This window comes from Pinus tabuliformis, chromosome 1_2 (genome assembly GCF_031772625.1).
Source record: "Pinus tabuliformis cultivar Carrire ecotype Pingquan chromosome 1_2, CPIR1, whole genome shotgun sequence".
Taxonomy (NCBI): domain Eukaryota; kingdom Viridiplantae; phylum Streptophyta; class Pinopsida; order Pinales; family Pinaceae; genus Pinus; species Pinus tabuliformis.
In genome coordinates, this window is record NC_142298.1 from 1,167,986,981 (window position 1) to 1,168,275,338 (window position 288,358).

Genomic DNA, 288,358 nt, shown 5'->3' on the forward strand with positions numbered 1-288,358 from the left:
GAAAATACAATCACCGGGTAAGTCGATTCGATAATTGTAGGAACTTCTTTAATGGTCAATTTTTCTCATGTCATAATTTTGGACACAAAGTTTCTCAATGTGTTGCTTACAAAACCATCATGACTAGAGAATCATGAAACCAAAGGAATGTGACAGGGATCAAGAAAAGTTCCTATATTAACTTTTCTCTTCTTGAAAATGAAATAGAATTCTCAATTTGTAACAACTTTGGCCATGAAGAATCTGAATGCAGGAGTAAATGTCGGCAAATATCTCAAAAGGAGCAAACTCCATTAAATCCCAAAATATGGAGAAAGAAAGAACCGTGAATAGAAAGATGTGGTATAGCCTTGTATGCAGAAGGACAAGAAAACCAGTGGTACATCGACAGTGGATGCTCAAAACACATGACAGGTGACAAAGAAAAACTACACTCATATAATGCCTTAGAAAATGAAAAGAATGTCTCATTTGGAAACAACACTCCTGTTGCCATAAAAGGTAAAGGCTCTGTTTTCTTAAAAGAAAAAGTCAAAGCTGGGAATGTTATGTATGTTGATGGCTTAAAGCATAACTTGTTGAGTGTGAATCAAATGTGTGATCAAGGAAATGAAGTAGTGTTTTGATCAAATGGATGTGTTTTTCGTGAGCTTGATACAGGAGAAACCATGATCAAAGGTACAAGCACTCCAAACAACCTATATATACTCAAGGGAGGGCAACAACAGTGCTATCTAAACAAAAATGATGAAAACAGGCTATGGCACAGAAGATTGGGGCATCTAAGCTTTTCTCAAATAAGAAAGCATGAAGATTCCAATTTGTTCATGATCTTCCAGACATCAACATTCCTAAAAATACTATATGCAAATCATGTCAAGTTGATAAGAAAACCGGATCTCACTTCATCGAAAAGGAAGGGTCAACTAGTAAGCCTCTTGAATTTGTTCATACTGATTTATGTGGACCATCAAGGAAAAAGTCACCTCATGGAGAAGAATACTTTATATTATTCATTGATGATTTTTCCAGAATGTGTTGGATAGGTCTTCTAAAGCATAAAGATGAAGCATTTGAGAAGTTCAAAGCCTTCAAAGATTTGGTTGAAAATGAATTAGATCGAAAAATCAAATGCCTCAGATTTGATCGAGGAGGGGAATTTACCTCAGATGAATTCTTTGACTTTTGTGAACAACATGGAATAAAAAGGTAGTTCTCCACCGTAAGGCCTCCTCAGCAAAATGGAGTGGTAGAAAGGATGAACAGAATTGTTCAACAAATGGCTCATGCTATGCTAGATGAATCTGGAACTCCTGCAACCTTCTGGGGTGAAGCTGCATTCGTCGCCATAATTATTCTCAACCAAGCAAATTTTCAAGTAAAAAACACTCAAACTCCACATGAACTTTGGTATGGTAAGACTCCCACTGTAAAATACTTCAAATTTTTTGGAAGCAAATGTTACATGAAAAGGACTAATGAAAAACTTGGTAAGTTTGAACCCAGAGCAGATGAAGGTATTCTTCTTGGCTACTCTTCCCGAAGTAAAGGATATAAATGTTATAATAAAAGACTTGGAAAAATTATTGAAAGTATTGATGTTGTGGTTGATGAAGCATGCAAAAATCCAAAACAGATAAAAGCTGAAGGTTATGACAATGAAGAAGATGAGGAGCATTTTCCCACATCAAATCACATTGATTCTGAAGAAGAAACCAATGGACCACCAGAAGAAGAGATAACAATAGAAGAAAAGACTCCATCTAGGTATGTTCAGAAAAATCATCCGGAAACTCAAATTTTAGGGGAAAAGGGGGAAAGTGTGCAGACACGAAGAACCATTGCCGAAGCCTCAAGCTATATAGCATTATTATCTTCCACCGAACCTATAAATGTAAATGAGGCATGCAAATATGAATGTTGGGTCAAGGCCATGAATGAAGAACTTGAGAAAATTGAAAAGAATAATACTTGGGAATTAGTTCCTAGACCTCATGATAAGAATATCATAGGAACTAAATGGATATTCAAAAACAAGTTGAACGAAAATGGAGAAGTTATTAGAAACAAGACCAGACTTGTTTGTAAAGGATATTCTCAACAAGAAGGTATAGATTTTGAAGAAACTTTTGCACCTGTTGCTAGACTTGAAGCCATAAGAATGTTTCTTGCCCTTTCTAGTTTTCAGAAATTCAAAGTATACCAAATGGATGTAAAATATGCCTTTCTTAATGGAGACTTAGAAGAAGAAGTCTATATTGAACAACTAGAAGGATTCATACTTGGAAATGATGCAAAACTTGTATGCAAACTCAGAAAAGCTCTCTATGGTCTAAAACAGGCTCCAAGGGCATGGTATTACCGTCTTGACAAATATCTCCACCAACAGGGTTTTTCAAAGGGGTCAACAGATAACAATCTATATACAAAGATGGACACTGATAAATTGCTAATAATTGTTGTGTATGTTGATGATATCATTTTTGGTAGCAATGAAGAATCCATGAGTCAAAATTTTTCCTCAATAATGTAGCAAGAATTTCAAATGTCCTTGCTTGGTGAGCTTACCTACTTTCTTGGTCTACAAGTTCAACAAAATAAAGATGTTATTTTTCTCTCACAAACCAAATATCTCAAACAGATCCTGAAAAATTATAGCATGGAATATTCTAAACCAGTATGTACCCCAATGGTAACAGGATGCAATCTTAGCTCAAATGATGAATCGGCAACAATACATCAACCAACTTACAGATCCATGATTGGCAGTCTACTTTATCTAATAGGTACCCGACTGGACATCATGCATGCAGTAGGAATAGTTGGAAGATTCCAAGCAAATCCTAAGGAAACACACCTTTAGGCAGTCAAAAGGATTTTCAAATATCTTCAAGGAACACAAAACTTTGGTTTATGGTATCCTAGAGATACAGATCTTACACTTCATGCATATACAGATGCAGATTGGGCAGGAAGTGTTGATGACAGAAAAAGCACTAGTGGTGGTGCATTCTATATGGGTTCCAGGTTAGTGTCTTGGTTCAGCAAGAAAAAAGTTCAATTGCATTATCTACAACAAAAGAAGAATACATGGCTGCTGCATCTTGCTGCACACAACTACTTTGGATGATGCAAACCTTGCAAGACATTCAGATCACATGTACTCCACCCATCTCCATTCTATGTGATAACACAAGTGCCATCAGTATTTCAAAGAATCCATTCATGCACTCCAAGACCAAGCACATGCCCATCAAATATCATTTTCTACTTGAACAAGTGCTTGAAAAAAAGCTCAAATTGGAGTATGTTCCCTCCAAAGAACAGGTTGTTGATATATTCACTAAACCACTACCCAGAGAGACATTTGAATATCTCAAACAAAAGGTGGGAGTAGTTGCTGCATCATCCTACTGTTAAATCTTATCTTCTTCAGAGAAACTAGTGTAGTTGCATATATACGTTGGTTTCTGTAGGTATAGTTGCGTATATGTTGGTTTGAGGAAAAGCAGTGGGTCAGACTCAGGAGAAAGGGGTCTGATATGGTTCAGTGAATTATATCCTCTGCTTGATGATGGTTACAGTCTCTTGATGACATGTGGAAATATGTTGGCTCTCAAAAGTTGTTGATAACTTGATGTATATTTGATTGATGATGATGCCCTGGTAACTCTTCTGATATATGAAATGATCATATCTGACAGTGAATATCTGACACAGGTTTAGGGGGAGCATATGCTTCTAATAATGCATTGTTGGCATTATCTTAGAAGATCTCGGTACAGTTTTTGTTTCAGGTGGAACAGGTTCAGGGGGAGAACATGGTTGCTTGTCTGGATGTTGATTGACAGATGCTGCTGATGATAGTTGCTGATGACTATCATGGTCTTGTTTAAGATATTTGGGCTCTGTTATATATGTCATGTATATCTCTTAATGTAATGGTCATGAAAAGGACCTAATTAGTAACCCAACTATGCATGGGATGGATGATGTAATGTTTCTTGTTTTTGACATGTATAAACAAATATCCCCACTTGGTTGGGTGGATGAGTCAAATTTGGTGTATCCCCACTTGGTTGGGAGATGGATGTATGTATGAGTCATTGGTGATAGGAAGGTCATTTGTGATGTATGTATATATTCATGTTCTTCTTTTAGAACATCGTTTTGCAGACCTTGCTTGTGCTCAAGGGGAGCATGGACTCGATCATAGGAGCTCAATTAGCACACTTCAGCATATCAGAGAATTTCAGCATGTACTCAGGGGGAGCATGACCCTTTTCCCTTGATGACAAAGGGGGAGAGTGACTTGGTTTTGCCATCAAGTCCAAAGGGGGAGATTGTTGGCATTATGATACAGGTGTTGTCCTTGATGGCAACTCTCTCAGATGACAGATCACTATACAACAAGTTAACATCACAAAGTTACAGATCAAACTTCACAGAATGAAGAAAGAGAGGTATATGCAGGTGAACCAAGGATGAACCTTAACGCTTGATGAAGGATAAGATCTAATGTTGTATTAGGATCTTAAGGCTTGAAGTGAAATTTCTTTATGTGGTTTGATCATGTATCTAAATAATTGGCGCATGTTGTAGTCTATAAATATGATGATCTGGGTATGACTGAAGTCTGGATAGTTGTAATGTTTAAATCATCATTTACAGATCTGTACGCAGGTTCACTTTAGAAAAGGAGCATATATACGCTGGTTTTGCATATCAAAGAAGCGTATACATCATAAATTTGATTTGCAAATTTGTACGCTGGTTCGCTTTGAGGAAAGCGCGTATGCACGTAGGTTCGACACATGGAAGTAGCGTATACCTTATAAAATATGTTTTGGTTGCTTATGTTGCAGTGTTCTGGTTTCTCGCTTGGGTTCTAGTTACTCTATTCTGGTGACAACATTCTAAATGACAAGATTGATGGGTTGTCAAAGTGATTGATCGATTCAGTTGTGGTTGGTTCAAAAGGAGATTGGTTGATGCAGATATATTTGATGATTGAATGATGTTGTTCATGGATCCAGTCTGAAAACTTATGAAATTTGGTCCCTGGTAGAAAAGAGAAGGTTGTAGCCTTTTCTAGGCCAGCACCTACGTACTAGTAAACATATCAACTAGTACAAGAGCTAGGGGGTTCGAGCTCCCTGATCCGGATTTAAACAGGAACCCAAAAAATTACAGAGATAACCATAAACACAGCGATGCAGTGGAAATAATACTTCATTTCATTCATGTAAAATACAGAAATATGCTTACAAACAGTAATGGAAATAAGCCATCTTGGGCGATGGTAGCTTATCTCTGAGAAGAGATGTGGTGGCTACATGCCTCTGAAATGTGTTACAATGAGGCTCGAAGGCCTATTTATTGTTTAGAAACAATGGAAAACCCTTCACATCCCAAAACCTAACCCTAGAAGATGAAACGCCAAATTGTGGGCCCCGTTTTGGGTAAGTTGGTACATCAACTTCCCGAGGTCGTAACTTTGACATATGATCTCCGTTTGACGCGTACAATAGCTCATTAGAAAGATCTATCTGAGCACTACAACTTTGGGAAAAGTAACATCAATCCATGTACCCATGCTGCCCCTAGAATTCCCAAAAAAAGTCGTTTAGGGCCTCAAAACAACTCCAGAAGTTCAGGACCTGAAAAACTGCGAAAAATAGTCAGTTGTGCTACAATTAAGGAAACTGAAAATGCTGACAGAAACAATGGTGGGGGTCTAGGTGATCTGAAAATGGAATGTACTTGTTTAAGGGTGCAAGGTATCCATTTCCAATAATTTCAACTGTGAGCTATACACTCCAAATGACCTCTAAAAATGTGTAAAATTCTTATTTCTTATACAGAGATAGACTGTAGGGGCATTCACCGGACATGTCACCTCTAAAACGAGGATGAGTTCCAGAGGCTACCTAGCCCTCTACAGGCTCTGCCTAAAGAAATAACAAAGTAAACACTTAGAAGTCTTTGAAATACACATACTTGAAGTTTAAGGTCTTGCGGAATAAGACAAATAACTTTATGTAGCTGAACAGGTGACTATGTGTGTATGTAAGTTATATTTATTTGTTGTTTAATACTTTATATCAGTTTTGTTTAGCATATCATCTTCAGCAAATAAAGACATCAAAATGATAAATCAGTTCACCCCCTCATGGGCTACATCTGTTGGACCAAGCCTCTCCAACTAGGCTTGTCCTCTTGTATTAAAATTGCTACAAAGGATAATACAATAATATGGGTGTCTCAAAGGACAGATCTGACTGTAAATACAGAAACAAAAGATAGGAATTAGCCAAACATGCTCTTTTCCAAATGCTAAACAATGAATTTTGTACCTTATACAGTACTTTCCCCAATTGGCCCTTTACACTTGAATGGAGAATTTCGAGGTGAAGATGACCTCAATTGGTTCTAAAACCTCTACCATTAGACTCAGAAGGTTGAAAATAGCATACATAGGCTTTTGAATCACCAAAAACGGATGAACATAGCCCCCAAACAGCTCATGCACTGAAATGGCCCTGGTGGCCCTGAAAGCTTCCCTGAAGCTAAACAGTGAGAAGAATGCCTCAAAAGGAAAAACGAGCTGCAGAAATGGATTCAAAAGGCTAGAAAACTTCAGGAATGACCTTTGTTCCACATTCACTGGCTGCACAATTCCCAATGCAGCTCCCTAACTGATTTGGCCCTAGTGGCTCCTGGAACTTCCACGAAGCTAAAACACCTGCAAATGACCTCTGATGGCTGTGAAACCTGTGCCAATGGCTTCAAAAGGTCAAAGTGACCCAAAATCAAAAACAAATTCGTCCAAAACGGACTTTCCTAGCCAAAGTTATGGCCATTTACTCCCAACTGCCAGCTTGGCCTAAAAAAACTCCAGTTAACTTTAGTTACGGCCAGTTAAGCCCGCCAAATATGGAGCGGCCGCCAAATTTGGCGCCACCGCCAACTGATCCGCCAACTGTAACTGCAGTTTAATAAATGCGCATGTGACCACAAATTTCGGGTGGCGGTTAACATCGGATTTCGCGCCGGAGGTTAGGGGTTAGCCCACGGTTTTGGGCACGCGGTCATATGGTGTGCGGGGGCTGGCGCTTAGGGGCTGGCCCCCTTAATTTTCCCACCCATTAACCATTTCAAACTTTATTAAAATATTGCTCCGCCCATTGAACAAATGAACCGTTGGTGGCGCGTTGGTAAGCCTCTGTAGTGACAAGGTAGAGGTCTTGGGTTCAAACCCGGCCCATGCCAAACATTTTTTAAAATGCGCCCAAAAAAGGTTTGCTGACGTCATCTGGGGCCACGTGGCGCCCTCCGGGCCTGCCACGTGGCAACATCTGATTGGTGGCTTAAAATGGAATATTCCAAGGAATATTCTGCAGAATATTCTTTTTTTTAATTTTTATTTTTTTTAAATTAAATTTTCTAATGTTATGGACCAATTATTCTTTTTGCCATATCTTCCTCATACGGAGACCGTTTTCAAACCGTTTGCGGCACCGGAATCGGGAGGACGAACAATTTCCAGTCATTTAGGTTCCAATCAGTTCTGAGCACTTTCATTTTTGACCATTTTACGACACTTGGTCCTGAGCCCCTGATCACACCTCCCAAATGAGAAGGCTTTTGGTCCCCAAAAGCTTACTGAATCTTTGAACTGAACTGTACAGCACTTGAGGAACAGAAATATCCTCTTCCGTTCAGCCAAAACAACATACTGATGCCAAAATGTCCTGCCTTATCAACTGTCGTCATGGTGAATGTTGCTGCATAAACCAAGGACTTGTCGAATCCCGACCAAGCTTGTTCGCCAGACAAACTGAAAGTTTGCAGAAACCAGCAATGAAACTTGCTGATATATGAGCTGAAATCTTTCTCTAAACATGTGGGTTTGCCACTGTCACGATGCCCATCCATGGCACCTCTTCTCCAGAAGAAGAACTGCCTCCCAAATGAGAAGGCTTTTACAAAGATGAAACACTTCATCATCTCTCCCCTTTACAATCTTGGAGATCAAATTAACTTTTTCCAAGTCAAGATTACATTACATGCATGGTTAAAAACAAAGTAATCAACCCTTCAAGTTAATCACACATACATGTTCAAAAAAACAAGGAAATCATCATGATCCCTGTGCACATGCATATCATTCTCATGCATGCAGTTTATCCTTCAACTTTCTCTTAAGTACAATCATAAGTACAAGATCCTCGATCACATGTACATGTACTTTCAAAGCTGAACTGAATATAACTTTCGCTACAATAGAGTGAATCTCATACTCAGCTTTTTCATCCTGCAACTTGCATTCCCTTACCCAAGAAATGCATTCAATCAAAAGACATGCAACTTTAATTGGATAAGAATTCTAACCACTTCTTACCAATCCATTTCAAAGGTGCTTCCTTTAACTGCACATCGATATCAACATGTGTATCATCCTGACACATATCAATAATGGAAACTTCCTTCCCATTTTTGCCATACTCTTGCTCCAATTTCTTTAGCTTTTGTGGAAACATTGTTGGATTCAGAGTCCAACACCTTTCAGCAGTATGTCCATGCTTATGGCAATACATGCAACACATATTCATCTTTTTGACAGCATGATTTGCATTGTTCAATGGAACTTTGGCTTCTTGCCTCCTTTCCTTCAAAAGTTTCCTGTAGGTTGCCATTCTTTTCCAACATCTAGAAACATTATGGTTAACCAAACCACAAAAAGAACATGCAATTCTTTTCCAATGCTTGTGTGGAAATTTTCCATGCTTTACATGATCAAAGGAAATATGATTGAAATCAGATTTATACCTTTCCCTTTCACCTTCATTACCTTCATGATGAGATGAATCAAACGAAGAAGAAGCTCCTTTTGGAACACCATGAATCACTTCAATGGTTTTAGAGCTTTCACAATTCTCTTGTTCAAGTGCATGCTTATGCACACCTTCTTCCTGCAAGGTATGTTTCAAACTATTGCATTCATCAAGGATACAACCTTGAGATAAAGAACCTGAAATGAAACTCCTTCTAGGAACTGTTTCAATTGCCTTCATGGCTGCTTTGGAACATTCTCCATAAGATTGTCCATAACCAAGACCCAAATTCTTAGGCCTTACCTCAACCATTATTGGCTCAACTATACCCTGTGCATGTTTGCCCAATCCTTGTCCTTCATATCCCATTTTGGACATCAACTTGGACCCTATGCCTCTGGTATGTTTCTCAAAAGAACCAACATAAACATTCTTATGAGAATTTGAAGACAAACTAGAATTGTTTACCTCTTCTTCAAGCTGATACTTGGCTAAGGCTTCTTTGGCAACAAGGAGTTGTCTCTCCAACTCATGCATCCTTTCCAGATTCATGTTTGCAATATGGAGTTGGCCTTTCATTTCTTGCAATTGGTTAGAAAGCAACTGCTTCTCTTCCCTCATGGAATTCAACTGCTCTTGGAGTCTAGAGCTCTTTCTTTCATCCTCATACATTTCTTTCACCATATTCATCATGATGAAAAATTCTTGCTTCAAGCCTTCATCAAAGAATCTTGTGAAGGAGGACGATTTTGAGAACTCACTTATGGAAGTCATTATAAAAATGAACAAAAGAGCTTCAGCAAACTCACAAAACAAGTAGTAAAGCAGTCAATCTCCAACACTGCTTAAGACACCTTTCAAGCTACACAATCAAGCTAGTGATGTCAGTCAAGCAACCTAGTGCTCTGATACCATCTGATCTGAAAATGGAATGTACTTGTTTAAGGGTGCAAGGTATCCATTTCCAATAATTTCGACTGTGAGCTATACACTCCAAATGACCTCTAAAAATGTGTAAAATTCTTATTTATTATACAGAGATAGACTGTAGGGGCATTCACCGGACATGTCACCTCTAAAAAGAGGATGAGTTCCAGAGGCTACCTGGCCCTCTACAGGCTCTGCCTAAAGAAATAAAAAAGTAAACACTTAGAAGTCTTTGACATACACATACTTGAAGTTTAAGGTCTTGCGGAATAAGACAAATAACTTTCTGTAGCTGAACAGGTGACTATGTGTGTATGTAAGTTATATTTATTTGTTGTTTAATACTTTATATCAGTTTTTTTTAGCATATCATCTTCAACAAATAAAGACTTCAAAATGATAAAGCAGTTCACCCCCTCCTGAGCTATATCTGTTGGACCAAGCCTCTCCAACTATGCTTGTCCTCTTGTATTAAAATTGCTACAAAGGCTAATACAAGAGTATGGGTGTCTCAAAGGACAGATCTGACTGTAAATACAGAAACAGAAGATAGGAATTAGCCAAACATGCTCTTTTCCAAACACTAAATAGTGAATTTTGTACCTTATACAGTACTTTCCCCAATTGGCCCTTTACACTTGAATGGATAATTTCGTGGTGAAGATGACCTCAATTGGTTCTGAAACCTCTACCATTAGACTCAAAAGGTCGAAAATAGCAGACATAGGCTTTTGAATCACCAAAAACGGATGAACATAGCCCCCAAACAGCTCATGCACTGAAATGGCCCTGGTGGCCCTGAAAGCTTCCCTGAAGCTAAACAGTGAGAAGAATGCCTCAAAAGGAAAAGCGAGCTGCAGAAATGGATTCAGAGGGCTAGAAAACTTCAGGAATGACCTTCATTCCACATTCACTGGCTGCACAATTCCCAATGTAGCTCCCTAACTGATTTGGCCCTAGTGGCTCCTGGAACTTCCACGAAGCGAAAACACCTGCAAATGACCTCAGATGGCTGCGAAACCTATTCCAATGGCTTCAGAAGGTCGAAGAGACCCAAAATCAAAAAAACCTTCTTCCAAAACAGACTTTCCTAGCCAAAGTTATGGCCATTTACTCCCAACTGCCAACTTGGCCTAAAAAAACTCCAGTTAACTTTAGTTACGGCCAGTTAAGCCCGCCAAATATGGAGCGGCCGCCAAATTTGGTGCCACCGCCAACTGATCCGCCACCTGTAGCTACAGTTTAATAAATGAGCATGTGATCACAAATTTCGGGTGGCGGTTAACATCAGATTTCGCGCCGGAGGTTAGGGGTTAGCCCACGGTTTTGGGCACGCGGTCATATGGTGTGCGGGGGCTGGCGCTTAGGGGCTCGCCCCCTTAATTTTCCCGCCCATTAACCATTTCAAACTTTATTAAAATATTGCTCCGCCCATTGAACAAATGAACCGTTGGTGGCACGTTGGTAAGCCTCTGTAGTGACAAGGTAGAGGTCTTGGGTTCAAACCCGGCCCATGCCAAACATTTTTTAAAATGCGCCCAAAAAAAGGTTTGATGACCTCATCTGGGGCCATGTGGCACCCTCCGGGCCTGCCACGTGGCAGCCTCTGATTGGTGGCTGAAAAGGGAATATTCCCTAGAATATTCCAAGGAATATTCTGCGGAATATTCTTTTTTTAAATTTTTTTTTTAAATTAAATTTTCTAATGTTATGGACCAATTATTCTTTTGCCATATCTTCCTCATACTGCGACCGTTTTTCGAACCGTTTACGGCGCCGGAATCAAGAGGACGAGCACTTTCCAGTCATTTAGGTTCTGATCAGTTCTGAGCACTTTCATTTTTGACCATTTTATGACACTTGGTCCTGAGCCCCTGATCACTAGGTGGACTTGGCAAGTGGCCATCAATATCCACCTAGATCATCCCTCCCCCCTAGGAAGAAATGGTCCCCATTGCATTGAGTTCCTCCATGAGATGAGGAAACTTCTGCTGAACTTGGTCCCTGGTGACCCACTTGCCCTGGTGAAGGAGTTTGCTTGCTTTGACAACTTGATACAGTTGGATATTCTGTTGGTGAGTGTTCTTGATCTGTGTGTCCATGATCCAATTAGTTGCAGCTTGTTCCATGCAATTTGGATTTAATTCTGTGGGTGTGAGTTGTTCTGCAATGTCGGATGTATCTAGTAATGGTGGAAAGTATGGCCGAAGGATGTCCACATTGAACACTGGGTGAAGGTGAAGGAATGGAGGAATGCTGCGCTTCAAAGCATTGTTTCCTGTACCCTTAGTACTGGTGTAAGGACCATGTCGGAGTGGTCTGAGTTTTTGATGGGCTCTTGTAAGGCATTCTTTCTGCAGATGTAACCAAACTTTGTCGCCCACCTGAAACTTGTGTGGTACCCCTGTGGGTGAGGAGAAGTTGTTCCTGTGTTCCATCATGAATGTATCCCTTTGCTGCTGCTACTACTTATAGGAACCCTTCGCGGGAGTCATCGATGTGGTGATGACCTTCCCCTTACTTTGGGAGCGAATTAGACAGAAAATGAATTTCCTAGTCTGGGAGATGAGCTTGCTGCCTTTCTTAGTAGAAATTAAAGAGGTGGCAGTAGGTGGGGCTACCTTCGGTATCCTATATAATGAATTGTCCAAAGAAATAATGACAATGCGAGGCCTTGACTCATACATAGCATGTCACCTCCACAAGTATGGCTGGCCTAATAGTACATCACAAACATCTAGAGGTGTAACGTCACACAATACCTTGCCTGTGAAGGGCTTGATGCTATAGGGAAGGCGACACTGCTGGCGGACTTTGAGATCTCATCCTTCATGAAGCCACTCGATACTGTACGGTTGTAGGTGTGGTGTAGTCGGTAGGCCTAACCGCTTCACAACCTCTGCTGAAATGAGGTTCTTTTGGCTGCCACTGTCGACAATGAATTGCAGTGGTGAACCCTTCACCCACATTTGTGAATGGAAAGATGCTCCCCCTCCTCTGAATTTTTGGCCTCATTTTTTTGTATCTTGGTGGCGGCAACAATGGCACTGGGATCCGCATCAATGATCTGATTCCCTTTGCCATTCCCCTTATTAGATTCTGGCTCAGGGTCGGAACATGCATCTGATTCAAAAGCCTTCAACTCGGCCACCAACGACTGCTTGGTCCGACACTCGCTTGTGTTATGGGTGGAACTCTTATGGAACTCACACCACTTTCCTATGTCCTTCTTTGGCTTCATGGTGTTGTTCTTTTCTTGCAGCTTCGACGGGTTGTCTTGGGTCACCCCGCCTTGGCTTTGTCCTTTGGGCTTCGGATTTGTAGATCTAAAGTCTCGCTTCTTCTGTTTGAACTTTTGCTCGATTTTGATAGCGTATCGGTATGCTGTGCCGAGCGAGGAGATGTTCAGGAACTCCATCTCTTTGTGGATGTATCTATGTAGGCAGCCACGGTATTTGAGTACCAGATGCAACCCAGAGTCCTTGAGACCCAACTGTGTGCAAAGGGTATGAAAAATGTTTGTGAACTCCGGCACATCTTGGTCACGTCCCTGCCGCAGCGTGCTCCATTTGATGTATTTGTCCTCATAGCTTTTGACAGGGTAGTACTGCTCCTTGATGGCATCTTGGAATGAATCCCAAGTGGGTGCGGCTGAAAATAGTGAGCCTGTGCTTTCATTCTTCTGCTCGCAGTAGGTTTCCCACCAATCCTTGACGTGGGGGGTTGCTTTGAGTAGAGTGAAAACAATCTTTTCCCGACTCGAAAATTCATGAACAGAAAAATAACCCTCTAGCAGATTTAACCACTTATCTATAGCATTTTTGTCTATCTGACCCTCGAATATGGGGATTTCAAAATTAACTTGTACCTTAAAGGGCATGGCATTTCCAGAGCAGCTGCTGGAAGCCGATGCATCGCTTCTGGGTAGTCACTGAAGGATCTGGGCAAAGTTTTCCATCATCGCGTTCCTTTGTCGCTTGAGGGCTTCTTCGAGCAAAATTTTGAGAGGATCTCCTGCCCCCTCATCTTTCTTCTCATCCACCATGGGAGGTCATCGGGATTTGAGAGGCTGGTCTTGCAAAGGTTCGACCAGTTCAAGCCCTAACTCTTTATATCCCGACCTCGTTGGGGACATGAAAAGAAAAACAGAGAAAAAGCAAGCCGCTCTGATACCACTGATTCGGATTTAAACAGGAACGCAACAAATTACAGAGATAACCATAAACACAAAGATGCAGTGGAAATAATACCTCATTTCATTAATGTAAAATACTGAAATATGCTTACAAACAGTAATGGAAATAAGCCAGCTAGGGCGATGGTAGCTTATCTTTGAGAAGAAATGTGGCGGCTACATGCCTTTGAACTGTGTTACAATGAAGCTCGAAGGCCTATTTATTATTGAGAAACAACGGAAAACCCTTCACATCCCAAAACCTAACCCTAGAAGATGAAATCCCAAATTGTGGGCCCCGTTTTGGGTAAGTTGGTACATCAACTTCCCAGGGTCATAACTTTGGCATATGATCTTTCATTGACGTGTACAATAACTCGTTAGAAAGATCTATCCAAGCACTACAACTTTGGGAAGGGAAACATCAGTCCATGGACCCATGTTACCCCCAGATTTCCCAAAAAACGTCGTTTAGGGCCTCAAAATGGCTCCGGAAGTTCAAGACCCGAAAACTACTAAAAATAGTAAGTTGTTCTACAATTAAGGAAACTGAAAACGTTGAGAGAAAAAATGGTGGGGGTCCAGGTGGACTTGGCAGGTGGCCACCAATATCCACCTAGATCACTCCCTTCCAGTAGAAGCTGGAGAATGAGAGAAGGTTGTAGCCTTCTGCAGGTAGATATAAGACTGCACCAATACAAAAATTGTAAACATAATTTTCTTATTATTAAAAGAAGATAGAGACGATTGCAGCAGGTGGCTTTCACCCACATTGGGTTTCCACCTTATATCTTGGTGTTTATGTATGTTGATTATGTGTGATGCTTTATTCTGCTTTTACTGCACTGTCTGATGAATTCATGATATATTGATTAAAGTTCACTACATGATAATTTGGGTAAATCAAAAGATCTCTACATATACACTGGTTTCATTAAGCATAGTTGCGTATACATGCTAGTTTATTGATCTGAAGTAGCGTATACAAATCAGTTTTGAAAATTAAATTATTGATCTGATAATACTGATTCACCCCCCCTCTCAGTATTATTTCCAACAATTACCAACCTATAAGATACTATGATTACAAATGAAGGACTAGGTTCTAAAATTCTAAGAATTAAGATTACAAATGAAGGAGATAACACTCCTATTTATACAACAAGATGAGATAACAAACTCATAATGATGATCCACTATTCCCTCTTCAAATCCACATATCTCTTAACCAATGGTGACACATAAGCCTATCCTCCATGATCTTATCCATGAGGTCCATGATCTTATCCATGAGGTTCATGATCTCCTCAAATTCGAATCTAAACATAGAGTGCCACATAAGGGTGCCTTAGAAGCTTCCTTTGTACCTACACATGTCAACAAACTCATTCTAGTTGTTAGGTATAAGTATATGGATATTATTTTCTAAATCTTAACCACAAATTCTCTTAAAAATACTAAGAATTAATAATATTTTGGAAAACACAAAGGTAACCCATATAATGATGAAAGTGAAGTGGATGTGATGACATGGTGGTGGAATAGAGGTGAGAAAATGTGTGAATGGAGAGAAAGTGGATGTTGAATGGAGTGAAAGTAGATGAATTTTAAGGATAATTCTTAGGCCCAACATACCCCCAAACTGAAGGTATTGCATGTCCTCATGCAATTTATTACATTACTTTTGATACTTGAGCTTTGGCTTAAACTTTGCATGATATTATTTACTTAACTTTTGCAAAGTGTGTTTGTTGAATTGCAACTTGGTTGGTTCTTGTGTTTCAACCGTACTTTGTTGGTTGCATTAAAATTCAATGTATGATCTTTGCATAATGATAATGTGATTTTTATTGCAAAGTATTTTGATTGGAATGCATCATGGTTGGTTCTTGTGTAACAACCATGACTGTGTTGCATCCAATTAGCTTTTAAGTACTTTTTACAAAGCCATTTATATGCTCATGTAATAGTGAATAGATTTTGAAGGTATGCGGGTTTTAGAATGTGATATATGAATATGGAAAAATATGAATGTGACAAAGTATGAATGTAAATGTATCCCCCCCTGAACTGATGGTTTTTTCAATTCTATTAAATGAGGAAAGGAAGTTTTTTCGAAAAATTACCATTCTAGCTTTCAAGGAATTAAATGGTTAAAAGTTATAAAATATCATACCTCAACTTACCCTTTCAAAAATGGATGAGAGTTGTGCATGTGTGGCTGCAAAATTCTGATCATAGTCTTCTTTACTTGGCTGTGAAAATGGTGGATGAAGTCGAAAAAAGTGAATCTTTTATTGTTGTTGCATCTGTTGCTAAATCTGCTACTGGATCTTCTGTTGAATGTTCGGAATCTGCTGATGAATGCGGCTGAAAATGTATAAGGCTTGGAAGGTATAAAAAATTTATAATTTACACTTTTCCCCCAACCTTATTTATTGACTTGTCCTCAAGTCATTTACATCAAAAGAGTAAATGATACAAACCAATCATTTTGTAGCAGATGAAGCAGATGATAATGACTCTTGCTGGGAAAAAGTGAATTATGGCATGCAAAATCTAAAAATAGCAAATCTGCTTCTTAATTCTGGAATTTCCTAAACTAATTGAGTTTGACCTGCGTTGACTAGCCACCTGTAGATGTCAAATTCAAGTGTGGATAGGTATTTCACCATCCTTGTTCATGTAGGAACAACCCCCAAGTCTTTGAATTTGCTAATCTGTCATGCAACATATCAAACCATTAAACCCTTGCAGGAAGTTACAAGAACTTGTAAGTTTCTGGAAATGTCGTTCTTATGATCATGGTCTTGTTCTTTAGAATTTTTCATGAAACTAGTCTTTTGAAGACCAATTGAAGAACATAAGTTTGTTTGAGAAGAGATGGCCATTCCCTTTCTGATTCTTACGCAAAAATTGTATGCCGAAATTAAACAGATTAATGAATATCAAAAGCATAATTTTAGTCCAGTTCATGATGTTAATAACAACCTATTTTTAATAAAAATAACCATGAAAAGTAAATCAACTCATTGGTTGTGTCTGATGACTCATGGAATGTGCATGTAAAAGCTTGGCATTGTAGATTTGTTGTGTCCTGCAGATTAGTACGTCACATAAAAGCATATAACAAGAATACAATTATAGATTTTAATGCCAACTATAAATGAATCCTCCTAATTTGCTTCCAAGTGTAAACCCAAAAAAGTAAACAAATTTCGACCTCTCAAGCTTGTAATTTTTTTCACATGGGTGACAGAAATGACGATATGCACAGATAAAAAATTTCCTCCATTTTTTTGTTTGAACCATAAAATTTCATAAAGATTTTTTCAGTTTGTTTCAATCACACAATAAATTTCACATCAATTTCTTTTTATAATTTTCCATGACAATTTTCTGAAAAACAATGAAACTAATAAAATATTTACAAAATTAAAAAGTGAAAAAAACAAAACATTAAACACAATAATCACGAAACATATCCTGAACATAACATCAAAATTAAAACATATATAAAAACGTAACATTAAAATATATACTTAAAATATATATATATATATATATATATATATATATATATATATATATATATATATATATATATATATATATATATATATATATATATATATATATATATATATATATATATGTATATATATAATAATTATAATATATAACAAAAATATTAAATTAAAAACAAAACAAAACAAAACAAAACATGTATTATAAAAACATTAAAATAAACGATATTAAAACAAATTGACCTCAAAATATGAATACATAAAAAAACAATGTAACATCAAAACAATATATACACGATGCAATATAAAAAAAAATGAATTTTGCCATGTTTAAAAATGAAAAGTCAAAACGTGTGAAATAATCAAAATGTGTGAAATGGTTAAGCATGTGAAAAAGTGTGGTATGTGCAGCGTTGAAGAATGATGAAGGAACATGGAGGCCACAAGGATATCCATCGAAGCAGGTGGACAAAAATAATAGTGCAGAAGAAATGTGATAATACCAATATCATTTGAGCACAATCAAACTGAAATGTTGACTGAGCTCCTTAAATGGTGAATGTGCTGCAAAACGATCCTTGCAATTCTGGGCTCGCATTTATGGGCAAAACTCTCCACGCTCGTAATTCTCGGTAAAATGTTAACAACACATATCTCCGAGACAGTTTTCTGGGTAGATCACTTACCTTGGATTCCTTTCTGGAGATACCCCTATAAATATGGCATGATTTTCTCACAAAATCTGCATTTAATCATTGATAATCTTCAAATCAGCAAATATGGAAGACTGGTTCTGCGTGCCTCCTGTGCTTGAAGACTAGATCAGGTTTCGAATCCAATTAGTAAAATTTGAATTTAATAATTCCCTCCTATTTTTTCTCAATTCAGCCTACCTAAAATCCCTCCTTTTCATTATATAAGGAGACTTGTTTTCTCTCCAATTGCATGTATCAAATCGTTTGATCTTTTGTTACAGTGAAAACCGTACCTCGACTACGTTTTCCTATGCGTGTTTAAAATTTCATCTTGATGGTTGAATAATGAAGTATCACTGCTTTGGTGAAAGTTCGGTCTTCTTATTGATGTAGATATATATATGGAAGGACAAATATACATTATCAATAAATTATGGACAATGTGGGTTTCCACCTACAAATTTCTTCTTTAAAGACTGACCTTGAATTGTTTATATGCAGATTTGGCTTGTTTGAAGAAATGTTCGGTCTTAAAAAAAAAAACGTTTTTTCCTTCACGCAGTCACCAAAACAGGGTCTCAAAGAACCGCGATTTCCTCTCAAACCATTATGAATCCAGGCAAATGATTCTGGGTTATGTAACTCATTTTGTTACGGAGAAAACCCATGTCTTCATTTTTCCATATTTGTTTTGGTTTGATCACAAAACATGTTTCAACACGATGTGTCAAAACTGCTACGTCTTTTGGTCGAGTTTCCAGTCAAAAAGGATGTTGAAATCATACCCATCTCAAGGGCCAAGTTGTTTCTCATTCTCTCTCCAAGTTTGGCTGTTGTATGGGGTCAAAATACCAAGGAAATAAGCTTGAATTTCTCTGCTGCATTTTTGTTGGAGTCTAGGCTAGTGTCTTTTGCTAGTGAGAGTTGGGCACGGCCAAGATTTGTTGCTTGCTTGGTTGTACATGTTTCTTGAGAGAGTATCTCCTATGCAGAGGCCTTTTTCTACCCACAAAGGCCACAAACCTTGTCATTTTTGGGTTGTTACATGAGGGTAAATGTTGTTGGTCCTGTATATTAGATTTTAAACATTTCTGGGCAGCTTGATAGTCAAATGCACGTAATACATATCAACTAGAGACTTGCTGGATTGAATGTGTAGCCACACCTTGGAATTCTAGACTGTTACTTTGATACCTGGGTAGCGTATTTATCAATCAAAGTGCAAAGGAAATCACTATCTACCTTCTATGACATAATTTCCATAGATCCAAGGAAACTCTTGAGCAAAAGTATGATATCGTTTTGAGAGCTACAGTGTTGAGGACAATCTAAATTGCTCTTTAATTAATAGTACTCTTTAATAAAAAGGGCTCTTTATTTTCTCTCTTTTTACAAATATACATTCTTGCACCTTGATTTTTAACACATGTAGAGAAGTTTTGACATATGCAAAGAAGTTTTATGCAGTGAAGTTTTAACATAATTATCAAATCACTAAACTAAAGAGTTAATTTTAAGTTTTGAAATCGAAAATAAACAATTTTTTTTTTAAATGATTTCGATTTCTTATAATGTTGTAGTTTTAATGATTTGTGTAATTTCCAAGCAAGAGATTTTTATATTATTTTTGAAAATAAATCAATAGATTTTTTGATCTTCCTGATCGCTCGAAGCGCAGGAAGAGAGCATACTAATCTATTGATTTGATTTTTTTTTTATTTTTGCAGGTTAGCGTGGATGAAATGGCTCTTACTAATTTTATTCATGAGAAATATGGATGATTTTAAAAAATAACAAAAAGAAACAAAACTAAAGGAAAAATCTATGAGATCTCATTTTATTTTTTCTAATCCATTCTACCTTTAACCTGCAATTTTTTTATTTCCTAGGTAAAAGAATGCTTCTAGTGAAGCCACCCACGGACTAAGAATTCGAAAATGTTCACACCAAGATTTAAAATTTTTACCTTATGCTTTGCAAACATGTGAGTAACATGTCTTATTCTTGGAGTTGGCGCAAGGTTCTTTTGAAACCAGTCTTTGATATTTTCCTTGCTCTCCAAGATGTACCTGTTCAACATCTTTAATTTTCTCATCTGTAGATGGATTAGTAATAAATGGGGGGTTTAAAAACTGAATTTGAAACTAAGTAAGTATGAAAAAATAAAAAATCTCAAACTTGAACTCCTTTATGAAGATCCTGTTGTCACCAGGTTTCACAAGTTAGTCCATAAAAATAAATTGCAATAAAAATAACTTCCTAATTCTATCTCTAAATCATCCTCCCCGGCAAAGGCACCAAAATGTTGGGTCTAAAATGTGGATGCAAATTAGAGTTTCATTTACTATCAATCTGGGTAAGTAAACTTTGAGGATCATCCAATATATATGGACTTAGAGACAAACTAAACTAAGCTAGGTGAAGAAATATTAAAGCTCCCTTACAAGAGACTGTTCATTAATATTTCTAATCAACTATTTAAACTAATGAAATTAAAGCTCTTAAACATAATTCTGATTGATTGCATGAAATATTAAAGCTCTCTTACAAGAGACTATTCGTTTATATCTCAAGCATATAAATCAGAAACTTAAACTAATGAAATCAAACATTAAATAACAAATCAGATTCATTGAAGGAAACATTAATACTTTCTTACGAAAGGTCATTCATTAATATTTCAAACATATGAACCTAATAATTTAATCTAATGAAATTCACAAACATAAAATAAAAGCTTACCAAAACAAAAGTGTACTTGCTAGGCAATGGGGATCCTTCCAAGGATTCACAAGCACACCAAAAGAGAAGTCAAATGTAGAGGATCAAAGAAGCTTCGTTTTATTCATCATCAATTGCAAATTGAAATTACAACCATTACAATGGTTCTCCAAATCTAACTTCCCATTACCAACCTATAAGATACTAAGATTACAAATGAAGGAGATAACACCTATTTATAAAACAAGATGAGATAACAAACTCATAATGATGATCCATTATTCCCTCTTCAAATCCACATATCTCTCAACCAATGGTGACACATAACCCTATCCTGCATGATCTTCTCCATGAGGTCCATGATGTTATCCATGAGGTCCACAATCTCCTCAAATTCGAATCTGAACATAGAGTGCCACATAAGGGTGCCTTAGAAGCTTCCTTTGTACCTACACATGTCAACAAACTCTCATTCAAATTGTTAGGTATAAGTATATGGATATTATTTTCTAAAGTTTAACCACAAACTCTCTTAAAAATACTAAGAATTAATAATATTTTGGAAAACACAAAGGTAACCGATATAATGATGAAAGTGAAGCAGATGTGATGACATGATGGTGGAATAGAGGTGAGAAAATGTGTGAATGGAGATAAAGTGGATGTTGAATGGAGTGAAAGTAGATGAATTTTAAGGATAATTCTTAGGCCCAACATACCCCCAAACTGAAGGTATTGCATGTCCTCATGCAATCTATTACATTACTTTTGATACTTGAGCTTTGGCTTAAACTTTGCATGATATTATTTACTTAACTTTTGCAAAGTGTGTTTGTTGAATTGCAACTTGGTTGGTTCTTGTGTTTCAACCGTATTTTGTTGGTTGCATTCAAATTCAATGTATGATCTTTGCATAATGATAATGTGATTTTTATTGCAAATTATTTTTGTTGGAATGCATCATGGTTGGTTCTTGTGTAACAACCATGATTGTGTTGCATCCAATTAGCTTTTAAGTACTTTTTACAAAGCCATTTATATGCTCATGTAATAGTGAATAGATTTTGAAGGCATGTGGGTTTTAGAATGTGATATATGAATATGGAAAAATATGAATGTGACAAAGTATAAATGCAAATGTATCCCCCCCAAACTGATGGTTTTGGCAATTTTATGAAATGAGGAAAGGAAGTTTTTTCCAAAAATTATCATTCTAGTTTTCAAGGAATTAAATGGTTAAAAGTTAGAAAATATCATACCTCAACTTACACTTTCAAAAATGGATGAGAGTTATGCATGTGTGGCTGCAAAATTCTGATCATAGTCTTCTTTACTTCGCTGTGAAAATGGTGGATGAAGTCGAAAAAAGTGAATCTTTTATTGTTGTTGTGTCTGCTGCTAAATCTGTTGTTGGATCTTCTGTTGAATGTTCAAAATCTGCTGCTGAATGTGGCTGAAAATGTATAAGGTTTGGAAGGTATACAAAATTTAGAATTCACACTGCCCCACCCCCGCCCCCACCCCCCACCCGTCCCCCACCCCGAGCCTTATTTATTGACTTGTCCTCATGTCATTTACATCAAAAAACTAAAAAGTAATGAATTTAATTCTGCTTCGTCTGCTACAAAATGATTGGTCTTCAAGTCTTCAACGGAACCAGCTCATTGGCACATTTCTTGTCATGTGAATAAAATTTTCGGTGTCGAACATAACAAGAAATTGTTAACTTATTGGCCATTGATGGATGCCTCTAGTCAACACGAAAGCTCCCATCTTTGATGTGGATGAGAGTCTAGATGCCTCGAACACATCTTTCTAAGTATGAATGAATTTGTTGTTGTCGAATCTTCTAAGTATTCTCTTTGTTTATCGGCATGATAGCTTGCCCTTAAGGCATGCAAGCTTCAAGGTGTTTTTAGACAAATATTTAGACTCAAGGACTATGGACTCAATGGTGTATGGAAGCAAGGTTTTATTTGCAGAGGTAGGAAAAGGAAACTGACAATGAATATGCAAAGTGGAAAGAAAAGCTAGTAAATGAGCTTCGTTGTTTTTATTGGTGGGTTAGGATTGAAGAAAATGTAATGAAGTGTATGTGGATAATGGGAAATGGATAATGACTCTTTCTGGGAAAAAGTGAATTATGGCATGCAAAATCTCAAAAATAGCAAATCTACTTCTTAATTCTGGAATTTCTGCTAAAATAGTTGAGTTTGACCTACGTTGACTAGCCACCTGTAGACATCGAATTCAAGTGTGGATAGGTATTTCACCATCCTTGTTCATGTAGGAACAACCCCCAAGTCTTCAAATTTGCTAATCTATCATGCAACATATCAAACCATTAAACCCTTACAGGAAGTTACAAGAACTTGTAAGTTTCTGGAAATGTCGTTCTTATGATCATGGTCTTGTTCTTTAGAATTTTTCATGAAACTAGTCTTTTGAAGACCAATTGTCATCACAATTTAATCTCCTTAATGATCATTTGATCATCCGAAACCTGCTAAAAAAAACTTGGCATAAATAACATAAGTTTGTTCAATGAGAGATGACCATTCCCTTTTTGATTCTTACGCAAAAATTGTATGCCAAAATTAAACAAATTAAAGAATATCAAAAGAATAATTTTAGTCCAGTTCATGATGTTAATAACAATCTGTTTTTAATAAAAATAACCATGAAAAGTAAATCAACTCCCTGTTTGTGTTCGATGACTCATGGAATGTGCATGTAAGAGCTTGGTATTGTAGATTTGTTGTGTCCTACAGATTAGTATGTCACATAAAAACATATAACACGAATACAATTATAGATTTTAATTCCAACTATGAATGAATCCTCCTAATTTGCTTCCAAGTGTAAACCCAGAAAAATAAACAAATTTCGACCTCTCAAGCTTGTAATTTTTTTCACATGGGTGACAGAAATGACGATATGCACAGATAAACAATTTCCTCCATTTTTTTGTTTGAATCATAAAATTTCATAAATATTTTTTCAGTTTGTTTCAATCACGCAATAAATTTCACATCAATTTTTTTTTATAATTTTCCATGACAATTTTCTGAAAAACAATGAAACTAATAAAATATTTACAAAATTAAAAAGTGAAATAAACAAAACATTGAACACAATAATCACAAAACATATCCTAAACATAACATCAAAATTAAAACATATATAAAAACATAACATTAAAATATATACTAAAAAAAATATAACGTATAATATATATATATATATATATATATATATACACACACATTAAAAACAAAACAAAACATATAGATGACAAAAATAAAATTTATAAACAAATAAAACAAATAATATTAAAAATCAAACACTCAATTATAAAACATAACATAAAAAAAACAAAACAAAACATATATTATAAAAACATTAAAAGAAATGATATTAAAACAAATTGACCTCAAAATATGAATACATAAAAAAACAATGTAACATCAAAACAATACATACATGATGCAATATTAAAAAAATGAATTTTTCCATGTTTAAAAATGAAAAGTCAAAACGTGTGAAATAATCAAAATGTGTCAAATGTTGAAATGTTGAAGCATGTGAAAAAGCGTGGTTTGTGCAGCATTGAAGAATGATGAAGGAACATGGAGGCCACGAGGATAGCCATCGAAGCAGGTGGACAAAAATAATAGTGCAGAAGAAACGTGATAATACCAATATCATTTGAGCACAGTCAAACTAAAATGTTAACCAAGCTCCTGAAATGGTGAATGTGCTGCAAAACGATCCTTGCAATTCTGGGCTCGCATTTATGGGCAAAACTCTTCATGCTCGTAATTCTCGGGAGAATGTTAACAACGCATATCTCTGAGACAATTTTCTGGGCAGATCACTTACCTCGGATTCCATTCTGGAGATACCCTTATAAAAATGGCACAATTTTCTCACAAAATCTGCATTTAATCATTGATAATATTCAAATAAGCAAATATGGAATACTAGTTTTGCATGCCTCCTATGCTTGAAGACTGGATCAAGTTTTGGATCCAAAGAGTAAAATTTGAATTTAATAATTCCCTCCTATTTTTGCTCAATTCAGCCTACCTAAAATCCCTCCTTTTCATTATATAAGGAGACTTGTTTTCTCCCCAATTGCATGTATCAAATCGTTTGATCTTTGGTTACAGTGAAAACCATACCTTGACTACGTTTTCCTATGCGTGTTTAAAATTTCATCTTGATGGTTGAATAATGAAGTATCGCTGCTTTGGTGAAAGTTCGGTCTTCTGATTGATGTAGATATATATATATATATATATATATATATATATATATATATATATATATATATATATATATATATATATATATATATATATAGATATAGATATATATATATATATATATATATATATATATATATATATATATATATATATATATATATGGAAGGAAAAATATACATTATCAAATAATTATGGACAGTGTGGGTTTCCACCTACAAATTTCTTCTTTAAAGACTGACCTTGAATTGTTTATATGCAGATTTGGCTTGTTTGAAGAAATGTTCAGTCTTTAAAAAAAAAACGTTGTTTCCTTCACGTAGTCACCAAAACAGGGTCCCAAAGAACCGTGATTTCCTCTCAAACCGTTAGGAATCCAAGAAAATGATTTCTAGGTAAATCATTCTGTTCTGGAGAAAACCCATTTCTTTTTTTTTCCAGATTTGTTTTGGTTTGATCAAAAAACTTGTTTCAATGCAACGTGTCAAAACTGCTGCGTCTTCTAGTCGAGTTTCCAGTCAAAAAGGATGTCGAAATCATACCCAGCTCAAGGGCCAAGTTGTTGCTCATTCTCTCGCCAAGTTTGACTGTTGTACAGGGTAAAAATACCAAGGAAATAAGCTTGAATTTCTCTGCTGCGTTTTTGTTGGAGTCTGGGCTAGTGTCTTTTGCTGGTGCGAGTTGGACACGACCAAGATTTGTTGCTTGCTTGGCTGTACATGTTGCTTGAGGGAGTATCTCCTATGCAGAGGCTTTTTGCTACCCACAAAGGCCACGAACCTTGTCATTTCTGGGCTATTACATGAGGGTAAATGTTGTTGGTCCTGTATATTAGCTTTTAAACATTTCTGGGCAGCTTGAAAGTTAAATGCACGTAATACATATAAGCTAGACTTGCTGGACTGAATGTGTAGCCACACCTTGGAATTCTAGACTGTTATTTTGATACCTGGGTAGCGTATTTATCAATCAAAGTACAAAGGAAATCACTAACTACCTTTTGCGACATAATTTCCACAGATCCAATGAAACGCTTGAGGAAAAGTATGCTATTGTTTTGAGAGCTATAGTGTTCAGGACAATCTAAATTGCTCTTTAATTAACAGTGCTCTTTAATAAAAATGGCTCTTTATTTTCTCTCTTTTTATAGATATACATTCTTGCACCTTGATTTTTAACACATGTAGAGAAGCTTTAACATATGCAGAGAAGTTTTATGTAGTGAAGTTTTAACATAATTATCAAATCACTAAACTATAGAGTTAATTTAAAATTTTGAAATCGAAAATAAACAAAAAAAAAAATTTAATGATTTCGATTTCTTATAATGTTGTAGTTTTAATGATTTGTGCAATTTCCGAGCAAGAGATTTTTATATTATTTTTGAAAATAAATCAATCGATTTTCTGATCTTCCTGACCACTCGAAGCGCAGGAAGAGAGCATACTAATCTATTGATTTTTATTTTTGCAGGTTAGCGTGGATGAAGTGGCTCTTACTAATTTTATTCATGAAAAATATGGATGATTTAAAAACAAAAACAAAAAACAAAAAACAAAACTAAAGGAAAACTCTATGAGATCTCATTTTATTTTTTCTAATCTATTCTACCTTTAACCTGAATTTTTTTTATTTCCTAGGTAAAAGAATGCTTCTAGTGAAGCCATCTACGGACTAAGAATTTGAAAATGCTCACATCAAGATTTAAAATTTTTACCTTATGCTTTGCAAACATGTGAGTAACCTGTCTTATTCTTAGAGTTGGTGCAAGGTTCTTTTGAAACCAATCTTTGATATTTTCCTTGCTCTCCAAGATGTACCTGTTCAACATCTTTAATTTTCTCATCCGTAGATGGATTAGTAAGAAATGGGGGGTTTAAAAACTGAATTTGAAACTAAGTAAGTACGAAAAAATCAAAAAGCTCAAACTTTAACTCCTTTATGAAGATCCTGATGTCACCAGGTTTCACAAGTTAGTCCATAAAAATAAATTGCAATAAAAATAACTTCCTAAGTCTATCTCTAAATCATCCTCCTCGACAACAATGCCAAAATGTTGGGTCTAAAATGCGGATGAAAATTAGAGTTTCATTTACTATCAATCCGGGTAAGTAAACTTTGAGGATCATCCAATATATATGGACTTAGTGACAAACTAAACTAAGCTAGGTGAAGAAATATTAAAGCTCCCTTATAGAAGACTGTTTATTAATATTTCTAATCAACTATTTAAACTAATGAAGTTAAATCTCTTAAACATAATTCTGATTGTTTGCATGAAATATTAAAGCTCTCTTACAAGAGACTATTCATTTATATCTCAAGCATATAAACCAGAAACTTAAACTAATGAAATCAACCATTAAATAACAATTGAGATTCATTGAAGGAAACATTAATACTTTCTTATGAAAAGTCATTCATTAATATTTCAAACATATGAACCTAATAATTTAATCTAATTAGATTCATAAACATAAAATAAAAGCTTACCAAAACAAAAGTATACTTGCTAGGCAATGGGGATCCTTCCAAGGATTCACAAGCACACCAAAAGAGAAGTCAAATGTAGAGAATCAAAGAAGCTTCGTTTTATTCATCATCAATTGCAAATTGCAATTACAACCATTACAATGATTCTCCAAATCTAATTTCCCATTACCAACCTATAAGATACTAAGATTACAAATGAAGGACTAGGTTCTAAATTTCTAAGAATTAAGATTACAAATGAAGGAGATAACACTCATATTTATACAACAAGATGAGATAATAAACTCATAATGATGATCCACTATTCCTTCTTCAAATCCACATACCTCTCAACCAATGGTGACACATAACCCTACCCTCCATGATCTTTTCCATGAGGTCCATGATCTTATCCATGAGGTTCATGATCTCCTCAAATTCGAATTTGAACATAGAGTGCCACATAAGGGTGCCTTAGAAGCTTCCTTTGTACCTACACATGTCAACAAACTCATTCTAATTGTTAGGTATAAGTATATGGATATTATTTTCTAAAGTTTAACCACAAATTCTCTTAAAAATACTAAGAATTAATAATATTTTGGAAAACACAAAGGTAACCCATATAATGATGAAAGTGAAGCAGATGTGATGACATGGTGGTGGAATAGAGGTGAGAAAATGTGTGAATGGAGAGAAAGTGGATGTTGAATGGAGTGAAAGTAGATGAATGTTAAGGATAATTCATAGGCCCAACACTGGGCCCAGATCAAATTTTGAGAAGATGTTTCAGGGAGGAGGAAACTTTTGACATCCTTCTGGCCTATCATGATGGGTCTTGTGGAGGTCACTTTGAATCCAAAAGAACAACCTTCAAGGTACTAAAAGCTGGCTATTACTGGCCCACTCTCCACCAAGATGCAAGAATATATACCAGCCAATGTGATTAGTACCAAAGAACGGGGAAACCTACTCCCAGTGATGAAATGCCTTTGCAACCTTAAGTGACTTTTGAGCCATTTGACAAGTGGGGCATCGATATCATTGGGCCCATTGATTATCCATCGGGACAAAAAAAGTACATCATTGTGTGCACTGACTACTTAACAAAGTGAGCTGAAACCAAGCTTTCAAGGTCACCACAGAAGAGAAAGTGGTGGAGTTCTTGAGGAAGAATGTGTTTTACAAGTTTGGATACCCTAGAGAACTATTCACTTATCAGGGAACTCAATTCACCACATGCATGATTGAGAATCTGTTAAGCCAGCATAAGATCAAGCACATGAAGTCCACTCCTTACCACCTTCAGGCCAATGGACAAGTAGAAGTCACCAACAGAGCATTGGAAAGCATTCTGACAAAAGTGGTGAGCAGCAATAGGAAGGATTGGGCTGACAGACTAGTGGAGGCCACATGGGCCTACAATACAACATGGAAGACAACCACTAGATTCACCCCTTATGAGTTTCTCTATGGGAAGAAGGCTCTGCTCTCCATTAGGTTTGAGTACAACACTTTAAGGATGACAACACAATTGGATCTAGATGTTACAAGGGCACAACAAGAGAGGTTACTCCAGCTCAATAGGTTAGATGAATTCAAGATGTAGGCCCTCCCACACACAGAGGTGACTCAAGTACAAAGAAAGGTCTGGCATGCCAAAATTATCAGAGACAAAATGTTTCAAGAAGGCCATTGGGCTCTATTGTATGACTCCAGGTTCAAATATTTCAAAGGCAAGTTGATCACCATATGGTTGGGCCCATATGTGATATAAAAGTGCGATGACAATGGCGATGTCCATATAAGAACCATTGATGAAGAAGGCATACCCTTTGTTGTCAATGTGTATAGATTGAAAGTCTACAAAAAGCCTTTGTCAAAGGATGAGTTCATCAATAGTATCAGTAAGGCAGTAATGGTGATTGAAGGAGTCTTGGAAACCACCGCACCAAATTCTTCAAGACTGTTAAATCTGTGAAAAAAAAGAGGAAAAAAAACAATAAGAAACCTAGGTGAAAACCTCCATGAGGCACCTGAGTCCCACTCTTAGGTTGAAAACCTCCTTAAGGTGCCTGAAGAGTGAAAAAATAGAAAAAAGAAAAAATGAAAGACCACTGGGTGAAAACCTCCTTTGAGGCGCCTAGGGCAGGCAACCAGGATGAAAACCTCCTTTGAGGAAATCTAGTTGTCTTACAAAAAAAGAGAGAAAAAACATAAAGATAATAGTAGGGACCTTAAACCTTCCCACTCATAACAATTCTGGTTTTTGCAGGTTTTCAAGAAAATAATGGACACAAAGATCAAAGGGAAGCAAGCCATGAAAAACCCCATGTTTTTCTTCATTCATTTCATCTCCTCCATTGCCCCCATGTTCATTCATCAATACTCATCTCCAACCATAGAAAAAATCAATTTTTAGGCAATTCTGTGACTTCTACAGGATTTCCTGTAGTTACTACAGGATTTTCTTGTAGTACTACAAGAAGTCGTAAAAATCTACAAGAAAGGAAGTTCGATTGAAAAATTATGATGCAGGCCTATTTTGGATGGAAAAAAGGAGGCCATTGACTTCACCACATCTCTACCAACCCCCTTCATGACCATGTCACCCTTTATGTCGATCAGAAAAAGGAAGGAAAAAAAAATATAAAAGAGGCATACCACCAATAGCCTACCTCACCTACCACTCCATGGCCACACATTCCACTCACTCCAGTATCTATTCACCCTCCAAGCAAAAGAAATGCCATAGAAATTCAAAAAAGGTAGCTACAAGATTTCCAATAGTACTACAGGAAACCATGTAGTAGCCTATTTTAAAGTAGCAACAAGCTCCAAGTGCAACCTTTAGCACCCATGCATTGGAAAAGGAACAACACAACTACAAGTGTCATGGCACCTCTCCAAATCTCAATAGTAACATAGGAAGCCAGCACCTACACATCAACAAGAAGACAACCCATCAACAGAATAAAATAAAGAAAAAGAGAGCAGTAGAGAAGATGTACCTAAACCATGAGAAGCATAGTAGAGCCACCCTCCAGAATGCATCAACAAAACAAGGGAAGCCACAGGTATATCACCTCATCCACACTATCTCATAAGTACGAATATGATTAAAGCTATAGGAGTATGTAAAAAGTGGGTTTTATATGCAAAGGTGGCCACTTAACTTGGCCACCCTCAACCCAATAAGAAAAAGTTAAAGTGCTAGTCAACTGGACACGTGGCAAGATCACATCAAAGGGAATGAATCAGAAAGGTGGTTGAGTTACATTGAACAGGAGTGGGTGATGATTACGAGGAAGGTTTTCATGATAACTAATAGTGGGACCAATGTTCCAAAAGGAGAAATACATATTTAGCCAATCAACACTTCACTCAATGAAATCGACCATAAATAGAAATATTCACTAACTCTCATGCAAGATATTGTTCATTTCACGATTTTGCAAGCTAGGACCACCTGGAGGAGCCATCGAAGGGAAAATAGTGTCTCTTCCATATTATAATGAGCACCTACAGGAAACACATGAAAACTATAGGAAACAGTGAGGAAAGCTAGTCTCGACATCCTACAATGAGCACCTACTGGAAAACTACAGGAAACAATGAGAATTATCAGAAATGATGTGAAGGGCTGCCTAGGGCCCAACTATTCAACCAAGGCATTGCAGTGAAAGGTAGGGGTCAGTGCCTCTGTTCTTTCATTTGTAAAGAGAAAAAGAAAATAAATTTTTATTTCTTTTAGTGATTACAGTGTGCATAGAGTAGGTAGAATTGTGTGGAGGATTGTGTAGTGTAAAGTGAGAATTGTATTCATCAGCACCCTAAACTCTAAACCCTCATCATCTGGGAAAGCTCTTAAGATATAGCAACCAAAAATTCATATAATCAGATTGACAGAGAGAGAAGATGACGGGGGGTTTCAACACAAGGGAACCCATCAGAACAACTAGAATACATCAACATCCTCAGGTGGTAGAAATCTTTACAAGGTATCAATGGTTGGGATTCTTCGAGCTAATTAGGGGATATCATGATGATATATCTAGGGAATTTGCAATGTCACTCATACCTCTAGCTAGAGTCAGTGCCACTACTATAGTGAGGGGATTGTCAGTAACAATTATCCTTGAAAGCATTAGTTGGATCACTACACTTCCTCTAGGTTTACAATGGAGAAAAGAGGATAAAGCTAGCAACACTCTAGCCAAGAAGAATTTTTTCTTGGAAGGAGAGGAACTAATTGACGACAAAAATGGGATTATAATGGGGAGCATTCCATATCCTTCAGATGAAGTAAGCTATCACATTCTCACGTATATTTCTTGTGAGAGCAAGCTCAGTATAGTCTATGGTTACTAGTTTAGAATCCTTAATGAGCTAAAATTTGGAGAAGAGTTACCTCCTCATAGAAGACTTAGTTTGCCCTACATTTTGTTGCAATCAATAATAGACATGAGCATCAAAGTACAAGAAGGGAAGCATCAGCAGCTCATACATCATGGACTAATCAAGCTCATACTAGAAGATGCCCTAAGAAACTTAAGAATCCCTATTATGTGGTCAACATTTGCAGATGTGAACAGAGAAGATGTAATTCAAGCCATTGAGTATGAAAGAGACCCTAATTCTAGTGGTGAAGAAGAGAAGGAAGAGTGTGAAGAAGAGTCTAAAGAAGAGCAAGAAGAGCCTAAAGAAGAGGAAGCGGAGCCTGAAGAAGAGGAGCATGGAGAAGAAGAAGAAGAACCAAAGGAAGAAGAGGAGACAAAAATAAATGAGACACAGGATGAAAAGGACAGTAGGGAAGAATGAGAAAAGGATGGATCAAGTCCTGAAATACATAGCAAGGAAGGAGAGGAATCGCCAAGAGTGTCTCCTGACCCCATAGAGAAGGAGGCAGTTGTTTCCTTGACTGCTCTAAGTACACCTATAAAATCAATAGGAAAGAGGCAGAGGCAGACTCCACTATACTTCAGAACAAGGGAGAGTGTTGAAAATAGCAAAAATAAATCAGATAAAAATAGAATCCAAATATTCCAGTTTAATTTGTCCTTGAATTAAAATGAAAATTAAAATCGAATTATATTCTCATAACAACTTGTAATAGTTAACTAGAGTGCGTTGACTTAGTTAACTTAGGAATTTCGAGTTGGAAGTCATTCTAAAATCATGTATATATTCTCCCTATATTAGAGGGGTCCAGGATGAGTTATGTATGAGTTGTAATTATTTAACTTAGTTTACTGAGTTAAGTCCAGTTAAATTAGTTCCAAACTATTTGAGGAACTAATAGTGAGTTAACAGTCAATGGGTGCACTAATGCATTAACTAGTGCTACTCCAGTTAACTGAAGATTCCCTCATGAGAAACTCAGGCATGTCGATTCTGAGAAATAACTAGTTGAGACTAGAGTGCAGGGACAGTGTACTATTTGTTGTATAATTTTATGAGTTGTACAAATGGTGCATGCAATCAGTAACTGAACCTTGAAGGGATTGTTCAGTTTTGGATGCACTGATTTCCCTTTAAGATGGGATAATCAAGAATATAGGAATTGTGCAAGGAAATAAGGACTTAGAGAGCTGGAGAATTGGATAAGTGTTGGCCAAGAGTTTTCTTGTGAGTTGGAGATTGATTTTACTAAGTGTTGGGATTGTTCTTGTGAGAGCAAGCATTGTAATATCATCTTGTCGATTATTGTTTTGCTTGATATTTATGTGCTTCTGCTGTAAAGTGTAGAAGTAGATTCTCGTCTTTTGTTTTAGCAGATTACATGAGCTTGTGAATCTACAGGAAAATCTATGTGGTATCAGAGCTAAGAACAATATACTAGAGGAGATTTCGAAGTTTTGAGTTCAGGGTTATAGGTGAAATTCGAATTTTCATTTCATACTTTAGGATTAGCAGATAGCGTTCTACGGTTTACGACTTGAGTATGCATTGGATGGTAGATCGAATTATATAGCCTGGAAGGACAGGATGGAGGACATGTTGGAGGATAATGGATTGAAGTAATTCATTGATCAGGGCATTCCTAAGCCACCAACATCGGATGCTCAGAATCTGGTTGAATGGATGAATTGTGTGGCAAGGGCGAGGCAGATAATCCTTAAGGGAGTTCGAGACCACATTGTCTAGAGACTCCATGGGAAGGAAACTTTGCATGCTATGTGGAAATCATTAAAGGACCTTTTCCAGAATAGCAGTTACCAAAGGAAGTCTGCATTGAAAGATAAACTTCGAAAAATAAAGATGGAGGCGGACGACTCAATTCCAAATTACTTGACCAAATTCACTCAATGTCGTGATGAACTTGGAAGTGTTGGAATCACGGTTGTTGAGGATGATATGGTGAGTATTTCTCTTCTTGGACTCCCAAATATTTGGCATAGTTATCAGGAATCTATTAATGGTCGGGAGAAGCTTTCAGATTCGGAACGACTGTGGTCGTATTCGATGCAGGATGAGATCAAGAGGAACACCGGAGATGGGACCTCTTCCAAGGAAGTGGAAGAGGATTTTTCCTTAGCGAGTAAGGCAAAGAAGTCCAAGGGAAATATGTCCCAAGGCGAGGAGGGAAAAAAAATAAGATGGAATTGATGAAACTCAAGTTTTTTCACTGTCACGAGCACAGGCACTATGCCAAGAAATTCCCAAAGTAGAAAGCAAGAAAGGAGGAGCTGATAGTAGCGGCAGCAGGTGAAGCTCTAGCTTCACAATTCAAACTTGATTTCACTCTCATTTCATGCATGGTCGAAATTTCCATGAGAGGCGTGTGGTATCTTGACATCGGTGCCTCATTCCATATGACGGGGTATAGAGATCTCTTTAGTGATTTTGAGGAGAAATACCTCAAGTAGAGCATAGATTTTGGAGATGAAAAGAGGTATAGAGCTACCGGGATCAGTACAGTTACCTTTCAAAGGGAGTTTGCCTCCCCTCTTAGGATCACAGTTGTGATGTATGTTCCAGGACTAAAGAAGAATCTTGTTTCAGTCGCAGTATAGGCAGACCATGGATATGATGTGGTTTTCAGTAAGGGAAATGTTTTCCTTAGACACATCACACGAGACATGTGAAACAGATTGGTGCACAAGTCAAGAACTTGTATGGTCTTGAGGTTCAAGATGCATGAAAAGCCTTGAGGAGAAAGGAAAAGGTTAGGGACTTGGTGGTTGAGAGGGAGAGTAAATTACCTCTCAACATGCAACCCTAGAAGAAGCCTCTAAAGCAACTTCAAGAAGTTGTGGAGTAGTCACAACTAGAGAAGCTGAGGGGAGATCGAGTGGAGAGTTCCAATCAAGTAGAGAAGAAGTAGTCTCAGACAATTGTGGAGTAGCCATAATTGGAGAAGCCAAGAGGAGAAAGAGTGGAGGAATCCACTCATGTAGAGACCTCCAAGAGGGGGAAATTTTGAGCCAGTGGGTAGAGGGATCACATGCAGCCATACCTCCAGGTGTGAGGTGGGGCGATGTGAAGTAATAGTCCCAAGAGGGCTGAAATTGGGCAGGGTCCATTGAGTGGTTTTATCTCATGGATTGTACCTTGCTATGAGAGCCCAAAGTACATAGTAGCAGGAGAAATTAGTGGGATTGATGCAGTCGGAGATCAGAGTGATAGAGGCTGGAGCAGTCAGATACTGAAGAGCATAGAGAGGGTTGACAACAGTGCAGAAAGGCAAAGTCAACAGAAGCGCAAAGTTTTCAGTCAACAGAGGCAATAGTAGTCAAATACTTTGATGACAAAGGCATCATTTTGATTCAGGTTGGAAGTTTTCTGTTTCTGGAGTTGTTGGAGCAACAACACTTGAGAGAAGTGTTGCATGCAGAACATTCCAAATGTTCAGGACTAGGATTGAGTTGATTTCCTTTCTTGTTGAGAGGGAATGTTAAAAATAGCAACAAGAAATGATAAAAATAGAATCTAGAAATTCCAGTTTATTTGTCCTTGAATTAAACTGAGAATTAAAATCGAATTATATTCTCATTGAAACTTGTAATAGTTAACTAGAGTGAGTTGACTTAATTAAATTAGGAATTTCGAGTTGGAAGTCTTTCTAAAGTCATGTATATGTTCTCCCTATATTATAGGGGTCCAGGATGAGTTAAGTATGAGTTGTAATGAGTTAACTCAATTTACTAAGTTAAGACCAGTTAAATTAGTTCCAAATTGTTTGAGTAACTAATACTGAGTTAACAGTCAGTTGATGCACTAATGCATTAACTAGTGCTACTCCAAAAAACTGAAGATTCCCTCATCAGAAACTCATACATGTCGATTCTGAGAAAGACCCAGTTGATACTAGAGTGCGGGGACAATGTACTATTTGTTGTATAATTTTCTGAGTTGTACAAATGGTGCATGCAATCAGGAACTGAATCTTGAAGGGATTACACAGTTTTGGATGCACTGATTTCCCTTTAAGATGGGCTAATCAGCCATAGGAATTGCGAAAGGAAATAGGGACTTGGAGAGCTAGAGAATTGGATAAGTGTTGGCCAAGAGTTTTCTTGTGAGTTGGAGATTGATTTTACTGAGTGTTGGGATTGTTTATGTGAGAAGAAGCATTGTAATATCATCTTGGATTTATGATTTAGTGTAATACAGATAGTGGGGTTTTGAGCAGTGGCTTTCCCGGGATATTTATTGTGTTATGTTCCATTGATGTTATTCCTCTTGTTGATTATTGTTTTTCTCAATCTTTATGTGCTTTAGCTGTAAAGAGTAAAAGTAGATCCTTGTATCCTGTTTTAGTATATTACATGAGCTTGTGAATCTACAGGAAAATATACAAAGAGCACCAGGATAAAACAAGGGAGACCTCAAACACCTACTAAGACTCCTATAATCATTGAGGACTCACCAAGAGAACAAGAAAAGTTAGTCCCTCTAGGAATGTGAGGTGAAGAGGGCACATCACAACAGGATTCCCCAAGGTCACCAATCACCTATGTTAGAAGGTGTGTCACCAGGTAAACCTCAGCAAAACAAATTAAAGAACCTTTGACCCCTTTTCAAAAAGGGAAAGGCATCCTATAGGAAACACATACATTCCTACAGGAAACTCTATCAAAACTACATGAAACACAGAAATAGGAGCATGAAGGACAACAGAAACAAAGGGAGGGAAATGAAATAGCAACACAAGCACATGGGGAGACAAATACTTCAAAGACAGGAAAGGGAGAGTCCCAAGAGCTGCAAGAACCTATCCCACTACCAAATCTCATCTTATGTTACAAATTCATTGAGGGAGGCAGAGTAATACCACAAAAATTTTCCATCCCTCTATTCTTTGAGCTTGAAAAGGAGAGAGAAAGGACACATTGTTGGATGCAAATTTTTGAATAAAAAAGTGTAGAGGATGTGGGTCATATGGAGGAGCAGATGCTAGAGATGGGAAAAGAGTTGAGTAGGATAAGAGACAGGGAAAGAGTGATGAAATCTCAACTAAAGGCTGAGAACACATGGCTAAGGAGGCAGATACAAGAAAAAGAGAGCCAAATGGAAATTATGGCACGTCTCTCCATTGAGGCACTCCAATGTAGGATGCTAGCAAAATCATATGCCTTATACCTCAAAGAACAATGGTTACACTATAGGGACTATGACTTTCCAAGACTATAGGCATTTCATTGACCTCTGTGACTAAAGCACCCTGGAGGACAGGGCCAAGATATCTGAATCCTACTTACATAACTTGGCCTTAACATACATGAATGTGTGGGACCCCAATCCAAAGTTGGGGTACTTACAATTGATGGCCTTGGCATCATGGATGATTCATGAGGAGGTTAGGGCTAAGGAAGTAAAAATGGTATTGGAAAGAGAAGAAACAGATCCCCTTTACATCAGAGCATAACAGGGAAATTCCATGGCTATCATTAGCACCCACAATCTCATCAACAATGATCCCTAGCTTGCACCAAGATACCTAGCTACACAAGAGTACGAAGTCCCTCATTTTGAAGAAACTTTGAGATTTCTAGGGGATGAAATCCAGAAAGAATGCCAAAGGATATGGAATGCCTTACCATACAACCTAAAGATCAGGGAGTGTCATTCACTTGAAAGAATTAGGGATGCATTAGAAATGAACCCATTGTATAAGAAGGCACTACAGAGACTCAAGGTCAACTGGATTGGCTTGAAACTCAGTCCACCATTTCTCTTGGATATGTTAGAAGGGAGAAAGGAAGAAGAAGAAAGAAAGTAGTGGGAGGAAATATAGAAGCATGTAGGATTTTATCCACAAGAGGAGGATACAAAAACAGAAGCCTGGAATGTCAGGGAGGCCACCAAAGCAATGAAAAACTTGGACATAGGTTGAGTTGCTCAGAGGATGAGAAACACTTTTAGTAGGGGGTGGTGATGAGGCTCATCAATGGGAAAATTATATGGACCTTAATGCCACTCACCCACTTATTAACATCAACTTTTGTCATGTTTCTTTAGATGTTTTGTTATACTTTTCTTAATGAGAAGGGTAAATATGAGATGTCATGTCTTTTGGTCTAATGTGCATTGATTGCAGGTTTTGGAGAAAATTTTGGCTAATTAAGGTGCAGGAACTCGAAGTAGACAAGAAGTAGGTATTTTAGGAGATAGGATCTTCCTCCTTAACTCCTCACTCACTCGAAGATTCCTCCACCAAATCTCATATGCTCGGAGTTACAAGCAACTGAGCCATTAAGACCATTGGCAGCCAAGCCAATGATAGTTGAAGACCATCCAATCTTGAGTTTGGGAGGCAAGCCTCCCTAAATTTAAGGAAGTTGTTTGTAGCTTCAGTGGTATAAATAAGAAGGACTAGATCCTCATTAGGCTTCGACTTTTTTTGTTGTAGCCAAGAGGCATTTTTGAGCTAAGACATTGTGATTCATGACTTATGTATTTTTGATATTTTAATGAAAATGAGATGCATTCCCTTAATCCAACATTGAGTTGACTGAGAGGGTTGAAACACTTGGGTTATGGCCCAACCCTATCAGTAGAGGTTCCTGTTTTTTGCACATGTATGCTTAGATTACATTCATAGTTAGTTGCTGAAGTGATTTTGGTTTTTTTAATTTGCAAGTATTTGGATGATTAATTAGTTTTCCTCCATTTTTGGATAGTTAGATCAATGGTATCATAGTGATATAAGACACTCCAGAAAATCTTGTGATAGTGGCTTTTACCTCATCTCCCTTATGGGATCATGACTTGAGGGTTCCATTCACACAACCCAAAAACACATTTCTTGCTTTAATGCATGATATAAGGTTTCTTGATGAGTAGGTCATTGTCTTTTAGTTTCTTAGGATTATTTGAAATTTTTATTTTGATCTCTTAAGTTTTTCTATGGTTTCCAAGCACTTCCATTCATGAACTTAGCCATTAGCTAATAATAACTTTGTTTTCCTCCATTCAATGAATCTCTTCCATCTATATATGTATTTGTGCATAAATGAAGACTAGAGTCCATGTTGTTGTAGGAGCTTCTAATTTGCAGGGAGACCTCATCTCATTTTCCTCATCCAAATCCTATCCACCCATTCTGCCAAATCCCACTAAAACCTAAATTGGAATTCTTGTTTTATAAGCAAAATTGCCATTTCCATTGAGAAAATCCAACCATCTTGAAGCATATGACAAATTTTTGGATAGTGTTCACCCCCTCCATGCCTTATTTCTCCATTAGATACCTTTCCCACACTTCATTCTACCTTCCCTCCCATTTGCTAAGCTTTCGGCCTATTTCCTGTAGTAAAATAGGGCATCCTATAGTAGAACTAGGACATCCTCTAACAGTACTACAGAAAACCCTGTAGCAACCTGTTTTAAGCCCGAATTTAGAAAAATTGTTATCTGAGCATGGATTAGGCCTCTCCATAGCTTCCATACCATTGAGACCATTCCATACCTCTTCCACCATACCTATCTCCCCTGTCAAAAAACAAGTGAAGATTACCATTTGCATTCATAAAATAAAACATCAAAAAAGGGTTTTTTCTACAATTCCAAAATTAGCACATACATGCAACAATCATAATACTTTTTAGATCATATTACATGCTCAGTTAGTCTAGATCATCACATGTTATAAGCAAGGTTAATCTAGGTTTATTTTGCAAGAAAAATGTGTCAATGTGTAGCTAGAGGATTTCATGTCACTTTACAAGCATCTTCCAATTCATTCTTTCATTCCTTAAAGTAGGCACCATTCCTTTTCTTTCATTAAGGATAATTTTCCCTATCCATTTGGTATTTAGACTTCTAGTCAATATAAGTCTGGTTTGAGAAACCCTATTGGTCTATCACCCTAGTTGAAAAGTGACAAGAGTAGACCATTACATCTACTGTGTATACAACACTATCACCTCCAAGTTTGTATGAACCCCTGGTTGATGAAGTAAATTTGGTAGCCCCGGGAGTTGCAGCATTCTTGCTGTAATTTTGGTGCTCATCATTTTTGGGACCATTATCGGGGAGGTGTCTAAGTAGATGTGATTTCTTCTCTCTTTCTTTCCTTATTTCTTTCTCATTCTACAAATAGTTCCATTTAGCAGATAGTAGCAATCTCTTTCTTTCTTTCCAATTCTACAAATAGATCCATTTAGCAAGTACTTGCAATTTGGTTTTGCTTTCTTTCTATTCTACAAGTAGTTATAAAAAAACCCTAAAAACAAAACTCCTTTCATGCCTTGTAGGAGTAGAGACAACTTAGGGAAAAATTTTCCAAATACCCCAACCTCATCAAACAACTAACCTTCCCTCTTCTTCTATGGTTGTGAGCTAGAGGACCCATTAGGCGAACAACCAGATATCTTTGAAGAGCCTATAGGGGAAGAAGAAGAGACCATTTCACCAGCTTACACCATGGTTGAAAACAAAAATGGGATTGTAGACAGAGAAAGAGCTAAGAGTAGAGTTGGGGGTCATTTTCCCATCAGAGAAACTTATGGGGATGCTAGGATAAAAAACATAAGCCCCTCTGCTCTTCCTCACTTACATGGCCTAACCTTAGAAGACCCAGATAACTTTTTGTTTGAGTTTTTTGTCATATGTAGAACTTGTGATTACAGATATGATGACCAGAAGTTGAAATTGTTACCATCCACTCTCAAAGATGTAGGCTTGTGTTGGTTCATGGGTTTACCTAGGGACAGTATCACCACCTGGGCTCAAATGCAACAAGCCTTCAACAATAAGTAAAGGGACTACTGCAGGTCCAAAGATACCAAAGAGGAAATTTTTAAAATGACCTTAGGACATGATGAATCTTTAGAAGATTATGAGGAAAGATTCCAACTCAACTACAAAAGGGCCAGGTGCACCCTTGATCCTGAATCACTTAAGCTAGTCCTTCTTAGGGGGATCAGGGAAGATCTCCTAGAAACCCTAAACCTGCTGTCAGGAGGGGACATCTATCAGTTACCCTATGATGATATCAAGATAGTTTTCAGGAATCATTCTAGGGAAACTAGAAAGAAGGGTAGGGCTAGTCAATATTTGGCCAGTTCATCCTCCTCCAACACATCTATAAAAAGTGAAATTGGGAACATGTTGGAAGACTTTATAAGTGAAACATTGCATACCATTTCTTTGCAAATGGACACCATTCAGATAAAGTGGAACTAGAGAGAGCCTTAGATGTCTTCTTCCCTAGATGCAGCAGGAGGCACCCTAGGAATGAATGTCCATTAAATCTTATAGAAATCTACTCAGTATGTGAGGAAAACCACTCCAAAGACAATTACCCTTCTCTGCCTAGATTAAAATTTGTGTATCAGGGAACTGAAGGGGTGACTGAACAACTCTGCTACATCAACCAAAGGAGGCCTCAAGGACCTCGACGAAAGGGGCATCCTAGTCATATTACAACCCTAACCAAAATACATCCATTCCCCGTTGGTGCCCTCCTCATCCTTCATGGTACACACCTTCTCCCTAGTCTTTTTCACCTCAATACCATTCCCAACCTGCAAACCAACTATTTCATCCATATGCTCCTCCACAACCTCAGTGGAATGCACCATCCCAAGGGTGGAGGCCCCCATACAAGCAAGATCTAGCTTTGCTGCCTCCACCTCCATCTCAACCACAACTCCTACACCTTGCTCCACCTAAGCAACCTCAGATGTCTGCGCAACCAAATCCGAACCTGAACAGTAGACAGGCACAACAGGTCTACAATGAAGAAACATCTTACCCTGCCTATGATGTGGAAAGTCAAGAAATTAACCTCAGGTCTGGAAGAGTTCTTCCAAGTAATCAACCTCCATCTCCACCTGAGGAGCATGAATAGGAAAAGGAGAAGAGTGTCCCTCAAGCAAATTGATGAGCCCCAAAAATGTACAATTATTTGGGCTCATTCAACTTCCTAATTTGGCTTAGTCCACCATTCTCATTTGTTTATTGCATGTTTTTGATTATTTTTATGTTAATAGAGTGAATTTGGTTAGTCATTATGCCAACAAGTCTAATGGGTGCTTTGTGTAGCCTTGTCGGTCAACTTGGAGACAAAATTGAAGGTCTTAATGAGCACTTGGCAGCCAAATTCGTGGGAGAACAAGCTAGAGGATTTGTAGGAAGGTGTCCCCCTCATTTATGGACCCTTACCTCGAATTCTCCACCATCAGCTCGGAGTACAAAGGCCACCAAATTAATGAGCACAAGGGCAGCCAAGCAAGTCAAGTTGGACTGTTGTTAACTCCAAGTCTTGGGCAGCCAAGTCCCTAACTTTTAGGAGGACTGTTGGGTCCTCAAATTGTATAAATAAGAAGGCTTGGGGCCTCATTTTGGTTAGCTAGTTGGTAGTCATTTTTGGTAGCTAGTAGTTAGTCATTTCGTAGCAACTAGTTAGTCAATTTGGTTTTCGCTCTTTGTAAGCTAGTTTTGGCATGACATTAGACTTTTGATTATGAATAAAAGCAAGAAGTTTTGGATCCGATTTTGAGTTTTTAAAGGAGCCTAAAGCTCTCGGGGTTGGGCCCAACCTGATAGCTCAGGCCTCCTTCCTTTGTATCAATATTGTTCCTTTAACATTTCGTTTCCATTTTCCTTTACATGCATTTGAGTATGGCTGCTGATTTAGATTTCCTGTAGAAGTCAAACAGATTGGTTTTATCAGTTAGAACTGCTGTAGTTGTTTGGAAGTAGGCTGAGGCATTACTTAGATCCATTCATGCACTTTCATATTTAGCATTGCTTCTTCATTCCACTGCCATGCATGAGTTTCCTTCACAATTTATATTGTTGTTCATTGATTTTATGTCACAGGTAGCTCAGGTTGAAGCATTCTTGTTTTGGTAACACTCATAAACAATTTGTTTCATCTACACTGCTTTCTCTCGTTCCATTACTTCGTCCTCCACCTTGATCACACCTACAAACACATCTTTGACCTCTGCTCCGCTCTGTCACCTCCCAAAGTCTTTCACTCCTCACGTACTTCCATTCTCTAGCCCTTTCGTTGACATAGCCCTTTACCTTCCAACCTACTCCCTACACTCACTTCCCATCCTATTTTTCCACTTCTACAGCCATCACCAGCCTCATTCCTACCTTACACATCTCCCCCTACCATTCCATTACTCCTCCATCACTCCAAACACTCACGGTAGGTCATCCTGTAGCCATTTGTAGACATCCTGTAGAAAACAGAGTATCATGTAGGATCCTCCACAGCCATCCTGTAGGAGGCCACTCTCTCGGTTGCTGAGCATCTGAATGCGAGGAACCTCTGTGGATGGATGCCAAGGATCCCTAGGGACCTCTCCTAGCCTCCCCAACCTATCCCACGCTTTCCTTCCTTCTCCATCCCATCTGCACAACCAAACCCTAGTTAGCACAAGATCACCATCATTCCACACACTTAAAAGAAAAATACAAAAACATAACTTTCATGATGCAAGTAGTTTAGATCCATGCATTTTGAGTTATTAGAGGTAGTGACAGCATTGGTAGAAGTTGCATTTACATTCCTTGCATTGTAGAGGCCAGACTAGTTAAATTAGGGTTTCCTAGGTTTACATGCTTTGATTTGCTTTCAGTTCATTTTTGTCAAGTAAAGTAGCTTTCCTTTGAGATTAGCTTTCGTCCATCAATTAGCAAGCTTCTTCTGAGAGCCTATAGAAGTTGGCTTGAGCCCTAGCGGACTTGTGCCAGCTGACCAAGTGACTGCTGCAACAAGAGCTAGTACTTGTGCATATAGCACCGTCGCTTCCAAGTTTGTACGAAATACCGGGTTGATAAAATGAGAGACAGGAAGCCCCAGGAGTTGTAGCATTATTGCTACAATACTGGAGCTCACCATCTTTTTGGCGCCGTTGCCGGGGAAGCGTCAGAGTATTGGTGATTGTCGCTTTTCTTCTATTTTCCACTACAACCTTCTTCTAAGTAGTTTATTTCATTTCCATTATGCAATTTCATTTATGAAAAAGTAGATTAGCCTTTCTTGCTTTCCTAGATTAGCATTTCCTGCTTTCATAGATTAGCATTTCCTGCTTTCCTAGAATAGCCTTTCAATTCCGCATTTAAATTCTGCAAGCGTAGATTAGTGTTTCAATTTCGCAAGCGTAGCCTAGCATTTCATTCTTGCAATTTGATTTGAGCAAAATAGATTAGTCATTTCCTGCTTTCATTTCCATTCCGCATTTTCATTTCAGCAAGATAGTTAGTTGCAGTTCAATTTATTTCAATTTTGCAAGTAGAAATAGAAAAAAGCAAAAAAACAACCAAAAAGATTTCATTTCATGCTTTGTAGGAGTAGAGATAAGTTAGAAAAATGATTGCACAACACCCCCACTACTTCACACAGCCAACGTTCTTCTTCGATGGTTGTGATGAAAGAACCCCTGGGTGGACATCAAGACATATCTGAAGAACCTCTAGGGGAGAAGAAGAAGAAACATTCCTCTGAAGCAAATGGCTACAAGCAGAAATATTGGGAGCATTCTCTTGTCCAAAGATGAATTTTCAAATCAGATCGAAGATTTCAAGAGTGACATGAGGCAGTTTCTTGCCATGCAACTGGATACCTTGCGGATCCAAAAGAAGCAAGAAGAAGCCAAGAGGGCTTTGGTCATTTTTTGTCCTAGGTGCCTTAAAAAGCATCCTAGGAACGAATTTCCAATGCACTCCCTAGAAGTGTGTTTTGTATGTGAAGAATACCATCCTACATATCAGTGCCCTTCCTTGCCCAGAATCAAAGCTGCATATCAAAGAGCCAAGGGAGCCACTGAATCACTCTGTTATATGAACCAAAGGAGGCGACATGGACCCATACCCTACCAGCAGGAGCTACAAGGGATACCCAAGACCTATTATGACCCTTATCAAGCCACTTTCATGCCTTCTTGGGATCCCCCTGCTCATCCTTCCTGGTCTACACCTCCTCCTTGGTCATATCCTCCTTGTTCCTTCACAGATCCATATTATGCCCAACCAGTTGCTCATTCGTTTCACTCTTATGCTCAGCCACAGCCTCAGTGGAATGCACCTTATCAGGAGTGGAGGCCCCAGTACAACTCTCATCCCACTCATTTTCCTCCACCACCTGCTCATCCACAACCATCGCCTCCTCCTCCACCAAGGCAACCCCAAATGCCTACCCAACCACAATGCCATCCATCTCCATCTCAATTTCACACCCCCACTCAGCTACCCATACCTCCATTTCCAAAACCATGCAATGGAGTAGCTCAACCCAATTGCAAAGCTGAGGCACAACATGTGCAAATGACTCCTTTTGAGCTCAATGATGTTCACCAAAGCTCAGGAAGAGTGTTGCAAAAGAGAGAATCTATTGACAACATTGAAGGACCAAAAGCAAAAGCAGATTCCAAAGAGGAGATCAAAGAACCATGGGCTGCACTTGATGAAGAGAAGAGATCTAAATCAGAGATCAAGAGAGTTCCCTCATGGTTACCATCAAATCCTCCATGTACTCAAGAGAAAGATCAACAAAAAGAGGAAGATCAGAAGGTCATGATAGAAGGTGACATGAAGAATGATCCAAATCAGCAAGACGACCAAGGATATCAAAGCTATATTGAGATATGGTTTTAGAAGGTCACTAAGTTGCAGCAGTACTCTCCTCCTCAGCTATGTTTTGTACTTTCAAAGTCAGATCATGTTGTCTCTGAGATCTGGATACATGTCCAAGCATGCATTTCGAGCCTTCACATCGTTTTGTCTCTAATCTCGATGTGCACATGGCTCCATTGGAAGTATTCTTATACTTGAGAATGATTTTGTTTTTCAAGTAGGGTAGGGTAGAAAAAAAAAAGAAAAAAGAAAAAAAAGAGAAAAAAGAAAAAGGAAAAAAAGGAAAAAAGGAAAATAGAAATCTAAGGTGAAAACCTCCTCGGAGGCGCCTTAGATTGGCTCATTGATTGAAAACCTCCATGAGGCGGTCAATGGGTTGAAAAAAAAAGAGAAAAGAGAAAAAGATCTTTGGGTGAAAACCTCCCTTGGAGGCGCCCAAGGCAGGCAATTAGGGTGAAAACCTCCATGAGGCGCCCTAGTTGTTTTTCAAAAAAAAAAGGAAAAAAAAAAAAAAAAAAATAAAAAGCTAATCTCCATTTCATGTTGCAGCAATGACATTGCAGGTTAAAGGAGGACGTTTCATGATAGGAGGAGCACTCAAATCAAAGACAAAGGAGTTTTTGTGCCTTCTACAGGAAGTTTCGTATCTTCTACAGGAAGCTTACAAAAAAGCCAAATTGATCTCCAAAGAGGACCTGAAGGCTTGGAATATGTCCATGAGGCCTACACTCATCTATGTTTCCACTCCTCACCCCTTTTCCATCATTCTTTTCATGTCATTATGCTTCTTTCCTCAAAACTGTGTTTTCTACAGGATGCTCTATATTTCTACAGGAAACATCCTGTAGAACCTTTGGACGAGCCAAATTCAATCTCAAAAATGAATCTAATGGTGGGAATCTGTTGATTAGGCCTACAAGCACTTGTGTGTCCATCCCTTGCCTTCATCCATCATTTTTTCCACCTCCTTGTGCCTCTCATTGTGCTTCTACAGGATCTTCCTGTAGAAATTGTGGGAAACTAGGCATGCATTTCAAAAAGTGGTTTTGCAAGCATGGTAGCTTCCTCAAAGGTTCAAGAGTTCTCCTGCAGTCTTCCAACTCATCCTCCATCATCTCCATACCTGCATCACAGCAAAGATTCATTTTGTCATACCATGCAAACACATGCAAAATGCCTTGAAGCCAAAAACACATAGAACCAAATTTGTTTTTGCCATAACTTGAAAACCATGCATCCATTTGACAAATCGCTTTATGGGGAATTGTACAAGGTTGATGACAACATGCCTGAGCAGTTTCATGCAATTCCGATGCACAGTTTCCAAGAAATCCGCCTTCATCACCATCAGCCATTTTTGCATTTTCTCCATAACCGTGCATCCGTTTCAAAACCTGTTTCATGGGGAGATGCACATGGATGATAGTAGCCTACCCAAGCAGTTTCAGCCGATTCCGATGCACGGTTTCCGAGAAATCGAGCTCTGAAATCTTCATCCATTTTCCAATTTTCTTGAAATCCGTGCATCCATTGATCACGAATTTTCTATGGGAGATGCATCATGATGGTAGGAACATGCCCACCAAGTTTCCGCTGAATCCGTTTTGCCGTTTGGGAGAAATGGAAAAACGAAGTTCTGGTCCTGTGAAAATTCAATGGTAGCAGGTTCAGGATGCAGATCTGAACGTGGAAATGAATTCTTGTTGCATGCATCTGGCTAGAGGAAACCTGCACAAGAAAACCAGCCATGGATTAGTAGCCCAGCCATCATGCAACCATAAAATCAAATGCATGCAGCAATGACAGCCCACAGCAGCTCACGGCAGCCATTCAACTTCGAGGTATGTGACAAACCCATTCTTCTATTGCATAAAATTAATTTGGAAACTGCATGAATGAATGAAATGGTGAGATTAAGCCACGGATTAGCGAGGCTCAACCGATTGTCTTCTCTAGCGCTCAAGGCAAAAATCACGCAGCATGATCGGCCATTCACGTGAAAATTAAAAAAAAAAAACACAGTTAATGGTAGTTGAACTCCAGTGAACAGGATGTCAATTAATTAACGGAGAGAAGAAGACATGTATCACTGTAGTTTGAAAAATCTAGCGCACATGTTTTTTCCACCTCATCACAAATCACGGAGAAATTGAAGACGGCTTGGCTGAAACTCATGAACTGCTGTTCATCGGCACTTTCCACGTCCTCAACTAAAGTGTGCACAATCAATTAATTTGTTCTCTATCATCAACTCATTTGATGATTGTTTTATTTCTCTCCGAAATTGTTGCAATGATCATGATTCACTCGAAGTGTATTCGAATTCAGATGGAGATAAACGAAAATTAGCAGAACATCTTAGAGAAAAATATATGAAATGGTTAGCAAAACTTATTTCAACATCTTCAAATATGGTCTCGGTGGTTCTTCCATGGCTCTGTTTGGCAGCGTAGGTGGTGGTATTTGCACCAAAGCAGCAGATGTGGGTGCTGATCTTGTTGGCAAGGTTGAGAGGAACATTCCTGAAGACGATCCACGCAACCCAACTGTCATTGCTGATAATGTTGGTGACAATGTTGGAGATATCGCTGGTATGGGATCAGATCTATTTGGGTCCTATGTTGAATCTTCCTGTGCAGCTCTGGTTGTTGCATCCATATCATCATTTGGAAACTCTCATGATCTTACTGCCATGTGTTATCCCTTGCTTATTAGTTCAATGGGTATCATTGCTTGCTTGATCACAACTCTGTTTGCAACTAACATATTTGAGATCAAGGCTGTGAGGGAAATTGAGCCTGCATTGAAAAAGCAACGTATTATCTCCATAGTAGTAATGACTATTGGCATTGCTGCTGTAAGCCTAGTTGCATTGCCTTCATCCTTCACTATCTTCAATTTTGGTTCCCAGAAGGTTGTAAAGAACTGGGAGCTTTTCTTCTGTGGTGCTATTGGTTTGTGGTCTAGCCTTGTTATTGGTTTTGTCACTGAATACTGCACTAGTAATGCTTACAGCCCTGTCCAAGATGTTGCCGATTCATGCAGGACTGGAAGCAGCAACTAATGTTATATTTGGGTTGACTGTGGGATACAAATCTGTTATTATTCCCATATTTTCTATTGCAGTAAGCATTTTATGAAGCAAAGAAAGCTGCCGCAGTCGGAAAGTATTGTCATGTCAGGAACAGAAACGTGAATCAAGGTTAACCAATGGAAAAACAGTGATTTAAAGGCCTGGAAACACTTTTTCCCATCCAGCTTCGGCATGCAATATCTATTCTCGGGCAGTTCATTGAAGCTAGCAGACTGTTTCTACAGGAAGCTAGCAAACTGTTTCTACAGGAAGACAGAGACTGTTTCTACAGGAAGCCAGCGAAGAGTTTCTACAGGAAAGTTTGAAAAGCGGGAAGCCAAAGGAGAAATCGGCCGAAATGATAGCCAAGGAAGTCACCAAGGCCATCAAAGACAAGGGGAGAGATTTGGTTGCTCAGAGGATGAGCAACACTTTCAGTAGGGGGGTGATGATGAGCCCCAACAATGTACAATTATTTGGGCTCATTCAACTTCCTAATTTGGCTTAGTCCACCATTCTCATTTTTTTATTGCATGTTTTTGATTATTTTTATGTTAATAGAGTGAATTTGGTTAGTCATTATGCCAACAAGTCTAATGGGTGCTTTGTGTAGCCTTGTCGGTCAACTTGGAGACAAAATTGAAGGTCTTAATGAGCACTTGGCAGCCAAATTCGTGGGAGAACAAGCTAGAGGATTTGTAGGAAGGTGTCCCCCTCATTTATGGACCCTTACCTCGAATTCTCCACCATCAGCTCGGAGTACAAAGGCCACCAAATTAATGAGCACAAGGGCAGCCAAGCAAGTCAAGTTGGACTGTTGTTAACTCCAAGTCTTGGGCAGCCAAGTCCCTAACTTTTAGGAGGACTGTTGGGTCCTCAAATTGTATAAATAAGAAGGCTTGGGGCCTCATTTTGGTTAGCTAGTTGGTAGTCATTTTTGGTAGCTAGTAGTTAGTCATTTCGTAGCAGCTAGTTAGTCAATTTGGTTTTCGCTCTTTGTAAGCCAGTTTTGGCATGACATTAGACTTTTGATTATGAATAAAAGCAAGAAGTTTTGGATCAGATTTTGAGTTTTTAAAGGAGCCTAAAGCTCTCGGGGTTGGGCCCAACCTGAGAGCTCAGGCCTCCTTCCTTTGTATCAATATTGTTCCTTTAACATTTCGTTTCCATTTTCCTTTACATGCATTTGAGTATGGCTGTTGATTTAGATTTCCTATAGAAGTCAAACAGATTGGTTTTATCAGTTAGAACTGCTGTAGTTGTTTGGAAGTAGGCTGAGGCATTACTTAGATCCATTCATGCACTTTCATATTTAGCATTGCTTCTTCATTCCACTGCCATGCATGAGTTTCCTTCACAATTTATATTGTTGTTCATTGATTTTATGTCACAGGTAGCTCAGGTTGAAGCATTCTTGTTTTGGTAACACTCATAAACAATTTGTTTCATCTACATTGCTTTCTCTCGTTCCATTACTTCGTCCTCCACCTTGATCACACCTGCAAACACATCTTTGACCTCTGCTCCGCTCTGTCATCTCCCAAAGTCTTTCACTCCTCACATACTTCCATTCTCTAGCCCTTTCGTTGACATAGCCCTTTACCTTCCAACCTACTCCCTACACTCACTTCCCATCCTGTTTTTCCACTTCTACAGCCATCACCAGCCTCATTCCTACCTTACACATCTCCCCCTACCATTCCATTACTCCTCCATCACTCCAAACACTCACGGTAGGTCATCCTGTAGCCATTTGTAGACATCCTGTAGAAAACAGAGTATCCTGTAGGATCCTCCACAGCCATCCTGTAGGAGGCCACTCTCTCAGTTGCTGAGCATCTGAATGCGAGGAACCTCTATGGATGGATGCCAAGGATCCCTAGGGACCTCTCCTAGCCTCCCCAACCTATCCCACGCTTTCCTTCCTTCTCCATCCCATCTGCACAACCAAACCCTAGTTAGCACAAGATCACCATCATTCCACACACTTAAAAGAAAAATACAAAAACATAACTTTCATGATGCAAGTAGTTTAGATCCATGCATTTTCAGTTATTAGAGGTAGTGACAGCATTGGTAGAAGTTGCATTTACATTCCTTGCATTGTAGAGGTCAGACTAGTTAAATTAGGGTTTCCTAGGTTTACATGCTTTGATTTGCTTTCAGTTCATTTTTGTCAAGTAAAGTAGCTTTCCTTTGAGATTAGCTTTCGTCCATCAATTAGCAAGCTTCTTCTGAGAGCCTATAGAAGTTGGCTTGAGCCCTAGCGGACTTGTGCCAGCTGACCAAGTGACAGCTGCGACAAGAGCTAGTACTTGTGCATATAGCACCGTCGCTTCCAAGTTTGTACGAACTACCGGGTTGATAAAATGAGAGACAGGAAGCCCCAGGAGTTGTAGCATTATTTCTACAATACTGGAGCTCACCACAAATCCACCTCCTTTTCCTGAGAGATTAACCCATCATGTCCAGCACACCCCAGAAGAGACTAAACTTCTAGGTGAATTGAAAAACATGTGTGTTAAAATCCTGCTTCTCCAAGCTATCAAGGATGTCCCCATCTACAACAAGTTAATCAAGGAGAAGTGTTTCAAACATTAGGGAATACGAAATAAAGACAACCCTACCATTAATTTCATTGGAAAATTGCTGACTTAATGTTGCAGCGGGTGATTTTACCAAAGTATCTAGATCCTAGAAGTCCTGTAGTAGATGTGCACATTGATGGCATCATTGTCCCCTATACCTTGATTGATCTTGGGGCTGCCATCACGGTGATGACTAAGGATACTATGATTAAATTGAATTTCCAGGGATCATTAAGAAATACCACAACAGTATTGCAGCTTGTGAACAGGTCCATAGTAGCTCCTAAGGGAGTTGTTGAGGATGTGATGCTCTCCATTGATTCCTATGAATACCCCATTGACTTCTCAGTTCTCCAACCTAAGACCAAGTTCAATGGTTATCCTCTCATCCTTTGGAGGCCATGGTTAGCCACTGTCGATGCTTACATAAGTTGCAGGGTTGGGAATATGACCATTAAAAATGGGCATTTGTATGCTCCTATTGAACCATCTCTGGAGCATGACTTACCTTTATGGTTTGAAGAGGAGGAAGATGAAATCAACTCTTCCCTAATCTGTACCGTAGATGCTACTATAGGAGGGGGGAACCTGATGAAGATGACTTGATTGAGCGAATCCTCCAGAATCAGCCCCCCAACACCATGTCTCTTGAGGATTTAGTGAAGGAAGCCGAAGATAACCCTTGGAATGATCTATGATTAGCTGACTCAAGCCCTAATCATGTAAATATGATAGAATTTTTCCCATAAATAGCATTGAAAATAAACCCCCCTCTCTCTGTACATCAGGAAGAGGAGTTATGTGACATGCTAAGAAAGCATTTGAATGCCTTTGCCTGAAGTTACAAGGAAATGAAGGGAGTTCACCCTTTAGTGTACTCACCACATTTACATCAAGGAAGGCTGCAAGCTAGTGTGCCAACCTCAGAGGAGAATGAATCCAACCCTCAAGGATATAGTCAAAGAAGAATTGTGGAAGTTGATGGATGTAGGGTTCATTTACCCATCTCAGATAGTGAGTGGGCGTCTCCTTTGGTTCTAGTTCCAAAGAAAAATGGAAAGTGGAGGATCTGTGTGGATTACCGAGAGCTAAAAAAAAGAAAAAAGAAAAAAGACCATTCCCCTCTACCTTTCATTGACCAAATATTAGATGGTCTAGAAAGAAAGAAGTTCTTCTCTTTCCTGGATCGATTCAGTTGTTACAATCAAATCCAGATCAGTCAAGAGGACCAGGATAAAACCACCTTCACTTGACCCTGGGTACCTTTTCTTATAGGGTCCTTCCTTTTGGTTTATGCAATGCCCTTGCCACTTTTCAGAGGGTAGTCCTTAGCATATTTGGAGAGCTAGTCCATGATTCTGTGGAAATTTATATGGATTATTTCACCCCCTGTGGGTGTGATTTCCTGGAGGTTCTCTCTAACTTGGGAAAGGTATTAAACAAATGCATTGAAATGAACCTATCCCTTAGTCCCGAGAAGTGTGAGTTATTGATGATTGCAGGGATTGTTCTAGGTCACTCAATATCCCAGGAAGGACTGCAAGTAGACCCAAATAAGATAGATATCATAAAGAGGGTCCCTACTCCTCAGAAGAAGAGGGATGTCAGAAGTTTCTTAGGCTTAGTTGGATACTATAGGAGATTCATAAGAGACTTCAGCAGGGTAACCTCACCTTTGTTTGGGCTATTGACGAAGGAATTCAAATTCTTATGGTCAGAATGATGCCAAGAGGCCCTAGAAACCCTAAAGGACAAGTTGACTACTGCACCTATACTCCGAGGCCCAAATTGGGCTCTTCCTTTTCACATACATGTTGATTCCTCAGACAAAGCTATAGGAGCAGCTCTGGGCCAGATAGATGACAAGCTACGTTATGTCATTTACTTCATCAGAAAAAATATGTCCAAAGTTGAGTTGAACTACACTGTGACTGAAAAGGAGCTCCTAGCTATCGCCCATTCCTTGAATAAATTTAGACGTTACATCACTGGTTGCTAGACCTTTGTACATATTGACCATGTTTCCATTATGTTTGATGAACAAACTTGATGTGAATGCCTAAATTATTAGATGGTTACTTTTGTTACAACGGTTTGATCTAACTATTATTGATAAGCCTTGCAGATAAAATGTAGTTGTAGATTTTTTGTCCAAATTGGCTTTGCCTGCAGTTGAGGAAGGAATGGTCGATGACCAACTGCCAAATGAGCATTTATTCACCATTTCAGTTCTCTCTTTGTGGTTTTCTGACATAGCCAACTACTTAGTAGCTTCACAGTTCCCTCCAAATATGTCGTCCAAGGAAAAGAGCAAAATTATAAGGAAAAGTGCCCCATTCACTTGGATTGGGGGAAATCTCTTCAAGCTAGGCCTAGATCAAATTCTAAGAAGATGTGTCAGGGAGGAGGAAGTTTTTGACATCCATCTGGCCTGTCATGATGGGCCTTGTGGAGGTCACCTTGCAACCAAAAGGAAAGCCTTCAAGGTAATACAAGTTGGCTATTATTGGCCCACTCTCCACCTGAATGCAAGAATATATACCAGCCAATGTGACCGATGCCAAAGAATGGGGAAACCTACTCCCAGGGATGAAATGCCTTTGCAACCTCAAGTTACTTTTGAGCCATTTGACAAGTGGGGTAACTAATTTCCTTGGACCCATTGATCATCCATCAGGACACAAAAAATACATCATTGTGTGCACTAACTACTTAACAATGTGGGTTGAAACCAAACCTGGCAAGGTCACCACAGAAGAGAAAGTGGCCGAGTTCTTGAGGGAGAATATGTTTTACAAGTTTGGATGCCCAAGTGAGCTAGTCACTTATTAGGTCACTCAATTCACCTCACACATGATTAAGAATCTGTTAAGCCAGCATAAGATCAAGCACATGAATTCCACTCCTTACCACCATCAGGCCAATGGACAAGTAGAAGTCACCAACAGAGTATTGGAAATTATTCTAACAAAAGTGGTGAGCAGCAGCAGGAAGGATTTGGCTGACAAGCTAGTGGAGGCCACATGGTCCTACAATACACCTTGGAAGAAAACCACTGGCTTCACCCCTTATGATTTGGTATATGGGAAGAAGGCTCTACCCTTCATTGAGTTTGAGTACAACACTTTAAGGATGGAATCATAGTTGAATCTAGATGTTAAAAGGGAAAAGCAAGAGAGGTTTCTCCAACTCAATGGGTTATATGAATTCAAGATGCAGGCCCTCATGCACACAGAGGTGACTCAAGTACAAAGAAAGGTCTGGCATGACAAAAATATCAGAGACAAAATGTTTCAAGAAGGCGATTGGGCTCTGATGTATAACTGCAGGTTCAAAGATTTCAAAGGCAAGTTGATCACCAGGTGGCTGGGCCCATATCTAATAGAAAAGTGCCATGACAACGAGGTTGTCTAGATAAGAACCATTGATGAAGAAGATATCCCCTTACTTCTCAATGGGTATAGATTGAAAGCCTACAAAAGGCCTTTGTCAAAGGAGGAGTTCATTAGTAGTATCAGTAAGGAATTAATGGTGGTTGAAGGAGTCTCAACTTACACCTCACTGAATTCTTGAAGACTGTTGAATTTGTGAAAAAAAAAAAGAAAAGAAAAAATAAAAAAATAAGAAACCTAGGTGAAAACCTCAATGAGGCACCTGAGGCCCACTCTTGGGTTGAAAACCTCCTTGAAGCGGCCCAAGAGTGAAAAAAAAAGGAAAAACAACAAATAAAAGACCCCTGGGTGAAAACCTCCTTTGAGGCACCTAGGGCAGGAAACCAAGACGAAAACCTCCTTTGAGGAAACCTGGTTGTATTTCAGAAAAGATAAAAAATAAAAAAAAAGCACAAAGATAATGGCAGGGACCTCAAACCTGCCCACTCATAACAATTCTGGTTTTTCTAGGTTTTCAAGAAAATAATGGACACATATATTAGAGGGAAGAAAGCCATGCAAAACCCCATGTTGTTCTTCATTCATTTCATCTTCTCCATGACCCCCACATTCATTCATCCATACTCATGTCCAACCATAGAGAAATCCAATTTTCAGGAAATTTTGTGACTTCTACAAGATTTCCTATAGTTACTACAGGAGTTTCCTGTAGTACTACGGGAAGTCCTAAAAATCTACATGAAAGGAATTCCGATTGAAAAATTAGGATTCATGCCTATTTTTGATGAAAAAATGAGGCCATTGACTTCACCAAATCTCAGCCAACACACTTCATGACCATGTCGCCCTCTGTGTCCATCAGAAAAAATAAATAAATAAAATAAAATAAAATAAATAAATAATAAAATAAAATAAAATAAAATAATAAATAATAAATAATAAATAAATAAAAATCCACTTACAAGAAAAAAAAAACGCAAAAATAAAAGAGAAGTAAAAAAGAATTATAAAAGGGGCATACCACCAGAAGCGTACCTCACGTACCCCTCCATGGACACACCTTCCACTCACTCCAATATCTATTCACCCTCCAAGCAAAAGAAAGGCCACAGAAATTCAAAAACGGCAGCTACAAGATTTCCTATAGTAATATAGGAAACCTTATAGCAGCAACAGGATCCAAGCGCAACCTTCAACACCCATGCATTGGAAAAGGAGCAACACAACTACAGGAGCCATGGCACCTATCCAAAGCTCAGCAGCAACAAAGGAAGCCAGCACCTTCACATCAACAAAAGGACAACCTATCAGTAGAATAAAATCAACAAAAAGAGAGCAGTAGAGAAGATGTACCTGAACCATGAGTAGCACAACAAACCCACCCTTTAGCATGCATCAACAAAGCAAGGGAAGCTATAGGTATGTCACCTCATCCACACTCTCTCATAAGTATGAATATGATTAAAAGTGTAGGAATATATAAAAAGTTGGTTATATAAGCGAAGGTGGCTAGTTAACTTGGCCACCCTCAACCTGCTAACAAAAAGTTAAAGTGCTAGTTAATTGGACACGTGGCAAGGTCACATCAAAGGGAATGAATCAGAAAGATGGTCGAGTTACGTTGAACAGGAGTGGGTGATGATTACAAGGAAGGTTTGCATGATAACTAATAGTGGGACCACTGGTCCGAAAGGAGAAATACGTACCCAGCTAGCCAACACATTGCTTAATGAAATCGACCATAAATAAAAATATTCCCTAACTCTCATGCAAGGTAATGTTCATTTTGATATTGTGAGAGTTGGGACCACCTAGAGGAGCCATCGAAAGGAAAATATAGTCTCGGCCATCCTACAATGAGCACCTATAGGAAACACAGGAAAACTACAGGAAATAATGAGGAAAGCTAGTCTCGGCATCCTATAGTGAGCACCTACAGGAAAACTACAAGAAATAGTGAGAATTGTTAGAAATGCTGTGAGGGGGTGCCTAGGGCCCAACTATTCAATAATTCTCCTCAACCAAGGAATTGCAGTGAAAGGTAGGTGCCATATCCTCTGTGCTTTCATTTGTAAAGAGAAAAAGAAAAGAAATTGTCATTTCTTTTAGTGATTACAATGTGCATAGAGATAGGCAGAATTGTGTGGAGGATTGTGTAGAGTAAAGGGAGAATTGTAGTCATCACCCTCCTAAACTCTAAACCCTCATCACCTTGGAAATCTCTTAAGCTATAACCACTAAAAATTCATATAATTTGATTGATAGAGAGAGAAGATGAGAGGGGGTTTCAACAGAAGGGAACCCATCAAAACAACTAGAATACATCAACATCCTCTTGTGGTAGAAATATTTACAAGGCATCAATGGTTGGGATTCTTTGAGCTACTTAGGGGATATGATGATGATATAGCTAGGTAATTTGAAATGTCACTCATACCTCTAGCTAGAGTCAGTTCCACTGTTGTAGTGAGGGGGTTGTTAGTAACAATTACCCCTGAAATTATTAGCAGGATCACTACACTTCCTCTAGGTTTACAATGGAGAAAAGAGGATAAAGCTAGTAGCACTCTGGCCAAGAAGAACTTTTTCTTAGAAAGAGAGGAACCAATTGAGGAAAAAAATGAGATTAGAAGGGGAGCATTTCATATCCTTCGGATGAAGTAAGCTATCACATTCTCAAGTATATTTCTTTTGAGGGCAGGCTCAATATAGTCTCTGGTTACCAGTTTAGACTCCTCCATGAGCCAAGATTTGGAGAAGTGTTACCTTCTCATAGAAGACTTAGTTTGCCCTAATTTTTGCTACAATCAATAATAGACATGAGAATCAAAGTACAAGAACGGAAGCATCAACAACTGACACGTCATGGACTGATCAATCTCATACTAAAAGATGACCTAAGCAACTTAAGAATCCCTATTATGTGGTCAAAACTTGCAGACATGAACATAGAAGATGTAATTCAAGACATTGAGTATGAAAGATACCCTACTTCTAGTGGTGAATAAGAGGAGGAAGAGCCTGAAGAAGAGGAAGAAGAGCAAGAAGAGTCTGAAGAAGAGGAAGAATAGTCTGAAGAAGAGAAAGAATAGCCTAAAGAAGAGGAAGAAGAGCCTGAAGAAGAGGAGCATGGAGAAGAAGAAGAATAACCAAAGGAAGAAGAGGAGGCATAAATAAATGAGACAGAGGATAAAAAAGACAGTAGGGGAGAAGCAGAAAAGGATGGATCAAGTCATGAAATACATAGTAAGGAAGGAGAGGAATCCCCAAGAGTGTCTCCTGAGCCTACAAAGAAGGAGGCAGTTGTTACCTTTACTGCTCTAAGCACACCTATAAAATCAACAGGAAAGAGGCAGAGGAAAACTCCCGGTAATTCAGAACAAGGAAGAGCACCAGGATAAAACAAGGGAGACCTCAAACACCTACCAAGACTCCTATAATCATTGAGGACTCACCAAGAGAACAAGAAAAGTTAGTCCCTCTAGGAATGAGAGGTGAAGAGGGCACATCACAACAGGCTTCCCCAAGGTCACCAATCACCGATATTAGGAGGCCTGTCACCAAGTCAACCTCAGAAGAACAAATTAAATAACATTTGACCCCTTTTCAAAAAGGGAAAGGCCTACAGGAAACCCATATAGACCTCCAGGAAGCATAGAAAATCCTAAAGGAATCTCTATCAAAACTACAGGAAGCACAAAAACAATAGTAAGAAGGACATCAAAGACAAAGGGAGGGAAAGGAAACAAAAACACAAGCATAGGGGGAGATAGATACTTCAAAGACAGTAAAGGGAGAGTCCCAAGAGCTGCAAGAACCTAGCCCACATCCAATTCTCAGTTCCTATTACAGATTCATTGAGGGAGGCAAAGTAATACCACAAAAATTTACCATCCCTCTATTCTTTGAGCTTAAGAATGAGAGAGCAAGGAAACATCGCTGGATGGAAATTCCTAAATCAAAAAGTGTAGAGGATATGGGTCATATGGAGGAGAAGCTGCTAGTGTTGGGTGGAGAGTTGAGTAGGATAAGAGACAAGGAAAGAGTGATGAAATCTCAGCTAGAGGCTGAGAACACATCGCTGAGGAGGAAAGTACAGGAAACAAAGAGCCAATTGGAAACTATGACAAGTATCTCCATGGAGGCACTTCAGTGCAGGACGCTAGCAAAATAATATTCCTTATACCTCAATGAACAATGGCTACAGTTTCAGATAAAAACCCTAACACAACGAGGGACTATGCCTTTCCAAGAATATTGGCAGTTCATTAACCTTTGTGACAAAGGCACCTTGGAGGACAGTGCCAAGATATTTGAATTCTACTTACATAACTTGGCCTTAACATACTTGAATGTGTGGGACCCCAACCCAAAGTTTGGGGACTTACAGCTGATGGCCTTCGTACCATGGATGAGTCATGAGGAGGCCATGGCTAAGGAAGTAAAAAGGGTATTAGAAAGAGAAGAAATAGAGCCCCTTTACATCAAAGCAGAACAGGGAAATTTTATCACTATCATTAGCAGCCACAACCTCATCGCCAATGATCCCCAGCTTGCACCAAGATACCTAGATACATAAGAGAAAGCAGTCACTCATTTTGAGGACACTTTGATATTGTTAGGCAATGAAAACCATCAAACATGCTAAAGGAGAAGGAACACCTTACCCTACAACCTAAATATCAAGGAGTATCATTCCCCTGAAAGAATGAGGGATGCACTAGAAAGGATCCCATTGTATAAGAAGGCATTGCAGAGACTCAAGGTCAACTGTATTGACTTGAAACTCAGTCTACCATTTCACTTGGGTATGTTAGAAGGGAGAAAGGAAGAAGAAGAAAGAAAGCAGCGTGAGGAAATAGAGAAGCATGTCGGATTTTATCCACAAGAGGAGGATACAACAACAAAAGCCTGGAATGTCAAGAAGGCCACCAAAGAAATGAAAGACATGGACATCGATTGATTTGCTCAGGGGATGAGCAACACTTTTAGTAGGGGGGTGATGATGAGGCTCATCAATGGGTAAATTATATGGACCTTAATGCCTCTCTCCAACTTATTAAAATCAAATTTTATCACATTTCTTTAAATGTTTCGTTATATTTTGCTTAATGAGAAGGGTAAAGATGAGATGTCATGTCTTATGGTCTAATGTGCATTGATTGTAGGTTTTGGAGAAAATTTTGGCTAATTAAGGTGCATGAACTCTAAGTAGGAAACCAAGAGGGATTTTAGGAGATGGGATCTCCCTCCTTAACTCCTTACTCACTCGAAGATTCAACCACCTGATCTCATCAACTCAAAGTTACAAGAAGTTGAGCCATTAAGATAATTGGAAGCCAAGCAAGTGATAGTTGAACACCAGTTGATCTCGAGTTTGGGAGCCAAGCCTCCCTAAATTTAAGGAAGTTGTTGGTAGCTTCAGTGGTATAAATAGGATGGCCTAGAGCGTCATTAGGATTCGACTTTTTTGTTGTATCCAAGAGGAATTTTCGAGCTAAGACATTGTGATTGATGACTCTTATGTATTTTTTATATTTGAAAGAAAATGAGAAGCATTCCCTTGATCCATCACTAATTTACTCAGAGGGCTGAAGGTCTTGGGTTAGGGCCCAAACCTAGCAGTAGAGGTTCCTGTTTTTATACATGTATGCTTAGATTACATTAATAGTTAGTTGTTGAAGTGATTTTGGTTTTGTTAATTTGCAAGTATTTGGATAATTAATCAGTTTGCTTCCATTTTTGGATAGTTATATCAGCGGTATCATAGTGATAGAAGACACTCCAGAAAAGAGTGTGATAGTGGCTTTCACCTCATCTCCCTTATGGGATAATGAATTAAGGGTTCCATTTACACAACTGAAAAACACATTTGTTGCTTTACTGCATGATCTAGGGTCTCTTGATGAGTAGGTCATTGTCTTTGAGTTCCTTAGGATTATTTTCAATTTTCATTTTGATCTCTTAAGTTTTGTTATGGTTTCCAAGTACTTCCATTCATGAACTTAGCCATTAGCTAATAATAACTTTGTTTTCCTCCACTCAAAGAATCTCTTCCATGTGTAGATGAAATTGTGCATAAATGAAGACCAAAGTCTATGTTGTTGCAGGAGCTTTTAATTTGCAGGGAGACCTCATCTCATTTGCCTCATCCAAATCCTATCCACCCATGCTGCCAAAGCCCACTAAACCCTAAATCCAAGTTCTTGTTTTATAAGCAAAATTGCCAATTCCATTGAGCAAATCCAACCATCTTGAAGCATGTGACTGAGATTTAGATAGTATTCACCCCCTTCATGCCTTATTTCTCCATCAGATACCTTTCTGACACTTCATTCTACCTTTCCTCCCATTGGCTAAGCTTTTGACATGTTTCCTGTAGTAAAACAGGGTATACTGTAGTAGAACTAGGACATCCTATAGTAGTACTATAGGAAACCCTATAGTAGGATGTTTTAAGCCCGAATTTAGAAAAATTGTCATCTGAGCTTGGAATAGGTCTCTCCCTGACTTCCATACCCTTGAGACAAATCCGTACCTCTTCCTCCATACATGTCTCCCCTACCAAAGAACAAGTGAAGATTAGCATTTGCATTCATAAAATTAAAACATCAAAAAAGATCTTTTTCTATAATTCCTAAATAATCAAACGCATGCAACAGTCATAATACTTCTTCGATCAGATTCCATACTAAGTTAATCTAGATCATCACAGGTTATAAGCAAGGTCAAGCTAGGTTTCTTTTCCAAGAAAAACGTGTCAATGAGTAGCTAGAGGGTTTCATGTCACTTTACAAGCATCTTCCAATTCAATCTTTCATTCCTTAAAGTAGGAAGCATTCCTTTTCTTTCATTAAGGATAATTTTCCTTCTCCATTTGGTAGTCATACTTCTTCTAGTCAATAGAAGACTGGTTTGAGAAACCCTAATGGTCTATCGCCCCAGTTGAAAAGTGACAAGAGTATACCATTACATCTACCGTGTATACTGTTAGCCTCCTGCTGCAGCAGGTATTCATCTTTCATGATTGACATTTTTACATACCAAATATGTCATACTTTGCAAGCTGCAGTGTTCCATATTTCCACAAGAAGCCATGAGGTATGCTGGTCCAAATGCCACTGTTGTGTTCCAGTTTTGAAGAGTTTTCACGTAAGGGAGGCCCAAACAGTTTAATCTTGGTCTCCCTAAGTTTCAATTTGATTGTTTTAGAATATAGAGAATGTATCTGTCCAAACATTTTAATCTTGAAAGATTTTGTAGATAGGTAGAGAATCAAAGGGACCCAACTGTTTAATCCGGGCCCTGGCAGAAATAAGTGTAGATTTAGATAGAAAACATTCAAAAGAAAATTGTAAAGCTGGGTTTGCAAGTCTAAGTGCACCCACCCAAAAAAGAAGAAAAATGTTAGAAAAGTAGGCTCGGTAGGTAATTGTGTGGTTGCAGAATGATAATTCATGATCAATTTTGTGTTTCAAAGTGCTTTATCTTTACAGATCGCAGTGCAGGCAGTTTTCATGCACAAGAGCTCAAAGGCAGATATAACTAACTCCCCCATCTTCTAATTCCCCAAAGTCACTTACTAACTCTCCAAAGAGGTCAAGATCTGCTTAAACCTCTTAGTCTCATCATACTCCATATCAGTTGCCTTGGTGAAGATCTGCTTCACTCAAGGATCTCAGTTCTCTACCAGTTCTTTACCCCAAATTTAACCTAAGGTCCCTGACCTTAGCACTTGCTGGTCACCTTCATATTAACTACTAACAGTATTATATAACTCCCTATCAGTTTTCCCATTGTCCTACTAAACTATGTATATAGAACTTCCCTATGTAAATATCCCACCCTAGCAATATAGCCATATTTTTATAAAGTCCGGGAAAAAATGGTCCATCTGGGGCTGTTTTTAGCCCATCCGTGTCATAGCAGGGATTAATCTAACACCTGGTCAAACTAATAACCTCTTCCCTAACATAAAAAACCCTCAAAAACCCACTTTTTATCCCCTTACCCCAAGTTTTGGGAATAAATTGCTAACCCGCGCTCAAAAAACCCATAAACCCGCCATTCCCTAAGTCTAAACCCACCGCGCGCTATATTTAAATGGGAATATTCCCGCGAATATCCCCGCCCACTAACCCGTTGTCGCCTCGCGTCTACCGCCAACCGTTGGATCACCCGCCCCGCAGATCAACGGCTGGCGGGCCGTCCCATCCCCGAGCTACCCGAGCTTTAGCGTCCAGGAGATGGGCGGTATTACCCGCCGTACTCCCGCCACGCGTCAAGCGCTGGGGTGTGGCGGAGCCCCCTCCCCTAAAACCGCTCTCCCCCAAAGGTGGTGCGCCACAAAACCACTTACCGCCTCCTCCCCGGTGACGTCACTGCTTACGCACCCCTTGCACAGTCACCGCTTACGTCACCCCCCTCTGCCCAGTCACATGCCGAGTCATCTACCTACGTGGCCCCTTGCCATGTGTCATGCCACGTCACCATCCGTACATGATGACTTCATGCTGATGTCATCTCGCCACATCATCATGCTAACGTCATCGCTGACGTCACCCACCATACAATGTCATGTCATGCTGACGTCATCAACACTTTTTTGGCGCGAAGGGCAAAAAATCGCACTTCGGAGCCCCGGAATCAAATTCTGAGGCAGTTTTTGATGAGCGATTCGCAGGATTATTTTAGGCCGAAATGGAGAATCTTCGGGGAATCTTCAGGGAATCTTTTCATTATGCAGCCCCTAGGAAGCCCGAAAAGGCGCAAAAGGACCCGTTTTCTTCGCAAAAGCATTCAGGAAGAAGCAGAAGACAGTTTTAAGGGAACAAAGGCCGAACAACGGCCATTAACTTGTGATTAGACCCGTAGCAAAGGAGAAAAGCGACCCAGTTCATCTGTCAGAGAGTATCAGAGGGAAGAGAAGCGACAAAGTGTACCAGTTAAATTGATTAATGGAAACCTTGAGTTCCCAAAGCAGGTTAACATTGAATGGCCGCCAATTAAGTCAAATCAAGCGGTGGAAGCCCATCCTTACTCTCAAATCACAGTCAAAAGCATTCAATACCGCCGAACAGCAAGGGTGCAAAGACCAATGCACATTTATGATAGATGAACAATACAGAGCCACCAGGACAGGCATTAACTCATTTTGATACAGCTGCCCCCAGCATAGCTCAAAGATATTTTCTTGCATTTATTTCTGGATAAGATTAGGTTAAAGTAATCAGTTTTCTTTCAGACCTGTTAGGTCGGTTGTAATAGATAATTTTGGATAAATCTTCCCTATGTATACCACCCTCTGTATTGTTTAAAGGGTCGGTTGGCTGATAGTCTTCAGTGGAGACTCACACTATATACCTGATATGTTTTCTGTAATCAAAGACTGTTGAAAGGCTTGGAGGAAAGACTGTCTGCTCTGTGTCTAATGGTTTTGAAGAAGTGAATTTGGAATTCTTGTGCTGCAACATGACTCAATAAGTTTTCCTACCTTTGTTTTTCCATTGATATACCGTCTAAAATAGCAGAAAGAAAGAATAGTCTAGAATTGGTTTAACTGCCCTCTATGCTCATTTTTTGTTGTTTCTTTATGTTTTCCTCTGAATTGGTCATGAATATGAATTCCCTTTGGCTCATATTTCCCCTAATTCATTCATCTTTGACAGTTGTCTAGGAATTCTTAATTGCTCCTAGATAGAGCTCATTCACCTTCCCCCTTTTAAGCTGTGTGAGAGATTCTTTGTTGCCTCTCATTCCTTATTCCTCATTCCATCCCTTTAAGCTTAAGTGTTGTTTCATGAGCAACTACCTTGCTCCTTATTTCTCTTGTGACCGAGAAAACACACCAGCAGTCCGACTCCTTGACTCCACGCCCAATGGTTTGAAACTTACCAGGCTATGTTTTGCCTCTCTACCTGAAAACATCATCCTTCCCACCAAAAACAAAACAAAACCCCTGAACTCGATAACTAGCCTAAAATCATTTTAAACAAAGCTAAATCATAAAGAGAGAGCCCTCTCTGACTGCAGGTGGGCTAGAACCTGCAGTCCAAAGTTGGTTTTTGGTTACCTCGGCCGTATCCTTTCTGGAGCTTAAGGACAAACTGAGTGATAACATAATGGCGACTCCACTGAAAAATTTCCTCAGATAATTTCACAAAGTTTCACAAAGAAGGTAAGAAAGCTCCACTGAGAGAACTAGACCTTCAGAACTACTTTTTCAAGTCTAGTTCTGATCTTTGATGGTGGACAGAGATCAGACACTCCAAAGTTGATTTATCCACCTGGCGACTCCACATCATCCTCATAATAAAGACTCCACTGGAGGAATGAACCCAAAAGAAATTTATGAGCAGATCAGGCTTTTGACCTAGATTATTATCCAAGAGGCCATGTTCTTTCTCCTCCATAAAATCTTACTGTACATATTTTTTGAACTTGACTTTTATGATTTTCCCTTTGAAAATGCTGAAGAAAGCCCTCCTTGCACATTAGAACAACAGCCTTTAAATGCTGCTGACGCTCACCTTATAGTCCAGGAGGACACTACTGTCAGAACAAATCATCCTATCCCTGTTCATACCGAACCCAATCATTTAGTCCCAGTACACAATCGCATACCCCATAGGGTTCCTGATAGATATAAGCCACTTATTTTGCCTCCTGTGCTCAATCCTTTGCCCAAAAATCATCCCATGCATCTCCCAAGATTTGATGGAGAGAATGGAGTTACTGCCCAAAAGCATATCGAGGCTTTTGAAGATTATTTAAACATTTTTGAAGTAGAAGATGAGGATGTTAGTGTTAGGCTGTTTGCCCTTTCTTTGCAAAGTGAAGTTTAGGACTTGGTTTAAAGCATTGCCTAAGGCCAGCATCTCAAATCTTCAGCAGTTATTCAAACTCTTCCTTGATAGATGGATGATCAAAGTCAATCTCCTCATGCTCATAGAAGAATATAATCAGTTAAGCAAGATTCCAAATGAATCTGTTCAGCAATTTTCTGACCGATTCAATCAAGTTTATCATTCAATACCATTGAATATAAGACCTCCCCCTGATTTGGCTCTACTACATTATCCAACAGCATTTGATCCAGAAATAGAATTTCATTTGAGAGAAAGAAGCCCCTCTACTATGCAACAGATGCAGAACATGGCAGTAGATGTAGAGGTTAATCTGAAAGTTAGGGAGAGGAAGTTGAAAGCAGAAAAAGAGGATGAACTGGATATCTTGGTAAAGAAAGCAGAGAAATTAAAGCAGACATTCACAATAGAAGTTGAAGGTTTAGAGCATCAGAAAAGATCTGTTTTGCAAAAGGAAAGTAATGATATTCATGAACAAACCCGCCACAAAACAGATGACATATTCATACCGCCATACATGATGGAGCAGTCTCCTGATATAAAATATGAATATAGCAGCTTCTCTTCTTTCAACTGTCTGCCCAAATATGATCAGTATGATGATGATTATGAGCTTAACGACCAAATCATTGTTGCAGAGGAGTTACACCTTATTTTGGCAGAAAGCATAGTTCAGGCTCATTTGCTTGAACCCAATGATCAGCATGCCCAGTTTAGCTATGAAGAAAAGGAGGAAAAGGCAGAAGATTTTAATTTCAGTGAAGGAGATTTACCATTTTGTTTCAAGTCTTTTCAGTTTATTAGGGAAAATTATCATGCCATTAATAATCAAATATCACCATGTTTTGATATTGACCGGCTAGAGGAAAGTCCAGGCCCCACTCTTAATGCATTCACACTAGATTTGCAGCCCCAAAGTGCCAGTGAATGTCAGATTGAGGAAGATTCAGAAGCGGCAGCATGTGACCAGACAATCCAACTAGATTCCCTACCTGTTGCTTTCCAGCCATCTCGGATATTTGTAGAAGAAGAATAACAGTCAGTGCAAACCTGTCGAGTACTATCTGAGCCAGCTTTCAAAGAATTACAGGTATCATCCCCTGTTTTGTATAATTCATCTGATGGTAAGCTGTGTGATGAGGTAAATCACTGCTCTTCTCCGCTAGCAGGCTGCAAAGTACAGTATCAAGATGTTGATAATCCCCCAATTTCAAATCATGATAGCTATCCCGAACTTGTGTACAGTTCTTCAATTCAGTCCAGCAATAATGTATATATGCTACAGGACCCTTTTGTACAGTTTCTTGTTTCAGCAAAGAAGGTCACCAGTTTCCTGATCTTCTCGAAGATTTACAAAGCCACATCAAATTTCAAGATCTCCATTTCAAGTAACAGCAAGCACGAGCAGCAGAAGCCATTCATGTTTGTAATGCTTAAGTGGCTACATTGGTTGTTTCATTTCACCTAACAGCAAAGTGAGTGCTGGTTAGGGTAGGTAGGTAGGATTAATAAGGCAGTCGGCCAGGCAAATTTTGCAGAATACAGCAGCAATTGAATACAAGGCAGTCTGACCTGCTTTTCTTGACTTTTCACAAGGAAAAGCCATCCCCAAGTGGAGCCACTGTTAGCCTCCTGCTGCAGTAGGTATTCATCTTTCATGATTGACATTTTTACATACCAAATATGTCATACTTTGCAAGCTGCAGTGTTCCATATTTCCACAAGAAGCCATGAGGTATGCTGGTCCAAATGCCACTGTTGTGTTCTAGTTTTGAAGAGTTTTCATGTAAGGGAGGCCCAAACAGTTTAATCTTGACAGATTTTGTAGATAGGTAGAGAATCAAAGGGACCCAACTGTTTAATCTGAGCCCTGGCAGAAATAAGTGTAGATTTAGATAGGAAACATTCAAAAGAAAATTGTAAAGCTGGGTTTGCAAGTCTAAGTTCACCCACCCAAAAAAGAAGAAAAATGTTAGAAAAGTAGGCTCGGTAGGTAGCTGTGTGGTTGCAGAATGATAATTCATGATCAATTTTGTGTTTCAAAGTGCTTTATCTTTACAGATCGCAGTGCAGGCAGTTTTCATGCACAGGAGCTCAAAGGCAGATATAACTAACTCCCCCGTCTTCTAATTCCCCAAAGTCACTTACTAACTCCCCAAAGAGGTCAAGATCTGCTTAAACCTCTTAGTCTCATCATACTCCATATCAGTTGCCTTGGTGAAGATCTGCTTCACTCAAGGATCTCAGTTCTCTACCAGTTCTTTTCCCCAAATTTAGCCTAAGGTCCCTGACCTTAGCGCTTGGTGGTCACCTTCATATTAACTACTAACAATATTATATAGCTCCCTATCAGTTTTCCCATTGTCCTACTAAACTATGTATATAGAACTTCCCTATGTAAATATCCCACCCTGGCAATATAGCCATATTTTTATAAAGTCCGGGAAAAAATGGTCCATCTGGGGCTGTTTTTAGCCCATCCATGTCATAGCAGGGATTAATCTGACACCTGGTCAGACTAATAACCTCTTCCCTAACCTAAAAAACCCTCAAAAACCCACTTTTTATCCCCTTACCCCAAGTTTTGGGCATAAATTGCTAACCCGCGCTCAAAAAACCCATAAACCCGCCATTCCCTAAGTCTAAACCCACCGTGCGCTATATTTAAATGGGAATATTCCCGCGAATATCCCCGCCCACTAACCCACCGCCGCCTCGCGTCTACCGCCAACCGTTGGATCACCCGCCCCGCAAATCAACAGCTGGCGAGACGTCCCATCCCCGAGCTGCCCAAGCTTTAGCGTCCGCGAGATGGGCGGTATTACCCGTCGTACTCCTGCCACGCGTCAAGCGCTGGGGTGTGGCAGAGCCCCCTCCCCCAAAACCACTCTCCCCAAAAGGCGGTGCGCCACAAAACCACTTACCACCTCCTCCCCGATGACGTCACCGCTTACGCCACCCCCTGCATAGTCACCGCTTACGTCACCCCCCTCTGCCCAGTCACATGTCGAGTCATCTGCCTGCGTGGCCCCTTGCCACGTGTCATGCCACGTCACCATCCGTACATGATGACGTCATGCTGACATCATCTCACCACGTCATCATGCTGACGTCATCACTGACGTCACCCCCCGTACAACGTCACGTCATGTTGACGTCATCAGCACTTTTTTAGCGCGAAGGGCAAAAAATCGCACTTCGGAGCCCCGGAATCAAATTCTGAGGCATTTTTTGATGAGCGATTCACAGGATTTTTTTAGGCCGAAATGGAGAATGTTCGGGGAATCTTCAAGGAATCTTTTCATTATGCAGCCCCTAGGAAGCCCGAAAAGGCGCAAAAGGACCCGTTTTCTTCACGAAAGCATTCAGGAAGAAGTAGAAGACAGTTTTAAGGGAACAGAGGCCGAACAACGGCCATTAACTTGTGATTAGACCCGTAGCAAAGGAGAAAAGCGACCCAGTTCATCTGTCAGAGAGTATCAGAGGGAAGAGAAGCAGCAAAGTGTACCAGTTAAATTGATTAATGGAAACCTTGAGTTCCCAAAGCAGGTTAACATTGAATGGCCGCCAATTAAGTCAAATCAAGTGGTGCAAGCCCATCCTTACTCTCAAATCACAGTCAAAAGCATTCAATACCACCGAACAGTAAGGGTGCAAACACCAATGCACATTTATGACAGATGAACAACACAGAGCCACCAAGACAGGCATTAACTCGTTTTGATACAGCTGCCCCCAGCATAGCTCAAAGATATTTTCTTGCATTTATTTCTGGATAAGATTAGGTTAAAGTAATCAGTTTTCTTTCAGACCTGTTAGGTCGGTTGTAATAGATAATTTTGGATAAATCTTCCCTATATATACCACCCTCTGTATTGTTTAAAGGGTCGGTTGGTTGACAGTCTTCAGTGGAGACTTGCACTGTATACCTGATATGTTTTCTGTAATCAAAGACTGCTGAAAGGCTTGGAGGAAAGACTGTTTGCTCTGTGTCTAATGGTTTTGAAGAAGTGAATTTGGAATTCTTGTGCTGCAACATGACTCAATAAGTTTTCCTACCTCTGTTTTTCCATTGATATACCATCTAAAATAGAAGAAAGAAAGAATAGTCTAGAATTGTTTTAACTGCCATCTATGCTCATTTTCTGCTGTTTCTTTATGTTTTCCTCTGAATTGGTCATGAATATGAATTCCCTTTGGCTCATATTTCCCCTAATTCATTCATCTTTGACAGTTGTCTAGGAATTCTTAATTGCTCCTAGATAGAGCTCATTCACCTTCCCCCTTTTAAGCTGAGTGAGAGATTCTTTGTTGCCTCTCATTCCTTATTCCTCATTCCATCCCTTTAAGCTTAAGTGTTGTTTCATGAGCAGCTACCTTGCTCCTTATTTCTCTTGTGACCGAGAAAACGCACCAGCAGTCCGACTCCTTGACTCCACACCCAATGGTTTGAAACTTATCAGTCTATGTTTTGCCTCTCTACCTAAAAACATCATCCTTCCCACCAAAAACAAAACAAAACCCCTGAACTCGATAACTAGCCTAAAATCATTTTAAACAAAGCTAAATCATAAAGAGAGATCCCTCTCTGACTGCAGGTGGGCTAGAACCTGCAGTCCAAAGTTGGTTTGTGGTTACCTTAGCCGTATCCTTTCTGGAGCTTAAGGACAACCTGAGTGATAACATATACAACATTGTGACCTCCAAGTTTGTACAAACCCTGGGTTGATGAAGTAAAGTTGGTAGCCCTAGGAGTTGCAACATTCTTGCTGCAATACTAGCACTCATCAATGGAATTTACAAATTTTTCTCCAATTAATTATCATTAAACCATGCATAAATGAAACACATAAAGAGAGATCAAAGCATTGAACACAAAGCAAAAAACCATGAAAACATTAACACTAGGGACACAAGTATTTATAGCGGAAAACTCTCCTCCAGGCAAAAAAACACCCTTTTTTTTATGCTACTCACAATATTTTATTATGTTAATAAAATTATTTACATAGAGATTCAGTTGGCTACTATCAAATGGAGATCTCTTTCCCACACGGATCTATGGACAACCATCCACTAAATTCCACCACGACCAACGATTCTTATGCAGTTACTCCTGAACTATCATACGACTCTATAGACTCTTATATGTTGGAAGCCAACATGGAAAACAAGTCTCACCCAATTTATTTTGAACTATCCAACCACCATTGGATGAAGAAAATTGCTCCCTATATTGATTTCGCCAGAGTCATCCAACTCCACTCCTCTATGTGGTTCTCAATTCATACATTTTCAGACTAGAACCGAGAACTGCTCAACATGAACACCACAACAACATTCTCTTCAAGGAATTTAAACGAAAGCTCCAAAATAAAATGAATCAATACAAACACTACATAAAATGCTCTGATGAATGCACCAACAAAATAAACCTCTCGATAATAGAAAAACTGCACATAAAACAATTGCTTCACATAAACAACAAATTGAAGAATATATAAGTTGTGACCAAACACCAAATGAATCTCCAATTAAAATCTATTTCATCTCCTCTCTCATTACACAAAATGTTGGCTGAAACATACTCTTGTTACGTGCTTCTACACTTACAATCTGCATTAGAAAATCTATAACAACCCTCACACAGCTTGCACACACTCTATTGCACTCTCAATCTCACTCAACACATAACTCATCCAACAACAAAAAAATCAACTCAATACTCACACACAAATATATAGCAAATTATCCTCATCAATATTGAATCCAATACCAAGGGAAAATACTAAGGTAATATCAATACCAAGTGTAAATACTAGGTGAGCCAAAATACCAAGTGCAAATACCATGGTAATATTTTACTTGTGCAATACCAAGGGCAAATACCATGGTAATATTTTACCCACACAATACCAAGGGCAAATAGCATGGTAGTATTTTACTCATGCAATACCAAGGGCAAATACCATGCTAATATTTTACGTACGCAATACCAAGGGAAAATACCATGGTAATATTTTACTCATGCAATATCAAGGGAAAATACCATGGTAATATTTTACTCATGCTCAATCAAATACCAAGGTAAACCATTTAGCTACCATACCAAATACCATGGAAAACATAGTTTGTAACACTGTATAACCAAAAAATCATATGCATAACCAATCCATATCCAACCACCTCCAACACTTGTAGCAACATCGTCAAACCATCAAACAGTCTCCAACACCTACAAAAACATCTCCAACACATGTAGCAACATCTCCAACACTTGCGGTAGCAACACCAAGTCATTCAACTTCCTGCAACACCTATAGAGGCACCTCCAATACTTGTAGCAATATCAACCTATAACAAGCCATCATAAACATGCCCTGAAACCATTTCTACTCAGCCTCCAAATCCTACACTATTTCTTGCACTAAGTCATACCACAACCAAGTTGACATCAATGCCAACCAACAAGACCAACAAGCTGACCACTGTTGCAACCTAACACTCATCACACTCATCATGAGGAGGACTACCAACATCATCAGATTGACATAAGACATATGACAATCAACGCCATGACCCTGTTGACATCAATGGCAATGCTACAATGCCAACAACAAGTTATTATTTTCTTGGGTTCTTGATGGGTTCTACTTACCTACATTGGAAGAGCATTATATGAGAAGAAAACTCTTGAAGCACTATTTAGTAGAAAAATGAATTATCTTTCTTATGTTGTATGGGAAATGGATGAGGATGTCATGACTTTGATGATTGGATGAGCTTCTTAGAGTGTTGAGCTGTGAACAAATTGGTTGTGCTTGAAAAGAATTGGATTGGATTAAGTGAGCTACAATTTTATAACTAGTTTCTTTAAGGTGAGTGGCACCTACACTAAATTTTGGTCAACATTTCTCCCAACCACCGAAACAATTGAAAAATGTGTGTGTGTGTGGGTCAAAGGTATTAGTCAATTAGATTTAATTTAGGTTGTTTAGGAGAAATGTTGTTATCCTCCACACTTGGTTTCAGTTACTACACGTAACATGTTAAACTCATAATGAATATTTCTTGTAATGACTTCCAACCTTGTTATTCAATTGGGTTTACCTAGGGTGGTTGGGAGCAACTATTGTTATCCTCTCCAACTAGGTTCAATTCTTGCAAGTGACATGTTGAGTATTATTGTTATATAACCTTGAGCCCTATAAAATATCTTATACTTACGAAAGAAGATGTTACAACTAACTTATATATTTTACTCAATAAATTTTATTATTTAATTTAATTAACCATACATAATTAGATTAAAGATTGTGCAGGGTATATTTTAAATTCAAGACTTTTCATATTGAAAAATAGAAAACATATATCCATGAGAAAAAAAATATTTTTTTTTAATTATTAATATACATATTATTTTATTATTATTTTTACTGACTCAATTAGAATCTCAAGTAATTTCATTTTGCCTATTTTAGTGATGCTTATTTGAAAAAAAATAAAAAGAAGTAACTTTTCTAAGATTTTTTTGTCGGAATAATATTTGTAGCGATATGAGACGCTCCTCCTTCTGAATTATAATTTTGTGAGCTCAAATATACAGTGGTTTCATAGTATACACAACCGAGATCCCATAATCATAATATTTTGACCGCTCCTATATCTCACCAAAATCTCACATTTATAATATTTTGACCGCTCTTATATCTCATTTCTGTACCACTAAAGATATATGCATCTAAACAATTTTATGATGATCCAGTCTGAATGTTCATTGTTTTATATAATATTGTCATGTGTTAGATATTATGACACTTCGATTTCTTCATGTGACACATCTATCCCTACCCCTACTATGTCTACCCACCCATCCATTGAAGTATCAAAAAAACCAATTTATGAAGTGGCAACCGCTGTGCCAACACCATGGAAGCCTTGCTCTCTCTACTTATAGATGTGGAAAAATTGAAAGAATCTTATTCTCAAGCAAGAAAGTGAGCTACACCAGTACATCAATAAAAAAAATTGGAATTCCTAACTATGAATACACTTAGACATGCACTCATCCACCCATCCACAATAAGTTGCTCTCTGCTCTATCTTATATGACTATTGTGCATCTAACATGCTTAAAGAATTATATGGAAAACATGCATGCAAACATTTTCTAATGAATGAATATAGGCAGATCAGCCTTGTAAATGGAGACGGTGACAGTGGATGGTAGTGATAGTGGATCCACACTACACTTGTGCTCTTCAGTCTCCAATTCCTCCGGATGGCTTCTCAGGTAATTGAAGAAATCAGAAGCTCCAGTAACTTCTTCTGTACTACTGTTAGCCACAATGCCTGTCCCTTTTCCCAGCATTCCTCTGTCCTTCAGCAGCAGAAAGTCTGACAAATAACACTGACTGGAGTGATCCATGAATATGAATTCAAAGTATGGAACTCTCTCGTCCTCTAAAATTTCATCCAGTTCCTCCAAATTGCTACCCAGTGTTCCTTCCATCACCTTCACCTTTGATGACAGACCTGCCACCAAATTAAAATAAAATATATAAATTCAGCATCTATTGCAATGCATAATCACTCCTATACTGCTGTGCAATAATCACTTCTACATTGCTCTCTAAGGGAAACATGTCCTAGTGAAGGCTTTATATTGATTTATTTTAATTTCATAAAGCATTACATGAATGCTTTTGTGATGAGTTTGCAATCAAATAAGTTTGGGTAAACCTTAACAACTGCTGTGTTCTAGGGTTATAGACTGTAAGTAGTGAGTGCAAGCCTCCCATGTCATGGTGAAAAGGTGATTAATTATGCTGAATTTATTGTAACTTGTTTTATGTTGGCTATTATTTAATCAGTGTTAGCTTATTGACCAATCCAAATTACGCCCATATAGAAGACATATTTGAAGGGAAATTTTAAATTTCACAGAGATTTGTGTTATCTGATCCATTAACTTTCACTAAATTCTACCAGATAATTCATTGTATTGCTTGTAACTCATGTCAATAACATTATGTTGTTTTAATTTATTCAAACATTGATTCAGCTAATGTGAAAGAGCTCTCACAATAAATTGTTCACTGAGGAAAATTGGTAAAAGCCATGGACTTTCATTGCTAAGATCCATATTCAGATTGCATGCCCTAGGTAACCTTCCAAACCTGACTATTTGATAAGAGGCATAATGCATTTACAGTCACATAAAATACCAGGGAAATTGCTAAATCTAAATACAGTAGAGCATAGGAATAACGATAAAGTGAAATTATGCCAAATCCCAAATGATGGGCAACTGCTATATTTAAATCCAATAGAGCAAGAGGAATATGGACAAAGAAAGATTATGCTAAATCCCTTGTTATATCTAATAAAAAATTTCCCATCAATGTCCTCTTAAAAATAAAATTTCAACAATTTAATTACTTGATTATTAAATTAACATGATCCCTTAACAAACAGATATATGAACCAGATGAAAATAAACCAATCTCAACTTTGAATTTTTCATCAAAGAGTGCAAAATGGACTTTGCATAAATCAAACTGTAAGACCTATGTGAATGAAGGCCATTTAAGGATCAACCTATCAGCCTTTCTAATTATTTTGTTGTAGGAGGAACTTAATTGATAATCCTTGACCTTCTAGGATTTTATCCTAAGATGGTCATTCAGGACAAAAGGAAGACACTCATTCAGTACTAAAGGGTTGACTGGGACTACCAATCTCAGCGTCTTTTACTCTCATCTAAGAGTCCGAGCAACATGACCCTTGGAAAAATCCTAAGATGGTCATTCAGGACGAAAGGAAGACACTCATTCAGTACTAAAGGGTTGACTGGGACTACCAATCTCAGCGTCATTTACTCTCATCTAAGAGTCCGAGCAACATGACCCTTGGAGAGTAACACCTATTTGAACTAGGACCATTTAAGAACCAACATTTTTAATTATTTTGTAACAGAGGATCTTAATTGATAAGCATGAAAGAGATTTTTTGGGGTTATGTTTTCCATTAAGATTCTTGTTTTCTGCATGTGATTCATAAAATTTCATGTATATTGCCTCTAGACATATGTCTAAACCTGTTAAATAACAAAGTATATGACTTCTAATTACAATTGTGTAGGATTCACAGATCTTGGCACACACATCCTGGCCTGAAAGGTCCTCAACATAACCATATCTATGTCTAAAAACGAAACAAAGAAGTTACTCTTACCTCCATGTTCGATAATTGCTCTGGCAACACTACAATTCTGTGGATTCTTTTCTATAGAGACCAGCTTGCTGTCTGGCTTTGTCATCTTGGAGGCAATTCTTATGGCAGAATAGCCACAGTAAGTTCCAAGCTCTAAGACCACTTTGGGATCAAATTTCTGCACTGCACCATCCAGCACAGAGCTCTTCTCCTTGCCTAAATTCATCAGCCAAGTTTGCTGAGCATGACTCTCAATGGCACTCAGCACAGACTCTGCATTTCCCTTCTCTGAATTTTTTAGAACATAGTTTAGCAGGACTGCCTCTCTGTCATCCGGGGATTGGCCTGGCAGCCTTGCCCTTGGGCTACACAGAAGTGCAAAGAATGACCAGAACCTTGACATGATTTGTGGGAACGCTATTCTAACGCTTCTCATGAATCCCATTCTCAAACAATTATATAGCAACACTATATATCTCGAAACCTTCGAAAGTTGATGAGTAATTGCAATAGATGCTGGTAGAAATATATAATATATATCTTGGGATTTGTCACTTGGAAAATATATAGTTCTGTGTACTATTTTTTTATATATTGATTTGATTGTTGTTGAAAAAGAGAATATATTATTTGTAGGAACAAGTTATTCTCTTCAGCCTGAACTTTTTCTTTTTGGATTTTTAAGGCCGACCGAGGAGTCTTGTTGTCCTGGGCAAACCAGGTTTGATTCTTTAGAATAAAGATTGTCACTTGGTTGTTGTTAGGTACTTGTACAATGTATTGAGGATGCAAGTATGTAACAGTGTCAAACTAGTTTTAATTTAGTATGAAAATATTTTTGGTGAATTTCAGCTAAAGCAACCAGTGGTAGTGGTACTTAAGGTAAAGTGGACATCATGCCCTACCGGGAGAATGATTGAATTACACTCCTGTCGTAATGCAAAATTTGAATTTGGGACAATATCAATCCATTCCAGTAGCCCACCTCCAGCCTTTTAATGTCAAAAGTGAAAGGGCTATTCAGTGCAAGAGGCACGTCAAGAATCAATTCTATTTGGCTCCATCAATTGTCAAGACCGCTCACTGTACCTTCTTTGAGCACACAGATACTAGTAGGATTATTTTCTTCAATATTTCTGTGAGGTTTAAGCAGTCGGTTTCACGATATTTTGTTTACAAGGTTGAGTTTTTAAAAGATACCTTGAATTATTTAATATTTATCAGGATGGGAATAAAGACCCACATTTGTACATGTAACATTAATGGTTTAATTTGCTTTGATTTAGGTAAATATCTTTGATGGGTTTATTTTTGTTTTAGAGACTTGGGGGTTTGCTAAAGTAAGGAAATATATGCCATATATCCTATAAATACTTTGTGTGAAGCTTATGATAATTGATGGAATATTTTTTTTTGAATCAAATATTTCATGTGTTAATTTAGTTGAGCTTATAATTGTATATGTGTAAAGTAAAGTAAAGGTTATTGTCACTGTGTTTAGATTTACATTATTTTTTTTCGTTATTAATTTTAAAATACAATAATCAAGTTTTTATTAAAAGATTGAAAGGTTATGAATAAATAAATTTGAGCAATTTCAAAAATGTTCAAGGATGAATGAAGTGGAGATATGGTGGACAATAATGTGTTCTTCTAGTTCAAAGTAATTAATTTGGAAGATAATTATCCAAGAGCATAAGAATCTAATTTAGGAGAGCAAAGAAGCTCAATGGATTTGTCAATAAAAGAAAATCTTCAAGAATTGGAAAAGATAGGCAATAAACTTTTGGACAAAGCTTGTTTCAATTATGAATATTGAGATTGGCTTGTATGAGAAAGTTAGAAAGGAAAGAAAGTCACTTTTCATTGTAATATTCATTGAAATTTTGAAAAATCAATCGAAATAAAAGTTGGTGGTGGCACTTCTAAACAAAATATGTAGTGAAGTGACTTAATAAACCACGTCTTATGCTATGCTAGTTTCAATCAATTTGAAATGTGAAACTTGACATAAATATATTGAGTATGGGTCTTGGGAAGTGCTTGAAAACTTCCATTACATAACTAGTATGTTGCAAGTGTTTAAATTCATTGACATTGAAAAATGCATATGAAGATAAATGATAAAGTGTCATATCCAATGTAAGATAAATCACATTATGGATCAATCAAATAGAGATTGAAGCAACTCTTACAAGATTTTCATCACTTGATATTCTCCAGTAACTGTTGGGCCTCTATTTTGACACAGTTTTAAACACCTTTTCCCCCATGATTGCCTACATTCTACCTAGTTCTTATCATTATAACCTCTATTATATACATCCTTGGAAAACTACCATAACTGTGAGCATGAAAAGGTAAAACATAATTATTTTGTGCATTTCCTTTGTCTTCAATGTTTTAAGGAGGCTTAAATAAGATTTTGATAATAATGGTGAATGTAGAGGACCAGTGCCTATGTTAGGTGAAGACTTCTTGTTTGCTTAGTTCGGTTCTTATTCCTACCTCATAGTTTGTCATATGTCTAGAAGTCATTGTGAGAATCAAGCACATGGGTTTTGTAGAGTAGAGGCCCAAGATGGTTTTATGTTGTTTTATTTTTGCTCAAGTCCTCAAGAAGAAACATGAAGCTACAATAAAAGATCTGGTCAAACCTTTCTTTAAACATGACAAATCTCTTCTCATACACAATAAAGAACTTTCCCAGCTCATCAACAGTTTTAGGTCTTTGATCTCATTCCTATAATAAGATTGAATGAAACATATTTGGGAGTTCCATGATTTTTTGGCCAACGAGATCTTTAGATTAAAGTATGGAAGCGTATTTGGTGACTTTTATTCTATGGAACGAGATAGGCCAGTTCTTGTGAGACAAAGGAGTCATATTCAATAGCAACCAATGTGGGGCCTTGTGGTTTGTGCTCGTTTTGTTTATGAATACATAACTCATTATTTCAATACAAGCCAAGGATGCTCTTTCCAATTCTATAGGGATTAAGATCAGGATTATAACCTTAAAATGTATGTAATTATTTGATCTTTGATCCATGAGATCAAAGACATTGATCTTATCCATAGTTAAAGGATCTTCTTATAAATGTATATATCAAACCTTGTAATATGATAGAAAGGACAAAGGAAGGGAGATTATTAGCATATGTATGTAACCATCTTTTCTTAATATAATGATACTTTGATTTCTATCATCCTATCGTTTTGTAGATGATAAATTTGTAGGATTTTATCATATATCCTATCATTAAGGATATTTGTTAAACCATTATTTTGTTCATGTGCCAACATATGGTAATAGGTGACTTAATGAGTTATTCATCTCAGTAGAATGTAGAATGGAAACATAGCCAATGAGGCAAATAGACCTTAAGGGCCATGGTTGCATTTCCCTCACCAGAACTGACTAAGCCTCATTTACTATTCAAGTTTGAGAAGTAATTATTTCTTCGAAGTATTATGCCAGTATGATTTTTAGTGTTTCTAGTTGTTATGCTTTCCAGATACGGTAGGCTTTAATCCTATACATATTGTCTTTGTACCTTATAATTCTATGAGCCCTTGGGTTGATGATTAATGTTTGAGGTTTATACATATAAATAGCTCAACATTTTGGCGTTGTTGCTGAGGAAGGTGGTAAATGGATTAGAGGATAGGTATATAGCTCATCTTTTTACTTTACACATCTTGAGGGAGGAGAAATGGTAAGATGCAAAGATTGTAAAAATTCCTATAAATTCAAACTGTTAATTGTAATTTACTAAAACAATAGACTTGAATCTACTCTGCTTATCAGCGAAAACAATTAAACAATCTCTAAATCATGAAACATACAAGAGAAAGAATTCAATCAACACATTACACAATGATTTCCTAGGGAAAGCCACAACTAAAAACCCCTACTATTTGTATATTGAATTAGTCAAAAAATATGAGAAGATTACAATGCTTTTCTCAAGCCCGAGCAACCTCTACACTATCTCTATCTGTCTCACTACTTCCTAGACAAGCCCAGACCAATACTTAACCAATTTGCTACTTTCCCAAGTCCCTATTTCTTTGTGTTGTTTCCTTGGGAATTAGCCCCCTATTAATTAGGGAAATTCCTCAATTGGAATTGTGCAATCCTCATAGGCCTTCCTCTGACTACATGCACCACCTATACAATTTAGATGATTATACAACTGATAGTACACTATCCCTGAACTCTAATCTCAACAAGGTAACTCTCAGACCTGACATGCATTAGCTATTTATGAGTGAATTATTGGTTAACTGGTTGAACACATGAAGCAACACCCCACTATATGACCTCCTACAAGTTCCTCCATCAGTTGGAACTAGTTTAACTGACTTTAACTCAGTTAAAATAAATTAATTAATTACAACTCAAAATAAACTCAACCAGAGATCCTATAATGTAGGAGACACTCTACATGACTCTAGTTAGACCCTCAACTCGAATTAACTAAGCTAACCAAGTCAAATTAACTTAGTTAACTTGTACAAGTTGTATTGTGATGTGGAATTACAATTTTCTCCTAATTTAATTCAAGGAAAAAATTAAATTAGGATTTTCTTGTTGCATTTTCAACATTCCCTCTCAACAAGAAATGGATCATCAGATACCGCTATCCTGCCTCTATGGAACTTGAATTTGGCTCTTGACAGTTCCTTAGTCAAGATGTTTGCATCATGTTCCTTTGTACGACTGTACTCCAATGACATGATTCTCCTTTACACACAATCTCGTAGATGGTGATATCAGATGTCGATATGCTTGGAACGATCATGAAAAACTAGATTCTCATAGAGTTGGATACAACTCTAATTGTCTTAGTAAATCACTATAGGATCCATCTGTTGACCAAATAACCAAAAAAGGATCTTCCTCATCTAGATAGCCTCACAAGCTAGTTGACTAGCATCCATATACTATGCTTCTACCAAACTGAGTGCAACTGATCTCTGCTTCATTATGAACCAAGAAACTCCTCCTGACCTAATACTGAATATCCCCCCTGATGTTCTCTTCCTGTTGAATGGAATCCCTACCAAATCTACATCTATGAAACCTTGAAGCTTCACTCTCTCTGTCTGTTTGTACCGAAGAACAAACTGAGTGGTGCCTTTGAGGTATCTCAACACATGTTTAGTTGTATTCCAATAGAGTTTGGTTGGCTTAACCATTGCTTGACTGAGCTGGTTAACTGCAAAACATATGTATGGTCATGTGTTCACTAAATACATAATTGAACCCACAAGTTGCCTGTAAATAGTAGCCTCCACTACTTCACATCAAGTAGCATCTTTTTTTCTCCAATTTCTTGCTAAAGGAGTCTCCATGGGTTTTCCTCTCACCATGTGGAACTTCTTCAGTATCTCGTTGGCATACTTTCCCTAAACAACAAACAGTTCCTCATCTCCTTGCCATACTTCCATACCAAGGAAATAATGCATGAGCCCCAGGTCCTTCATCTCGGATTCTCTTGCAAGATCCTCTTTGCAATATTTGACCAACTTCTCATCACCTATTAGAATTAAATCATTGACATATCATATTATAATCAATAATTTACCTTCAACCACAATATGGTAAAGGTTTTCATCTGACCTGGTGAAATAGTTGTCAATCCTCGTGTACCAAGCACGAGGTTCTTGTTTCAATCCATACAACGCTTGCTTGAGTCTACACACATGTGAGTCTCTGTTGAAGGTCTCAAATCCTTCCAGCTACTTAATGTACACCTCTTCCTCAATCACTCCATTGACGAATGTTGTCTTCACATCCATCTAATGTATCTTCCATCCCATCTACGCTGAAAGTGCTAGAATAGATATGATTGAAGTGTACCTTTATACTGGAGCAAAGGTCTCCTCGTAATCAATTCACTCCACCTGAGAGAACCCTCTGGCCACAAATATGGCCTTGTGTTTCTCCACACTCACATCCTCTACTTGCTTTACCTTGTAAATCCATCTGTAACTCGCCATTGACTTTTATGTTGGTCTTGACACCACTTCCTAAACATTGTTTCTGATAATGGAGTCATACTCCTCTACCATGGCATCAACCCATACTGGTTGATGCACTAATTCCTCGAATGAGGATGACTCAATCTCTGCAGTCTCGCTCATTAAAACCATGTAGCCAGTGTATCGATCTAGTGACCTCCTCTATTTGTTTTGTGATGTGGGTGCTCTTGCATTCTCTCTAGCATCATGTATCAATTTTTTAGCCTCTCTCGTGTGCTTCCTTCCATCTCTGGAATTCTATGCATGAGTGGGTGCTTCCACTCACTACTCCTCTGCATGTGGCTTCTCCACATCATCCTATGGTTCTTCCTTTAGAGTTAAAAGCTCCTCATCTACATGTAGCTTAAGCTCCCTCTCAAGGGAACATCTCATGGCCTTCTCTTAGTTGAATTTCACATCTCCACAAACCATTTTCATCCTGAGAGATGGCAAGTACACCTGATATTTGTGAGGTGTATCAGTGTACCCCACAAATATGCCCAACTCAGTTGTTGGCTCTAGCTTTTTCCTTGCATCCTTGGTAACATGACAGTAAACTGATGAACCAAATATCCTAAGGTGTGCCACATCTAGTTTCTTACCTAAAAAAACTTCTTCTAGTGTATGCATCCTGAGAATCCAATGAGGACTCTTGTTATGCATATATACAACTGTGTTGCATGCTTCATCCCAAAAGTGCAACGATAGGCCCTGATCAGGTAACATCTCCCGTGCATCTCCCACCATACTTTTGTTCTTCCTTTCATCCACACCATTTTGTTGTGGGTTATGGGGTGCTATTAATTCCCGTCAAAATTCCATCTGATGCACAAAATTTCTTGAATTCATTCAACACATATTATCCATCGTCATCGCTCATATGAGCCTTCACTTTCCTACTAGTTTATTTCTCGACAAGTGCTTTAAATTCATAAAATTTTGAGAACATCTGATATTTCTTCTGCATGAAGAAAATCCACCACTTACGTGATAAATCATCTACAAATATTACATAATGCTTGTTCTTGGTCATGGGGACTGTCGAGAATGGTCCATACACATCTAAGTGAACTCTTTCAAGGATCACTTGTGCTCGACTGTCCTTATCATGAAAGGTGGATTTGGTGTACTTCCCCAATGTACACCCTTTTCATGTATCTCTCTACTCTAGTGTACCCTTGGGAAGTCCTATAGAAATTTGATGCATGATATTCAAAGCTCTGTGGTGTAAGTGACCCAATATTCTATGCCAAAATTCATTGATGTCTCAGCTCTGCGCCTTCTCTGCTTTTGTGCTCAAAGTAGCATGATATTCTACATCCAATTTGTAGAGGTTATTCACCCGCTATCTGATTCACTTGTCTTGAGGTTATGTGACGAAGGAAAGCCTTTCCTTTCCTAAATATCACATTGTAGCCATAGTCCTCCAACATATGAACTGAAACCAAATTTTTCTTCAAACTCGCAACATACATGACATCTTTTAATGTGAAAGTAGAAATATACTCCCTCTGAAAAGTAACACTACCAATGTATCACGTTATAACTTCCATCATCTCCCATTTCGATGTGCATCCAAAGGTCCTTCTCCTCTGTTAGGGTCCCACCCTAACCCCCTTATTTATGTCTTGGGATCACGTCATAGTCAAGAGTCAATAAAGCCCATATTAATATTTGTAAGTGGTTAACCCGCAATTAATGACGGGACCACAGTTAGTTGCAAATGGGCGGAAGTATTAGATAGATGGTAAATGGGCGGTAGTATTAGATAGATGGTATTACTAAAACCCACGATATTGGCCCGTGGTATTGCATGTATGAGTCATATATAAAGGATAGAGACTCCCTGCGAGGAGCATCGTGTCTTATTTTGTAATCGAGCTCTGCTCTATTGGAGGTTTCCCCCTCAAAGAGGCCTGTGAACATTTCTCTCTGAATAATAAAATCATTGCTATTTTGTGCTTTGGGTATATTTTCTTCCCATATTTTGTGTTCTCGGTATCTTTTCCTCGCAAATTCTATGTTTGGGTATTACTTTTCAGGTTAAGAGCATAACAAGTGGTATCAGAGCACTTTCCAGGGCTCGGTGGGATCTCCAAATTTTAGCAAAATTTTTTGGCTAGAGACGTGTTCCGGCATCTTTAAACCACGGGATCTGTCGTTAAGCGCATAAACCTGCGGATTTGGGGAGGCATGCATGCAGGAAATACAAGAGGTGGTCACGTCTGTTGGACTCCCTTGTAACCCCTGTGGGTACCCCTTCGAGTAGTAGCGCATTAGACAGAACCACGCACGAATTGTCTTCCACGTACCCTCTGGGTATATAGGAAGCCCCCTAGCTCCCTTGAAACCTCGCCATAGATAAACCTTCGGCAGTCTTGTGGCTACAGTACACCGAGAACAGCACTCGGAGAGATTACTCGCCCGTACGATAGGGTAGTCAGGTTGTATGGCTAAGGGTACGGTCGATCCTCCTTAGTTAGAGCCCTGAAACATTGGGCCGAGTACTACTGTCAGACCCTTATGTATATTGCGATCTGTAGCACCTGACACTCCTCAGACCATAGTTCCCTTTCTATCCGGGGATCACACATCACCTATTCCAGATCAGCAAGGGCAGCAGCAGCAGACATCAGTCTCGCAGCTCCATCAGATCAGCAGCAGCAGTTGTTCCACCATTCAGATCTCTCAGATCCACCAGATCGGAGTAGTTGTGAAGGGTTCCTGTCCCTGGATATAATTTTCACAGGAATTTTGGCGGCATTGACATTCTAAGGATTTGGCGATTGCAGTATTGATCAGGAAGGAGTAAAACTCCGTTAGGAGTTTTCCAAAAAAAAAAAAAAACGTCTGAGATCTTCCGGGGCGCTTATTGGTGACCTAGCCCATCAGAATCAGGATGACGAGCTGAGCAAGGTGGTACCATTCAATTTCTTAGTAAAAATTTTTTAGGCGGTCCCAATTTTTGTCCTTAGGTTGGTGTATGGTAGAAACTCGCGCCCAAGCGATGGCCAATGAAAGGATCGACAAAATTGAAGAGCATGTGCACTCCCTCCAATCAGTGGTGAAGCTTATCGAACTTGAGCTTAAAGGAATAAGTAACCAGATAGCTAATGCACTCCCAAAGGGCAAGGAGCCAGCCCACGAGGAGGCGTATAATGGCCATGAATACCATGAGGGTGAGTCTAGCCACTCTCATCACGTCTGGCACACCCATCCACCACCTAGTCAGCGACCTCCCAAGTTGGATATGCATAAATTTGACGGTTCTCACACGTCCGCCTCGCTAGCACAAATGGAGCAGTATTTCCAATTGAATCATATCATAGATGAGGGGACTAAGCTTATGGTGGGCACCATGTACTTGGACAATGAACGATGGCAATGGAAGGAATGGCATCAGCGTTGCAATGGACAGTTTCGGGATTGGGCCCAATTTGCCAAAACTCTTCGTAGTCGCTTTGAACAGGAAGACTCTTTCTTGGGGCATCTCACTAAGCTCCGACAGACGGTTACAGTGGAGGAATATATTACTGCTTTTGAAGCCTTAGCCTTCCGCACTAAGGGTCTCACAGATGAGTTCTACATGGAATGCTTTATCAACGGTCTTAAAGAAGCCATCAAAGCTCAAGTTCTACTCCACCACCCTCCCACATGGACAGAGGCTTGCCAGGTAGCCCGTAAGGTGGAACGTGCATTAACAGCCCAATCCAGCCGCCCCAACTTCCGGGCTAAAGGTCGTCCCTCATAGGCTCCCAATACAACTCAGACACTTAAGATTCAAAAGGTGTCACCTGCGGAAATGGCCGAAAGAAGGAAGCAAGGACTATGTTACTACTGTGATGAAAAATATTCCCCGGGTCATAAATGCAAAGAGCACAAGGTTTTTCAAATAGATGCCACTGACTACAGCTCCACCGAGGAAGATCCACCACTTGAGGAACCTGAGGAGATCGAAGAAGATAACCAAAAGGAAATTGTATCTGATGAACCAATTATTTCGCTAAATGCATTGGCAGGAATTTCTTCCCCTCAAACTCTCAAAATCAGGGGTTTTCTTAAACATCGCCCAGTAGTAGTCTTGATTGATAGTGGAAGTACCCATAATTTCATCCATCAAAAGATCGCTGAAGCAGCACATTGTTTCGTCCGGGCAGTTTCTAACTTCCAAGTCCAGATTGCAGATGGGGGCACAATGAAATGTGAAGGTCGCTGTGAAAATGTCAAAATTCAAATGGGGGATTATCAATTGAAAACCCACATGTTTGCAATACACATGGGGGGTTGCGACATTGTCCTAGGCGCGGAATGGCTCTGCACTCTTGGGCCAATCACAATGGATTTCTAGGAGTTATATATGAGTTTTAAGCAGAACAACTCCACACATACCCTCCGTGGACTACAGGTGGGAGCCCCCTCTATCATCAGCTCGCATAAAATGGAAAAATTGTTAAAAAAGGGCCATCATGGAGTGGTAGCTCAATTTAATGCCATCCAGGTAGTAGACACCATGTCTCCGCCAATTCATCCTGAGATGCAACAGATTTTAAATAAACATCGGACGGTCTTTGACAAGCCTCATGAGCTTCCACCCTCTGTTGTAGGGAAAAGTATCCGACTCGGATGACCCTAACCCACTCTAAGGGTGACAGTTCCTTAGCAAAAACTGTAAAACAAACTACTGAAGGTTTACTTCTTTATGAAAGCAAAAGAGAGTGGAGAAAGCACTAACCGTTTCCTTGCGCTTAATGTCGAATCCAAACTCTTCTCTTTGGCCGCTTGCTCCTAGCTCTTTGTCCTTCTGCTCGCCCAGCTACAAGGAGATCCTGCAAAACAACAAATAAGGAAACTACAAGAGGCATGCAATCATAACTGGTTCATGGATTAGTGTAAACCAAACATGCAATCATCACAATATATAATTGAAACAAGAGCACATAGAAGAACCTCAATAGCTTTTATTAATGTAGAAGAAAAGGTTCTGAGAGGATTACAACCATTGCAGGCTCCAACCCAGCAACACCTCCCAGCAGAAAGAGTTGCTCTTCTTCACCTCTCTCAAACAATCACCCAATAACTCAAGAATGAAACCAACAGCATATCATTACTTTGCACAAAATTCCAGCCTCCTGAGCTCATAGGAGAGAGCTCAATATATAGATGAATTGAGAAAGGATGAGTCATCTTGCAACTGATGTGTAGCTGCCTTGTGTCCTCTCTCTCTTCAGTTAATCTTTAGTTGATCTTCAGTTCTTGAGTCCACTTGGTGAACCTTGCTTCCACTTGGAAAAACAAAGCCTCTGACTCATCACAAGGCGAAATACCTGATCCAAGTGTCATTTTTGGAAGATTCCAAAGCAATGACTCACTGTGCCACATGTCCAAACTCGCCCAACGCAGGTGGGATTTGTTCTACCTGCTTTGCAACGCAGGTACACCATGGAGCAGTTGTGTTTCAGCGCAGAAGCCTAGTGGAGCACCTGCTTTGATTTCAGGATTGCTTGTTTTTTAGTGCTTTCAGGTGGAGAACTGATCTGAGAGCTGTTGGTTTGCTGACCTTGTTCCTCTAGGGGTAGGAACATCATGTTTAGGGAACTTTGGATCCCTTGGATTATTGACAATTCATGCTTGTTGTTGTAAGGCACAAAATTGTCTATAACAGATGCCCCCTAAAGTATGAGGTCGTTTATCGGGTGAAATGCTTTATTGAGAGGATCCGAAGTTCATTCAATCTGCTGAGAAGTGTCCTGTAATAAGATACAATACAATACATTATTTTTCATACATTTTCATGATCTAGCTGAGGCGGGCATTCCCATGCTCAGCTTTATAAATACATTTTGGTACATAGAACAGACGATCGTCTGATTGTAGACTGATAATTCTCTGCCGAATTTATCATCCTTTTCTGATTGTAGACTGATAATCCTCTGCCGAATTTATCATGCTTTGAAAAGGATGATCATCTGCTGCAATGATGTACATATCAAATGTCTTTATGCCCTGAATATATATCGCAACCCGGATGCATGAAACTAGATCTGGGGTCTTCAATCTCTTCCGATCTTCACTCGATGTACAAGTCGATCCATGTGAGAATTTCTTGAAGTCGAACATGGAAAGACATCGCTTGATTACCGGTCAATGATGTAAACCGTTAACAAGCGCGAGAGGAATCACCGATAAGGATGATGACCCTCAAGGTACGGTAGTACAATCTACATGGTGGGAATAAAGGACTTGGCGTCGACCACCATGCAAAATCTTCTGGTCGAAGGTCATTGATGTATACCTGTCGCCGGAAGTGAGAAACTTGCCATTGAGGCATGCAAGCTTCAAAGTACTGAGGGGGGTGTTCCTAGATCAACTCCTTGGATAATGAGCTGATGTCGACAAGGAGCGATCCGTCAAAGGAGGGCCTTAATGAATCCCACATCAGTGACACGGAACGGAGCTAGTGATTGTGATGAGGTGAAAACAAACTGTGATGTATGATTCAGGGTGGCGGTCATGAAGTGGATGAAGGATAATGTATGGCAGTGGGTGGAACACGGTTGACTCTTTACAGAACCACATCTCTTGAACATATAACGACACTGATGTGATGGATTGGTAGCATTACCCTAATTGTGGATGGTGTGGCGAGGACCATGATTCTGCGACCGGTGAATGAAACAACCCAACCCGATGCGGTACGGAGGACAAAGTGTCATGTTCAAGAGCGACTTGCTACCATTAATGCTGTGAGGTTCTCCCAATTTTTCCCCAGTCATTGCTGACCAGTACCTCTTTATTTTTGTCAAGCTTGAGGAGGATAACATATGCTTGTTCTATAACCTGCCCTTCGGGCAAGCCCATCGCTATGTTTTAACGAGCCTAGCGATAGGGAAACTCGTTCTCGTCTACAGACAAGTTTGTCGCTATTTAATCATTTTAACGAGTCTAACGACAAGGAAAACTCGGTCCTTTTCATTTTTAGAGAGTCTGAAAAGGTACGAAAAGTTAACTCCACAATTCCTTTTTCGTCTTCTAATCCCTTAAGTCCGAAAAAGTATAAAACAATACAGAAGGGATGAGTTTTCGATTGCTTTAACGAGCCGAACAAAACAAGCGCTCGATCTTTTTGTGCAATAATCCCTCAGGTCCAAAAAGATTAAAATCTAGAGGAGGGATAGCTCTTCCGGTCCTTTTAACGAGCTGGAAGGCCAAAACTCGGCAAACTTTTCATATTTTACGAGTCAGTGAAAAGAGCTCAAAGAAGACTCGTCTTTTGAGGAACGAGTGATGAACAGGGATACCAGCAGATTCCAGGTACAGGTTGGAATTTTCCAATCACGGCAGTGTCACAAGGATGGCTAAGTGAAATCACTCTTCGCAGTTGTTCCTCAAAATGGGTAAACAAACATATGGAGGTGAACGATTGGCCAAATGAACGGATGGAGGTGATGGCATATACACACGACCAAAGGCTTTTAGTATGGCTTTCAAAGGTTACATTTCTCCAGGTTATTTACCGGTTCATTTTTTCTGGGTGAGCTTGAACTGTTAGGGAAAGATTGCTCACAATTTATGTTTATTTTTTAACGAGCATGAACTCCGCACAAAAACTGCTCGATTCTCGCGTTTATTTTTTAACGAGCATGAACATTGCTAAAACTGCTCGATTCTTGCATGCCCCCAGCATCATAATAACGCATGTCAAAGGAGGGTGCCCCCCAAGCTTCATTGCATTCAACTTGGTGGTTGGAATGAAGGTTTACCTTTATTTTGAAAAGGGGATTTGTTTCATTTTTTAATGAGGTTGACATAGTACAAGAACTATCCTCATGACTCCTTGTTTCATTTTTTAACGAGGTTGACACGAGATAAGAACCGTCCTCGGGGCCCACTGTATTTACAGTATTTCCATTAGGGCGACGATCCATGCTGACAAAATATTTAGGAATCTTCTGAATCCGTTAGATATGGAAGATTTCATATTGTAGGTTTCCATTGTGGCTACTTCCGCCAGATTACTTGCCGGCGGTAGGGCAAAAGTACCCATTAAGGCAGGGTCTTTTAGGAGACCTACTCCGATATTTTGGAGTCATTGATTACTTTCATGGATCATTGTGCTGCTTCCCGTAACTTGAGAACTGTTGGGGAGAAATGTTTGTTGGTCAACGATTGTAATTTTTCCTTGAAAAGGAAATACAATTCTCCTGTAGTAGGTCGACACAACTGCAGCCATGGCATATATCCAAGGCCTTCCCAGTAGGATGTTGTAATCGAGGTTTCCGTTGATTACTTCCACATCAACTTCTACTGTTTTGCCCCCCAGTTCAACTTGCAAGTTACTTAAAATCCCGTATGGAGTGTATGATCGTTCATCAAATGCTTTTAACGTCGTTGATGATTTCGACAAGGGTGGTGAGCCTAAACTTTTCCGGCAACTCATCGACATAAGACATGTAGATGCCCCCTCATCAATAATTGTTCGATGAACAGTTTTGTTGAGGGCTTTCACTTTAATAAGGAAAGCTTGTTGAGCTGGTAACTTAGGGTCATATCCTTTATGATCAAAGGCCACAAGATTGGAATCCATTGGGCCAATCCCACCTATAGCTGATAATAAAGATTTCTCTTGGGAGGTGCAATTTTGCGCTACCTCAAGTGTCGACATAGCGGATGACGATTGGGCCAGGTCCTCTATTATATTATAATCCTGTGTTATTTTTTCACGAGGATTAAATGTCGATTTGTGTACTACTCCCTTTGGCGAGTTTATTATTGGCTTAGGAACGATGGGTGGCACAACTTCGTTCAAAGTTGTTGTCGAACTACTAGGTTGTTTATCAGCCTTGTTATTCGACCGCTGTGGATTCCGGTAACCTTTATTCCTTGTCAAAGCATTATTCTGCTGCTTTGAGGTGGACAACATAAGCACTTGGGATCGAGAAGCACTTTGATTGGCAACCAGATTTTTGCTTGGATTAGGGAATGGATCAGTCAATACTGCTGGGGTTTTTGAACTCTTGAAGAGTTTCTTAACTTCAGGTATATGTGGACAATCTTTCGTCCAATGATCCTCATCGCATATATGACACCCTGTCGGGGGTCTCCCTTTCCTTTTCTTTATCTTCTTGCCCCCTGGTTGCTTCAGTTGTTTGCCCTTGTCGGTCGACATGGCATTTACTTCTGAGGCAAGAAGTTCCTCATTTGCATTTTGACTAGAAATTTTGCGTTTGCCAGTCACGCCATTACCGGCGTGAGAGTTAGTATTCGATTCAGGAGAGGGAGGAATTGAAAATTCAGGTCTAGGGGCGTCAGGTATTTTGTCGTAGAGCGTGCCCGACTGAGTATATATTAAGTCTAAGTATTGAGCACGAGCAATGACTTGCTCCTCTGTTACGACTCCTCCCTTGGCCACATCTTCCGTTATAGCCGGAAGTAACGACTTTATAAACCATTCAGCTAACAGCTGATCGGGAACGTAAGTTTTCACCATCCTACGACGACGTCGCCACTCATGTATATGATCAGATATGTGAGAGGCCGTTATCTGTTTGAAGTTGGTAAGGAGTTCTGTTCCTGTTTCATACCTTATCGGTAATTGAAAATGGGTTAAGAAAGTCGTGGCTAAGGAGCTGAAATTGTCGAAAGAGGCTCTTGGCAATTCAATATACCATTTAGCTGCTGGACCTGTCAATGTCCTCTGAAAGAGGCGAAGTCTTATCGAATCATCATTCAGGGTGTTTGATGAACACCATAGGTGGAATGTCATCACATGATTCGATGGATCTTCACCTGGATTTCCATTGAATTTAGGAATGTCTGACGGAAGTTTATGTGGAATCGCTGGCCACCAAGGGGCATAAGCAATTGGATCATTCGTCAGCCGGTTTAGATCTGGTAGTTCTAGAGTTGCTGCAAAGGGCAACTGTCGATTCAGGTTAGGCGAAGCATATCCAGGATAAGATGGTATCGCCTGAGCAATGGGTCTTTGCAGACCAGCATAATGCTGACAACTTTGACAAGGTTGATGGGCATAACCATTATAGTATGGTTGCCCATTACTTACAAAGACTTGTTGCTCAGGTCCTTGATATGATTGCTGGAATGGCGGTTGTTGAGATTGAAGCAGCTCTGGTTGTTGGACCATTTGCTGTTGACCAATATTGGATGATTGACCAAGATGAGGAGTCACAGTACTTGTTTGAGCCTGAGTCGCTCCAGATAAGGAGGCACTACCCTGAGATTGTGATTGAGCCGCTGAGACAAGAGGTTGTTGTATTACAACAGGTAGCGCTTGTACTTGCGGCGCATTCGCCATAGCAGGTGTGGGGGTAATATTCGACACAGGGTGTACTGGTCGCACTGAATGCGCAACTCCTGATCGTTGAGGCAGTATTGGTACCCAACCGCTGGATGTAATTCCAGTTTGACCTGATCCTTGTTGTAAACTCTCATATGGTTGTTCTCTAGGAGGGAACAATGAAAGAGCATACTGCCCTCCACATGGTGGAAATCCAGTACTTAAAGGACAAATTGGCCTTTGAAGACACATTGGATCAATTTGTTGAGTTTCAACATAAGAAGTACCAGATGATAATCCGGATGAAGAAATAGGAACTAACCATATCGTCGTCCCTGATTGGACTCCGGCTTGTTGTTGACAATTTGCCGGGACAGATGGCATACCAGCGAACATCGTTGGAGTAGCAGCAGGAGGTTCTGTTGCTGCTGTGTCAGATGACACAGTCCTAGATGTCGACGGTTGTTCAGACATATCTAGTCTATCCAAAAGATTTCTTAGCGATTCTACAGGAACTTCCACTTGTGGTGGACTAACTTCGAAGATCAACGAGGGAAGGGTGATGATTATTCCACTTAAAATAAATTTTATAACGACGCTTTAGACACAACTTGCTTTTTCAGTTTTAAAGAGTCGAGAAAAAGCTAAAGATGACTCTAGTCTCCTTCGATGTTTTAACGAGCCCGAAGTGACAAATGCTCGGTTGGACCTTTTCAGTTATAGAGTTTGAAAAGGGCCAAAAGAAACTGCTCTGGAGATCTAGGCAGAGGGTGTGCCAAACCTTTCGTGAAACCACAGAATATGTTTTACGGTACGGGTGGTCGATCTTCGTGAATGCTGTGTTCACTGCATCGCGATCAGTAGGGCGGTCGACACGACTTCCTATGGATAAAGGATAATTGCCTATAGGGGTCTCCCAATATATAAGCGACGGTACGTGGGAACACAAGTCCGTATTAGTGCCACCGAATCTCAGGAGGAATCACCCACCTTCGTAGAGATCGACAGTCACTATGTTTAACGACGCCGGAACACGTCTCTACCTAGACCTCTAGATGTTTGCGTTATGTTACAAAGCGTTGTTATGTTCATTCAGTATATTTTAAGTTGATCTTTTTAAAGTTTGTCTTTCAAGGTTCACCACGAGATGTATATGACAAATTCCTAAATGCAGCCTAAGATGAGAAGCAAGCTTTTCCAATCTTTTTGACTGATGAAAATCTTAACTACTGAGGGAGAAGAAAGGAAAATTCTTTTCACACAGTTCATACAGCACAAACTAATGCACTTTCGCCTAAATCATCATGCAAACTTTTTCAAATGCAAAATGCACAATGCATGTATTTTCTTTTCCCTTTCTTAATGTGGATGGGTTACAAAAAGAAAGTGGTTATATAACTTTGATTCCGATTTAAAGCGAAAGTAAACAAGCTTGTCCAAAATCAAAAGACACCTTAAGATTCACTTGCTTAATCACTGGAAATACATGAAATCAAACCATACTAACGAAAGTAAAATGACCAATCAGCTATGGACAGCAAACAAGCTAACTCTTTAGACCAGCAAAATGCCTAACACAGGTTCAGATCTAAGAGGCCAAAAGCAAGACTAGTTTACTTTTCGTTATGGGAAATTGTAAATGAGTAAGAAATACAAAGAACAAGTACAATTTCGTTATATAACAGAGGCAGAATGATGGCAAGTAATATTGGTTTCAAAACAGGCACAAGACTGAAACCTAGCAGCAAATCTAAGTGAAAACAGGCAAGAGAAAGGAGGAAACCCCAAATGCACTAAGCAAATTTGGGCCAACGCAGGCTCTGCATAGCCAAACTGGCTCTCAGCGCAGGTAGCCCCTTCGGGACCTGCGTTGCAAAGCAGGTAGCCTGTGTACTACCTGCTTTGGAAAACGAGAGTTGCGTTTTCACAGTTTCCGGGTCATAATTTTCTCAAAAATGCACGGTTTTTGCTCAAATCAGAGACATTCAGTCAAGCACACTCAAAGGGATGATTTAGAATGTGCAAAGCTATCACTAAGAGCTTACAAGGATCTTTGTAGATCAGCTCTTCAAATCATGAACTTGCTCAGAAATGAGCCAGAGTAGCTGCCCCTCTACTTCGCTTTTGATATAGTCAAAAGCTTTTCGATTTGGTACTCTTTGGTTCAGGAAATGAATAGCAAAGATACTACAAACACAATCAAATGGATACGATCCCCAGCGGAGTCGCCAGTTTGTTGTAGGGAAAAGTATCCGACTCGGATGACCCTAACCCACTCTAAGGGTGACAGTTCCTTAGCAACAACTGTAAAACAAACTACTGAAGGTTTACTTCTTTATGAAAGCAAAAGAGAGTGGAGAAAGCACTAACCGTTGCCTTGCGCTTAATGTCGAATCCAAACTCTTCTCTTTGGCCGCTTGCTCCTAGCTCTTTGTCCTTCTGCTCGCCCAGCTACAAGGATATCCTGCAAAACAACAAAGAAGGAAACTACAAGAGGCATGCAATCATAACTGGTTCATGGATTAGTGTAAACCAAACATGCAATCATCACAATATATAATTGAAACAAGAGCACATAGAAGAACCTCAATAGCTTTTATTAATGTAGAAGAAAAGGTTCTGAGAGGATTACAACCATTGCAGGCTCCAACCCAGCAACACCTCCCAGCAGAAAGAGTTGCTCTTCTTCACCTCTCTCAAACAATCACCCAATAACTCAAGAATGAAACCAACAGCATATCATTACTTTGCACAAAATTCCAGCCTCTTGAGCTCATAGGAGAGAGCTCAATATATAGATGAATTGAGAAAGGATGAGTCAGCTTGCAACTGATGTGTAGCTGCCTTGTGTCCTCTCTCTCTTCAGTTAATCTTCAGTTCTTGAGTCCACTTGGTGAACCTTGCTTCCACTTGGAGAAACAAAGCCTCTGACTCATCACAAGGTGAAATACCTGATCCAAGTGTCATTTTTGGAAGATTCCAAAGCAATGACTCACTGTGCCACATGTCCAAACTCGCCCAACGCAGGTGGGCTTTGTTCTACCTCCTTTGCAACGCAGGTACACCATGGAGCAGTTGTGTTTCAGCACAGAAGCCTAGTGGAGCACCTACTTTGATTTCAGGATTGCTTGTTTTTTAGTGCTTTCAGGTGGAGAACTGATCTGAGAGCTGTTGGTTTGCTGACCTTGTTCCTCTAGGGGTAGGAACATCATGTTTAGGGAACTTTGGATCCCTTGGATTATTGACAATTCATGCTTGTTGCTGTAAGGCACAAAATTGTCTATAACACCCTCGCGAGGGGAACATGATCATAGCATCACATTGGTTCCAGGGGCCCAACCCCCAAATGTGCGGCCATACAGATATCCGTTCACCCAAAAGAATGAAATAGAAAAAATCATCAAGGAATTGTTGGAAGCAGGTGTCATTCATCCCAACATTAGTCCTTATTCATCCCCAATGGTCATGGTCCTCAAGAAAGATGGGGAGTGGCGGATGTGTCCCGACTTCAGGGCCCTCAATAAGTTAACAGTCAAAGATAAATTTCCCATCCCAGTGGTTGACGATTTGCTGGACGAACTCAATGGGGCAAAATTCTTCACTAAGTTGGATCTTCGCTCAGGCTATCACCAAATTCGCATGAAGGAAGACGACATTCCCAAGACAGCTTTCAGAACTCATGAAGGCCATTATGAGTTCCTCGTCATGCCATTTGGTCTCTGTTGCTATCACAAAATCAAGCACTGAAGGCTGCTAATCAGTCAAACTCTGTGTAACTATTTCAAACCAGAATTTTGACTAAGGCTTAGCCTCCTTAGCCTGAGAGGGCTCTCTCAAAGGGTTACTGATTTTAAATATTGATGAGATGGCTAACTCTTGCAAAGTAAATTTAACATATAAATTGGCTGGACAGACCTTACAAAGATTTCCATTGGGCTCATGGAGTTAATCATCTTTTCAGCAAACTATAAAACCACTCATTCATGGAAGTCAGGGCATGTAATGTTTAAATACTCAAGACACCTCTCAAATAAACCTCAACTTACAAATACACACAGGAAATCAGAGCAGCAGAGTGAATTCTGAGTGATTGTGTATCTATAAAGCTGTAAAACATAAAGGATAAAACAAAACACATATATCTTGAGCATCTGAAACAATGTATGAATCCTGAGAAGAAGAAGCAGTCATTTGTATTACTGAAAACAAGTTCTTACATAAGCCAAAATAAACTCTGTTTCTCAAAAACATCCAACCCCAATTACATCAAAGTTTCCTCTATATATAGAAACATATCCTTAACTACTTTGAGCCTCCTCCTCCAGCATGAGGGGAGCTTGATGACTGACACTAATGAGCCCTATCTGCTATTGAACTGACTCATTAAATACAATAAGTGCTGAACATGGAGTTTAAAGAGTCCTAATTTAATTATAACTCTAACTTCATCCTCCTCGTAGAATGATTCTTTCTTATTCTTTGACACCTGTCTCCTTTTAGTTTTGGCCGAGATGGCTGAGAAAAGGATTCAATGTCCCATACTAGCTTTGGATGCTGAATGCTTTAATGGTTCAGAGATGTTAGGAGAAAACCCCTGTTTTTCCGGTTCCAGTCTTCCACCACTTATACGAAAATGTAGCAGCATGTCTCCAGCTCTTTAATATCCCAAAAATGTAGAGCACCACCATGTTTCCAGATGTGTTGGAGGTTTCGTTGATGGACAGGTGTGCCAGCCAAGTCTCCTCGTATGCAATTCCTTCCAAACCCTAATGACCGGTAATAAAGTGCCTTTACAGCAGTATCTTAACAGAAGTTGTTTACTGTTGAATATGTCACAGATTTGATAGAAACCTTTATTAAGATTCATTCACTAGTCTCTCGACCTCCTAATACTTTCTACAGCAATTTTGACATCCTGTCTTTCAAGCCACCACACAGGCATCTATAAAAATGGTGAAGGTGCTTCTTCAAAATGGATTTTAAAGAATTGATAGGAACATCCTGTACCATATCTTCAATAAACTTTGCTTTCACTCCAAGTCCTCTAGAACTACTGGAAGTGAACCTTTATCCATAGTATCCTGAATGTTTTTGTCGGCTTCTTTGAAATGCTTCTCAAGCAAGATTCTAATTGAATCTCTCAAATGTGAAGCTTCAGCAGGTTGGAACCACTTTCTTCCAAATCTATCCAAATTTTTCTTTCTTAGTCTTGTTGCCATCGCTTTTCACCCTCATCACCTGGCCATGGCATTTTTGCATTTTTCATTTTGGTCTTCAATCCATTGATCAATTTGAGAGGTGCCCTAAGCTGCAAAACAGTTTCTCGAATATCACCAAGTTTGCTGAAATCTCCTTTAGCTACAAGGTTGTTCAGAGCTGTCATTTTATTGGCAACATCCTTGTTGATGTCTTGTGATAGGACATTCTCAAACACTCCAAATAGTAGAAAAACTGACATTGGAACTTTGACCCATGAAGGTACCTTTCCTCTCAAATATGCAATATTAAAAGATTTAGATGCCACCAGTTCACCATTAAATTCATCAGCTGACACTGCATATGTTCCAGCAAAATGCTTCTTCTTTAAAATGATTCTTGGTGTCTGCTCATTTGAAGATGACAATATTGCACAACCTCCTTGCAGGTTCCTACTCGCACTGAAACATGGGATAGAACATCTGGCATATCAGCTGTCAGAACAGCAACCACACCATCTGGAATTTCTTTCTGTGTCTTGTCATTATCCAAATTTGAGTAATCTAAATGAAGCCTAAAACCCTTCAATCCAGCTAACCTAGCATAATTCACAGCTGCCACGAGATCACTATCTGTTGCAAGTAAAACTTTATCACCTTCATCATCCTCATACAGAATCTGAGGCAGATGAGCCGAATCAATGTCATCTCCCACTCGCTGAATCATTGCAGATATGAGCTCTGTCAAACTCTCACAGTTAAACCTATGAACCCGGCCTTTTCGATCCTCTAATTTAAAAGGGCAAAGGAATTTCCTAGGTTCAGAGATGGATAGGCAGCTTTTGCCATTTCTGTTGTCTCAGAAGCCATCCTTGCAGATACGTCGTTGTGGGAATCCTCATAATCGTCTGCTAGCTCTAATGCCAGAGTTGAATCCCAAAACTTCTGCATCATTGAACCTGCCATGTCATTTCCAACTGCTCCAGAGCTTCCCACAGTGGCCATTGTTGCATTGGTAATTTGCAACACGTCTATACAGGCCACAACGAATCCATCTCTATCCACAACTGGCAGGTGTAAGAATTTTCCATCATGCAAAGTCATACAAAAAGAGCCGCATTCCATTTGTTACCTTCTCAACCAGCTCTTTGTGCGCCTTAGGCAACCCAAAAACACGATAATCGGAAACAGTCCTCCTTTGTTTTCGAGTTGCACATAAATATTAGCCCTTGAATGTCTTCCTTCACGCCACCAGCTGTGAATATTTGTCTTGAGTCCAACATAATGATATATTTGCCAACGAGGCATTAATTCGCCATTATCCACCAGGGTTCCGACATCTGAGTTCCGCTGCATCTAAAAGGCATGACTTTCAAAAAGTATGAGACCGTGTACAAGTCTTTGAGCGATTTTTATGGAATAATTAACCCTCATAACTCACACGTTACACCTAAGTTGAATGAGTCTCGGAACCCCATTAGATTGTGGGGCTTATGAATTGTGTAACGTCGGCACCGCCCTGAATTTCTTAACACCTTTTTTCAAGAGGTAAATTACAATGGTTTTCACATCCTCGTTCACTTCATAAAGGCCATCGCATATAGGGGTTCAAAGCATTTCTCGCTTGAACTTATTCTCTAACAACAACCGCATATATGCAAAATATGTGAGCTCTTTTAATCTCTCATCCCCTAGGCATGATTCGATCAAAGTGATTGTAGATGGAAAATCATTTGGAAATGCGATAATAAGCTTTTCTGCTAAGCTTAATGTAGCTACCTTGAGCTATGGTGTTTCTGAATGGAACAGACACTCTAAAATATCCCTGTAGTCCTTTTTCAAGTGGGAACTTGTTGGCATGTATTGACCAAGGTTTTTTTGTAGCTGCTACTCTTAAGTCTATTGGAAGATTTTCTTCTTGCACAAGCTCTCTCAGAAAAGGAACATGACACCCTGGGACAGAATGTCCATCTAGAAACATCTGAGCATAACGGCCAACTACATCTTCTTCCATTGCTCTTAGTTCATCCTGTTTTGAGTAACACGGCCAGGACCTTGGGTGCCCACTTAATGATTTGTTTCTTGACATCTGTCTCTGTTGACTCCAAATCAGAGTAGAAGCGGCCCTAAGCTAAAAGTGCATTTTTAATTTGTTGATCCTGCTGTGCTTTTATAGCAGCTTTCACTTGATCCTTGTCTACATTTTCCCTTGAAGACTACTAAAGCCGAGGCCAGCACCAATTGTCAATCTGTGTGGATCAACAAGAGAATTGTGGTGGTTTCCACGATGATAGCTAAGCCGGATAGGAGGAGAATCGGTACCATAACTACTATGAAATATGTTGATAGACTCTGTACTGTATAAATAAATATGAATGGGATGATTATATATCTCCGACATTGCCTGGATTTCCAAATTATTACCATAGACCTTGTCTCTCCTTTTCTCTTGGAAAAAGCTGTGAAGCTTTCTGTGACAAATTGAGAGAAGTGATCTCTCTCTTTCTCCATATAGTCAATGCACATCTGTCTTGTGACATCATACACCTCTGGGTCACCATAAACCTGATCAGCAACTGCACGAAAAAGGCAATTACCATCTGCTATCATGCGCCTCACTTCAAGCCCCTTTGATGTCAACAAAGCCTGCACGTGTCAAGACCGATATGTAAAACCTTACACATGCTATTCCCGTAAAATTCTTGCAGAAAATATGACAGCTGGTGTGAAATGTGCTATGGATCAGCACGAATTCCCCATTTCGTAGCGCAGTTAGTGCAAAGTCGGTGTTTTTCGCTACGAAATCACTAAAACAGGTTACGCTGCGAAACTGCTAAAGGACTAATGCGCTGCGAAAACACTTTGTCCTTAAGCTAGTCTGAGCAATTTTGGCAACAGAATTTTCAATGATAACAGTGGCTCCACTTGGGATAGTGTGCCCTTGTGGTACACTAAGAACTCGCAGGTCCAGTGCCTTATCTATTTATGACAAACAGAAATTTGCTTGACAAGCATCCCTTTCAAGCTTCTGGGGCCTTCACCTTGGGCTTAAGCTTGATGATCACTATAGGAGAAAGAAAACTACATCTACTAAAAAAAAAATGCTCAGTCATCCTTGAGCTTATTTGCAATTTCCTACCTACCTACCCTATCAATTTCAAACTTCTTTCAGCTCAATCAATGTGAAATTTCCAATGTAGCCAATCATTTGTCTTATCTGATATTTGATTTCTTTGACTGCATCGGAGTTCAGAGCCAATATGATAGTGTGATGACCACTGCCAGTGAACTTGCCTCTGACCTTCATAGAAGAACTGAAACACCGGAGAGTAAAACTCTTCCATGTAGTCAGCTATAGGATCCCAGAATACATGATCAGCTGGATTTTTCTTGTAACTTTCTGGTTGTGCAAACTGATCTTCAACAACAGTGTTCAGTTCCTCAATCGTGAAAGAGAAAGGAACCAGCATTGTCTCCTTGCGTTCTGCCATAGAAAACTTCTGAAAATAATGATCATGATTATGAAAACTATATGCCTGAATTTGACCTTCTACACCTTCAATTTCTTTCTCAATGTCCTCAGCAACTTCATCCAAAAATCTCATCTTATCCTCTGCCTTGCAGTCAAATGATTCTAGATATGAGGACAAGGACAAAGGAAAATTTTTATTTGTTTCTCCATTACTATGATCATTATTCCATTGTTTGAAACCTTGAACTGAAGGAGAGTTTGCCACCACCTCTGACCTATCTATCCATTCCTCCAAAAACATAAGCCATAAGTCTTGAAATGACTTAACGGATTTGATAGGAAAACTTTCAATCCATTGTTTACATTTCCCTTGAAGTGAATCATAGAATAACATAATGCAAACATCCTCATGTTTAACTCTAAGAAGCTCTGAAAATTCACAAAAAACTGATATATGCTTCAAAGTTAAACTCAAATCTTCTCCGTTGAATTTTGGACCATTCCTTAGAAAATATGCATCCTTGGGAAAATGATTTGGGAAACCATGAATTCCTGAAAAATCTATGCATGCATACCTTGAAACAAGAATGGTAGCATCTGGGTCCTTCATAACTCCAGTGGAATCACCATGAACCTATGAATTTCGAATTCTTCAACAATGGAGTCGCCAAGGTAGTTTTGCAGCCTCAAAAACCTTCTGAGCTCCTGCTACCTTCAGAAGTTCAGCTTCATAATTTTGGGAATGAATAATCTTCAGGCTCCCGACAGACGCACCAAAATGTTATCACAAAATCAAGTACTGAAGGCTGCTAATCAGTCAGACTCTGTGTAACTACTTCAAACCAGACTTTTGACTAAGGCTTAGCCTCCTTAGCCTGAGAGGGCTCTCTCAAAGGGTTACTGATTTTAAATATTGATGAGATGGCTAACTCTTGCAAAGTAAATTTAACATATAAATTGGCTGGACAAACCTTACAAAGATTTCCATTGGGCTCATGGAGTTAATCATCATTTCAGCAAACTATAAAACCATCATTCATGGAATTCAGGGCATGTAATGTTTAAATACTCAAGACACCTCTCAAATAAACCTCAACTTACAAATACACACAGGAAATCAGAGCAGCAGAGTGAATTCTGAGTGATTGTGTATCTATAAAGCTGTAAAACATAAAGGATAAAACAAAAGACATATATCTTGAGCATCTGAAACAATGTATGAATCCTGAGAAGAAGAAGCAGTCATTTGTATTACTGAAAACAAGTTCTTACATAAGCCAAAATAAACTTTGTTTCTCAAAAACATCCAACCCCAATTACATCAAAGTTTCCTCTATATATAGAAACATATCCTTAACTACTTTGAGCCTCCTCCTCCAGCATGAGGGGAGCTCGATGACTGACACTAATGACCCCTATCTACTATTGAACTGACTCATTAAATACAATAAGTGCTGAACATGGAGTTTAAAGAGTCCTAATTTAATTATAACTCTAACTTCATCCTCCTCGTAGAATGCTTCTTTCTTATTCTTTGACACCTGTCTCCTTTTAGTTTTGGCCGAGATGGCTGAGAAAAGGATTCAATGTCCCATACTAGCTTTGGATGCTGAATGCTTTAATGGTTCAGAGATGTTAGGAGAAAACCCCTGTTTTTCCGGTTCCAGTCTTCCACCACTTATACGAAAATGTAGCAGCATGTCTCCAGCTCTTTAATATCCCAAAAATGTAGAGCACCACCATGTTTCCAGATGTGTTGGAGGTTTCGTTGATGGACAGGTGTGCCAGCCAAGTCTCCTCGTATGCAATTCCTTCCAAACCCTAATGACCGGTAATAAAGTGCCTTTACAGCAGTATCTTAACAGAAGTTGTTTACTGTTGAATATGTCACAGCTTTGATAGAAACCTTTATTAAGATTCATTCACTAGTCTCTCGACCTCCTAATACTTTCTACAGCAATTTTGACATCCTGTCTTTCAAGCCACCACACAGGCATCTATAAAAATGGTGAAGGTGCTTCTTCAAAATGGATTTTCAATAATTGATAGGAACATCCTGAACCATATCTTCAATAAAATTTGCTTTCACTCCAAGTCCTCTAGAACTACTGGAAGTGAACCTTTATCTATAGTATCCTGAATGTTTTTGTCGGCTTCTTTGAAATGCTTCTCAAGCAAGATTCTAATTGAATCTCTCAAATGTGAAGCTTCAGTAGGTTGGAACCACTTTCTTCCAAATCTATCCAAATTTGTCTTTCTTAGTCTTGTTGCCATCGCTTTTCACCCTCATCACCTGGCCATGGCATTTTTGCATTTTGCATTTTGGTCTTCAATCCATTGATCAATTTGAGATGTGCCCTAAGCTGCAAAACAGTTTCTCGAATATCACCATGTTTGCTGAAATCTCCTTTAGCTACAAGGCTGTTCAGAGCTGTCATTTTATTGGCAACATCCTTGTTGATGTCTTGTGATAGGACATTCTCAAACACTCCAAATAGTAGAAAAACTGACATTGGAACTTTGACCCATGAAGGTACCTTTCCTCTCAAATATTCAATATTAAAAGATTTAGATCCCACCAGTTCACCATTAAATTCATCAGTTGACACTGCATATGTTCCAGCAAAATGCTTCTTCTTTAAAATGATTCTTGGGGTCTGCTCATTTGAAGATGACAATATTGCACAACCTCCTTGCAGGTTCCTGCTCACACTGAAACATGGGATAGAACATCTGGCATATCAGCTGTCAGAACAGCAACCACACCATCTAGAATTTCTTTCTGTGTCTTGTCATTATCCAAATTTGAGTAATCTAAATGAAGCCTCAAACCCTTCAATCCAGCTAACCTAGCATAATTCACAGCTGCCACGAGATCACTATCTGTTGCAAGTAAAACTTTATCACCTTCATCATCCTCATACAGAATCTGAGGCAGATGAGCCGAATCAATGTCATCTCCCACTCGCTGAATCATTGCAGATATGAGCTCTGTCAAACTCTCACAGTTAAACCTATGAACCCGGCCTTTTCGATCCTCTAATTTAAAAGGGCAAAGGAATTTCCTAGGTTCAGAGATGGGTAGGCAACTTTTGCCATTTCTTTTGTCTCAGAAGCCATCCTTGCAGATGCATCGCTGTGGGAATCCTCATAATCGTCTGCTAGCTCTAATGCCAGAGTTGAATCCCAAAACTTCTGCATCATTGAACCTGCCATGTCATTTCCAACTGCTCCAGAGCTTCCCATAGTGGCCATTGCTGCATTGGTAATTTGCAACACATCTATACAGGCCACAACGAATCCATCTCTATCCACAACTGGCAGGTGTAAGAATTTTCCATCATGCAAAGTCATACAAAAAGAGCCGCATTCCATTCGTTACCTTCTCAACCAGCTCTTTGTGCGCCTTAGGCAACCCAAAAACATGATAATCGAAAACAATCCTCCTTTGTTTTCGAGTTGCACATAAATATTAGCCCTTGAATGTCTTCCTTCATGCCACCAGCTATGAATATTTGTCTTGAGTCCAACATAATGATATATTTGCCAACGGGGCATTAATTCGCCATTATCCACCAGGGTTCCGACATCTGTGTTCTGCTGCATCTAAAAGGCATGACTTTCAAAAAGTATGAGACCGTGTACAAGTCTTTGAGCAATTTTTATGGAATAATTAACCCTCATAACTCACACGTTACACCTAAGCTGAATGAGTCTCGGCACCCCATTAGATTGCGGGGCTTCTGAATTGTGTAACGTCGGCACCGCCCTGAATTTCTTAACACCTTTTTTCAAGAGATAAATTACAATGGTTTTCACATCCTCGTTCACTTCATAAAGGCCATCGCATATAGGGGTTCAAAGCATTTCTCGCTTGAACTTATCCTCTAACAACAACCGCATATATGCACAATATGCGAGCTCTTTTAATCTCTCATCCCCCAGGCATGATTCGATCAAAGTGATTGTAGATGGAAAATCATTTGGAAATGCGATAATAAGCTTTTCTTCTAAGCTTAATGCAGCTACCTTGAGCTATGGTGTTTCTGAATGGAACAGACACTCTAAAATATCCCTGTAGTCCTTTGTCAAGTGGGAACTTGTTGGCATGTATTGACCAAGGTTTTTTTGTAGCTGCTACTCTTAAGTCTATTGGAAGATTTTCTGCTTGCACAAGCTCTCTCAGAAAAGGAACATGACACCCTGGGACAGAATGTCCATCTAGAAACATCTGAGCATAACGGCCAACTACATCTTCTTCCATTGCTCTTAGTTCATCCTGTTTTGAGTAACACGGCCAGGACCTTGGGTGCCCACTTAATGATTTGTTTCTTGACATCTGTCTCTGTTGACTCCAAATCAGAGTAGAAGCGACCCTCAGCTAAAAGTGCATTTTTAATTTGCTGATCCTGCTGTGCTTTTATAGCAGCTTTCACTTGATCCTTGTCTATATTTTCCCTTGAAGACTACTAAAGCCGAGGCCAGCACCAATTGTCAATCTGTGTGGATCAACAAGAGAATTGTGGTGGTTTCCACGATGATAGCTAAGCCGGATAGGAGGAGAATCGGTACCATAACTACTATGAAATATGTTGATAGGCTCTGTACTGTATAAATAAATATGAATGGGATGATTATATATCTCCGACATTGCCTGGGTTTCCAAATTATTACCATAGACCTTGTCTCTCCTTTTCTCTTGGAAAAAGCTGTGAAGCTTTCTGTGACAAATTGAGAGAAGTGATCTCTCTCTTTCTCCATATAGTCAATGCACATCTGTCTTGTGACATCATACACCTCTGGGTCACCATAAACCTGATCAGCAACTGCACGAAAAAGGCAATTACCATCTGCTATCATGCACCTCACTTCAAGCCCCTTTGATGCCAACAGAGCCTGCACGTGTCAAGACCGATATGTAAAACCTTACACATGCTATTCCCGTAAAATTCTTGCAGAAAATATGACAGCTGGTGTGAAATGTGCTATGGATCAGCACGAATTCCCCATTTCGTAGCACAGTTAGTGCAAAGTCAGTGGTTTTCGCTACGAAATCACTAAAACAGGTTACGCTGCAAAACTGCTAAAGGACTAATGCGCTGCGAAAACACTTTGTCCTTAAGCTAGTCTGAGCAATTTTGGCAACAGAATTTTCAATGATAACATCTGTAATGCCCCCTCTACTTTTCAGAGCCTTATGAATCACCTCCTCAAACCATATCTCAGAAAATTTGTCCTTGTCTTCTTCGATGACATCCTCATCTATAGTGGCACTTGGGCGGCACATCTTCAGCATGTAGATCTACTCTTGCAACTGCTCCGAACGCATAAATTATTTGTCAAGATGTCTAAGTGTTCATTTGGCATGGAAGAAGTCGAGTATTTGGGCCACATTGTGGGGCGTGAAGGTGTCAACGTGGACCCCAAAAAGATCCAGGCAATGCAAGAATGGCCTCAACCTAAGACCTTGAAAAGCTTGAGAGGATTTTTGGGTCTCACAGGCTATTATCGTAAATTTGTCTGCAACTATGGCCGCATAGCGAAGCCCCTAACGCAACTCCTAAAGAAAAATTCCTTCTTCTGGAACGAGGAAGCACAACAGGAATTTACCGCTCTCAAAACCGCCATGTGTTCCACTCCTGTCTTAGCACTACCAGACTTCACCAAATCATTTGTCATTGAATGTGATGCTTCGGGAACAGGTATTAGAGCGGTCTTAATGCAGGAAGGGCGACCATTGGACTTCACCAACCAACAACTAAGTGGGAAGAATCTGGGCCAATCTACCTATGAGAAGGAAATGATGGCCATCTTACATGCAGTCGAGACCTGGCGACCTTACTTGTTGGGGCGACGTTTCCAAATCCGCACAGATCATCACAGTCTTAAATATTTTTTGGAGCAACGCCTATCTTCCACACAACAAATTAAATGGTTAGCCAAAATGCTGGGATATGATTATGAGATCATTTACAAGAAAGGGAAAGACAACAGGGTAGCAGATGCATTGTCGCGCCAATTTGAGGAGGAAAGTACTCTGCTAGCAATTTCCCTCCCCATTCCCGACTGGATTGAAGAGGCTCCCAGGGAATGGTTTTCACATCCCGGGCTCTCCCAACTCATTTCTCAATTATAGGTAGATCCTAATTCCAGCAAGGGCTACTTGTGGCAGAATGATATTCTTCGCTACAAGGACAGAGTCGTAATATCGCCAACATCCACCCTCAAAAGTCGCATTTTGGCAGAATTGCACTCATCTCCCATTGCAGGACATTCGGCTTTCAGAAGACGTATGCTCGCACCAGAAGATCATTTTTTTGGGCCGGCATGAAACAGGACATCCTTACTTTCGTAGCAGAATGTGACGTTTGTCAACGCCACAAAGGGGAAACCATCAACACACCAAGCACATTACAACCATTGCCCATTCCGGCGTCAATTTGGACAGAGGTCTCCATGGATTTCATTACAGGTCTTCCAAAGTCTGGGAACAAGTCAGTCATCATGGTGGTAGTGGACCGACTGTCAAAGTATGCTCATTTCTGCGCCCTACCCCACCCATTTACACCAACCTTGGTTGCTCAAACTTTCATGGATCATATCTTCAAATTGCATGGCATGCCCACTTCTATTGTGTCCGACCGTGACCCAATCTTCACCAGTAATTTTTGGCAGGAGCTCTTCATAATACAAGGCACTCAACTCAAACTCAGTACTTCATATCATCCGCAAACAGATGGTCAAACCGAAGCCGTCAACAAATGTCTAGAAACCTACCTTAGGTGTTTCACTTCAGAAAAGCAACACCTTTGGGTACAGTGGTTACCTCTGGCAGAGTGGTGGTATAACACCAACTATCATGCCACCACAAAAATGACTCCCTATGAAGCAGTCTATGGAAAACTTCCGCCTTCCCCTACTTCTTATCTCACGGGGTGCTCCAAAGTACAAGCCGTGGATCAACTCCTACAACACCGCACAACCATGCTTGCCCATCTGCGCGAGAATCTTCATCAAGCTCAGAACCGTATGTAGCAATAGGCTGACCAACATCGCTCAGAGCGCCAATTTCAAGAAGGGGATCAGGTGTTTTTGAGGCTGCAACCATATAAGCAAACATCACTCAAAGACAAGGGTTGTCAAAAGCTCTCCCCAAAATTCTACAAACCATACCAAGTAGTTCAGCGCATTGGAGAAGTGGCTTACAAGTTGGCTTTGCCACCTACAACAAAAATCCACCCAGTTTTCCATGTATCGTGCCTCAAGAAAGTGATTGGGAACAATTGCCAAGTTCAAACCAGTCTACCTGAATTGGACGAAGAAGGGTCAATCTGGCTTCAACCTGAATAGGTTCTAGGCACACGAGACAAGCACCTGCGCAGCCGCATGATTAAGGAGGTCCTCTTCAAATGGAAGACACCTCTCCGGAAGATGCAACTTGGGAACCAGCCACTATTCTTCAGCAGTTTCCGCAGCTTCAGCCTTGAGGACAAGACTAGTCTTAAGGGGGAGGGCATGTTAGGGTCCCACCCTAACCCCCTTATTTATTTCTTGGGATCACATCATAGTCAAGAGTCAATAAAGCCCATATTAATATTTGTAAGTGGTTAACCCGCAATTAATGACGGGACCACAGTTAGTTGCAAATGGGCGGAAGTATTAGATAGATGGTAAATGGGTGGTAGTATTAGATAGATGGTATTAATAAAACCCACGATATTGGCCCGTGGTATTGCATGTATGAGTCATATATAAAGGATAGAGACTCCCTGCGAGGATCATCGTGTCTTATTTTGTAATCGAGCTCTGCTCTATTGGAGGTTGCCCCCTCGAAGAGGCCTGTGAACATTTCTCTCTGAATAATAAAATCATTGCTATTTTGTGCTCTGGGTATATTTTCTTCTCATATTTTGTGTTCTCGATATCTTTTCCTCGCAAATTCTATGTTTGGGTATTACTTTGCAGGTTAAGAGCATAACATCCTCCATGTCACTGAAGAATTCTTTTTTGTTGTTCATATGGAATGAGGCTCCACTATCCAGATACCATACACTACCCATCACTGATGTCACCATGAAAGCAATGAGGGTGAAATCCAACTCAAATTGTGAAGAAAGAGCTTCACCTTCCACTCCTCCTGAGGGCTTCTTGTCAGCCTTCTTGTGTTGACACTCTGTAGCATAGTGTCCCAACTCATGATAATGAAAACATTTAAACTTTGGCAAGTAATTCTTCTTGTCACCCTGACTGGAATCTGATTTGGAATAGGATGACTTCCCTTTCCCTTTCTTTTCCTTTCCATCCAAGGCACAATTCTCCTCATCATCATACTTGGATGAGGATCCATCTCTAGTGTTTCGTCGAATCTCTTCTTGCACCAAGTCAGACCATAAACACTCCCACTCTGGTAGCTTCTCCCTCCCATTTATTGAATCCTAGTAGTTGTGCCAGCTCTTGGGAAGGCCTAGAAGTGCTAGGTTGACCAAATCATCTTCATTAATTATAACACCAACATTTCCAAGATCATCCTCACATTGGGTGAACTTGGTCAAGTACTTTGGTATTGTGTACCCCTTCTCCATCTTGATTTTCCTGAGCTTGTCCTTCAGTGCCAAATTCCTGTGGCCACTGTTGTTCTGAAATAGGTCTGTTAAGGCCTTCCACATTGCATATGGAGTCTCCTTCCCATGGAGGGTTGAGATAATATGATCTCGAAATCCTTCTAGTATGATCCTTCTTTCCTTTGCAACACATTTTCTCCACTCTTCCATATCTTGAGCATCAGTTGTTGGAGGCTTAGGAATATCAGTGTCTATGAATTCTTTCAACATGATGTCTTCCAACACTACCTCCATCATTTCCTTCCTGTTAGCAATTGAAATTTCACCTCAGGCTGAGAAAGGTAAACCTCAAGGCAACATCAAACCACTTAGCCTCGTAGCTAGCCCTACGGGGCAGGAGAGGGCTCTCTCCGGTCTATCTCAGTAAAGATCTTCAATGGGCGAGATGACCAATAGGAAAACACTGATTTTAGGCTAGTAAACTGATCAAGAGGTTTAAATTTGGGATTTTTAAAGTTTTGGTGGAAAATTGGGGAATGGCAATTTCGGGTGGGGGGATTGGACACAGTTTTCGCAGGGAGTTCTTTGGGGCGAGGTAGGAAACAATATTGATGCCTTTGATAGAGATGGATGGATGAGAATGACTGGTGAGGAGTTAATGAGAGCAAGCAATAACCTTGAATTCCCCTTAAACAATTGAAAACATTGATATTAAGCAAACTTAAAAGCAGAGCATGACAGTCATGAATTCTACTTTAACACTTCATTTGCCTAATTTGCAGAAGGAAAAGTAAGGAAATGATTCACATAAAACACTTACAAGTACAAAGAGAAACACACCATCAATACATGTGACCACAAGAATCCAAAAAAGGACTGCAAAACCCTGGTCTTCCTTTGCCAAAAATTGCAGAGATACAGTGAATAATACAATAAGAGCTTCTCCCTCAAGAGTCCAACCTTCCAACCTCTGAAAATGATTGAGAAAATACATAATATAGGCAAGCCAAACTCTTTCCTTGCCTCTAGGGTTCTAGCTCACTATCCTAGGAGCTGTTTCAACCAATTCTAAACTAAGCACTGAAAACTAGGCAGTCAAAACAACTTGCCTCTATAAACTGGGAAACCAATTCATTCATTTAATTTTCACCTATCTCATGAATGAATCTTCTAGAATAGATACATAAGTGTAAAAGTGTCATAAATTTACATCATTTACAACAAGAAGGATAAAAATCAACTCCAAAAAGTCAAACACAGTCAAAACTGCGTTTTGCTGAGCTATAGGCTGAAATCCTGAGCAATTTGCCTGACGGGTCGCGCACCAAATCCTGACGGGTCGTGCGCCTTTGAGAGCACTTTTGGGGCACTTTCAAGTGTCCAAATGAGGCAAGAGTAGGCTTGTTGGAAAGGTCTGTGAGTCTACTTTCCAAACCAACTGGAATTTCTGAATTTGGTTGTCATTTGCCCCTTCCAAATTGCAATCTCCCAAGACTTCTTTCTGTGTGTCAAAAATGTGGCAGAAAGTCATTTTTTGCTTGTTTTTTAACTTTCAGGAGGCCCAAAACTTCATAAAATCTCTTGGAAATGGGTGAGCATGTGTAAAATTTCATGCCAAATCTAGAAATGCTGAGGTTTTTTAAAATAGAGTTCCCAAGTGAAAGGGTCGCGCGGGGGGTGAGACCCGTCAAGCGGAAAAACCTGTTTTTTGCCTGAAAAAAACAAAATTGACCCAAAATGCTCAAAATTTCTTGGAGTTTGTGTTGGGGTTGAGATATTTAGTGCCATGCTCCTTCAAGGAAGCCTCGACCAAGATGTGGAGGGGATCGGGCCTTTTTCTCCGTTTTTGTGCTTTGACCAACCGCCTTTGGAGCACCTTCATCTTTTCCTTGCACACGTGCATCTGTGCCCAATAATGATTCGTCATGTTTCTCAGCAATTTCTTATCTTGGTTGGCCTTAGCCAACAGCCTCTCCAAATGAGCATTGAGCCGGATAAGCATAGACTCTCGCTCAACGGGTAATAAATCACCGGGTCTTCTTCGATTCAAGTTGCGGTCACTACGAATCCTCCACAACTCATCAAGAGTTTTCTCATCCTCCAACTGCTTGTTGCGCTGTTCTAGATATGTGATTGTACATTGTGCCCCTTCTAATCTCTTCTGCAATGCATCATTTTCAGCTCTAAGGTGCTGAATGATCTCCTTTGACTCTAGGCTAGGAGAACTGACATCAAGATCAACAAGCTCTATATCTGGAACACCTGATGGCCCCTCATCAATCCTGGGCTATTTGCCCCTCTCTGATACATGTGTTGTTGTCGGAGACGAGGCCCCTTCCACCTGGTGTGGAGATAACACTCGTGGTGCTGATGAAGAAGGCGAGACCCCTTCCACCTTTGTGAGGCCTCCTATGTATCTCAAACTCTGAAGCTGATGCATGGTCATCACTTTGCTCATAATTGGTTTCGGTTTCTGACATTATTTTAAGAGCAAAGTGGCTGAAATGTACTATTGTTTCTGCTTTGTAAACTGCTGATTAAAATGTTGTTTCAAGGGGACAAGGAGCACGAGGGAAAACGGGAATAATAATAAAACAGGGAGTTTAGGGGAAGAATTATTGCATATACATCATTATACAATTTGATTTACAAGGATATTATGAGAGGTAGGGTTAGGGTTTAATTTTTCTTTCTTAGGGAAGAGGGGTAGGGTTTAGGGCTCTTCACAAATTTGGAAGGGAAATTTACATAGAATGATAAGGAATATGAAATGGGAGATGGGAAAAACTGATAACAATGGGATACCTCAAAACAGCATCATAAACCCTAGCAATTTTTACAACTTCAAACCAAAGCACAATGGAGTTTTTCACTTGCAAATGGAGACTTTTACAAATACAATCATGACTTTCTTGAACTGTAGCAAGCAATAATTTTTCATGATGGAGGGCCTACCTTGCAAAATTTGGCATTTCGTGGTTCCTTGGCAAGTTTGCTGGCTGTTTTTGCAAAGAGAACACTGATGGGTCGCGCGCCTCACCCAACGGGTTGCGCGCCTCTGATGGGTCGCGCGCGTTATAACTTAACACTGGCGGAGGGCTCCTGACGGGTCGCGCGCCTGGTTCAACGGGTCGCGCGCCTTCCCAACTCACAAACTTCGCTCAAACTCTCTTGCAATCAGTTGTTCTATCACTTGGATGCATAATGAGGCTTGATAGAGGGAGATTAGGGCTTTTATAGCCTTGTTTGAATTAATTTCATATCATAACCCACTTTATAATGTTTTTTCCATGACACTTTGTAAACTTGACTTTTTTGGTTTCCTTTTGTCCTGAAATTGATTGATTTGATGCTTTTCTTTGATAGCTTTTGCAGGGATAGCATCTGAGGGATCTTGGCAAGGGAGCCAGGGTTACATGTTGTCCTTTGAAGCCCTTTGAATTTTTACAATTTTTACAAAATTTTGAGAAATAACCTTGGCTTTAAAAATAGGGTTTTTAAATCCAAGGTGAAAATTAACTGTACAAGATAGAATCTTTCGAAGAAACACTTTGAAAATCATCCCTCTGGCTTGTTGGGTACTTATTGACCTTTAGAGACATGAGCTTGAAGACAAACTTGGCCAAAAACCCTAGACCTAAAAATTTAATCTCAAGACAATAGACAAGTAACCTTGACAAAATTTAATGACTGAAACAAGCTGATCCAGCAGTGCCCAGAGGGGGACAAAGACACCAGCTCCTCCATCAGGGTTATGGCATGCCTAACGGAATGCAAAGAATGACACTAATGAGACACCTACCTATGCAAATGCAAAGAGTTTTGATCGCTGATGGAAGGCTACTAGACCGACTCTAACATTGGCTCCAATGGGGATGGTAGCTCCTTGGAGGTACCAAGAACCTTAGACCTCTGGGAGAGCAGACCAGTGCTTTATAATCATTGGGCAATGGAGTCGTTATTTGACAAAAAATACAAGACTTTGACTCATAAATTGACTGAAACCTGACTCAAGCCGACACAATTATGAAACCTACATGACTGAAAACTGACTCACAAATGACTCATGATTGACTTAACTAAAACAAAAACTTACAAAGCTTATTGAAGGGCAGCAGTCCATCAAGATTTGAAATCATGATGACAACCACCTGTGTTTCTTACAAGACAATATACATCAAACTATATCAAAATGCCAATGTAACCAATCAAGAAGATGCCTTCTTGATTGATTCTCCTGATTAGATCTTCTGGTCAACAATGAATACTGGTAACTGGGCATCCAAAAATATAGTCGACCATATTCTCCTTCATCACTGAATACTGCAATAATCACCTTCACTGTTGACTGCAACAGGGCTGCCATTGGATCTTGAAAAACATGAAGATTTACCTCTTGTTGAAAGAAGAAGGTGTCCTTTGTTTCAAATTCTGATCTGCCTTCCTCATGTGCTTCAGAAAGAGTATGTTCCTGGTCCTCAAAAAAACCTGAACAAGTAGATGATCAGATCTCCTCTTGAGAAAACATTTCAAAACATGAGACATATGAGGAAGAATCTGAAATGGAATCCTGAATGGTTTGATCTTTTGTAGTTTCAATATATGGTAGGTTATCCTCATGTGATATGACAGCCAGATTCTCATTACATTCATCAAACATGAGAAAAGAAATTTTAGATGTTTCATGAAACCCAACACTAACATTTCTATCAACTACCATAGATTCATCCAGAGAAACCTTTTCACTTACTTGAACGAAGATCTTGTCTTGTTTTTCACAGAGGCAATGGACTACCTCCTCATGAAGATCTAGTGCTGGTGAGATGAGAGAATTTAGGTCTGCTACTTCATTTTCTTCATTTGAGGCAGCCGCGACAGTACAACTCTCTTTTATGAGATCCGGAACAACATGTTTTGCCTCATCACAATTTATCTCCCGATCTGATTTATCATCATCACTTTCTGAGATTGGAACATTACTTTCCTGCGTTACCTGCATGTTGTCTTCTTCTATGGACAGATCTGAAACAACATTTTCTCTTTCCTCATTTTCAACCATATGGAAATCTTCAGCCTGCTGATCTTGACAAGTATCCTCTAAGATTTCTGTGTGCTTCTGAAATGGATTCTCATACAGAACCTCCATAATCTCAACGTCCATAAAATTATCATCTTCATAATATTTCTCAAGGCTTTCAATAAAACTACAAGCATGCTTGCAACAATCTTGAACTAAATTTAATGATGGATAAAAGTCCATATATCTTTCAATGAACATAGCATGAAAATCCTTTAAACAGTAAATACAAGAAGACGGCAAACTTTCATACCATGATTGGGCTTCACCTTCCAGAGTGCCCAGGAATATCTTCATCAAGCAATCTTCAGGAAAATCAACCTTCAACTTGCGAATATGCATGTGAAATCTAACCAAATGTAAAGCAGCATCCTTCTTACCATCATCATTAAATATAGGCAGATTCCTTGACCAATCTACCTTTTGAATTTTATTCGGAAAACCTGGAATGTGATCTTGGCTCAAGGGAGCATATCTTCTTGCAATCCAATCCATCTTGAAAAGCTCAAAGCTACTGATCTCTCTGCAGTGAAGTCACCATGAAGCATTGATCTCTGGAGTTTTCAGTGAAGGAGTCGCGAGTGAATGATTTCAGCCTTGTCAGTGTCTGATCGTTGTTCACCATCAACAATCAGATCTGAACTTGATACATGTACTGGGGTAAAATGCAATCGAAGTGCTGTATTCACAAGCTCATGGAGATTGATTGAAGCAACGTTTATCTACTTCCACTTATGCAAAGAAAAAGCGTTTCAAAGGCTACCTGGCGTAACTTCAGGCTCCGTCTAAGACTTATGAAGCAAACACATCAATCAACAGACAAGTTGTTCTCCCCAGTATGGTCGCCAATATGTTAGCGCTTGAAATTTCACCTCAGGCTGAGAAAGGTAAACCTCAAGGCAACATCAAACCACTTAGCCTCGTAGCTAGCCCTACGAGGCAGGAGAGGGCTCTCTCCGGTCTATCTCAATAAATATCTTCAATGGGCGAGATGACCAATAGGAAAACACTAATTTTAGGCTAGTAAACTGATCAAGAGGTTTAAATTTGGGATTTTTAAAGTTTTGGTGGAAAATTGGGGAATGGCAATTTCGGGTGCGGGGATTGGACACAGTTTTCGCAGGGAGTTCTTTGGGGCAAGGTAGGAAACAGTATTGATGCCTTTGATAGATATGGATGGATGAGAATGACTGGTGAGGAGTTAAGGAGAGCAAGCAATAACCTTGAATTCCCCTTAAACAGTTGAAAACATTGATATTAAGCAAACTTAAAAGCTGAGCATGACAGTCATGAATTCTACTTTAACACTTCATTTACCTAATTTGCAGAAGGAAAGGTAAGGAAATGATTCACATAACACACTTATAGGTACAAAGAGAAACACACCATCAATACATGTGACCACAAGAATCCCAAAAAGGACTGCAAAACCCTGGTCTTCCTTTGCCAAAAATTGCAGAGATACAGTGAATAATACAATAAGAGCTTCTCCCTCAAGAGTCCAACCTTCCAACCTCTGAAAATGATTGAGAAAATACATAATATAGGCAAGAAAACCTCTTTCCTTGCCTCTAGGGGTCGAGCTCACTATCCTAGGAGCTGTTTCAACCAATTCTAAACTAAGCACTGAAAACTAGGCAGTCAAAACAACTTGCCTCTATAAACTAGGAAACCAATTCATTCATTTAATTTTCACCTATCTCATGAATGAATCTTCCAGAAGAGATACATAAGTGTAAAAGTGTCATAACTTTACATCATTTACAACAAGAAGGATAAAAATCAACTCCAAAAAGTCAAACACAGTCAAAAATGTGTTTTGCCGAGCTGTAGGCTGAAATCCTGAGCAATTTGCCTAACGGGTCGCGCGCCTTTGAGAGCACTTTTGGGGCACTTTCAGGTGTCCAAATGAGGCAAGAGTAGGCTTGTTGGAAAGGTTTGTGAGTCTACCTTCCAACCCAACTATAATTTCTGAATTTGGTTTTCATTTGCCCCTCCAAAATTGCAATCGCCCAAGACTGCTTTCTGTGTGTCAAAAATGTGGCAGAAAGTCATTTTTTGCTTGTTTTTTGACTTTCAGGAGGCCCAAAACTTCATAAAATCTCTTGGAAATGGGTGAGCATGTGTAACTTTTCATGCAAAATCCAGAAATGCTGAGGTTTTTTAAAATAGAGTTCCCAAGTGAAAGGGTCGCGCGGGGGGTGAGACCCGTCAAGCGGAAAAACCTGTTTTTTGCCTGAAAAAACCAAAATTGACCCAAAATGCTCAAAATTTCTTGGAATTTGTGTTGGGGCTGAGCTATTTAGTGCCATTCTCCTTCAAGGAAGCCTCGGCCAAGATGTGGAGGGGATCGGACCTTTTTCTCCGTTTTTGTGCTTTGACCAACCGCCTTTGGAGCACCTTCATCTTTGCCTTGCACACGTGCATCTGTGCCCAATAATGATTCTTCATGTTTCTCAGCAATTTCTTATCTTGGTTGGCCTTAGCCAATAGCCTCTCCAAATGAGCATTGAGCCGGATAAGCATAGACTCTCTCTCAACGGGCAATAAATCACCGGGTCTTCTTCGATTCAAGTTGCGGTCACTACGAATCCTCCACAACTCATCAAGAGTTTGCTCATCCTCCAACTGCCTGTTGCGCTATTCTAGATATGTGATTATCCATTATGCCCCTTCTAATCTCTTCTGCAATGCATCATTTTCAGCTCTAAGGTGCTGAATGATCTCCTTTGACTCTAGGCTAGGAGAACTGACATCAAGATCAACAAGCTCTATATCTGGAACACCTGATGGCCCCTCATCAATCCTGGGCTGTTTGCCCCTCTCTGATACCTGTGCTGCTGTCGGAGACGAGGCCCCTTCCACCTGGTGTGGAGATAACACTCGTGGTGCTGATGAAGAAGGCGAGACCCCTTCCACCTTTGTGAGGCCTCCTATGTATCTCAAACTCTGAAGCTGATGCATGGTCATCACTTTGCTCATAATTGGTTTCGGTTTCTGACATTGTTTTAAGAGCAAAGTGGTTGAAATGTACTGTTGTTTCTGCTTTGTAAACTACTGATTAAAATGTTGTTTCAAGGGGACAAGGAGCACGAGGGAAATGTTAGGGGAGGGATACTTTAAAGGGAAAACGGGAATAATAATAAAACAGGGAGTTTAGGGGAAGAATTATTGCATATACATCATTATACAATTTGATTTACAAGGATCTTATGAGAGGTAAGGTTAGGGTTTAATTTTTCTTTCTTAGGGAAGAGGGGTAGGGTTTAGGGCTCTTCACAAATTTGGAAGGGAAATTTACATAGAATGATAAGGAATATGAAATGGGAGATGGGAAAAACTGATAACAATGGGATACCTCAAAACAGCATCATAAACCCTAGCAATTTTTACAACTTTAAACCAAAGCACAATGGATTTTTTCACTTGCAAATGGAGACTTTTACAAATACAATCATGACTTTCTTGAACTGTAGCAAGCAATAATTTTTCATGATGGAGGGCCTACCTTGCAAAATTTGGCAATTCGTGGTTCCTTGGCAAGTTTGCTGGCTGTTTTTGCAGAGAGAGCGCTGATGGGTCGCGCGCCTCACCCAACGGGTCGCGCGCCTCTGACGGGTCGCGCGCGTTATAACTTAACACTGGCGGAGGGCTCCTGACGGGTCGCGCACCTCTGATGGGTCGCGCGCCTGGTTCAACGGGTCGCGCGCCTTCCCAACTCACAAACTTCGCTCAAACTCTCTTGCAATCAGTTGTTCTATCACTTGGATGCATAATGAGGCTTGATAGAGGGAGATTAGGGCTTTTATAGCCTTGTTTGAATTAATTTCATATCATAACCCACTTTATAATGTTTTTTCCATGACACTTTATAAACTTGACTTTTTTGGTTTCCTTTTGTCCTGAAATTGATTGATTTGATGCTTTTCTTTGATAATTTTTGCAGGGATAGCATCTGAGGGATCTTGGCAAGGGAGCCAAGGTTACATGCTGTCCTTTGAAGCCCTTTGAATTTTTACAATTTTTACAAAATTTTGAGAAATAACCTTGGCTTTAAAAACAGGGTTTTTAAATCCAAGGTGAAAATTAACTGTACAAGATAGAATCTTTCGAAGAAACACTTTGAAAATCATCCCTCTGGCTTGCTGGGTACTTATTGACCTTCAGAGACATGAGCTTGAAGACAAACTTGGCCAAAAACCCTAGACCTAAAAATTTGATCTCAAGACAATAGACAAGTAACCTTGACAAAGTTTAATGACTGAAACAAGTTGATCCAGCAGTGCTCAGAGGGGGACAAAGACACCAGCTCCTCCATCAGGGTTATGGCATGCCTAACGGAATGCAAAGAATGACACTGATGAGACACCTACCTATGCAAATGCAAAGAGTTTTGATCGCTGATGGAGGGCTACTAGACCGACTCTAACACTTCCAAACGTAGGTTTTAACCCCGTATAGAAATTACCTGCATACAAATTCTAAAACACAGAAAATAAACAATGTGAGAGCATAACACATAAAACACATATACGCAGAGATTTTCCCTTGGATCCCAAAACCGGCACTACTAACTTGATTTTTCATTATGTTCCTTTCAATGTTACAATACATATTTATACATGCCGAAGCATCCAATACCATGGAACGAAAACCATCGCGTCCAAAACCATGGACCGAAAACCATTGCGTCCAAAACCATGTGTGAAAATCATGCACAAAACCATAAGTATGTTTGTCGAACCAAACATAGGGTCCAAAACCAAAATTTTACAAGGCACTACCCCGGACCCCATAGAGTGGGGTTACCTGCACCCCTCAAACCCCCTGTGACTCCCCTCACTATGCAATCGGCGCAACGAAGGGGGGCTTCACCCCCCTTATAACCCCCTAGTTAACTACGTGGGCTAGTCATGGAAAGATTATAACACAACCCAACATTCTCCCACTTGTTTTTTTCTTTCCACAGGGGGCCACAAGAGAGCTTAGACATTTATCTAGCCCTGCAACACCCATTGTTTCTCTACACCAAGAGAAATTCTCAGAGCTCACATATTTTGTCAATGCATCTGCAGTATTCTTCAAAGTGTCCACCTTTACCAGCAACACCTTTTTGCCTTCTATCATATCCCTCACAAAGTGATACTGAACATCAATGTGCTTTGTCTTTGAATGATATGCAGGGTTCTTTGCCAAGAAAATTTCACTTTGGCTATCACAGTCTATCCTTATAGCTCCCTATACTAACTCCATACTTGAACACAATCTCTGTAACCAAATTGCTTCCTTGCTTGCATGAGTGTCTGCCATGTATTCTCCCTCTGTAGTTGATAGTGCCACTACAGATTGTTTCTTACTCATCCAACTGACTACACCTCCAAATAGGTTAAACACATACCCACTTGTAGATCTTCTTTGATCCAGATCTCCAGCCCAGTCTGCATCAAAAAAGCCACGAATATCCAACACTCTGTCCAATCCTGGTCTTCCTTGGTAGCACAAACCATAATCACTAGTGCCATGCAAATACCTGAAAAACCAGTTCACTGCTGTCCAATGCTCCTTCCCTAGTTTTGACATAAACTTGCTCGATACTCCCACTACATGTGCAATGACTGGTCTAATATAGACCATTCATACATCAGGCTACCGACTACACTTGCATATGGAACACGGGACATGTCCTCTTCCTCTTCTTGTGTCTTGGGACACTGTTCAACAGATAACCTCACACCTACAGGAATAGGAACCTTCACTGGTTTACTATCCTTCATATTAAACCTCTGCAGTATTGTCTCGACATAGTTCCTCTGGTTTAACCAGAGCTTCCTCTTTGCCCAGTCTCTTTTAATTTCCATGCCCAAAATATAATTTGCAGCACCAAGATCTTTCATTTTGAATTTGGAGGAAAATTGGGTCTTCAAATCCTAGATAATTTCTTTGTCATTTCCAACCAACAATATATCATCCACATAAAAGACCAGATAAATAACATGGTCACCAATTAATTTAAAATACACACAGTGATCTTATTTGCTTCTAGTGACGCCAAGTCCACGTATAAATGTATCAAATTTCTGATACCACATCCTTGGTGATTGTTTTAACCCATACAGATACTTCTTTAACGTGCATACCAGTTATTTCTTACCCTTCACCGCAAAGCCTTCAGGTTGCTTCATGTAGATCTCCTCTTCCAAATCCCTATGAAGAAATGTTGTCTTCACTTCCATCTATTCTATCTCAAAATCAAAAGCAATAGCAATAGATAAAAGTAATCTAATAGAAGATACCTTGGCAACAGGAGAAAAAATATCACCAAAATCAATTCCGCGCACCTGGGAATAACCTTTTGCTACCAACCGACCATTGTATTTCTCCACCTTTCCTTCTGCATTTGTCTTCTTCTTGAACACCCATTTTCTACCAATGGGTTTCCTTCCAGCTAGCAACTCCACCAGATCCCAAGCCTCATTTTTGTGCAAATATGCCATTTCATCAACCATGGCCTCTTTCCAGATTTTTCCATCCTTTGAATCTACTGCTTCCTTCACAGTTCTGGGATCATCATCAGTAATAGATAAAACAAAATTTGAACAGAAAGCAGATGGACTATACCTTTCTGGCTGCCTTCTTTCTCGAACTGATCTTCTCACACTCAAAGTTTGTGGTTCTTCATCTTCTGATTCCTCCTCTGTTGTAGAGTCTGAATCTTCCTCCTTAAGCTCAAACTCTATCTTCTCAGGTTCCTTTGGTTGGACTTCATGTTTAATAACATCTTTCACCTCTCTGAACACCACATTTTGGTTGTACACAACCTTCCTTGTTACTGGGTTCCAAAGCTTATAACCCTTTAAACCATCCTTATACCCAATAATTATGCACTTTTCAGATTTACTATCCAACTTTGTTCTTTTCTCCTTTGGAACATGTACATATGCATCACATCCAAATACCCTCAAATGTGAAAGAGAGGGTTTCTTACCAGTCCATACCTCTTCTGGAGTCTTATCCTCCAACACTGATAAAAGTGAACTGTTGACCACGTAACATGCAGTCTCCACCACCTTTGCCCATAATTCTTGTCATAACCAAGCACCACTGAGCATGCTTCTTGCCCTTTCCATCAATGTCTTGTTCATTCTTTCTGCAACTCCATTTTTCTGAGGTGTATATGGAGTAGTCTTCTTCCATGCTATACAACACTTCTTATAGAATTCTTCAAATTCCTTACTACAAAACTTTCCACCGTTATCTGTCCTCCACACCTTTATATTCTTCTCTGTCTGGTTTTCCACCAGAGCCTTAAATTCTTTAACCCTGTCAAAGACTTCAGATTTCTTCTTAAGGAAATATTGGTCTGATAATTAGATCTTAAACAATTATTAAGGTATTACAGACTCATGTGCATGGATGTGCCTATGTTACTTTGTGAAATGGATCTATAATATTGTGAAATACATAGGCAATGAAGTAGTAAAAGAAACATAATAGACAACACATATAAACACAACAAGTTTAATAGAGAGTTCACCCAACAACTCCTGGGCTATATCTCCTGGTCTAGCCTTCAGTGATGACCTCTCTATTATGTCTTCAAAATAGAGTTTTACAAAGGTATGAGCTCAATTTGAGTCTCAACACCTAATAGATACAACAACAAGAGTTTTGCTTGAACCTCTCAAGTCTCTCTGAGTACACAGACTCTTTCTATCACTCTTTGTCTCTGTCTTTGCTCTATCTCAGCACTACCTTCCTATTTTCTATCAATCTGTGGCTTTAAAGCCAATCTGCACTGTCTGTTTGTTTCATCTTCTTGGGATTTCTGTCTCTCGGCCTCTGTTCACTCGAACCCCCTTCTAAGCATTAAATAATCATTGCTAACGCCTTTAGTGGAGGTGGCCACTTGTTCTGCAACGGAAGAGTGCATCAGGCCTTTGAAATCCCTAAAACAGTTGCTCTCTTCTTACACAGAGAAATGCGTTCAAATAAAGGAAAAGTTCGCCAAAACACTGTTCATCGGAATTCAAATCTTCATAAATGCCCCTATTCTCCCATCGGGTCCGCCTATAAGTCATGATCGCATGTCGCAATTCCCCTTTCCATGGCTTCCCTTCGTATTATAAAAATACGTTAAAACACTGAAAAATATCATAAAAATGGCTTTGGGCAGATTTGAAATATTATTCATTTTCATTCCCAAACCTTTTCGGGTCCAGTTTTCATTGCATTGGTGCTTCCCTTTGTATTTCGTTTAATAAACGAAATACGTGAAAATACATTAAAAATGTGATTTGACAAATCTCAAATCTTATGAAATAGCGTTTATATTTTTAACGGGTCTATTCTATCACAGTCTTAGTCATAATTGGCCCCGCTCCTTTGCATAGCTCCGATGCGATATCGCAATATCGCAATCGCATGTCGCTGATCCTCCCAGGCCATGGTTAAGTCCACATATCTCTATATATCAGCGTTGTGATAGTGCGATTGACTCTGAACCGTTGATCTGTGTGCATAGATCAATGGCTCTCGTTTGATCGTGCTTCCCATATAGCCGCCTCCAATAGCCTTTGTTGATCAGATCTGGACCATTGATCGGCCAGCTCCGATGGCTCCTGTGCATCACTCCTTTGACCGTCGGTAAGCCTGTTTTCCACTGTTTTCTTGGTGTTTTTGGGTCCCAATAATGTTTTTCGCTATTTTATGAAGGTTTTCTCATGTGATTGTTTTGATATTTTAAGCAATTTTTGAAGACTTAGAGGGTCTTTGGATCCATTTGGATCATGCCTTCCTACTGAAAAAGGCTTTTGGACCACCAAAAGTTGGTTTTTAAGCATCAATCAAGGGAGGATACAGCTTCCTCACTTGTCCAATCTTTATCCATCTTGCACTGCTTGATTTTGAACCTTTGAGTCCAATTCTGAAGTACTCAACATCCCCTCTGTGCGTAGTTCTCACCTTCCTATCCAGAACTGTATCTTCCTGCAACTCATTGAGATATTCAGGAAATAGATCACCAATAGAAGGCAACTGACTTTGCTCTTCGGGATCTTCAATCAATGAAGCTTCAAATAGTCTCAAGTTCTCTACATTAACTACTGAATAGATGTGCATTTAAGCTAGCAAATCAAGGTGAAAAACATTCTCACCAATTTTCTCAAGTATCTTGAAAGGCCCATACCTTGTTGGCTTTAGCTTCTTACCTTCACCTTGCATTCTGTCTTTGCTGATGTACAACCAGACTTGATCACCAACTTGGAAGCTATGCTCAATTTTATGCTTATCATGCCTTGCCTTGTACTTGGCTTGGCTCTTTTCCAGTTGTTCCTGCACTACCTGGTGAATTTATTGGATCTGTTCAATGAACTTGGTTGCTTTTTCCACATCACTGTGTCCATCAACTGCTATGTCTTTAAAACCAAAACAAGTCTCAAAAGGAGTTCTCTGTGTAGAAGAATGTTTAGCACGGTTGTAAGCATGTTGCACATAACATAAATGTTCATCCCAAAGCTTGGAATGTTTACTGCAATAGCCCCTGAGCAACTGTATCACTGTCTTGTTGACCACCTCTGTTTTCCCATCTATTTGTGGATGAAAGGTTATGCTCTTCTTCAGTCTGGTGTCCATTAACTCCCATAGACTTGACCAAAACTTCCCAACAAATTGGGAATCTTGATCAGAGACAATAGAAGTGGGTAACCCAAAATGGACCCATACATGCTGAAAGAACAACTTTGATGTTTGTTCAGCTGTAATCTGCTTATTACAAGGTATTAAAACACACATTTTTCTTAACCTATCCACAATAACATATAAATAGTCATGAACTTTTCTAGATTTTGGCAGTCCCCCAACAAAGTCCATGGAAACACTTTCCCAAGGATGAGAAGGAACTGGGAGTGGAGTGTACACGCCTATTTTTTTGTTGTTGGGCTTGCTTTTAGCACACATGGTACACCCTTTAATATATCTAGAAGTTGTTTCATGCATTCTTGGCCAATAACAAAATCTTTGCAGCTGTGCAACTGTTTTACTTACGCCAAAATGACCTGATATTAGAGAAGTGTGTGCTTCTCTGATTATGTTAACTCTTTTAGTTTGAGGAATGCATAACTTTCCCAAATAATACAAGATTTGGTCCTTAACATGATAATCCAATTCTTCTATTTGTTTGCCATGACTTAAGGTTGCATATACATCTTTAAAATCTAGATATTGAGCATATTATTCAATGTAGATTTCATGCAATACTGAGTTATGCTTAAGTATAGTACATGCATTTATAATTGGTCTAGATAACATATCTGCAACCTTATTGTGTATGCCTTTCTTATATCTGATTAAGATGAAACTGTTGTAGAAAACCCATCCACCTATAGTGTCTTGATTGTTGCAACTTAGTTTGTGAGTGCAAATATTGAAGTGGTTGATGATCAGTATGTATAACTGTTTATTTTCCCAATAGGTAATGTTTCCACTTTTTCACACTCTGTACTAATGCATACAATTCTTTATCTTATGTGGGATAATTAACTACTGCAAAATTAAATGTCTCAGAGTGATAACATATCGGTTTATCGTGTTGCATCAACACTACTCCCATGGCATAGTTACTGGCATCTATTTCAATCTCAAATGGTCTTTGAAGATCTGGCAATGCTAGTACCGGTGCTGTACTAATATTTTCTTTCAAGGTGTCGAAGGCTTTCTGTTGTTTGCCTCCCCACTAAAACACCTTGTTCAATCCTATCAAAGCATGTAAGGGAGCTGCAATCAAGGAAAAGTTAGCAATAAACTTTCTCCAATAATGTGTTGCTCCTAAGAAGCTCCTAAATTATGTAGCAGATTTGGGTTTAGGCCAGTTCACAATGACTTCAACCTTAGAGGGATCTATCTTCAATTCACCACCCCTACAATATGACCCAAATAATTCAAATATGTTTTACCAAATTCACATTTTGATAACTTAACATGGAGATTTTCTTTTTTCAAAACATCTAGAGTCTGCTTTACATGCTTCAAATGTTCTTCCCATGTTTTACTGAAAACAAGAATGTCATCTAAATATACAATTAAAAAATTATCAATAAAAGGCCTGAGTACATCATTCGTTACTCTCATGAAAGTGGCAAGAGCATTAGTTAAGCCAAAAGGCATAACTAGCCATTCATACAGCGCTTGCTTTTTTTTGAAAGCAGTCTTCCATGCATCTTGTTCTACTACTCTGACCTAATGGTAGCCACTACGCAAGTCTGACTTGGAAAAGTAAACAGCTTCTTTTAGCTGATCTAATAGATCATCTATGCGATGAAGAGGATAATGATTCTTGATCATTATTTTATTTAGTGCTTTGTAATCAATGCACATCCTCCATGATCCATCTTTCTTTCTCACCAAGACAATTGGAGATCCGCATGGTGATGTGCTTGGCCTTATGGACCCTTTGTCGAGAAGCTCCTGTACCTACTTCTTGATCTCTGCGTTCTCTAAAGAGGATAACCTGTACATTCCAATGTTAGGCAATGGAGCATCTTGCTGCAAATTAATATCATGTACAATTTCCCTTTTGGGTGGCAAACCTTTAGGTTCTTGAAATAGGATATCATATTCTGAAACAACATTTTCTAAATCAGCTTTCTGTTTAGCATCACAACCTTCAAATACATTGTTATCATCAGGGGTATTTTCCTTTACAACCATTAGTAAAATTGCTTGCATGAATTTACAATTCTTTTCATCTGCCCTGAGTTAATGAGAGTGTAGTTATTTTTTAGCTGATGAGCTTTTACAATATATTTAATTCCATCTTTTGTGAGTTGATACTTATTTTCAGTTTTATAGAAAATGGTTTTTCTATCATACAAGTAAGGACTTCCTAAAACAATACCACATATATCCAAAGGAACTATATCTAACTCAACCTCAACTACAAAACTTGACCCAAAAGCAAACCTAAGTTTACATTGTCTAGTCACTTGTAGCTTTGCTTTATCACATACCCAACCTAATGGATATGGCTTCTTGTGAGGTGTGGTTAGTAGTCCCAACTTATATACAATTTCTTCAGAAACCAAGTTTACTTGTGAACCACTATCAAATAAAGTATCAATCTTTTGATGCTTGGAAATAACTCTAATATGAAAAAGCTCATGTCTTTTCCTCTCATTTTCTTCATTATCAATAGATTGTGCATAATTACTAGTAGATGCTTCAGAATTTTTACCTTTTATACCCGCAGCTGTGACTTTTGTTTCATCACCTGATTCTTACCCCAAATCTTTTTGAATAGCAACAACAGTCTTCTTCTTCTTGCCATCGAACTTCTTGGGTTTCAGCTCTAGATGCAAAGACCAACAGTGTTCATCATCATGTACAACCTTCTTGCAGTGAGTGCATGAAGGTTTGTCTTTCTGTACAACATTTGTCTTCCTCTCTTTCCATTTATGCTTCTTCTTCTCCTTGTTCTTGCTTGCAGTGGGTTTTGATGATCCCCCAACCTCTGGGTTCACATTCTTTCCTCTAGCCTCTAGATGTGTAGCCTGAACGGATACCTCATCTATGCTAGTAGGGTTAAACATGAGAATGGTGTGTCTCAATTAACTATGTAGACCACCTATATACTTCAACAAAGTTTCAGGTGAGTCTAGAGAAATGCCTAGAATTAAAGCTCTTTTTCTAAATTCTTGGGTATAGCTTTGTACACTTTTCCATTTTAATTGGCGAAGAGTTTGCCAACTCATCATCGCTTGCTGCATATAAGCTAGTGGGTAGAATTGTTTTTTAATGGCAGAAACAAATTCAGTCCATGTAGAAAGAATTTTACCATGCTTCTTCAAATCAGCTTGTGTCCTGCCTTCCCACCACACTAGGGCAGTTCCTCCAAGGCGAAGGTTGGCCAGCCGAATCTTTCTCCTTTTTGAATCAATGTTTTGTACCCTGTAATATACATCAATCTTTCTAATCTAGTTATCTAGATTTTCTATATTTAATTCTCCATCATATATTGGCAAATCAAATTTTACATCTAATTTAATCAAAGGGCTAGAAGGAGGTGTTGATAGAGGAGGTTCTTTTCCTTTTCCTTTGCCTTCTGAATGGCCATCTAGAAGAGGTTCCTCTATTCCTTTGTCTTGTTTGGAGGTTGAAGTATCTTCACTTTGACCTTTCTTAAATTCTCTATACATCTCTTCTACCATGGCTCTCATGGTCATGAAACTGTCCATGAACTGAGAGTTTGATTCCAAGGGAGTTTCTTCTGCCATTTCCCTCCTAGGATAGCATCTTCTAATTTCTGGGTTAGTCTCAACTAGTTCTCCTTCTCCTAATTTGAGCTTTGACCTAGTTAGCATTCAACAATCCAGCACAAGCTTGTCTAACCTTAGCAAACCTAAAGCTCTGATACCACTTGATCTGATAATGAGATCTTAAACAATTATTAAGGTATTACAAACTCATGTGCATGGATGTGTCTATGTTACTTTGTGTAATGGATCGATAATATTGCAAAATACATAGGCAATGAAGCAGTAAAAAAACATAATAGACAAGACACATAAACATAGCAAGTTTAATAAGGAGTTCACCCAACAACTCTTGCGCTACATCTCCTGGTCTAGCCTTCAGTGGTGATCTCTCTATTATGTCTTCAAAACAGAGTTTTACAAAGGTATGAGCTCAATTTGAGTCTAAAAACCTAACAGATACAACAGCAAGAGTTTTTCTTGAACCTCTCAAGCCTCTCTAAGTACACAGACTCTTTCTATCACTCTTTGTCTCTGTCTTTGCTTTGTCTCAGCACTGCCTTCCTACTTTCTATCAATCTGTGGCTTTAAAGCCAATCTGAGTTGTCTATTTGTTTCATCTTCTCGGGCTTTCTGTCTCCTAGCCTCTGTTCACTCGAATCCCCCTTCTGAGCGTTAAATAATCATTGCTAACGCCTTTAGGGGAGGTGGCCACCTATTCTACAATGGAAGAGTGCATCGGGCCTTTGAAATCCCTGAAACAACCGCTCTCTACTTACATAGATAAATGCATTCAAACATAGGAAAAGTCCACCAAAAAACTGTTCATCGAACTTCAAATCTTCATAAGTGCGCCCTATTCTCCCATCGGGTCCGCCTGTAAGTCACGATCACATGTCACAATGCCCCTTTCTGTGGCTTCCCTTCGTATTTGGAAAATAGGTTAAAACATTGAAAAATCTTGTAAAAATGGCTTTGGGAAGATTTGAAATATTATTCATTTTCATTTCCAAAGCCTTTCGGGTCTAGTTTCCATCGCATCAGCGCTTCCCTTTGTATTTCATTTAATAAACGAAATACGCGAAAATACATTAAAAATTCCATTTGACAGATCTCAAATCTTATGAAACAGCATTTATATTTTAATCGGGTCCGGTCTATCATAGTCTTAGTCATAATTGGTCCCGCTCCTTTGCATAGCTTCGATGTGATATTGCGATATCGCAATCGCATGTCATGGATCCTCTCAGGCCGTGGTTAAGTCCACATATCTCTATATATCAGTGATGCGATAGTGCGATTGACTTTGGAACGTTGATCTGTGCGCATAGATCAACGGCTCTCGTTTGATCGCGTTGCCCGCTACGCGCTTCCCATATAGTCGCCTCTGATAGCCTCCAATAGCCTTTGCCGATTGCGATTTGCCGATCGTATCCGGACCGTCATTCGGCCAGATCCGACAGCTCCTGTGCATCACTCCTTTGACCGCCGATAAGCCTGTTTTCCATTGTTTTCTTGGTGTTTTTGGGTCCTGATAGTGTTTTACACTGCTTTATGAAGGTTTTCTCATGTGATTGTTTTGATATTTTAATCGATTTTTGAAGACTTAGAGGGTATTTGGATCCAATTGGATCAAATATATCCATGTATTCCTTGAGAAGTCATCTATAAATGATACATAGTACACAGACTTACCTAGTGATGGAACCTTCACAGGTCCAAACACATCACTATGCACAAGCTCTAATATCGGTTTTGCCCTCTTACCACCAGAGGGGAAACTCACCCGATTCTACTTCCCATATACACAATTTTCACATAAATCAAAATCCAGAGAGCTATTACTCATACCTTCTACCATACCTTTACCATGAAGTATTTGAAGGCCCTTTTTTCCAATATGTCCAAGCCTTTGATGCCACAACATGGTCTTCTCTCCAAAAACCACTAGATTTTCTGCTCCATTTTCAGGAACCACTAAACTGTTGCACCCATCAACAACATTGCTACCTTGTAGCTTGTACAGAGTTCCAATCCGAACTCCCCGCATCAATACGAGTGCTCCCTAAACCATTTTGTAAGTATCCTTCTCAAACATTGTTTTTACACCTGCATCATCCAGCTTGCCTACGGAAATCAGATTTCTGGCCAATGCAGGAATATGCAGAACACCCGGAAGTGTTCTAACCCTTCCACCTTGCAACTTCAACTTTACTTTTCCACGACCAATGATTCTAGCCTTCCTGTCATCCCCCAAGAAGACATCACCACCATCATATTTCTCATACTCGTAGAACCATTCTCTATGGGGAGTGAAGTGAAAGGATAAACCTGAGTCAATCAACCATGCCTCATGATCTACATGTGTACTTGAAGAAGCTAGGTACACATCCCCACCTTCATATGAGGTGGTTTTCACCTCTGCAGAAGGAGCATCATCAAATCCCTTTCCTTTATCAGGAGCTTTAGATTTACAGTCCCTTTTGTAGTGCCCTTCCTTTCCGCATTTCTAGCACACCACCTTTACATGTTTTCCTGGAGATTTAGATCTCCCTCTAGATTTATATCTCCCACTCGATGACTTATTTTTGTTTATGTTCTGGGACCGTAGACATCACACAAGACATCACATGAGACTATTTCATCAAACTGCAAGGCAGTTGCATTGCTACCTATTGCAATAACCAGACTATCCCACGAATCTGGTAGAGAACACAAAAAACTAATGCAGTTATCTTAATTTGAAATTTTGATATCAACAGACGATAATTGACTTACCACAGTATTAAACACATTCAGATGCTCTCTCACCGAGTCTCCATCTTTCATCCTCTGGTTATATAGCTTTTTTCGTAGGAACAGTTTATTCACCATAGACTTAGATTGGTACAAAGTCCCTAACTTGTCCCACAAAGCCTTCATCATAGCTTCCCCTGATACCTTCAGCAACACTGAATCTGGGACACACAATCGTATTTTGCTCTTTGCCTTCTGATCCAACTTCTTCCATTCTTCATCAGACACTCTCATTGGTTTAGTACCTGAATCTACCATGATCCACTGATCTTTATCCACTAGCAGATCCTCCATATTGAGTTTCCACAACTCAAAACCCTGACCATTAAATTTCTCGTCTCTATCTTTCCACTGCTCGCCATCTTCGTTTACCACTAGAATCGATCTCGCAGATCTCCCACTCAACAGGGTCTACCATAGGCCCGAGCGAAACCCCTCAACAACAAAGGCATCCCCTTGAAGCCAAAACAACTCTGATACCAAATGTAGGTTTTAAACCCGTACAGAAATTCCCTGCATATAAATTCTAAAACACAAAACATAAACAATGCGAAAGCATAACACATAAAACACATATACAAAGAGATTTTCCCCTAGATCCCAAAACTGGGACTACCAGCTTGATTTTCCATTATGTTCCTTTCAATGTTACGATACATATTTATACATGCTGAAGCATCCAATACCATGGACCAAAAACCATCGCGTCCAAAACCATGGACCGAAAACCATCGCGTCCAAAACCATGTGCGAAAATCATGCACAAAACCATAGGTATGTCTGCCCAACCTAAAATAGGGTCCAAAACCAAAATTTTCTTGGGCGTTGCCCTTAACCCCATAGAGTGGGGTTACCTGCACCCCTCAAACCCCCTATGACCCCCCCCGCTACGCAATCGGCACAATGAAGGGGGGGCTCCACCCCCCTTCTAACCCCCGGTTAACTACGTGGGCTAGTCGTGGAAAGAATATAACACAACCCAACACCAAACAATATAGTTTGAACTACCCTCAAGGGTATATTTGAGTCTCAATTTGTAGAACGACATCCTACTGGCTCTGAAGAATGATACTACAAATTTGATTTCACCTACAAATTAAAAACTTGTATTCTCCTCTTATAGAGCGATTTATGCTCTGATACCATGTAGAAATTCCTTGTAGATTCAAACTGCTAATTGTAATTTACTAAAAAAATAGACTTGAATCTACTCTACTCATCAACGGAAACAATTAAACAATAGTGAAATCATGAAGCATACAAGAGAAAGAATTCAATAAACACATTACACAATGATTTCCTAGGGAAAGACACAACTAAAAACCCCCACTATATGTATATATCATTAGTCATAAAATATGAGAATATTACAATGCTTTGCTCAAGCCCGAGCAATCTTTGTACTATCTTTATCTGTCTCACTACTTCCTAGACAATCCCGGGCCAATACTTACAATTTTATGCTTTCCCAATTCCCTATCTCCTTGTGTGGTTTCCTTGGGAATTAACCACCTATTAATTAGGGAAATTCCTCAATTGGAATTGTGCAATCCTCATAGGCCTTCCTTTGACTACATGCACCACCTGTACAATTCAGATGATCATACAAATGATAGTACATTGTCCCTAAACTCCAATCTCAACTAGGTAACTCTCAGATCTAACATGCATGAGTTATTTATGAGTGAATTATCAGTTAACTAGTATAACACACGAATCAACACCCCATTGTCTGACCTCCTACTAGTTTTTCCATCAGTTGGAACTAGTTTAATTGATTTTAACTCAATTAAACTGAATTAATTAATTACAACTCAAAGTAAACTCAGCCAATGCTCCTAAAATGTAGGAGACACTCTACATGACTCTAGTTGGACCCTCAAATCGAATTAATTGAGCCAACTAAGTCAAATTAACTTAGTTAACTCATACAAGTTGTCTTGTGATGTGGATTTACAATTTTTCTGCTAATTTAATTAAATGACAAAACTAAATTAGGATTTTCTTGTTGCATTTTCAAAACTCCCTCTCAATAAGAAAGGTATTATCAGATACCCCAATCATGCCTCTATGGAACTCGAATTTGGCTCTTGACAGTGCCTTAGTCAAGATGTTTTCATCATGTTACTCTGTAGGATTTTACTCCAACAACATGATTCTCTTTTTCACACGATCTTGTAGATGGTGATACCAGATGTCGATATCCTTAGACTGATCATGAAAAATTGGATTCTCATAGAGTTTGATACAACTCTTAATGTCATAGTAAATCACTGTAGGATCCATGTGCTAACAAAATAACCCGAAAAGGATCTTCCTCATCCATATAGCCTCACAAGCTACTTGACTAGCATCCATTTACTTTGCCTCTGCCAAACTGAGTGCAACTGATCTCTACTTCATGTTGTACCAAGAAACGACTCCTGACCCAATACTGAAGATTCCCCCTGATGTGCTCTTCCTGTTGGATGGACTCCCTACCCAATCTGCATTTGTGAAGCTTTGAAGCTTCACTCCCTCTGTCTGTTTGTACCAAAGGCCAAATTAAGTGGCACCTCTAAGGTATCTCAACACATGTTTAACTGCATTCTAATAGATTTTTGTTGGCTTAACCATTGCTTGACTAAGTTGGCTAACTGCAAAACATATGTGCGGTCATGTGTTCACCAAAGACATAAGTGAACCCACAAGTTGCATGTAAATAGTAGACTCCACTACTTTGCCTGAAGTAGCATCTTCCTTCCTCCAATTTCTTGCTAGAGGATTCTCCATGGGTTTTCGTCTCTCCATGTGGAACTTCTTCAGTATCTCGTTGGCATATTTTCCCTAAGAGACAAATAATTCCTCATCTCCTTACCATACTTCCATACCAAGGAAATAATGCATGAGCCCCAGGTCCTTCTTCTCAAATTCTCTTGCAAGATCCTCTTTGCAAGATTTGACCAACTTCTCATCACCTATTAGACTCAATTCATCGACATATAATACTATAATCAATAATTTACCTTAAACCACAATATGGTAAAGGTTTGCATATGCTTCACTTTTCATGAAGCCCAACCTGGTGAAATAGTTGTCAATCCTGGTGTACCAAGCACAAGGTGCTTGTTTCAATCCATACAGTGCTCGCTTGAGTCTACACACATGTGACTCTTTGTTGAAGATCTCAAATCCTTCCTGCTACTCAATGTACACCTCTTCATCAATCACTCCATTGACGAATGTTATCTTCACATCCATCTGATGTATCTTCCATCCCATTTGCGTTGGAAGTGCTAGAATAGATCTAATTGAAGAGTACCTTGCTACTAGAGAAAAGGCTTCCTCGTAATCGATTCCATCCACCTAAGAGAACCCTCTAGCCACAAATATGGCCTTGTGTTTCTCCACACTCCCACCTAGTGCTTTCTTTACCTTGTAAATCCATCTGGAACTTGCCACTGACTTGTTTGCTAGTCATGAGAGCACTTCCCAAACATTTTTTATGATAATGGACTCATACTCCTCTACCATGGCATGAACCGATACTGGTTGTTTCACTACTTCCTCGAATGAGGATGGCTCAATCTCTGAACTCTCTCTCATCAGAGCCATGTAGCCAGTGTACCAATCTGGTGAACTCTTCTGTCTGCGTTTTGATGTAGGTTCTCTTTCATTCTCCCTAGCATCATGTATCAATTTTTCAGCCTCTTGGGTGCGCTTCCTTCCATCTCTGGAAATTTATGCATGAGTGGGTGCTTTTTCTTGTTGCTCCTCTGCATGTGGCTTCTCCACATGATCCTGAGGTTCTTCCTTTGGAGATAAAAGCTCCTCATCTTCATGCAACTGAAGCTCCCTCTCAAGGGAACATCTCATGGCCTTCTCTTCATCGAACTTCACATATCTACGAACCATTTTCATCTTGAGAGATGGCATGTACACCTGATAGTTGTGAGGTGTATCAGTGTACCCAAAATATATGCCCAACTTAGTTGTTGGCTCTAGAATTTTCCTTGAATCCTTGGTAACATGATAGTAAACTAATGAACCAAAGATCCTGAAGTGTGCGACATCTAGTTTCTTACCTGAAAAATCTTCTTCTGGTGTACGCATCCCAAGAATCCGATGAGGACTCCTGATCTGCGCATATACAATTGTGTTTCATGATTCAACCCACTAGTGCAACAATAGGCCCTAATCATGTAATATCGCCTATGAAACTCCCTCCATACTTGTGTTCTTCCTTTCAACCATCCTATTATGTTTTTTGTTATGGGGTGCTATTAATTCCCATCGAATTCTTTCTAATGCATAGAATTTCTTGAATTTGTTCGACACATATTCTTCGTCCTTATCACTCCTAAGAGTCTTCACTTTCCAACTAGTTTCATTCTAAACAAGTGCTTTAAAGGAACAAAAATTTGAGAACATCTGATATTTCTTCTACATGAAGAAAATACAGCACTTGAGAAATTATCTACAAATATTACATAACTCCTGTGCTTGGTCATGGAGGTTGTCGAGAATGGTCCATACACATCTGAGTGAACTCTTTCAAGGATCACTTTCGCTCAACTATGCTTATCATGAAAGGTGGATTTGGTGTTGTTGAAGGTTGGAAAGTATTTGCCTCAACATCGAGGAATACCACCCGGTCGGGAACTTAATGTAGCTCCTTTTTCATTGGAAATGGTGGGTCTGACTCGGGATAAAGGAGCTAGTTTCTCATTTAAATAATATAATAGAATAATAGAAACAAAATGAGACTAATGGAATGATTTAAAATATAGAGATGATATTACTAAGTGAAACTTATCCTACTTACTTCCCGAGAATAATATCTCTTTATATCTGACTCATAGAAATATTTCACAAAGCATGCAATAATATAGATCGTCAAACACTTTATCAAGGGAAAACAAATAAGATAAACTAAATTAATTAAATAGTTATTTAAATTTAGTTGATTAAAACTTAATCACATATAAGAACTCGTCATCTCATATACAATCACAAATGATACAATCCTACACATCAATAGTGACAATGTATGATTGGTTTCAAATCATTTATATAATGAAACAACTTATAAGAAATTCATTATCTATTTCAATGAAACATAGTAGTAATATAAAGATAGTAGTACTTGATACATCATTACTCTTCTCATAAAAAGATAGTTTCAGGTTTCGCTTCTCAATAAGATAACTTTGGATTTAAACAATAGTGCAAGTTCAAAGTTGTCTTTCAAAAATTCAGAACCCCTTTCTAAATGCTTGAAAGGGGTTAAATAGCCTATTAATATTAAAAAAATAGTAAACTAAATATAAGTCTTCATAAAAATTTCACAAATTAAGCTAAAAGTAAAGTAAAACTAAAGATAGCAATCTATTGCAACAAGAAATTCATGACTATGCTCCAGGCTGATTCTTCATTCGTTCTCTGAGTCCACATATGTCCGTCATTGGCTTCAATTGGGGGGATGAATCAGTTGCATGCGCATATGCCTCGTGAATACTGCATCATTGAGTGCTGGAAGCAGTTGAGCCATTGCATTAGAGAGACACCTCAACCCTAGCCACTCACTATGTGGTTTCACTAAGAAATGCCAATAACCTTCAAGGTTCACTTTTGATAAATTTTGGATATCTTTGACCCTCTTATTGGACGCTTCTTGCCATGACTGCTTCAGAGTTTTGACATCAGGCAAAGTGTCCTTTGGGCATTCTTGTATTAGATTGGTCGGCAATAAGGTATCACTGATATATTCGGTTAAGTTTGAAGCAAGATTTATTGCTCTGATAATAACCATTTCTGCTTGTTTCATTTTGATGTCCCAATCACCGAAAATGATATCCTTTTGAGATTCTTTGATTCGAGGAAGATCAGTTGATATTCCTTCAACATTGTCTTGCAAACCTATATGCTCAAAGGTTTTCTCTTCAATTTCTTCATAAAATGTCCACAGATTGGAAAATTGGTTAACTAAATAATCACTAGTTTTACACAAATCATGAATTAAAGTTAATTTGTGACAAAAGAAAAATTGTTGCTTAGTGAGGAGTGTATCCATTTCTCCTGCTTCCTTTTGGACTTCATTTATTTCTGGATTATCCTTCAACTGGTTAATCTTTCATTGCAGTTTTTGTACCCGTGCATATTTGTCTTTGATTTCAAATTAAAACTGTAACTTTAAGTCATTAAAACTTTTCTGTAACTCGACACGTTTTGCTTGCCCTTACTCAATCACTTGTCTTTAGTTCTGGAGATTTTACTATAATTGAATAATCCTCTAGTATTTTCCCTTCATAAGAAGTTGTATTTTTGTTGCTTTGTCAATAGTAGCACTAGCATAAGCTCCTACAAACAGTGAAAACCTGTTTAATTCTTCGTTAGGAGCTGTTTGGGCTCCTTTCCAGATAACTTGAAAAGGAGTCTCGTCTAAAACTGATGCTTGTGCTTGTTCTAGCTCTCTCTTCTTTCTTGACCTGCTCATTACTCCTTTATGTTTTGGATTGTAGAATACATCTAGAGGAGGAATTTCTTCAATCTTTAGGACTATTTCCAATGTGGGAAATGTCGGGATAATTTCCATATCCTCAGTAACAGTAGTTTTATTGGTAACCTCATCAACATTACTTTTTTCAGGAGTCTCAGGAATAGTAGTCTTTTCGGGAACCTCAACAGTGAATGAGGTTGTCCCTTCAATTTCTGTGACTTGCTCTGTTTCTTTGTTGATTGTTGTATTTACATCCTGAGTTTCTTCAGTAGATAAAAAATGATTAAATTCCTCCCATACTTCATCCAACTTATTCTTTTCATTGATTTTCATCATTTACTCAACAACTGCAGTGGCTGAGGGAGAAAATGGGGTTCGAATAGGTGGTGAAACCCTAGGTTGGTGGTTTTATTGCGAATGGGAAGGTTAACATGTTTACCCTGGTGCGGACAGGAGGGGTTTTACCCTTACACCTGGAGGAAAAAATAGTTAAGCAAGGTGGTTTATGGAAGACAACCGTTGGGAGGTCTAACCCTTCAGGTATTTCAACTGCGGCTGTATTTTCTGGAAGATATTGGACCTGCGGGAGATCAGGGTCAACAATTTGGGAATCAAATGGTGGAGGTTGTTGGTTAGCTGAGTTGGGCCCAACATTTGTCAGGGGGGCTAAGAACAAAAACTTAGGGACAGTAAAACGATGTTTGCATGGATGAGGAATTAGTGGATTACTCATCCAACTCCATGGATACATCCCAGATTTTGGTAGAAGAGCCACATAAGCCATAAGAAAGGGTTCCACCGGAACCACACCTTTCACCAGAGGCCCAGGTTGTAGCTTATAACTCGGAAATGGAGGAGATGGAGGCTACCCTAGATGGCTTAGGGCTTACACAACTAAGCAAGTCGCTAAATGAGGATCTACTCAACCTAAGGGAAGAACAGGCTCAACCATTTTTTAATATCCCTTCACCAACAAAACTACAGTATTGGGCACACGAGCAGTAGGGTTTTATGACGAATATATAGGGGGTATCATTCGTAGTGTATGGAGGCATGAGAGGTTTAGGTAATGAAACTTATGGTGTGGTAACTCTGACATTTAGCGTACCAGGTGCATCCACAGTTGATCCCCAAAGTTCAAGACCAACTCATGCAGCTCGCATTTCTGGATGTTTCAATGGAATCACTTGAAACGAACTAGGGCCTGAGGAAAATAGAGCTTCAGGCTCGGATGATAACCAGTAGGTGGAGGATGAGCAGTGGCCGGTAGCACAAGCTCAAAGGCCAGAAGAGAATAAAAAATCAAAGTGCTCCAAGGTGCGTGAATGGGGGAGTCTATTGGTTTTTGGTGAAGGAATTAGCATGGCCCAAGCTACTTTCATGGAGCACAGTGCTAGTTGGAAGAGTTTAGGGCCGAAACTACACCCCTTCATGATTAAAAAGGTGGACAATGGAGATCTGGGGCCATTTAATGGACCGGTTGCCAGTGGTCTTAACCATGACTAGGGGATGGTTTGCACTCATCTTCACGCAGTCAGAACCAGTAAGATGGGTTCTAACAAGATACTGGCATATTGAGATGAAACCAGTGCTTCTCAAGAGGTGCTCTTCTCTTTTCAACCAGGAGAAGGAAAAAATGGGGGCGGGGCTAACTTGGGTTAAACTACCAGGGCTATCGTTACAATTCTAGTCCGAGGAAATTTTTAGATTCATCGGGGATGATCTTGGAGTCTATCTAGACCACGAAAAATCCTTCATTGAATCTGGATGTCTATCCATATCCAGGATACTAGTGCACTTGGACACAAGAGAAGGTTTGGTGGAGAGTTACCAGCTCCAGCTTGGGGATATTATTCATTGGAAAATTCTAGATTATGAGGGGATACCATTTCAATGCAGGAGGTGTCTTGAGGTGGGACACCTATATAAATATTGCCCACTTACCACCATGAATCATCCTAAGCCCCCGAGAAGATTTTTCTTTGCGGGTACCCAAACAACTTCGGAGGTCGAATCAACTCTTGCACCGAACACTGAGGAACCTCGGTCGAGGTGAAGAATGGATGTGGAGGCATCTCAACAAGTGGGCTTCCAAACTCCTAATGCTCGTGTCACTCGCTCATGTTCAAGGGGCCCTGAATTATTTCCAGGTACTCTTAATTCCTCTCCCCACTCTTCTCATAATTTAATGAATGCTGGAAATGCATTGTTATCATTAGTTGTTTTGGGAATGGGTATAGATTCATGTAAATTAGTTCCATTAATTATCATGTTGTATCGACACCCCCCTCTGCACTGAACTCTATACCGACCATTACCATGGGCCCCCTCTCTATTTCCACCAAGGAGGATTCTAACTCTAGTGACTCCCATAGGTATAATTTGTGATCTCTACCCCATCCCTGAACCCTCACCTTCGAATTGGGTGAGGACCCTATTCCCTCTAGAGCCCACAAATTGCCTAGGGGCAAACAATCAAATTTATCAAAATCCATTTTGCAAGCGGGTATTGAGGTGGTGAGTGGTATCCAAATTCCTATTGACCAGGTTCTTAGAGCAAAAATAAACCTTGATTGGGTTATCCCATGAAGTTCCTATCTTTCAACTGGAGGGGTTTGGCCAGCCCGGACAAAAAACAGGCTCTCAGATTACTTTTAAGATCAGATAGGATTGATGTTTTATTACTGCAAGAGACTTTGGGAGATGGGGTCTCCATCAACAAGATCCTATTGAACATGCTTCCAGATTGGATTTTCCATACTTTGGATGTAAGAGGGAGATACGGGGATGTGCTTTGGGTTTCAAAAGAAAGACTATTAAAGTAGAGAATATTTGGGGGGGTGAAGGATATTTGGGGGCTGATTTCACAACCATTAGTATTGATACATCCCTAAGGCTGATTAATATATATGGTCCCTGCCATAATAGGGAGGCTTTTTGGGACAAGCTAATGAATGCAACTTTCGTGCAGATAGACAACTTAATCATAAGAGGAGACCTAAATTTCTCTTTGGGTCATGCTGAATCTTAGGGAAATAGGGCACAGACTGACCCTTTGATGACATATTTTGAATATCTGATGGACTCCAATAACCTCATGAACATTGACTCGGCCAAGATTCTCCCGACTTGGAGGAATAAGAGAACAGGAGAGGATGCTCTGGCCAGAAGACTAGACCGTTTCGTTATTAAAACACCTTTTTTGGCCAAGTTGGATAGAATTCGACAATGGGTAGGATCGGGGGAATATCTTACCATTCCCTGATTTATTTGGAAATTATAAACTCCAATCACAAGCCAAACTCCCCATTCAAATTTAATGCCACTTGGCTAGCAGAAGTTGAATTTCATAAATTAGTAATGGATTCTTGGACTCACTATGGTCATGACAAAAATTCTTCTCTGAATGAAGTGATTGCAAGCAATTTAGCTCATAATAAACACAAAACCATTAGATGGGCCAAAGAAAAAAATAAAACGAATGAGGCCACCATTCATAAAATTGAATCTGACATTTCGAAGTAGGAAAACATGGGTATTTCAAGTTATACATCCAGTGAAACTAAGGTCCGTTTGATAAGATTGGAAACATAAAATATTCATCTCTTGAGACAGTGAGAGGAGACATGGATATTGAAGAGCGGAGCAATTTGGCTAAAGGCTAGGGACGAAAACTCAAAGTTCTTTCAACAATGTGCCAGGGGGAGGAAAATAAGTAACACTATCTGGACTCTAAGGGATCAAATCGGTAGGGAACCCAACAATTTCAACCAGCTTGCAGATATGGGTATTAGACATTTCTCATAAATGTACAAAGCACCCAGGGAAGCTACCATTACTGAGATACTCTGCATTGCTGATTCAATACCTATATTTGTTGAGGCAGATGATATAGAGACTCTAAATGAACCAATGACTTTGGGGGAAAATGAGGTAGTTTTGAAATGGTTCAAAAGAGATAAGAGCCTAGGACCTGATGGATGGCCTATGGAATTCTACCTTACCTTCTTTGAACATATTGGGCATGATCTCCTTTTGGCTATTGAGGATTGTAGACTTTCTGGTCAGATGCATGAGGGTTTCAACTCGACCTTTATTGCTCTCATTCCCAAAGCCGATCATCCCCAAACCTTTGATGATTACCACCTCATCTGCTTATCAAATTTCATATACAAAATAATTTCAGAAATCATTGCTATTCGCATTAAACCTATTTTATCCAAGATGATTTCCAAGGAACAATTCACTTCCCTAAATCAACTCCAGATACATGAATCCATTGGGACAGCACAAGAAGGGATCCATTCGATCAAGCTTAAGAATATTAAGGGTATCATTCTAAAGATTGATCTATCAAAAGCATTTGAAAGAGCTAGTTGGACATATCTTCAGCTTATTCTTACCCATATTGGCTTCCCTCACTCTTTCATAAAATTGATCATGTGTTATTTTACATCTACATCATATAGCATTCTCATCAATGAGGTTGAATCTGATTTTTTCCATGCTGAACGTGATTTGTGACAGAGATGTCCATCCTCACCTTTGTTATTTATTTTGATCATGGAAGGGCTAAGTAGACTATTAACAAAATCTTGTGCTGATGGGTCTCTAGGTGGTGTAAATATATTTGAAGTTTCCTATCTTTCACATCTATTGTTTGTAGATGATGTACTTATTTTTTAAATGGTTCTATCCATGATACCACTTGCTTCAAGAATATTCTATCCCTGTTTTGTAAAGCTATAGGTATGGAGCCCAACTTCAACAAATCCACCATCTTGTTGGTGTCATTCTTACTAAATGAGAAAAGACATGCTCTACATCATTTTCATTTTGTTAGGCAAGAACTGGAGATGGGTCTCAAATACCTTGGATTCAGGCTCAAGCCAAATGGTTATCGTATTGCGGACTGGACATGGCTTATTGCAAAAATTGAAGGGTGCATCAACATATGGCAGTAGAGATGGCTTTCCCGAGCGGACAATCTCACTCTTACCTAATAGTTTCTGGAGGCCACCCGAGTTTATTGGATGGCCCTTTCCTGGATCCCAAACGTCATAATCAACAAAATTCAACATATTTGTAGTCAATTCTTATGGTAGGGGAAAAATTTTGGGAGGACCTTTTCCTGGGTTCATTGGGACAGAATTGGGAAACCAAAAAAATGGGGTGGATGGGGTATAAAGGATCTGTATTTATTTGCAAAGGAACTTGTCGCGAAGATGGAGTGGGAATGTGAATGTGTCAATAAATTATCCATATGAAAAATATATACAAATTACAAATATCACATAACAACCATAAACTGAAAAAAATTTCCATGTACATCCATAAATTATCCATGTATTAAAATTATTTTGAAACATGTTTTTTATTATATATATGAATCTACTAACCTTAGTTGATTCCAAATGAAAGTCGGATAGAATGGGCATCTAATGAATCTGGGTTCTTTCTCCCATGCCTATGGCTCAATGATTGGGGCTTGCATCGATGGACCCACATCACCAGTGCCTCTATACCTAACATCTCACTCATGTGTCCACATAACTACGACATCAACAACACTCTGAAAATGGGCTTGTCTATACAATGGCAAGGACAAATTATGATTAGTATACGATTTTTTTTTTTTTTTAACAAGAATGAGTAGATTTTTTATATAAATAAAATGTGCCCATTCGTGAACAAAATAGACATTTTACAAGGTATTTTCAAGCCTACTAAGGGTTGTTGATATGCCGTTTGTTCCACATTCCTTATATAAGAGTATTCACTGTGATTTTCACAAAAATTCCTCACTCCAAAGATCCTGTAACTATATATTCGAAAAAACTGGAACAATAAATATTTACATTTCTATTGTGTCATTAAAAAATAGTAAGTAAAACAGAGAGCCTAAACATCCATTGGTGTTTGATTGTTCAGATCCAGGCCAGTGGAGACTTCTTCATTGCTCCTATTCAGATCCAGCTTGGTGGAGTTGTTGTAGGGAAAAGTATCCGACTCGGATGACCCTATCCCACTCTAAGGGTGATAGTACCTCAGCAACAACTGTAAAGAAAATTACTTAAGGTTTACTTCTTTACGAAAGCAAGAGAGAATGAGGAAATGCACTAACCGTTGTCTTGCGCTTAATGTCGAATCCAAACTCTTCTCTTTGGCTGCTTGCTCCCAGCTCCTTGCTCTTTTGCTGGCCCAGCTACAATGAGATCCTGCAAAATAACAAAGAAGGAAACTACAAGAAGCATGCAATCATAACTGATTCAAGGATTAGCATAAATCAAATATACAATTATCACAATACATCATTGAAACAAGTGTATATAGAAGAACCTCAATAGCTTTTATTAATGAAGAAGTAAAGTTCTGAGAAGGTTACAACCATTGAAGGCCCCAATCCAGCAACACCTCCCAGCAGAAAGAATTTCTCCTCTTCACCTCCTTCAAGCAATCACCCAATAGTTCTATAGTGAAACCAACAGCATATCATTACTTTGCACAAAATTCCAGCCTCCTGAGCTCATAGGGGAGAGCTCAATATATAGATGAATTGAGAAAGGATGAGTCAGCTTGCAACTGATGTGTAGCTGCCTTGTGTCCTCTCTCTCTTCAGTTGATCTTCAGTTCTTGAGTCCACTTGGAGAACCTTGCTTCCACTTGGAGAAACAGAGCCTCTGACTCATCACAAGGCGAAATCCCTCATCCAAGTGTCATTTTTGGAAGATTCCAGAGCAATGACTCAGTGTGCCACTTGTCCCATCTCGCTTAGCGCAAGTGGCCTTTGTTCCACTTGCTTTGCAACGCAGGTACACCATGGAGGAGTTGAGTTTCAGCGCAGAAGCCTAGTGGAGCACCTGCTTTGATTTCAGGATTGCTTTTTTTTGAGTGTTTTCAGGTGGAGAACTGATCTGAGAGCTGTTGGTTTGCTGACCTTGTTCCTCTAGGGGTAGGAACATCATGTTTAGGGACTTTGGATCCCTTGGATTATTGACAATTCATGCCTGATGCTGCAAGGCACAAAATTGTCTATAACAGATGCCCCCTAATGTATGAGGTCGTTTATCGGGTGAAATGCTTTATTAGGAGGATCCAAAGTTCATTCAATCTGCTGAGAAGTGTCCTGTAATAAGATACAATACAATACATTATTTTTCATACTTTTTCATGATCTAGCTGAGGCGGGCATTCCCATGCTCAGCTTTATAAATACATTTTGGTACATAGAACAGACGATCGTCTGATGGTAGACTGATAATTCTCTGCTGAAATTATTATCCTTTGAGAAGGATGATCATCTGCTGCAATGATGTACATATCAAATGTCTTTATATCCTGAATATATATCGCAGCCCGGATGGATGAAACTAGATCCGGGGTCTTCAATCTCTTCCGATCTTCACTCGATGTACAAGTCGATCCATGTGAGAATTTCTTGAAGTCGAACATGGAAAGACATCGCTTGATTACCGGTCAATGATGTAAACCGTTAACAAGCGCGAGAGGAATCACTGATAAGGATGATGACCCTCAAGGTACGGCAGTACAATTCACATGGTGGGAATAAAGGACTTGGCGTCGACCACCATGCAAAATCTTCTGGTCGAAGGTCATTGATGTATACCTATCGCCGGAAGTGAGAAACTTGCCATTGAGGCATGCAAGCTTCAAAGTACTGAAGGGGTTGTTCCTAGATCAACTCCTTGGATAATGAGCTGATGTCGACAAGGAGTGATCCGTCAAAGGAGGGCGTTAATGAATCCCACATCAGTGACACAGAACGGAGCTAGTGATTATGATGAGGTGAAAACAAACTGTGATGTATGATTCAGGGTGGCGGTCATGAAATGGATGAAGGACAATGTATGGCAGTGGATGGGACACGGTTGACTCTTTGCAGAACAACATCTCTTGAACATATAACGACACTGATGTGATGGATTGGTAGCATTACCCCAAATGTGGATGGTGTGGCGAGGACCATGGTGATGAGACCGGTGAATGAAACAACCCAACCCGATGTGATACGGAGGACAAAGTGTCATGTTCAAGAGCGACTTGCTACCATTAAAGTTGTGAGGTTCTCCCAATTTTTCCCCAGTCATTGCTGACCAGTACCTCTTTATTTTTGTCAAGCTTGAGGAGGATAACATATGCTTGTTCTATAACGTGCCCTTCGGGCAAGCCCATCGCTATGTTTTAACGAGCTTAGCGATAGGGAAACTCATTCTCGTCTAAAGACAAGTTTGTCGCTATGAATTTAACGAGTCTAACGACAAGGATAACTCGGTCCTTTTCATTTTTAGAGAGTCTGAAAAGGTACGTAAAGTCAACTCCAAAATTCCTTTTTCGTCATCTAATCCCTTAAGTCCGAAAAAGTATAAAACAATACAGAAGGGATGAGTTTTCGATTGCTTTAACGAGCCGAACAAAACAAGCGCTCGATCTTTTTGTGCAATAATCCCTCAGGTCCAAAAAGATTAAAATCTAGAGGAGGGATAGCTCTTCCGGTTGCTTTAACGAGCTGGAAGGCCAAAACTCGGCAAACTTTTTATATTTTACGAGTCAGTGAAAAGAGCTCAAAGAAGACTCGTCTTTTGAGGAACGAGTGATAAACAGGGATAGCAACAGATTCCAGGTACAGGTTGGAATTTTCCAATCACGGCAGTGTCACAAGGATGGCTAAGTGAAATCACTCTTCTCAGCTGTTCCTCAAAATGGGTAAACAAAAATATGGAGATGAACGATTGGCCAAATGAACGGATGGAGGTGAGACTGCAAGAACACGACCAAGGGTTTTAATATGGCAGTCAAAGGTTACATTTCTCACGGTTATTTACCGGTTCATTTTTTCTGGGTGAGCTTGAACTCTATGGGAAGATTGCTCACAACTTATGTTTATTTTTTAACGAGCATGAACTATGTGCTAAAACTGCTCGAATCTTGGATGCCCCCAGCATAATAATGCAGACGAGGCATATGCCCCCTAAACCTTAAGGGGCAGTTCATTTTTTAACGAGCTTGAATGCGACCAAACCTTGCTCAATTATACCAGTCATAATACAAGAAACGCCTCAGGTGAGATAGCTATTTTTTAAGGAGCTTTATCTCACGAAGCTATGCTCCTATTTGGCAAGTTTTAACTTTTGCCCCACATCCTTTCTTTGTGCAAGCTGGAAACGGCTAATCCTACGAGTTTAACGGGTTAGACCTACAGGTTTAAAGGGAGGACCTAAAAATTTAAAAAATAAATAGTCGTCCCATGCTTGCACTCCAAAAGGTTCGCATGCCCCCAGGTATAAAGTATAATTTCAAGGCTCTTCCTCTTTCTTATTACCCGAAAAATGGTTTTGTTTGCTGCCGCGAACTAAACTCTTTTTCCGGCGATGTCTATTACTAGGTTGCTAAGGATGGTGACTACTTGTTGCAGCAATTTTATCTCTTTCTTTGGAGGCTGCCCCTACTTATCCTTCAAAACATATGTTTTAATGGGTGAGGCTTGCCTTCAAAGATGGTGGCTACTTGCCGCCACAAATGGATCTCCTTCCTCAGGAGAGCCTATTTTTTAGACAAAGGGAGCCGATTATTTCGCTCACATAACTTTGACAAAAGAACTTTATTCTAGAACAACCCTCTCTTCCTTCCTTCGGACGGGGTACGGACTAGTCTCATTCTTCTGCGGAAATTAACTTTATACCCAAGGTTTCCTCTGCCCAAGGCAGGCCAGGGTGCATGCCCCCTGGGTCCCAGTTCTTTCTTCTGAATCACTCACATTCATCGGCAAGTAGAACCGGGGGTGGAGGCATTCCTTGAGTGAATAAACCGTTAAGGGATGGTATTTGACTATTTGCGATGCGAGATCCTAGAAATGAAAGTTGGTCTACGAGCTTGACCATTCTTCCTTCGTGCGGAAAACACATAACTCTAAAGAGTGAGGACACTATCACCTCCATGCAATATATATAGTCTCGTCCAAGGAGTAAGTTATACACCAAGGGTCCCTGGACGACCATGACGTTCATATGAACTGTCTTCCCTTTCAATGTAATAGGAACATTGGGGAGAATCCCTAACGGGCGACTGGTTCCTTTATCAAAACCTGATAGATTTCTCATCTCAGGCAAAAGCGTCGGGGAACCCAGTGCTTTCCAAGCAATAGAGGAAAGGATACTCACAGATGCCCCTTCATCAATGATAGTTCCAGCCATCACCATTCTGTAAATTTGGACGATGATTCTGAATGGGATACTGGCTGGTAACCGGGGTCTGCCCAGTTGATTCCAATCAAAGGATACAACCAGGTTGCTTGGTGGTGGGACCGAATACACGGCCGGATACGACCCTGACGATGTTCCTTCCTGCGATAAAGGAATGGGCGCATTGCCCTGATTCTCGTCAGAGTCTGTGTTGATGAAAAGAATATGGACGGTGTCATCCTTATTCTCTTCAGTGAGGGTGTAATTTGAAGATGAGTCTTCAATGACGGTGTCATTTGAGGATGAAACCTCTGAAGGTAGAACCGGGTCACCTGCCGTTTCGACCTTTAGACTTTCGTCTGGTCTGGATTCAGCAGGTTCATTCTCAATGACCGACACTTCAGCTGACCACTTGAGCGGGCCAGCTGGATTTTCAACTATCGAGGGATTAGGCACGAGTTTTTGGTATCCAGGAGGAAGTCGTAACGGTGATACCGGACGATCTTCCAAAACTCTTTTCGCCTCATCTAAGAATGGACAATGGTGGATGGCGTGACCGCCTTCACACAGTCTGCAGGGTGATCTTGGTCTCCCTCTTGGTCCTTCACTCTCGCTAGTTGACGGAATGCAATCAACATGTCTATCAGAGGTTGATGCTACCGGATTGTGCAACCTGGGGGACGAGTCCCTTAGTATCCGGGGAATACAAGGACAATCATGATGGAAGTGGGTCCCTTTGCAAATGACACATGGCGATTTAGGCCCGGTCGGTGCAGTGTGTGAATTTTTGTCAGATGTCTTTTGCTTGCCCCGAGTCGCCTTCGCCATAGGCCCCTTCTGCTTCTTTTCTCTCTTCTTCTTTTCCTCCTTCTCCATGGGAGGTTGACTTTTGCCGGTTCTACCTTGCGAAGATGAAGGATCAAAGGAAGAATTGTAAGAAGTGGAAGGCTGGTGGGTAGTTCTAGACTGGTCTGACTGTTGATTCGAATGCTCAGGATTAGTGGCGATCTGAACTACATTAGTTGAAAAGAGCCATACAGGTAGGCCAATTGTCAATCCTGGAAGTGACAATGTGGCCATATGAGGCGCACCAACATCTCCCCAAGAGGAGAAGGGGTTGGGACTTCCACCAAGGTGACTTCCCTGGTTGGTGGGCTCCATACTTTTCAACTGAAAGATCAACGTGGGAATAATAGGTGATTATGTTCCGATTAAAATAAATTTTATTAACGACGCTTTAGACACAACTTTTCTTTTTCATGTTTTAAGAGTCGAGAAAAAGCTAAAGATGACTCTAGTCTCCTTCGATGTTTTAACGAGCCCGAAGTGACAAATGCTCGGATGGACTTTTTCAGTTATAGAGTTTGAAAAAGGCCAAAAGAAACTTCTCTGGAGTTCTAGGCAGAGGGTGTGCCAAACTTTTCGCGAAACCACAGAATACGTTTTACGGTACGGGTGGTCGATCTTCGTGAATGCTGTGTTCACTGCATCGCGATCAGTAGGGCGGTCGACATGGCTTCCTATGGATAAAGGCTTTGTTCCTATAGGGGTCTCCCAATATATATGCGACGGTACGTGGGAGCACAAGTCCGTATTAGTGCCACCGACTCTCAGGAGGAATCACCCACCTTCGTAGAGATCGACAGTCACTATGTTTAACGACGCCGGAACACGTCTCTACCTAGACCTCTATGTGTTTGCGTTATGTTACAAAGCGTTGTTATGTAAATTGGATTTATTTTAATGTTGATCTTGCTTAGCAGTTTGCCTTTAAGGATCACCACGAGATGTATGTAACAAATTCCTGAATGCTGTCTAAGATGAGAAGCAAACTTTTCAATCTTTCAACTTTGAAAATCTTAACTACTGAGGGAAAATAAAGGCAAATCTTTTCACACAGATCATAGAGCACACACTAATGAAAAATTTCCTAAATCGTCATGCAAACAGTCAAATGCAAAATGCACAATGCATGTATTTTCTTTTCCCTTTCTTAATGTTGATGTGTTACAAAAAGAAAGTTGTTATATAACTTTGATTTCGATTTAAAGCGAAAGTAAACAAGCTAGTCAAAAATCAAAAGACACCTTAAGATTTACTTGTTTAATCACTGGAAATACATGAAATCAAACCATAATGGCGAAAGTAAAAAGACTAATCAGCTATGGACAGCAAACAAGCTAACTCTTTAGACCAGCAAAATGCCTAACACAGGTTCAGATCTAAGAGGCCAAAGCAAGACTAATTTACTTTCGTTATGGGAAATTGTAAATGATGTAAGAAATACAAAAGAACAAGTACAATTTCGTTGTATAACAGAGGCGGAATGATGGCAAGTAAGGTTGGTTTCAGAATAGGTACAAGACTGACAACTAGCAGAAAAATCTAAGTGAAAACAGGCAAGAAAAAGGGAGGAAACCTCAACTGCACAAGGCAAAATTGGGCCAACGCGGGTGCTGCACAGCCAGTCTGGCTCTCAGTGCAGGTAGCCCCTTCGGGACCTGCGTTGCAAAGCAGGTAGCCTGTGTACTACCTGCTTTGGAAAACGAAAGTTACGTTTTCATAGTTTCCAGGTCACAATTTTCTCAAAAATGCACAGTTTTTGCTCAAATCAGAAGTAGTCAGTCAAGCACACACTAAGGGATGATAAGGAAGGTGAAAAGCTATCACTAAGAGCTTACAAGGATCCTTGTAGATCAGCTCTTCAAATCATGAACATGCTCAGAAATGAGCTAGAGTAGCTGCCCTCTACTTCGCTTTTGATATAGTCAAAAGCTTTTCGATATAGTCAAAAGCTTTTCGATTTGGTACTCTTTTGTTCAGGAAATGAATAGCATAATACTACAAACAATCAAACAGATACGATCCCCAGCGGAGTCGCCAGTTTGTTGTAGGGAAAAGTATCCGACTCGGATGACCCTATCCCACTCTAAGGGTGATAGTACCTCAGCAACAACTGTAAAGAAAATTACTTAAGGTTTACTTCTTTACGAAAGCAAGAGAGAATGAGGAAATGCACTAACCGTTGCCTTGCGCTTAATGTCGAATCCAAACTCTTCTCTTTGGCTGCTTGCTCCCAGCTCCTTGCTCTTTTGCTGGCCCAGCTACAATGAGATCCTGCAAAATAACAAAGAAGGAAACTACAAGAAGCATGCAATCATAACTGATTCAAGGATTAGCATAAATCAAATATACAATTATCACACTACATCATTGAAACAAGTGTATATAGAAGAACCTCAATAGCTTTTATTAATGAAGAAGTAAAGTTCTGAGAAGGTTACAACCATTGAAGGCCCCAATCCAGCAACACCTCCCAGCAGAAAGAATTTCTCCTCTTCACCTCCTTCAAGCAATCACCCAATAGTTCTATAGTGAAACCAACAGCATATCATTACTTTGCACAAAATTCCAGCCTCCTGAGCTCATAGGGGAGAGCTCAATATATAGATGAATTGAGAAAGGATGAGTCAGCTTGCAACTGATGTGTAGCTGCCTTGTGTCCTCTCTCTCTTCAGTTGATCTTCAGTTCTTGAGTCCACTTGGAGAACCTTGCTTCCACTTGGAGAAACAGAGCCTCTGACTCATCACAAGGCAAAATCCCTGATCCAAGTGTCATTTTTGGAAGATTCCAGAGCAATGACTCAGTGTGCCACTTGTCCCATCTCGCTCAGCGCAGGTGGCCTTTGTTCCACTTGCTTTGCAACACAGGTACACCATGGAGGAGTTGAGTTTCAGCGCAGAAGCCTAGTGGAGCACCTGCTTTGATTTCAGGATTGCTTGTTTTTTAGTGTTTTCAGGTGGAGAACTGATCTGAGAGCTGTTGGTTTGCTGACCTTGTTCCTCTAGGGGTAGGAACATCATGTTTAGGGACTTTGGATCCCTTGGATTATTGACAATTCATGCCTGATGCTGCAAGGCACAAAATTGTCTATAACAGGAGTCTTCATCATTACTCTTGCTACTCACCTCCACCTTGATCTTCACCTGCTCAATTGGTTACAACAACACGTCCACCTCATTCTCTTATTGTTGATGTTGGATTCTACACTACAACATAACCAATCCATCCCGTAACTACAAGTGGTCCTGCACACAATTGATGTAGGTTTGCCAATTTCTACCTCCAACTAGTGAATTTCCCACCTGCAGCCCCCCTATCCTCGGCCTACGACGACCCCATGAGCTCGAAACAGACTCCTATCCATCTTCAAACTTCCCTCATCCATCTTCTCAAAAATGCCAAAAACCCCTCTATCGTGTCCCCTCGACTCTGGGATACCCTGAAACCACCTCTCCAGGAACCCACCATCCTCCAAACCGACCTCCACACTGGCCTCCATAGAGGCCCCAAGGTTCTGATCCAAAACCCCCTCCCAGTCCAGCAAATTATCAACACTCCCACCCACAGCTTTCTCAATTGCAGCCGCTCTCAGAAAGACATCCCTCTATGGTTCAACACTCGAATTATCTCGAAGGTTTTGTTCCAGAACCCCTTCCCAATCAAGAAAACTAACTACACCTAGCCTAGCAGTCCTCACCCAAGCAACTACACTCATACCGGTATCCCCCTGAAGATTACCACTAGAATACTTAGGCACACCAGACGTCTTGAGATTCTTCCCTCAACCCATACCCAATCACTGACTCTCAATGACCTCAACTTCAGCCCCCATGCCTTTACAGAGGCCATCTAAGTAGAAATTAACCTTAAACCATAAAAATTTAACACATCGTTATTCCTTAAATAGAAAATGCAAGACTGTGTGATGATGCACCTCGATGTACCTCCATAAATTCCCAGCAGTCTGCCATTATTTCCTAGCTCTACTCCTAGTCTGTCATTCCCATCCTCAACTTCCTCCTACAAGCGATCAGGGTGTTTTTGAGCACGAGAATTAATTGCTACTCTGAATTCCCCATTATCTTGCAACCAGTCGAGATGGTGCGTTGGCGTTTGCACCATGATCGAGGGCGTGAGAGCTTGATACACATGCATTCAACTCTTCCATGCACAAGTGTTGTTCCAGGGTGGCGAATATAGACACGTCACAACCTCAAGAAAAGGAATCCCATTCCACGAGGCTCTAGGACAGGACAAGACTCGCATGGAGTGATGCGACAGGGCCCAAGGTGCAAGGGGATGAAGTGGATGGGAGAGGGGAACATGATGGAAAGTAGGGGAGGCGGGATGAAACAAAAGAGGGGAGCAACTAGGAGAGATATAGGATAATGGCGAAGGATAGGGGTGGGAGGGTTAAATAGGAAAAAGGGAAAATGGGGGGAGGGGAAGGGGGGGTCAAAAAGAGAGGGAGGGTGAAGGGGGCGAAGAGAAACCAATAGGCCAACTTTAGAAACCAAATTGCATAGTCCCCATTTCTGATATTTGCTAACTTCTTAGCTAGACCAAGAGTAACGTCCTCAACCCAGAACTTGAAGCTCATAAACTCAATTATTGGATGCTAGTTGTGCCATCGACCTCGTTCACAATACTCCTTTCTTCTCTCAACTGTCAGGCTTGGTTTTCCTATTTGTCAGCTTCTTGATTATTCCCTATGATAATATGGAAAAAGGAAACCAAATGAAAGGAGGGGATAAACCCTTGAGATCTCTTAATAATTTGGTTTAAGATAATGTTTTTAGTTGATGAAGTATAAATCATATTCCTAATGATTATCATGGAGTCCCCTAAGACTTGTATTTTTTTAATTCCCTTCTTTTGAGCCAATGTGAGGCCTAGGAACAAGTCATATGCCTTTTCTTGGTTGTTTGTCTTCCTTCCAAGCCCCCAAGCATATCTATCTTCAATCGTTCCTTCAGGATTAATGAGAATCCTTCCCCGTCCTCCCACCCCATAGTCTACGAATTAATTAGCATATATGCATAACTTAAAAAAAATTCGTTGAAATCTTAAGAATAAAAAAGTTTACCTCAACTACTAGTCCATGTGGTTGTACATAGTGACTCTCCTCCACATGAATGTTATGAGGTGGAGGTTGAGGTGGAGGGGAATCCATGGAAACATGCTTTGGTGGAGGATAGCCCGGATGATAAACTACCCCCTCAAATGACCTCATAAGCTCATCCATGTAGTTTGGGTGTTTCTACATGTTATCGTGAACTTATTAATATAAATGCAATATAATACGAACTAGAAATTAATATAAATAATTATGCATAATTTGATAATAAGAGTCAAAATTTTCATATATATATGTACCTATTTTCTGTCACGTGGGTTGTGCACCCTCCAAGTGTCACAGATGGCATCACAATACATATATGCACACGAAAAAATTTGGTCAATGGGTAAACTCGTGAGAAATATATCATCATATAAAGGAACTAGCAAGTCACAAGGTAATTGTGGCAATATCCTAATCTCTCCAATGCAACATGCACACTAACCAATGACAGTTTCATGCTATCTCTAATGGTATATGTTGTCTTAGCACCGAGTTGTAATGACTCCTCTAGTTTTTTCGACAATACCACACTCCGAGACAATAGAGACAAGAATCTCAGAGGTGGTGGTACATGCCTAGGGTCCCTACGAGCCCCCTCACGATCATATTTACATCCCAAGCTAGGTTCATAATAATGAGATCTAGTATCATTGTAATTTAGTCTACATGAACTCTACATATATATGCTTGGAAAAATAAATGGTGACATGGTAATGGTGGGGGAACTAGCCCCAAGCTCTTATGAATTGATCATACACAAAAGGGATTGCATCAACATTCTTAAAATATTTCAGTGGAATCAAACCTTTATGTCTAGTAGGGTGATCTAAAGGGATGTCAAACAACTCCCCACAAACATCAATGTTCTTGGTGGCCTATTTCACCACCTCCCAAGTATGTGGGCTTCTAACCTCACGCCTCCTAATCCTATGTATGGACTGTAGGAGGCGGATTTGTGGGCCCAACCTCTAGTATGTCTCGATCAACCTATTGATGTTATCCAACATCAAATACAAACTTTCTTAGTAGGTGAACTGGCAAGGATTATTTTAATTAATTATTTATTTTGATTATTTTAATTATTTGATTTTATTAATGATTTATTTTAATTATGTTAATTACTTTTAATTTTAATTAAAAGTAATATAATTAACATAATTAAAATAAATCACTAATAAAATTAAACAATTAAAATAATCAAAATAAATAAATAATTAAAATAATCAAAATTAATAATTAATTAAAATAATTACAATATTAATCAAAATAAATATAATTAAAATGCATAATACAAATACAGTTAATATAACCATAACCCTAATAAAAATGACAATTCTATAATAATTTTCAAAAAAGAATAATTAAATTAATTTTGTCACAATTTTAAAAACCCTAAATTTCACAAATAAAATCAAAATTAACAAAATATAATAAAGCAATTAAAATTATAATTAACAAATCCTAATATCGATTATAAAGAAACCTAATGCAATGTATCTCGAAGAAATTCTACAAGATTTAGAGTTATTAGTAATTAGTTTAAAACTCATTAAGGATATTTGCTAAACCATTATTTTATTCATGTGCCAACATATGATATCAGATGACTTAGTGAGCTATTCATCATATCTGAATGTAGAATGGAAATGTAGTGCCAGTGAGGCAAATGGATCTTAAGGGTCACGCTTACATTTCCCTCAATTGAATTGAATGAACCCCATTTACTATTCAAGTTTGAGAAGAAGCAATGATTTCTTTGAATTATTATGCAGGTATGACTTTTGGTGCTTCTAGTTGTTATGCTTTCACGATAGCTTAGTATTTAATCCTTAAAATATTTTTTGTATCTTATAAGTCTACGAGCTCCCAGGTTGATGAATAATGTTTGAGGTTTGTACATATAAATATCTCAATAGTGACTTTATAATATTTCTACCTAGAAAGAAGGACATGTTTTGGGTCTCATGAGTTAGGATTTGTAGTGGTGTAATGGGAATAGACTTAAAATTAAGTAGAGAGACCAACCTTATGTACATAATCAAGGCTCGAGATTTATTGGTCATGAGTATTAATGATCCAAAATGGATTTTGGATAGACTCATAAGACTAGCCGTTCATCATTAAGGAAAATGAAAGTCCAAGGAAGTTCCTGGACATAGCCCCATTGTAGAGATATTTTCATTCTAAATCTACTGCAACTTGAATGGGCAAAAATGGACATAGGATGCAGAAGTTATCGCAAAAAGAAGATGCCCTATGTTCTTTAGAAAAAGAGGAAAAATCCTCTAAAATGGGAAAAAAACCCTTATAAAGGGAAATCGCATCGGAGGAAGGCCAAAGACAGACTTAAGCGGAGAATGAAGCCACCCCCGATTGCCGATCCCTGACATATCGGGTCAGAGGTAGGCCTGCGCATATAACATGAGGTAAGGACCCCCCGGACCGATGCAATATGCCGATCGTCGATATCGGTGGATCGACGTCGGCGATGGCATGGGACCTAAGGCAGGACCCTAGGTCGAGCGACATTCTGACCGCCAAAATCGATAGATCGGGAGATCGGCCATCCCCGATACACAGAGCCAATGCAATTAGTGATGCCGATAAATAAGCCGGACATGATAAGTTTTCAAAGCCCGATTGTATAAAATTTAAGGTCTAGAAACTCGGATTTTCACGTATTTCCTATGTATTTGGGATTTTACCCAAAACACATATATATATGCTTCTTGCGATAGAGTCGGACCCGTCGGATTTCAAAAGCTCAATTCATAAAATTTGAAATCCGGTAAAAGGGGAAATTCTATGTATTAACGTTTTTCGGTGTAAAAACGGAAATACAAAGGAAAACGCCCGAAAGTGGTAAAGCTGGACCCGAAGTGATTTAAAAGCCCAATTTCATAGAGATTAAGTTCTGTAAAGGCGAATTTCGGGCGGGCCTCAAGCGGTAAATGGTTTTGGGTTGGCTCTGCCCGATCCCACACATTGGTCGACACGTGGCTGACGGAAGAGAGAGGAAAACCGCCTTTTCGAGCGGGTAACCTCCATGCTCCTAAGCCGCCCGAAATGGGATATTGACTGTTGGATCAAGGATCCCGTAGATCAACGGTGGAGATTGTGACAGTAGCCAAAGGCAGACCTGATGCGATTTTAGGGCGATTGTGATAATATTTTGAAGTCTGATAAAGTGGATTTTGTCGGGTTTTTGAAAGTTTTCGTGTGTATTTGGAATTTGCCCAATACACTAGTGCGATGCGATATAACGCCTAATGGCAGACCCAATAGGGATTTAGGGGCGATTGAATGGGATTTCACGTCCGGAAATCATGCCCGATAGTGTATTTTGCAGGCCTTCCCTATGTAATGGGATTTTCTCCATTTTTCGATTTTCGCCTATGAAACGGCCCCGATTCCTTCTGTAACCACTCCTGATCATCATGCCACACTGCAACAGGCGTTTTTATAGGCAATGATGCATTGTGAAGCGACAGAGCCATAGAGGGACAATGAATCGCAGAGAAATGGACAGGGAAGCCAAAAAGCCGAGGAAGATGCCTCAAAAGAGCCAGAGAGCACAATTGAGAGCAGAGGAGGAAGAAGCTAGCAGGAGGCTAAGCCAAAGCAGGAAGCTAAGGCGAAAGAGAGCAGCGCAGAAAGGGAAGGAAAAGAGAATACAGAGCTAATGCGAAGAGCAGCTGAGTGGAATCACTTGGAAGTCAAGTGAAAAGCCCAAGAGTTATCATTTGCAGAGAGCCAAAGCGAGAGCCGAGAGCCAGAGCGAGAGCTGAGGGATAGAATGCTGAGAGCTTCAGAGCTAGGGAGAGATGGTGTTCTAAGCCCATTGTTCCTATGTAAAACAATGGAGTTGAGTCAAGAGCTTGTAAAAGGACTTTTCCATAATCCCAGAGAGCCTAGTCGAGTTGACTAGGGCTCAAGAAGATGTAGTCCAAGAGTTTTGGGTGAACTCCAAATTAATATTGTTGTTCATGTGTCTGTTTTATTGCTTCCTTGTTTATTATTTTATGTATGTGTTATATCATCATAAACAACAGATTTTAAAATACACAAATAGTTTAAAATAAATACCAGCATACACCTTATCTTCAAACACATATTATCAATTCCGCATTGGTTAATCAATAAGACTTGGGAATATTTAGAGCTTTGGAAGTGGGAGATGTTCTTGTAAGTTAGACAAGAAGCCTAAGTGCCCCATTTTCAGATCAGGTGGTATCAGAGCCTGAGATTGATTAACCTCACCTTCAAAGAAGGTTATATCAGAATGCTTGATTGATAGAGCAAATATTGCTTATCTGAAAGGTGTTTGGATAGTCAAGGATTGATTGTATGCTTGTTACAGACTGACTATTTTCTCAGTTTGCAGAGGTGAAGGGAAAGTTGTTGATAGCTCAGTCCAAGAAGGACAAGAAGGAAGAAGGGCTGAAGGCATTCTTCTATTCCAAAGGACCTCAAAGAAATCCTTGAAGCACAAGAGGTTTGTTGCAAAAGGTTACTTTATAAAGCCCTTTATTAATCTTGTTTGAAGTTCTTTTGTTCATTCGTATAATGACAATTTCTACAAGTGAGTCCTCAAATCCCTCCTTCATCACATGACTCTATGATGGATACTTGAAGCAAGACTTGTTCATCATGATGGACAAGGTGAGAGAAATGTATGATGATGGAAGGAAGAGTAGCAAACTTAGAGAGCAGTTGAATTCCATGAAGGAAGATAAGTAGTTGCTTTCTGACAGACTGCAGGAAATGGAGAGGCAACTTCATATTGCAAATATGAACCTGAAAATGATACATGAGTTGGAGTCACAACTCTTTGTTGCCAAAGAAGCCTTGGTCAAGTATCAGCTTGAAGAAGAGGTAAACCATTCTAGTTTGTCTTCAAATTCTTCTAAGAATGCTTATATTGGTTCTTTTAAAAAACATATTAGAGGCATAGGTTCCAATGTCCAAGATGGGATATGAAGGAAAGGGCTTGGAAAAGCATGCACAAAGTATTGTTGAACCAATAATGTTTGAGGAAAGGCCTAAGTATTTGGGCATTGGCTATGGAGAGTCTTCTAGAGAAAGTTCCAAAGCTGCCATGAAGGGCATTGAAACAGTGCCAAGAAGGAGTTTCATTTCATGTCCTCCACCTCAAGAGTGTGAATATTGTATTCAGGAGGGATTCCATAGCTTGAAGCATCAATTGCTGGATGCAGGAGTTTAGAAGCACACACTTAAACTAGAAAGTTGTGGAAACTATGACAGCCCCGAAGAGATTGATGGTGTTCCAAAGGGATCCACTCCTTCATTTGCTTCACCTCCTCATGAAGGCTATAAATGTGAAAGAGGCAGGTATAAATCTGGTTCTAAACACATTCCTTTTGATTTTGGAAAGCATGGTAAATTTCCACATAAGCATGGGAAAAGAATTGCATGTTCCTTTTGTGGTTTAGATAACCATCATGTTTCTAGATGTTGGAAGAGAATGGCTACATACAGAAAACGTTTGAAGGAAAATAAGCAAAAATCCAAAGGTCCATTGGACAAGGCAAATCGTGCTGTCAAGAGGATGCACATGTGTTGCACTTACTGCCATAAGCAAGGGCATCTTGCTGAAAGGTGTTGGACTTTGAATCCAACAATGCTTCCACAAAAGCTGAGGAAGGTGGAAAGAGAAGATGGCAAAAATGGAAAGGAAGTTTCCATGAATGAGGTGTCTCAGGATGATTCACATGTTGATGCTGATGTGCAAACAAAGGAAAGACCTTTGAACTGGATTGGTAAGAAATGGTTAGAGTTCTTTTCCAATTAAGGATTGCATGTCTATTGATGCATCTATTTGCATTTCTTTGTTGATGAGATGTAAGTTGCAGGCTTCTACCAAGAAGGTGAATGGAAAAAGGTTGGGTAGTGTTGATGCCACAAACATTGCTGCAACAACAATGGCGGATAACCACTCGGTCCGAACTTTAAAGCAGCTCCTTTTCCATTTGGTGTGGTGCCTCCGACTAGTTTAACTAGGTCCAGTTACCTTCTCCCTATCGCTATTGGTTTACGATGTATCTTTAACTACCAATAGATAGGGATATCAGATCACTTCTTCTTGCTGATCAGGCAAGAGAATGACCCTTAGGCTGATTTGGGTTCAGCCAAGCCACAACTAAAATTTTGCCTCTTCACCCTTAAGCTGATTTGGGTTCAGCCAAGCCACAACTAAAATTTTGCCTCTTTGAGAAGAGGACTTAAAAGAATGTAGAAATTACTTTAAATGGAAACTTATTCTATAATGCAAGCAAAAGAAACTAATCTTAATCCTATCTTAATTAGGCAAATATAGATCTAACCCAACCAAGAGCAAGATATTTAAAATATTGGGATTTAAACATGTATTGCTTATAATAAATATCAAGTTAATGAAGTAGTTCAATTAACTGATATTATGGATATCAAAACACATCTTATTGAGACCTTTTAACTGAAATAATCAATCAACAACACTCAGGAAGAAATTAACAAAAATGATATTAATTGTGAAATCAGTAAATCCAATAATTAACAATAATATGCGGAAATAGTTCATAACACATCATTATTTAATAAATCAGTTTTGTAAGACAGATTTCTGAGTAAATATTTACTCAAAAATCAGAATTCAGCCCATAAGAGCAGAGATAATAATAACATAAAATAGAGACAAATTACCCATACCGATAAAAGTGCACAAATATGAAAGTAAATTGAGATATTCTTGTTATAAAAAATGAAACCAGCATTTAAAATAATAGTATTCGAAATACCAATTTATTGTATCCATTTCTCTAGCTCCGATTTCTAAGAGTCCTTTACAATGCCTGAGCTTCTGCTTTCAAAACCAGAGCTAAAATAGTGCAAACTCTCTTCATTATACATAACTCAGAATGTAGAAGAAAAACCTCAATAATCCCCAGATATGAGATTCTACTCCTCCCACCTACAACTCTAAATCCCTATTACAGAAGTGCTTTTAGAAGTCTAAAATTGTAGAGGAGAGCAACCCCTTATTACATTCTGCAATCTATTATTTATAATATTTCTAAAAGTATTTTGAGAGGAGAGTTTGTTGAAGAAAAAATCTGCCCAATCCAATTTTATTTGCTCAAAAATTCCAATCTTTAATTGTTGGAGCATTCTCATTGATTGAGATCCTTTTCTCCATATCTCTTCTACTATTTTCCTGTAAAAAGAAATAAAAAATGAATTAAGATGCAACAATAAAATCAAAATATCATTTCTGGCATTAAAACAAATCCAATCAAATGCAATTAATTAAATAATTGAAAATAAAATATAAGTTTTATATTGATGCCCGGGATCATTTAATTGGCCAAGGATTTTATTGATGAATGGATCTGCATTGAGAAGAGACTTAGACAAATGACAATGCAGAAAATAAAACTCAGAAAATTGATTTTGTTTTAGAAATTCGTAGCTTGATCTTCTCCCTGATTTTTGACTCAATAAATGACCAAATCTGTTAGTGAAACCTCCTCAGAAATGTTCTCCTTGATTTTATCTTTCCAATTAGTCGTCCCGTGCCTCATTTGGCCAAGTAAAACTCAATCTATGAACTTCCAAAGTAGATGAGTTAATTCTGGCACAATTCTAGAATTTCTGTTGCTGGGCTAAAAAAAATCAGTGTTTTAATAAAAAAATTAATCTTAAATTAGAATTCTAATTATCTAATAATTAATTCTAATTTAATTGTTAATTATAAACTAAACTAATTAATTAATAAATTATTATTAATCTAACTAACTAATATATAATTAACTATTTATAACTAATTAATGTTAATTAAATAATACTTTAATTTTAATTTAATTAAATTTTATATATTAATTAATTAAATTAATTTAAAATTTATTATTTTTAAATTAATAAATATTAAATTTAATATTAAAATTAATTAACCTACCTACCTTCATGAGTAAAACTTCATAATAAAACATATGAGTAAAACTTTATAATAAAACATATAGCTTTATGTAATGCCTTTTGAATTTTTATGATCGGAAGTATCGGGGGTTCGTTAAACTTGCAATATATGAAAGCTCCGATGCGATCAGATCCGATCTCCCGATGTGATTATATTTTTTTTTTTTTTTTTTTTTTTTATATTGTTTTATTTTAGTTTTATTTTAATGAAGTTTAGTTTATAAACTACAGCCATTTTAATAAAAATTAAAATTAAACTACAACCATTTTGAAATTCTGGGTTTTCGATATTAGTAATCAATTTGAGAAATTGAAGTAAATTACTAAAATCTCGATACTTCACGATTTGGCTATATAAGTAAAAGAAATGAAAAATTGTTAGTAAGAACTCACTGGGTGTTAATATTTAAAATAAATGCATTATTGAACTAATTTATTTACAAAAATGGAATACTGTACATTTTATGCATTTTTAATCCAGGCAACATAAATTATTAGACTTCAAAGGAGTACCATTTACAAACCACTTGAAAAAATGAGACGAAACAAGTGTCAATGGGAAGCTTATAAAAAATCGATTTTAACAAAGCAACCAAAACAAGAATCCAAAGAAAATGAAAAATTAACAAAAGCGTAGGATAATCAACTAAATAAAAATCCTAAAAGGTGTTTAGTCAAAATTTTTATAGAAAGGGTCACCATTATTTGAAGTGAACAAATCAAAATGGGAGGGTTGTGTTTTTACCACAACAATGGCGACACACGGGAGAAGAACCAGTTATCTCTGTTTGATATGAAAGAGATTTTCCTAAAATTAAAGTAAAAATAATTTAAAAAGAGAATTATCTTTTTGGAATGCTTGACTAGGTTCATTAATCTGAATAAAAACAAGAATCATCTAACTATATTTTTTCTTAAAATTCCTCATGAGTTAAAATATTTCAAAACTCTATATCAGTCCTTAATTGGTTGTAGAGATAAAGCAGGGGTAACTTTACAGCTTAGCTTTTAAAATATACTCATTTGTCACAGGTAGAGCCATTGCTGCCAGCAAACATCTATAGTCTCGACATGGTTATTTTTTAATCATCAATGATTCAAAATCCCATCTTTTTAAGAATTATTTATCTAAAGATAAATCCATTTATATATGTTTATTTTTTATTTTTTTATTTTTTAGTTCTTAAAAGCCATTGTCTTGGTTTGGTAGCCATATAGTTAACAATGTCATTCACTGGTTATAATTGGACTGAACAAGTTGGCTCATGATGATACTCTTTATCTTATAATTGTTTGCAATCATAAGCCATTACCCTAGTTTGTTTAGCAGTGTTGGTAATGTCAGCCTATTTTTCCCCTTATGATCATGGTAAGCAAGCTCATGATAAGACCTCTTATCTTTTAAGTTTTAAATATATTTCTGGATTATACTCTAGAAAAATAAGACTCTTTGGGACAGGGAGAATCATTGACTCCTTAAGAGTTAAGAATGACAATTTCAGAGTTAAAGGTACTTTGCTATAAAATATCTTTACTTGGTTAAAAATAACTTTTCTTGACTGATAATAAAACTTTGAAAGATCTTAATAAAATATTGAAATCTCGAAATGATTACAATTTTGATGAAAAAGGAAATTTCTCAGATTTTATGATACTTTGTCAACTTCTCTTGATTGGTAATCTTTTTCTTAAGTATGTCTACTTTTATAATTAAGAACATCACACTTTATTAAGAGATTTAAGAAAAAGCTAATAGGTGACTATTAAGAATTTTTCCCTATGTATGCTGACCATAGTTAGGTAACAAGAAAGCCTTCCATATAAATCATGGCAAAGTCACCAAAATCAAAACTGAAAACCTAAGGAAAATAATTCTTAAGCCAAAGTGAAAAAGAAATCAGCAAACAAAAATAAAAATGAAGAAATTTAAAAAGTGAAAGGAAAATCCAAGTTTCGAAAGATAAACTCCAACAAGAATGTTTATACCAATGTCTCAACAATATGAAGAAAAAAGAAAATAATCGTGTAATCATTTCTTCTTATGGCGAGATTTAGAAAAATCATACCTTGTAGGGTTGTAAGTGTTTTAGGCTTTTTGGATAGCAGTGATGATAAAATTCAGCCACAATGAAAACTTTTTGTCTGATATCAATCTTCTTGTTTCAAAGCATCATCTTAATCATTTTCTAATAAAAGGAATACTTAAAGAAATAAACTAAAGGTTCAAAAACTTCTTAGTGTAGTTGTTTCAACGAAGATTATCGCTGCTTATTGAAATAAAGCCAGGAGAAGAATATAGGACTTCGAAAATATGATCCGGCAGAGGATTGAAAACTTCAAATGGAGAACTGCAAAACATATTATTTTTTTTATATCAACATTCTTTAAAAACAAAACTAAAGTAATGAAATGGAAATTAATGAAAGTGGGTACATGGATCTTACCATTAGAGAATTGCATTTGATCTTACATGAAAGGTATCAGTTTCTCCAAACTAGCTGACTTCTTATTTTAATTAACATTAAAAACATGAAGAAGTCAAACTAACCAAAATCCTATAACCCAAAATCATTATTTATTTTATTTACACTAAAGCAAGCAGTGAAATACAAAAATGGAATGTTTAGTGCTCAAGGGAGTTGAAATTAAAACAAATGCATCAGAAATGAGAATGAGAATTTGCAATAACAAATGTTTCTCAAAATATTATAAGTTTCGTATAAACTCCATGATTTTATAAATTGTCAAGAATTAAGACCAAATCCAAGATAATGAAATTTAAATATGAAGATAGAGAGGTATTTAATTGCATATTTAATTATGGAATTATATATTTAAAACTAAAATGTATGAGAAATCGAAATGATTTGAATATGCTACAAATTTTTCATCAGCTGCTTTCTTACCATAGTGGTTACCCAAGCTCACTTTAAATTAACACAATGCCTTATCAGATGATTCACATTGCATGTAGAGACATGCGTTGGAGTTTATCGCATCGGAGGTTGCAATAATAAATTGCCGATGAGAACATGTGCAATGAAATGAAGCGATCGCATCATTAAAGAAATATTATATTGGGGATCGGGGAATATTTACATTGTGCTTCCCACATCACACATCGCACATCGCAGATTCGGAGATGTGATGTGAGCATAAATAAAAATGCGATGAAGCGATTGCGATATCGGCGATGCTAATCGGCGATTGGCGAACTTTTGGTACCCGATGTAACACAATATGATTCTTGCGATGCCGATATGCGATGAATGATGTGGCTAATCGGCGATCGCGATCGACAATCTTAAGCACATGATGTAACAATTCTCGATACACTGATATGCGATGAAGAGTGGACCCGATAATTTTATGATGAAAATTTAATAACATATCGGATCCGAGACATCGACCCTTTAAAATTATGCCCCTACTTTCATTGTGATTGAATGGACGCGATATTTTATAAACTTGATTTGAATTTCTTATCAGGCCCAAAATTATGTGGTCATCGCAATATCGATAAAGTCGTTTATTGGAGATCGACGATTCATGATAATGGAAGTATATTCAACTGCAAACCTCTGATATGCGAAATGCGATATGACATATGAGCGAGGTAATACATCGGAGATCTTTTATGAACAATTTGTTATCAAAAATGCTAAAAGCTACTTCCGATGAAATATTTCGCTACAAATGGTTGTGAAGTGGATGATGTGATATCGGAATGAAATTATTGATGAAGATGAGCGGGATGGTAGTATTGCGAATATGTATTCACCGTAGTATCAGCAATATGAAAATCAAATTGAAATGATGAATGAAAGCAAAATTAAAAAATGTTCAAATTCTAATGAATCACAAATAAAATTTCTCTGAACCTGTTGCAAATTTGAAATGGGTTTGCTGCTTAGTTCAAGTTTTGAAAACCTGTAAATAAAACAAAACAAAAATAAAAAATAAACTAAGGAAAAGATAAACTAATAATAGATGAGAATGAACTTGTGAATGTGTACCTAGAAAGAAATTCTCTGTAGTTTTTACTTCATGAATCTTCAAATTCTTCCTTCGATTTATCAAAATTTTAACTTTGTTCAAAATCATCTCATTATTTATTCTAAATCAGAGAGCAATCAGCCTAAATAAAATTTGCTTATTCATGTTCAGGAAATATAAAATTTACCAGAAATAAATATGAAAATAGTCTTCCCTTTTGAATTGAAACAACAATTTATTACCTCTGCTTATTCCAAATAACTTGAGAAGAATCTGTATTGTTATAGTGATTGTTCAATAATGCCTTTAGTAAATGAATATGATGTGTATTGCAGCATCAGATAATAAACTAAAGATCTGAATGGGATAAATCCACTAATTGTGGAAGAATATCAACACAGATTTAAATGTGTGCCAGGTGTATACTCAATTAAATTCTGTCAATACGTTATTCGAAATAGGCAGAGATGTATTCATGGGTAGAGGTATTGTTGCAAGAAATTTTGATTTAAAAATGGGAAACAAGAATTAAAACTTTTTGATAGGAAGAAAATGTTTCACTGAACATGTATGAAAAGGGTTGATTGCTTTGTGTTATTTTTTAAATCTGCACATCTGTTAAAAACAAATTAACTAAATAAAACAAACAAACTAAATTAATTCTACTTTTATTCTAACCATATACATGAAAATGACTAGGTATAGTCATATTTCCAATGTAACCATTCTCTCATTTTAATTCCTGCATATATGTACAGTTCAAATGTTAGTAATAAAAATACAAATCTAACTAAACTAAGGAAATTAAATATGAAATCAGAATGTACAGTTATTGTTAACAACTTAATTAAAATCTCCTTTTCTTGAAATTTCCTTTCTAGTTCAATACCAAATGAATCATAGAAATATGGATGGATTTCCATTAATGATTGGGAAATGTTCGAAAGAGGAGATGACAGGCCAGATTGTGGATATGAGCTTTTATATTCAAAGGCCTGGAAAAAATTATTAGTGTTATGTACAAATGTTAAACTATTAACAATCTTCCTTGAAGGAAAAATTTCCAAACAATTTTCAAATAAGCTAATGAAAAATGGATGGAAATCTTTCAAATAAAATGGAAAATTATTGATTGAATTGGATTGTTGGCCAGATTGTAAAAATACATTCTCTTGTTGATATTGTCTTTGAGAAGATAGAAGCTTTTGATAAAACATTAGCATTGATTGAAACTGAAAAATTGATAGCTTTTGATGCTCTTGATTATAATATAAAATTTGAATTTTTTAACAGGGCAATGCATCAATTGAATGTTTGATAGTAAAGTGCTCAATATGCCAGCGTAAAGTGTTAAAAATCTGAAAAATAAAATATGAAAATAAATCTGATTTTAAACAAAATAAGTGAGGAAACAAAAATAAAATGAAATCACTAATGGTACAACTAAGGTTACAGCACAATTGGGATCGTTTTGAAATAATTTCTTTTTCACAAGGATTGGCTAGAGTTATGGAATTTGAGTAATTTCCAATTCCAACTTGTGAATTAGAAAACGAATTATGATTATGAGTAAGAATGAGAGCTTGATCATGATAAGAATCATACATTGGAATGTTTTCTTGAATAGTGAAATCATGAAGATAATTTGCTGCTTTAGAATGAGGATTAGTTGGAATATTTTCTAATTTGAAATGTTCCTCATTCTCAGATGTTATTTGAATTTTCTCATGAGGATAGTAATCAACATCCTCAATGTCAAAGTAATTATCATAAATGACTTCACAATATTCTCTAAAATTCCTTTCAATCTCATCTAATATATCAAAACAAGGAGGAACAAGAATTTCATGTTCATTACAGGAAAAAGAATGATCAATTATTGTTTCTCTATCTTGATAAAAATTAATTGGTATTTCATTTAGATCAGCCTCTGTATTTGCTGAAATATCATTAATACCAAGAAGGAAAAATTACCATCATTAAAACTATCAAGATAAAAGGAAAAATGCGAATCTGAAATAATGCAATTAAAAATGTCTTTGTTTGAGAATTCTTGTACATTATGCTCATTGTAAATTTCAGATTGTAGATCATTCCTTTGTGTACTCATGCTTTTTTGAAGAATGCTACTTTGCTACTCTGATTTCGACATTTGTTCATCATGGAAAAATTCAGAAATTTGTACAGCAGTTTGCGTGTCATTATTTACTTTGATTGCTTATTTCATTCGCTGATTTGCGATCTGATTTTCTGAATTGATCGCAGAGTAATTTTCAGATTCCAAGGCAGCTCTTTCTCCAAAATTGTTGTTGTTGTCTTCTTGCATTTGAATAGAAATATTTTCCAAGCTTTGTGAAACTACTTCATCGCAATTTATTTACACATCCATATTAGAATTCTTATTTATGTTGGAAGGGGATGAAACAAAACTTGAACTAATTTCATATGGATTGGGAATGGGAGGAAAAGAGCAAATATATTCAAATCAATTTAGTGATTCTTCTTCTGTAGGTTTATCTTCAATTTTGAATCTTAAACAATTCAAATGAAATCGAATATTAAAATCAATAAGAAACTCATTTTCAAATCTTCGTAAATATTCAATTTCCTTACATGCATGTTCATAATCATAGCCGTCAAATTTACAAATGAAAATTGCAACAAATTGATTCCAGGTGTGGATTGAGACAACCAGAAGATTTCTACACCAGTCTCTGACTTTTGCCACAAATGTGAAAGTAAAAATTCTACATAAAATGCCTTCATAAATTCCTTGAAAATCATAATTTGAAACATTTTGAATAAATTGAAAGACATGATTAAAAGCAGAAGAATTTCTCTTACCATTAAACTTTACCTGAGACAAGAGTCTTACCACTTCGGGTGGAGTATTGGAATATGCATGTCCATTGATACAACTCCAAATTGGAAGTTTAAGAGGAGCTATCATAATTAAATAAAATGTTAAAATTGAAAAGACTCTAATAGACAACAAGTCTCGGCCTTCCTTTTAGTGCCAAAAATGTTGATGACTCGAAAATCGCTGCAACAACAATGGGGGATAACAACCCGGTTCAGACCTTAAAGCAGCGCCTTTTCCGTTTGGTGTAGTGGCTCCGACTGGTTTAACTAGGTCCAGTTACCTTCTCCCTATCGCTATTGGTTTATGATGTATCTTTAACTACCAATAGACAGGGATATCAAATCCATTCTTTTTGCTGATCAAGCAAGAAAATGACCCTTAAACTGATTTGGGTTCAGTCAAGCCACAACTAAAATTTTGCCTCTTTGAGAAGAGGACTTGAAAGAATGTAGAAATTACTCTAAATGGAAACTTATTATATAATGCAAGCAAAAGAAACTAATCTTAATCCTATCTTAATTAGGCAGATATAGATCTAACCCAACCAAGAGAAAGATATTTAAAGTATTGGGATTGAAACATGTCTTGCTTATAATAAATATCAAGTTAATGAAGTAGTTCAATTAACTGATATTATGGATATAAAAACACATCCTATTGGGACCTTTTAACTAAAATAATCAATCAACAACACTCAAGAAGAAATTCACAAAAATGATATTGATTGTCAAATCAGTAAATCCAATAATTAAACAATAATATGCAGAAATAGTTCATAACACATCATTATTTAATGAATCAATTTTGTGAGACAGATTTTTAAGTAAATAGTTACTCAGAAATCAAAATTCAGCCCATAAGAGCAGAGATAATAATAACATAAAATAGAGACAAATTACCCATACCGACAAAAGTGCACAAATATGAAAGTAAATTGAGACATTCTTGTTATCAAAAATGAAACCAGCATTTAAAATAATAATATTTGAAATACCAATTTATTGAATCCATTTCTCCAGCTCCGGTCTCTAATAGTCCTTTACAATGCCTGAGCTTCTGCTTTCAAAACCAGAGCTACAATAGTGCAAACTCTGTTCATTATACATAACTCAAAATGTAGAAGAAAAACCTCAATAATCCCCAGATCTGAGATTCTACTCCTCCCACCTACAACTCTAAATCCCTATTACAGAAGTGCTTTTAGAAGTCTAAAATTGCAAAGGAGGGCAGCCCCTTATTACATTCTGCAATCTATTATTTATAATATTTCTAAAAATATTTTGAGAGGAGAGTTTGTTGAAGAAAAAATCTGTCCAATCCAATTTTATTTGCTCAAAAATTCCAATCTCTAATTGTTGGAGCATTCTCATTGAATGAGGTCCTTTTCTCCATATCTCTTCTACTGTTTCTTGTAATAAGAAATCAAAAATGAATTAAGATGCAACAACAAAATCAAAATATCATTTCTGACATTAAGACAAATCTAATCAAATGCAATAATTTTAAATAATTGAAAATAAAATACAAGCTTCCTATTAATGCCTGGGATGATTTAATTGGCCAAGGATATTATTGACGAATGGATCTGCATTGAGAAGAGGCTTGGACAAATGAAAATGCAGAAAATAAAATTCAGAAAATTGATTTTGTTTTAGAAATTCGTAACTTGATATTCTGGATGATTTTTTAATCAATAAATGACCAAATCTGTTAGTGAAACCTCCTCGGAAATGTTCTCCTTGATTTTATCTTTCCAATGAGTTGTCCTGAGCCTCATTTGGCCAAGTAAAACTCAATCTATGAACTTCCAAAGTAGATGAGTTAATTCTGGCACAATTCTGGAATTTCTGTTGCTAGGCTAAAAAAAATCAGTATTTTAATTAAAAATTTAATCCTAAAATAGAATTCTAATTATGTAAACGTTAATTCTAATTTAATTGTTAATTATGAACTAAACTAATTAATTAATTAACTATTATTAATCTAACTAACTGATATATAATTAATTATTATAACTAATTAATATTAATTAGATAATAATTTATTTTTATTTTTTTTCTCGGTAAAAACTAATTCTATTAAGAGGAAATATGGTACAATATGAAGTTACATCCAAGAGAAGCAAGAGAGCGGGCAGCCGGAAAGGATTGACTATCCACCTCGGCCCCTGAGAGAAACTAGGAAGAGAACATTGCTAAACAAGAAGTAACAAGAGGAACAGAGAAACAGGCGCAGAAACAGAGGATTCTACCCAACGTGGGTAGGATCAACTATTCGACATTTTTTTCCTTTCTTTTTACCAACTTTGACCCAATCAAGATGACTCTGCTGAACTGGCATGATTTGCAAACTAAGTTGGGCTGACAGAGAGGACTCCTTGTCTGAATCCGAGGGAGAGGACTCACGAGTTCTTTTCTGTGAGTTAGGAGGGACAAAAGATTCCTCATGACCAGTCGAAGGCGGATCCTGTGCTTGCTTTGTTTCCATGCCTTCTGCATCCCCTGCCTCTTCATCTGAGCTGGAATCGAAATCATCCATAGGAGGAGGATCATGAGGCTTCCAGCTTTTGGATTTCGGGTTGGGATTAGCTTTCTTCCTTTGGGTAGGCCGCGAGGGACAAGAGTTCTGAAGGTGCCCTGTGTGATGGTAATTTCGACAGCGAAAGGCTGTGTTCTCGTAGACTAGAGACTGGGTCCAATGGAAGTCTCCAATTTTGAGATTAATCTGATCCGGCAGACCTTTGCTCATGTCTATTTCTGCACAAATTCTGGCGGAGGTATATATCCCTTTTTCCCCCCTAGAGGTGTCTGTTGCTAGAAAGCGGCCTAGAGAGTCACCGATTCCTTGGAATACAGCAAAGTGCCATAGATGCGCCGGGAGGTTAGGAAGTCTGACCCATATGGGAAGCTTGGTGATGATCGCTGAAGAAGGATCAAAATCTGGGAACCAAGGGGTGAGGAATAGTCCTGCTGAGCCCCAAAACCATGGGCCTTCAGTTAATGCTTTTTGGTAATCTTTGTTGAAAGCAAAAACTACAATGAAGAAACCCTTTGAGCAAAGAAGAACCTTGCAGTTGTTGGTCCAGTGAGAGTGGATCCATTGGTAGAGATCCGCTGTGCGAGGCCATAGTCCATTGAACCTGCAAATAATGGCATGCTCTGCATACTTTTGGATTTGGTCATCCAGCGAAGGATGCATTATTTCAATGGAGGGGGTTTCCTCCAGCTTGTCCACCAAAAACGGTTTAGGAGCCTGAGCTGGTGGAGCATCTTTCTTGGGTTTCTGAGCATGGACTGCATCTTTGTAAGAAAAAGCCGCAGCTGAAGATGACTGTCCAACAGCTCCCCCTCTCAAACGGAGGGTAAGAATGATGGAGGCATTTCTCCTAATGCTGTAAAAAGAAAGGGGATAAAGATCCTCAAGCTGTTTACCTTCATGGAGGAGTCGTTGAGAAGCAGAGGGAATCCCCAGCCTAAATTCCAGAGTTTGCTTGAGGTTCTGCACCAGATCTGAAGCGCTTACCCATTGTAGCAGAGTTTTTCCTGAAAGGAGCCCGATCTGTATCTGGAACGAGGCTGAGAGATCCAACTGCTGCTTTCCATCACTTATCTTCTCCACAGAAAAGCGGGTTGTCTCGATTTCTTGCTCCGGAGCTGCTAAGTTGGCATAGGCCGGGAGCATACTAGGGTATGTCTTCATGACTGGCTTCACTCCAGCTGCCTGCATTTGGATAGAGATCTTCATTGCCTCCGCAGCTTGCCCAATCTGTGCATATCCTGTAATCACTGCCTCCTCGGCATGCCTATTCTGCATGAACCCCGAAATCATTGCGTTCCACGAAGCCATTTTCTTGACATTTCGTTCATGCATTTCGTCAAACAGTTCGCGTGCAGTCTTCACCCTTCCACATTTTATATACAAGTCCAGAAGGGCATTCACCACAGCCGCATGGAGCTTACACCCTCTTCTTCTGATTCGACCATGGATCTCCATACTAAGATGCAGAGATGGCCAAGCGATACAAGCCGGAAGAACATTGACGAAGGTGAAGAGATTCTGCAAGACGTCTGTTTCTGTCATCTGATGGAAGAGATACAGGACTTCCTGGGGAGGGCCAATCTTTGTGGAAGATCCATTCATCAAAGTCCTAAGACACCCATCGCGTTTGGGCTTTTGGTCGAAAACCCAAGCTCCCACCATGCAGCCGCCCTTCTCCATCCTCCGCCGCGAGCTCTCCTCTGTACTAATTAATTCATTCCTCATTCCGGCTGGAATTTTCTCCAGAATTTGACACGCTATGGTTTTCGCATTGCCGTGAGCCGCGTCAAATTCCGCTAAAACTGTGGAACCACGAGCTACCAGGGCATACAGTATCGCCATGAGAGCCGCTTTTCAGAATCTATCTCTCTATCTAAGATCTCGAGATTTGTTCCCGCCTCGATAATAATTTAATTTTAATTAAATTTTATATATTAATTAATTTAAAATTTATTATTTTTAAATTAATAAATATGTAATTTAATATTAAAATTAATTAACCTACCTACCTTCATGAGTGAAACTTCATAATAAAACATATGAGTAAAACTTTATAATAAAACATATAACCTTATGTAATGCCTTTTGACTTTTTATGATCGGGAAATCGGCAATCGAGAGAATTGAGGTATCGTGGGTTTATTAAACTTGTGATATATGAAAGCTCCGATGCGATTAATTTTTTTTATATATATTTTGTTTTATATTGTTTTATTTTAATAAAGTTTAGTTTATAAACTATAGCCACTTTAATAAAAATGAAAATTAAACTACAGCCACTTCGAAAATAAATAAAAAATAAACTACAACCACTTCGAAATTCTGGGTTTTCGAGATTAGTAATCAATCTGGGAAATTGAAGTAAATTACTAAAATCCCGATACTTCATGATTTCGTTGTATAAGTATAAAAGATGAAAAAATGTTAGTAATAACTAACTAGGTGTTAATATTTAAAATAAATGCATTGTTGAACTAATTTATTTACAAAAATGGAATACTGTACATTCTATGCATTTTTAACCCAGACAACATAAATGATTAAACTTCAAAGGAGTGCCATCTACAAACCACTTGACCAAATGAGAGGAAACAAGCGTCAATGGGAAGCTTATAAAAAATTGATTTTAGCAAAGCAATCAAAACAAGAATCCAAAGAAAATGAAAAATTAACAAAAGCATAGGATAATCAACTAAATAAAAATCCTAAAAGGTGTTTAGTCAAATCTTTTATATAAAGGGTCCCCATTATTCGAAGTGAACAAATAAAAATGGGGGGGTTGTGTTTTTACCACAACAAGTAGGAGACTCACTTTGTTGCTACAACATTATATTTCATTTCAGCTTCGAAAGTATAATGTGCTTAAGTGAAAGTTGAAGGATGAAATGCATGCATGAGCATGAGATGCATGAACACAGGGATGTTGATGTTTTTCTTGTTTTGAACATGTATGTCTAATTAACTTGTAGGATTGATTGCTTTGACATGCATGTGATGCAATGTTGACTTGGGAGAAGTTAACTTGGTCTCTAAGATGGAGATAATAATGAAGTGTTTCCTCTTTTGAAAAAAATCCTAATGGTCTTTTTCTACATGCCTAACTTGAAGAGACATTTGTTTAAAGGCATGTTTTGTAGGATTATTATCTAGTCCATCATTTGTATGCAGATGTAAGACATGGAGGTGTTCACAAGCTGTGAAATCTGTTTATTTTGTTGAAGCAAGGATTTTGGCCATCCAATTGTTGTCTGTATTTCTGTTGTTGTTAACAGTTGTTGTTGACAGCTTGTCAAACAGATACAAATGAAAGTTTTGTGGAGCAAATGAACTTCACATTTGTTTGAGCCACCTTCGATCGATGATCAAGACAAAGAAGTTCAAACCACCTTACATGACCATTTCAGTAGAAGTTCTGCAGGAAGGAAAGGAGGAAGACAGTTCTTCTCAGGAAGACCAGCCCAACTAAGAAGGGAAGTGGTCAGAGACATTGGTTCAGAGGCACTATGCAAGGCAAGTGTGTGGAGGCTGAAAGAAAAGGGTGTTGTTACCCTCATTTACTATTCAAATCAGTATATCAATCTTTTGGAGACCAAAAATTCTTTTAGTGGGAAGGCGTGATCCAAAATTGATTTTGGATAGACTCCTAAGTCTAAGTGTTCCTCACTGAGGAAAATGAAAGTCCAAGGAAATTCCTGGAAATAGCCCCATTGCAAAGATATTTTCATTCTGAATCTACTGCAACTTGAATGGGAAAAAATGGACTTAGGATGCAGAAGTTATCACCAAAAGAAGATGCTTTATGTTCTTTAGAAAAAGAGGAAAAATCCTCTAAAATGGGAAAAAATCCCTTATAAAGGGAAATCACATCAAAGGAGGGCCAAAGGCGGACTTAAGCAGAGAGCGAAGCCACCCCCGATTGCCGATCCCTGACATATCAGGTCGAAGGCAGGCTTGCGCATATAACATAAGGTAAGGACCCCCCGGGGCGATGCGATATGTCGATCGCCGATATTGGCGGATCGGCGTCGGTGATGGCATGGGACCTAAGGTGGGACCCCAGGCCGAGTGACACTGCGATCGCCGAAATCGGAAAATCGGGAGATCAGTTATCCCCAATACACAGGGCCGATGTGAAGAGAGATGCCGATAAATAAGCTGGACCAGATAAATTTTCAAAGCCCGATTGTATAAAATTTTAGGTCCGGGAACTCGGATTTTCACGTATTTCCCGTGTATTTGGGATTTTACCCAAAACACACACACACACACACACACATATATATATATATGCAACTTGCAATAAAGCCGGATCTGACGGATTTCAAAAGCTCAATTGATAAAATTTGGAATCCGATAAAAGGGGAAATTCTGTGTATTAACGTTTTTCGGTGTAAAAACCAGAATACAAAGGAAAACGCCCAAAAGCGGTAAAGTCGGACCCGAAGGGATTTAAAAGCCAGATTTCATAGAGATTGAGTTCCGTAAAGACAGATTTCAGGTGGGCCTCAAGCAGTAAACGATTTTTGGCTTGCTCCACCCGATCCCACACACTGGTCGACATGTGGCTGATAGACGAGAGAGGAAAACTACCTTTTTGGGCAAGTAACCTCTGTGCTCCTAAGTCACCCAAAATGGGATATTGACTGTTGGATCAGGGATCCTCCAAATCTATGGTGGAGATTGTAACAACAGCCAAAGGCAGACCTGATGCGATTTTAGGGCGATTGCGATAATATTTTGAAGTCCGATAAAGTGGATTTTGTCAAGTTTTTGAAGGTTTTCCCGTGTATTTGGGATTTTGCCCAATACACTAGTGCGATGCGATATAATGCCTAATGGCGGACCCGATAGGGATTTAGGGGCGATTGAATGGGATTTCACGTCCAGAAATCACGCTCGATAGTGTATTTTGCGGGCCTTCCCTGTGTAATGGGATTTTCTCCATTTTTCGATTTTCGCCTATGAAATGGCCCCGATTCCTTCTGTAACCACTCCTGATCATCATGCCACACTGTAGCAGGCGTTTTTACAGGAAATGATGCGTTGTGAAGCGACAGAGCTGTAGAGGGACAATGAATCGCAGAGAAACAACCAGGGAAGCCAAAAAGCCGAGGAAGATGCCTCAAAAAGAGCCAGAGAGCACTATTGAGGGCGAAGGAAGAAGAAGCTAGCAGGAGGCTAAGGCAAAAGAGAGCTGCATAGAAAGGGAAGGCAAAGAGAATACATAGCTAATGCACAGAGTAGTCGAGTGGAGTCACTAGGAAGTCAAGTGAAAAACCCAAGAGTTGTCATTTGTAGAGAGCCAGAGCAAGAGCCAAGGGCCAAAAAGCTGAGAGCTTCAGAGCTAGGGAGAGATGGTGTTCTGAGCCCATTGTTCCTGTGTAAAACAGTGGAGTTGAGACAAGAGCTTGTAAAAGGACTTTGCCATAATCCCCGAGAGCCTAGTCGAGTTGACTAGGGCTCAAGGAGATGTAGCCCAAGAGTTTTGGGTGAACTCCAAATTAATATTGTTGTCCATGTGTCTGTTTTATTGCTGCATTGTTTACTGTTATATGTATGTGTTATATCAGCATAAACAACATATTTTAAAGTACACAAACAGTTTAAAATAAATACTAGCATACACCTTATCTTCAAGCACATATTATCAATTCCGCATTGGTTAATCAATAAGACTTGGGAATATTTAAAGCTTTGGAAGTGGGAGAGGTTCTTGTAAGTTAGACAAGAAGCCTAAGTGCCCCATTTTCAGATCAATTAATAAAAGAATTATGTGGTGTTATTTCTATAGTTTGAGTTTTATTTTCATGTATGTTTTAGTTATTGTTTCATTAATGACTCTATATGTTGAGTTGTTCTATTTAACTCTAATAGTATCCTAGGTGCTACATGAAGTTTTGTCAAAGAAATTTGAGCCTACAGTTAGGGAGAACTAGAGAGACCTTGTTATTAAATTGAGTACTCTATGGAAATTGGTGATGTGGGGAGCTTGTAAGAGAAAATCCCGGGGTAGAACTAGAGTGATCGCACAAGGACGCCAAATGGTATAGAAGACGTGGATGACCTAGAAACTATAGTGATGTTAATGATGAAACGTATGGATGCCATGGAGGCAACCCAGAGGAGAGGTATTATGCATGTGGTACAAGATGCCAATGATGGTGAAGTAGAATACAAGATTATATAGAAGATCCATAATGGTTAGGGAAATCAACAATGTTAGAGGTAAACATAAATTTGATACTCTTTTATATTCTAAAAGTTTAAAATTTTATGGAATTGAGAGACTAGATGGGAGAAATGAAAAATTCTTTGAATTTGAGCAAACTAGAAACCGTATGAGGGTGAGGTTATCCTAAACAGCATTGAAAAGTCATGCTTGTTTATGGTGGAATAAGTTGTAGCTAAATAGGGAAAGGAGTTGTAGGTGGAAGATTAAAGTATGGGATGGGATGGTGTTAGAATTGAAAGGTAAAATTTTGCATGTGAAATTACACTTATGCAGAGAAGGTTACAAAATTTAAAGTAGTTGAAGATGTTAGTCAAGAAGTATACTCCAAAATTTTACAAAATTTCTATGATGTCTATGAAATATCAAGAGATTTTAAACTCCATCACTGAGTATGTGAATGGAATAAGTTATGTCATTTAAGATGAGTTTATTGTTTTGAATTTCCATTAGGTGGTAAATGCATATCAAGTATCTTAAAGAAATGAAGAGAAATTTCTAAGGAAACAATAAACTATGGGTAGAGGTCTAAAATTTGAAATAAGGCAGCGTAAATAAAAACAATTTGAGGAAGGTGAATGCAGTTCCAATGCTATGGATAAATAAAGAAGGTATGATGTTGGTAAGGGTAGTATGTCAACAAGTGGAAGATTCAAAGTAGGAAAATTTGAAGGCATGTTCTTTAGATGAGGAAAGCAAGGCCATATGGCATTCTATTGTCTAGGACTGTTGAAGAAAGGATAGAGCCAATAGAAAGAAAATCGTATTGTTGAAGCAAACCCAACAATAGAAAAAAGTGAGGTTATTAACATGGTTTTAGAGTGGGGAAATTTGATGGAAAGAAAATATAATTAGAATTAAAAATGTGTTGAGAGAGAACTAGAATAGAGGAAGGTGATACACAAAATGAAAGGTAAGATAGGAGGTAAGTGTTGTAATTCGCTTATTGGCGGTGATAGTTCATAAAATTTGGTGTCTAGTAAAGTTGGTTAGAAACTAAATTTCAAGTGTACACCTCATCCAAATGCATATACCATTTCATGGTTATAAAATGACACATAAATTCACTATGAGAAAATAATGCTTCGTTAATTTAATATTGATAAATAAAATGATGACAATCCATGTGATGTTTTTCCCATGGATACATGTCATGTATTGTTGGGAAGGTTGTGGAAGTTTGATAGGAAGGTTATAGATGAGGAGAGAAGAAACACCTAATTGTTGGAAAAGTATGAGATAAATTTTAAATTACTTCCTTCAAATGAAAAATTGGAGAAGAATGGAAAAGTGATCTTAAGTCCATTCTTGACATGTGTGAGGGAAGTGGAATAGAAAGAACATATGATATAGTGGGCTAAAGAAAATGAAGAGTGCAACATTGGTGCTATAGAAGTAGAACTTTAAAGGTGGAGAAAATAGGAGTTTTCCATTCCTACAATGTGTTTGTGAGCTGATTTGTTTGCAAGAAAATGCAATAGAGAAGGTGGAGGATATAACCATGACAGAGATTTCCAATAGCAAAGTGGGTAGTGAAAATAATGGTGTACTTTTGTAGTAAATTTAACAAACATTAGGAATGGTTCCTAGGAGGAAGCATGAGGCAGTATACACTATTGAGCGGTAGTGGTGTAAGCTGGTAAGAAACATTGAGGTAAATGAGGAGGTCCAATTAACACAATATTGTAAGATAGATTTACAAGGAATGTAAGAAACATTAAAGAGTGGGGTAAATGTATAGAAATATTGGGTCAATACCTTGAAAGAAATGGTGTGGATTTTAGTACTATATATGTGCAAAGGAGGATGTATATTTTGCAAATTTACCTAAATTTTGAGCACAATGCTCAAAATTTTCTAGCTAGGGAAGTTTTATGCTCGAGTATCCCTAACCAAACTAGATATCATGCATGTTAGTATAGTTTAGTTTATGATGTTAGTGTGCATAACAATGTTTATTATCATTCTAATTGGATTATTGCATCTATCTCAATCCATTAGCAACTTTAGAATATAATGCCCAATCTTTAATCAAGGAGCGTATGGTACTGAATGAATAAATCAAAGTAGTAACAAGAAAATATAAAGAAATTTGAAGTAAGATATGATCTACATTCATAAATAAAATAAATAAATAAAATAAAAAATAAAAAATAAAATAAAATAAAATAATCAAAGCATATAACTTAAATAATAACTATCTAATAATGTAGGAACTTGTTGAAGGTGCTCGATGCTGCCAAAATTGTAAGGGGATCTCCCTAATGTGAAGTCCCAATTAGACCTCACACTTTTTGGTGTAGGAGTCCCATCCGGTCATACAATCTGAACACCATTTGAAAGGTTTCAAAGATATGTCTTGGTTACGATTGCACACAAGAGAACACAACATCTCTTTAGTGAAGTAATAATGGGAGCTTTGTGAGATACCCAATGTAAGGAGTATGAGGGATACTTCCACGGCTGGTGAGGGAAATGAGCCATTGGTTAGAAAAGTAATAGTACTATCCTAAAGGGGGGCTCAGGAAAGAAGAAAAAGGCTTGTTGATTACCTATAGTTTAGTCCACATAATACACAACAATCATTAAAGCATAACAACACTCATTCAATATTAACCATAGCTAAGAAACGAATTATTTCATTAAATTAGTATGTGATTAAAGAAACATATACCATAAACATGACAAGAATAGTCCTAATATATCTATGACACCTGTATGAAGAAGTGTTGGCTCATTGAGCTTTTGATTAAGAATTAAAGATCCCAAGTACACAGTTACACAGATGAAACACTATATCCAATAGTGGAACATGAAGCCACGACTTGCTTCTCCAAAGAATGATCTATCTCCTATGTACTACAAGAGAAGCCAAGGAAAGAACTCTCAAATCCAAGCCCTATGCTTGAGTTATGAGGAGATATTTATAGCAAATAAAATTGACCTTTGAGCTTCCTCATGAATCTTCGACTCCTATGACTATTCATATTCTATACATGGCTTATTAAATTCCAATATGTGGTTAGTCACATCCCACGTGTCCCTTTCACTTCATTACGTATCATTTATTACATAAGACAAATTATAAATGAGACGATGAATATATAAGAAAATTTTGATAATGGGACAAAGGCTCATCAAATTGATAAGCCATTCGCTTCCTCATGGAGCTCATTTGTAATGTAAGTGTTCCATGCTCTGAACTCCATTGATATGTCTTTGACCTAGATTGGAAAGTCGCTTGAGTACCACATCTTCTCCTACAATGCCTTCGTCAATATGTTCTTGGAGTTCGACTGTACATTGTTCCATAGCCATGAAACTTTCATATGAGCTTTCACTTGCACAATGGTGTACTGTATAATAATATCTTTGGTTAGAACCAAGTCTTCCTAGTCCATTGCCCGTTTGATCTGCTCAATGTATTTCCTGATCTCCAGGAAAATGATCCCTCTGCCTCTAATTGCTTCAAGTGTACCTATCGAAGGCATCTTGTGCTTCTTTGTTAGATACTCAAAACCATTGTGTAGCCAATTATATGCAATAATAGTACTAATCTATTGTTCTCCAATATGTATGTATTTTTTATGTGGACTCTCAACTGAACTCTATCTAATTCGGCAACAATCCTGTGTTTCTTTTCCAAATGTTGCGAAGCATCTACATACTTGGAAATCCACTCCTGAAGATGGTCAACTACTTTGTTTTTTTTCTCAGGAGTTTCACCACTTCCTGTGCTTTCTGTTGAATTCCAACAAGAGGAGACACCACCTGTTGTAGAAGAATCAACTCATCATATAACCACACCATGGTGTCCTCCATTAGCCCTAGTTCTTGTTGCATGGTTGACTACCACTCTATGGTGTTGAAGCTCTGTGATGATAAACTTTGATTCTCTTCTTCAACATGTTTCGCCTGTTGTTTCACCGCAACAAGTTATCTTCTCAATTTGGCATTCTCATTCACAAGTATTCATAATTATTCTCTCTTGTTGTAGCAAACACAAAAATTTTCCACCATAATTTCTCTGGGATTCCTTCTAATGTTAGAGGTTATCACCTTCTCTGTAGAAACCAAGACTGGATTATGACGATCCTTCGGGAAGTATCTATGTCTCTCCTACATTATCCTCTTCTTAATTTGGTCAAATGTTGCATTGTACACATCCATCACTCTGTCTACGGGTGGAGGAGTGATTCCCATTTATCTAAATGGAAGATGACCACCTATCATGGGAGGTTCCTCTGGATAACCTGGTTCATCGTTCATGGGTTAGATGGTATATTTATCCTCAAACTCTTCCTCTTCAATATCTTGAGTCAACTATTCTTCTTTTAGTCTCTGTGCTACTTCCTCCTCTTGGGATTTCCTTTGTTGTTCCTCCTCTATTATTCTCCTCTCTTCTTCTTCTTCTTGATTCTTTTGGAGCAACTCATCATGCTTTCTATTCTCCTCTTCTTCTTCTTATTCTCTCCTCTCTTGTTCTGATTAAATAGCTCCTATGTTCAAAGGATCGACTTTCCATTTCCTACTGCTCTTGCTTATAAATTCATACTTGATCTTCTTCTTAGGAGCCATTTTCCTTTCCTGAGGGGTTATATGTTCTACCTCTTGTACTTGTAATTCCTGAGCTAGTGGATCTTGGGGTGAACTAGTCTCCATTTGTGGATGTGCCTTCATGTTTTTGTTGTACCATTTCTTTATTTTATCATATTCTATTGTATGCATTTATGAGTACCTCGTATTGTGACTAATATTTTCACAATGTTGCATGCACACTCTCTCGGGATCATATCCATGGAATTCTTTAATGGTGAAGTGCAGTCAGCCACACTCTTGTATTTTTGTCATTGCTGCCTTATGGCTCTTCAACTGATATAATATGATCCTCCGTGGGAAGGTGGGCCAAGGGGCTTTCTTCCTCCTGTGAAGAACTCCTGAAAATCCAAAGTCAAATTGATTTGTTACTTCTTTCATGATCACCTTATTGGTCAAATATCACAACAATAGATGAGGGGATATTTGACAACTAAAACATTTGATGTATATACCCCCGGAGATGAAAACCAAATCATGATATCTTAGAGTGACTCATTTACATGATCGGTCACACAAGGAGGATCGATCTCGAATATCATCTTAAACATAACTGCAAAGAAGTATTATCTTGTTTTTCATATATGCCTCTGAAGCTTGATTCTGATAACACTTTATAGTGGAAGTAAACTTGGAACTTCTCCTCAGGGGTCCAGTTCCAATTCATTCTCATGAAATTATATTGTGCATAGATTCCATCTAAGAGAATTGAAAACATGTAAAATTTCGATGCCCGATTCACCCTCAAAGATGCCTTTTCCTACCCCACAAGATGCTACAAATCGAATGGCATTATATTTTCCCAATTGAAAACTCTAACGCGGGTTACCACCATGTTGAGCATATATATCCAATTCTACTTAAACACCTAGGATTTCTTGCACCCATGCAACTGAAAACACATAGCTATCATATATTGATGTACATCTATAAGGATCTTGTTCAAATAGACTATGGATGGGTGATGGAAAAACTTCATAGGCTCCCAACACCATGATTTTATAACATCACTTGTGTTAAGGTCATTCTATCTCATGTAGAAGTTATCATTTGCATATTTTATGAGCTTTAGCATCTTGTAATATGTATGCATGTCTTCACCATAATAGGTGATGAGTCTCCCACTTGTTGTTTTCTTTCCACAAGGGGCCACAAGAGATCTTAGTCATTTATCTAGCCTTGCAACCCCCATTGTTTCTCTACACCAAGAGAACTTCTTAGAGCTCACAGATTTTGTCAATGCATCTGCAGTATTCTTCAAAGTGTCCACCTTTACCAGCAACACCTTTTTGTCTTCTATCATATCCCTCACAAAGTGATACTGAACATCAATGTGCTTTGTCTTTGAATGGTAAGCAGGGTTCTTTGCCAAGAAAATTTCACTTTGGCTATCACAATCTATCCTTATAGCTCCATGTACTAACCCCATACTTGAACACAATCTCTGCAACCAAACTGCTTTCTTGCTTGCATGAGTGGCTGCCATGTATTCTGCCTTTGTAGTTGATAGTTCCACTACAGATTGTTTCTTACTCATCCAACTAACTACACCTCCAAATAGGTTAAACACATACCCACTTGTAGATCTTCTTTGATCCAGATCTCCAGCCCATTCCTCATCAACAAAGCCACGGATATCCAAAACTCTGTCCAATCCTAGTTTTCCTTGGTAGCACAAACCATAATCACTAGTGCCACACAAATACCTAAAAACCCGCTTCACTGATGTCCAACGCTCCTTCCCTAGTTTTGACATAAACCTGCTCAATACTCCCACTACATGTGCAATGTCTAGTCTAGTACAAACCATCGCATACATCAGGCTACCGACTGCACTTTCATATGGAACACAGGACATATCCTCTTCCTCTTCTTGTGTCTTGGGACACTATTCAGCAAATAACTTTACACCTACCAGAATATGAACCTTCACCGGTTTACTATCCTGCATATTAAACCTCTGCAATATTGTCTTGACATACTTCCTCCGGTTTAACTTGAGCTTCCTCTTTTCCCAATCTCTTTTAATTTCCATGCCCAAAATATAGTTTGAAGCACCAAGATATTTCATGTCGAATTTGGAGGACAATTGGGTCCTCAAATCTTGGATAATTTCTTTGTCATTTCCAACCAGCAACATATCATCCACATACAACACCAGATAAATAACACGGTCACCAATTAATTTAAAATACACATAGTGATCTGCTTTGCTTCTGGTGAAGCCAAGTCCCCGTATAAATGATCAAATTTCTGATACCACGTCCTTGGTGATTGTTTTAACCCATATAAAGACTTCTTTAACCTGCATACCAGTTCTTTCTTACCCTTCACCGCAAAGCCTTCAGGTTGCTTCATACAGATTTCCTCTTCCAGATCCTTGTGAAGAAATGTTGTCTTCGCATCCATTTGTTCTACCTCAAAATCAAAAGCAGCAGCAATAGGTAAAAGTAATCTAATAGAAGTTACCTTGGCAACAAGAGAAAAAAATATCACCAAAATCAATTCCTGACACCTGGGAATAACCTTTTGCTACCAACCAGCTTTGTATTTCTCCACCTTTCCTTCTGCATTTGTCTTCTTCTTGAACACCCATTTTCTGCCAATGGGTTTCCTTCCATCCGGCAACTCCACCAAATCCCAAGCCTCATTTTTGTGCAAATATGCCATTTCATCAACCATGGCCTCTTTCCAGAGTTTTACATCCTCTGAATCTACTGCTTCCTTCACAGTTCTGGGATCATCGTCAATAATAAATAAAGAAAAAATTGAATAGAAAGAATATGGACTATACCTTTCTAGTTGCCTTCTTTCTCAAACTGATCTTTTCACACCCGGAGTTTGTGGCTCTTCATCTTCTGATTCCTCCTTTATTGTAGAGTCTGATTCTTCCTCCTTAAGCTCAAACTCTATCTTCTCAGGTTCCTTTGGTTGGACTTCATGTTTAATAACATCTTTTACCTCTCTGAACACCACATCTCGGCTGTACACAACCTTCCTTGTTACTGGGTTCCAAAGCTTATAACCCTTTAAACCATCCTTATACCCAATAAAGATGCACTTTTCAGATTTACTATCTAACTTGGTTTGTTTCTCCTTTGGAACATGTACATATGCATCACATCCAAATACCCTTAGATGTGAAAGAGAGGGTTTCTTACCAGTCCATACCTCTTGTGGAGTCTTATCCTCCAACGCTGATGAAGGTGATCTGTTGACCAGGTAACATGTTGTCTCCACCACCTCTGCCTAGAATTCCTGTCCTAACACAACACCCCTGACCATGCTTCTTGCCCTTTCCATCAATGTTTTGTTCATTCTTTCTGCAACTCCATTTTGTTGAGGTGTATATGGAGTAGTATTTTTTCATGCTATACAACACTTCTTACAGAATTCTTCAAATTCCTTACTGCAAAACTCTCCACCATTATCTGTCCTCAACACCTTTATCTTCTTCTCTATCTGGTTTTCTATTGAGATTGCAACAAGATGATGGAGCTTAGTGAAAAGAGTCGCCTTCACTAAGTGGGCTCGCAGGCTATTTTTGTCGCAAGTCTATTTTTAGACTATGTCTATTTTTAGACATATGGATCATGTCTATGGATTGCAGGTTGCTGTTAATGGATGATTGATCAAGTTGGAAAAAAATAGATGGACTTCTATTTTTGATGAAAGTGTGAGTGATCACAGTGTGAGTGATCAAAGTCTATTTTTAGACTGGCTGTCAAAAATAGAAAAGTCAAATATTATTATCTCACAATAATATTTGGACTATAAACTTAATCTTATTCTCTTGGAGCACTTCAATTTGAGCTACAGAGGTGGCACATGCAGCTGTCAGAAGGAAATACGCTTTTCTTATGAGTCACTTGAGTTGTTGCATGCATGACTTCAGTTAGAACTCAATCAGTTGAGTTTGGTGGAGTTGATTGTGGAGTTGATGGAGTTATGTTCAGTTTAGCTTTGTTAAACTGGTTGTATTTAGTCTAACTGGCAAATAGACTAGAGATGAGTTGGGTGACTTAGTTATTAATTAATTCACAAGTTATTAACTCATAATACAACTAATGAATACATCAGTTAACTTAGTTGCATGTCAGTGCATGTTCAGTTCAACAGGGATAGGTGGTAGAGAATCAGACTGCTATCAGTTGTGACTATAGTTGTGCACTAGATCTTGCACATTCAAGGGATTGAGTATGCCAATGAGTTTGCTCACGTATTTGCCCACATTATAGTTTGTGCTCACGTCCAAAAAAGAGTGAGTGACTATTTTGCACGTGAAAAACGAGTTTGGTGAGCCATTCTCATCAGTTCTTGAGCAGGTATTGAGCAGTGGAGGCAGGCAAGCAGTGGAATAGATTTGGAGATCAGATCTGAGTTGTATTGTGTGTAACAGAGGTGGAGATACTTGTGAGAAGTATTATGATGTGTAATTTTACATGACTCAATCATTGATATACAGATAGTTGGGGTTTTTAGCGAGATGCTTTCCCCGGGATACATACTGTGTTAATGTGTGAATGCTCTTGATGTTTTATTGTTATTGATGCTGCTATATTGATGATCAACGTAGAGGAGCTTATGTATTGTGTATGTTTTCTGCAATAGTACATGATCAGGATAATCTCCATTGAATATGTGTTAAATTATTCAAAATTTCTACATGGTATCGGAGCGAGCTAGATAATTGTAGAAAAAGTTTCTACATGGTATCAGAGTGAGTTGATTTGTAGAAGAAGTTCTACATGATATCAGTGTTGTATTGATCATCAGATCTACTATTCAGGAAGTGTTTGCATTCTATTTCTTCAGGCAGAGTCTGTAATCAGGCCAGGTAGCCTCTGGATTCATCCTTCCTTTGGAAGGTGACATATCCAGTGAATGCCCATACAGTCAATCTCTGTACGAGAAATATTGTGTTCTCACGAATTTTAGATCAGAGGCGGTTGAGTTTGGAGCTGGTGGAAAATCGAATTTGCAGCAGTGTTGTTGAAATGTCTTTCAACAGATTGCAAATGTTATTCCAAAGCAAGAGCGACCTGGCGCTCAAGGATAAACTCAGAAACAATAAAGGTGAGAATGGTTCTTCATCAAATGTATCTGATGAAGAGAATTTCGCTTTGGCTGCCAAAGCAAAGAAGGGGAAGAACAAGAAAGCTTCTCATTCCGGTGCGAAAGGAAAGAAGCAGGACATGTCCAAGGTGAAGTGTTTTCACTGTCACTAGCACGGACACTATGCCACAAATTGTCCGCAGAAGAAGAGGAACAAGCAAGTTGTTGGATCTGTAGGGGGAGAGGCCTTAGGTTCTCAGTTTGAACTTGATTTTTCATTGATCGCATGCTTGGTTTCAAGTGTGATGGGATTAGTGTGGTTCTTGGACAGTGGTGCGTCTTTTCACATGACAGGAGATAGAGATTTGTTCTCTGATCTGTAGGACAAAGATCTTGGAGTGCACATCGAGATGGGCGATGATGGTAGATACAGTGCGACCGGTATCGGTACCATTTCCTTTGAGAGGGAGTCTGGTAAACCCTTTGTATTGAAAGAAGTCATGCATGTTCCAGGATTGAAGAAGAATCTCATCTCAGTGGCGATGTTAGAAGACAAGGGGTATGATGTTGTTTTCAGCGAGGGAAAGGCCTTCCTACGCAGCAAGACAACTGGTGAGACCCGGAAGATAGGGGTTCGAGTGAGGAACCTTTATCAGTTGCATGTAGATGGATGCGCAGCAATGGCAGGCAAGGCAGAAGGATTGGTGAGCCGGGATGATGGCGAGTTGTGGCACAGGAGGTTGGGTCACCTTCACCATGGAGCCTTGAAGATACTGCAGCAGATCACTACAGGGCTTCCTAAAGGCACACTTGCGCAGTCAGATCAGTGCAAGGGGTGTACTTTGGGGAAGTTTGTGAAAACCACCTTTCACGAGAAGGATAGTCGCGCCAAGATGATCCTTGAGAGAATTCACACAGACTTGTGTGGACCTTTCTCAGTTGCTTCGACAGCAAAACACAGGTATTATGTGATTTTTGTTGATGATTTCTCTCCTAAGTGCTGGATCTTCTTCATGCAGAAGAAGAGCGAGACATATTCAAAGTTCTGTGAATTCAAAGCACTGATCGAGAAGGAGTCGGGGAAGAAGGTGAAGGCTCTTAGGAGCGATAATGGTGGTGAATACATCTCGGACGAGTTCAAGGATTTCTGCAAGGCAGAAGGGATTCGTAGAGAGCTCATAGCTCCCCATAACCCACAGCAGAACGGGTTAGCTGAGCGGAAGAACAGAACGATTATGGGTGTTGCACGGGCAATGTTGCATGATCAGGGCCTACCCCTTCACTTGTGGGTGGAAGCATGCAATACAGCAGTTTATGTGCAGAACCGTTGTCCTCATAGGATACTTGGCATGAGTACACCTGAGGAGACTTATTCTGGTAAGAAGCCTAATCTTTCTCATTTGAGGATTTTTGGTGCTAACGTTTACATGCATGTGACGAAGGATGCCAGGAAGAAGTTGGAGCCGACCGCAGAGGTTGGGATATTTGTGGGGTACACTGATACGCCCCACAACTATCGTGTGTATTTGCCAGACAGTGGTAAAACTGTTGTGCGACAGGATATAAAATTTCAGGAGGAGAAAGCCATGAAATTTTCACTTGAGAGGGAGCTACACTTGCATGCAGATGAGGAGCTATTAGTTCCTAAGGATGAGCTTCAGGACGTGGATCAGCCACAGGACGAGGTTCATGAAGTGGAAGAGACCACTCATGCAGTGCCAACCATCAGAGGGCGAAAGCGCTTGACAGAAGCTGAGCGACTGGCTCAAGATGCAGAGAAAGTTGTAGGACCACCTATAGCCCAACGCAGGCAGAGATAGTCACCTGATCGCTACACAGGATACATGGCTCTTATGAGCAAGTGTGTTGTGACTGAGCCATCCTCTTTCGAGGAAGTTGTGGAGGATCCCGCATGGGTAGACGCCATGGTGGAAGAGTATGATTCTATTGTCAGAAACAGTGCATGGGAGATTGTTCCTAGACCGGAAGGGAAATCAGTGGTGGGTTCGAGATGGATCTACAAAGTTAAGCAGGCAGCTGACGGGAGTGTGGAGAAGTACAAGGCAAGATTTGTTGCCCGAGGCTTTTCACAGATTGAGGGGATCGATTATGAGGAGACCTTTGCACCTGTCGCAAGGTATTCTTCCATACGGATGATCCTTGCTCTCTCAGCGCAGATGGGATGGCACAGTCATCAGATGGATGTGAAGACTGCGTTCCTCAACAGATTCATTGAGGAGGAGGTGTACATTGAGCAACCCGAAGGCTTTGAAGTCTTCAGCAGCGAGTCGTATGTGTGCAGGCTCAAGAGAGCATTGTATGGGTTGAAGCAAGCACCACGTGCTTGGTACACACGGATAGACAGTTATTTCACAGGACTTGGATTCTCCAAGAGCGAGGCGGATCTGAACCTATACCAGATTGTGGTGGAGGGTAAGTTTCTTATCATTGTACTGTATGTTGATGATTTGATTCTAACGGGTGATGAGCTGTTGATATTGTCATGCAAGAAGGATCTTGCTACAGAGTTTGAGATGAAGGATTTGGGCCTCCTTCACTATTTCCTGGGATTGGAAATATGGCAGCGCAGTGGTGGACTGTTTGTTTCTCAGGGAAAGTATGCTCGAGAGATACTGGAGAAGTTCAACATGCATGGCTGCAACCCTGTTGATACTCCTCTTCCTGGAGGTTGGAGGAAGGAGGATGCCACTTCGGGAGAAGAAGTGGATGCCATTATTTATCGACAGTTGGTGGGGTCGCTGATGTATTTGGTCAATACATGACCTGATATATGCTATGCAGTTAACCAGCTTTCACAAGCTATGGTTAAGCCTACCAAGCTCTTCTGGAAGGCGGGCAAGCATGTATTGTGCTACTTGAGAGGCACATCGGGATATGGTTTGTGGTACAGACAGGAGGATGAGGTGAAGCTATGTGGCTTCATGGATGCAGATTGGGCAGGGAGCCCAACAGACAGAAAGAGCACATCAGGAGGAGTCTTCAGTATTGGATCGACAACAGTTTCTTGGTACAGCAGGAAACAGAGATCCGTGGCACTCAGTTCAGCGGAGGGCGAGTATATGGCAGCAAGTTTGGCTGCATGCGAGGCTATATGGATGAGGAAGATCCTAGTTGGTTTGTTCGGTTCTCATTTGGATCCTACTGTGATTTATTGTGATAACCAGAGTTGCATTAAACTCTCGGTTAATCCTGTATTTCATGATAGATCTAAACATATTGACATCAGGTACCATCATATCAGAGATTGTGTGCAACGGAGGATCATGTTACTTTTGTACATTCCAACGGAGGATCAGGATGCTGATATTCTGACGAAGGCTCTCACCAAGAGCAAATTCGAGTACCACCGAGGCAGGATAGGGGTTTCTGATAATCCATATCTTGTCGAGAGGGAGTGTTGAGATTGCAACAAGATGATGGAGCTTAGTGAAAAAAGTCGCCTTCACTAAGTGGGCCCGCAGGCTATTTTTGGCGCAAGTCTATTTTTAGACTATGTCTATTTTTAGACATATGGATCATGTCTATGGATTGCAGGTTGTTGTTTATGGATGATTGATCAAGTTGGAAAAAAATAGATGGACTTCTATTTTTGATGAAAGTGTGAGTGATCATAGTGTGAGTGATCAAAGTCTATTTTTAGACTGGCTGTCAAAAATAGAAAAGTCAAATATTATTATCTCACAATAATATTTGGACTATAAACTTAATCTTATTCTCTTGGAGCACTTCAGTTTGATCTACAGAGGTGGCACATGCAGCTGTCATAATGAAATACGTTTTTCTTATGAGTCAGTTGAGTTGTTGCATGCATGACTTCAGTTAGAACTCAATCAGTTGAGTTTGGTGGAGTTGATTGTGGAGTTGATGGAGTTGTGTTCAGTTTAGCTTTGTTAAACTGGTTGTATTTAGTCTAACTGGAAAATAGACTAGAGATGAGTTGGGTGAATTAGTTATTAATTAATTCACAAGTTATTAACTCATAATACAACTAATGAATACATCAGTTAACTCAGTTGCATGTTCAGTTCAACAGGGACAGGTGGTAGAGAATCAGACTGCTATCAGTTGTGACTATAGTTGTGCACCAGATCTTGCACAATCAAGGGATTGAGTATGCCAATGAGTTTGCTCACGTATTTGCCCACATTATAGCTTTTGCTCACGTCCAACAAAGAGTGAGTGACTATTTTGCAGGTGAAAAACGAGTTTGGTGAGCCATTCTCATCAGTTCTTGAGCAGGTATTGAGCAGTGGAGGCAGGCAAGCAGTGGAAGAGATTTGGAGATCAGATCTGAGCTGTATTGTCTGTAACAGAGGTGGAGATACTTGTGAGAAGTATTATGTTGTGTAATGTTACATGACTCAATCATTAATATACAGATAGTTGGGGTTTTTAGCGAGATGCTTTCCCCGGGATACATACTGTGTTAATGTGTGAATGCTCTTGATGTTTTATTGTTATTGATGCTGCTATATTGATGATCAACGTAGAGGAGCTTATGTATTGTGTATGTTTTCCACAATAGTACATGATCAGGATAATCTCCATTGAATATGTGTTAAATTATTCAAAATTTCTACATTTTCCACCAGAGCCTTAAATTGTTTAAACCTGTCAAAGACTTTAGAATTCTTCTTAAGGAAATATATCCATGTATTCCTTGAGAAGTCATCTCTAAACGATACATAGTACATAGACTTACCTAGTGATGGAACCTTCATAGGTTCAAACACATCACTATACACAAGCTCTAATATTTGTTTCGCCCTCTTACCACCAGAGGGGAAACTCACCCAATTCTGCTTCCCATATACACAATTTTCACAGAAATCAAAATCCAGAGAGCTATTACTCATACCTTCTACCATACCATTACCATGAAGTATTCGAAGGCCCTTCTCTCCAATATGTCCAAGCCTTTGATGCCACAACATGGTCTTCTCTCCAGAGACCACTAGATTTTCTACCCCACTTTCAGGAACCACAGAACTGTTGCACCCATCAACAACAGTGCTACCTTGCAGCTTGTACAGAGTTCCAATCAGAACTCCCCGCATCAATATTAGTGCTCCCCGAACCATCTTGTAGGTATCCTTCTCAAACACTGTTTTTACACCTACATCATCCAGCTTGCTTACAGAAATCAAATTTTTGGCCAATGCAGGAATATGTAGAGCACCCGGAAGTGTTCTAACCCTTCCACCTTGCAACTTCAACTTTATTTTTCCACGACCCATGATTCTAGCCTTCCTATCATCCCCTAAGAAGACATCACCACCATCATATTTCTCATACTCGCAGAGTGGGGAATGAAGTGAAAGGATGCACCTGAGTCAATCAGCCATCCCTCATGATCTACATGTTTACTTGAAGAAGCCAAGTACACATCCCCACCTTCATCTGAGGTGGTTTTCACCTCTGCAGAAGGAGCATCATCAGATCCCTTTCCTTTGTCAGGAGATTTATATCTACAGTCCCTTTTGTAGTGCCCTTCCTTTCCACATTTCCAGCACACCACCTTTACAGGTTTTCCTGGAGATTTAGATCTTCCTCTAGATTTAGGTCTCCCACTCGATGACTTATTTTTGTTTCTGTTCTGGCACCATCTTCATACAGATAAGGCATCACCATTCTGGCTCTCCATATTTTTCCGTCTCATATCCTCCGTCAGCAAGGATGAGACTATTTCATCAAACTGTAAGGCAGTTGCATTGCTATCTATTGCAATAACCAGACTATCCCACGAATCTGGTAGAGAACACAACAAAATAATGCACTTATCTTCATCTGAAATTTTGATAACAACAAACGATAACTGACTTACCACAGTATTAAATGCATTCAGATGCTCTGTCACCGAGTCTCCATCTTTCATCCTCGGGTTATACAACTTTTTCAGTAGGAACGATTTATTCACTAGAGACTCAGATTGGTACAAAGTCCCTAAGTTGTCCCACAAAGCCTTCGTCGTAGCTTCCCCTAATACATTTAGCAAAACTAAATCTAAGACACACAATCGTATTCTGCTCTTTGCCTTACGATCCAACTTCTTCCATTCTTCACCGGACACTCCCATTGGTTTAGTACTTGGATCTACTGCAATCCACTGATCTTTATCCACCAACAAATCCTCCATCTTGAGTTTCCACAACTCAAAACTCTGACCATTAAATTTCTCGATCCCTATCTGTCCACTGCTCACCATCTTCTTTCACCACCAGAATCACTCCCACAGATCTCCCACTGAAAAGGGTCTACCACAGGCCCGAGTGAAACCCCTCAGTAACAAAGGCGTCCCCTTGAAGCCAAAATAGCTTTGATACCAAATGTAGGTTTTAACCCTGTACAGAAATTACCTGCATATGAATTCTAAAACACAAAAAATAAAAAATGCAAGAGCATAACACATAAAACACATATACACAGAGATTTTCCCCTGGATCCCAAAATCGGGACTACCAACTTGATTTTTCATTTTATTCATTTCAATGTTACAATACATATTTATACATGTCGAAGCATCCAATACCATGGACTGAAAACCACCACGTCCAAAACCATGGACCGAAAACCATTGCATCCAAAACCATGTGCGAAAATCATGCACAAAACCATAAGTAGGTCCGCCAAACCTAATATAGGGTCCAAAAAAAAATTCTCGGGGCGCTGCCCCAAACCCCATAGAGGGGGGCTACCTGCCCCCCCTCTAACCCCCTGGTTCACTATGTGGGCTAGTCATGGAAAGAATAACACAACCCAACAGTGAGATGGTCGACACTCTCACTGTGAAGCACATGGGATGACCGAGAATCTGCATGCAATCCTATGCATCCTGAAATTTTTTATATTGATGTGTGCATGCATATCTTCTTATTTCTCAGCAAACTTATCCAACATGAATGTGTCCTTGATCTTTCCCCATGTCACCTTAGTAGATTTATCAATGAAGCATTGTGTGTCTTCATATATGGGAATCTTTTATTTTGCAATTTCAACATGTTCCTCAGTGCTTGCTTATGAGAGTTCTTTTGAGGCCACCTTACTAGAAGGCATGGCTTTGACAAATGATGACAAGGTGACAATACTTGTAGCATGAACACCTTGTTTGTGGCAACACACTCATATATGACAATATTACCTTAAAGAAATATATCTATACAAAAATACACATAAATAATGTACAAAGAGCCATCATGTGTAAATGGACATGAAAATCTATCAACAACAATTAAAATCACTTGCATTGATGAGAAAATATGCATGCAAACTAGGAGGGTGCACTTTCAAAGCACAAAGAAGTATCAAAGGTCATTTAGGGCTTTTTAGTGTGATCATCCACTCAAACAAGAGGAAAAATACATCAAGGGTGCACCGGCGCACTCCAAAGGGTGAGTTGTTAATCATTCGGACCTTTAAAGTGCACTCATGTTCTCAAGGAGAGAGAGAAGGCGCATTGTCACATACCAAATGGACAAATGAACATGTTGAAAACCCTTCAAGCCTTAAGGGTTCTCTCATGTGCTCAAAGGAAAGGAGGGCACACTAGTGCATGCCAAATGGATGAAGGAAAATTCTTTGAGTCTTCGTGGTGTGTTCATGCAATCAAGGGATGACACAATTCTCTGTGGTGAAGAAGTGCGCTCAAGAGGAAAACTTGGTCATTTTGGGTGCATTTTTCAAGCTTGATTTGGCTTCGTGTTCTAGAAGTGTGTTTTTCCTATTGGAAGCCTAGAAATAATTTTAGCAGCAAGATTTGCTCATAAGATTGAGAAGAAATAAGATATGCATGCTTATATAGATTTTGTCACATTCATGGTGGAATATGGAAGGTTGAAGAATGTGAAGAGTTTTTGCATGTCATGGTATATTAACACTTGAAGACTGAAGATTGAACGTAAACGCCAACAAACAAACTAAAAAAATAAGAAACTATTGGCATTAGATAAAAGTTGCAAATTTGGCTCTTGGGTCCTTTGACAGGTGCTTTTACGAAAATGACAGGTTCTTTTAATTTTTATTAAAAATATTGGGCCCTCAACTCCAATCTCCAAGTATGTAACCTATGAAGTCCACTAGCTAGCCACACAACATAGTCCAAGCACCAAAGCCAGTGCCCAAGCCGAAACCAAGTGCCAAGCCATGATTCATTATGAGGGACGATCCCACGGGGCTATTGGGTTGTGTTATATTCTTTCCACGACTAGCCCATGTAGTTAACCGGGGGGTTAGATGGGGGGTGGAGCCTCCCCCTTCATTGCATCGATTGCATAGTGGGGGGGTCACAGGCGGTTTGAGGAGTGCAGGTAGCCCCCTTCTATGGGGTCTGGGGTAGCGCCCTGGAAAATTTTGTTTTTGGACCCTATATTAGGTTAGTCAGACCTACCTATTGTTTTGTGCATGATTTTTGCACATGGTTTTGGACGCGATGTTTTTTGGTCCATGGTATTGGATGCTTCGACATGTATAAATATGTATTGTAACATTGAAAGGAACATAATGAAAAATCAAGCTAGTAGTCTCGGTTTTGGGATCCAGGGGAAAATCTCTATGTATATGTGTTTTAGGTGTTATGCTCTCGCATTGTTTATTTTATGTGTTTCAGAATTCATATGCAGGTAATTTATGTACGGGGTTAAAACCTACATTTGGTATCAAAGTTGTTTTGGCTTCAAGGGGACGCCTTTGTTGCTGAGGGGTTTCGCTTGGGTCTGTGGTAGACCCTGTTTAGTGGGAGATCTGTGGGATCGATTCTGGTGGTTAAAGAAGATGGCGAGTAGTGGAAAGATAGAGATCAAGAAATTTAATGGTCAGAGTTTTGAGTTATGGAAACTCAAGATGGAGTATCTGTTGGTGGATAAAGATAAGTGGGGCATGCTAGATCCAGGTCCTAAACCAACGGGAGTGTCCGATGAAGAATGGAAGAAGTTGGATCGGAAGGCTAAGATCACAATACGATTGTGTGTCTCAGATTAAGTATTGCTGAATGTATCAGGGGAAGCTACAGCGAAGGCTTTGTGAGACAAGTTAGGGACTTTGTACCAATCTAAGTCTCTGTTGAATAAACTGTTCCTATGGAAAACGATGTATAACCTGAGGATGAAAGATGAAGACTCTCTAGCAGAACATCTGAACGAATTTAATACTATGGTAAGTTAGTTATTACCTATTGCTATTAAAATTTCAGATGAAGATAAGTTCATCAGTTTGTTGTGTTCTCTACCAGATTCGTGGGATAGTCTGGTTATTGCAATAGGTAGCAATGCAACTGCCTTGTAGTTTGATGAAATAGTCTCATCCTTGCTAACGGAGGAGATGAGATAGAAAAATATGGAGAGTTAGGATGGTGATGCCTTATCTGTACGAGGACGGTCCCAGAACAGAAACAAAAATAAGTCATCGAGTGGGAGATCTAAATCTAGAGGGAGATCTAAATCTCCGAGAAAACCTGTAAAGGTGGTGTGCTGGAAATGCGGAAAGGAAGGGCACTACAAAAGGGATTGAAAATCTAAAGCTCCTGACAAAGTAAAGGGATCTGATGATGCTCCTTCTGCAGAGGTGAAACCATCTCAGATGAAGGTGGGGATGTGTACATGGCTTCTTCAAGTACACATGTAGATCATGAGGCATGGTTGATTGACTCAGGTGCATATTTTCACTTCACTCCCCATAGAGAGTGGTTCTGTGAGTACAATAAATATGATGGTGGTGATGTCTTCTTGGGGGATGGCAGGAAGGCTAGAATTGTTGGTCACAGAAAATAAAAGTTGAATTTGCAAGGTGGAAGGGTTAGAACACTTCCGGGTGTTCTGCATGTTCCTGCATTGGCCAGAAATCTGATTTCTATAAGCAAGCTAGATGATGTAGGTGTAAAAATAGTGTTCAAGAATGATACCTACAAAATGGTTCAAGGAGCACTGGTATTGATGTGGGGAGTTCGGACTGAAACTCTGTACAAGCTGCAAGGTAGCACTGTTATTGATAGGTGCAACAGATATGTGGTTCCTGAAAGTGGAGCAGAAAATCTAGTGGTATCTGGAGAGAAGACCATGTTGTGGCATCAAAGGCTTGGACATATTAGAGAGAAGGGCCTTCGAATACTTCATGGTAAAGGTATGGTAGAAGGTATGAGTAATAGCTCTCTGGATTTTGATTTCTGTGAAAATTTTGTATATGGGAAGTAGAATCGGGTGAGTTTCCCCTCTGGTGGTAAGAGGGCGAAACATATATTAGAACTTGTGCACAGTGATGTGTTTGGACCTATGAAGGTTCCATCATTGGGTAAGTCTGTGTACTATGTATCATTTATAGATTACTTCTCAAGGAATACATGGATATATTTCCTTAAGAAGAAATCTGAAGTCTTTGACAGGTTTAAAGAATTTAAGGCCTTGGTGGAAAACCAGACAGAAAAGAAGATAAAGATGTTGAGGACAGATAACGTTGGAGAGTTTTGCAGCAAGGAATTTGAAGAATTCTGTAAGAAGTGTGGTATAGCACAGCAGAAGACTACTCCATACACACCTGAGCAAAATGGAGTTGCAGAAAGAATGAACAAGACATTGATGGAAAGGGAAAGAAGCATGCTCAGTGGTGCTAAGTTAGGACAGGAATTCTGGGCAGAGGCAGTGGAGACAACATGTTACCTGGCCAACAGATCACCTTCATCAGTGTTGGAGGATAAAACTCCATAAGAGGTATGGACTGGTAAGAAACCTTCTCTTTCACATCTGAGGGTATTTGGATGTGATGCATATGTACATGTTCCAAAGGAGAAAAGAACCAAGTTGGATAGTAAATCTGAAAAGTGCACCTTTATTGGGTATAATGATGGTTTAAAGGGTTATAAGCTTTGGAACCTAGTAACAAGGAAGGTTGTGTACAACCGAGATGTGGTGTTCAGAGAGGTGAAAGATGTTATTAAACATGAACTCCAACCAAAGGAACCTGAGAAGATAGAGTTTGAGCTTAAGGAGGAAGAATCAGACTCTACAACAGAGGAGGATTCAGAAGATGATGAGCCACAAACTTCGGGTGTGAGAATATCAGTTCGAGAAAGAAGGAAGTTGGAAAGACATAGTCCATCTGCTTTCTATTCAAATTTTGCTTTATCTGTTACTGATGATGATCCCAAAACTGTGAAGGAAGCAGTAGATTCAGAGGATGGAAAACTCTAGAAAGAAGCCATGGTTGATGAAATATCATCTTTGCACAAAAATGAGGCTTGGGATCTGGTGGAGTTTTCGAATGGAAGGAAACCCATTGGCAGCAAATGGGTATTCAAAAAGGAGACAAATGCAGAAAGAAAGGTGGAGAAATACAAAGCTCAGATGGTAGCAAAAGGTTATTCCCAAGTGTCGGGAATTGATTTTGGTGATATTTTTTCTCCTGTTGCTAAGGTAGCTTCTATTAGATTACTTTTATCTGTTGTTGCCGCTTTTGATTTTGAGGTAGAATAGATGGATGTGAAGACAACATTTCTTCACGGGGATCTAGAAGAGGAGATCTACATGAAGCAACCAAAAGGTTTTGCGGTGAAGGGTAAGAAAGGAATAGTATGCAAGTTAAAGAAGTCTTTATATGGGTTAAAATAGTCCCCAAGGATGTGGTATCAGAAATTTGATACATTTATATGGGACTTGGCTTCACCAGAAGCAAAGAAGATCATTGTGTGTATTTTAAATTAATTGGTGACCGTGTTATTTATCTGGTCTTGTATGTGGATGATATGTTGCTGGTTGGAAATGACAAAGAAATTATCCAGGATTTGAAGACCCAATTGTCCTCCAAATTTGACATGAAAGATCTTGGTGCTGCAAACTATATTTTGGGCATGGAAATTAAAAGAGACCGGGCAAAGAGGAAGGTCTGGTTAAACCAGAGGAAGTATGTCAAGACAATACTGCAAAGGTTTAATATGAAGGATAGTAAACCGGTGAAGGTTTCTATTCCTGTAGGTGTGAGGTTATCTGTTGAACAGTGTCCCAAGACACAAGAAGAGGAAGAGGACATGTCACGTGTTCCATATGCAAGTGTAGTTGGTATCCTGATGTATGAAATGGTCTGTACTAGACCAGACATTACACATGTAGTGGACCAACCAGGGATGCAACATTGGACAGCAGTGAACCAGGTTTTCAGGTATTTGCATGGCACTAGTGATTATGGTTTGTGCTATCAAGGAAGACCAAGATTGGACAGAGTGTTAGATATTCGTGGTTTTGTTGATGCAGACTAGGCTGGAGATCTGGATCAGAGAAGATCTACAAGTGGGTATGTGTTTAACCTATTTGGAGGTGTAGTCAGTTGGATGAATAAGAAATAATCTATAGTGGCACTATCAACTACAGAGGGAGAATACATGGCAGACACTCATGCAAGCAAGGAAGCAATTTGGTTGCAGAGATTGTGTTCAAGTATGGGGTTAGTATAGGGAGCTATAAGGATAGACTGTGACAGCAAAAGTGCAATTTTCTTGGCAAAGAACCCTGCATATCATTCAAAGAAAAAGCACATTAATGTTCAATATCACTTTGTGAGGGATATGATAGAAGACAAAAAGGTGTTACTGGTAAAGGTGGACACTTTGAAGATTACTGTAGATGCATTGACAAAATCTGTGAGCTCTGAGAAGTTCTCTTGGTGTAGAGAAGTAATGGGCATTGTAGGGCTGGATAAATGACTAAGATCCCTTGTTTCCCCCTATGGAAAGAAAACAACAAGTGGGAGAATGTTGGGTTGTGTTATATTGTTTCTATGACTAGCCCACATAGTTAACCGAGGGGTTAGAGGGGGGAAGGAACCTCCCCCGTCGTTGCGCCAATTGCGTAGCGAGGGAGTCACAAGGGGTTTGAGGGGTGCGGGTAGCCCCCCTCTATGGGTTCCGGGGTAGTGCCCCAGAAAGTTTTGTTTTTGGACCCTAAATTAGGTTGGGCGGACCTACCTATGGTTTTGTGCATGATTTTCGCACATTGTTTTGGACACAATGGTTTTTGGTCCATGGTTTTTGACGCGATCGTTTTCGGTCCATGGTATTGGATGCTTCGACATGTATAAATATGTATTGTAACATTAAAAGGAACATAATGAAAAATCAAGCTAGTAGTCCCGGTTTTGGGATCCAGGGGAAAATCTCTATGTATATGTGTTTTATGTGTTATGCTCTAGCAATGTTTATTTTCTTTGTTTTAGAATTCGTATGCAGGTAATTTCTGTATGGGGTTAAAACCTACAAGGGAAACATAGCGTTGCACAAGGAGTTGACTGATCGTGTGACATGTGGTCTATATCAACACTAATAATCTAAATTCTCTAATTCATGTGGTACTAATAGCCACTATGCAAAATTTTAAAAAAAAATATTGAATGCACATGTTAACAAGAGTCTGAGTCACCAACTGTAGAGCATTTGAATGATAGGGTAAGCATGCAGTTGTCAAGAGGGTTTCTGCATGTCCATTAAAGCTAAGCTCGAGAGTCAAAGTGCTAAGATATCAACGAGCACCAGAGCTTGAAGTCTGAGTTTCAAGACCTAGTATCAATGGATTGATCACAAAAATGATTGCACCAGGATTCCCCCAAACTTCCAAAATGTGTCGGTGTTAATTTAAATCATCACCAAATGTCATGGTTAACTGCCGAGTATACAAGGTTGCTACCAAACGCCTCCAAATGTCAAGTCGAGAATTCCTTTTACATATATCTGAAATGTCACATGATCCAATCTCTCGAGTTTGTGATGTTGTATCAGTCGGACAACAATTTTCAGTAATGTGCATGGGTAATGTGAAGATATCACTAAAAGTCGTGTTATCAAGAAAAAATATAGAACCTAAGAAGTTTGCAGTAGAAGAATCTGGTTTAAAATTCACCAAGAGATCTTGAATCCAATAGGGTGCAATGCATCTGTCATTGATTCTACTTCAAATTATGCATCAGTTAGCAGTAATAATTGTTTAGAAAACCACGACTTTGACAGTAAATGGTCCTTACGATGGTATTGAGGGAGAAGAGATTATAGGGCCTGGATCCTTGAAAAATAAAGAGATATAACACAAAATTCTCCTCATTTGTTAATGCTACCAAATGCCAAAGGGAGAAATCACATACATCCATGAGCTCATTTTACTCCAAATTACACTCTGGGTAATATATCAGAGGGGCCATGAATTCTTTTTAAACAGTGCCAAAAAGTGTAGAGGAGATCCTATATGCCATATAATGTGCGTTGAAATCCCTTTGGACACTCTAATATATATATATATATATAGGGAAAATTTTAAGGATGAAAGTTTATCTTAAAGTTTAGAAACCTTGGCGAATCTTACTAGTCCCTAATATGCAAATTGTAAATTTTTTGGTGATATTTTTGTAGAAATATTTAGATTTCCAATGATTTTATATTAGTCGATATAATATTTTGGCGATTTTTAAGGTAAAATAATGGTGTACTATAAAATTTTGGCGAATCATTTTAGAAAAAAAATGGAAATTGGCGAATCTTTTTTTTGGAAAAAGCATGGAAAATTATCCCACCCGCGAATATATATTTTGATTTTATTTCCTTTCCAGAAATATCATCAAGGTAGTTTGAGATTATTTTTATTATTTAAGTAAGTATTTTGTAAGTAGAAAGGGTTGATTGTGAAGTAAAATAAGACTTTTTCTTTGATTGTAAGTTGTGGAGCTCAAACAAAAGTAATCAATTCAGTAATACAGAGGCATTTTTGGTTTCAGGATTCTTGTGTCAAGAAAATGGTGATGCTTTCCTCTTTGTAAATTTGTTTTTCTTTCCAAAGTTTCACATGGATGTTCCTTCTTAAATTGTTTACAAGAAGATGATGAGTAGAATTTACTTTTAGTACTCTACTCTGGCTTGTTAAGAAATCTTAATGTTTTCTTCTGAGATTTACGTACATAATCCATCTGTGTATGCTCCATGTTTAAATTAATCCTAAATCTTATTCATCTCATCCACCCCCAGTAGCTCTATAAGATCCCGGGGCTTGCCTACCTCGCCCTGTTTTCTAGTCCTCTGTTTATTTTATTTGATTACTGAAAACCCTTATGACTCCATGCCCAATGGGCTCTTCCTTCATTATGTAACCACAGTTTTAAAACCAATATCTCAATCTTCATACCTAGCCTAAAACCTTAAATTGTGATTGATTGAAATCCATTGAGAGGGAGCCCTCTCCAGGATTAGAAAGGTTATTTTCTAGTCCTGCAAGTGGTTTGTGGTTACCTTTGTAGTTTTCCTCCTTAACCTAGGAAAATTACAGAGTGATAACAAAAACGACAGTAAGAAAAGAAAGAATGACAGTGAAATCATGAAAGGCAATGAAAAGATTCGACATGCAAAACTTAATTGTAGCTTTAGTTGATGAAGAGTTTTGTGATTCATAGTTGTGTTCCCAAGTCATATGGGAATGATTATGAAAATGAATGATCAACTAAGTTGATTTAAAATATTTCATATGCAAAATTGATTCATGCATGAGCGTCGCTTTTCAACGAGTGAAAGGATTAGTTAAGGGATGTTAAGTGGGCTCTTATTTTCTAGGAGTGCACCCACATGCAATAAGATGCTCATGCATTCACCCAGGGAGAGCACATGTCTTTGACACGAAGGAGTGCACTCATGGAGGGTGCACTTTCTCAACATGAAGGAGTGTGCTCAAGGAGGGTGCACTTCTTCAATCCGGAGGAGTCTTCTCAACTCAAGTGCATGTCTTCACTAACTTGGAGTGCACTTTTTTCCTTTGTGAGTGATTTTCTTGCTTTTGTTTTCTTTTCTAGTGATTTTGAGTGTTTTTCGAGTGTGTGCATGGAGACAAGGCATGTTTCTAAGTCAATATAAGCCATGAGTTCACCTAACCATGGACTAGATAACTCAAGCGCTCCTAATGGTTAGGTGACGACACTTAGGAAACATTGACTTAGGAGGATGTGACACTAGGAGAAAACACACAAATAAAAAATCAAAAATCATGATGACACAAAGGGGCTTGAAAATGACAGTTAATGTAGGATCCAAAAATGGCATAGAAAAAAATTTGGAGGGTCGTTGTCGCAGCGAAAACACTTGGCAACACATTAGAAGAACCTTGTCTTCTCTGAAATGGTTTCATTATAAGCGCAAAATCTTATTTCTCTGGGAAGTATTGATTCAATCAGTGGGTTACCTCAGCTCAACATTTTTACTTGGTTAAATATATAGTTTTCCCTAGTTCCATTACTTAGCATAACACAACATAAAACAGGCCATATCATTATCTTGTCGATGTAAGTAAGGGTAATATAGAACAACGAGTTAAAACAATCAGAGTATGATTTTGTAATCTCTAGCATTTCTTTGCTGCCAATAGGCCTGGATAGTACCTCGACATAGTCGCTTCAGGAACACAAATGGTGCTTTGCTACCAGCAAGCCTCAACAGTACCCCGGTGAAGTCGCTTGCTTCACCTCTCTGCACATGAATTATTTCTCTTCTTTCAGCCTTTTATTTTTATTTTGTTTCTTTTCATAGGACATTGTATAGGAACTTATTACAATTTTTCGACGAGCAGAAGAAGGGTCGCAAATTATTAAGAGCATAAGAGGTTGTTCCTTTAGAGACAGGTTTTAGACCTTTGTTGATTTGTTCACAAAAAAAATTCCCCTTATCTTACTCTACTCAAATAGATAAGTAAGAACACATTATTCATAAACAAGACCGAGTGCAGTAATGAGAATCCTAAATAGATGCGGGCATCATGGTTTTCTTACTGATTTCTGGTTGAATGATCATATTTTCCATTATAAAATCATTGGCTTGAAAGATATAAACCAAAAAAAAGAAGAAGGCATAGATAAGCAAAGGGTTGTGTGTTAGTACAACTTACCTTCTACAAAATATTAGCCACATTATCTCGAAGCTCAAAACCAACTTTATTCCATAACAGATGAAAGCAAAAGAATCAAAAGGAAACATGAAAACAAAAAATAGGAATGTAGTGCATCTAACTAAATGCAACCTACCCTAACCTAAACTAGAAATACAGGGCTAGGTCATGTAAATTGGAACTTCCAATGCAGCCATAGAATTTTATCCTAACCTTTCTGTCAAAATATGTGATCATATAAAACCAAAATAAAGTGAAATGCAGTGAAAAGGAAAAACCATGAAAACATGTGCACTGACACGTAAAAATAGCAAGTGAAATCACAGCGGTGCATCACACTCAACTGTTATTTGAAACAACAAGCTTTGCAACATTAACATTTACCAAGTCTATGACCATATAAGACTCAATGAAGCACATGCAAGTACAGGCCATGCTACATGGCTTCAGACTGGTAAGTTTCTTCTAATGAGTCTGCAATAGGATCATGGAAATAACCTTTAGGGAAACTTAGACAAGGAAGATTTAACAAAGACAAATCCATGTCATAAGCGAAGTTAACATGCTTACCACAATCCATGATGTCATGCAAGTGAAATTCGTTGATGGATGATGTAAAAGATGTATTAAGATCTGTCTATGTTTCCACATCACAGATTAGAGATTTTCTTGAGGTAGGATATAGCGATGGAAGTGGAATAGTCAAATTAAATTTCCTCCCCTAAGGGTTGAAGAATTTTACATGGAGGAAACAATAATCCCTCAGAAGAGAGTCTGCATCCCAAGTGATGACATTAATATAAAAATTATGCAAAAGAATCATGAACTGACTGAAATCATAAATATCATCATGGTGATAGGAACCTAGCATAACCATCAGTGTAAGCTGCAATGTCTTACTCATATTTCTTAACCTTGAATCTAGACAAGATTGAGGATCAATCTAGGAAAACACGGTTAACTTCTTATCAAAACAATATTCATTATTTAAAACATGAGATTCAAGAGAAGATAGATTTTCAAAGTTACTGCAAAAATACTCAATGACAAGTGTGTCGTCTTCTTGATCAAAAGGAGGTATACCTAAAATAAAATCTTCGATGATCGCATCAGACTCCATTTAAAATTCCTACAAATCCAGATCTTCATGTAGGAACAAATATTCATCCATATTACTTGGACAATAATTACCATAGAATTCAGAGAAAAGGAATTTATTAGGGCCATGATCACCCAAGGGTTGAATTTGATTAATGGGTAAGGGATTGACCAATGAGATATCAAGATTCAAAGATGGTTAATTGATAAGATCTAAGGAATCACTATCGAGAGAAATATTAATTCTTCATCAACGAATTGATATTTCAGTTTAGTAATTAATTGAGGTTCAAAACATGGAACATCAAAAGGAGGAGGGCATGGAATAAAAGGAAAGTTTGGTTCTTCCTCTAGATGCTGAAATTCCTTTTGATCAGGAGGACATGATGAATCTGATTCAAAATATTTTATTGACATCCAAACTAAGAAACGAAACTTTTCATCCAAGAACTACTAGTCCACATCCTCTTTCGAGAATTCATAACAAAGATGAAGGAATCAGTTAGCAAAATAGATTCATTAGATTACATTCTAAGGTTATCAATTTCATTGAGAACATATTGATATTCATATTTGTTGATGACATGAAAAATTTAATTAACTAATTGTCTGAAAGATGAAATAGAATCAATGGGTAAAGAATAGCACCATTGCTTCGCACAACTAGCCAATGTAAGGGTAAACAACTGTGCGAGGATTTCTTCAGAATAAACACCACTTATAAAACAAAATTTAATGAATTCAATTATCTAATCAAGGATGGTTGTCATACCCTTGCCGTCGAATTTAATATGTGACAAGTTATGTATTGAAAGATCTAAAGCTTCAGAAAAATGCCTCGGCGTTATGATCTGAGATGAAGCCATTAAAGGTAAGGCATTCAAATATACTTCACAGAATCAGCTTGTCATCTAGCCCTCCTTCTGGTGCCAAAAAATGTTAACAGTGTTGGATCCCGCCAACATTGTAAGGGGATCTCCTCGATGTGAAGTCCCAATTAGACCTCACAACATTTGGTGTAGGAGTCCCATCTGGTCATATGGTCCAGACACCATTGGAAAAGTTTCAAATATATACCTTGGTTACGATTTCACATAACAATGAAAAATCTCTTAGGGGTAGCAATAATGTGAGCTTTGTGAGACACCCAATGTAAGGTGTATGAGGGAGACTTCCACTACTGCTGAGGGAAATGAGCCACCTGTTAGAAAAGTAATAATATTATCCTAAATGGGGACATATGAAAGAAGAAAAAGGCTCGTTGATTACCTATAGATTAGTTCACACAATAAACAACAATTACTAAATCATATCAACACTCATTCAATAATAACCATAGCTAAGCAATGAATTAATTCATTAACTTATTATGTGATTAAAGAAACATATACCATTAACATGACAAGAATAGTCCTACTATACCTATGATACATGTATGAAGAAGTGTTTCCTCATTAAGCTTCTGATTAATAATGAAACATTCAAAGTACATTGTTACAAATGAAACATTATATCCAATTGTGGAACATGAAGCCAAAACTTTCTTCTCCAAAGAATGATTTATATCCTATGTACTACAAGAGAAGCCAAGGAAAGACGTCTAGAATCCAAACCTCATGCTTGAGTTATGAGGAGCTATTTATAAAAAATAACAATGACCTTCGAGCTTTCTCATGACTCTTCGAATCCTATGACTATTCATATTCTATACATGACTTATTACATTTGAATATGTGGTTATTCACATCCCACATGTGTCCCTTGGACTCCATTACATATCATTTATTACACAAGACAAATTAATCATGAGGTGGTGGTTATATAAGACAAAATTGATAATGGGACAAAGGCTCATCAAATTGATAAGTCATTGTCTTCCTCATGGAGCTCATTTCTAATGTAAGTGTTCCATGCTCTGAACTCTATTGAGATGTCTTTGACCCAAACTAGAAAGTCCCCTATGTAGTGCATCTTCACCTTCAGTGCCTCTGTAAATATGTTCTTGGACTTTGATTATACATTATTCCATAGCCATGAAATTTTCATATTATCTTTGATTGGTGTAATGTTGTATTGTAGAATAATGTCTTTGGTTACCTCCAAGCCTTCCTATTTCATTGACTACTTAATCTTCTAAATGTATTACCTAATCTCCAGGAAGATGATCTCCCTGCCTCTAATTTCTTCTAGTTTACCTATCGAAGGAACCCCATGCTTCTTTGTTAGAGACTCAAAACCATTATGCAGTTGATTATATACAACAATAGTACTAATCGACTATTCTCCAAGATGTATGTAGTTTTAATGGTGGAGTCTCAACTAAACTCTATCTAATTTGAAAATAATCCTATATTTCTTTTCCAAATCTTGTGGAGCATCCAAATACTTGGAAGTCCACTCCTAAAGATGGTTAACTACTTTGTTTGTTGTTCTCGGGATTTTAACCACTTCCTGTGATTTCTGTTGAATTCCAATAAGAGGAGCCACCACCTATTGTAGAAGAATCATCTCATCATATAACTGTACCATGGTGTCATCCATTGGCCCTAGTTCCTCCTACATGGATGACTGCCACTCTATAGTGTTGAAGCTCTGTGATGATAACCTTTGATTCTCTGTCACAATAAGTTCTGCATGTTGCTTCACCACAACAAGTTCTCTTCTCAATCTGGCATTCTCATTCAACAAGCATTCATAATTATCCTATGCCACTATAGCAAATGAAATATTTTCCACCGTAATTTCTCTAGGATTCATTCTGGTGTTAGAGGTTACCACCTTCTCTATAGAAACCAATACTAGATTTTGAGGATCCTTCAAGATGTATTTATGTCTCTATTGTACGATCATATTCTTAAGTTGATCTAACATTACACTGCACACATCCATGACTCTATCGGTGGGTGGAGGTGTGTTCCCATTTCTACAAATGGAAGATGACCACCTGTGAGGGGAGGTTCCTTTGGAGAACCTAGTTCATCATCCATGGGTTGGATGGTATCTTCCTCCTCCAACTCTTCCTCTTCAATATCTTGAGTCAACTAGACTTCTTCTAGTCTCCACACTGCTTCCTCCTCCTGGGACTACCTTTGTTGTTCCTCCTCTATTCTTCCCCTCTTCTTCTTCTTCTTGTTGTTGCTTCTGGAGAAACTCATTCTGCTTCTTCTTCTCCTATTCTTATTCCACTTCTTTCCTCTCTTATTCTGCTTGAATAACTCCTTTATTCAAAGGATCGACTTTTCATTTCCTGTTTCTCTCACATGTTAAGTCATACCTGATCCTCTTCTTAGGAGATATTTTCTTTACCTGAGGGGTTTTTTTTTCTTCCTATTGCACCTAAAATTCCTAAGATGGTGGATCTTGGGGTGAAATGGTCTCCATTCGTGGGCGTGCCTTCATGTTTACATTGTACCATTTATTTATTTTCTCATATTCTACTGTAGACATTGATGAGTACCCTGTATTGTGACTGATCTTTTCACAATGTTGTCTTTACACTCTTCTGGGATCATATCCATGGAAGTATTTAGTGGTGAAGTGCAAGCGGTCCAATTCTTGTATTTCTATTGTTATCACGTTGTTTTTCTTCAAATCATATAATTTGATCCTCAATTGAAAGGTGGGCCAAGGGGATTTCTTCCTCATGTGAAGAAATCCTCACAATCCCTTTTCCAACTGATTTGTTATTTCTTAATTAACCACCTTATTGGTCACATATTGCAGCAATAGATGAGGGGATATCTGATAGCCAAAACATCTGATGTATGTACCCTCAAGAGTTGTAAACTAATCCATGGTATCTTGGAGTGACTCATTTACATGATCGATCATGCAAGGATGATCGATCTCAAATATCATCTGAAAGATAACTACAAATAAGTGCTCAACCCATTTGTCATATACGTCTCTAAAGCTTAATTTTGATAACACGTTGTAGTGGAAGTAAATCAGGAACTTCTCCTCAAGGGGGGTCCAGTTCCATTTCATTCTTGAGAACACATATTATGCACAAATTCCATCCAAGAGAAATGAAGTCATGTAAAACTTTGGTGCTTGGTTCGCCCTAAAAGATGCTTTTCCCTCACCCACATGACGTTGCAACTCGAATGAAAATATACCTGCCCAATTGAAAACTCTACTATGAGATACCATCATGTTGAGAATATATATCCAATTATCCTCAAATATCTTAGTGTTTTTACGCCCATGCAACCAAAAACACATAGGAATCAAATACTAATGTACAGCTCTAAGGATCTTGGTCGGATAGACTTCGGATGGGCGATTGTGAAACTTGGTAGGTTGTTGATACCATATTTTGATGATGTCACTTGTGTAAAGGTCGGTCCATATCATGTAGAAGTTATCATTTACATATTTTGTGGGCTTGCACATCTTGTAATATGTCTGCATGTCTTCACCATAATAGGTGGTGAGATGGTCGCCACTCTTACTACAAAGCATAAGGTGAGACTCATCCATATGTGTAATGATATGCTAGAAAATTATATATTATAAAGCAATGGAACACATAAAATATTACATAAACACAAACATAAAAAATTCATAAAATAAGAGCGACACAGATATATGTGGTTCACCCAATTTGGGCTACGCCCATGAAGAAACTGTTAGTCCTTTCTTTATATTATCATGCAAAATGAAGATATACAACCTACAACAGGTCCGTTGTAATTTCCTCTTCTATCTCACATAGTCTCCTCTCTCTTTCTCGCTCAAAATAATAATCCACAACCACAATACAATTCCCTCAAATAAACTGGGGGTTTCCTTCTAGGGAAAAAACCCTAAATTAACATAACTTCTACCATCAGATCATTTGCCTAATGAAGGACTCGGATTGAATATGAAATTACAATATTTTACAAGGAAAATTTTCATCTATTTTTAGCTTCGGGGGCAACGACGATTAAATGGGCGATGTTGCTGCCCTGTTAGGAGCTGGGGTCCAACACAGTGATACCTTTGAATAAATAATATAATCAGGCTCCACACCCAACAATTTCCCACTTGGAGCTTGATTATTGCAACTCCATTGTTGCTTCATTTGTTGGACAGTTCTTCCACTTTGGACCTAGTTGTTTCTCATCTTCATGATCATACTTGAAGAACAATTGAAACTAATCAGAATCTTAATTTCTCCCTGGTTACAAATTTTGTCAATATATTTGCAGGATTGTGGTTAGTGTGTATCTTTTCCAGCTTTAGTTTTCCATCTTCCAACACTGACTGTCTGAAATGGTACTTGAGTTGTATATGTTTAGTCTTGGAGTGAAATGTTGGGTTCTTTTCAAGATGAATGTAACTCTGGCTATCACTATATAACTTGCCCATCTCCTGCTTCTTACCCAATTCATCCATAAACCTTTGCAACCAAATCATTTCTTTACTAACCTTTGTAGTAGCAACATACTATGCTTCCATTGTTGAAATTGCAACAACACTTTACATTTTTGAAACCCAACTGACAGTTGTTCCACCTATAGTAAACGCATACCCTATGGTGCTCCTCTTTTTATCTCTATCACCTGCCATATCTGCATCAACATATCCTTGTCAAGAAATGTTTGAACCATCAAAGCATAATTCTTGATTTGTGGTACATCTTAAATACTTGAGAATCCATTACACTAACATTCAACATCCTTTTTCTGGATTGTTCATGTAACTACTTACCACTCCCACTGCATGTGCAATATCAGGCCTTGTGCAAACCATTTCATGCATTAAGCTTCCAAATTTTGATGAATATGGAACTTTAGAAATATATTCCATCTCTTCTTGAGTCTTGGGACACATCCCCTTAATTTGAAATGGCTAGCCAAAGGTGTAGTAACTAGTTTTTCATCCTTCATATGAAATATTTCCAATACCTTTTCCATGTACTCACTCTGAGACAATGTTAATTTGCAATTTTTCCTCTCTCTAGTTATTCTCATACCAAGGATTTATTTTGCATCACCCAAATCCTTCATTGCAAATGATTTTTCCAATTTTCCTTTGAGCACATTTATTTCTAGCATGTTAGACCTTGCAATAAGCATGACATCTACATACAATAACAATATAATATAGCTTCCATCATTTTTCCTTTTGAGATAAACACAATTATTATAGTGACATCTAGTATAACCTTGTTCAAACATAAACCTAAGTTTAGGCCATACAAGCTCTTCTTCAACCTACACACTAGTTTCTCCTTCCCTTTGACCTCATACCCCTGTGGTTGTTGCATATTGATCTCTTCCTCCGAATCCCCATGGTGAAAATTTGTATTTACATCTAACTGCTCAAGATGTAGATCTTATGTTGCTACTAGACATAAAATAGTTATGATTGAAGTCATTTTAACAATAGGGGAAAATATTTCAACAAATTCTATACCTTTCTTCTCTACAAACCCCTTCACCACAAGTCTAGCTGTATACTTTTTTCTACATCCATCATCTTCCTTCAACCTGTAAACCCATTTATTCTACAATTTTGTTTTACCTGCAAGAAACCTGACTAAGTCCCAAGTCTAGTTATGTACCAAGGAGTCCATCCTTTGTTTCATGGCTAGCTCCCACTTCTTCCTAGTTTCTACCTACATTTCTTCTTCATGACATTTTGGTTCACCAAAATCAATCAACAAAAAATAATATAATGAAGGAGAGTATCATTCAGGGGGTTTACTTATCCTGGTAGATCTTCTGACACTGCCTTTAAGTGTTTGAGGTGATTTTTGTTGTTGTTGCATTTGTTGTTGTTGTGGTTGTTGATCATTATGATTTTCATGCACCTTTACATTTTCTGAGATCTCATCAAGCATTGTGTATTCTTTATTTTATTTTTCATGTTTCTTTTCCTGCATCTGATCCTTATACAAGTCCTTTTCATTGAATATGGCATCTCTGCTCCTAATGATTTTGTGATTTTCATAATCATATAAGCGATAACCAAAATCAAGAAAACCATATCCAATAAAGGTACATTTCTTTGATTTTGCCTCAAGATTGTTCTATTTTATTTATTAATGTGGACAAAGGCTTCACAACTGAAAATCTTTAAAAATGAGTAGTTTACCTTTTTACCTATCCATGCCCCCGCTAGAAATACCACCATCCAAAGAACTTGAAGGCCCTTTGTTTATTAGATAAACAAAAATATCTTTAGCATCTTCCCAAAATTGTAAAGGCAATCCTGCATGCATTCTCATGCACCTTGCATGCTCCATGATTGTCCTATTCATCCTTTCTGACACACCATTTTCCTATAGTGTTCCTAGAACTATGTTCTCTCTGTGAATTCCATGATCTAAACAGTACATATCAAACTCTTTGCTGCAATATTCTCCTCCATTTTCTAATATTAGACACTTCAACTTCTTTCCTATATCATTCTCAACCAAATCTTTCCATTTCTTGAAAGTATCAAATACATTAGATTTAATTCGAATACAATAAATCCATGTTTTCCTAGTTGCATCATCATTAAAAGTAACATAATAATGAGATCCGCCAAGAGATGATACATGAGTAGGTCCCCATACATCTGAATGCACAAGCTCTAATTTTTCGCTTTTCTTTTCTTTCCCAACTCTGATAAATTTGACTCTCTTTTATTTTCCATAAACACAATTCTCATAGAAATCCAAATCAGCATGCTTCAAACTTGGTAACAAATTTCTTGAGTGAATAATTTTCATCCCCTTCTCACTCAGGTGCCCGAGCCTATGATGCCACAACGTTAAATTATTAACAAAATTAGAAATATCATTGCATAACTACAATGTACCAACCTTTTCTCCTTTTGTTATTACCAGGGCTCCTTTAGTGACCTTATAGGTTTTATCTATGAAAGTAGTCAAACAACCTTCACCACCTAACTTCCTTGTTGAAATTAGATTTTTCTTTAGATCTGGAACATGTGTTACCTCCTTTAATATCCATTGGCTTCCATTCTGTTGTTTTATAAAAACCTTACCCATTCCAATGATTTTACAGGGTTTATCATCACCCAGATGAACCTGTCCAAAATCTCCTTGAACATAATCATGAAAAAATTTCCTATCAAGTGTGGCATAGAATGAGGCCCCTGAATCTACCACCCAGGCATCAGTAATATTTTCTAGTGAAATAATCAAAGCATCTTACAACGCATCACCTGTCACATTTGCTTCATGTTTTTTTTCTTTCTGTGTGTCTCCTTCTTTTCCCTTCCGCGACTTACAATATTTCTTCAGGTGCCCTTTCTTCCTAAATTTCCATCACATTATCCCCGATCTAGACTTGGATATTCCTTTCCTTGACTTACTGTGATATCCTAGTCTCTTTCATCTTTCCAATTTTCTTCCCCTAGTCTCTGTAGTCAAAGCATTACCTGATTTCTCATCAGAGTTTTTCTACAGCATTTCCTCGCTAAGGCTGGCACCGAAAACATCATCAAACTTTCAATTATTAGATCTAGAGACAGAGTTACTAATGGCCATAACTAAACCTTCCAACTTTCAGGAAATGAGCACAGAAATAACAGAGCCCTAACTTGTTAGGTCCCTATAATACTAGCAATTCCCCCATTACTATTGTCATTGTATCCCTTATTATTATTGTTGTGCCTCTATTGTCACCATATTATTATTATTGTGCCCCATAGAATCCCACTATTGTTATTGTTGCGCCCTTATATTATTATTGTTATGTCAGCTTTGGTTATATCGTGATCCCTTATACTCCTATATATAGAAAGGAGGTTTTGTCATTTGTATCATCCAAGAATTGTTCATTTGTGTAATGTAAAGGAGGTTTCCCCCTCAAAGAGGCTGATTTAAAGTCGTTGATCTATCTTTTCTTCTATTTTGTGAGTTGGTTGCATAACATTTGGTATCAGAGGTTTGGATTCTAAGGTTTCGCTGCTCCAAACAGGTCATCACGGAATTTTCGCTATAGATTTTTTTATACAATGTTTTAGAAGTAGAAATTAAAACCCATTTTATCCGAAATATCGATGAATCTTGGGTCTGAATTTCATATTTTTTCCCGCTACATTTTCAGAGTTATGATCCAAGAAAATTAGGGTTTTTGCAGGCTCCCGAATTACATCCCAAATATGTGACCTTGGGAAAATCATGATAACTTTCTCTATGAGAATCAGATTGAAATTTCGTAAGAATTTAAGAAACAGGATGGCCTATAGTTTTCTTTATATCATATTCAGGTCCGAAGGTCGAAATAGTGACACGTGGCAGGTCATACATGTTTTCTCTATTGAACGAGTCTATAATCAAGTCATCGTAGGAGATCTAGGATAAATATTTCTTCAAGAATCCAATATTGGTCAGACTAGTGGGGTTAGAAACAAGACTCAGAGGGCTACCAAAGGATGTAATTTTATAGCTTGGAGATACTAAACTACAAAGATACAACATATTCAATATTGAGCACCTACAAAGTGAAAAAAGTTGTGTAGTTTTTTTTTTTTTTTTTAAATCTGCATAAGTTTGGTTTGAAAAACTCATTTGAAGTGATTCAAAGGGCATAGTGAGGCATAATTATCATTAATTGATGCCCCGAAGAAAGAAAATGGAAACACCTAGTAAGCAACCTGAAATATCCTCCATGACTCATGAAGAAGAGGAAGAAATGCAACATGATATATCAAAATGACGAGATCAAGTGCAACAATTTTCACTCTCACAAAAAGTAGCAGAAGCTAAGATGCATGGTTTAAAGAAAGACATGGAAGCTAATATGAATGGTGTGAAAGCTAATACGGATGGAATCGAAGTTAATATGAATGTCGTGGAAGCTAATATGGATGGCGTGGAAGCTAAGATGAATGGTGTGGACGCTAAGATTGATGGTATAGAAGAAAAACTTAAAGGAAACATGGAAGATTTGAAGATAGATTTGACAAAGTTGCTAAAAGAAATTCTTACTAATGATGAAAGGGTAGTAAATAAAATTCATGATGAGAACAAAATAAATGTTAATCATGATTTCATAGATTCTAACATTAGATTGAAGACGCACCATGTTCCAAAGATCAATATGAGGAAGTTTGATCACAAGGATCTTGTAACATGGATACTACAAATGGAGCAATATTTTGATCTCCATAATGTGAAAAAACACATGAAAGGTACGCATTGCAACTTTATATTTGGAAGCAAATCAGTTTGTATGGTATCGATAGATTTTCTCTCGTAAACAAATTGTCACTTGGGAAATTTTTACGGAAGAAATGATAGCACATTATGAGGATACAAAAAGAAACAACTTTTTTAGCCAATTGATAAATCTCAAACAAAGGGGTTCAATGATGGAGGACATTGAGGACTTCCAAAAATTGAATATAAGGGTAAAAGATATTCCAGAGTAGCATAGAATTGATGCGTACATAGGGACTTTAAAGGATAACATCCAACATGAGGTTCACCTTAAATGGGAACCTGATTCATTGGAGAAGGCATTGAGGTTGGAAATAAAATTGGAAATCAAAATTATGGAAACAAGGAAACCTACCACTCACAACTACAAATATGGAAGTGTTGTTGCCCCTAGCCTTCCACAACCTACAAGGTTGGCACCACAACAACTGGAAGAAAAAAGAGAAAAAGGGTTTTGTTACAGTTGTGATAGAAAATACGTTAAAGGTCATAAATGTGCTGAGAAGAAATTATTTTACATAAATTGTGAAGAGGAGGAAGAAAATGAATAAGAAACATCAAAAGAAAAGGATATACACCAGGAACAAACCCTAGAGAAAGAATAAATGAATCTAACCATATATTGTAATTCATTGGCTAGAATTACCACTCCTCAAACTATCAAGATAGAAGGACATATCAAGAAGAAAAAGGTAATAGTTTTGATTGATTCGAGAAGTACCCATAATTTTATTCATTACAAGATAGCCAAGGAATTGAATTTCTTCCTATATCCAGCACCAGAGTGTCAAGTGATGGTTGCAAGTGGAGGAACGATAAATGTCTCTAGAAAGTGCCATAATATCAAGCTATCCATGGGAGAATATGTATTGAATAGCCCAATGTTTTCCATTCCAATGGGTAGTGCTGATGTTGTACTAGGAGTCTAATGGCTACAATCTTTGGGTACGATAGCTTTTAATTTTCAAGAACTTTTCTCGAATTTTTTTCGGAAGGAAAAGAAGTTGAATTAAGGGGTGCAGCAGGTAAACTGAGAAAGATAATCAATTCTAACGGAATGACAAAGCTTCTAAATAAATAACAATGAGGCGTAATTGCACAATTATGTTCGCTAGAGGTTCCCACATCGAAATCATCTATTTTTCCAGATCCCCAAAAATTCTTGGACAATCATTCCAAGGTATTTGAGACTCCCAAAGGCCTCCCACCTATTCGTGATCATGATCATGCTATCATTTGATTCTAGGAAGTGTTCATCCAAACATCAGGCCTTACAGATATCCCTATGCCCAAAAGAGTGAAATTGAACGTATGGTTGCAAAAATGCTAGAGGCCGATATAATTCAACCTAGTCAAAGTTATTTCTCTACTCCAGTAGTATTGGTGTACAAGAAGGATGGATCATGGTGCATGTTTCTGGATTAGAGGGAGCTCCACAAGCTCAATATTAAAGATAAATTTCCCATTCATGTCATTGATGAGTTATTGGATGAATTACATCGATCAATTTACTTCACCAAGTTGGATCTTCCTTTAGGATACCATCAAATTAGAATGAAGACTGAAGACATTCCAAAAACAACATTTAGAACTCATGAGGGTCATTATGAATTTTTGGTCATGCCTTTTGGCCTTACCAATGCACCTTCTACATTTCAAAGTTTAATGGATTCCATTTTCAAACCCTTCCTTAGAAAATTCATGTTAGTATTTTTTGATGATATAATAATCTACAGCAAACCTTGGAAGGGTCATGTTCAACATGTTGACAGGGTACTCAACCTATTGGAGGAGAAACAATTATATGCAAAAACTCCAAATGTTTCTTTGGAGTACGAGAGGTGGAATATCCGGGTCATATTGTATCTCATGAAGGTGTTAAGGTAGACCCTAGCAAAATTAAATCCATTAAGGAATGGAAAATCCCCACATCCATAAAGCATCTGCAAGGATTACTCGGGTTGATAGAGTAATATCACAAATTTGTTAAGAATTATGGGAGAATAGAAGCACCTCTAACAACATTGTTGAAGAAAAATTCATTTTCATGGACTCAAGAAGCAATGAAGACCTTTGAACATCTTAAAGAGGCAATGTGCCAAGAACCAGTCTTAGCTACGCCAAACTTCACAAAAACATTTATTGTTGAATTTCATGCCTGAGAAAATGGAATTGGTGTTGTTATAATGCAAGAAGAAAGACCCATTTCTTTCGAAAGTCATCCAATCAAAGGAAAGAATTTACACAAAGCTATTTATGAGAAGGAAATGTTGGAAATACTACATGCACTTAAGAAATGGCGACCCCACCTAATGGAAATACACTTCAAGGTAAAAACGAATCATGATAGTCTTAAGTACTTTTTAGAAAAAAGATTATGTTCAAAAGAGCAGCAAAAATGGGTCACAAAGATGTTGGGTTATGAATTTGAAATCATTTACGAAAAAGGGAAGCAAAATGTTGTGGCAGATGCACTCTCAAGAAAGGATGAGGATGTGGAAGCATTGCTTTGTGCCATTTCTATTATCCAACCAGATTGGATAAACAAAGCAAGGGATGAATGTAAGAATGATGAAGAAGTGTGGGCACTCATTCAAAAGTTACAACAATATCCCAGTACATCTGATACATTTAGTTGGAAAAATGATTCATTATGGTACAAAGATCGCTTATAACTATGTAAGAATTCCCAACTCAAACAAAATATTCTTATGGAAATGCAAACCTCTCCCTTAGGAGGGCACTCAAGATTTTTAAAACTTTACCACAGGGTTAAGAAGGAATTTTTTTTGGGATGGCCTTAAATCTGATATTCAAAAGTTTGTGGCAGAATGTTTAGTTTTCCAACAAAATAAATTTGAAACAATTAATACCTCGGGTCTATTACAACCTTTATCCATTACAAGTCAATGTTGGCAGGAGGTTTCAATGTATTTTATCACAGGTTTAACCAAGTCCGACGGAAAGGGTGTGATCATGGTGTAGAAATTCCCACTGTAGATCAACAGATTATGCAATAGACTAAAGCAAAATACAAGATCTACTTCTATAACAACTTTGCGGAATCTTAATCAAATATGAGCAAGATCAATGAGAAAACATATAACTGAGAATGAGAAATCAATCACACATAATACAGAAGAAATAATCCAGGGAAAGCCTCAGCCTAAAACCCCAATCTTTGTATTATCATACAAGTGGAAATATGTTCAAGTTACAAAAGAATCATCTCTCAAGCTATCCTGCTCTCTCTGAAATCAAACAATACTACTCATATATAGTCAAAGGCTTTCACAACCTTCTCCTCTACCCTCCAAGCCTCCTATTTCACTTGGCTCAGAAATAACTGCACAAACCTGAAGGAGATAATTCCTTCTGCATGGATGAGTTTCCTATATAGAAAAAATCCTCCAACTGATAGTACATTGTCCCTCCATCTGATCTCAACTGGGTTTCCATCTGAACTGACATGCATGAGTTATTTATGAGAGAATATTCAGTTATCTAAAGTGCAATAGTTACATGCATGCAAGCATTAACTAACTGAACTCACAATTAATTCAACAAACTGTTTGAATTAATCTAACTGGACTTGACTCAATTAACTGAGCCAACTAATTACAACTCATCCTTATCTCTTTAATTGATGGATAAATTCCTCAATCAATGGAAAAACTGTTGCATGTCCCCACATAGACTTCATGTTTGATTTTCTACAACTAATTAACTCAAGATGAATTAATTAATTTTACAAACGGCTACTAAGATCAAATTCGAATTTTAGTTCAGGGACTAACTAAAATTGGAATCTAACCCGAAATGATATTTTTAGCACTTCCATTTTTCATTCCTTGTTGCTATGTCCAACACTGGTACCCAAAATGCTATTTATAGTAGTTATATTTTTAGCACTTCTATTTTTAGCATTTCTTGTTGCCATTTTCAACACTCCCTATCAACAAGAAAGGCATTCAACTCGAACCTGATCCTTAACCTTTGGAATGTTCTGCATGCAACACTTCTCCCAAGTGTTGTTGCTCCAGCAACTCAAGAAACAAAAATAACTCCCAACTGACCTCTCTGTTGGGCTAGAAACATCCTCTAATGATGAAGCTCCATTTGCCACTGACAAGTGCTCCCTCTATGACCTCTAAGCTACTACAACATTCCATGAATCTCACACCGTTGCACACCTCTCTGTGCCATCCTGCACTGGTGCAACACTCCTGTGCCTCTCACATTGTTGCAGCCTGCTAGCTCTGCATTGTCTTGGGATTCCTGCACTGTAGCTCTCTCTGCCGCTCCATCTGCATCTGCCTCTACCCACTCAGCCAATCCTGCTACTCCTCATCAGGGCTCCCATAGCAAGTTCTAATCAAAGAGGTTGGGTACCTCAATGATCCTGCCCCTATTCCAACCTTCTTGGGAGTGTCACTCCACATCGCCCCACCTCCGACTTGGAGGTATGGATGCATGTGATCCCTCTGCCCACTTGGCTCGAAATTTCCCCCTACTAGAGGTCTCTACATGAGTGGATTCCTCCACTCGGTCTCCTCTCAGCTTCTCAAGTTGCGGCTGCTCCACAACCTCCTGAAGCTGCTTCACCAATTATGGCTCCTCCACAATTGTCTGAGACTTCTTTTGGCACTGCATGTTGAGAGGTAATTACTCTCGCTCTCAACCACCAAGTCTCCATCACTTGCCTTGCTCCTCAAGGCTTTACATGCATCTTGAACCTCAAGAGCATACAGTTTCTTGACTTTTGAATCGATCTGCTTCACATGTGTCACGATGACGTGTCTAAGGAAAACCTTTCCCTTACTGAAGACTACATCATAGCCTTTGTCTTCCCGCATTGCAATCGACACCAAATATTTCCTCAATCCTGGTACATACTTGACATCGATCAAGGTAATGTGAGCTCCATGCTCCCTCTGAAAAACAACTGTGCCTACACCTGAGACACTATACTTTTCATCATTACCCATCGCTATGAGTATCTGGAGATCTTTCTCCTCCATGGTACTGAACAAACTCTTGTCGCCGGTCATGTGGAAAGAAGCTCCACTGTCAAGAAACCAATCACTTTCCACCATGGATGAAACCATGCATGCGAAGAGTGTGAAATCCAACTTGAACTATGAGGTCAATGCCTCAACTTCAGATCCTTCCTTGGATCCCATCTTGGATTTCCTTAGTGGACAATTTGTAGCAAAATGGCCCACCTCATGACAACGAAAGCATCGCACTTTTGATTTGTCAAACTTCTTCCCACCATGGGAAGAACTCGATTTGGGATGAGAATCCTTCTCCTTCCCTTTCTTTGCCTTACTCGCTAAGGCGCAGTTTTCTTCATCCTCCATGGATGAAGAACCATCTCTGGTGCTTCTTCTTATCTCCTCCTGCATCAGATCCAACCAAAGTCGTTCCCAATCTGGAAGTTTCTCTCTTCCATTAATCGAGTCTTGGTAGTTATGCCAGCTCTTAGGAAGGCCGAGGAGTGCAAGACTCACCATGTCATCGTCAGCAGTTGTGATCCCTACACTACCAAGCTCATCCTCATAGGTGGTGAGCTTGTTCAGATACATAGAGATCGTATCGCCCTTTTCTCACTTGATTTTCTGAAGCTTGTCTTTTAGCGCCAACTTCCTCTGATTGCTGTTGTTCTGATATAAATATTTCAATGTTTTCCACATCGAAAATGGGGTCTCCTTCCCATGGAGGCTTGAGACTATGTGGTCTCTAAATCCCTCTAGGAGGATTCTCCTTTCTCTAGCCACACATTTCTTCCATTCCGCCAATTCTTGGGCACTAGTTGTTGTAGGTTTGGGGACTTCTTGATCAATGAAGTCCTTTAACCCGTTATCCTCTAATACCGCTTCCATGCGATCCTTCCAAGCTATATAGTTTGAGCTGCCATCAAGTGCATACTCAACCCTCAAACCATTGACTGCCATTGATGAAATTGAGATGTGATAAGAACTCGATTTCTATAATCAGAAACTCTAAACTTCGTACTTCTCCCTTCTTATATACTATTCTTCGCTTTGATCACCTTTGCTTTGATACCGTGTAGAATTTTTCTACAAATCAGCTAGCTCCAATACAATGTAGAAATTCCCACTGTAGATCAACAGATTATGTAATAGACTAAAGCAAAATACAAGATCTACTTCTACAACAACTTTGTGGAAGCTTAATCAAATATGAGAAATATCAATGAGAACACATATAACTGAGAATTAGAAATCAATCACACATAACACAAAAGAAATAACCCAGGGAAAGCCTCAACCTAAAACCCCAATCTCTGTATTATCATACAAGTAGAAATATGTTCAAGTTACAAAAAGAATCAGCTCTCAAGCTCTCTTGCTCTCTCTACAATCAAACAATACTACTCATAGAGTCAAAGGCTCTTACAACCTTCTCCTCTTCCCAAGCCTCCTATTTCCTTGCACAGTTTTTCCTAGGGTCCAATGCTTCCACTTGTGTGAATTCCCACCTCACACTATTCACTTGGCTCAGAAATAACTGCACAAACTTGAAGGAGATAATTCTGTCTACATGGATGAGTTTCCTATATAGGAAAAATCCTCTAACTGATAATACATTGTCCTTCCATCTGATCTCAACTAGGTCTCTGTCTAAACTGACATGCATGAGTTATTTATGAGAGAATATTCAGTTATCTGAAGTGCAGCAGTTACATGCATGCAAGCATTAACTAATTGAACTCACAATTAATTCGACAAATTGTTTGAATTAATCTAACTGGACTTGACTCAGTTAACTAAGCCAACTAATTACAACTCAACCTTATCTCTTTAACTGATGGATAAATTCCTCAATCAATGGAGAAATTGTTGCATGTCCCCACATAGACTTCGTGTTTGCTTTTCTACAACTAATTAACTCAAGATGAATTAATTAATTATTTTACAAACAACTGCTAAGATCAAATTCGAATTTTACTTCTCAATTTTAGTTCAGGGACTAACTAAAATTGGAATCTAACCCGAAATTATATTTATAGCAATGTTATTTTTAGCACTTCCATTTTTCATTCCTTATTGCTATGTCCAACACTAGTACCCGAACTGCTATTTATAGCAGTGCTATTTTTAGCACTTCTATTTTTAGAATTTCATGTTGCCATTTTCAACACATGGTGGTAGTTGACAGACTCACCAAGTATGCACATTTTTGTGCATTATCTCATCTGTTTAAAGCCAGTACAGTTTCTACTGCATTTATGGAAACAATTCAAAAGCTACATGGAAACCCAAAGAAAGTTGTAAGCGACAGAGATCCCATTTTCACTGGAAATTTTTGGAGAGAATTATTTTCTTGTCTTGGTACTCGGTTAGTGTTATGAGGAATTTGGCATCTACGGATAAATACTAATTCCCTAGGTAGGTAGCTATACCTAGAAAAACATATTTAAAGTGCTTATCCTTTTTCTATAGACGATAAATAAGACAAGGCAAACAAAGGACCTACTTGTTCTTTCACTTTCCTTTTGTCTCCTTTGTATGGCTTCCATTGCTCCTTCTCAAACTTAACTCGCTCAAAAAGCACTTGTAAGCATAAACAGAAGATAGAGAACCAATCAAAGTAAGAGATCTATCGAATATAAGTAAATGGAATCAAATACATTCACACATATAAACATCATATATCAAGATAAGCATATGGAAAAAGGTGTAAACAAATTTATTAAGTAGAAGGAAGAATTACAACCATGAAGTCTGATCCATTATCACTCTTCCAGCTTGGGTTCCAACCAACATCACATCAATAGCACAACATTCTGGCAGCATAACACTACTCACTTACAATCTCAATCTTCACACCAATAGTATCTCCTTACAAATTCTCAAATTCCAACCCCTCATCACTTAGATGAGTGGTCAATTTATAGGAAAAAGGAGGAGGTTTGGTCATAAATGAGGGTATTGATTTCCTTCCAAACTTAGAGTTATTTTCCATGGAGGAAGGGATGAAGGGATAAGAGGTTACTTAACTCATTCCTCATCCAATTTTGAGCTCATAAAAGATGATAAGTGTGGGAATCTTCTAGATGGCTCCAGAAGATAAGAATATTCCCAAAACCCTATGTGAATTTCGCTCAATCTCAGCCAACGCAGGTCAAAGTGGGCCTAGGTGCTCTACATAGCACCCTGACATGGACCTACCTACACTGAAGCGCACTTACCCCTATCCAAGGCTGCACTGGTCCCTCAAGGAGGCATTTCTAGAGGTATTTAGGCCAAAAAACTCTCAGGGAAGGAGACATTCAAAGTGGTGACTTGTCTAGGGCATGTAGAAATTGAATTAGGGTTTGATGAGCCCCAACAGTACTGATCTAGATGATGGGAGTGATGTGCCAAAATGGATCTATAATAGTTGCCCCCTAAAGCATGAAGTCGAAAATAATGATGTCGAGTGATATGATTTATGATGTAATGAGGAGGTTCTGAAGTGGTTGGTGACCTGCATTGACATAATATCATGATATTTTGATTTTTTCATGAATCGCTGAGGGAAGAAATATCCATGATCAGCATATAAACTTTCATTACAAGTACATAAACAGTCGTCTACAAATATATACCCATGATCGGATGATCATCAATGTAAAGCCATTGTACGGATGATTTGGTACTTTCCTGGAATCGCAGCCCGCATGGATGAAACTAAATCCGGGTCTTCTATCTCATTCAATCATTTGCTCAAGTATGAGTCTAACCATGAGAATATGTGATTTGAAGGCGAACATGGGAAGACACCATCTGATTACCAACCAATGATGTAAGCCGTTAACAAACGCGAGAGAAATCATCAATAATGATAATGATCCTCAAGGTACTACAGTACATTCTGCACGGTGTGAAACGATTTTTTGATTTCGAACACCATACTAAGTCTTTCAGTCGAAGGCTAGTGATGTCAACCTATCACCGGAAGCGAGAAACTTACCATTGATGTATACAAGCCTCAAGATACTGGAAGGGTGTTTCTAAGTGAACTTCTTGGATAATGTGTTGATGTCGACAAGAAGTGACTCATCACAGAAGGGCCTTGATGTATCCCAGATCAATGACACGAAATGAGTGTAATGATTTTGGAGACAAAATTTGACTGACGACACAAGGTTCAAGAATGGCGATCATGAAAATGAAGGTTTTTATGAGTATCACAAAGGATGGATTTCAACTGAGTGACTTCTCTTGAACATGTCGATGACACTAAATGGATTGGCAACATTGACCCAAAAATTAATGGATGGTATGATAGGACAAGGTATGATTACCATCAAGCAAATAACCCAACCCAAATAGTCACAATGATGAAGTGAAAGTGTCATGTTCAAGAGCGACCTGTTTCCATAAAGTCGTTTACCCCTTTTCCCATTTTCCCCAGTCATTGCTGACCAGTACCTCTTTATTTTTATCAAGCTTGAGGAGGATAACATATGCTTGTTGCATAATTCCACCCTTTGAGTGAATCCATTGCTATGTGACGTTTTAACTAGTCTAGCGAAGGTGAAACTCAGTCTTGTCATGATGGACAAGTTTGTCTCTATTTGATGTTTTAACGAGTTTAACGACAATGATAACTCGGTCCTTTTCATGTTTAGAGAGTTTGAAAATGGACAAAAATAAAACTCCACAAGTTCTTTTTTGTAGATTGGTCTCTCAAGTCCGAAAAAGCGTAAAAAAATATGAGAGAGAACCTATTGACCATGTTCGGTCAACGTATTCCTTTTTCATAAATAATCTATCTCAACCCAAAAAAGGGTTAAACTTATACTAAGTAGATGTCATTTCCAATCCATTAACGAGCTGAAAAGGACAAGCGCTCGGCAATCTTTTCATATTTCAAGAGTCTGAAAAGAGCTTAAAGAGAACTCCACTTTGAGGAACGAGTGGTGTCTAGGATAGCAATTGGTTCCGGTGATGTTGGAACCTCTCAAAACATGTTGATTTATGTGAAGAGGCTCGCTAATCAAACCACTCATTCCAACTGTTCCTCAAAAAGGGTAAAACAACCAAGTGAAAGCGTATGATCATCGAAGAAGATAGTGACGATGGAATGAGAAAAACCAAGGCTTATCTGACGGAAAAGGCTGATAGAATGGAAATCACGAGGGTTAAAATGGAAATGGGTTCATTTTTACACAAGCTTGAAATGAAAAACTATGCTTGGATTCAGTTTCATTTTTAGACAAGCTTGAAACAAAGAACTATGCTTGAATTTAGTTTCATTTTTACACAAGCTTGAAACGAAGAACTATGCTTGAAATTGGTTCATATGCCCCCAGCATGATGATTCAATTCTAGGTGCATGCCCCCCAAGATTCATTACATTCACCTAAGTAGACTACTTGTGGCTATCAAGTGGATGGAATGAAGGTTCTTTTATGAGATCAAGTGAAAGACTCGACTGAGATTTTACAATATCTACTCAAAGACTCGACTTGGAACTTTTCTCTAGGGGACCTTGTTTCATTTTTTAATGAGCTTGACACAAGACAAGGAACTATGGTCATACTCCTTGTTTCATTTCTTAACGAGCTTAACACAAGACCAGGAACTATCCTCACATTCCTTTTTCATAACCCATAGAATATCATGACTTCCAAGATGTTCTCATTAGATGGGAGAACAATTCTTTGGAAGGGATCCGTAGTAAGGAAATCGAGATCTGGTTCCAATGCCCCCAGTACATAATGTACAACATCACAGAATTGATCATCAATTGATGTATGCATGGAACGGGTTGCCACATAATTGACCCATGGGGGGGAAGATATCATTGGAACAAAAGGACCATTTAGGGATGATGGTTGACTGGAAGCCATATTTGGACCGGGAAATGAAAGCTAGTCAACAGTGACAATTCTGCGTTCATGCGGGAAACACATTACTCAAAGGAGTGTTGAAACAATAGCTCCCATGTCATAAACATAGTCGCGCCCAAGAAGTAAATTGTAATCTAAAGGGCCTGGGACTACCATCACATTGAGATAAACAATTTTTCCTCCCAAAGTAATAGGCAACTAAGGAAGGATCCCTAATGGTTTACTAGTTCCTCTGTTAAAAGCCAACAAATTCTGGGTAACACGCACAAGTGGCGGTGAACAAAGTGCTTGCCAAGAAGTGGAGGAAAGGATACTCACTTGTGCACCTTCATCTATAATAATTTCGAGTACAATCATATTACAAACCTGTACTGTGATCTGGAAAGGCACATAAGAAGGGAGACGACATCCTGCTAGTCGATTCCAATCAAAGGAAGTGACCAGACTACTTAGAGGGGGTACTGTAGGAATGGGAGAATCACCACCTTGAGTTATAAGAACTGGAGGATTTTCCTCCCGTCTTGATGGAACAAGAGGGTTTCCCCCATGCTCATTGGAATCTGAAGAAACGAAAAGAACCTAAGTGGTATCATATTCACTCTCTTCGAGAAAGCTACGATTAACTGAAGGTGAAATCGGGTCAACTATTTCCTCGACCTGTGACTGGTCGGGTATAGACTCATGGGATTCACATTCAGAGAGAGTGGGATTGAAAGACGGTTGATTTGGGTCAATCACTTTATCAACTACTGAAGGATTAAGGGATAGTCTCCTGTAACAAGATGGAAGTCATTGCGGTGAAGCAGGACAGTTATCCAACACTTTTTTGGCTTCATCCAGATAATGACAAAGGTGAATGGGATGATTCCCTTCACGTAACCTACAGGGAAACTTAACTTTATCTTTCTTTCCATGAACTTTACTACCCCTAGTTGATGGTGTGTCACCAGCATGATCTCCAGAAGTTGATGACACAGAATGATGTGAACGAGAAGACCATTCTTCTAATATCCAAGGAATATCAGGACAATTTCAAAGAAGATGGTCTCCCGTACAAAGTTTGCATGGATATCAAACTTTGTGAGGCTTATCGGATGGTTTCTCATTAGAAGTTGCATTCAAAGCAATGGTTGCTTGGTTGCCCCCCTACTGAATTTTCTTCTTCTTCTTCTTCTTCTTCTTCTTCTTCTTCTTCTTCCCTTTCTTCTTCTTCTTAGCCACCTGGTTACTAGTACCAATACTTTCACTAGGCGAAGAGGAAGAAGGGGAGGAAGAAACAACTGAGGAAGAAGGCAAAGGGTCAACTTTAGGATCAACTGGAGTTTGATTTTGTCTAGTTGGAGGAGTACTCGATTGCAGAGAAATCACAACATTTTGAACCAAGGAGATTGAAAACAACCATACTAGCAAGCCAATGATAAGTCCTGGAAGGGACAATGTAGCCATATAAGGAGCACCAATATTTCTGAAAAGAGGAAAACAACTAGGATTCCCATCAAAAGGAATTCCTTGATCAGTGGACTCTAGATTTGTCGCCATATGTCTCAACCTAAGATCAACTGAGTGAGCATGGAGGATGTTTTCCGCAGTCAATTAAATTTATTTTAATCAAAATAACATAACAAAACAAAAAAGGGATAATCTAGGAAAAAATATTACCAAGCAACTGTGAATTGTAGAATACCTTCCGACGAACCGAGAAGTATGGGTAGGAAATCTCCCCAAATGTTGTCTTTAGTGTATCACAATGTATAAGGCAGCCGACTCAATAACGTAAGGATGGATATAAACCTAGTGTTGTCCTCCCATATATACCCGAAAGTACGTGGAGGCCCAATCCATATTAGCGTTGTCTAATGCGAAACCAAACAGTGAGAGCATTCCCATATACTTTACGTACTGTAACACCACCCTATATACCCGAAGGTACGTGGAAGAGTTACGATATACTCATGTATGTGGAATGAGGTATTGCACTCATAATGTATCGCAGACAAGTTAGCAACAGTTGTTGTGTTTTACGACGCCAGAACACGCCTCTAGCCTAGAACCTCTAAATGTTTTGCATTACATGACAATGCTCCATTAGGTTAATTGATGTTAATTTTAAGTTGATCTTGATTAAGAATTTGCCTTTCAAGGTTCACCACGTGATGTATTTTCAATTCCTAGAATGCAACTAGTATGATAAGAATCATTTTCATTCAATTTTAACAATTAAAACCTTAGCTAGTAGGGATAGAGCAATCAGATTATTTTAATCAAAGAAAAAAGAACACATCTAATGAAATTCCCCTAAAATATTCCTATGAGCACACACAAACTCTTTTAATGCATAATGGAAGTTTTTCTTTTCAATTCCCTTAATGTTATGATGAACAAAAGGAAACTAATGCACATATAATCAATCAATCTTTTTGCAAGAATGAAGACTTTACGATTGTTCTGTTTCGAAAGAAATGAAGACTTTTATGACACTTCTTTTGAAAAAAGATCAATCGACTATAAACTAACTTTGACAATGAATTGATAGTGATAAAGAAATCATTTAAGAAACACTAAACAATCAAGGCCAAATTAGGGCTAGCATAGGAAATACAAATTGATTTTAGAGACACAAGCATCATTGATCTTTCAGTAAGCAGAAAGAGAAGGAAATTTGGCAGAAAATCAACTCAAAGGAGGGATTTTTGTCCTAAGGAGGATCAGCACAGCCTTGAATGGGAGACAGTGCGCTTCAGAGCACTGTCCTTAAGCCAAGGGTGCTCTGCAGCACTCTGTCTCTAGACCAAGCCTGTGTTGGTGCCAGAGAGGCCATCCTAGGGGCTTACAGGCACAATTTTCACCAAAAAACACTTCAAAAGGCTGAAACATGATCAATGGAAGCAAGTAAGGTCTACTAGAGTGTATTAGGATGAAGGTAAACTACCTGGAATGATGATCGTTCCCCAGTGGAATCCCCAATTTGTTATGAGGAATTTGGCATCTACAGATAAATACTAAGTCCCTAGGTAGGTAGTTATACCTAGAACAATAGATTTAAATCACTTATCATTTTTCTATAGACGATAAATAATACAAGGGAAACAAAGGATCTACTTGTACTTTTTCTTTGCTTTTGTCTCCTTTGTATGGCTCCCATCACTCCTTCTCAAACTTAACTCAGTCAAAAAGTACCTGCAAGCATAAAAAAAGACATAGAACCAATCAAAGCAAGAGATCTATCGAATATAAGTAAATGGAATCAGATACATTCACACATATAAATTTCATATATCAAGATAAGCATATGGAAAAAGATGTAAACAACGTTATTAAGTAGAAGGAAGAATTACAACCATGAAGTCCGATCCATTGTCACTCTTCCAGCTTGGGTTCCAACCAACATAACGTCAATAGCACAGCACTCCGGTAGCATAACACTACTCACTTATAATCCCAATGTTCACACCAACAGTATCTCCTTACAAATTCTCAAATTCCAACCCTTGATCACTTAGATGAGTGCTCAATTTATAGGTAAAAGGAGGAGTTTTGGTCATAAATGAGGGTATTGAATGGCCTTCCAAACTTAGAGTTAGTTTCCATGGAGGAATGGATGAGAGGATAGGAGGTTACTTAACTCATTCCTCATTCAATTTCGAGCTCATAGGAGATGATAAGTGTGGGAATCTTCTAGATGGCTCCAGAAGATAAGAATATTCCCAGAACCCTATGTGAATTTCGCTCAATCTCGCTCAACACAGGTCAAAGTGGTCCTAGGTTCTCTGCAGAGCACCCTAACATGGGCCTCCCTACACTGAATTGCACTTACCCCTATCCAAGGCTGCGCTGGTCCCTCAAGGAGGCATTTCTGGAGGGATTCAGGCCAAAAAACTCTCACGGAAGGAGGCATTCAAAGTGGTGACTTGTCTAGGGCATGTAGTAACTGAATTAGGGTTTGATGAGCCCCAATAGTACTGATCTGGATGATGGGATTAATGTACCCAAATGGATCTGTAACAGTTATCTCATAGCTCATCTTATCATCCACAATCTGATGGGAAAACTGAGATAGTAAACAAATGTTTGGAAGGATATATTTGTTGCTTTGTATCTGATAAACAAACACAATTGGTCAAATGGTTGCCTCTCGCTGAATGGTGGTATAATACTTCCTTCCATACTACAACAAAAATGACCCCATTTATGACACTTTATGGATATCATCCACCGTACATCACATCATATTTAAGAGAAAATTATATGGTTCAAGCAGTGGAAGATCACATCGAGCATCAAAAACAAGTTCTCCAACTCATAAAGGATAACCTCACTTTGGCGCAAAATAGAATGAACCAATAGGTAGATCAACATCATAGTGAAAGAAGTTTTGATGTAGGTGGCTAGGTATTTCTATGGCTACAACCATATAAACAAATGTCCCTCAAGCAAGCTAAGAAGGATAATAAATTATCACCAAATTATTATGATTCGTACAAGGTGTTGCAGAAGTTTGGTACTATGGCATACAAATTGGAGCTTCCTGAAGCTTCCCGAATGCACCCAGATTTCCATGTTTCATGCTTAAAGAAGGTTATAGGTGACAATCTCCCAGTTCAAACAATATTGCCAGAACTTGACGAGGAAGGAAAAATCATATTGGAACCTAAAGCAATCGCAAAAACAAGAACTCGACAGCTATGAAATCGATCAATTTCGGAGTATCTCATCAAGTGGAATAACTTACCCGCTAAAGATTCCACATGGGAGGATGAGAATTTTATACAGAAGCATCCATAACTACTCAAGTCTTGAGGACAACACTTTTTTGAAGGAGGGGCATGTTAGGTCCCTATAATACTAGTCATTCCCCCATTACTATTGTCATTGTAGCCCTTATTATTGTTGTTGTGCCCCTATTTTCCCCATATTGTTATTATTGTGCCCCATACAAGCCCACTATTGTTATTGTTGTGCCCTTATACTATTATTGTTATGTCGGCTTTGGTTATATTGTGACCCCTTAGACTCCTATATATAGAAAGGAGGTTTTTTAATTTGTATCATCCAAGAATTGTTCATTTGTGTAATGTAAAGGAGGTTTCTCCCTTGAAGAGGTTGATTTTGAAGTCATTGATCTATCTTTTCTTCTATTTTCTGAGCTAGTTGCATAACATAACTTCATCATCAAAATTTACCCCTACAGAACTTCACTAACTGTTAACCGTATTAAATTCATTTAAATGATCAACAACAGATCCACCTTTTGACATCTTCAGAGTAAATAAATGGTTCATAATAAATACCTTGTTTGAGGCCGAGGGTTTTTCATATAGTTTGGCTAATGTTGTCATTAGCCCTCTATTATCGTTTCTTTTGAAATATTAAAGGCTATCGAGCCCGCCAAGCACAGTCATATTGTTCCAAGTTTATTTTTGTCAAGAATCTCCTATATGTGTTTGTCATACTCGTCATCTTCTTTGTTTTTCTGCTCAATGGTAGGTGCAAATATTTCTGATACAAATAATCTTCCATCTACATCTTCCACAACTGTTAGTTTTTTCCATTAAATTTCTTGACCATAAACCTACCATATTTCGCCATTACTCCCACTCGAACAAGGAACCCTTCTCTCCTGTGAGTTTATCAGCCAAATAGACCTTCGGCTATGATACCAGTTGTTATAAAATTATATATTACAAGGCAATGGAACACATAAAACATTGCAGAAGCACAAACAAAAAAAATGCATAAAATAAGAGGGACACATATATATGTGGTTTACCCAATTTTGGCTACTTCCACGGAGAAACAATCATTCCTTCCATTATATTATCCATAAAAATGAAGAGATAAAACCTACAACAGACCTGTTGTAATTTCCTCTTCACTCTCACACAGTCTCCTCTCTCTTTCTCATTCAGAATAATAATTCACAACCATAATACAATTCGCTCATATAAACCGAGGGTTGCCTTCTAGGAAAAAAAACCCTAAATTAACATAACTTCTACCATTAGATCATTCACCTAATGAATGGCTCAGGTTGACTACAAAATTACAATATTTTATAAGGCAAATTTTCATCTATTTTTAGCTTCAGGGGTGCTACCCCCAAACCCCCGCCAAGGGGGGAGACTGTGATTAAATGAATGTGACAATACCTATGAATAAAGAATATAATTAGGCTCCACACCCAACATGATCCACTCAATAATTTTTGCACAGGGGATGATCGAGAATCTACACGCAATACTATGCATCTTGGACTTTTTGCTATTGATGTATGCATGCCAATATTCTAATTTTTCAACAAACTCATCCTACATGAATGTATCCTTGATCTTGCCCCACGTGACCTCAATATATTTATCAATGAAGCATTGTGTGTCTACATATATGGAAATATTTGGCTTTGCAATTTCAATAGGTTCCTCAGTGCTTTCTTTTGAGTGCTCTTTGGAGGCCACTTTACGAGGAGGCACAACTCTGACAGATGATGATAAGGTGACAATACTTGTAGCATGAACACTTGTTTTTGGAGGCACACTCCTAATGAAAATATTATCTTAAAGTAATCTAACTATGAAACAATACTCATAAATCATGTACAAAGAACCACCATGTGTAACTAGACATGAAAAGTTATCAACAACAATTAAAATCACTTGCATGCATGAGAAAATAGGCATAAAAACCAAGAGGGCGCACTTTCAAATAATGAAGGAGTGTCAAATTTTATTCAGGGCTTTGTAGTGTGCTCATGTGCTCGAGCAAGAGGAAAAATCCATGAAGGGTGCACTGGCGCACTCCAAAGGGTCGAAGGGGTGAGGTTTTAAGCATTCATACCTTCACAGTGTGCTCATGCACTCAAGGAGAGAGAGAGGGTGCACTAGTGCACTCCGAAGGGATGAAGGAACATGTTGACAAGCCTTTAGGACTTCGAGGTGCGCTCTTGCACTAAAAGGAAAGGAGGGCACACTAGCGCATGCTGAAGGGATGAAGGAAAATGCTTTGTCTTCGTGGTGCACTCATGCACTCAAGGAAGGGTGTAGTTCTTCGTGGTGAATAAGTGCGCTCAAATTTTCAAGGTTGAATGAGTTGTGATCCAGAAGTGTGCTCTTCCTATTGGAAGCTCATAAACAATTTTAACAACAATATCTAATGAAATTTTGAAAAGAAGAAATATTTGCAAGCTTATATAGATGTTGTCGCATTCATGGTGGAATATGGAAGGTTGATGAATGTGAAGAGTTTTTGCATGCGGTAGCAAATAACACTTGCAAAATGAAGATTGAACATGAACACCAGTAAACAAACTAAAAAACGAAGAAATTATAGCAAGAAAATCAAGAATGATTGTGAAATCATGAAAGGTAATGAAAATATTTGACATGCAAAACTTACTTGTAGCATTGTTTTATGAAGAGTTTCTTGATTCATAGTTGCGCACCCAACTTAGATGAGAATGATTATGAAAATGAATGATTAATTGGGTTGATTTAAAATATTTCACATGCAAAATTTATTCATGCATGAGCGCTACTTTTCGATGAGTGAAAGTATTATTTAAGGGAAGTTAAGTGGGCTCCTATTTTCTAAGGAGTGCGCTCAAGGAGGGAGCACCTCTTCAACCTGAAGGAGTGCGCTCAACTCAAGCGCATGTATTCACCAACTTGGAGTGTGCTTTTTGCCTTTGTGAGTGATTTTCTTGCTTTTGTTTTCTTTTCCTACTCTTTTGAGTGTTTTTTGTGTGTGCATGGTGACAAGGCAAGTTTCTAATTCAGGATAAGCCATACATTCACCTAACCATGGACTATGTAACTCAAGCGCTCCTAATGGTTAGGTGACAACACTTAGGAAACATTGACTTAAGAGGATGCGACACTAGGAGAAAACGCACAAATAACAAATCAAACATCATGAAAACACTAAGGGGCTTGAAACTATGGTTAATTTAAGCTCCAAAATTGACATAGAAAAAAAATTGGGAGGGTCATTATCGCAGCAACAACCGAACTTGATTTAATTCATGAAAAAAGTTTGAAGGTTAATCTTTCAATTAAAGAGAATCTTCAAGAATTAAAAAATATAAGTAATAAGTTTTTGGATAATCTTATTTCAAATGAAAACATAAAAGATAGCTTGATGAGAATGTTACCAAAGAGATTACAAATACCAATAAGGCTACATTAACTATTACTTTATGATAAAAGAAGTCTTGAACTATTATTATTTTCTTTGAAAACTTGAAAAATCAATAAAAATAAAAGATAGTGGTGTTGAATTTAATCAAAATTCTAAATGAAGGGAGTTAATAAACCATTTATTACTATGTTATAATTTCAATCAATTTGAAGAAAGAAACTTAGCATAAATTTACCTTACATTGATCTTAGAAAGTGCTTGAAATTTTTCGTTGGTAAACTACTATGTTTAAAGTTTTTAACCTACTTGAAATTGAAATAAGCATGTGAAGATAAAACAAATAAAGTTATAAGATGAAATATGACCTTTCCATGTCCAACATAAGACAAATCACATTGGACACTAATTAGTCTAGGACTAAGTGATTCATTGCAATGATTTCCATTACTTGATATTCTTCAATGAATTTACAACTTTTTTGCATACAAGAAAGAACACACTTTGGCTCTCCTAACTTGGATCCGTGATGGTGTGGTTGGAATAGAGTTAAATAGAAGACAAACGATCGAATTTATGTACGTGTTAAAGCATGAGGTTATTCCCACGAGTGTGGATAAAAAAACTATGTGGTGTCCCATTTCTCTTATTTGGAACCGTTTCTAGTGTATGTTTTTTTTTTGGTTTTTTGGTTTAAAAACATTGCAAGTTGAGTTATATTGTGTGGTTCTAATAGAGTATTTTGTTTTGTTTTGCATCAATAATATTAGAGGAATTCCATTTGGAGGAATCCCTTATTACATACTTAATTATGAAAACAATATATCTCTCCTTAAAAATGCAAACACTTCATTTTTAATCCCTTAAAAATATAGTAATTAAATGTATTAATTCCTTTTGTAATAGCCATTTATATGCATAATGGGAAAGACTTAAAATAATATATGATCATCTTTATATTTAATAAAAATGCTAAGCAACTGATGAAGGAGTGAGCATTGACACAAACCATGAGCCATGAGTGGGTTCTGGGAAGGGGGATTGTTTGGAATTATGTTTGCAAAAATAATCAATTCTAATAATTATTTTGCTGAGTTGAACATTTTAAAACATAATTTGTCAATTTCCAAGAAAACAATTGATGAGGAAATTGGTAGTTGAACTACCAACTCCAGTAATTATGGGAGGTTTTTGACATTTGTACTCAAGTGTCCCAACAATGTATGGGTAAAGCACCCATCTAAAATAGTTTGAAATTGACCCATGAATTTGTGGATTTGACCTATGAATTTGAAAGAAAGACCCCCAAAATATTATGTAAGAATTTAGAGAACGAAGTGTCTTCATGTGCAGAGAGATTGGTCTCCACACATATGGCTCTAGGGACCAAATCTCTATGAAATTGAGTGCCAAATATGTTGTTGGATGATGTAAAATCTATGAGGTATTATATCACCCGTTTTTTAGTTAAGAAAATTGAGCACAAGTGCCCAAAGCCTGAGATGCAAGAAAGAGCTACATTTTTTGGTGCTTTCTAGGTAGAGAACTAAGGTGACTAAGAGGGGAGGTCACTAAGGGATTGTTGCAGTAGTGAAGGGGCTCCCTTGTGCTATGCAATCAAGATAATAAACCACCCATAGCTATATGCAAACTCTTAGCTTGGTGGAGTTTAAAGGGAACTTTCCAATATTTTGTTGATTAAGAAGATTGTTCTTTATGATTCCATCTTATAGTGGCTAAGAGGTTGAGGTTCCTTCATGGAATCATGGTTTGGCGAGGATTTAACTAGTTGCAAAGGGTGTAATGCTTTGTCCTGACCCCTTGGACATCTTAGGCTAATAGGAGGTGTTACATTCAATTAATTTGACCTCCATGGTATCACTATGAAGATGGGGTTACAAAAGTCCTCCTTCACCCAAAGCTTACAAAATTATTTTGGAAAACACCATTGCATTCAACTCGTCGAGAGGTTTCTGGTGATATTAATTTTATCTCAATATGACTCTCGGATCGAAAGATAAACTTGTTCAAAGTTTGGAAAATCACATTGAACCATATTAACATCACATTGCCATGTGGAGTCCATGTAGACTCAGGGCTACTGGTAACACTGAACCCAACCCTATAGTGCTTGCATTGTTACTCTCTATATCTGATTTTAAGATGACAATAATTGAACACAACTAATCAAGTCCTTTGTCTAGGATTATGGGAATTTAGTACCGACAGCTAGTCAAGGGCACCTATGTGGACATAGTCAATCCTTCATGTTGCTTTCCACCTCATCTTAATTTTCAAGTCTCACAGGGTTCAACCACTTCATGTGATTCCATGATTCATGTTATATTTGGTTCTTTTCAAATGTTCACCCAAGCAATTTCCATCCTATATACTTTGCATTCTTCATGGAAATTTGAGTAGACTTCAAAATTTGGTAGATTTTTAAAAATGCACAAGGCACAACTATATAGAATTCCAAACTCCATATATATTTGCCAAGCCCAAAGTGCATCTGACCTGGATACATGGCCCTACCAAAAATTCATCCAGACCTAGATACAAATATGATGTCCTCAATACTCTATAAACTCAAGTAGATATCGAACCATTAACTCGAATGGATATCAACTCATTGAATCGACTGAATATCAACTCATCAACTTGACTAGATATTGACTCGTCGACTTGACTAGATATCAACTCGTCAAATCCACTGGATATTGACTCGTTGAATGGACTGGATATTGATTCGAAGATTCAACTTCAGCCTTGACCAACTGAAAATTAAAGTGTCCTTTAGTCAAATTGAAACAAAATCTATGTTAGATTCATTGTCATCAACTTGTGCCTTAACCTCTTTTGGTTAGATGATTGGTAATGTAACAACCAAACTCTTTGTTGACAAGACCGAACAATATGGCATGCTCATTGGTTTGAGACTTCTATGATCCATATTGTTATTGAGAATGTCTTTCAGATTAATCACATCATTAGTTTACAACTAATGATGTGATTAATCTCAAAGACATTATCAATAACAATATGGAATGATTTTAGCTTGACCAAACTTGCTTGTCGACCAACCCCTTATTCGAGCACTAAAAATTCCAAATTTTATAATTGGTGTATTATATTCTATAGACCAATCAACATGTTTACTACCAAACATTGAAACAATTTAAGCCATATCTAATACTACTTATTAAAGTCAAACACAACAACCACATATCAAACCACAGAATGGATCCCAAACAACATTATCAGATCCACTGATATATCATGCATTACATCATTCTTAGTTCTTTACTAGGAAAGGTAATCAACATTCTTAAATAGTTATAGATTCATACTATCCATATCATACCAGACAATGGAAATCACACAATGCAATAGTCTATTAAACACATCAAGTAGTCATACATGACTACGAACATAACTCTATTTTTATAAATATATTAGTAAACACAGATGCCACCAAGCCCTTCATAACCATGAAGACACACACATATCACATTCCATCATAGATAAATAGGAATACTACATTCCTCCTTTGGCATTGTATAACAAGTTAGTTGAACCATATTAAGCAACCATCCATGTTCATGTAAATAACGTTTTAAATAATTAGGAAAATGATAGCACATAGGACCATAACTTTATCATGACCATGAAGGAATATATAGCAAAGAACTTATTATGATCACATAGAGATCTCAAGAATCTCTGAGAGATAGAAATAATCCATACAAATAACATGTATATTGAACTACTAATTAGATCGCCCACAAACATGGTAACAACATTGGGATGCCCATACTTATAACTATATAAAGATAACTGAAACTTATGAAAGCTTAGTTATTCCCTTGTGATTTTAGATTACCAGTCAGGGACATATTAGACAATGTGCAAATGACTAAGAAGGATGCATCTGCATAAATCAAGTAACTCATAAATATACAAGTTCGCTAGTAAAAAATGATTAGATAGTGGATTAGGCTTTCATACATAAATGGCACGGGATTAATCATTAATCATAAGCACAATATGGAATTTAATATCCTATAATCTAACATACATAACCAAGAATACTTACCTGAATAGCTTGAAATGGATAACAGCTGAAGGAGGGACTTCCAATCTCCACCTTACAATAGGCTAGTTACATTGTAATCTTTCCTGCATCTAACCACCCTCGAACTAGATTCAAAGTCTAAGGAGTTAAGTGCTCAAGGGAATTCACACTAATATTCAACCAGGAAAATAATGACTAGGAGGATTCCACTATCCAAATGGCTTATCAACTACTCCCAATTAGTAAGTGCCACAATCAATCTCTCTATCTCTCATAAATCAAGCACAAGGATTCACCTAAGGTTTAGTGAAGGTTGGATCAATCCAATAGTATAATCTCACTCTAAAGGTGATTTTTCAGCCCCAAGGAAATCATCAAGTGAACCAGTATCTCCACTAAGCCCTCTCAGCCAAATCCAACATCGACACACACAATGGGTCACACCAATATGCAGGGAATGGTTCCCTAATCACACCACAAGGCTTTCTGCAATGTTGTTGCTTTTGAGCGATCTTTCTCATGTTCATATGTTTCAATCCATGCTTGCTCCCTGCCTTGCATGGCTGCATCTGTATGTCTACCCATACTTCTCCCCTCAGTCTCCTCTCTTCACGTCCCTTCTCTTGCATGTTGACTTCCTCAACATTTCCCACAAGGATAGGGATAGTATGGGCTCATCCTTCACTCAGTCAACCCATACCCAGTTTCAATGCTTGCACCAACATACCATTTAATATGTCAAGGAGATAGGTATGGGAATAAATGATCTAATAATCACCCAATGAGTGACCTTAGTTAAGAATTATTAATTGGAGGTATTATAGACTCATGTGTTGGTGTGTCTAAGTTATTTAAGCAACAGATCGATCAAATTGCAAATACATAGACACTTAAAAGATCATCTATGTGAGGAAGGGGATAACGATTTTTTATTGTTATCTTATTCAGTGCTCGGTAGTCAATGCACATTCTCCACGAGCCATCTTTCTTTCTCACCAAAACGATTGGTGACCCACATGGTGATGTGCTAGGCCTGATGAACCCCTTCTCGAGCAACTCCTGCACCTGCCTCTTGATTTCAGCATTCTCTAAAGCAGACAAACTGTACATTCCATTGTTAGGTAATGGAACATCTTGCTGCAAAATAATATCATGTACTATTTCCTTTTTGGGTGGCAGACCTTTAGGTTCTTGAAATAGAACATCATACTCTGAAACAATATTTTCTATATCAGCTTGCTGCTTAGCATTACAGCCCTCAAATACATTGGTTTTATCAGGTTTCTTTTCCTTTACAACCATTAGTAAGAATTGTTTGCATGAATTTATCATTCTTTTCATCTGCCCTGAATTTATGAGAGTATAATTATTCTTGAGCTTATGAGCTCTTACAAAGTATTCGATTCCATCTTTAACAAGTAGATACTTGTTCTCAGCTCTATAGAAAATAGCCTTTCTATCATACAAGTAAGGACTTCCTAAAACAATTCCACATATATCTAAAGGAATTATACCTAACTCAACCTCATCTACAAATGCTGACCCAAAAGAAAACTTGAGTTTGCACTGTCTAGTCACTTGTAGTTGTGCTTTATCATTCAACCATCCTAATGGGTATGGTTTCTTGTGAGGTGTAGTTGTTAATCCCAATTTCTTTACAATTGCTTCAGAAATCAAATTTACTTGTGAGCCACTATCAAACAAAGTATCAATCTTTTGATGTTTGGAAATAACTCGAATATGGAAAAGCTCATGTCTTCTTCTCTCATCAATAATAGTTTGAGTAGAATTACTAGTAGATGCTTCAGAATTCTTACCTTTTATACCTGTGGCTGCAATGATTGTTTCATCTCCCGAGTCTGACCCCAAATCTTTCTGAATAGCTGCAGCAGTCTTCTTCTTCTTGCCCTCGGACTTCTTAGGTCTCAGCTCTAGTTGCAGAATCCAACAATGCTCATTATCATACCAGTCCTTTTTACAGTGAGTGCATGAAGCTTTGCTTTTCTGTGCAGTGTTGGCCTTCCTTGCTTTCCACTTCTGCTTTCTTTTCTCCTTGCTCTTGCTTGCAGTGGGTTGGGATGGTCCCCCAACTTCTAGATTTCCATTCTTTCCTCTAGCCTCTAGATGAGTAGCTTGTACAGATACATCATCTATACTAGTGGGATTAAACTTGAGGATGGTATGCCTCATGTAGTTGTGTAGACCACCAATGTACTTCAAAAGAGTCTCTGGTGAGTCTAATGAGATCCCTAGAATCAATGCTCTCTTTCTGAATTCTTTAGTGTACCCTTGCACACTTTTCCCTTTCAACTGCCGAAGAGTTTGCCAACTCATCATGACTTGTTGCATGTAGGCCAATGGATAGAACTGCTTCTTGATTGCAGAAACAAAGTCACTCCAAACAGAGATAGTCTTACCATGTCTTTTCATGTCAGCTTGGGTTCTGCCTTCCCACCAAACCAAGGCAGTACCTCCTAGGTGTAGGCTTGCCAGCTGAATTTTGCTCTTGTTTGAATTGATGTTCTACACTCTGCAATACACATCAATTTGTCTAATCCAATTGTCTAACTTTTCAACATTTATATCTCCATCATATATAGGCAAGTCGAATTTAACATCTAGCTTAATCAAAGATGCTTTCTTATTATGCACAAGGCTATTAGGAGGTGTGAGAAAGTTATCCTCTTTCCTTTTTCCCTTTGAGGGGTCATGGGAATGAGACTCTTCTTCTTTGTCTTGTTTAGAACCTAATGAATCTTCATCCTTATGCTTTCTAAAGTCCCCACAAAACCTTCCTCTGACATTGTCTTCTGAGGATAGACTCTCCCAATTTCAAGATTAGTTTCGACCAACTCTCCTTCTCCTAATTTGAGCTTTGATCTAGTGAGCATTCAACAGCTAAACCAACACAAGCTTGTCTAACCTTACAACCTAAAGCTCTGATACCACTTGATCTGATAATCACCCAATGAGTGACCTCAATTAAGAATTATTAATTGGAGGTATTACAGACTCATGTGCTGGTGTGTCTAAGTTATTTAAGCAATGGATCGATCAGATTGCAAATACATAGACACTTGAAAATGGAAAACAACAAATAAATATAGTAAGAAAATACAAGAACACAAGAAATTAATAATGAGTTCACCATATCCTCCAAGGCTACATCTCCGGTCCAGCTTCAGTGGTGGCCTTCTTTTTATTGTGTCTTGAAGCAGAGAATTACAGTGAAGGAGTTCAATATGAGTCTCCTGAAACAGATTGGCTTGGCAGGGTGGTTCTTGGATTCCCCAAACCACTAGAGTACGCAGAGTCTTTTCTTTGTCAACTCTTTAACCTCTCTGGTCTGACAGATCCTCTCAGGGATGGCTTGAGTCTCTCAAGCTCTCTGGTGCTCGACGCTGCCTTTGGTCAGCTCGGCCCTCTATCCTCCTTTTGCTTTTTGCTTTACTGGTTCTTCTCTTCTCTGTCTTCTGTCTTCGGTGTTCCGTCTTTCAGTTCCCGACTCCCCCCTCTGTCTAGTCGGTACATGGCTTCAAAGCCATTTAAGCTCATGGTGGTTCGCTTTCTCTTCTGCCTCCATCGGATCGCCTGCTTGCAGCTGCGCTTGGAGTTTCCTGTTTTGGCACCATCATTAGGCTCTCAAGGATGGCCACTTGTCCTCCTGCGAACTACGCCAGCCTGCTTCGTTGGTTCAATTCTTTGGTTACGTCGTGGAATGAGTCTTCCACCACCTTTGCGGTCAAAGCGAACCTCAAGTTCTTCTAAATCGCGGCTTAACCCTCCGTCAATTCCATCTTCTCCATCAAGCGCGATCTCAACCATTAGATCTGGAGCCCCCAGATCCGACGCCATTCGCTCGTCCCGCACGGTTGACTAGCTCAACTATTAGCACGCGATGAGCGGCGATTTCCTCTCTCCTCCGCTTGCCACGCGTCAGGCGCTGAGTGGAATCGCTCCTTTTTCATCAAAACTGCTTACCGCCCATGGTTGTAACAAGACTTTTGAAAGAATTTTGTGGATGAAAAGGTAGGGGGGTGATAACACCTCAACCTCTTCAATATCCATGATGCTTGGTTTGCAAAGAAAGAATCTCAAAGGTCCTTAAATAAGAAGGCTAGATTTGGATCAAACATGAGAAAATGAGTCCCTAAATATGTTACTCAAGGGTGCACTGTCAAAACAAGCTAATGAATCTAATATGGAATTTATATCATAATTTTATAGTGACGATTCAATGAGAGAAGTCTTTACAAAACATTGAAAATTATTAATTAGAAAGTTCACTAATAAACTTATGAGTTAGTAAAATATGTTATAAAGATGAATTAGAATTTTCGAAACCCTCTAAATTGACATTTATTATTATCTATATTGAAACAATTAAAATACTTAATTAGTTTGAATTTATCCTTGAATAAGGTTAACCAGACTTGAAAGTTTTCTTACCAAAGGCTATGGAAAATGTCCTAATTGGAGGTTGCTAAAAGACATAGCATAAAGTCGGGAAAGCACAAGAACTCCTCATCCTATTATAATTGTGATAATATTGTATTGTGAAATAAATCTTAGAGTGTTGATCCCTTAAAAAGAGAGCCTAGATTTTGGTCAAGTGAACTAATTGTATAAATTATTAAAAGCCTAAATTATATATAAAAATTAATTGAATGACAAACTTAACCATCAAATAAATGGAACTTTATGATTTAAATTTGACTTCTTGGATGAAGCCTCTGAAGTAGCATCCTCTCAAATGTCCTCTTAGAATGTGATTGGAATTCTCTTGATAAAGGCCATTAAGTGATGTAATTATGCAAATATAGTGTTATGAAAAGGTAAGTGTGAAACACCCCATTGATAAAGACCATTAAGTGATTTAGTGTTATGAAAAAGGTAGTGTGAAACACCCCCATTAACGTCTCTTGAAGGCAACCTCTAATTACTCAAGAGTGTGTGTTATGATAACATGAAAAATTTATAGTGTAAACCGAAAGAATAGTTTACTCTTTCATAAAGAGTTTAAAGGAATTTGCCTTAAGGTTATAAAACAACGTATTAAGCATGGAAATTAGTGATTGTTCAGTTTACAATATGGGAGATAGTGTAATATTTGTAAATAAATGTAAATAGTTAAATGTCTAAGTAATAAAAAAATTATAATATATATATCACATAAAATGAATTTATATAATAATAATTTATATTTGTAAATACAACATTTCAAAACATATAATTAATATACAAATACAAATTTAATAAATTTAATTATTAAACATATAAATGTTACTTACAATAAAATTTTGTGTTTTCTTTTTTTATATATAATTAATATTATGCATATTAAATTAAATCAATTATAAAACATGAAGCTAATATATAACTATATATATTATTGATATTTTTCATAAAATTGAAAATAAGAATATTTATAAATAGAGAGATGTGAATTTTATATAAATATAAATAATAATATTAAGATGGAGCATAGATCCATTTTAATTCTAAATTTACCAAGCACTAGAGAGATCAAATTTTTCCAAGTATATATCTTTTTTCAAATTTTGCATTCGAGAATGAGGTTTGCACCTCGAGAGACTTGATCGCTCTCAATACTTAGTAAATACAAAGTTAAGATGGATCTATGATGGCTATATTCGAATGGAAAAGTCCAAATAGCCTTGTGTGTATGCCCTATATAATTGAATAGTGACCCACAATATATATAGAGAGAAATAAATATATTTATATAACGTAATCTAATTATTAGAGGTTTTATTTTTTCCAGTTATATTTTTTAGTCAAATTTGTTATAAAGATTTCTTATAATAGTAAGATTTAACTCTATAATATGTACAATTTAAGTGTTTCAAAAATTTTAGAAAACATTAAATTTATTTACGTATTCAAAAATATATTTTAAATAATAAAATTTCACAATTATTTTCAAACGATTCCAACTAGAAATACAAAACAAACTATGTTTACATATTTAAATACCCACTGAATTAACATTTATATGAACTTGAAACATAATCTTCAACGAATTCAACCTCAAACAAATTCGACATAAAAATCATAGAGTTGGATGCAATTCGAATTGGATTTGCTATTAAGGGTTTAAAAGAATTGGAAAAAATGAACTGCATATAACTGTATCATTCCTTCCACCCTCAGCCACACTCTAAGTCCAGAATCCAATCCTTCAATTGAGTGGCAAGCAGTTTCAATCTTGAAGACCAAAATTGGAATGCTAGTGAGAGTGTATTGCCCGATGACTACATACCTGACACCGAGTTCACAGGCAACTCATGGAAAGAGTTAATGACTGAGGTTCATTCACAAATTGACCGAGAGAGTCGGATTAAGCGTTAACGGCTATCACTTCCCGATATTTCCCTTTATATAATTTTTTTCATTTGAATTTTACTACATATATTATTAATACTATATTTTGTATTTTATTATTATTAATACTATATTATTAATATTATATATTATATTTTTAATATTATTAAAAGGATAGATCGTTCAAAGACCCTATTGACGTTAAGGATACGAAAAATGTTTACTAAAGGTTTACTTTGCTTCTTGTTCTTATGGTATTTTTTATATTGGAGAAACAAGTAGGTCTATAAAACAGAGAGTCCAAGAGCATGTTGCTGACATTAGACACAATCGCTCTCATTCGTCATCTCTAGCAGAACATACAGAGAAATCGAAACACCATGTCTGCATTGAAGAATCCAAAGTCATTGTTAGGGTGGATCACTTCCACCTCAGGAAGTTTAGAGAAGCGATTGAAATCGAAAGGCATGCCAGAAATCTTAATAGGGATGATGGTTGGAAATTGAGTAAGAGTTGGATACCAGCTCTCACCTCATGATTCTTAATCCCCTTCTTCTCCTTTATTCTTTTCAATAATAATAATAAATTAAATAAATAATAATAATAATAAATTTTATATATATATATATATATATATAAACCCTTTAGATATCAATTGTATTTCCCCCCTCCTCCTCCTCTTTAAATTATTATAAAGTACTAATATTTTAATACCTCTCTGGTTTTGTGTAAGTCATCACAACTATATTTCTATTTATTTTTATTGTTATGGGAATGGGTCATCCCCTAACAAATAATATTATAAATAATTATTAAATTTATTTAGAATATTTTACATTCATTTATTCCTAACAACTAGTCTGTAACTAATTATATTCATTTATTCTTAATAGTGAGTTTTTAACTAATTAATTAATATTTATTTTTCCTAATAGCGAGTTTTTAACTAATTAATTAATATTTTAATATATGGCCCATAACCAATAAAAAATAATAATATTTTCTTACCTTATTAACTAATTTACCAACGACTAACTCTCGGCAATGATGCATCCATACTATTTATTCCTTTAGATTGATTGAATTCTCACCTTGTCCTAAGGATGAACCACATTAGTTGGTTCGAAACGTCAACCAAATTCCTAATAATGTGATTAATTCGAAAGACATATTTCTAAATTATGGATCAAAAAAATCTTAGATCTAACAAAACTATATTTTATTGTTATGTGATTTTTAATTTTTAATTTATTTAAATTTGTAGTTTCATATTAGGGTTTTTTTAGATTTTTTTTTAGTTAAATTGATAGTATATTACATAATATTAAGATTTTTTGTTGTGGTCTACTCAATTAGAAACCAAACCAATAACAAAAGTCAATGTTTTTTTATTTCAAATGTTCATACACTAACCAAATACATAAAAAAATATCTATCAACCAAAATTTCATTATGTAATACATTATGTCATAGTACCCGTAAATTCCAAGTGAAGTAGAAAAATCATAAGTTAATTAAAACTATCAAGAGGACATAGAAATATCAATAGTGTATGGAATCGTTGGATTAACTAGAGGTACTAGATTTGGTTTTTTGTAGAGCTGCTCCATAAGGCTAGCTAGTCCTTCATGTTGTTCCACCTCTATCAAGGTTTATTGATCTATGTTTATCATCTTGATAAGTCTTGGTATCTAGTCCTCCCATATGTGATTGTTCTAGCTTGCCGAAAGATGAAGGTGAATGTCATTACACCCCAAATTGGCCAGAGGGCTGATTACCTTATTTCATATTGTCCTCACATGAGAGGGAATAATGACTGGAATCATATAGGTCAAATGGTTAATATGTGTAATATATTTTTCCAATCTCTAGCTATGGAATTTTTTTTGGGAGAAACTCCATTGATCAAATTCTTTACTCTTGAGATGACCAGCTGAGAATCACCCTCCACAATTAGCCTAGAGAAGCATTTTGATGATGCAATAACAAGGCAAATCTCTAGAGTTGTAAAATTGGTTACACTTTTACTTAAATGTCCCATACTATATATGAATAGAAACACTAGTTTTCCATGGTTGACATAGAAGATTCCTCCAAGACTAGCAGAACTTGGATTTCTTTTAGGTACCCCGTAAAAATTAAGTTTAAGAAATCTACGGGGAGGAGGGCTCAAGGAGGCCAATGGACTAGAAGACAAACTTCTTGGAGGCAAGGTATCAATAGAATCGAGGCAAAAAAAACTAGAGATTATACAAAATTGGGGAATCCAAACCTTCAGCTTCCAAGTTTAATGATGACAAAGGGTGGAGTAGCATTGTTTCACAAACACTCTACAATGTTTTTGCCTAGATTATTGCCCCTTCTAATAATCGGTTATTAATGATGTGATTGTTCCTCTCCTTCCCTATGTTCCATAATAAAAACCTTGGAATGAATGTCCAAGCTCAATTTGCAATAGGATTATTTTTCATAGAGGATCTTCAACCTTTAGTTGTTTCTATGATTCCATTCTTATTCTTATCTCGCTATCCAAATAAGGTAAAGAGTCGAGAGGATAGAGTTTCATAAAAAATGCATGTGTTGAGCAAGTTCTCCATGTCCTCTACATCTTAACTACACATAAAACAAAGGGAAGGGCTTTTGAATCCTTTGTAGACGATTTTATCCAATGAAAGGGCTCTTTTATGCACTAACAACCAAAGAAAATGGGAAAATTTGCGCCATAATTTTTTATCCCAAACATATTTCCATATTGACTGATGAGCAAGATTGGTATGACCTACAACTAGATGATATGTTTCTTTGATTGTGGGCATACCCTTCTAGTTATAGTCCAATCAAAGTTATTCCTATCCCTCAAAGAATGGGATCTTTCGTTTGTGAAGTTCTTCCATTAATGTGTCAATATTGGCTTCGTGAAGAGTTTGAGGTCAATTTTATTTATTTTTCCATTCTCTCCATGAGGTGTGCTCCACTATATGATGTCAATAATATGGTACAATTGTCAAGAGACTTCTACATTTTATAATCTCTTTTATAGCAAGAAATTACACCTTGCCACCAAGCTTTGGATACTGCTACCATGAGTCCATCCAAAACAATGCATCCTTTCCCTCTTGGACTTCCAAGAAACAATGTTGTTGTACGATGAATTTATTAGTATTGGGCCAAATTCCATATTGAAGATCCTTGAATAGAGTTTTGAGCTCTCAATTGTTATTTCTATGATTGAAAGGGGTTGCATTTCCTACTCCAAAATCGCCTTCATAACTCTTGGCCACCTTGGATCCAACTCCACCATATTTTTCCCCCAAAACATTATTTAGAATTTATGGATCATGAAAACCAAGATCTCTCGCCATTTTTGGAAGATGTAATTTATCTCGGACTATAAGGGCCCAATTTCTTTCTCGTGTAGCCCCTCCCTAGAAAAAGGATCTATAAATAATATTGATGTATATGAGGATTTCTTTGGGTGCCACCAAAGTAGAGAGAAGATACACCAAAAGGGCTTATAAGATTAATTTTAACAAGACTAATTTGATGGCAAAATTTAGAGATCTAAAGGTCCAACAATCTAGCTTTTTGGATATTTTTTGGACTAATTCCTTCTAGTGGATAGTTATAAGGGAGTATTCTACCAAAGGTTCCCCAAGATATTTATTAGGAAGAGAGCTACGTTGAAAACTCAAAAATCTAAGTGGGTTTCCCTACATTTCTAGGTATTAAATAAATAAATTTGAGATTCCCCGCATTAATGGATGTATCTAATGCCTCCGTGAAGTCCTCCATGACTTTTTTTACAACTCGAGATTCTCTTATTGTAGGACTCAAATTAGCATCGTATTATCAACAAACCACTAATGGGAGATGGGAATATCATCACCATATATTCTTAATCCTTTTATGTTTTGTTGTGTTATTGTTTCCTTTATGGTGTGTCATAGCCCTTCTGTGGCAAGGATAAATAAGAATGACAAGAGAGGGACACCTTGACAAGTTCCTCATGAAGACTTAAATGTTGAGGAAGAGATCCTTTTAGCATTACTATGAAGAAAGGAGTTGCAACTAAAGCTCCTACCCAGTTAATCCAACTATTTTAAAATCCAATGGTTGTGATAAAACTGAAGAGATAAGCCCAACTAAGCTTGTCAAATGCCTTAGATAGGTCAATCTTAATTAGAATTCTTGTCTTTTTAGATTTTTTCAACAAGTGGAGTACCACATGGACTACTACTATTCCATCCAAGATCTGTCTTCCCTCCACATTATCAGTCTACTTCATTGAAATTTGATTTCGTAGGAGTGGATTTAGACAATTTGCAATGATTTTTTAAATAATCTTATATATCACATTACTTAAGGTTATTGATCTGAATATATTGAGTTTCTGGGCATTACTAGACTCAGACGCTAGTGTTAATAGCATGGAAATCAAGTCTAGAAATAAAGAGTACATACTACATGATTCCTCCACTGGGTCATGGATTTCTTCAGCAAGGAAATGCCAAGAAACCTATAAAAAAAATTGTGTTGAACATGTCTAGACTTGGTGCTTTTCTTGTGGGCGTGGACATTACTGCCTTTTCGACTTAAACATAGGATACCTATCAAATTAATGCAACATTATGATCTAGTTGAACCAACACTGGGAAGCTACCCATGATCTTTTGGATTTGTCTCCATCAAGTTTTATTTGGTTCAGCTAAGAGTGATCCATAATATCCAAACAATTCTTGATCCATCTCTTTCTTATCTACGATTTTTTTTCATTCTTTATCTTTGAATGAAAAGATCTTGTTATGTTGTCGATGTTTGATCATTGATTTATATAAAAAAAATTGTGTTCTTCTCCCCTTCTCAAAGATTGTGGATTCTTGACTTTTTTCTCCATAATATATCCTCTTGTTTCCATTTTTCCTAAATTTTTATGAGTAGTTCTCCTAGTTTTGCAACCAAATCCTCAATTCTTCCCTTCAAAATTATTTGTTGTTGAACTCCTTGCTTCTATACCTCCATCTCTTGTTTTGCTTGGAAAATATTTCCATAATCCTCTATGTTGCATTTTTTAATTTTGACGTAAGAATCATGAGATTTTGTTGAAACTTGGCCACATTGGAGGGACCTTGGATTTGAATCTCTTCCCAACACACCTTTTCCTTCTTAAGGATGGATCCTTAAGACAAAAACTCCAAAATCTGAAAGGCCTATTTTTAGGGGCAGTGTTGATATTTATTTCTAAACATATTGGCCAGTGAGATAAACATGTACAAGGAAGAAAATATGGTTCTCGAAAGACATCAACTTCTAAGAGAGATTATAATACTGAAAATATATCCAAGCACAACGCAACTATTTGGTTCTTACCACTGCGAAAATTGTTCCAAGTGAATACTCCATTAACAGTTTCCACATCGGCCAACTTCATTTGTTGCATCATTTGTTTAATTTGGGGGTCTGCGTCCAACTAGTGAATACCTCCCTTCTTTTTCTCTAGTGATGTCATCATGTTAAAATTTATGCCTAGATCCATAGTTTATCTTAGTGAAGCTCTTTGATGCTAGCCAAGTTTCTAAGAAAGCCTACCTTTTCATTCGCCATATTTGTCCCATAGATTATCATTATGCATCATGTTTCTTTTTTATCCTAGGCAGTGGAATCTACCAAAGATTATCCTTCGGGTAGCCATCCAATCTGTAAATTCTAATTTGTTTGAATTCCATATGATAGTCAATCCCCCTAATTTCCCTACAATAGTGTTATGGTTTGACATCCTCTCCAACAATGAGAGGTTATTGAGCTAACTTTATCATTATCACATTTAGTCTCCTATAACATTACTATAGGGAGTTCCCTATGGATTCTCTCTTTGAGAAGCCTTTGTTTTCCTTGACAATTAAGGCCTCTTATATTCCATGAAATAATCTCTATCATGAATAATTTTGGGCAAAGGAAACACCTTTGTTAAGAGAGCCACTTGTCCAAAAAAGATAAGTGCATTCCCGCATCTCCTACATTAACTCTTTTTTCCTTTTCCTTCCTCTATTTTTGTCTTCCTTCACATGCTTGGGAGTATATTTGAAATTTAGTGTTTGGATGCCAAGACTTTCCAGGGATGAGCTTGCTCCCTTCGAAGTCACATTCCTTTCATTTTTTTAGTCGCATATGTGTCTATCTAAACAACTTTTTTGTTGATAAGGTATCGTTCTTGGGCCCTTATCTATCCATTCTTTAATGAGGTCTGAGAGTGTGATTTCATCCATATCCATGTCCTTTGGCCCCTCAGCACTCCCTATTCTGTGTATGTATGGCATATCAATTTTCTCTATTGGTGCATTCTTTGTGGATTCCTCTAGGACTTTTCTCTTATGAGCTTCCACCTCTGGTTTTCCATTTCCCTTCTCTTGATCCATTTCTTGATGATATACCTGATCTGACATTTCTTGCTCTTCTCTAGTCAAGCCTAATAACGCTTTTTTGACTTAAGGGGCTCCTTTGGTGCTGCCATATTTTGTGCTCGAGAGTTTTTCCGACAAATCTGGATGATAAACTTCATGATCCATTTTTTTTTTCTTTTTTTATCTCTATGAAATTCAACCAGCCATCTTTGAACAAAAAAACCATATTATTTATATATTATTTTCATATTTATCCTATACATATACATATATATATATATATATATATATATATATATATATATATATATATATATATAGATATATATATATATATCTATATATATATATATATATATAATTTGTAAATTTTATCACTAAATTTTTTTGTTGAAATTTTTGTAGAACTTCAAGGTATTAGTACTCTACCCAAGTGACACTGCATATAGGGGTGATTACGCTAGCCCCAGTGAATGAAATGAATTCAGCCCAAGTAGCCTTGGGTTGATGTGGTTTTAAATTCGAATCATAGGGAACGTTGACTAGCCACTTATTTCAGCGAATTGTTGTTGTGTTAGCGTCTAGTTGTGGTGAAGAGAGGGCCTTGCTACCTTTAAAACTCTAGGACCATCAAGAGCTAAGAGCGCCCCTAAGTGCATCGATCGTTGCTCAATGCATACCATTGAAACTCCAGAGTTTGAATGTGCGATTTGTTTAGGAATTGGAGGACTGTGAGATTGGGTATGAGCTAGCCATGTTGGTGCCACGTGAGTGCTGATAATAACTAGTCAGTATGTATACCAATGAATTGAAGTGAAAAACCATGATGGAAGGTCTCCTTGATTTGGTTATCTGAGATTGGCAGTTTCGGGCTCAGTGAAAGTTCTATTGGGTAGCACTCAAAATCTTGGAGGCAAATGTTGATATTCCATGTGCATAAAGGGTGGTATGGTGGTTTCGGGGCTTTGAGGAGAATTATCTCCTTTCCACTCCCGATGCCTAACCAAACCGATCAAGCCAAGTTATCTTACCACTATGGATTGCATACGAGGTGTGAGGACACTTCACTTGAGTACTCGATGTGATGGAGGATTACACGAGTTGTGGACCCCTCTTGTTACATCTAGGTATGATGTAATGTGTAGGCTAGGAATGGTCCAAGTGGGATATATATAGACATGTGAAATCAAATGTGTGTTCTAATTGTATAAAACAAAAACCATTCTATTTTAAGAGGTCATCAGAGACCACATAGCTGGGTTAGGTGGTTCTCAAGCTAATAAGGTGTAACATTGTTGGGTAGCATGTAGATTCATGGTGACACATTTTTTATTATGGGTCAGTTATATAGGCATCTCAATGGTAAAGTTGAGGAAATATTCAAAGGGATATATATTTGTGCTTAAAAATAAGAATTTAATGAGATTTATGTCAATGGTAAGATATGGTTGAGTAGAAGGTCATGGTGAACTTTAACAAAATTTTGATCAAAGTGTCAGAAGCAAACAATTTATGACCCTCGCCTCTTTAAGGTGACCTAAGGGTTGGGTGTGTTACTAACTGATTTTAGAGTTTTGATTCAACACTAAACTTTTAAGGTATAGAGATACACCACAAATATGAATTGGAGCAAGATATAGAGCTTGTTGGTTATATTTGGTAATACTAAAACTACATGTACTTGACCTCAGATAGAGGAGCATATCACTTGAAACATAGTGACAGTGTAGAGAGGTTCTTTCTTTAAAGAGAGTCATTCTTTGTAGGATATGTCTCGATGAAGGTTGTTTAGATTATGAGGTCCTGCAATTGATGCTAGCTTTAAATTAGTGAGTCTTAATTAAAGATGGAATGTACAGACAATGTATTTCCATACATGTTGAATACATATGGACATGTGTGCATGTGGAGGGAATTTTGGATGTCATGATTAAGTGCAATGATTAAAGGCATTGTTGGAACATATAGTGCAAAAGAATGGATCCCAATGGGAATGCTTATGAGCTCAATTGAAAGAGAAAGAATCATGACTTGCTAATTCTTTTTAGATGAAAATGATTTTTCCCAATGACCCAATCTAGAAGGTGAGAAGTGTGCGAAAGAGGAAAGCCTAAGTGGTTGAAGCTAGATGTGTTGGGGATAAGAATTTTCCCTCCACTTCATGTGTAATTAGGAAAACCTATACAAGAAGGCCTTAATCCTAGTTCTAGGATAGGTGCTTTAAATGGTTGATCTTGAATGAGATTGAAATGAATGAATACATTAATGATGTAAAACAAGTGCTGAAGAGATATTCCTAGAGGGGAATACAATATATGTGTACTTGTAAAAATGCATGAGGACGGATGCATGGATCAATTGAGTTAAGAAGCAAAGCATAAGGTTGCTTGTTATGTTTTAGGTATAATTAACACTCCCTAATTCTTCTATGTGCGAAGCCATGTGGCACTAGAAGTTTATAAAAGTAAGTGTGCAAGAGATTACTCTCTTAACAAAGAGATCCATAATCATGGGAATGTACTTTGAATGATTATTGAAGGGGTGAGAAAGGAGGTAAACTCCTACAAATATATTAACCTTAAATAAAAATGTAAGTTCATGTTAGGAAATACACATGGATATTCACATGTGTATATCAAGGCATGCAATGGATGCCCAAAGGCACCTTAAGTACCTTGTATCCTACCTGAGCATGGATGCATGGAAAATTGCATGAATGTTAGTGTAAGAGTAGAGTAGGAAGTAGAGCCTACTACTAGAGAGGTCTAATTTATGATATGTTGACCTTATTTGAAAATATATGTCTAATGGAGATGGTAATCGCCATGGATAAAGTTAGTATGAGTACTCACTTGGAAAATCAATGAGAATTCATGCACGTATCAAGTTTTCTCATGGAAGAGAAAAGTTTATTGGTAAAAGTGCTTATGTGACTTGCCATGCAATGGTAATGCTTTCAAAGGTATATTGATTTTTAAGGGAAAGCTCATGATAGGGATGTAAGAACTAATGCCTAGTCATAAAAAAGAAACAGAATGGACAGGGTGTTATTTGATCTTGAGGGAAAAGGGATATTAGAGATTCTAAAGATGATTATGTCTCTCATGAGTGCAAGTTTTGTATTGAGATGATTGTGAAGGTAAGTTGAGAAAGTGCTAGTTAGATCATTAAAAGTACATCATGTAAGTTGTATAAACGGTAGTCCCTTGGAAATTCTATAAGAAGACTCTATCAAGAGGGCAAAGCTCTGAAGATGATATAAAAAAAAAAAAGGAAAAAAATATGTGTCGTAGATGTTAAGTTACTCGTATCATGGAAACATTAGTTAAGAAATTTTGTAATTGTGGGAGCGCAAGAATGAAATATCCCCTAGATTGATACAAGGACATGATTAAGTTGATAAGTCTACTAAGAAATGAAAGAAATGTAATAAAATTTATTGCATATATTTAATATGCTAAATTCTTTAATGAACTTGTAAAATCACCCTTATTGAGATAAGTGAAAAGTTGCATCAAAAGGGTATAATTAAATAATGACTGGTCAAAGTGGACTTGATTGGGATGATAAAAATAGTTGGAATATGAAGTCCCAACTATGAAAAGGATTAGAAGGAAATTCTCCCTTGAAATTAATTTTTGTAGTAGCTATTATGCCTTGTCTTATAATGAAAAGGTTGAATTGTGAAGATGAATTCAACTTGGAAATCCTTGACCAACATTGAAAATTGAATTGCACAAATGCAACATTGAGAAATTAAAAATCAAGTGCATGCAAATAAACCAAATTTGGATGTTGATTAAAAAGTGATCTAACACATGCATTGAATTCGATCTAACAACTAATGTCGCAGATGAAATTGTGACTTTGAAAATATGTAGATTGTTCTCAATAATTTGATATTAAAGGATACTTAATAGAAGTGGGATTTGAAGTAGCAAAAGTGTCTTCAACCACCAAAAAAACTGAGGGAAATGAAAATACAATGTTTGTCAAGAAATTTAACGTAGTCATGTCGACTCCTATAAATTATTAGTTCATTATGAATGTTAATTGCAGCAATGCAAGTATGCAAAGAAATCATCCTGAAACAATAGGTTAATTGAAGGGATTTGATAAGAAATTATTTCAGACTAGATTTGTAATTTTTCTAGATAGGTTTATATTGGATGCATGAATTGTAGTGGCACCCAATTTGGGTATGGATAAGGTAGACAATTTCCAACACATAAAGGTCTACTAAGAGCTCGCCAATGTGTGCATGAATTGAGCTTCCATAATGGACAATAATTAGATAAGTGGTTAATACACTAAAAAGGTAAGTGATCTTCAATAATACATTGAGGGAATGCATGAATATGTGGAAATGCAATGATTTCATTGTGTGTATGAAGTTATGAGTTTTTGCTCAAGAAATTTTAAATTTGAAGCCAATGATTACATCAATAGTGATGGGTGTTGTAGAGTGGTAACATGTACATGAATTTTTAATTGTTCTTAGTTGATGTGAATAGCTAAGGGAATTGTTAATATGAGAGTGTATTATTTTCATAATACCTAGTGGAGTATGACAAAGATTTCTAAAATTTTGGTGATGCACATACTTGATTCATTGAATGGATGTATGCTTAAAGGAGACGAGCATTTGCATGAACTAAATGTTGATTTTCTTAGTGCAATTAGGATTGGAAAAATATTTCTAAAATTTTGATAATTACTTTTGATGTAGCTATTTTTTAAATTTTTTGATCTGAAAATGGAGGAGGTAGGCAATTTCCTCTTCTCTAAAAAAAAAAAACAAGGACCATTCTGACACTTTGCATGGAAAAATGGATCTTAACACAAAACAAGTTTCCCAAAAGTTCTCTTCAAGTTATGAGTTATTCTTCATTATAAACTTAAACATAAGTGACACAACATCACATAATCATATAGGTATTCATGAAGAGCATAACAAAATATTTGGTGACGGAGTTCTCCCCTCCTAGGCTACATCTCTAGGCCTGCCAACATATCTAGACCACTCCATATATTCAGTGGAAAAAGGAGTACATAAAATTTTGCTGATGAAACATGTGGCTATTTCCCCTTCAAGGAAATGTTCTCCTGCAAATAACTCTCACATAAAACAACAACACAAGGTGTCTCCTACAAAGACCCTATACTCCAACTGAAAATGAGCTTACACAACCATGAAGGCACTTCAATTCCACATTATAGAGAAAAAATAAATAAATCTTTCCCCAACATCACATAGTGAGAATAGTGAACCTTAGTTGAACCCCGTAAGTAACAATTATTGCAGTATACTTCTGAAGGTAAGACCCTACGAAGCCTTATCCATGCTTAAACACCTTTAAGAACTGCTCCAAAACCCTGATTGATCCATACAGCCATGAACCTGAACCCGCAAAAGGTTCCTTTAGATGTGCTCAAATTAGAAAATAAAGGTCACCATTGGATCCAGAATGTCCAAAAACCCTAGGTAGACTCTTCTTGAGCTCCAAAACACTGAAAACTCAGAAAGATATGGCTCTACGAGCTCTTCATGTAGTTGATCTGTTATCTGTCCTACAAATCGGACCAACAAACTAATTGTCCTATGAACCTGCCCTATTTTCTGCTAACGAGGAGACAATTTTTCATATCGCTAGTGCAATTTGTTGAAAATTTAATTCATCCAATAACCCTTAAGGGCGAAAATTAAGGCCACATGGGCCATGTGGCCACAGGCTGGGCCTTCATGCCCACCCCGGCCGACCTATCCCCTAAACTTCTAGGCTACAATTATATGGTTGACCACGGGACCGATGGTCAAGCCCCAACTATAGAATCTCCCTCAACTCTCGTGTGCTAGCTAACATGGGTTCGACAAGACCAAGTGCTAGCTCCCTCTGTGAGCACCCTCCTATTGTGCCCCTTTTACTCCATGCTTGTGATCTATGCCGGTGATATTCCCCGAGGCTAGGGTTAGGGCTGAGCCCCTCTCCAATGGCACCTTCCCATCGGAGCCTACTGATCCGGATTTAAACAAGAATGTAACAAACTACAAAGATAACCATAAACATAGAGATGCAGTGGAAATAATACTTCATTTCATTAATGTAAAATACTGAAATATGCTTACAAATAGCAATGGAAATAAACCAGCTAGGGCGATGGTAGCTTATCTCTAAGAAGAGATGTGGCGGCTACATGCCTATGAACTGTGTTACAATGAGGCTCGAAGGCTTATTTATTGTTGAGAAACAATGGAAAACCCTAAACATCCAAAAACCTAACCCTAGGAGATGAAACGCCAAACTATGGGCCCCGTTTGGGTAAATTGGTACATCAACTTCCTGAGGTCGTAAATTTGGCATCCGATCTCTGTTTGACAAGTACAATAGCAAGTTAGAAAGATCTATCTGAGGAATATAACTTTGGGAAGGGCAACATTGATCTACAACCCATGTTGCTCCCAGTTTTCGCAAAAAACATCGTTAAGGGCCTCAAAACGGCTCCTAAAGTTCAGGACCCGAAAAACTGCGAAAAATAGTAAATTGTGCTACAATTACGAAAACTGAAAAATTGAAAGAGACAGTTGTGGGGGTCTAAATGGGATAGGTGGGTGGCCACCAACATCCACCTGGATCATTCCTCCCCCCTTATTAAGCAATGTTCCCCATTGCGTTGAGTTCCTCCATCTGCTGAACTTGGTCCCTGGTGAGATATTCTGAAATCTTTGATGTGTCCAGTAATGGTGGGAAGCATGGTCAATGGCGGTCCAGATTGAACACTCGATGCAAGTGAAGGAATGGGGGATTGTTGTGCTTCAAAGCATTATTTCCCACAGCCTTGGTAATGTTGTAAGGACCATGTTGGCGTGGTCGGAGCTTCTGATGGGCTCTTGTAAGGCGTTCTTTCTACAGGTGCAACCAGACTTTGTTGCCCACCTGAAGTTTGTGTGGTACCCCTGTGGGTGAGGATAAGTTGTTCATGTGTTCTTTCATGACCGTATCCCTCTGCTGCTGCTGCTGCTCTGTGGAGGAACCCTTCGTGGGGGTCATGGATGTGGTGACAATCTTCCCCTTACTTTGGGAGCAAACCAGACAGAAAATAAATTTCCTAGTCTATGATATGAGCTTGTTTCCTTTCTTAGTAGTGATCAAAGAGGTGGCAGTAGGTGGGGCTACCTCCAGTATCCTGTATAATGAATTACCCAAAGTAATAATAACAGCACGAGGCCTTGACTCATACATAGCATGTCGCCTCCACAAGTATGGTTGGCCTAACAGTACATCACAAACATCCAGAGGTGCAACATCACACAATACCTCGTCTGTGAAGGTCTTCATGCTATAGGGAAGGCAACACTACTGGTGAACTCAGAGATCTCGACCTTGGTGAAGCCACCCGATACTATGCAGCTGCGGGTGTGGTGTAGTTGGTAGGCCCAACCGCTTCATGACCTCTGCTTAAATGAGGTTCTTTTGGCTGCCACTGTCGATAATGAATTGCAGCGGCAAACCCTTCACCCACATTTGTGAGTGGAAAAGACACCCCCCTCCTCTGGATCTTCAAGCTCATTCTTCTGGATCTTGGCAGTGGCAACAATGGTGATGGGCTCTGCATCAATGATCTACTTCCCTTTGCCATTCCTCTTGTCGAGTTCTAACTCAGGGTCAGAACATGCATCTGATTTTGAAGCCTTTAACTCGGCCACCAACGACTGCTTGGTCCGACACTCACTTATGTTATGAGTGGGACTCTTATGGAACTCACACCACTTTCTTATGTCCTTCTTCGACTTTATGGTGTTTTTCTTTTCTTGCGGCTTCGACGGGTTGTCTTGGGTCACCCCGCCTTGGCTTTTTCCTTTGGTCTTCGGATTTGCAAATCCAAAGTCTCGCTTCTTCTGTTTGAACTTTTGCTCGATTTTGACAACGTATCGGTACGTTGTGCCGAGCGAGGAGATGTTCAGGAACTCCATCTCTTCTTGGATGTATTTGTGTAGGCAGCCAAGGTATTTGAGTACCAGATGCAGCTCAGAATCTTTGATACCCAACTATGTGTGAAGGGTCTGAAAAATGTTGCTGAACTGTGGCACATCTTGGTCCCTTCCCTGCCACAGCGTGGTCCACTTTATGTATTTGTCCTCATAGCTTTTGACAGGGTAATATTGCTCCTTAATGGCATCCCGGAATGAATTCCAAGTGGGTGTGGCTGAGAACAGTGAGCCCATACTTTCATCCTTCTGCTCACAGTAGGTTTCCCACCAGTCCTTGACGTGGGGGACTGCTTTGAGAAGAGTGAAAACAATTTTCTCCCAACTCGCAAATTCATGAACAGAAAAATACCCTTCTAGTAGATTTAACCATTTATCTACGGCATCTGCATCTATCTAACCCTCGAGTATGGGTATTTCAAAATTAACTTGTACCTTAACGGGCGTGGCGTTTTAAGAGTAGCTATTGGAAGCCAATGCGTCACCTCTGGGTAGCCGCTGAAGGATCTGTGCAAAGTTGTCCATCATCGCGTTCCTTTGTCGCTCGAGGTCTTCTTCGAGCAATATTTGTATAGGATATCCTGCCCCCTCGTCTTTCTTTTCATCCGCCATGGGAGGCTGTCGGGATTTGCGAGGCTGGTCTTGCAACGGTTTGACCAGTTCAAGCCCTAACTCCTTATATCATGACCTTGTTGGGGACATGCAAAGAAAAACAGAGAAAAAGCAGACCGATCTGATACCACTGATCCAGATTTAAACAGGAACGTAGCAAACTACAGAGATAACCATAAACAAAGAGATGCAATGGAAATAATACTTCATTTCATTAATGTAAAATACTGAAATATGCTTACAAACAGCAATGGAAATAAACCAACTAGGGTGATGGTAGCTTATCTCTAACAAGAGATGTGGCGGCTACATGCCTCTGAACTGTGTTACAATGAGGCTTGAAGGCCTATTTATTGTTGAGAAACAATGGAAAACCCTAAACATCCAAAAACCTAACCCTAGGAGATGAAATGCCAAATTGTGGGCCCTGTTTGGGTAAATTAGTACATCAACTTCCCGGGGTCGTAACTTTGGCATCTGATCTCCGTTTGATGCGTACAATAGCTCGTTAGAAATATATATCTAAGGACTGTAACTTTTGGAAGAGCAACATCAGTCTATGACCCATGTTGCTCCCAATTTTCCCAAAAAATGTTGTTAAGGGCCTCAAAATGGCTCCGGAAGTTCAAGACCCGAAAAACTGCTAAAAATAGTAAATTGTTCTACAATTACAGAAACTGAAAAACTGAAAGAGACAGTTGTGGGGGTCCAAATGGGATAAGTGGGTGGCCACCAACATCCACCTGGATCACCTACAGTCTCTTGGGCATAATATGACCAGGGGTCGGGCTACACCTAAGCCCCTCTGCTCCGTCGGCCTCTCCATTTAACGTCAAGTCATATGATATGGATACGACTGGTGGTCGGGGCTGGCAGCGCGATCCTTCTCCCAAATAGTGCCAATGTAAACTTTAAATAAAAGTTTCAACCATATGATAATAAGAACCACAGTGAGGGCAATCGGTATGGTGTTGCAATTGTGATCGCACCACTTGGACCTCAATCCTTCCAAACTAAAATTTTATTACATTCCTGGGGTACCATGTGGTAGCTCGTGATTGGGCCACATGGCACCATTTCATTGGTCCACTTCAAACCAATCACAAACAACCAAAAATTGATGAACTAGAACCTACCAAGTGTTAGCACTTGACTGATCTATACCTGCATAGTCACGCTGTTAACTCAATTCTACAGTCACCCAGTCAGTAGCCCTACTCCTTTTTTAGCTCTTAGGCCAAATGATAAAAATGCAATAACTTGAGAATATGGTGTCAGATTGAGTTGAAACAAACATTTCTAGATTCAGAACGACGATAAATTCGACTTAACACCGGTTTCAATACTTTCTAGGCACTTTCATTTTTGAGCTAAAATTTTATCACCTGATCATACCTCCCTAGAGGGATCTTTTGGAATCCAAAAGTTTACTTTCCTAGTAAATAAAATGAAGCTAAAACTCAAAATCACCCAAAAACTCAATCCAAAATTCTTACTTTTCAATTGGTTCCCTTCAAGCCCCAATCAAGACACTTCACCTATCTTCTTCGTGAATACCTACTATCTTGTTACCAAAATTCTTATCGTTGATGCAGGAACAAAACACTAATGAGTGGAATTTGAACATTCTCTTTAATCTCATCTTTGTATGGCTCAAAATAACTTCATCTTGAAGTTCAATTGTTCAATACAAATTTGACTCCACCTTGGAAATCATAAGCCACATAAACTTTATTTACCGTCCTCAAACTGAGCTTGTACACAAAAGTACACTGCTGAAAAATTTGCAATGACATAATTGGCTTTGCCTACAAAAACATAGTCGTATTGTACAATCTTAAAACAAAGATTCTATTCACAACAAGTTTCATCTTGAATACTTGCATCTATGAGTACATCACAAACTTGGACGACATCTTGTATATTCCAAAAGTCCTTGAACATATGGACTTATAAACAAGCCAATACATAACATCAATGAAAAACATATACTTGTTGCACATAGTGGCTATTATTGTTCACTTTACAAAAGTACCCAAATAGGTAAAAACAACAAGTAATTACAAATTTACAAAGCAAATTTACAAATAGTCTACCCAATCTCTACCTCTTCTAGGCTTATGGGTTCTCTTTTTGCATCATCTTTTCCTTGAAGGTTGCTTTAGGATTGTTGTGAGTCATTTTTGCCACCTCTTGCTTCCCTTGCATTGGGTTGCACAATCTCTTTTCCCTTCTTGGAATGAACCTCTGGGTGTAATTTCCAACATTGTTCATTTACATGCCCATGCATCCCGCAATGGGTACAAAATAAATTTCTCTTACTTGTCGACAAAGAAGTCCTCTCACGCGAAGTAGATTCATCATGCTTGATGCCTAGAATCTGATCCATTATTTTAATGATTACGATGTGTTACTCGTAGACAGTCACACAATGGTCAAATGCATAACAGAAAGTACAAGGGTAAATGTTCCATAGGTAGTCAAAATCACCATCATTTGGAAAACACCCATGATATTTATACTTGTCTCTCTTGGGCTACACCTTTGATCATGTGGGGTGGAAGATGACATGAAAGGTCCCTTCAATCATTCATCTCACTTGGGAGACAAATGAAAATTGCCACCACCATCATGGTGTGATATCTCATCCTCTAATGATTGTGGTGCCTCAAATTGTTTAAAGCACTCTCCAAAATCCCCTGATCATATCACAATCCTTGATACTTTGGTCTCTCTTCAACCATGATTGGATAGGTGATCCCTCGACCATTGATTTCGAGGCCTCCTCCTTCATAACTCATTTTATAAAGAAACTTCATACCAATGCCTTTGGTATGTTACTCAAATTCTACAAAAGAGGTGTTATGAACATAAACAGAAGGAATTGTACTTGAAATTCTTATTACCTCCTTAAACTTGTCATTAATATTTTCAAATTCTAATGATTATGATGACATTACAAATGACTCTAGCTACCTACTTTTACCAACTGGCATATGGTGAGAATCTTGGAGGTGCTTGCAAAATGCACATGCATCATCTTCCTCATAAGCTCCATAACCACTATTTGAACCATGGCCACATATTGGTTTCATTTTGTAGGTGTCCTTTGCTATCACAAGAGTGGAACTTTCAGCAACTTGTTCCTCAAGCACATGTTGCAACTGAAGGCGCATATGCCCCTTCTCCTCTCCAACCATTTGTAGCATTCATCTCAAATCAATGTTCTCCATGCAAAGAAACAAATTCATCTCCTCTAGCTCTTGGATACTCTTTATGCCCATCCTTGCAACTTCGTTAGATGAGCCTCTAATACCAATTTTATATGAAAATAGAGGAGGTAATCATTTTCCTCTTCTCCAAAAAAACAAACAAGGGTTGTTTCAACGCTTTGCAAGAAAAAATGGGTCTTAACACAAAACAGGTTTCCCAAAAGTTCTCTTCAAGTTATGAGTTAGTATTCACATGTAAACTTAAACATAAGTAACACAACATCACATAAATCATACAGGTATTCATGAAGAGCATAAATAAATATTTGGTGACGGAGTTCACCCCTCCTAGGCTACATCTTTGGGTCTGCCAACATAGCTAGACTACTCCATATATTTAGTGGAAAAAGGAGTACATAAAAGCTTGTTGATAAAACATGTGGCTATTTCCCATTCAAGGAAATCTTCTGCTCCAAATAAATATCACATAAAAAAGCAACACAAGGTGTCTCCTACAAATACCCTATCCTCCAACTAAAAATGAGCTTGCATGAGCACGAAAGCACTTCAATTACATATTGAAGAGCAAAAACAAAGTTTTCTTCAACATGACATAGTGAGAGAATTAAACCTGATTTGAACCCTACAAGTAACAGCTCCTGCAGTATACTTTTGAAGGTAAGATAACCCCTACAAGGCCTTCTCCATGCTTGAACACCTTCAAGAACTACTTAAAAACCCTAATTAATCCATACACCCATGAACTTGAACCTACAAAAATGTCCTTTAGATGTTCTCAAATCATAAAATAGAGGTCACCATTGGATCCAAAATGTCCAAAACCCCTAGGTAGACTCTTCTTGAGCTCCAAAACACTGAAAAATCACAAATATATGGCTCTAAAAGCTCTTCATGAGGTTTTGATGTTATCTGTCCTACAAATCGGACCAACAGACTAACTGTCCTACAAATCCACCCTGATTTTCGCTAACGAGGTGACAATTTCGCCCTCCGTCGGTGAAATTTGTTGGACATTTAATTCATCCAATAACACTTAAGGGTCAAAATTAAGGCCACATGGGCCATGTGGCCGCAGGCTGGGCCTTAACGCCCGCGCCCGCCAGCTTAGCCCCTAAAATTTCAGGCTACGGTTATATGGTTGGCCACGAGATCAAGGGTCAAGCCCCAACTGTTAGAGCTCCCTAAAATTTCATGCGTCGAGTCACATGGGTTCGATGGTATCGAGGGCTAGCCCCCTCTTTGAGTGCCCTCTTGTCGGGCCCCTCTTACTCCACGTTCATGGTTGTTGGCTTGTTGTGGCCTGACCCACGTTTGGAGGTGATTTAGCTAAACAAATCCTGAAACTACCAGCCCTTTCGGCAACAGTCCGTTGTGCGCGGACTGAGGTCTCACCCAAGGTAGTATGGGAGGGTGTTGGAACCAAGTTTCCGCACCCTAGGGATGTCTTGATGACTTTTGGGAGGTTCACGGTTCGACCCTTCGCACACGCTGCTTCGTGCAGCTATCTATCCCTTGCAACCGTGAAGCTACCTTCACGCAGCTCTGTTTACAGTGTGAAGAAAGTATTTCCCTAATTCCTTATACTTACTGCATTATTATTATAGTATTTAACTTATCTGTTTGAGCCCAGTATTCATATTTATCATTCAACATTCATATAGGTGTTTGTAATCATCAAACAATATAAATGCATAACAGTAAGAGAAAACCTAGATAAATAGTATTTAGAATCAACCTTATCTTTATTACTCTTCAATCCCGCTTACAGACTCGACACCGCCCTATGCACTCAGCTGCAAGGGTCCGCACACTCAGTTGCGGACTCTACTAGGCCTCTATGCAATCAGCTGCAGAGCCTCTTCCTACTCTATGACCCAAGACTTAGATTTACAACTTAGAATTCTCCTATTGATTCTCCATTCTTTTTCCGCTCTTCTTCTCTTTTACAATTTAGATCCTTGCTCTATTTATACAATCCCATGGTCAGCGAACCATGGGTAGGCTGACATTACGTCATACTATTTTACATAACTTAGGGCGGACTACCCTATGACTCAATCATATGTTTCGTGCTTCGCACCCTTACTTCGTGGAGTCTTTACAATATACTTGACCAAAACTTGGGCTTTGAGCCCCAAAAACATGCTGCAGGGGATCTGATGCCCAAAAGTGGTCCTATGCCGGTGATATGTCGTGACACTAGGACCAGATCTGAGCCCCTCTCCACTGGCATAACATGACTAGGGTCTGGGCTACACCTAAGACATTGTGCTCCTTCGGCCTCTCCATTTAACATCGAGTCATATGACATGGATACAACCTGGGGTTGGGGCTAACAACCCAGCCCCTTCCCCCAAAGAGCGCCAATGTAAACTTTAAATAAAAATTTTGGCCATATGATAATAAGAACCACCATGAGGGAAGTTGGTAAAGCGCTGCAACTTTGAATAGGAGGTTAGGGGTTTGCACCTTCCAGACCTCAATCCTACCATACTAAAATTTTATTACGTTCTCGATGGCAACCGTGATTGGGCCACATGGCACCATTTTATTGGTCCACTTCAAACCAATCACAAACAACCAAAAATCGATGAACTATAACCTGCCAAGTATTAGCACCCGGTTGGTCCATACCTTCATGGTCACCCTGTTGACTCAATTGTATGGTCACCCAGTCAATTGCCTAGTCAGAAGACCTGCTCCTTTTTTATTTGTTGGGCCAAATGATCAAAACGCAATAACTTGGAATACGGTGTTGAATTGAGGTGAAATGAACATCGTTAGATTCAGAAAGATGGGCACTTCGATTTGATGTTGGTTTCAGGACTTTCTAGGCACTTTCATTTTTGAGCTAAAATTTGATCACCTGATCATTATTCCAATATATTATTCAACAATTATATTCAGAAATTCAACCATAAAGAACAGTAGAATAGTAGAGATAAAAATGCACAAATAATGACAAGATTTACCCTATGAAAAACATAAAAAGGGAAAAGCCCAACAACCATTTTAAATAGAGAAATCATTCTTGTTCAATGAAAGACACACCTAAACCTCTGGTCAAACATGATATTCTCCTCCAAGTCAAGTCACCTAATTAGATGTTTCAACTCACTTTGTCTATCTCACCCAGAATATTGACCCTCCTACAAATACCAGTTACTCTAGAATTTTGGGCCTGCAATAGTTGCCCCAATTACCCAAAATTTCGCCCCCCTACAACAGTTTCCCCAAAAAAAAATTGAACCATAGAGAGAGACTAGTCCACACAAGCGAGTTGCTAGAGAAAGAGAAAAAGAGAGATTTTTACCTCCTTCATCCTTCTTCATCCTTCTTATCCTTCACTTGTGTGCTAGAACTTGTCTTGAGTGTGAAAGATTGAATGCCCAAGTGGAGGAGGAGGTGTTTCCTTTATATAGTTTTTGTCTTGGTCAAATAGGTGCTTTTTTCCAAAGCTGACTTGAATTGGAGGGCAGTTAACTTATCATTTTGGAAGTCAAAATTTACATTTCAAAGATTCAAATTTTCATCTTCAAAAATTCTCAATGGGACTTTGACTCAAAATAAATTTTCTTTTGACTCAAGCATTTACAAATATGATTTACAATGACAAATACAATTACATAAAGTGACCAAATGTACATTATGAATACCAACCATAGTTACAAATTCAAAACTTCCTCTTAACTAAGGAGGTATTCATAATCACTGTCACAATTGTTTTCAAAATAAACAAATTTATCTAAAGAAAAAGGTTATCCATCATTGCTAGCATCATCATCTATCATCAACATCTACTAGTGACCATATCTGGAGCGGTACCAAACCCATGGAAATGTCATCATCATATCGAGAATCACTCCTCTAGATTTATCGATCCTCAAATCCCATGGCCTCTACCTAGGCCAAAATTTCGATACCCTCAACTAGCAATCACTCACTCACCTTTCTTGGTGAGCACTCTGCGCTAAGACCTCGCTCAACCCTTTCTGTTTAGTGATCGAGTCTAGATGTTGAAAGGACCTCACTCCAACCTACTTAGTATGTGATCAGGGTCCAAGACCTCACTCCACCATTACCGTTGTGTTATTAGGGTCCAAATGTTGAAGGACCTCACTCCATCATGCCTAGTTTGTGATCAGGGTCTAGGACCTCACTCTGTCATTCCTGGTGTGTGATTAGGGTCCTATCCAAGTGACACTCACTCAACACTTCTTGTTGAGCCCTTTAGGCCTCTTGGTCCCATTCTCCCTTTTGGGAGAATGTCCATCCATGATGTAGAGATATCATCACTCCCTCTCAATGAGATGGGTAATCTCCATGAGCCCTAACTTGTCTCTAAATTACATGAACTTGGACCTTGACAACGGCTTCGTCAAAAAACCAGTTGTCTACTCATTGGTGTAAATGTACTCAAGCCTTATTTCTCTCCTCTACACCATGTCACAGAGGTAGTGGTACTTGATCTCAATATGCTTCAACTTGTCATGGAACACATGATTCTCTAAAAGCTTCATACAACTTTGATTATTGCATTGTATCATTGTCAATTCCAACTCTTAGCCAAATAATCCTACAAACAACTTTCTGAGCCATACTACTTCAATACAAGCCTCATTGGTCGCGATGTACTCTAATTTAGTATTGCTCAATGCAATCAACCTCTGCTTCTTTCTTATCCACAATAACATAGTGGATCCCCAACTAAAGAATACTATGGAGGTACTCTTCTTATCTTCAACACTTCTTTCCCAATCAACATTTGTATATCCCTGAAGTTATACATCCTTGTTTGCAATAAATATCAAGCCAAAATTCATTATACCATGTCAATATCTCAAAATGCGCTTTGATATAATCTAATGCTCGTGTCTTGGTTCAACCTCAAACTGGTTCAATGTGTTCACAAAAAAGCATATGTCCAACTTGGTGTTAGCCAAATATATTAATGAACCAATCAATTGTCGGTACATAGATGGATATACCAATATGGAGTTATAGCCTCTTAACTTCTTCAAGTTAGTCACCATGGGAGTTGCCATGGATTTGAAATCCATTCTACCAAATCTCTGAAGGATCTCTTAAGCATACTTCCATTGACCAAGGAAGGCTTCACCATGTTTATGTCATACTTCTAATCCCAAGTAATAGTGCATCAACCAAATATCCTTCATATCGAACTAAGAATCCAACTTCTTCTTACATTGAATGATAAGAGACTTAACACTTGTCAGAAAAAAATAAAAATAAAAATAATAAAAGTAAAATAAAAATAAAAATAAATAAATAAAAATTTAAAAAATTTAAAATTTAAAAAAGTTAAAAAACAAAAAAACAAAAACAAAAAATAAAAATAAAAATCCATCAACATATAATAGTAATATCATGTGTGCATTCTTCACAGCCTTAAAGTAAAGGTATGGATCGGCTTGTCTCTTGGTAAATCCTTGTCTCATCAAATAGTTTTCAATACAAGCATACCAATCTCTTGGAGATTGCTTGAGTCCATAAAAGACCTTATTCAACCTGTAAACAAGAGATTCCTTTCCAAATACCTCAAAGTCATGAGGTTGCTCTATGCACACCTTTTCCACAATCACACCTTTGAGGAAGCTAGTCTTCACATCCATCTGGTGCAATTTCCGTCCCAACGAAGCAACAAGAGAAATGATGGATCTAAAAGAGGTGTGCCTAAAAACTGGAGGAAAGGTCTCACCATATTCTTCTCCCTCTTTCTAGGAGAACCCTCTAGCCATAAATTGTGCCTTGTATTTTTCAATACTACAATCTGCAACATGATTAATCTTGTATATCCACTTGGAAGTCACCACTAACTTCCCTTCAGGCCTTGACACAATCTTTCGGACATCATTCTTCATAAGTCATTGGTATTCTTCATTCATCACCTCCTTCCATAGCTATTGGCTAGCTGCTTCTTCATATGTGCAAGGTTCTTCATCAATGAGTTTTGTATTCTTTATAAGCCTTCGATGATTTTTTGTATCCAAAAAATATGCCTTTGTTTCCTAAAGGCTCAAACTTGTTCCTCTTATCCTTAGGAACATGAATATATACAAGGCAACCAAAGATATTTGTTTGACCAACCTCTGGCTTCCTTTTAGAGAAAGCTTCTTTAGGAGTCATACCTTCCAAAACTTTATGAGGATTTCTATTTTGAATGTACATAGTTATCTATGATGCTCCCGCCCATAATAATAATGGTAAATCCAAATCATGCATCATGGCCTTGTCAGATTCTTAAATGGACTTGTTCTTTCTTTCTGCTACACCATTCTATTGTGGATTATAGGGGACAATCAATTCCCTCTTAATCTCATCTTGCTTGCAAAAAGCAACAAGCTCTGTCAAGGTGTATTCTCATACATTGTCATATCTTAGTATCTTGATCTTTTTGTATGTCAAGTTTTCCACTTCAAATTTGAATCCCCAGAACTTGTCGAATACCTCATCCTTAGTCTTCAAGAGATATATCCATGTCTTATGGGAGAAGTCATCAATAAATGTCACATATTACAAAAAAACACCAAGCAATTTCACAGGCGTTGGACTGCACACATTAGAATGAATCTATTCCAATATTCCTTAGATTTGTTTTCATTATTTGGAAATGGTTTCTTGATGTTCTTCCCAAGAGAAAAACCTTTGCATACACCATTTTTCTTTATTTGTAGTTTAGGAACCCCTAACACTATTTGACTCAGCTCAGGCAATGCTCTAAAATGAATATGCTCATAGCTTTTGTACCATAACTTACTTGGATTTATTTCATCATGTACTAATGCTTCATATGGTCGACTTACAAGTTTGTACAGTCTTCCATCATGAATCTCAATAACCCTAGCATCATCTATACTAGATCCCTTGGACCAAACGAGTACTTTTCCATCCACAAAATCAACTCTATCTCCTTTATCTTCTAAACAAGAAATAGAGACAAGGTTCTTTTTCAAACCTAGTACATAAAGAACATTGTTGAGATGTACATTGTTACCAAATTCTAGCTCCATGGATGCCTTTCCAACTCCTTTAATTGCAATTTTTTATTGTCTCCCAGTTCAACCCTTTAAGACAACTTCCTTTCTATCATGTTTGAAATATTCACACGTTCTTTGGTCATGTTCCTTCCTTTATGCTCCACTATCTACCGGCCACATGTCATCATCGCCTACAAAGGAAACTGTCAGAGCAAAATAGTAAAAGAAATCCTTTTCACCTTTGACCTTCTTTGGTTTTCGTCTTCAACATCTATTGTGGAAGCATGTTGTTTCCCATTTCTATTCTTGTTGTTAGCCCTGTTAGGACAATATCTGTTGAAATTCCATATTCTTGACATCCATAACATTGGATCTTTGATAAGTCTTTCTTCTTCTTAAAGGAATAAGATTCCTTTCCTGACTTCTTGTGTTGAGGTACAAACTTCTTCTTTCCTTTGTTCTTGAAACGAGTTGCAAGGGATTGAACTTCGTCTTATTGATGATCTCTAGTCATCAATCTTGCTTCTTCTTGAGCACATGATGTCCATAGTTGTTCAAATGTAGGAGCTTCCTTCCAACTTATTATACTTATTGCAAAATCATCCCATGACCTAGGAAGACCATTGAGTGTTGTAATTACTAGTTCTTGATGAGGAATGGATTCTCCAATTACTTGGATCTTATCTCTTATTTGGGAAATACTTACGAAGTAAGAAGCCACAATGTCTCCATTAATCAACCTTGAATTTCAAAGTTCATTCTTCAAGCTCATTGATTGACCAACATTCTTGATAGTGTAGAGATTCATTGGGGCATCATACATCTTCTTTGAGGTATTAAGTTCTGCAATGTAAGGAACCAAATGATCCCTAAAGGATTCCAATATAATGATCATAACTATGATGTCATCCTCCTTGAACTTTACGTTTCTTACATCATATTTTTATTCAACAACCTTTCCTTTCACAATATCCAAAACCTTGTTCTTGGCAAGAAGAATATATATTCTAATATTCTAAGCTCTGAAAATAGATGCTCCCTCTAGCTTTTTTTTAGATTTCATAGAGGAAGCCATAAAAACCAATATGCAAGAGCTTGAATAAAATGATCTCTAGGTTTTTGTTAAGGTGATCTCAATGTTCCCTTCCTCTTTCACCAAACATATGATACCATGTTTGATTTTATTAGTGAAATTAGGGTTAGCACAATATTTTTGAAATTCTTATAATTACATTAGATATCTCTTCTTTTAATTTATTCCAATATATTGTCCATCAATTATACTTCAGAAATTCAACCATAAAGAACAATAGAACAATAGATATCACAATGCACAAATGAATACAAGATTTACCTTGGGAAAACCCACAAAGGGGAAAAACCCAACAACGTTTTTCAATAAGGAAATTATTTTTATTCAATGAGAGACACACCTAGACCTATGTTCAAGCCTAGGCTTCTCCTCAGAGTCAATTCACCCAATCAAATGGAACAACTCGCTCTATCTTCTTGACCCAGAATTTCGAGCCTTTTGCAAGTATTAGTTGCCCCAGAATTGTGGGTCTACAACAATTGCCCCAGTTACCTAGAAATTTCGCCCCCCTGCAATAGTTTCCCTAGAAAAATGAAAACCATGGAGAGAGAGAGAGAGACTAGTCCACACGTGCAAGTTTCTAGAGAGAGAGAAAAACAAAAGAAAGATTTCAATGTCCTTCTTCATCCTTGTTGTCCTTCGTTTGCCTTCTAGAACTTGTCTTATGTGTGATAGCTTGAATGCCAAACTAGAGGAGGAGGTGTTTCCTTTATATGGTGATCCATCTAGGTTGAATGGATGCCTTTTGGAGCTAGGGTCAACTTGAATTGGAGAGAAGCCAACTTTTCACTTTTGGAGCCAAATTTTACATTTCAAAAAATAAAATTCTCATCTTTAAAAAGTCGCAATGGGATTTTGACTCAAAATAAATTTTCTTTTGACTCAAGCATTTAAAAATATGTTTTAAAATGATAAATACAATTACACCAAGTGACCAAATGTACATCATGAAGACTGACCATAGTTACAAATTCAACACTAAATGTCATGAAAGGAATGATTTCAAAATGATTTCGGTCTTCATAATTATACTTATCAAAAGAAATTTTATTATTAAAGAATATGACTTATTAAAGCATGGGTTTCATGCTTGGGTCATTATTTTCTAGGTCAAAACCTCCATTTAAGGCTTCTAGGTTTTGTCTTGAGTCATTAGAGTAATTTTCATTTTTATTAGACCCTTCTTGGGCATTTGCATCATGTAAAAAGAATTATTTTTGAGTCAAAATGCTTATTTGTCACCTCAACACCAAGTCGGACCTATCCCCATGAAGTCAACCTACATTATGAAAATTAAACCTAGTAGAGAGGTCGTATAAAGAGAGTTAATTAGGCCTATTTGGAGCATTCACATAACAAGTTCAATCTTCAAGGAAGGGAGGCAAAAAAGAGAGTGAAATAGTTGAAGAAGGATGAAATTTGTTGGAAAGACCTAATTCGCATTTTTGGGCTATCTATCTCTCACAAGTGCAAATTTTATGAGTATTTTTCGGGGCCTAAATTTTATGTCTACTTCAGATCCAAAATTCTATCATTTGGGGTCAAAGTTCTACTATTGGGTGGCCAAAATTCTAGACAGAAGTTGTTGTTGGGGAGCTGTCACTTGGAGACTCTTGCAAGGATCATCAATTGAAGGGAAGGGTTGACTTGGTGCTTGGGGGAGATATTTTTCTAGGTCTAAGAAGTCTAGAAGTGTCTCATCCTGATTTGAATCTACCGCAAGAAGATTTTGATTGGGTTTTCCCCTTATAGGGGTTTTTCCCTGGTTGAATGCCTACATCATGTGTCTCTTGTTCTTGTGGTCTTTATATACATATAATTTTTTAATTTCTTGATGAAAGATAAATTAATAAAGAAGTAAAAGAAGCCAACATAATTCACAATTAATTATCAAGAAAGAGGAATCAAACCCTAATTCCTATAAGCATTGATTTCTCAACATGGTATCAAAGCTAAGGTGAAGGAGAAGGAAAAAGGCAGATTGAAGATCTATTGAAAGAAGAGATATAAGAAAATGGTTTTAAGGAAAGGTTACAAGAAGTAGAAGGTATCAATATGACAAACTCAATGAAGGGTGAAAATAAACTAGAAGGAACCTTCAACTACATACATGGAAAAAGAGGATAGACCTTATCCTTGCTAAGCACAAAATGTTGGACCTTGTTCCAGGAAAGGTCAACAAGCCTATAGATGAAACATAGAAAGAAAGTTTTAGAGAAACTGAAATATTAGCGATGAATATAATAGTAGGCGGAGTAAAGGACAACCTAATTCTATACATATCCAACATAGACTCCACTCAAGAAATGTATGAGGCTCTCTCCAAATTATTCACCATCAAGAACATTGGTCATATAGAAAGCCTTAAGAATGAACTGAGAATAATAAATATGACAAGAGATGATATTGTATCATCATACTTTGTAAGAATATCTAGGATAAGAGATGAACTCCAAGAAATATATGTTGTTGTACCAGAAAATGTGCTTGTAATTGTTTCCCTTCTAGGACTACCAAAATCTTGGAGTGATTTTGCATTAGGAATTAGTAGTTGGGAGGATACTCCAACATTGAAACAAATGTGGAATGCATGCAATTGAGAAGAAGCTAAAATATCATTAGTAAACAAGAAGAATAAGAATGAAGAAGAAAATAATTCTAACGATTATTTTGCTCATCATAAGAAGAATGGAACCTTCAATAATTTCAAAGGACCAAAGAAGAATGTTGGCCTATCTAGGATTGAATGTTACAACTACCATAAGATGGGTCATTACAAAAATAAATGCCCTGAGAATCCAATAAATAAGAAGTGAGATAGGGATCAAGCAATTTTTACCGATGAAGCTCCACTTAAGAAGAACAAGACTGAAGAATCAGAAGTCAAGAACTTATACTATTAAGTCCTCTCTTACATATCCTTCTTAGTCTTATATCGTTTTCCTTTATGTTTTGATTTATAGAGTTTGTAGGTCTAATATGTCTTGTTAGAAAAAAAATTATTTTGATAAGTTGTAGGTATCCCTCATAAATATTGGATTAAGAGGGAGCCTCCACCATTTTACCAAAAGAAAAGTATCGTGTTCCTTGTTTCCTATTTTATGTTTGGTTTCCCTCTCATATAAAGACTTGTTTGTATTATATGCTAATAATCTTTCATATTTTCCTTGGTAGGAAATATTGCAGAATACACAAAGGTTATGAAGGTGACTTCAAAGGATAGACTTAAAGCATGGAAGAAGTTTTGTCGCAAAGGAATCCCTTCAAGAATTGATGTCCTACAAGGTTTTCTAAAATACAATTCAAGTTATGCCTTAAACTACAAGTTTTTTTACAAGGTTCTCCTCATAAAAAGGTATGCTCATTCTCTTTTGAAAATTGCTTTACGTTACTGACATCATTATGTCTCGGATTTTGAATCTTAAATATATATTTTTAAGGTGATTAATCATTAAATTAAATCTACCCTCATTATACTATCATTTTGGTCATTCTTGTGAAACCCTAACCTTTAGGGTTCACTATAAAACCCTAGCTAATGGTATTTCATTGTTAAATAATGAAACCCTAATACACTTAGGGGTTGTTGATAAAGTCTAGAAGCTATGATGAAAACTCTATTCTTTTGATGTTTAGGATTTTGATAATGTTATGGTAAAATCCCTAACCCCTTTAGGGTTTGTTGTTAATGTTTAGGCTATATAATGAAACCCTGGATTTTTAGGGTTTGGTGATTAAGGGTTTGTGAACAAATCCTTTATCGTAAGATCCTTGAAATGTTCACCTATGTGTATATTCATTCGTATGATCGAAACGCTAGTCTAAAAAAAAAATTGTATAGCTAACTTTGATGTATTGATGTTTTTATCTTGGGTTTACCTAGTAGATATTATTGTGAAATATTGAGGCATGATTATGAAACCCTATATATATATATATATATATATATATATATATATATATATATATATATATATGTATGTATATATGGATATGCGAGTATGCTAACTTAATTGTTGATGCTCATGTTTTAGTTTGTGAAATGTAGGGTTTGTAACAAAACCCTAGTATAGATTGGTATTCTAGGGCATGATATTATTGATATGATTTAGCTTTGTTAATAAAATCTAGTAGAGTCTGACATAATTATATTGTTGAAACCTTAGATGTATAGTACTACGATTGGATTGTTATTCAATTGTTGATATCTAAGGCTTTATGTCTCGAATATGGAGTCTAGGGTTTATGACAAAACCCTAGCAAGAAGTTGAAGTCTAGTATATAAAAAGATGTGTCTCTTGTTGATTATGAGCCTAACGAGGTTTAGGTAACTGATGTCTAAGTTTGAATGTTTTGATGCTTCCATTGTAATGACATGATAAACATATTATAGTTGTGTTCATGCTTTTGCATATTTTTATTTGGTTGTACTCATTTCTGAAAATTTCCAAGTACATAATCTTCAATATATTCATAAGTTGAAGATGATAATGATGAGCATGATGAAGGAAGTTTTAATAATGATGATGATCAAGATGAACTTGATGCCATAAGAAAGAAATGAAGCCTTGAAATAATTAAGTTTCTCTAATGTTATGAAGTTGTTGGTCTCCCCAAGTTGAGAGAGATCCTGGATAAAAGAAAGGGTATATATCTCTAGTTAATAGGAGAGAATATTATGAAAATCATAATGAATACCTTGAAATAAGAATGAAATTAAATGAATGAAAGTACTACATATGAATGTTCGTGATGTGATTCATGAAGTTATAAACAAAAGACTTGAGAAGTATTGAGACTATATTTGGTGTTGTTGAAGAAATGGAAAAGAAAAACCTTCAATAAAATTGAAGATGATATAAGAAGCATTAGAATGATTGAGGACCCCGAAGGTTTGTGTTTACTTGTATATATAGATTTGAAATTTTATTACTGATTGGGGTTGTGATTGTGTAGGATCTCTCCATAAAAGATTGAAAGTTTGAGGCATGCTTGGATTGGTGGATATATCTGATTTAGTTGATTAGGAGAAATGAAGCATCTCATGGCAAGATGCTTTGGAGGATATATGGCCTGCCTATGTGTTGAAGTCTAGATCTCGGAGTAGGGAGGGTGACTTTGGTCATGGATCTCAAACTTTGGATACGCATGTATATCCTTGGGTTGATGGTAGAGCTTAAAACCCTGATGGTACCTAGAGTGGCTAAAGCTTGATTCCATCTTAGTCCCACCCAGTTAGAATACCCTAGTCAGTTATCTAATCTGTGGCATTGAGTGTACTAGAAATATTTGTAATTCATTTCATTTTGAAATCTTAGATGTACTCTTATATGTACGTAATTATGAATACCTTCCTAGTTAAGAGGGGGTGTTGAAGAATGTAACTAGTATCGGTCTTCATAATTATACATGTCAAAAGAAATTTTATTATTAAATAAAATTACTTATTAAAGCATGGGTTTCATGCTTGGGCCATTTTTTTCTAGGTAAAAGCCTTCATTGAAGGATTCTAAGTTTTTTCTTGAGTCATTAGAGTCATTGTCATTTTTATTAGACCCTTCCTTTTGTATCATCTAGAAAGAATTTTTTTTGAGTCAAAAAGGTTATTTGTCACCTCCACACCAAGTCGAACCTATCCCCATGAAGTTGGCCTACATTATGGAAATTCATCCCAGCATAATGGCTACATAAATAGAGGCAATTTGACCTATTTTGAGCATTCAAACAACAAGTTTGATCTTCAAGGAATAGAGGAAAAAAAAGAGCGAAATTGTTGGAGAAGGACAAAATATTCTAAGAAGACCTTATTCGAGTTTCTGGCTATATATCTCTCACACATGCGAAGTTTCTAAGCAATTGTTGGGGCCGAAAATCTGTGTCTATTGCAGGTGTGAAATTCTGTTGTTGTGGATCTAAGTTCTACTTCTAGGGGGGGTAAAATTCTAGACTGAAGTTGTTGATGGGGGGATGTCACTTGGAGACTATAACAAGGATCATCTATTGAAGGGAAGGGATGAATTTGTGATTGGAGGAGATATTTTTCTAGGTCTAAGAAGTCTGGAAGAGTCTCATCTTGATTAGAATGTGTAGAATTTCCTACTATACATCACCTAATAATGCAATATACTAAAGCAAAATACTTGATCTACTTCTACAAACAAACTCGCGGAAGCTTAATCGATTTTAAGCAAGATCAAATAGAACACATATAACAAAAAATGAGAAATCAATAACACATGAACATAGAAGAATACTCTAGGGATAGCCTCAGCTAAAAACCCCGATCTTTGTATTATCATACAAGTGGAAATATGTCTGGATTACACAAAGCTTTAGCTCACAAGCTATCCAACTCTCAGTACAATCCCTCAATCCTGCTCATAGACTAAATAGACACAACATGTGCCTTCCTCCAGTCCTCCAAGCCTCCTATTTCTTTGTGCAGTTTCTCCTAGGTCCTCTGGCTGCCACCTGTGCGAATTGACCTCTCACACAACTCGCCAAACTCAGAAGTAACTGCGCAATCTCCAAGGAATGAATTCCTTCTACATGCAAGAGATATCCTCAATGGAATATTTCTGCAACTGACAGTACATTGTCCCATCATCTGATCTCAACTGGGTCTCTGACTGAACTGACATGCATGAGTTATTTATGAGAGAATATTCAGTTATCTAAAGTGCAGTAGTTACATGCATGCATGCATTAACTAACTGAACTCACAATCAGTTCAACAAATTGTTGGAACTAATCTAACTGGACTTAACTCAGTTAACTGAGCTAACTAATTACAACTCAAAGTACAACTCATCCTGATCTCCTTAATCAAGGGATAAATTCCTCAATCAAAGGGGAAAACGTTGCATGTCTTCACATAGACTTCATGTTTGATTTTCTACAACTAATTAACTCAAGATGAATTAATTAATTATTATACAAACAACTGCTAAGATCAAATTCGAATTTTAATTCTCAATTTTAGTTCAGGGACTAACTAAAATTGGAATGTATCATGAAATGTCATTTATAGTAGTGTTATTTTTAGCACTTCTATTTTTAGCATTTCTTGTTGCTATTTTCAACACTCCCTCTCAACAACAAATGAATTATCTGTCACCCCAATCCTGTCTCTTTGGAACTCGAACTTGCATTTTGACAATGCCTTAGTCAAAATATCTGCATCTTGTTCCTTGGTCGAAACATATAGCAACAACATGATCCTCTTCACCACACAGTCTCGAAGATGATGATACCGGATATCGATGTGCTTGGACCTGTCATGAAATACTGGATTCTTAGAGAGTTTGATACAACTCTGATTATCGCAATATATCACAATTGGATCCATCCTCTGACCAAACAATCCAACTAGAATCTTCCGCATCCAAATGGCCTCACATGTTGCCTGATTGGTAGCCATGTATTCAGCCTTTGTTGAGCTAAGTGCAACTGACCTCTATTTCCTACTGTACCAAGAAACTACAGTTGAACCAAGGTTGAAGATTCCTCCTGAAGTGCTCTTCTAGTCTAATGGACTCCCTGCCCAATCTACATCAGTGAAGCCCTAAAGCTTCACTCCCTCTATCCATCTGTACCACAATCCGTATTGAGATGTGCTTCTGAGGTATCTCAGCACATGATTCGCTGCCTTCCAAAACAGCTTGGTAGGCCGAATCATAGCTTGACTCAGCTGGTTCACCGCAAAGTACAAATCTATTCATTTGTTCACTAGATACATCAATGAACCCACAAGCTTCCGATAAACAGTAGCAGCTACTACCTCACCTGAAGTAGCATCTTGCTTCCTCCAATTACCAGCTAGAGGAGTCTGCATGTGCTTGCACTTCTCCATATGGAATCACCTGAGTATCTCATTGGTATACATGCCTTGAGACACAAACACTTCCCCATCCTTCTGCCACACTTCCATGCCTGGAAAGTAGTGCATAAGACCCATGTCTTTCATCTCGAACTCTCTTGCCAGATCCTCCTTGTAAGACTTGATCAAATGATCGTCACCTGTCAATATCATATCATCAACATAAAGAACAATGATCAATGGCTTACCTTCTACCACGATGTGGTAAAGGGTTGCATCTGCTTCACTCTTGGTGAAGCCCAACCCGGTGAAATAGTTGTCAATCCTGGTGTACCAAGCATGAGGTAGTTGCTTCAGCACGTACAAATCCCTCTTGAGTCGGCACACATGTGACTCATGATCGAAGGTCTCAAAACCTTCCAGTTGCTCAACGTACACCTCTTCCTCAATCTTCCCATTGAGGAATGCAGTCTTCACATCCATCTAATGAATCTTCCAACCCATCTAAGCTGATAATGCCAACATCGATCTGATAGATGAGTACCTTGCTACAGGAGCAAAAGTCTCATCGTAGTCGATCCCCTCGACCTGTGAGAAACCATGGGCAACAAACCTTGCCTTATGTTTCTCAACACTACCATCAGCTGCTTGCTTTACCTTGTAAAGCCATTGGGAATTCATCACTGACTTGTCCTCCGGTCTTGGGACAACATCCCAACACAGTTCTGAATGATGGAGTCATACTCCTCCACCATAGCATCAACCCAGACTGGTTGCTACACTCCTCCCTCGAATGAAGAAGGTTTGGTATCTACACACTCCCCAACCAGGTCCATGTAACCAGTGTATTGGTCAGGTGACCTCCTCTGTCTGCGCTGAGAAGATGGATGTCCCACATTCTCTCTCGCATCTAGCATCAACCTGTCAACTTCCCTTGAGCATTTCCTCCCATCTTTGGAAGACTCTACATGAGTGGATGTCTCCACTCCCAGATCCTCTGCATGCGGCTGCTTCGCATCAATCTGAGGCTCCTCCTCCTTAGGAACTAAAGTTTCCTCCTCTACATGCAACTTGAGCTCCCTCTTAAGTGATACTTGCATAGATTTCTACTCGTCGAACTTCATACCTTTTCGTACCATTTTCCTCTGACTGGTAGGCAAGAACACCCAATAGTTGTGGGGTGTATCAGTGTACCCCACAAGTATCCCCAACTCACCTGTTGGATCTAGCTTCTTCCAGGCATCTTTGGTCACATGGCAATAAACTGATGATCCAAAGATCCTGAAGTGACTCACATTTGGTCTCTTCCCGGAAAAGGCCTCCACTGGTGTCTTCATCCCCAATATACGATGCGGACTTCTATTTTGCAAGTATATTGTTTTATTGCATGCCTCATCCCACAAATGAAGTGGTAGGATTTGGTCATGCAGCATCGCACGAGCTGCTCCCACAATCGAGTTGTTCTTCCTTTCGGCCACCCCATTCTACTGTGAGTTATGGGGTGTCGTCAACTCCTATTTAATTCCTTCTGTAGCACAGAAGTCCTTAAATTATTGGGAGACATACTCTCCACCATTGTCACTATGCAAGGCCCTTATTTTCTTTCCAGATTCTTTCTCTGCCAAGGCTTTGAACTCACGAAACCTTGAGAATGTTTGTTCCTTCTTTTGCATAAAGTAGATCCAACATCTACGAGAAAAATCATCAATAAAAATAACATAGTACCTTTGTTTAGCGGTGGAGGCTGTAGAGAATGGTCCACACACATCTGTATGAACTCGCTCCAGGATTTCTCCAGCTCTACTGTCTCAATCCTAAAAGGAAGATTTTGCATACTTACCCAATGTACAACCTTTACATGTATCCATTTTCTCTAGTTTTTCCTTGGGAAGTCTGGTAGAAATCTGTTGCATGATCTTCAAGGCCCCATGGTGCAAGTGGCCCAATCTTATATGCCATAGCTCGCCAACATCTTGTCTCTGCACCAACTCTACTTTGGAACTCAATGCAACACAGTCGTATACCTCCAGCTTGTAGAGATTATTTACTTGAATCCCAATCCTCTTGGTCTGTCCAGTGCCGATATGCCTCAGGAATGCCTTTCCTTTACTAAAGACTACATCATAGCCTTTGTCTTCCAGCATAGTGATGGACACAAGATTCTTCTTCAAACTCGGCACATACTTTACATAAATCAAGGTGAGAGGAGCTCCATGCTCCCTCTAAAACACAACCCTACCTTCACCTGAAACACGGTACTTTCCATCATTGCCCATCTTGATCCGCATCTAGAGGTCCTTCTCCTCCAAGGTACTGAAAATATTCTTGTCGCCGGTCATGTGGAATGAAGCTCCACTGTCCAAGTACCAAACACACCCCACCATCAATGAAACCATACATGCGATGAGGATGAAATCCAATTCGAACTATGAGGCCACTACCTCACCATCTGATCCCTTTGAGGATCCCTTCTTGGATTTCTTCTGTGGACAATTTTTAGGAGAATGGCCCACCTCATAATAATGAAAGCATCTCACTTTCGATTTTTCAATATTCTTCCCACCATGTGAAGAACCGGATTTGGAATGGGATGCCTTCCCTTTCCCTTTCCTTGCCTTACTCGCTAAGGCTATATTTTCTTCATCATCTTATTTTGATGAAGATCCATCTTTGGTGCTTCTTCTTATCTCCTCATGCATCAGATCCGACCAAAGTCGTTCCCAATCTGGCAGTTTCTCTCTTCCATTTACAGAGTCTTGGCAGTTATGCCAGCTCTTAGGAAGACCGAGGAGAGCAAGACTCACCATGTCATCATTGGCTGTCGTGATCCCTACACTTCCAAGCTCATCCCTGAAGGTGGTGAGCTTGTTCAGATATGTAGAGATCGTTTCGCCCTTTTCACACTTGATTTTCCAAAGCTTGTCTTTCAGCGCCAACTTCCTCTGATCGTTGTTGTTCTAATATAGATCCTTCAATGTTTTCCACATTGAAAACAATGTCTCCTTCCCATGGAGACTCGAGACTATGTGGTATCGAACTCCCTCCAAAAGGATTCTCCTCTCTCTAGCCACACATTTCTTCAATTCCGCCAATTATTGGACATTAGAAGCTACTGGCTTGGGGACTTCTTGATCAATGAAGTCCTTCAAATGTTGTCCTCTAATACCGCTTCCATGCAATCCTTCCAGGCTATATAATTCAAGTTGCCATCAAGGGCATACTCGAGTCTCAAACCATTGAATGCCATTGGTGAAATTTGAGATGTGATAAGAACTTGAATTCTATAATCAGGAACTTCAAACTTCGAACTTCTCTCGTCTTTGTATATTGTTCTTCGCTTTAATCACCTTTTCTATGATACCATGTAGAATTTCCTACTGTAGATCACCTGATAATGCAATATACTAAAGAAAAAATATTGATCTACTTCTACAAACAAACTTGTGGAAGCTTAATCGATTTTGAGCAAGATCAAATAGAACACATATAACAGAGAATGAGAAATCAATCACACATGAACACAGAAGAATACTTTGGGGAAAGCCTCAGCTAAAAACCCTAATCTTTGTATTATCATACAAGTGGAAATATGTCTGGATTACACAAAGCTTTAGCTCACAAGCTATCCAGCTCTCAGTACAATCCCACAATGCTGCTCATAGACTTAATAGACACAACATGTGCCTTCCTCCAATCCTCCAAGCCTCCTATTTCCTTGCACAGTTTCTCCTGGGTCCTCTGGCTGCCACCTGTGTGAATTGACCTCTCACACAACTCACCAAACTCAGAAGTAACTGCACAATCTCCAAGGAATGAATTCCTTCTACATGCAAGAGATATCCTCAATGGAATATTCTTGCAACTGATATTACACTGTCCCATCATCTAATCTCAACTGGGTCTCTGACTGAACTGACATGCATGAGTTATTTATGAGAGAATATTCAGTTATCTGAAGTGCAGTAGTTACATGCATGAATGCATTAACTAACTAAACTCACAATCAGTTCAACAAACTGTTGGAACTAATCTAACTGGAGTTAACTCAGTTAACTGAGCTAACTAATTACTACTCAAAGTACAACTCATCTTGATCTCCTTAATCAAGGATAACTTCCTCAATCAAAGGGGAAACTATTGCATGTCTTCACATAGACTTCATGTTTGATTTTCTACAACTAATTAACTCAAGATGAATTAATTAATTATTTTAAAAACAGATGCTAAGATCAAATTCAATTTTTAATTCTCAATTTTAGTTCAGGGACTAACTAAAATTGGAATGTATCCCAAAATGCTATTTATAGAAGTGTTATTTTTAGTATTTCTTGTTGCTATTTTCAACACTCCCTCTCAACAAGAAAGGGATTATCTGTCACCCCAATCTTGTCTCTGTGGAACTCGAACTTGCATTTTGATAATGTCTTAGTCAAAATATCTGCATCTTGTTCCTCGGTCGAAACATACAACAACATGATCCTCTTCACCACACAATCTCGAAGATGATGATACCGGATATTGATGTGCTTGGACCTGTCATGAAATATTGGGTTCCCAAGGAGTTTGATACAACTCTGATTATCACAATAGATCACAATTGGATCCATCCTCTAACCAAACAATCCAACTAGAATCTTCCGCATCCAAATGGCCTCACATGTTTCCTGACTAGCAGCCATGTATTCAGCCTCTGCTGAGCTAAGTGCAACTGACCTCTATTTCCTGTTGTACCAAGAAACTGCAGCTGAACCAAGGTTGAAGATTCCTCCTAAAGTGCTCTTCTGGTCTAATGGACTCCCTTCCCAATCTGCATCAATGAAGCCTTGAAGCTTCACTCCCCCTGTCGTATGTACCACAATCCATACTGAGATGTGCCTCTAAGGTATCTCAGAACATGCTTCGTTGCCTTCCAAAACAGCTTGGTAGGCTAAACCATAGCTTGACTAAGCTGGTTCACCGCAAAGCACAAATCTGGTCGTGTGCTCACTAGATACATCAATGAACCCACAAGCTTCCGATAAACAGTAGCAGCTACTACCTCACCTGAAGTAGCATCCTCCTTCCTCCAGTTACCAGTTAGAGGAGTCTACATGGGCTTGCACTTCTCCATGTGGAATCACCTTAGTATCTCATTGGCATACTTGCCTTGAGACACAAACACTTCCCCATCCTTCTGCCACACTTCCATGCCTAGAAAGTAGTGCATAAGGCCCATGTCTTTCATCTCGAACTCTCTTGCAAGATCCTCCTTGCAAGACTTGATCAACTAATCATCACCTATCAATATCAGATCATCAACATAGAGAACAATGATGAATGGCTTACCTTCTACCATGATGTGGTAAAGGTTCGCATCTGCTTCACTCTTGGTGAAGCCCAACCCAGTGAAATAGTTGTCGATCTTGGTGTACGAAGCACAAGAGGCTTTCTTCAGCCCGTACAAAGCCCTCTTGAGTCGGCACACATGTGACTCACGATCAAAGGTCTCAAAAACTTCCAGCTACTCAATGTACACCTCTTCCTCAATCTTCCCATTAAGGAATGCAATCTTCACATCCATCTGATGGATCTTCCAACCCATCTGAGCTGATAGTGCCAACATTGATCTGATAGATGAGTACCTTGATACAGGATAAAAAGTCTCATCATAGTCAATCCCCTCGACCTGTGAGAAACCACGAGCAACAAACCTTGCCTTATGTTTCTCAACACTACCATCAGTTGCTTGCTTTACCTTGTAAAGCCATTAGAAACTCACCACTAACTTGTCCTCCGGTCTTGGGAAAACATCCCAAACACAGTTCCAAAGGATGGAGTCTTACTCCTCCACCATAGCATCATCCCAGACTGGTTGTTGCACTGCTTCCTCAAATGAAGAAGGTTTGGTCTCTACACACTCCCCAACCAGGGCCATGTAACCAGTGTACTACTCAAGTGACCTCCTCTGTCTGCGTTGAGAAGTTGGTTGTCCCACATTCTCTCTCGCATCCAACATCAACCTGTCAGCTTCCCTTGAGTGTTTCCACCCATCTCTGGAAGACTCTACATGAGTGGATGTCTCCACTCCCGGATCCTCTGCATGCGGCTGCTCCACATCAGTCTGAGGCTCCTCCTCCTTAGGAACTAAAATTTCCTCCTCTGCATGAAACTTGAGCTCCCTCTCAAGTGATACTCACATGGCTTTCTACTCGTCAAACTTCAGATCTTTGCGTACCACTGTCCTCTGACTAGTAGGCAAGAACACTCGATAGTTGTGGGGTGTATCAGTGTACCCCACAAGTATCCCCAACTCAACGGTTGGATCTAGCTTATTTCAGGCATATTTGGTCACATGGAAATAAACCGATGATCCAAAGATCCTAAAGTGACTCACATATGGTCTCTTGCCGGAAAAGGCCTCCACCAATGTCTTCATCCCTAATATATAATGTGCACTTCTATTTTGCAAGTGTATTGTTGTATTGCATGCCTCACCCCAGAAATGAAGTGGTAGGATTTGGTCATGCTACATCGCATGAGTTTCTCCCAAAATCGATTTGTTCTTCCTTTCAGCCACCCCATTCTGCTTTGGGTTATGGGGTGCCATCAACTCCCGTTTAATTCTTTCTACAGCACAGAAGTCCTTAAACTGTTGGGATACATACTCTCCACCATCGATACATACTCTCCACCATCGATGAAACCATACATGCAATGAGGATGAAATCCAATTCGAATTGTGAGGCCATTGCCTCACCATCTGATCCCTTTGAGGATCCCTTCTTGGATTTCTTCTATGGACAATTTGTATGAGAATGGCCCACCTCATGACAATGAAAGCATCTCACTTTCGATTTTTCAATCTTCTTCCCACCATTTCGAAGAACTGGATTTGGAATGGGACGCCTTCCCTTTCCCTTTCCTTGCCTTACTCGCTAAGGCTAAATTTTCTTCATCATCTTGTTTTGATGAAGATCCATCTCGGGTGCTTCTTCTTATCTCCTCCTGCATCAGGTCTGACCAAAGTCGTTCCCAATCTGGCAGTTTCTCTCTTCCATTTACTGAGTCTTGGTAGCTATGCCAGCTCTTAGGAAGACCAAGGAGAGCAAGACTCACCATGCCATCATCGGTTGTCGTGATCCCTACACTTTGAATCTCATCCTTGCAGGTGGTGAGCTTGTTCAGATATGTAGAGATCATGTCGCCCTTTTCACACTTGATTTTTCGAAGCTTGTCTTTCAGTGCCATCTTCCTCTGATCACTGTTGTTATAATATAGATCCTTCAATATTTCCACATTGAAAACAGTGTCTCCTTCCCATGGAAACTCGAGACTATGTGGTATTGAACTCCCTCCAGAAGGATTCTCCTCGCTCTAGCCACACATTTCTTCCATTCCGCCAATTATTGGGCATTAGCAATTGCTGGCTTGGGGACCTTGATCAATGAAGTCCTTCTAACCGTTGTCCTCTAATACCACTTCCATGCGATCCTTCCAGGCTATATAATTCGAGTTTCCATCAAGGGCATACTCGAGTCTCAAACCGTTGAACGCCATTGGTGAAATTTGAGATGTGATAAGAACTCGAATTCTATAGTCAGGAACTTCAAACTTCAAACTTCTCCCTTCTTTGTACATTGTTCTTTGCTTTGATCACCTTTTCTTTGATACCATATAGAATTTCCTACTATAGATCACCTGATAATGAAATGTACTAAAGCAAAATACTTGATCTACTTCTACAAACAAGCTTGCAGAAGCTTAATTGATTTTGAGAAAGATCAAATAGAACACATATAACAGAGAATGAGAAATCAATCACACATGAACACAGAAGAATACTCTGGGGAAAGCCTCAGCTAAAAACCCTGATCTCTGTATTATCATACAAGTGGAAATATGTCTGGATTACACAAAGCTTTAGCTCACAAGCTATCTAGCTCTCAGTACAATCCCTCAATGTTGCTCATAGACTGAATAGACACAATATGTGCCTTCCTCCAGTCCTCCAAGCCTCCTATTTCCTTGCACAGTTTCTCCTGGGTCCTCTGGCTGCCACCTGTGTGAATTTACCTCTCACACAACTCACCAAACTCATAAGTAACTGCACAATCTCCAAGGAATGAATTCCTTCTGCATGCAAGAGATATCCTCATTGAAATATTCCTACAACTAATATTACATTGTCCCATCATCTGATCTCAACTGGGTCTCTGACTGAACTGACATGCATGAGTTATTTATGAGAGAATATTCAGTTATCTAAAGTGCAGTAGTTACATGCATGCATGCATTAACTAACTGAACTCACAATCAATTCAACAAACTGTTGGAACTAATCTAACCGGACTTAACTCAATTAACTAAGCTAACTAATTACAACTCAAAGTACAACTCATCCTGATCTCCTTAATCAAGGGATAACTTCCTCAATCAAAGGGGAAATTGTTGCATGTCTTCACATAGACTTCATGTTTGATTTTCTACAACTAATTAACTCAAGATGAATTAATTAATTATTTTACAAATAGCTGTTAAGATCAAATTCGAATTTTAATTCTCAATTTTAGTTCAGGGACTAACTAAAATTGGAATGTATCCCGAAATTCTATTTATAGCGGTGCTATTTTTAGCACTTCTATTTTTAGCATTTCTTGTTGCTATTTTCAACAGAATGTAATGAAGTAAGAGTTTGACTGGGTTTTCCCCTTGTAGGGGTTTTTCCTTAGCTGAGCGCCTACATCTTGTGTCTCTTGTTCTTGTAGTATTTATATACATATAATTTGGCAATTGCTTGATGAAATATAACTAATAAAGAATAAAATAAGCCAATATAATTCAAAAGTAATTATCAAGAAAGAGGAATCAATCCCTAATTCTTGTAAGCATTGATTTCTCAACATCTAAGTGGAAAGAATAAATAATTCTCAAACTTGACTTTATTTGGTTTGTTGGAATAAAAGTTTAACTACATTATAAATTGCATAGAATGCTAATAATGTATAAGTATATAATGTAATGATTTTTCATTTTAATTTATGTGGCATGCAAGTGAACATGATTGAATGTTGAGTGTATGACAATTATGAAGTCAACTTTAGGGGCTATTGTAAATGTTATATTGTAATGATTATATGCATGACAAACTAACATTTTTTGGTTAAGTGGAAGTGCATATTGTGGGTAGAATGGATTGGATAATGGCATGGAATGTAAGCCCATAATTAAGGATGAGTATTATTACTTGTAAAGGTCCAAACATTATGAGAATAATCTCATATTTGTCATATTTGGATTCTATATGAAGCAAGTTTGGAAAATGAAATTTTTGATTGAAATTTTTTGTGATTAATTTCATGGGAATTATATGCATGTGATACATGTGATATCATGTGTCTAGCCAAGAAGGATAGATGATGGTTATGAAGTTGAGAATCTTGGGAACAAGGCCACTGTAGTGACACTAGAACCATGATAAATGACCTAATTGACACGATTTGTATGACATGGATGTGATGTGTTTATGAGGGAAAGAAATAGGGATTCCTTGGTTGTAATACTTTATAAATATATTTGGTATTCATATGAAAGAAAGCCTTAGAAAGATGGATCACCCAAGGAACTATTTAGAAAATAAGTAGATCCCTAAGCTTGGAAGTGCGAGTGACTACAAGGAGGAGGATACTTGAAAGAATTTGTCATGAAAGATTCATGTTGTGTGCTCCTTGTATCATAAATGTAGTTAGGTGTGTCTAAACAAACAATAAGCTAAACATGTTGCATGTGGAATATTGTAAAGTAAAGGACAATGATACAAATAAATATTGAATTGAAAATTTTATATTTTGAAATGCATGTTTATTTTTTGGAGTTGAAAACTCTTATCAATAAAATAATGGTTATATAAAAAGCTTATAGCATACATGTTTACTTGATATCTAATGTAGGCATCAGCTAGAATGTGATAACTCTATAGGTAGTCAAATAGAAAATGGTAGGTGCCATTGTTGAAGTAGAGGAAGGAGCAAGACATGAATGGTGTCACTAATATGCAAAAACAATTATAGTAATCGAGCTAAATGAGGCAGTGTAGTGAACCAGGGTGCTTGGAATGGTATGTTACTGCAAGAAAGACACTTGGAATGGTATGAAGACTAAGGATGATGTTCCCTTAGGGGGTGAGGAGAATTTTCTAACAACCCCATTCTAGTCCTCCACTGCTAATGTAATCAATTATATTAATGTTTCTAGTAAAGGGCATGTATATGTGAAATTGGTCAAAGTTGGAAGAATATATGA

The 288,358-nt window shown here is 38.3% G+C and overlaps 1 protein-coding gene and 1 pseudogene across 1 annotated transcript; one reads left to right on the forward strand and one right to left on the reverse strand.

The window, feature by feature from the left end:
* Nucleotides 1-48,094: 48,094 nt before the first annotated feature.
* LOC149210378 (pyrophosphate-energized vacuolar membrane proton pump 1 pseudogene) lies at nt 48,095-48,727 on the forward strand (annotated as a pseudogene).
* A 24,804-nt stretch (nt 48,728-73,531) lies between these two features.
* Nucleotides 73,532-76,324, reverse strand: LOC149210379 (uncharacterized). The gene is made up of 2 exons (XM_089394427.1): nt 75,818-76,324; nt 73,532-74,116 (listed from the first exon to the last, which is right to left on the reverse strand). Exons 1-2 carry the CDS (start codon nt 76,239-76,241, stop codon nt 73,752-73,754), a joined length of 789 nt encoding a protein of 262 aa, XP_089250553.1. The 5' UTR covers nt 76,242-76,324; the 3' UTR covers nt 73,532-73,751.
* Nucleotides 76,325-288,358: the final 212,034 nt, after the last annotated feature.

What these genes read in the sequence shown, in the direction of transcription:
- LOC149210379 (XM_089394427.1), bottom strand. Translation starts at nt 76,241, where the DNA reads ATGGGATTCATGAGAAGCGTTAGAATAGCGTTCCCACAAATCATGTCA. An exon ending in AGCAATTATCGAACATGGAG is followed by an intron (nt 74,117 to 75,817) that starts GTAAGAGTAACT and finishes ATTTGGTGGCAG; the next exon opens with GTCTGTCATCAAAGGTGAAG.